Genomic DNA, 288,358 nt, shown 5'->3' with positions numbered 1-288,358 from the left:
TAGCAAACCACTGACCCAGTCAATGTGCCTGTCCTACAGTGACCTGCATACCACAGCATTACACCTGAGCCCTAAATCCAAGTTGAAAGGCTGCCTGTAAGTCATCACTGAAATAGAGAACTGTCTGGTGTCTGAGAGAAACACTCATGTCTGGTTAGAAATTATAAGTGTTTCCCCTGATTCAGCAGACCTCTGTTGTGAAACCTTTGGTGTGTACTCTAGTGTAATTGTACAGTCACAAAATAATCTCAACTCATCTCCTCCACAGTAACAGTCAATTTCAAAATCCATTTCACTGTTGGGCAGTAATCCCTGCCTCTTTCTCTAAACTCTTTCCTTCAGCTTTTCTCTCCTGGGGCCAAGCATACACATAAGGGCAGTGCTAGAAATGCACCCTATAAAAGTATATTTATTATTATTATTATTATTATTATTTATTATTAAGAAGAAGAAGAAGTATAAAGATTATAAAATTCTATAAAATTCTATTTCTATATTATACCGGTAAGATACCTATAAAACATATAAGTGTTATGGTCTGCTCAGAGGTTAGCCTGGCCACGCCTATCTAGATCTCCTTTCAGGGAGATACTAGTCTGGAACACCATAGTTCACTAACATTCCCCTCAGTTGGCAGATTACCTGGCCAATCAACGACGAGAGGGGAGATGATGCTATAGTTTCGAAATCGAGAGTGGCTGTGGTAAACGGTAGTAGCAAGCAATGCCTGCAAACATCAAAAATTGCAGTCAGAAGAATGTGTACATTTTTTTACAGCGAAGGTAGGCCCACATACATTGTTTCCTGACAGCCACTGCTGTTTAGTGCATAGACAGTAAAAGATAGGTTTAGTGTCGGTTTAGGCAAAGTAGGAAATAATATTATGAATCCCTGAATAATGTGATTGGTTAGGCTGGACCAATGATTTCAAAGTTAGCGCCTGTGTCATGCAAGTGTTGGAAAGGAATTCCAATTGTGAGTGACCTCTATTCACTTTGTGACTGAGTTTTGTTTACCAGGATACTCAGAGGTAGGAACTCATCCGAATGTCTGCCGTCAAATGTAAGGAGAATACAATGATGATAAACATAATCATAATTTATCAAATATTTCATAATGTTTTAATGGCCTATTTAATTCACCCTGTTCCCTGTGAAGAGAGGCAGGCTACTTCACCAAGCTGTTTATACAGGGGTTGTTGAGTTTTACATTTGTGCTGACTTTTGACTTTTCCACCTATCAATAGTGGAACTGTGCTGCCACAGCATGCTAACCACAGGGAATGAAACTTCCCTATGATCAATGGCCCAGAATGGGGCCCCTATGCACCCAATGGCCCAGTATGGGGCCCCTATGCACCCAATGAGAACATTACCTGGCCTAATGAAGCCATTAGTGGGGACACAGCACTAACAGGTAAAGGGCAACACAATGGATTGGAAATGTTGTTCTCTACAATAACAAGCTACAGGACAAAGGCACAGACCTGACCAATTTCTTTAAAAAAAGAAAAAAAAAAACCTCAATTACATTTCAATTCAACTCAATTACAATTAAAGTTCTGCTGACTATAATGGGTCATTCTGATCATTTTAAAAATGCCCTTGAGTTTTGGAATATTAATGTAGCAGGATGAAGTGGTGTAGTGCCCATTTCTCATTCGAGCTCTGATTGCTGCATTGTAAATGGCTCTCTGTAACGAGATGTGAGCCAACCACTATGAGTGCGCCTCTATTTAAATCCAGAATTGCTCTCGTTACGAGGGGCCAGACGTCAAAGGCCCGCCCCGGTTTTTTTGCCTCCCTGACATTCGCCCTTGCGCAGAATTCCTTGTGTTGGACTTCCACCTGCCAAGCATGCGTCATAGATTAAGGTGGAATTTACGCCAGTCACGCTGGGCTCTGTGAAGTAAGACCTCGCTTGAATGGGATGGCCAGTTAGCACAAGGGAGCGGCAACCATTACACTGGTCCTACTAACACTTGAACGTACTGCTGCTTTGCCGACTGCTGTTTCACCAACATTCGCACAACAACGTTTGCGGCTGGCGTGATTCGCTTGCCATCTGCATTGGACTGTGTTCTGTGTTGTGCCCTTCGTCTTTGTGTGTGGCGTCCGAATTAATGAATGAATGACTGAATGTATGTCGCGATTGTTTGTATGCATTGAGTGTCTGAGTATCCTGATTGACGCAATTGAGAGTTTTTGTTCATTTTGTTTATGAATTTGTCCGTTTCCTTTTTATGTTTGCTACTGGAAGGAGGCCATTTGTGTAGCACTGCTGATACCCAGTCTGACAGCGTTTGGCTCCTTTTAATTACAGTGCATGAAAATGCACTGTTCTGTTATCCGAAGTCTTCTTCTTCTTCTTCTTCTTTTTATTCTTCCCACCAAATTTCTGCGCCTAATTCCGCTTCAACCATTTAACGTAGAAACTTCGTTCAAACTTTGTAACGTAGGTCTTGAAAAGGACACTTGAGGAATGTATTTTTCACTTTTGTAAACTTACTATACTATACTATAGATATTAACAAAAAACATAGTTTTTTTGTTTGTTTTGCATTTTATGTTAATATACAGTATGTTTATATTTTCATGCACTGGTAATTTCCTTGAAATTACATTTTCTAGTTGATTGTGTTACTGTGTTATTCCTTTTCTTTACATCTCATTTCGTTGTACCATTGATGGAGGCCCTCCATAGTGCTGCTGATCCTCAGTGTCTGCAGCCTCGTTTTGAGAGTTGGTGTATTTATATTTTGTGTTTGTCCTGTGTTCATATGACCCATCACTAGCCGGAGGCTTTTTATAGCTGTGAATCTCTAGTGCCAGGGCCATCAAGGTCCCTGGCCAGCAGGCGCGCCTGCAGGTGTACGTCCGTACGCACTGTGCGTACCATCAGGCTACTCAACAACAAGAGAAAATTTCCCGTGTGTGTGTATTCACACCAAATTGGCCCACCATACCTTCCCAACTATGGACAGCATCTCCCATTAGCTGCATGCCATCAGGCTACAATTTACAATTTTCTATTGAAGTTAGTGAACACGTTATCAAAATTAACGCGCACACATTTTGTTTGAGCAGGAGAGAGAGAATACGCACGCAGGCACGCAACTAGGCTACTTGTTGTTTTCTTTTACTCGGCTATCTATATTATCAGCACACACTGTTGAGTTAATTCACTAACTCAATACTCATCATGGATATCACAAGTTTAAACAACGAAAACAGAAAGTGTGGTCAAAATTAATCCAAGACAACTGGTGTGAGACTGCAGCTTTATTCACAACGCCGGGAGCATGTTACACACATGAAATGTCAAAGTAACAAGCCCACACATCTGTGGGTGAAGCCAACTCTTATACCTTACCTCTCACCCTCCATTAATCACTTAACCATCTGGTATTTTAACAGAGATAAGAAATGTTTACGACCCCCCATCCTGAGGGTTACCCACAGTGAAATGTTTACAACCCCCCATCCTAGTTCGGTGACACGGGTTAATTTAACTAAACATTCCCACATAGGAGTTTCAGAAAACACAAGGGTCAGAGTAAGGAGATGGCATCGAGCATCGAAAGAGCTGCTGCTCTTTCATTCGCTACAATTTGCAGGTGATAAGCTAGCCCGTTAATTTTTTGTAAAGCTGCTACTACACCACCCCAGAGAGAAAAAGTCCAACCCACAGTAGCTCCCTGTCCTGTCCATGGCTCTGCTATAACATATCCTTTCCATTTACTCATACCTCCTGATGTATAAGTCATCTCTCTTTTCTCTCTATGGGTAAGTCTAGTAGATTGTTTTTGATTAGAATATTTTTCATGTAAAATCCACATTGTGGGAGCAATGGCATCTATGTAACAGGTTCCTACAGCATTAGGAGGCCAGTATGAGTATGCCATTTTACTACACACCCAATACATGCCCATGAGAAGCGCAAAATTGAAGTTTGGACTTGGAACACTGCTATACCTTATGAGCAGGGCTTGAAAACAAAATTATTTTTCAAACGTTCCGTTCCGAACAGTTCAGGTAGGCCTACGTTTTCATTCTTGCATGCGTTCCGCCACCAACATATCGGTCCTGAACCGGTTCGGAACGCAAAATATCGTTCGTTCTTAAAGTTCCGGCAGTGTTTGGCGGGCCTATCAAGTCTATTTTTGTGGACTTTACCTTAGAATAGACGTACTCATTATTTCCCCTTGATTTAGCCTATACCGTAGCTATGCCCAAAAATAATAAATCACAGGCGGCATCCAAAAACATTCAGATGGGCTATCCATCCCATAGCCTACAGACTTACTGTAGGCCTAACCTATGCTTATAAATAATTTCTTATCAAAAATATTTCTGGATACGTGCTAAACTCCTTACCTGGTTGTAGCCTAAGTTTTATCCATATGGAGATCTTCAAAGGCTTGCGCTATAATTCCAACCCTGTTTATAAACGAACCTGTCTGTTGCTGACAAGGCCTATCTCAAATTTCCCGTTTAACTCTTTTACATAGAATAGGCTATAATTGCTAAACATTTCAAATCCGACTTTAAAACGACAAGGCGTGGACAGGCAACATAGGCTATTACGCATAGGCTACAAACAATTTCCAAATCAGTTTCAGTAGCCTACACTACGAGCTGGCCTAAGATCCGAAGTGGCAGACGGAAAGGTTACATTACAACAGCAAGACAAAATATACACATTTGGACCAAAGGTCCATTTATTCGTTGTTGTTTTTTTCAAACTGCAGAAATCAAATTATTAGGCTGTTCGCCTACAATCAAACGAGTAGAACACTTAGGATATGCTTTTGTGAAATTTTATAAAATATATAGAGAACGAAAAAAAAAAACGTTATTAACCGGTTTTGTGGATTTCAAATAATGTTTCTGTTCCGGAACAGTTGAAGACCATTTTGTTTTCATTTCCGTTTCCGCTCCTCGTAAAATTCCGTAAAATTCTGTTCGTTTTCGGTTTTCGTTTTCGTTCCTTGAACCGGTTCGGAGCCCTGCTTATGAGAGGAAACTAGTTCCCTCCCAGCCAAATCCCAGGTTCACTTTGGTTATCAGCAGAATCAAGTTGATCATAATTTGCTTTGAGATAAATTTACTATGTCCTAATTGTTTCTTTATCACATTATCTTTGCCAGAGGACTTAACAGATAAACACACAAAACCTGTAGTAGCAGGCACCTTCATAGTTTCTAAGTTCCATCCAGATACTCTCAAAGGAAATCCACTATTATTGCAAACAGTATAAGGTTTTGCTACTTGAGGCATCCCTTGTCCCTTTGTGATTGAAACAGGCCAATAGTCTTTATACTTTGCATTTGCCTCAGAGTTAATCCACCCTAATTTTCTTTTTGACCACTCTCCTGTTTCATTTATCCACACTGAATCCATTAAGGTCAACATAATATTCAAGGATGAACCATGCAAGAATTTCTCTATGTTTTCTATATCATAATTGTCAGTCCAAGTCACATTGTCAGTCAAGTTTTTTTTACATGTATTTGCACATGCTTGGAGAGGCTGTGCCCTCTCTGTTTAATTTAGAATCCAAGCACGGCAGTAGCCAATCATTCCTAGGAAGCAAAACTTTTGCTGCTTTGTCTTGGGTCTGGGACAAGCAGTTATTGCTGAGATGCGAGATGCATCTAGGGCCCGACAGCCAGGAGTGAGTATATGACCCAAGTACTTCACTCTCTCTTGACAGAGTTGCAACTTTTGTTTGGAGACTTTCAGTCTCACACTGGCCAGGAATGTTAATTTTGCCACAGTGTCAATTTGGCACACCTCACTCGACGGACTTGTTAGTAAAACATTATCGACATAGGAGAGGCTTGCGGGAGGAATTTTTAGAGGCAAGATACCAGAGCTTTGTTTGAAACGGACGCTGACTCTGTGTATCGTGGCAAATGTGTCAAAGTATACATCGTCCTTTGAAAATAAACGCAAATCAAAACTAAAATATGGATCCGCTCTAATTGTAACTTATGCATTTTTATATAAATTAGAGAAACACGTTGCATTCAGAGTCAAACTTGAGTCACAACCTCCTCCTGCAGAAAAAGAAAGCTGTTCAAAGATCTGTCTCTGCACAGGGGTGACTTTTACAAAAACACCATTTTTGGAAAAATGATGTCTTTTGTGATGATAATACATAACCCAAGGTGTGTTGGACATGCGTCCAATCTTTGGCATTTACCACACCCCAACTGAATTAAAAATCAACCTGGGGATAAGAATATTGAGTTTGCAAACAATGACAGACCAGATGACACGTCTACTACATCTGCAGAGTAGCTTTACTTGTAATTACACCGGCTATTTCAACAGTCTTAACTGTATGTCCTAATTGGTACCATTTTTCTAAGTATTCTGGATCCGGGGTCTCATGAAAAGATTTCATCACAAAATGCAAGCACTCTGGAGTTTCCTTATCTTCCTGGACTGAGACTGGAGATGTTAATACTATACTAAGCTGTTTGCTAATGGTCCCATTTAAACCAACCCCATTATGTTTGAGTGAAATTATAAGATATAATTTACACAATAAGTCCAGTAAATTTTCGGAGCAAACACTGCTGAGGAGGAATGCTGTTTTACTACATGTTCTTTACATTTAACTACCCATGGGTAAGGAACTCTCTCTGATATGAACTGATCTGATACTCCTGTTACATGCACTTTTCCTTGTCATATACTTACACTATCCTTCTTTTCTTTCACACTAATATCTGCTCCTGTCTCGTGCAAAAATAAAAAATATCCCCATTAGCAGAAAGAGAGTTGGCTGAGTAGGCTGTGCTGATGCATTCAGAGTGAGTTGAGGAAAACAGTTCAAGTTGTAAATCAGAAGTGTCACCACAGGGTCTCCTGTTCAGACCTCTCTGTCCTCTTCAGCTTTGTCATGCTGAGACCAGACAGGAGTTTGAGAGAGCTGCTGTGGAGGGTGATCTCCGTACTGTTTCTAATGTTCCTTGTCACAGTGGCTTGCTGAGTAGCCTTCTCCTCTGGTTAGCCCTGCAGCCACATCCATGTTCTTCCTTCAAGCCTTTCATAGTTTTCAATTGTTCAGTTCCTTTAGAGCTGCTGTACTCCAAGTAACAAGCTGGCTCATAACATAGTCCATGATGTCCTCCGTATAGCCTTTGCCTCTCTCTCTTCTGCACAGGTCTATCTTTCCTACTGTTCTTTACCCTACTTTCTTTTACCTTCTCTACCATAGCCCTACATTCATTTTGCTTTTCTATGCTCATCACTCTAGATGAATGAAGTTGCCCTTCAATTCACCTATTCCATACTTGCTGATTTCCCGTCTATATATTCAGATTCATACTTTCTCTACATGTCCCTCAACCACCCTGAATTCTCTACTCCTCTAGGAAAGTTAATAGCTTTACTCTTACTGCTCCTCATATCAGTATCTCCTTGATGTTTTCCAATTACTGTACCTTACGCCTAAAATCAGAACAAAACAAACAAAATGTGATGGCAATCTTATCAGATACCCAATGTTCTCGGGCCTATTTTACCAATGTGCATAACCAAAATTACTACCTACGCATAGGCAATAAGGCCACTACCACTAGTACTGGCAGGAAATAGTGCACTCTTCCGCCTCAGCCTTAGGCAGGAAAACCCTCTACCTCCATTCCAGGTAGGAAAACCCTCTACCTCCATTCCAGGTAGGAAAACCGTGTACACAACCACTACCCCTCTCATGGGTAGGACAGGCTTTCCCTATTTTACCAGCTTAAAAAGTGTAAAATCAGGGACTCACCACCAAGTTGTCTGTGACCACCAAATCCAGTCATTACCGTATCCGAGACACAGGAGAATTCCCTCTGGCCAGGCTGGTGGGTGCCGCAGAGCAGTGTTTGTTGCCGATGACGGCCTTCTCCCAAGATCACAAAGAGATCTCCCTTCAGTCGACATGGTTGGGTTCCTGCGCCTTTGGTCCTCCTCACTGTGCCTCATAGATAGGTAATCCCATCCTTGTCGCCATTATGGTCAAAATTAATCCAAGACAACTGGTGTGAGACTGCAGCTTTATTCACGACACCGGGAGCATGTTACACACATGAAATGTCAAAGTAACAAGCCCACACATCTGTGGGTGAAGCCAACTCTTATACCTTACCCCTCACCCTCCATTAATCACTTAACCATCTGGTATTTTAACAGAGATAAGAAATGTTTTCGACCCCCCATCCTGAGGGTTACCCACAGTGAAATGTTTACAACCCCCCATCCTAGTTCGGTGACACGGGTTAATTTAACTAAACATTCCCACATAGGAGTTTCAGAAAACACAAGGGTCAGAGTAAGGAGATGGCAATAAGATTTCACTACATGTATATAAGGTATACTAAACATTCAATGAGAAAAATAAAAAATTATCCCACAAAAGGATGGATGCAGCAAAGCTAGAGGAGTTATTCCAGATGGGCAAGAACAAGGTAGGCAATTGCTTGTCAGAACGTTAGACTGTATTAGACAGCTGTTTAAAGCCAGACGTCACGGTAAGCTAGAACAAAACTAAAGGTAACTTTAGCCTGTATAGGGCTGTATCAAGTTGTCCAAATGAATAGGTCATTGAAGACGTTGTTGTTGTGTTATTGCATGTGAATGTTGCTATGCTACTTTTTTGCTGACCAATGCACGGACCTAAAACCGGGAAACGGAGACAAATATTGTCCACGCGTGAAATGTTTTTTTTCGGGGGGGGGTCAGTGATAGATGTGCGTACCATAGCATTAATTCCTGCAGGCGCCCCTGCTGGCCAGTACTGTATTTTGTGTTAACCTGTTTAGTTGTGCGTGTGTGTGTGCGTGTGTGTGTGTGGTCCCCTTAACCCTGTGTTGTTTTCCTCTGTTTCCCAGGAGCTGAGGCCCAAGGTGGAGGTGCAGCGCCCCTTTTGGTGGCGGGATACCCCGTGTCTTTGTGTGCCATGTCTTCTTTTTCACTTGTTGTGACCATATTTTTCCCGTGTGTGTGAGTGATTGCGCACGTGTGAGTGGGTGACCCCCTGGAGGCTCGCTGGCCTCCTACTAGTAAACCTCAGCCCTGCCTGTCCTCCTCCCCTTCCATGTGTGTTGGTGTGACGTATGTTTGTTCATTGTTAATAAAAGCTTGATTTCCTTTATGGAACCACGTCTCCAATTCACTTCACGAACCTGAGTGCCTTATTGGGTTAAGGTTACTGATGTGTGAATTATATCTTTGGGTGCAAGTCCCATTGTGGCGTAGTCAGCAAATATATCCGGGCCCAAAGCCCCTAACAACCATACCACTTGCCAAATTGCTGTGTGGTGTTCGTTCCATACACTTCCAGATGTATTATGAATGCTAACACTGTGAGTAATATTTGGGTCATGTGGAGACATTTCAATAGTAAGCAGAATGTTCAGGTTTTTTGTTGTGCTTGCTCTAAAATGAGTCAAACTCCCTCTATGAAATAGAGCAGATTCACTCTAACACTCTACCGAAAGGGTATAAGATTAGACTAGGTATAAGATTAGACTGGATAGTGAGTCTCTCTTCAAAGAGGCCATGGAATATTTATTTTTTTCATCACATTGTCTGGCTCCTACCAATGCTATCTGATGGGATAATTAGGGTGATGTTGAATTACTTTTTCTTTTCTTTGTTTTGCTTGTAAAAAATCCTAAATTAACAATAATGCATGGTTCGTGTCAGAGTTAATGTTTTGCCCTTTGCATGTTCATTATGGCCAACCCATCAGCCATTTCTTTTGAGCGCTTGATCTTGTGCTAAGCTATCTATTGAAAGGTTACTATGGCAACATTTTGCTTTTGGAAATCGTGCATGATGGCGCACAGAAATAAAATTGCATGTAAATAGCACATCCGAAAATAAACATTAGCACAATAAAAGGAACCTCTCACATAGCAATACAATGATGAAAGCTCATAATTGTGTACAAAAAGCAGTACAGAGAAAGGCAAAGAAATGCATCAAGAACGGAAAGGCAGTAATCTAGAGCTTGTTTACATACATTTGTGCTCATAACTACATACAACGGTTTTATTTTGTTTGTTTTTTTACTGTGCAGATGAGATCAGGCTGATTTTCTCTTCTCTTTTTTTTTGAGGCTTTAGTCAGGCCATTGAGTGTGACATAGTTTGAGGCCAGGTCGCCGAGCCAAGGACAAATGGCACCGCTGCTGAGGCGGACAAAATTCAAGATGGAACAGCGCTCGGGGACTCATGGCCCTCGAGGCCGCTTATCCAGATGGAGTGACACCAACCTCTGTGACTTCGCACATTCCCATCGCCATGGAAACCGCTCGCATTGTCTCCTCTCGTCACTCAGCGGTGTGGACAGACAGCCCGGGCCATCCATAACTCCCCGCACCCTCCCTGACAATAAGCGGGCTGAAAAAAAGAGTCTGGATAGGGTAAAAAGAGCAGAGAAAGACTGACTCAGACACACTTGTCAAAACTAATGGCTTTTCTGTGTGATTTTAAGAGAGCGCAGATTCATTTTGACACTTTAATCTACACCCGTACAATTGCTTGCCAAATTATATTGCATATTAATGATATTACACTTTTAGGATGTAATGCACCTGACAATAGAGGGCTCATTTTGTTGGTTTATTGCACTAAGCAGAGGCAGATTGACAAAGGCTTCTCGTTAAATCAGAGAAACGGTAAAAGATTAAAGCCTAAAAAGAGGAGGAGAGGCTTTTTAAAAATGGCAACGTCTGGGAACATCAGCGTCATCCCCGATGAGTCCTCGAAATGAAGTACAACCCCTCTCAGAGGCCAATTGGGAGACTGAAAGAGTTGAAAGAGTGAGAAGCAAAAAACTGGCGGGGATCATGCATTTCTTCCTCACATCCACTACAGTACTTCCAGCCCAACTCTGACGGGTACAAACTAAGCTCTCTTTTTCTTTCTCACCCTTTTTCTCTTTCACTCGCTCTGTAGGGTTTGAGCTTACATCCACCACTGTACTTGATGTTGATACTGTACTAAGTCATCCAATGTGTCTGTATTTGTAGCTTTAACTAATGCCCATGGCTATTTCTGCTGGCTGAGACACAATTGCCATCAATAGAGTTATGAGAATAAACCGGGATTACAAACTATTCAGTCCTTATTTGTGATTCTGACATGGATTAGGTACATGAAGCACTTTGAAGGAATTAAGCATTATATATGTTTATGTTTGTTTGTGTGTGTGTGTGTGTGTGTGTGTGTGTGTGTGTGTGTGTATGTGTGTGTTTGTAAGAAGAGAGAGAGAGAGAGAGAGAGAGAGAGAGAGAGAGTGTGTGTGTGCAGAGGTGTAGTGGTAAAATCAGAGGTGGGTAAACTATGAATTCTGTAATCACGGTAAGGTGGACTGCGCCATGCGGTGTTTTTTTTAAAAAGGCATTCCGAACTTGTTAATTTTTAAAAAGGCATTCCGAACTTGTTTGATGATGGTAAAGGTTATTTAATGATTCCTATAGTGCTGATGAGTGTACATATTGTGTATGTGGATAATACAGTGTGATTTTTTTATTTTAAAAGTTGCAATTAATGAATAAACTCAATTGAGAGGTGGATAAACTCTATTTCTGAAATTTCAGAGGTGGATAAACTGTGTTTACTTGCATTTAATCTCCACTACATCCCTGTGTGTGTGTGTTTGTGTGTTTAATTGTGCATAATTGTTTCTGTGTATGTGTAGTGCGTGTGGCAGAATTTGCATTCTGTATTCACTTTGTATGCATATCAGATCATCAGCTTCTCTCTTGGACTCACTGTCTCCCTTTTCATGTCTTGTTTGTTCATTATGCCTTCCTAGAATTTGACTGCAGATTAATCGTCAGCTCTGGGTCATTGGGTTGGATTTGATTTCCTGTTGTTTTCTCATGCTCACTAATGTTTTTAAAAGCTTCCTGTTCCCATTGTGTATCTCTTGGGACCCGATTGACTCCCAGGATGATATTGTTAGAGGCAAACATGCACTAGAAAGAGCTTTTAACTGTGGATTCACTCACTGCTGGTTTCTTAACCAGGGATGATGCCATTCACTTCCAACATAGCATACAGTAGTTGGGAAAAGGGGGTAAAAAAAGAAACAGGGAAAAAAGGACAGTTCCCCCAGGAATGATTCCTTACACTCCAGCATAGCCTTTTTTTACCTCTCTGTAGTCAAGTGTGTGTTGTGCTTGTGACACAGACGTGTTGAACATCCAACAGTATTTCTCAGGACACTTTGGAATGTTTTCCCTTTGCCTTCAAAAATGTAAGCCGTCCTTTCACCTGGGGCCTTGGTTACCATGACCCAATGATATACCATCGCCGGGGACCCCAATAGAGGCACCATGCATGTTTGTGATGATGAAAAATAAATTCAAGGGCACTTGGAGGTCAGTGCAAATGCATGGGAATAAAGATGAAGTGCATCGTGGCCAAGCAGGCGGCAGCGAGTGACAGCCGCACGACACAGGCATTTTGACACGAGTATGGGAAGAGTTGGCAGGTCTATTCACAGAGGGCTGGTGCTCTGTGTGTGTTGGGATGGAGGGGGCTGATGGTTATGAGCAGAGACGCATGCCTGAAAATGTCAATTGATCATTCCAAGACCAAAGTTTGTTTCATGAAAGTGACAGAATCCGGTATTGCTACTGATGAAATGAGATGAAAACAAGGAGCCTACTGTACCTCTCCTGCACTGTTCACCTACCCTACTGAGAGCCTATCCTAAATAGAGAGTTCTGCATCTCTGGCCAAATTCAAATGCGGACGCTGAGTCATAGTTTAATGAAAACAAACATCAAACTATTTCGAAAATACAGGTAGACCTTTTTTGTTGTTGTGACTGGTCCCTTGTGTCTGTGAGGTGTCCTATCATGTTAAAACTATCTTGTGGCCCTGCAACAATGACGCACCTCTGAAATTTCCCAGAGGGTGTCGTATAGAAGGGGACACTATCGCCCATCAGATGCAGGCTTCTTCACAATATAAACATTGTAGCAATACAGCACAAACAGCTGAACATATGAGCTCAGGAACAACACAAAGATAGGGCAGGCCCAGTCATATCATCTCAGTCATTCTTTGGGGAAATATACAGATATGGATTTCACAGCTGAATGAACACATGATATTCCCCCGTCGTCTCAGGGAGGGTGCATTGTAACAGCCTCGTTTAAGTATTGCAACTGCCGCAGGGTATGTGTGTCTGCGTTTGTGAGTGTGTGTTTGTGTGTGTGTGTGTGTGTGTGTTTGTGTGTGTGTGTCTGTGTGTGTGTGTGTGTGTGTGTGTGCCTGTGTGTGTGTGTGTCTGTGTGTATGTGTGTCTGTGTGTCTGTGTTTGCATATGTGGGTGCGCAATGTTGTGTCTGCGTGTGTGTGTGTATGTGTGTGTGTGTGTGTGTGTGTGTGTGTGTGTGTGTGTGTGTGTGTGTGTGTGTGTGTGTGAATGTGTGCATGTGTGCATTGGAGACAGGGTTAGTCAAATAAACTGGAAGCTTATTTAGCCTTTCAATACGAGGATGCGATAGCCAGCCGACTTGTTCTGAGTCAACACAGCTGGACTAGGCTTCCAACAGTGAGCCAGGAGCCAGACAACGTGTGGGCTGCTCACCACATAATTGCTTCCCTTTTAATCGCCAATATGCACTGACTGTGCGGGAGCCGTCTATGTTGTGACAGGTGTAATCAGCACTCAGCGCAAATCCTTTGTTCAATACTACAGTCCACACGTGAATATTTGCCTATTTCTGCAGGTTACTGTCATGGGGTCCCCTCAGATAGTTTCCAGGGGTGAGTTTGTCAGTGCCTGTTGTCCTGGTAGGCATCGCATGTTCACTCTTCAAGCTCATACCACTGATTCGATTTTTAGATACACATGATCTAGACGTTGCTGAGTTCCGGCTTAACGTGACTGGATTTGATTGAGCTCAGTCATTCAGGTTTTTTTTTTTAATCGTATGCTATTAATATCAAGAGTACTCGAAAATCCGCTCAAGACTACATGATTATGTGTCAACATGTCATGAAGTGGAATTGGAGTATGGGGAGAAGCTATTGTGTCCAACCCCCGCCTGTAATACACCACCTTCCATGTCCTTTAATCTGACCAAATCCACTCTAGGCCAACACGACGTGAGTGTTAAACCCATCAGCTCCAACGCCCGCTTCTCTCTAGGCAATGCAGAACACCGTCTTGGCAGAGGATGGCATGGCCATGAACATGTTGTTGACATACACTGCGGCTTGCAAACAACAGAGTGCCTGCCGTTCTGAATTCAAATTAACAACCGACAGGCTTTAAAGATCCGGTCCCCTTTGACATCCTTCTCCTCTCTTTCGTCTAGTTTTTTTTTTTTTTTTTTTTTTTGTCAGTGGTTGTTTTTAATGAGCATATTTTTCCCCCAGGGCAGGATTTTGAAAGACATGGCTGAAATATATAAATAAAGTAGTGTGTGTCACCTGTGTCTCTCTCATGTGATGTAAAACGGCACGTGGTATTGTGTCCCTTTCACAGCATTCATGCATTCATATCATAACAACCTTGGTGCACTCATCATTCACACTTCAGCAACAGATCACAATGCCACACAGGTACGGTGAATTTCAGCTGAATGTCTTCCATTTGCATTTTTTTGCTGTAGAGGTCGGGGATTTGGAAGATCAGAGGCTGTTGTCAGGAAATCGACATTTGGTGCAATCCTATCCCTTCAGGTCACAGAGATCGAAGATGAGGTAACTCATTGCAATCCCACACACACACACATCACAGTGCTGCCCAGCATCAATACTCAATGTCCGCAGTGGAAGCAGCCCAAAGATGTTCGCCCTCCCAGAGAAGTCTCTGGACAGACTGAGCCTGGAACTCACTCGCTAGCCAGCCGTAGAGCCCTCTCATCTCAGCAGGATGCAAACAACTTCTGAGGATGCTGGATCCCTCTCCAAGGCTGTTTGGATATGCGTGCCAAGATCTCCCCTGGCATCAGACAAGACGACTATAGCCAGAGGGGCGGCATACGCTGCCAAATGCCGTCTCTCTATTGGGCTAAGTCATAACAGTGGGGCTTTGTTTTGATCATGTTGTGTGGCTAAACAGGCGTCGGAGGAGGCGTGAACTCATGTGCATAGTCCCCCACAATAGCCCTCCGGCTATGCAAGTTGACCCTGCTCATTTAAGCCCTCGAGCATTATGTTACTAGTCACTACCAGGATCCATCTTTCTGTAATTCCAGGAAAGCATGTTGCACCTATGGAAGCATTTTACATAAACAAAGCATTTGATCACCCTCTGATGTGCATAGAGCACGGCCCCAGGTCCACTTTATTACCCATCCGTTTTGTAATGCCAGGCCTCATCAGGCAGGCACACTGTGTAATTTTCCACTGCTTGATGACTCTGTGCTCGTATAAGTGGCTCCATTATCTGGCCTTGATTAGATACATCTGGGACTCACGTGACTTCCCCCTCCCTATCTCTCTTTTCCCTCCCTCTGGCCGCGTTAACAGAGGAAGATGAAGGATTCTGTCGCCAAGTGACCTGTCCTGACGGAGAGGCTGCCGGCCTCATTAGTCAAGGCGGAGAAGCGGTCGGCGCCGAGCCGACAGCACCGCGGTCTGCACTACACTCTCCCCACAGACACAGAGGACACCATATGGGGTGGAGAGAAGAGAGACCCCTCATTATCTCTGGAGACGAGTCCTTGGCTGTCGAGCTGGACCTGCGAGAGGGCACCCAGTAACTGTCACAACCATAATTCACATTCATTAGGAGCCATTATCAGACTTACTGTAATTAACACAACACGACTACCTACCTGCCACGGGCTTATACCAAATGTATACCTTAAGCAGGACTTTGACCACAATGCTAAATGTCCTTCCTTACTGGGAATGTACACCACAAACAAGACATGAAACATAAAATAATCTATTTACACTACCTCTGTCTCCAAGTCCGACACAACAATGTGTTAATCCATTTGTTTTTCTATGTGTACTCTTTGCATACGCTTTAACATAACGTTCCCCTCTACCTTAAACAGGTAGGTGTAAATTGTGCACTGTACAAAAACTGAAAGAAATTCAAAAAAATTTGCTTCAAAAATGTGCTCTGGTGCAAATTCCAGTTAAACCCAGAATTTCTCAATGGCAGCGTTGAAAAGGAAAACTACAGCAGAGACAGACCCTGATAGCAGCCATCAGATAACGGGTTCAATTTAAAGAGACAGACTGAACGGACTGAACGGGTTTCGGCTGGTGGGCAAACACATTAAAACTTCAATTAGCCCCCGTCATGAAAATACGATGATAAAGTACTGTGATATGATTAGTAAGAGCAAATGTGTGTGAGGCTGGTGTTCTATAGCCTATTTTTCAACATGGCCCCTCCTCTCTTCTAGTTATCTATTACTCCTCCTATCGTCCCTTTCTCTTCTCCTCTCTTCTAGTTATCTATTACTCCTCCTATCGCCCCTTTCTCTTCTCCTCTCTTCTAGTTATCTATTACTCCTCCTATCGCCCCTTTCTCTTCTCCTCTCTTCTAGTTATCTATTACTCCTCCTATCGCCCCTTTCTCTTTTCTTTTCCCTCTCTCTCTCCACTGTTCCTTTTTTACTTTTATTCTCCCTCTCTCTCTCTCTCTTGTTCACCCGCAGCTGTAGTTTCTCCATTACCCATATCCCACTCCCTCAGGTTGAGCAGGGGCAGATTCATTAGAGATGAATCTCACGCATGTGATGGATGGACCGTGGCTCTCTCGCCCTACTTCCACCCCAGGGAGGGAGCCATACTCTCAGTGTTCTCTGTGTGTGCATATATCAAAAGGCTATTTAAGGAGCAGGAATATTGTGTATAGTGCAAAGGGTTTAAGTTTGTTTTTCAAAGCTATTTTTTTTTTTTAAAGGATGCTTTCATCATAACCCCTCTTGAAAGTTTGGTTTTGTGTGCACACACGCACGTACATACACTTGCCATGTCATGCTCAGTGACAGATTTTGAAGTTTGAACTTTTAAATGATACGGTGGAGAAATCCTACATAAATGAATCTATTGGCCCTTTGCAGGGTTCAAAAAAGCCTTTTGTTATGAGATTACAAAGTGGTGTGAAGGTGAGAAACGGAACGCGTGTCAAAAACGGCTGTCAGACTCCGCAGAGAGGAATGGAAACAATGACAGCAGGTACGATAGAACCCCCGTCACAAAGCGCAGGTGATTGATGAGCCATTGTGACACTGAAGTTACCTGCCAAATTGTCCGCAATATCAACCTTTAATTCCTCTTTCCCAGCTCCCTTTGTGACAGGGATTTTTCACCTCAGGTGAGACGGCCCGCTGAAAGATATTTCACAGTCGCCTCAGCCACAGAGCCCTGTATTGTAATCTTAGGCTGTCATCGGTGGTGGGTGGGTTGGGGTGTGTGTGTGTGGGGGGGGGTATGTTGGTGTAGGTATGGGGCACGCTTTGGTTTGCCCGTCTGTTGTTACTGTTTGATCTTTCTGACCAAGCTGCCTGCAATGAAAGAAGTGCCTTTCTAAGAACTGTTAAGACATCTGCTACTCAGTCTGGGGGGAAAAGGCAGAGCAGCAAACAGGCAAAGAGGGAGAAAAAAGAAAGAAAGAAAAAAAAGACATGTTCGCCTTAATAACCTAGCCTGTCATCTGTCAACAGCGATTTCCAAAAAGTATTTTTGAAGACGTCTCCGGAGCAGAGTGCAGATGGAGGAGGTTATGTAAGTGGACTCTGGGCTCTGGGGCTCTAGAGACTTCACTACCACTGGACTGTGCTCCGCATGCCTGTATGAAGGAGCACTTTGAGGTGTATGTGTGACTAGGTGTTTGCAAGAGAGAGATAGTGTGTGTGTGTGTGTGTGTGTGTGTGTGTGTGTGTGTGTGTGTGTGTGTGTGTGTGTGTGTGTGTGTGTGATAGATTAGGGTATAGCTGGGAGTGTCAGCGTGTTGTGTGGTCAGCTTAGAGTGCTTTTACACACTGCTGTTCTTTAGTCCACAGAGGCAGAACAGCACGCATTGTGTTGACATGTTACAGTAACACAGTAAGTGTCATGTCCACCCTCCCCTTCGCTGTGTAAGTAAGTTACTCCAGACGACAGAGCCAGAGATTCACAGGCAGACTGGGTCAGTGGCACTACAGAGCTGCAGCCCCCCTGAATTCTCTTCTGTGCAGCTAACAAGCTAACCCATACAATAATATCAGCTTTCTAATGAAGACACATAGCGCTCAAACAATCTTCCATAGAAATGCATGGGGTTAGTTTGTAACACCAATATGGCAGTTGTCTACAAATATCCTGCCCCTTCACCGGCAAAAAACTTGACATGTGAATACATTGTGCCAATCATGTGGTGTGTTGTGAATACATTGTGCCAATCATGTGTTGTGATCTCGCCACTGGAGCAAGGTTGGTGTCGTGAAGCCTTGCGCATGCGCATTTCTGCCCAAATAGATGCACAATAAGTGCCCCTAAAGCGTTACAATATGGCCGCTGAATGGAGGGACTTGCCTAAAAGGACTTTGATAATATTTACCTCCATATGTCCATGGCATGGACCAGAGCGGTGATTTAATTTGAATGTTTTATTACACTAGTGACCATGTTAGCCTGCACCGTGACTAGTTTAGCTTCCTTTGGTTTTTTGTTCTTGGCTGTCAAATCACCTATACGAATTATCACCTAAAGTGTCTTGAATGATCTGATCTTAATGATCTTGAATGGATGTAGTGTACATGTTTCTTCTTGAGTTTTTGTTGATTACTCTTGTGATATGCACTATGGATTGTGTGCCTGAGGAACTGTATGTGCATGGGGGTTCATAGATCATGTAAAAGGGAGCGAGACAACAGTCAGCTACAGAAAAAAACATGCCTCAATGGTTCCATACATTAACACCTTATGCCATGTTTTTGACAGACTGTCCATCACAATTTTCATCAGGAGACATACGCCCATAGGCTTCATCCACTGAACATCCTATTCAGCTGGAAAGGTCCACATACAACAGTTCTATGTGTAAAAAAAATGTATTCAACAGCATTTGACAGTGTTGACTATGACTATTTTGATTACATTTTCAATAGGTCTTTACTAATTCCGTGATTTGGGGTAGGCACATTACCCATTTCATAAGGGCTTTACAAAACCAAAAAAACCATGTATCTTGGGTCAGAGCTTTCATGAGCAACTGAGAATGACAAAAGAAGAATGGAAATAAGTATAAGTATATATATACTCTTTTGATCCCGGTTTCTGCATTTATCCCAATCAGTGAATTAGTGAAACACACTCAGCACACAGTGAGGTGAAGCACACACTAATCCCGGCGCAGTGAGCTGCCTGCATCAACAGCGGCGCTCGGGGAGCAGTGAGGGGTTAGGTGCCTTGCTCAAGGGCACTTCAGTCGTTCCTACTGGTTGGGGTTCAAACCGGCAACCCTCCGGTTAGTCCGAAGTGCTAACCAGTAGGCCACGGCTGCCCCTAAATAAGACAGTGCCTCCTCAGAGGGGGCAAAGGAATGGATTTCTTTCCACACGCACCATGTATCATGAAGAGGACAATGTGTTGGGGAGTGCTTTGGGTTACCCTGTTGCCATCCTCCTCCATCACAGCCTGTCCCACTGTCCCAACATTTATCAGCTGAGGAGCTCCAGTCCTCTCCAATGGTCTCTGCTGGGATCCTATAGATGACCTTGTCAGGAGGGAGTGTGTGTGTGTGTGTGTGTGTGTGTGTGTGTGTGTGTGTGTGTGTGTGTGTGTGTGTAGTGTGTAGGGGGTGGGGGTATACAAATAGACCACCTCTGGATTCTAGACCAACCACAGCAGTAGGTGGAGGAATTGTTTGTGTACCAAAGAGGCAGCATATCAGCGTGGTGGAGAACAATGAAACAGTGATGCTATTAAAAAGCTGTGACAAGCAGTATGTTATTAAAAGGTTGTGACAAACAATTGAAAGGTCATAAGACCATGACCTCTACTGGCCCATATGGAGACCTCAGCAGGGGCCAATCAACCACAAACCAGGCACTTTCAATAAATGTGTAAGGAGCTAATGCAACAGTGCAGTATAAAAACAGCTTTGTGGGTGGATGGAAATTTCAAGCATCATGCAAGGACATATCTGGGTATCATAGCACTCCAATAGTTGCCTGTATAAATTTAAAAAAGGCCTATAGCCTACAGACAATGTTAACCTAATAACACAGGTAATTAAATAATTGAAAAAAAAAAAACAGGCACTTTGAATAGGTTTGTACGAGAACGATTAAAGTAAGCCTATATAGGCCCGCTCCACGCAGATTCATCGGCCGACCCACCGGGAAAACTCCCGATCATCCCGATTGCCACTCCGCCCCTGGACCTCAGGGCTCAGCGGTCAGCACCTGCAGGTGAAAGAGCAAGATCGAAGTGCTTGGTTTCGATAATAAGGTTTTGGATTGAATTCCAACCGTTTACACAAACGGAGAAACACAAACACACACACAATGATCATCACAGCATAAAATCATCAGATTGTGTATTTGTGTAGGAGAGATTGAATGAAATAAGCTCTGGTGTGACTTTGTGATGTGTCGGGATTGTTGTGCATTATCATCCACTCCAGCGGCAAGCGGATGAACTCGTGCTGGTGTTGGGGACTGCGGCTGTCCAGCCGTGTCACTTTCCATTTACCCCAGCACCCCCGCTGTCCCGAAATCAGAGTGGACGGATCTGCAAACAGGGCTGGGCTGGCCTGCCCTCTGCACGCATGCACGCACACACATGCAAAACACACACACACACACACACACACACACACACACACACACACACACAGACTACAGAACACAAACACACACACACACACACACACACACACACACTCCAGAACAGAAACACACACACACACACACACACACACACACACAGACTACAGAACACAAACACACACACACACACACACACACACTACATAGCACAAACACACACACAATCATGAATCAAAGGAAATTAATTACCAAAGGAGAGGGAGGGAAATTCGAGGGAGGGAGGTAAAATAGAGTAGCAATGCCCATTAAAGTAACCCAACCAAATCCCCAATTAATTAACTACTCACCTACTAAGTCCACTCTCACTCTGACTGCGGCGTCATGCAGAGCTCTGCCACTGTGTTAGTGACTAAGCAGAGGCCAGAAACCCATTAACGTTTGAGGAGCTTTTGACAAGTCACTGGAGGGAGTGTTCCTTAGAATAATACAAATTCCACTGTTTGTGCTGCGTTCACTGAATAGCGGTTATGTGCTCTGGGCCCTGTCGATGTACAGTTCCGCCTCGTAAGAGCTCTGATAGGACAGATCCACTGGAGATCGGGGGAGCCCCTGCGACTTATGCCATGCCTGGAAGAGAAGGGAAGTACAGTTGAGCAAACTGCCAAAAAGAGATTAAAGGAAGAAAGAAATGAAGAGAAAGAAAGAAAGAAAGAAGGCAGCTGGGTTAGTAAAATCAGAAGTGTGCAGAGTATACCCAACAAAATGATCTGCCTCTGCGTATATGTTTGGATAAGACTGGGAATAGGCATGGTGAAGTCAAAGAGTCATTAATAATGAATTATACTCCTACATGATGATTATAATTTCAATGACTACATGATCAATCAGGACGATGCAAGATCAGGATCCAGGCTTTATTCTTTTCAATGAGGGGCCAGTGGCCCTCAAGGGAGAGAAGTACATGTTTTTTTCACCCCATCATGGATTTCACCAGATTCTCAGTATTCTCTGACTTCTCTGTATTCTCTGTATTCTCTGACTTCTCTGACTATACAGAAACAGTCTACCAAATTTAAGTTACACACAAAGAGAAGGAGTGACCTCTAGGTCCAACCCAGTTTGAATATGCAATAGAAAGGGAGGATGAGGATTAGGCCTTCATCAGGTCTGGTCAGCTTCTATTGTCTTTTAATTAAAACTACCCCCTTTCCTGGGAAGTCCTTCAGAGGCCTGGACACAAGCTGTTCTACAAACATTAACATTTCACACCTATCTGAAGAACATGAGGAGAGATATCTTATATATCAGAAATATCACTTATAGAATGTTCCAAACATTCTCACAATCAAATCATTACAATCCTTGTACTGAGACTATTACAATACCAAACATGAATACATTTACAGTTAATAACACAAACATATAATTCAGCTAAAGTTAACTATAAGGTCTTTGTTCAACCCAAAGACAGAACAGAGGAGATTGTGGACAGATGGTAGGAGCCAGTGGGGAGCATTTTACACCTACATCTGCATTGAGAAAGAGAATACCCTCTAAATGTAAATGTGGCTAAGCCTCCATATAGTCTGGGGCAAGAAACTGTCATATACAATTATTTCCTTCAGGACATACAATCAGACACTGACAAATGGAATCTTTATTTACAGCGAAGATGTAGAAAAATGTCCTTCAGGAAGGAAGGGGAAAGGTAATTGGGAACATGTCCTTCATTTTGGACTACCGTGAAAAATCAACTGGACCACTGATAACATAGAACGTGGGACAGAGAACGAGATTCCAAACATCAGAGGAGACTCCCACTTTCACTGCAGTGTGTGTGCCTCCTTTGTGTAGGGTGGCCAGAGATGACCACAGGATGAATATTCATGTGGAAAGCACTATCTGATTGGAAGATTATTGCTTTAATATGTTTCACAATGTTGTTTGTGGTCAAAGACATCCTGAGGCATGGGCCACAGAAGGCGTTAGTTGGGCCATCGGCCAAACACACACTCACACACACACACTCACACACACACTCACACACACACACACACACACACACACACACACACACACACACACACACACACACACACACACACACACACACACACACACACACACACACACACACGCACACTCACACACACACACACACGCACACACACACACGCACACACACACACACACACACTCACACACACACACACGCACGCACACACGCATGCACACACACACACACACACACTCACACACGCACACACACACTCACACACACACACACAATGCTGTCACCCCCTCACCAACTTTGCGACTTTGAACTGACTTTGGGATCCTTTTATGATTGTCTCCATTGCTGCAATCTGTGCCGGCCAGGCAAACAATTTGACCATTTATAGATTTTTCTAGACAGAAAGGACAGAAGTAATGTATGGTTTCAGTCTTTAACTACATGTAGGTCATTTTGATGCAGCTTCTTGTCCTGTTTTTTTTTTTTTTTACTTAATGTAACAGTCTACAACAACCACCAAGACTATTGTAAAGAGCTGTTTCACTGAGACAGGATGAATCGTATTGGTCAACAGAAAATGTGTTTTGAACAAGCAGAACTACCTGAGTGAAGTCAACTTGCTAGCTCCCATTTGTGATGCCTCCTCCTCGATGCGAGAGTTGCAAGAGATTCCAGTGAACTCTCACTCCACAGCCTGCTGTACACACTGATTCAGTGAAGGCGAGCACAGAACACAGTGTGTAGTGAATTAAATAACTAATAATAATAATACCTAGATGTACCGCATAGCGGTACAAAATATGACCGCCGCTCAGTCCTGTACATCCGTTCCGCGAAAATAAATCACACTTCAATTTGTCTCCATATTTTACTCCATCCCCCACTCTTGAAACTTTTGTGTATGCTTGTTTGGCATGCCTGAGTGTGTAAAAGGGCTGCACAGAGAGTAGCCTACTGGTGCTGAAAAGGTGAATAGATTGTAGAATAGCCAAAGAAGATGTAGCATTGTTATAAAACCTTTAAAATCTCTAAACAATCACAAGTAGGGCAGTTCATCACAGTTCATCCATTGCAACTGGATTGATGAAAGGTCACTTACACCTGTAGGCTACATTGTATTTGGGAAAAGCAAAAGGTATCAGCATAATGTTATTTATTTATTTATTTATTTATTTATTTATTTATTTATTTATTTATTTATTTATAAACAAAAACATCTCTGTCAGTTCCGTGCCGTTTTCAACAGCTATCAAAAACAAAGGTCATTTTTGGATGGATGGATTTTTTGTGTGGATTTTTTATGTTTCTTCTTCTACATAAGATTTTAGTCATCTTTAGTTCATGTAATACTTTATTGTCAATGCACAAATTAAGTAACAGTAGTCTGAAACGTTATTGTTAATGCACAAATTAAGTAACAGTAGTCTGAAACTAAATGCTGTTTTACATCTAGTGGTGCAAATAACTGACATGTCCAAATGGGCCTTGATGAAATGCGCCGCTAGACTGTTCATACACATTTTAACGGGCCAAAGTTGAAGAGCTGTTGTCCGTTATTGTTCGTGCAAATATAGGCTGATTCATGTTCCCTTGCATTGTGTAACTGAGGTCCATGGCTAGTCTGGCTTTCACCAGACCAAGCTCAATCTTTTAAGAAATCAAAAATAAATAGCGGGCAGATCAGGCTGGGTTCACCCAGCCTAGTCCATAGGCACCGATATTGTTTAATTTTCCGATTGAGATATACACGCCTGGCTATTCTAAATGCAAAATGCATCAGGGGAGTTATGACAAAACTGTAACTAACACACTAGATCCTAATAGAAAGCTGTTAGCTTCCCTAAGCTACAGGTAGGCTTATAAGGTAGGCCTATTTACAACATAAATTGTCAATAGGCTATGCTGGCTTAACACAAATAAAATCTCCTTTGAAACCAATGGCTTACGCCTTTACAGTATCAAAGCGGACTTAAACTGCCATATCGCGGGCTTAAAAGTTGTAATAAAATTCACGCAGCTCCATGAGTCAAGGAAAGTGCGAATGAAGTAGCCACTTCTAAATGGGACCCACTACACAGTAGCTTAAGGTGTGTTGCTAAAGCAGCCATAATGAAATGAAGGAGTCATTGTTTGATACTTCACACACACGCGCTTTTTAATTTCACAGACTACAACTACCAAGCTGGAATCAAAGCACATCGATTCCCCTCTCACACCCTGCACGCACTTAAAACAAAATAAACAGGCGCCTCAGTCTCACGCATGTATAGGCAAAACTGTATCAGACCGTGTAACGTTGGTAAATCTTCCATTGCACAGAATGATTTTTGTAGCACATGCAACAAATGACAGTCGAAAAGATACAATTACAGTGCTGCTATCAATTTGCTTTATATAACTGCATTTATAGTTTTCTACAAATGCAATCAATCAAATTGGCCTCCATCACTCAACCAACGCTAACGGTAACATTACCTAGGTCCTTATTGATATTATAAGATTAACGTACCTGCAGTAAAAACCAAGCATGTCCGATAAACATCCTCAGATTTATTTTAAATTACGTCTCACTGCAACGATGCGCCATCTAGTGGACAAACGACTACTTATCGCCAATACTGGAAATGCAGCCATGATGATGATGATGAATATTTATTTTAGCTTTCTCTTGATCCTACTGAATTTGTAATTATGTATCGGCCGTTCTAATACCGATAGTATGTGGGTGCCTGTGTGTGTGTGCATGTGTATATGTGTGCACCGCCATCTACAGGCCAATGAGTGTACAGTCACTAAATGTACACATAATCTATTTTTTTAAGACCCCCCCATGGGTGAAATTCTACGAAACTTGGCATACCCCCAGAGAATGCAAGGTCAATCATACAAATAAAATTTGGTGCAGTTCTGAACATCTTAACTGAAGATAGGGGCGATTAAAGCAGAATAATATTGCATTTTCATTTTTTACCGGGGGGGGGGTGCAAATCACAAATGAGTGATTATGGGCCAGATTGATGTGGGCCCTTGAGACCAACATACCATAAAAGATTCTTCATCCTCGGTGCCACGGTTCAGGTAGTTATTTAGGAAAAACTGCTTTTTTTGGCGGTTCGGGGGCCCTGCACGGGGAGGGACCCCGGGATCTAAACAAAATTTTTTCCCGTAAAAGTCTAGTGGGGCTACATACCCACCAAATTTCATGTGTCCCGTGGTTCGTGTCCCGGTATCGTTGACCAAAAATTCAGGAAGTAGATGACGGGGAATTTGACAATCCTTATATGACCGCTTCGCTAGCTTTGCTAGTGACGGTCATAATAATATGTTTATTTTATATAGCGCCTTTCTCAAACCCAAGGTCGCTTTACATAGTAGGAAGGCAAGGAAACACAATAACAAACAAACAAAACAATACAACAAAAACAAGTTATCTGTATGGAGCTATGTGTTGGGTGTGGAGGACAGGGGCGCCTGCAGGAATTAAGGCTAATGGTACACACCCCCCGGGCAAAAAAAAATTCACGCGTGGACAATATTTCCCGGTTTACATAGCATAGCAACATTCACATGCAATAATACAACAACAACGTCTTCAATGACCTATTCATTTGGACAACTTGATACAGCCCTATACAGGCTAAAGTTACCTTTAGTTTTGTTCTAGCTTACCGTGACGTCTGGCTTTAAACAGCTGTCTAATGCAGTCTAACGTTCTGACAAGCAATTGCCTACCTTGTTCTTGCCCATCTGAAATAACTCCAAGCTTTGCTGCATCCATTCTTTCTGTTTTCGTTGTTTAAACTTGTGATATCCATGATGAGTATTGAGTTAGTGAATTATCTCAACATTGTGTGCTGATAATATAGATAGCCGAGTAAAAGAAAACAAGTAGCCTAGTTAGTGCCTGCGCGCGTGATATCTCTCCTGCTCAAACAAAATGTGTGTGCGTTAATTTTGATAACATGTTCACTAACTTCAATAGAAAATTGTAAATTGTAGCCTGATGGCATGCAGCTAATGGGATACTGTCCATAGTTGGGAAGGTATGGTGGGCCAAAACACACACACACAGGAAATTGTCTCTTGTTGAGTAGCCTGATGGTACGCACAGTGCGCACGGACGTACACCTACAGGCGCGCCTGGTGGAGGAGAAGTGATTATTAAACAGAAAGGTCTTGAGATGTGCTTTGAAGAAAGGAAGAGAAGGACAGGCACGAAGAGGTTGGGGGAGGGAGTTTCAGAGTTTGAGGGGGGGGGGGGCATGGACAACTAGTCAACAAAGTCAAAGGCATATGTTACAAATAGAATGGACATTTTTTATCTCCTAAGCATCCACAATACATTGGACAAGACATTATAGCCGTTTGCTAAAGTCAAGGAAGCAAACTTAACAGCTGCCTTTTTAAGGACGCGCCACGTCATCGCCGAGCACTGTTCCAATGTCAAGAATATTCCGAAATTCACGCCCTTCATTCTGAGAATTTTCAAGGACGCATCTGATTCTCAGGTGAACAAAAATACCCATAATTCTCTGCATTGACATACATCGGAGCAGCGCCCCTACTGAAACAGAAGCGTGGAACCGCGGCGATGTTCATGTCCACACTAGCTAGTCTGTTCCAAAGTAGAGTCTGAGAACGCTAGGGAGCCCTCTACGCTCATCTTCGTAGAACCCGACTTGCAAGGAAGCATTCTATCAAGGAACCATGCTCGACTTTGAGAAACAGCCATTGGCTGATGCATAAACATTACAGTCATAGGGCTGATTTTTTTTCCAGAAAAATAACGAGCATCTTTGGGTAAAATAAATATCTGTGTCCATCCCATTATTTAACATATTAGTATAAGTAAGTATATATACTTTTTTGATCCCGTGAGGGAAATTTGGTCTCTGCATTTAACCCAATCGGTGAATTAGTGAAACACAAACAGCACACAGTGTACACACAGTGAGGTGAAGCACACACTAATCCGGGCGCAGTGAGCTGCCTGCTACAACGGGCTTTCGGGGGGAGCAGTGAGGGGTTAGGTGCCTTGCTCAAGGGCACTTCAGCCGCAGCCCACTGGTCAGGGCTCGAACCGGCAACCCTCCAGTTACAAGTCCAGAGTGCTAACCAGGGGGCCACGGCTGCCCATATTGGGTGGGAATTGGGTACATCCCTAGGGCTATAGCCTGCACTTTTTCACCCAACTCAAACTCTCTCTCTCTCTCGGTCTCTCTCTCTCTCACACACACCCACTCTCTCTCTTTCTCTCTCTCTCTTTCTCTGTCTCTCCCTCTCTTAATGGGAATCAATGACTGGGCTGGTTATTTGTAGGATCACATCCTGTGCTGTGATGTTTCCACTGAAGAGGTTTCAAGGTCACTCCAGTTTGCACTTTAGGTCACAATTCTCTCTGTCTGTGTGTGTGTCTGTGTGTTTATGTGTATGTGTGCTTGCGAAAATTAAATATTCAAATCAAATTCAGCTTTTTATTTCAGGTCATATTATTATTGTAAATCATGCCTCTGAGACATGTAGGTCTACATTCACTCTCAAAGAAATCTTTACATCCCCTAACTGTTGAAATGATGACAACACTTTGCTCCCCTCCTCTCTCACAGAGGATTTGAGCTATGGTGCGGACAGCTAAGATCAGTTTAAAAAGTAAAGACCCGTCGGGATTAAGTGCAACTTTTTACAGAACCTCGACAAAGTCCATATAGTATAAAGAGAGCTGTAAAGCCCGGAGCCATTCTGAGTGCACACACACGCACACACACGCACACACACACACACACACACACACACACACACACACATTTGTGTGGGATGAACAGATGGGGGCTATTTACTCTATGAATCATCAGTTTGGTCTCATCTGTATCGCTTCAGCTTAGAACCCTCATACTCACATACAAAAACACACCACAGGCATATACACTGACACACACACACACACACACACATAAGCTCCTAAACATTAACAAACATATGCACTGACACACACACACACACACAGTTACAAAGTGATTTCTAAATCCCTGCTTGGATTAATTTCAAAAAGTTTGCCTGAGAGCTTCATGAAATTAATGGTGAAAATGGATTTTTGTAAGGTGAGAGAGAGAGAGAGAGAGAGAGAGTCTACTAATACTTTTGCATTTTATAACCACAACATACAGTAATCTGACAATAGCTCCCTCGGCCCCCTGCCTGTGAAGAGTCTGTTGATTTTTGTTCTGTTTTGTTTGGCTTGTCATAAAGAGTGCATTACAGTAATAATCCCAGATCCTGACCCGAGTAGGCATAATGAGCACATATCCAAACTAGCCCTGTGTGAAATCTGATCTTATTTCGACTCTCTGAAGCTATTGCACTTTCCAATTAAACAGCAACACCTGCAGGACAAATAGAGATAATTAATGTGGACAACAGAATGGCCAATTAGACATCAAAACACCTATTTTAATTTTACATGTTTTTAATTGCACATTTATCAATTAACTCATAAATAGCCTTATGAATATGTATGTCTCGAAAAAAAACAACACATGGACATGATGGTCCACCTTGACCATTGTTCAGACTATTAAGAGCCCGTTTGCCATGTTTGCTTGCTTGCTTGATTGTGTGTTTGTTTGATATTTACTGATGTGTGCCGTGTGATGTGGCCCCCCGCGACACAGGCATCTCACTGGAACCATGTCAGATGCCCCCACACACACACACAAACACACACACACTCTCCAGGACTCGGAGAAGGGAGAGAAGGAAATGAAGGAAGAAAGAGAGCAGTGGAGAAAGAAGAGAAAGGAGAAGAGAGGGAGATACGGGGTTGGGGTGGGTGGGGTGGTCTGGGAGCGAGGTCCCTGGACAAGCTAGAGGTCAGCCGTCACAGCCGAGGCCCTGTAGCTAGGCGAGTGCGCAGCCTCACTGACGACTAAATATAGGCTGCCCTCTCAGGTCACTGTAGCCTAACGTCACTGGGTCTGTTTGGGATTGCTCAGTGCATCTCTCTCTCTCTCTCTCTCTCTCTCTCTCTCTATGTCTATATAACTGTTCCTCTCTTAGCATTTTCTTTTTTCTCTTAGCCTCACAGTTTCTGACTTCTCATTGATTTCTACCTTACGTCTTCACTCGCTTCATTTATCAGGTTAGCATCCCCAGATTGTTTTTTTTTATGCTTGTAAATGAAATTTGAAAAGCGAAAGGGATTTGACATGCAACGATACGTCGCCACCAGCAACATTGCTTCCGCAAACTGTTTACTTGTGAATGACAAAACCTGTCCATGAGATTCATCCCTAACGCTGCTTGACAAGCCGTGTTGTGCAGCGTGCCACCGTGAGAGCAAAGGCACTGCACTAACCGGTCGAAGATAGCCTCTGCACAGCTGCTGTTGCCACTGCTGCTGCTACTGCTATGGCTGCTGCTAGTGGGAGCGTAATTAGATTTATTGCTGGTTTACATAATGCTGCTAGTTATGATTCACTCAGGTTTGTTTCCCCTTGCATGGACACCATCAAGTGGCTCAACCCCAGCGCTGTGATAAGAAGCTGCTGGACTGCATAGAGTTACTCTGGTGTCAGTGGCCTCACTTGAAAAATCCCATGGTGATAAATGTTGGGACTTCGGAGCTGTATGTAATCAAAAAAATTATTTTTGGTTTAGCGATTTAATATTTGCCACTCTGCTGGGTATGTTCAGCTCCTCTGTGTATTTGGACCCCATCAATAAGCCTGTGCACAGCAACAGATTGAGTCCAACACTGTTTCATTAAGAATTCATAATTAGATTTTACATGGCTCTGGGCTGAAGTTAGGTGTGCGTGATGGTCCTAGTCAAAGGTTCTTGCACACATGTACATATGGATGCGTGTTTGAGAGAAGTAAAAAATAAATCTCACTCTCACACTCTCTTCACACACACACACAAAGACACACACACGAACACACTCACACACACACAACTGCACAAGCACACAGACACGTCACAGCTTTGCTTTGTGCGCAAACGGCGCATAGCAGGCTACTTCAAGCTCTTGAGGCGTTGCGAGATATTAAAAAAAATACACTCACGACACCATGAAAATGGGAAAACCAGAGAGAGAGAGAAAAAAAACATCTAAAGGCACAGCGGCGAACGGCGCGGCACAGCGCATCGAGCGCGAGTCTCTCTTCTTCGGCGGCAGCGCTTACGTAACGCCAGGGCCTGTCAGAGCGAGTCAGCGTCAGCGACGAGGCACGCGGAACGCCGAGCGCCACGGCAACCAACGACAGGGCCCTTGTTAATGCTGACCCAGTTTAACAGGCAGCCACAGAAACACAAGTGGCCAGCCACACATCGGTCTGATACCCGTTTTTTTTTTTGTGGTCTGGCCAGTTTCTATGCAACTCCAGGAGTGAATTTCATGAAAGCCATGACACGCTTGTTGCAGGCTAATCAGTCTCTCACTCACACACACTTCTGACAATTGATATTTTTAAGTTCAGCTGTTCTGCTTTTTTATATCTATTTTTATTGCTTATGCATCATTGTACCTTCGTTTCCTCAGAATAGCGCCAGCTGAGCTGCAGGTGTTCCTTTCTTACCTTGCGCTCCTGTTTGTGTTTTCACCATATTCATTCTCCTTTCTAATTTGCCTCAGTGAAAAGGTTTAGCTTCTGACAGATTTGTTGTGTTACGTGAAAACACATTTCTACAAATGATGGCAAATCTCTTGAATGAACCATGCCAAAATGCAGAACTATGGAACTCCTTTGACGTGTACCTCCTAGGATGAATCCTGTACACACTTTCAAGATGTCTCCATGACCCTAAGCAAGCCCCAACCTCTCAACCAACTAACACATTCCTAAATGGTGAAAGCCACTAGGGTAAAACTTAGATCATCAACATGCATTAAAAGGTTCCCTCTGTGCTCACGGGTCAGGCTGAGGCCGACCGAGTATGTTGCCATGACGCCACCATCCGCACCTCGTCTAACACCCTGAATGATTCATGTGGGGAGGTTTCAAGAATCTGTTCCCAGGGGGACAGGAAACCAGAGAGAGGAAGCAACCCTCAGCCCCAACAACCCCACCTTCCTCCTGGGTGCACGGGACCAAAGGTGACATGGAAAGGTTTCAGAGGAGCAGTGTGTGTGCAGTTTGGGGAGGTGGGAGGTGGGGGTGTGTGGGAGTGACTGTGTTTGATTGTGAGTGTATATGAAGTTCCCATGCCCAGCTACTTTTACACTTTGTTTGCGTGTGTGTGCGCCAGTGTGTGTGTGTTTGTGTGTGTATGTGTATGTGTTTGTGTGTGTGTGTGTGTGTGTGTGTGTGTGTGTGTGTGTGTGTGTGTGTGTGTGTGTGTGTGTGTGAAGGAGAGGAGAGTAGGGGCATCATAACATTGTAAGGACAAAGGGCAACCATTTTGGCAATGGTTGTTCAAAAATCAAGTGATGAGATTAAGCACAGATGGTTTGTAATGTGCATTCTCAGTTTAACATCCATATCTGACTGCCCTCTGTTGCTTTTACACTCTACTTCAGTCTGCCCATCTATTTCTCCTCTCTCAGATGTCTTTGCATCGCTGTGCTCTTTGCTATGCTAATGGAAACACATGCTGGGCTTTAGCTAGGCTATAAACTTTAAATCGGGAAAAGGAATTAAAAAAATTGCTTATGAAATGAAAATGGCCATGCTTATAATGAGAGGCATACACTTGTTCAAAAACATATTTAAATAACATGCATAAACAACACACACACACACACACACACACACACACACACATTCATATGCACATATTCATAGCAATTTTATGCAGGTGTTTCTTCTTCTACTTCTTTTTTTTTTTCTCATATTGCAACATAGACTGTAAAAAATAGTATTGCAAACAAAACTGGTATTGCATATTAGACTTTGGACATGGAAAAAAGTCAGAGAAAGCTAAATGAGACAAAATAATACCACATGTAGGGGGGCAGATTACAGAATAGAATATATGCCCTAAATTGTATTAAATGATGTAAATCTCAAGATATGCACAGATTTCTTTTAAAAGAATTTCAACAGCACAAGGGAAATTACATGCCTTTTTGCAGAACACTCTGTCAAGAAACAATAACCTATTCTAGCCTAAAACATGCTGGCTGGACATAGGCCCTATGGCCTACAACAGAGCCATTTTACATTCCACTGTACATTCCCAGAGAGGGGTTCCATTTAGGCTATCAATATAAACAGAGAGGGGAAGAGAAAGGAGCCATCTGAGACATACCTAAGCTATGGTGTGGTTAAAAAAAATATTTGAATCGTCCTACATGGTATAATGATTTGTTATACAGCTCTTCACAATGCTAGTAGAATGCTCCATTGACTTGAGATTTCCCAACGTTCTACGGTAAAATAAATTCATGTAATTACCGCTGCAAAAATATAAAAACCGCTGTCAATGGCAACGGGTTTTGTGCTGCTGATCATATCACTCCGCAAGTATTCCGGTCACTTCTTGCATTGGCACTTCATTCGAAAGTGAAAGCAGACGGTTGATCGGTTCGCCCTGTCGGGGCTTATTTTCCCCATTATGACCGGCGTTCTATACCTACATTATCCGTTACTTAAAATGTAATCCCTTAAATGTATCAATGTAACTGTATTCTGAATACCACCCAATTAATGGACCGTCTGGTGAGAGTGAAAGAGAGACTCTTAATGTGTCTGTGTGATTCTCTCTCTCTCTCTTTCTCTCTCTCTCTCTCTCTGTTTGTAAATAAATGCATGTGTGAGTGTGCATTTGTGTGTGAATGTGTGTGAAGGGCTAAAAAAAAGCCCTGTCCAGCATTGATTATCTGTCAGCAGATGTTAGCCACCGGGCATTACTCTTCGCTGCCGTTTGGTTAAACTGCATTAGTGGCTCTGACGTGGCCGAGCATAGAGCATGTTTGTGACTCCCGGTGTGATCCTCTTTCCACAGACGCCCGAGCGCAGCTTCAGTGTCTGACAGCAGGCGAGGAAAAAGGGAGGAGAGAAAGGAAGCGGAGAGAGTCTGCTCTGGAGTGGAGAGGGCTGACTCGGGGCAAAAAGCGTCTAATTATGCTGCCGGCGGCTTTTTGAGAGCTTTCCACTGTAGGTGCTGCTCGGAATGCACAGTGCCATTTGTTCCGACTAATCGCTCGGAAAGAGAGAGAAAGAGAGAGAAAAGGAAGAGAAAGAGAGAGCGAATGCCACCATTTACACACCTACACCATAGCAACTTGGCAGCCACAAATAGACCCGCTTGTTAAAAAGGACTGCACTGCACTCAGAGTAGATGTCTTCCGGAGTGGCTGTTTGTGATATAGTATGCCACAGACATAATGTGTCCTCCAACAAGCACACAAACGAGATCTTCAAGAGGACTCTTGGCCTCATCATAGGACTTGTGCCATATCTGATTTGACACTGATCAGGAACGAAGTCTATATGCTGTAATTACCACAATTGTGTGGGCAGGTGGTTGGTTGGAGAGTTCAACGCAAACGAAGAAATGACAGAGGGGAAATGAAGACTTTACCCAAAGTATTCTCAAAATACAGCACTTAAACTGTCACCGATGGTGATGTGCATATTTTTTTATAGCAGACATGGCATAATGTTGTTATAAAGTTAAATAACAATGTTTAGACAAAACAGGTTTTAATACTTTTCTACCTAACATTTAATCCAGGCATCGCTATAAATGTATAATTCTTACAAAGGCTTGTGGATCATTGTACTGAGCAAAAATGCAAATCATTTTTACCCAGATCAGAGGCTGACATCTGGTATACTAGAGGGTTTTCCCCTGTGCTGCCCCACTCTGACAGAAACAGTGCCAAAATGGGCAAAAGTCATGCAGTCCAATGGAGCACATGCAGTGATTAATTGAGAGGGGCACTTTCATGTGCCAGTCTAAGGGACAAGATGTCAGTTGAATATCAATACAGAGGACAGTGACTGTTTTAGGTGGCAGGCTTCTGCTGTGATGTGGCATTGGCATGATGCCCTCCTGTCTGATCTCCTCTATGGGTGCCATTGAAAAACCCAGATTCCCCACAAAAGTCTACAGTAGCCATCAAATGAAATAACAAAAAGTAAAACAAATGAAATGAGAAAAAGTAAAATCCACCCCCCATAGGATGAAACAGAAAAAGAAAAAACCTGTTAGTGGTCTTGTGGGATTTGCGACCTCTCCATTCCAGTAAATGGCTGGTAGCGTTATAGAGGAGAATGTTATGAGATGAGATGAGAAAATCGAAAATCGTTCGTTTCAACAATCGTTTCAACATAATTATTTGAGTTGTAGCATTTATCATTTATTATCACAGTTGGATAAATATAGAATCAGATGAGCTGAACTGCTGGTAAATGAAACTATTAGAAAGCAAGGGACTGACCCAAAAGCTAACACAGTAAATACTGACTTACTGCCACAAAACACTCCTCTCTGCCCTTCTCTCAGGCTTTCCTGCTGTCACTGTGGAAATTACTGTAATCAGAGTTTTCTCGTTCTGTGTGAAAGTTTGTTGGGTGTAGAAAAGGGCAGTTCTCACAATGATCTCATGCGCTGAGTTATTTTTATTTTAAAGTGTGTGAACATACCAATCATAAGATTGCATACTTCCTTCTAGAGTCTTTTCATTTACAAGAGTGTTATCCCTTTTACTGCTGAGAATTAAATATTCTAAAATGTCAATGTTCACTTAATACGATAGAGAGGTCAGTATATTTTCATCTTATTCAAGATGATATTTATAAGATGATTTAACATGACTTGATAATGCTGTTTGAACAATTATAGTTAAATGAATATTTAATCAAAATCAGTCCATTAAATGGAGGCTGGAATTCATTTATTTGCCTTTGTGAGTCATCCTGTACATTACTGGAGATGTAATGAATTTATCATATTGCATGTCTATGGGCTTTGACCCATTAGGATTAAGTATTGAGATGATTATGAATGGCTGTTTGGGAGACAGTGATTCAGCACTGGTCACGACAGTCTGTCCCCGTGGTCCAAGGGAAGATAAGTAGCATGGGAATGAGCTTTTAATGAGACTCCAGCGGACTGGACCAATACCCCAAAGGGGCGGGGGTGCCCTGATCCATGACAACTTCCATTAGCTTTATTAGTTTGGAAGTGGAAGTGGCTTATTTTGCATTTATAAATACAATCTATCATGGACATGGTCTCCCATTTTAAAAAAAGTACTTTCATGCTTAGCGCTGTTTGCAAGTTTCCAGTCTTGGTCTCTCGTCTGTTTTTGCATTTCTATAACTGGTTTGTATTTTATTCCAAAAGTCCGTCTTTCTGTCACTTATCCCATCAATCAGTCTGGACTCACAAATTCAGATAACTTACAGTTAAAGTACACAACAAAACAAGATAACACTGTACCACCAGAATTATATTATTGCAAGCTGTTTTAATAGAGAAAGTCCATCCCTGCCTTGAATTGAGAAAGATACTTTTGAGATTAATTGCAAGCATTTGAATAATGTTAGCTATGAAAGCATCTTCTCGCAACACTGTGCAGACTGTGACAAGACAATGCTGTCTCGGTCATAAAAAATTGAAATTGTCTGGCGACTATGTAATCTTGTTTTAAATTGTGAACTGAAGTGGAATATGACTTTCCTTCTTTATTCATGCTACAGTATGCTATGAAACCCCTGTTCCAATACAGCTTACCTGCAGGGTGAAAGGGGAAACAGATCATCAGTTGCAAACATAATCAACATAATGATTATAGCATCCTATAGTAAGGGGACTAACAATATCACATGTTGATAGTTAGCTAAATGCAACATTAGCTAAATACAACACATAAAACTAGGGTAACACTTTATAATAACTACACACAATTCATCATTTATTAAGCCTTTGCTACTTATTAGTTAATGGTTTGTTCATCATTAGTAATTTCTAATTTATCATCAGTAAAGCATTTGTTCACACAGTTATAAATAGTTTGTTCGTAAATAAGCCTATATCTTAAATATGTTTATACATTATTGTTAGTACTTAATAAATGATGCAATAATATGTTTTTGATTAAGTAATATTTCCATTATTTAACAGTTGTTACATACACATGCACTAATGATTAGTTAGGGTGAGGATACATATTTTATAAACCACTTCCTAATACTATAATTAATAATTAACTCAGGAGTTACAAGTGGTTAGTTAATGATATTTTGTGAGCTTATCTAAAGTGAGGACGTTTTATGCCTTGCAACACATTTAGAAATGAGTTATAAAGTTTACACTTGCATTTATTCATTTGGCCAACACTCTCACCCAAAGCGACCTAACACATGTCAATGAAATTAAAGGGCAAGGGCACGTTGGTGGATGCCAGGGTTTGAACCCCCAACTTTATGGGTTACTGCATGTTAACCCAGCTCCCTCTCCACTACACTACCTCTGGCCAGTGGTATTACAACAGTCATGTTCATTTATTCATTTACTATGAACAAACCATTTTAACTGTGTGTAAACATGATTTACAGATGAGAATTAATGTAGGAATAATGCTTTACAAATGAAGAATACAGCATTTAATAATAGTTTACAGATGTTTAATAACAGTGTATAGTAGAAGAAAACAGAAACAGAAGCATAGTTGTAGGGGTTTCTATCTGGGCCAAGGTAGTGTAGTGGACAAGGAAATGGACTAGCATGCAGTAGCCTGAAAAGTTGGGGGTTCGATTCCTGGCTTTCACCGTTATGTCAATGGTCTTTAATTTAATTGACATGTGTACGTCGCTTGTCTGCTAAATGAATGGATGTGAATGTAATCTTTACAACTCATTTGAAAATGTGTTGCAAGGCATAGAAAGTCCTCACTTTAGATAATCTCACAAAATATCATTAACTAACCACTTGTAACCCCTGAGTTAATAATGAATTATAGTATTAGGAAGTGGTTTATAAAAGATGTATCCTCACCCTAACTAATCATTAGTGCATGTGTATATTATTGCATAATTTATTAACAATAATTCATAAACATATTTTCGATATAGGCTTATTTACTATGAACAAACCATTTATAACTGTGTGTACAAATACTTTATTTATGAGAATTAACATAGGAACAATGCTTTACAAATGATGAACAAAGCATTTTGTAATAGTTTGCAACTGGTTCATAATAATAAAATGATTTAATGGTTGTTTAATTACTTAAGTTTCATTACTTTAAATATAAATCATGTACTTACAAACATATTTTTTGGACAGGCTTATTTACTATGAACAAACGATTTATAATTGTGTGAACAAATGCTTTACTGATGATAAATTATGTATGAACAAGAAATTACTAATGATGAACAAACCATTAACTAATAAGTAACAAAGGCTTAATAAATGATGAATTGTGTGTAGTTATTATAAAGTGTTACCAAAACTAGTAGTGCCAGATTTACTGTTGTTCTTCTTCAGTACTGTGTGTGCATAAAATACTGTGTGTGCATCATATATATTATGCCTCTATGGATTAGTGACTGTCTTGACTATCGTGCAATTAAAACTCTCCTAAACGCGCATCTCGTCGGTTATTGGTTGAACCACTTTATTTTGCTTTTGAGTGGGTTGCCAACCCTTGTTGATAGCAATTGTTTTTATGTACAGATCTTTTTGTCCCTGAAATCGCTGATACAACCTTTAAACTTAGTCAAGTTTAAGCAATGAATAACTCAGGCTGTTTTTCCTCTCTGCGGTTTGGCATGGCAGATGTTAAGCTTTCAGGGCACTGTGACTGGCTGATCAGTCATCCTGTTATCTTCTAATCTGTGCGCTGCCATCCTGACTCTTTCAGTCCCTTGGGTGAGAGGATTTCATGTTTTTTTCTTCCCTGTAATTGAGTAGCAATGCATATAGCAAAACTTGAAGAAATGGCTGAAATAAGAAAAAAAAATGGATCTTTCTGTGTTTTTTAAATAAATGCGCTGAAAAACTCTGTCAGAATGTTTGAGTGGAAGCATTCAGAGGCAGCCAAGCATAGCGGTAATGTGATTTCTATAAATAGACAGAGAGAGATCCCTTCCAGTGACATTGTGGGAATAGTTGAAGCATCCCAATATTCGGTGCTAGTGTGGTTTACCCTCTAGACGCATGATGACGGCTTGTTTCCACTACTCGCGCCAAATCAGGGTTGTATTACATTATAAAATCAGCTGTCCACCGTGGTCAATGGTCAGTGGGTGTCTGTCACTTGCCAAAGTGCCAGATATCATATTGACATTTCACAAATGAGATTCTGCACCATTTGATTAGATGGGAGGAGAGAGCTAAGTGCCTTCGGCTGCTTAGATACAGTTGCCATTGACTGACTGGACAGAGTATACTAAAATAGAAACATAGAACTTTTTGTGTGTGTGTGTGTGTGTGTGTGTTAGAGAGAGAGAGACAAAAATCAGGAATATTTAGTGTATGTGTTGGGGGTGGGGGTACAGTATGTGTGGATCTGACAGTTCATGTTTATATATGCTTAAGTTAATTATTCCTCTATGTGTTAGTGATGTGTCTCTGTGTGTTTGGTCCTGGTCCTGTTGTTGGTTAAATACTAAATGGAAGTTGTTTTCTGAGAGTATTGTCAAGCAGATGTGTTTATATACACTTATACAGTATATGTTTACTGCTTTTATTTCTCTAGAATTTTTCCCCACGTCTATGATATGTGTGTGCTCCTCTCTCCTTTTGTGTGTGTGTGTGTGTGTGTGTGTGTAAATGTTTGTGTTAGTTTGTGTGTGCCAGCATGTGACAAATGGCACGACGGCTCTATCTCATCACACACATCCCCAGTCACCTGTCCTGTTGCAGAGCCTCAGTAATAATCCCACATACTAGCTGCCAAGGTCCTGTGGGGTGCAGTCACCGGAGCCCTGCTTTTTCACCCACATGTTCACACGTTCCACACCAAAGATGGGGAAGACAACCACAAAGGAAACAGGCAGCAGGCATCCCTACTGAAACAGGCAGCAGGCATCCCTACCCTACTGGCTGGATGACTTCTGTATAAAATGACATTGCATGATATAACATTGCATGCCCTATGTGAAACGTGTTCAGTTTAGTAAGTGCCTAAGAGCTTTGCATCCTCAAATGAGTAAATTATAAACTATCTGGGCTTAAGCACGATAAGCAACAATGTGATACTGTCAAACAGTTGGCTGACAAGAAGCAGAACTGCAGGTTTGTCAGTTAATTATTTACTGTTAGATTAACACTATTTAATTCCATTATATAATCTCATATATACATCAAGGGGTTTTGAAAGTAATATAATAGGGCAAATATAACTTGTATTGGAACTAATTACTTTTGACACCAATAAACAAGTATGTAAGGATTAATAAGTCATCACTAATTTATTACTCTTCCTGATCTACTTGAAATGTATATCCCTCACAAAGTTGATCAAGTTATGCCTGTCCCTCTAAAGCACCATCTGTAATACTAGGCTTGGTACTTCCTATGCACTAGGAATGATCCCATTGCCCAAAATGCACTTTACATGCTCATCGATAATTAAACATTGATGATCAATAGCCTGTTTTCTGTGCTGAGGTTCTGAACTCCGAGAACTTCCGGCTCCCTCTGCCCTTTCATGTTAACATGATAATCGTCAGGTCATTGAAATCTGTGACCCAGACTTATCACCCCCCCCCACACACACACACACACACACACACCACCACCACACACACACACCACACACATTGTTGAACTGTGTTTGTTGGCATTTGTTGGAGAAGTGTCTTTAGCGGTTACTCTGCTCTGCTGCTGTGGCTCCTGAGCCGGTGACTTCAGAGGTAAGAACAGCAGGCTGAGTTTTAGTGCTGAGCTAGGTTTAGTGCTGAGCTAGGTTTAGTGTTGAGCTAGGTTTAGTGTTGAGCTAAGTAGTGTTGAGCTAGGTTTAGTGTTGAGCATAGCTGTCAACATTGAGCATTGAAAATAAGGGAGATTTCCCGGGTTTTTCACCCAAAATACTGGAAAATGTCAACATTCGTCCCACAACGTTGGAAGGGTTGCAGTATTAGTCCGTTTCGCAATTGCAAGTTCCGTTTCGTGCATTGGTCAGCAAATAATATAGCCAACAAAGTACTTTATTTACACCTAACAACAGCCGATATTAATTTGGTCAACTTTATACAGCCCTAACAAGGCTAAAGTTCTGTAATCGATGTCCCTGTGCGCTGTCATTCTCTCTCCTGCGCAAACAAAATGCGTGCATTCAAAGTAGCCTAGTGCGTAATTCTTCTTCATAAAGTTGAACAAATTCATTTGGTTAATTTAGAGAAAAATATAAATAGCCTGTCATGCAGTTTATGGGCTACAGTGGTTGGGAAGTTATGGTAGGCCAACTTGGAGTGAATATACAAACAGGGGGAATTCTTTCTTTACTCGTACTGTAGCTGAGTAGCCTGATAGTAAGGCCAATACACACAGTGTGTGCGGCCGTACACTATGCAGGCGCCACTGAATCGTGCTCATGACAACCAAGCAGTCATCTTAAATAGTCTCACTGTCGCCTTCAAGCAAGCAAAACGATGCTTTGAAAACATCTGTTTCGCTGGAAGAGCAAGGGGGTAGCAACAGGAAAATACAGAGACTGGCAGGTCCGATGGTAGAGCTAATGTTATGAGATTGTTAAAATACGGGACATTTTACGGGAAAATATTAAAACGGGAAGACAGCGGGAAAAAAGTTAAAATACGTGAGAAACCCAGAAAAAACGGGAGGGTTGACAGCTGGGTTTGAGCTAGGTTTAGTGTTGAGCTAGGTATAGTGCTGAGCTAAGTTTAGTTTTGAGCTAGGTTTAGTGCTGAGCTAGGTTTAGTGTTGAGCTAGGTTTAGTGCTGAGCCTCATCAACTTCAGTTTGGCTGATCAGTGGTGGCAGAGATGCTGAAGGTGGATGAATAAGTCAACAGGACAAATGTATAAAACAGAGATTAAAGAAAATGAATAGACAGAGTGGGAAAGGGAAGAGGATTAAGACGTGTGAAGACAAGTGATAGAGATTGATTCTGGGGATAACGTGTGGGGGTCAGGATAAGGATCAGTGGAGGAGGGAGTGTGTCTCTGTGGAGGGAGTTAATGTGTATGTGTTTGTGTCAAGTCAAGTCAAGTCAAGTTTATTTATATAGCACATTTCATACACAGAGGTCATTCAATGTGCTTTACATAAACAAAACCAAACGATAATAACAAATAAAAGCATAGAAGGGCAATATAGTCAAAGAATAGTTAAAAGGTAAAGATCATAATAAAAAGAAAACATAAAATCATTTAAAAATAAAGAATAATTAGTAAGCAAAAACAAAGGCAAAAGTAGTAAAAAAAGTAATAAAAGACAAAGTAGAATAATTATCGAGGCAGATTCAGAAATTGTAACTCGGCACAGTTAGCAGAAAGCGTCTGAGAACAGTTTGGTCTTAAGTCTAGATTTAAAACTGGCTACAGTTGGGGCCTTTTAATGTCATCGAAAAGTTGGTTCCACAGCTGAGCCGCATAGCAGCTAAAAGCTGCTTCACCATGTTTAGTTCTAACTGTAGGTTTTACTAGCAGGTTTTTCACCTGGGACCTGAGAGGACGAGAAGGTGTGTACTGCTGAAGCATGTCTGACAAGTATTTAGGTCCTGCTCCATTTACTGATTTATAAACAAGCAATAGTGCTTTAAAGTCAATTCTGTGACTTACTGGAAGCCAGTGCAAGGACTTAAGAATTGGAGTAATGTGGTCAGTTCTTTTAGTTTTTGTTAGAGTCCTAGCTGCTGCATTTTGTATCACCTGAAGCTGTTTAATAGTCTTTTTAGGAAGGCCTGTGAACAGTCCATTGCAGTAATCAACCCTGCTGGAGATAAATGCATGAATGAGTTTTTCTAAGTCATGTTTTGACATCAGCCCTCTGAGTTTGACAATATTTTTGAGGTGACAATATTTTTGTGGGTGTCCGTGTGTGTGTATGTGTGTGTGTATGTTGTGAGTGGTGTGTGTGCATGTGTGTGTCTGCACACACGCTTGTGAGTGTGTGTGCTCGTGTGTGTGTTTAAATCTGATGGGGTGAAGAGGGCAGGGCTGACTCAGGCACTAGACAGCAACTCATCCCATTCTGCTTACACAACCAACAACACACACTCTCCCTCTCAAACACACACACAAACACACACACATACACACACACACGCAGAGACACACACACAAACAGAGACAGGCAAAGTGTCAGCAGAATTCTACACGACATGTAGATGGCCAGTTGCCTTGGGGTAGCTCCTTCTGTCAGACGAACTTGTCCCCTAATGAGGTCCTTACCCTGAACTCCTGTCTTCATCACTCTTTATGTCGCCATTACAGGAAGAGACTTTTATGGTCTCCTCATAATATCATTATTACATTTTATACAATCCATAGTACATACAATCTACAGTGTTCTAACCATAGACTGCAGAAAATAGTTCTAACCAAGCAGAAGAAACTGCAAGGAACAGTTTCTGTGACAACTATCAGACTGTACTGCCAGCAAGCTGGGGATAGCAAAGGAAATTATTATCTCAAATGTTATGAAATAAACTTCCATGAGTCACACAGCTCCTCTGGCTCAGCTCCTCCACAGTAATGACTAGCAAAATCCATTGTTTGATTGGACTGCGTAACGGTAAATCAGCTTCAGCAGTCCAGCAGCTTTTGTCACTGCATATTCCAGCCAGAGCTCTCCTACTTATTCTTGGTAAGAGGCATGTCTGTCAAACTTTTGACATGTTGATGTACTGTATAACTGCAACATGGAAAGGCACCTTTTCACTAGGGCAGGTGTTGGAACTGTGTCAAGGATGTGCCCTAAAAATGTGCTCAGGCATTAAGTGGCATGTACACAAATGCACAAAATCACGGCAAAGCACAGACATCCGTAATATGCATACAAATTATGCGTAAAAACATGTATTTTTAAAATGGGCAAAATACAGTTGCTGCTGATGTTAATATGATGTTGTTTTGCATCATCATGTGTGTAAGTGAGTGTGTGTGTGCGTGCTGTATGTATGCATGCGTGAGCTTGTGTGTGTGTGTGTGCTTGCTCCTGTGTTTCTGTATGTGTAGCAGAAACAGTCAGCAGTATTGAGGTGACTCAGTGGTGGCAGAGCAGTTAGTGTGATGGGGCATTTGCTTGCAGGTCTGTGCCATGCATTCACACCCTGCACATACTTAATGCACACTGGCATCTGTGTGGGAGCACAGGGGGTGGGCGTGATTGTGTGCATGAAGTTGTATGTCACATACAGTGCATACGGAAAGTATTCACAGCGCTTCACTTTTTACACATTTTTTTATGTTTCAGACTGTGAATAGATCTTAAAATGGATTAAATTATTTATTTTTTCTCATCCAATCTACACACAATACTCCAGTGTGTTTTGTAAATGTATACAAAATAAAAGACTGAAATATCCAATTTACATAAATATTTACACCTTTTGTTATGACACTTGCCATTGAGCTCTGGGGCATCTTACTTTTATCAATGGTCCTTGAGATGCTTCTACACCTGTGCCTAAATTAATTCACTAGACATTATTAGGAGAGGCACACATCTCTTTATATAGGGTCACACAGTTGATGGTGTACTGTATGTCAGAGTGAAAACCAAGCCACGAGGTCGAGAGAATTGTCAGTAAACCTGCGAGGCAGGGTTGTGTGAAGACACAGATCTGGGGAAGGGTACAAGAAATGTTCTGCAGCATTGGAAGTGCCCAAGAGTATGGTAGCCTCAATCATTCTCAAATGGAAAAGTTTGGAACAACCAACAGTCTTCCTAGATCTGGACGCTCAGCCTAATTGAGTAATCCGGGACGAAGGGCCTTGGTCAGATAGGTAACCAAGTACCCAATGGTCACTACGAATGAGATCTAGAGTTTCTTTGAGAAGATGAAAGAAGCGTAAAGGACAACCATCAGTAGTAGTTTATAGTTTAGTTCATAGTTTCTTCCATTGGGAATTGTGCCCAAATAGTTCAGTCTTTGTTTTGTCCTTCTTTACGCTTATGTATGCACTGTGTGTATGTGTGTGCGTGTCTTCATGTGTGTCTGTTAGCATGTATGTTACTCTTTATCTATATGCCATTATATTCATGCATTTGTGTGTATGCATATGTGTGTGTGTGTGATATTGTAGCATTGTGGGAGAATGTTATGAGACAGTTCCACATACTCGACGCACCCGACCTGTAGCGCGACAATGTGACGTCACAGAAGCGCCGTAACCATTTATACTCGCGCTGGTGGCAAGGGGGCAGGTGAATTCCCGGAAGTAGAAGCATCGATGTAGCGGTGGTTATCAACTCTCTGCTAACCCCATAGAACTCCCATTCATTTTGGATTTTTTTGAACTCCCATAACTTCATATAACATATATCATGTGCCGATATTTTAGCTTCTGTGTTATCTACATAAACAATAAAAGGCAAAACAAGACTCGACTACCTCGTACGTAACGTTAGGTTCCCGTAAGAACAATGTTTAGCATGTCCGGTTGAAGGGAAGCTAACGCACTGAAGGGAGATAACCGTATTGTTTGGATAAGAAGCGTAGTCCAGCCAGCACGGAAACTTGTGAACAAAGCTATGTAGCCTACAATAGCATTGTATGTTAAGGTAAAGCATAGAGGCAAGTAAACCTAATGAAAAACAGTAGTTTTACCGTTAGGTGGTCTAACAAAATCATTTCAGAGGTTTTCGATGGATTGACCGTAGGTCAGAAAAGTGGAAAGAAGATTAGCTTCAAGGCTATAACTTTTTTGTTTTGTTTTACCATGACTGTTTTTGAAGATGTGTGGTAGTTTCAACATTAACACGACTTGATATCACTTGTGAGGATGATATAAATAATAATACATAAATAAATGTTTAACTTTGATGACTTTGAAGGCGAAGGAAGTGTGAGAAGAATTTCTGTGTATATATCATATGAGTTACAAGATTCAGTTCGATGGCTAACGTCACAAAGTTAAGTGCGAGTCTGCGCAGTACTGGGGGGACCAACTGAAAAATGACTTAGTGCCCTCCCATTGAGAACGACGGAGTCTGTTCGTCCATTTCTTTTACTGTCTATCTGTCGTGTCGCATAGATGTCGCGCTGCCTCCCTTCGTTCAGCCGTGTGTGGGCGTTTTGTTTAAAATGTCAGTTACCAGCTCATACTCAGTTTGTTTTAACGTATCTTAAGTGTTTTTCCACAAATGGACCACAATTTTAGGCATGTACTTAACAGTATACAACACATTAATAGCCTAAACAAACTATGCAAGCCATTTCGAAATCTTGTTTTATTTAAACTACTCAATGCAATTTCAAATCCTCACCAGAAACACCAACAGTCAATATATTTATCCAAATCCTAGTTTCGTTTGTTTTATGGACTACTAGGTGGTCGTGGAAGAGATTGTTAAAACATTATTTGTCTTGTAAGCGGAACCAAAGTTTCACAGGCACCGTTGTGGTAGAACAAAGGACCTACAACCTTGTCCTTTCATTGGAGAGTCGCCTCGCGTTCAACGGATTCATTTGCATAAAGATGGGCTTCGCCCAGATCGGTACCGTATGGCTGGTGGTCGCGACACTAGTTGCAATATTCTCCTGAACAGAGGTGTCGCTGTTGTGAAAATATTAACGCTAACTACGTTACACAGCAGAAGAAGCTGCGGTAAGAAACACTAGTAGCTAGCCTCTGTGATGGTACTTCAGACTTTACCTGCGCTACCTGGGTTAAATCCTGGCGCACCAGCAAGATCTACGTCATTTTGACGTCACGTTGTCGCGCTCCCGGTCGGGTGCGTCGAGTATGTAGAAGCCTGTGGCAGGGGTGGGTGTACAGGATTTGAGAGCTGATAGCAGAGTAGAGAGAAGTCTCTCTCTGTGTGTGTGTGTGTGTGTATGTGTGCATGATTGGAAGGACAGTAAACAAGGCATAAATAGTGGCAAAGCCACGGCTCCACAAGTTCAGTCGCTCTCCTCCCCTGCAGCTACTGTAGCTCTAGACGTAGAGCAGGAAGTGAGTTACGTAAGCCAGGGCACCAGTGCCCAATGCTGAACACATCCCATGGTGAGTCAGGATGCTTGGGGGGTAACAAAAACAAAATATTAATAAATATATACGAATGGGGGGAGAGTGAGACCTCCTACCACCACAGATGCCACATGTTGCTTGACCTTTTCACAATCTCATTTTCTTTTCAGTGTCGTTCATTTTTCCATCTTATTGTATTCTTTCTTCTTGATGTCACTCTTCATTTGAGACTGCTAAATCTATCGTAAGGACCTCCCTGAGAAGCAGAAGAATCTAAAGCAAAGACATTATCTTGCATCATGACTGACATTTACACATCTAAAGCAAAGACATTATCATCCATCATGACTGACACAGGTATTGTTTCATTGAAAGCCTGTTATAGGCCAAATGTCATAAGTCTATTCAATTGTAGAAGCTGTAACCCTCATGCTGAAATACAGCGGGGAAAATAAGTATTGAACTTTTTTCAGTAAGTATACTTCTAATGAGGCTATTTGCATGAACTTTTCACCAGACATTAGTATTAACTCAGATAATCCACCCATATAAAAAATCCAAACATTGAAGTCCATAGGTAGAGTTATGTGCAATAAAGTGGAATGACACAGGAAAAAAGTATTGAACACGCCTGCTAAAATTTCTTAAATACTGTGGAAAAGTCTTTATTCGTAATGACAGCTTCAAGGCATTTCCTGTATGACAAAACTGAGTCACAGTATTCTGGTGTGATTTTGGCCCATTCTTTTAAACAGATAGTCCTTTAATATTGAAGATTCCAGGGGTCCCTCTTGTGAATCCTGATATTTAATTAACTTCCAAAACTGTTCAATTGGATTAAGGTCAGGGCCTTGATTTCCTTTCTCTGAAACCAATTGAGTTTCCTTTGCTGAATGGTTTGGATCATTGTCCTGCTGGAAGGTCTAGCCAAGTCTCATCCTCATCATCCTGGTGGATGTAAAGATTCTCCCGGGACAAAATGACTCCATTCATCATTCCTTCAACTGTATGAAGTCTGCTAGTACCATGAGATGAAAAACCGCCCACACCAGGATGCCACCACCTCTAAACCTCACTGTTGGTAGGGGTTTTTTTAGGGTGATGAACAGTGCCATTTCTCCTCCAAATATGGTGTGTAGTATGACATCCGAAAAGTTCAGTTTTGCTCTCGCCTGACCAGAATACATTCTCTCAGTATTTCATAGGATTGTCCAAATGTTGTGTAGCAAACTTTCAACGAGCTTTGACATGTTTTTCTTCATAGCAGCAATAGAGTCATGCGGGATGACAAGTATAGAGGTCATGGTGGTGGAGTGCATGATTTTCTGTAACAATTGTACCTGCGGCCTCCAAGTCTTTCTGGAGCTTTCTCAGAGTGGTCCTTGGCTCTTGGGCTCCTCTTCTGACTATCCTTCTGACTTCCTGGTCAGAAATCTTGCAAGGAGATCCTTTGCATGGCCAGTTGATGACACAGTGATGTTCCTTCCACTTGCAGATAATGGCTCCAATACTGCTTTCTGGATGATTCTGAAGTTTTGAAGTGCATCTGTAACCAGTTGCATTGATATGTTTTGCAACAATAAGGTTGCAAAGGTCTTGGGAGAGCTCTTTGCTTTTACCCATCATGAAATGTTTCTTGTGTGACACCTTGGTAACAACTCTTAGGAAAAGTTGAAATGTGAAAAAAGAACACAGTCAGTACCTGGACTGAAGTGTCCTCATATACTTTAAGCACTTTGGTGGATGTACGCAGGGGAATGGCTTTCAAAGATTAACAGTCAATGACAGACCAGGTGGAAGCCATATTGCCCTCAACAATAAATCAGTGGTGTTGTAAAAAGGGCCATAAAACACAAAAAGGCACAATGAAACCACCACAAATAAACCTTTGATAACATCAGAGAGGCATGGAATACGTTCATAAGAGTCTGGCGTGACCTTGGACATACAGATGGGATTTGAGAAATAAAATGGCCGTTCTGGATATATGTAAAGAAGTGCTGTCAAACTTAAATATTACTCAAGAGAATGTGATAATCTTGACATCTAAGACAGGCCCCTAAATCCGAGTCATGGAGAACACTTAATATTTTAGCCAGGATGAGCCTTTGACATCCAAGCTATTTTAAGCTGCTTTACAGACAGCTGATGTTGAAATGCAGGTCCAGCTCCAGTTCTGTGAAAAAATACTCTATACACTTAGTTGATGAAAATATAGTAAAGGGCCGTTCACACCAGGAACTATAACTAAAAGCATCCACACTGTCCAATGATAAGGAAAGTATCTCCTCGTGTTGATAAATGTTGGTAATGGCTAAAAATTGATGGATTCTGATTGGCTGTCAGCTTTTTATCGTTCCCAAAATCGCTCAGAAAGTGATCCCCATCGATATCGTTCATGTCGTTATCGTTATAGTTTATGTGTGAACATTGTCATTCATATTAGCTAGGACGATACTTGCCGTTATAGTTATAGTTATCGTTCTTGGTGTGCCTTAAGACCTCAAAATAATGACAGGATTAGCACCAGATGTCTGTCTATTCCATCCAGTTGTCAAGACCAAGGTTATTCAAACAAGGCAAACATGCACTCAACAGTGACACTGGCAGCTGGCACTATTTCTTAGATACACTACCGTTGAAAAGTTTGGGGTCACTTAGAAGTTTCCATTCCACTCCATTATAGACAGAATACCAGCTGAGATCAGTTGCATTGTTTTTTTAATCAGGACAGCAGTTTTCAGATTACATTATGTGCTTACATAATTGCAAAAGGGTTCTCCAATGTTTTATCAGTTAGCCTTTTAAAATTATATCAGATTAGTAAACAGAATGTGCCTTTGGAACATTGGATGAATGGTTGCTGATAATGGGCATCTGTATACTTATGTAGATATTGAATACTACAACAGTCATTTACAACATTAATGATGAAAACAAAGACATTTGTAAGTGACTCTAAACTTTTGAATGGTAGTGTACATAGTAACTATAGTTGTGGATTGTGATACCAGTTCTGAGTGAAAGCTGTACTTACTCTGGTGTTGCACTCTGGCGTTGAATACTCACTCTGCTATGTACTCTGGCTTTGATACTCACTTTATAATGCCCTTCAGCTCCAAATGAAATACCCTGATATTACATTCAAGTCAGAATGGATTATACAAATACAGATCACAGAACATTCTGCACATTGGTTATTTGGGAAGTTACATTCCTCCTAGTTCTCCCATTGCATGCTTCTATTTTCTATTCTTTCTCTCTTTCTTTTGCTCCATCGTTGTGTCACTCTCCTGGAATTTGAGAGTCTGGATATATCTGTAGAATACATGTCTGTCTTGAAACAGTGGATTATGAAAATCATATGGAGAGAGAGGATATGAAGGCAATTAGTGGACAACAGCCAGAGGGTAATGCAAATTACAGTCTCAAAGAAAACAATGAAAGGCTGCATCTGTGATGTGGGGAAAACCCCTTGGGTTAGGATTATGACTCAAAGGCTCTGACTTTGTATGTCGATATCATTCTGTCTGAGTTCCTATGGTATCTTTCTTTCTTTCTTTTTTTCTCTATCTATAGTTTTTAGTCAGCAGGTCAGACAGTAAAGCCTTGCAAAATCAATTCTGTTCCTGTCCTCTTCATCCCATCAGATACACACACACACAGTCTGCCATTATTGCTCTGTCTCTTTTTCAGCATCTTTATGTCAACAAGTTTGTATCTTCACATGGATGATTAGCAAAATATCAGCATTTGGTACATTTTTATAATAACCTTTTTCAAGCACAATTTCCTCTGACTCACTCACCTCTGTTCGCCAGTCATTGGCTGTCGTGAGAATCAGGACATCAGCTCAGGCGTATCACTCGCTCTACTGATGATGCCTGAGATCTGTCAGATAGGATTGCACAAGCTCCCCTCACAAAGACACTGAAAATGCTCTGTGCATCACTGCTGACGACAACTGGTGTGCTATCACTGTGTCAGTAACAGTGTGCTTCCCTGTAATTTATTCATATGTAATTGAAAATAAGCAGGATTTACAAACTACATGTGCAATTGTGAAAGTGTATAAATTTCAACTGACTGGGGAATACAGCCTAAAGCTAAACAGGTTTTAAACAAAGAAATATGAGGAAAGGTTTGCCTTAACTATTTTCTGTCACACCCCCTGTAACACTCCTTTCTCTGATATATAATTAGCCTCTGAAAGCAGAGATTATTAGCCTCTCAGACAAATCTGGTTTCATTTTCTCATTTTGCTGGAGATAAATGTAAGAGTTAACGCTTGACTTTGCTGATTTGTCTTTCTTCATTGGAAGATGCATTTCCATTCTGTTATGTCTTGTCCCCTCTCCATGCCTCACCACACCAGTACATTGGTAGTCATCTATTGGAGAATAATCATGGGAATTTATCTGGCTCAAAGCATGGAAGGCTGCAGCTGTGTCTGAGGGGCTCTTTCCTCTTGGTGGATTAAACACTGCAGAACCAAGAACAGGCATTAAGCAAACTCACAGCCAATCCACCAGGCTCGGAGAAGATATAGAATTGCTAAGAAACCACATGTGGAGGGGGCACAGCGGCAGTCACTAGTCCCAATACGGTCTTGCAGTACTGTCAGCTAACATAGAAGATCCAAAATGAAATATCCTGAATGATGTGCCTACAGTCATCCCAGTTTATCTGGTTATTAGCCCTATCATGCTAGCAAATTAGTCAGCTAGAAGCAAGGGCGCAGCTACCCATTTTCTGAGGGGTATGCAACAACAAATTGGCCCAAAAAAAAAAAAAACAAAAACACAAACAACTAAAGTAAAACAAAAGGCCAATAATTTACATAATTTATTAGTGTAAATTATTATTATTTTTTAAGAAATTCTGCCAATTTGAACTTGAAGTATTGTCAAATGGTGCATTGTCACTTTAAGACTTTAAGAGAGTCTAAACGGTTCTCATAACGTCCTTTTGCCAGCTGTTGCTCACAAAGGATAAGGCTGATCCAACTCTAGCCTTTGTTTGCCACATTATCAGCACAATATTAAGCTATTAATATTAGGATTGTTAGGAAATGGAAACATGTAATGAGTTGTTGCTAGCGTGACATTTCTGTTTGCAGTTTGCCATGAAAAGTTCAGTATGAGCATGGTAGCCACCTAGCTATCTTAATGGAATAGGTTAATGTTTGAATCGGTATGCTTAGCAAACGCTAGTCTGTTAACATGAATATTTGCAAGCCTCCAAGCACAGACGTCATACTTTAAATCCTACCTGTTGCTTTTCACCATCCACTTATTTAACTACTGTGCATCCCTTGACATGCCATCTCATTTTTCCTCTTTCTTTTTCTATGTTTCTATGTTACCTCTTTCTTTTTTTGCTGTATCCATCTTTCATAGACGAAAACTCACTACTCGTACCTGCTCACTCAGCGCTCACGGCGGCCCCACTCCCTTTTCTATGTCAAAATTCTATGATGGAATCTTATGAGATAGGCTAGGGCGCCTACTCTAGCCTGTTAGTCCTCTAAAATGTTATTTAACATTGAGGAAATGCAGAAATTATTTAGAAACGTACAACAGTAACTACATATAGAATATACCAAATATATTATTATTATTATTATTACCATCGCTTTGGCGCCCCCACGGTGCTGCGCCCCTATGTGCCGCATATAGCACATACTAGGCCTGTCAAAGTCGATTCCTTTTAAGGATCCGGGTTATTCTGAGTCACTCACTAAACTGATCCGGGTTGAACGAGTCACTTGAGTCAGTATTGCTAAATCGCAAAGAAATTCAGTCCCACGCTCAAGCAGTGCAGTGGGGTGCTTCATTTAGTTAAGTGCCTTCTCATGTTGGATGTGGATCCTCCATGATTTGAAACCAGGTTTTTGCAGTACTTGCATTTAGCCTTTAGAGTTTTGCTCTCCTGGTCAAAGTGCATCCACACATTGTTTATCTTTTTGGTGCTCATGTTCAGAAACTTTGATCTTATTGACAGAGAGGGTAGCCTATATTATAATAATTAATTATTTGTTGTTGTTTTGTTAACAATAGAAAAGTTTGCCTAGGTCTAATGCTACTCTGCTACAATGTTTATTACCACTACTATATACTAATAGTAGGAATCTATTCTAATAAGTATTATAGGCTGCTAATACTAGGCAACTAATATTATTATTAATCATAGCTATACTGTTAGGTAGCCTAATATAATATAATATATAATATAATATAATATAATATAATATATAATAGCATCAAAACCTCCACCCACTCACGGGAAAGAAAGCCGTTTGAGCCAGACTGTTTATTTATTGTCTTAACCTAGCCTAAGCAATTGACTTTTAATGTAGACATAGAAACAGGAACGTAGAAATGCCCTGCAGTGAATAAATTATTATTATTGTTATTATTAGTATTATTATTATTACTACTACTACTACTACTACTATTCTCATTAGGCCTATTATTATTATCACCTTGACACCTAGTAGAAACTAGGCTACTGCTGCCTACAGATCCACTCATGACAATGTAGCCGGCTGATTCGACTGACTCGCACTCATAACAACATAACGTGACCCAGGTAGGCTAGCCTACTCAAGCAACTCCATACAAAGCTTGCAATGTTTCGGACTGTCTTCGCGACCTAATTGCATTTTAAAGTAGCTATGCGTGCAGAATATATGTTATTTCAGAAGTGAAAGCATGGCTTTTGTTGTGGATTTTCTTTTAACCTTGACGAGGAGTTACTCGCTCCTCTAAAGATCCACTCATGACAACGTAGCCGGCTGACTCGCACTCATAACAACAACGTAACCGGCCCGCCTGGCTGATCCGACTGACCCAGGTAGGCTAGCCTACTCTCCATACAGAGCTTGCAATGTTTCGGACCGTCTTCGCGACCTAATTGCATTTTAAAGTAGCTATGTGTGCAGAATATATGTTATTTCATAAGTGAAAGCATGAAAGTTTTGTTGTGACTCGCACTCATAACAACGTAACCGGCCCGCCCGGCTGATTCGACTGACCCGGGTAGATACTCAAGCAGCTCCATGAGCGTGCAGTTCGGACTGTCTGCACGACCTAATTGCATTTTAGTATGCTACATATACACCAAATCTAATTATGTCTAGGCTACATGCAGAACATTGAATGTTATTTCAGAAGTGAAAGAATGGCTTTTGTTGTGGAATTGCTTTTCACCTCGAGGGAGGAGCTACCGCTCGCGCAGATCCACTCATGACAACGTGAGCGGCTGATTCGGGACTGACTTCGTACTCAACGTAGCCTAACCAGCCAGCTGATCCGACTAACCCGGATTGCTACTCAGCCGCTCCAATCTGAGTCCCATGGTCTGCGAGTCTGCAATGTTTCCGGCTCTGCGGGAAGTTAACCAGTTATCTCGGACTGCCTGCTCACTCGCTTGACTCGCTTGAGTTGATTTGTGGAGTTGTGGTTGCCTACGAAATTGTTACATTTTTGGCAGCTACGATGGCTAGGGCTAGGAGGCTAGCTAATGTTGCAAGAGGTTTGTGTGTGGCGCTGTTTATCGTTTTAGATTGAATTGTAGTAGGACTCAACTGATCCGAGTTAATGATACTAGAGACTCGCGACTCATGGGTTAATTTAAAGACACGGGTGAAAGATCCGAGTGAGTCACGACTCAAACACCTTTAGCGCATACCCACTTTTTGCGCCACTGGCTAGAAGACCTGTTATAGCTCAATCAGTTCATGATCTTATCAACTTCTGTTTTCTGTTAGTGGATCAGTCAAGGAACCATCCTCTTTGTGCCCCCACCCCACCCCACCCCAGCATTCTGCTCTGATTCACCATGGGAGCTGTTCTGAAACACTGGAGACTGTGAGGTCCAAGACCATCCTTTGAACACATCCACCCACTCATCATGGGCAGGCAGCAATTATCAGTAATTGCTCTCCCTCTTCATTCGCCACATATTATTGTGCACACTTTGATATCTGTTTTAAATTATCGATATCATGAATATGACTAATTGGGTGCCCCCCACAATACCATGAATATTTGAATATGAAAAAGGGCAATGGGCATGCAGCAATGGCAGCAAGCTTTTTGAAGCCATTGCTTGTTGTTATAGTGAACAGTGCAGTCTATACATGATCAAAATCAAATGCAATGTTAATTTCATTTTACAGGGATATTTCCCTGCAGTATTACAGGCAATGTATACATGCACCTAAAAGAAGCCATTTTGAATATTACCCATCTTCTGATTCCAATATCAATGATGTGCTGTACAATGGGCATTTTATGAAGGCCCGTTGTAGACACCAGTGCCGATATGAGTGCGGCGCACTCCGCCTTTGACATTCAATTACTTGGACCCCATTTTTCTCAATACAACCAAACTCTGCCGCCACCTGCGCTGGTGTCGGGGTTGTATTGAGAACAATTTTGTCTCAATAATCGAATGTCGAAAGTGGAGTGTGCTACACTCATCTCGGCGTCGGTGTCCACAATGCTTTAGACTACTCAGTGGGAGTTGGTTTGTATTCACCATTAGCTGACCCATAGACATACAGATAGGTCCATAAGTATTTGACCAGTGAAACAACTTTTGTTATTCCATGTTACATACCTCTACACACCACCACAGTGGATCTGAAGCAAAGCCATCAAGATGTGCTTGAAGAGTGGATTTTCAGCTTAAAGCGGGGTTTAACAAAAACAAAAACCTTACATTAACCGTTAAGGAATTACAGCATTTTTATACATTGTCACCCCATTTTTGAGACTAAAGAGTAATTGAATAAGCAAACATAACTATTAATGCTAAGAAGAAAATGTTATGTTTCTGGTACCTACAGACATCATCAAACGAGTTTCTCTTCGTGAGATGACTGCAGCCTCCATTAGTTGTGATTTGTTTGTGGGTCTTTCATCTTTCAGTTTTGTCTTCATTAAAGGATAATTCCGGTATTTAGCACTTTGAGTCTCTTTTCTGGTTTGTTTTGGATGAACTAGAGTGGTGGACACCGAAATTTTGACGATTGGTCCTGTCTCGACTTTTCTGACTCGTTTTGAATGGCCTTTACTGCTTCAGAGTGGCTGCCTATGGGCATGCACAAACATGTCCTTAAAACAACCCTTAACCCTGAAGAATGTAGGTTTTATTTAAACCAACGTACTCCACTGGGTGAGTTTTTTGGGCTGCGTCACTAGCGTTCTACACTGACATTCTATAGTCATTATTAGGTGGCCTACAATCTATGCAGTGTTAGCATGGCCTGATTTGTTTTATTTCACGTGAACATTGCAAAGTACCACACACACACACATGCTTTCATCATGTGATCACGTGTTGCATGCAATTGATCATGTGATCACGTGTTACAATTGTCACGAGGATAACAGGACACGCAAATATCTCTGCTCTTACCTCAGACGGATGTTTAACTCCAAGGAAGTTTTTGTTGTCGTCCGTTTCCTTCCTTCACATGGATTTTACGTAAGTGCCCTTATAATTTATGTATCAAATCTAGAAATCAGTTCATAAGTTATAGCGTTATCATTTACAGCAATCGATGTTGTAGCCTACAGATGTCATTATCATATAATGTTAGCATACTGGTCTTGTTGTGTTTGAGGGGAAGAGGGCAAGATAGTTGGTCGATGGTAGTGAACTCTGTGAGTAACCAGTCAGGATATATACTTTTAGAAGTGTAAGACACACTAAAGAAAGTGAATGTCATAGGCTATCATATTCCATCCATTCAATAAACCTAATTCTGTTAGCACAAATCTTAAACCAGGCAGACGAGGCATGAAAGGAAATTAGCTGTTTTGAATGAACACAATGCACACAATATGAGAATTTTACTTTCTGAACCTAGGGGTTTCAATATCTGATAAAGGATGTTTCAGTTTAACATTTTGGAAACAAGGTAAATGACAAAAATGAATGTCTAAAACAGTCAGATTAATTCAAGAACTTTGAAGCCATTTATTGGAAGGCCCATGAGGCAAACACGTGTGCCTCATGTAGGCATGAACACACAGACACACACACACACACACTCACAGACAGACACAGGCACAGGAGCAAAAAGTTGTCATTTGTCTGTTTAGAACTATAGATTATTGAAATATTAACTACTGTTTGTATGTTTTTTGTCTTTTCCTGACATGACTGGACACTCAGAAATGCTTGAGGGTGTGGTATTCCTCAAAGCAGGGAGTCACACACAGTGGTACATCACAGGGGACACACATGTGCTTGGTGGCCTTCCGCAGCTGTTGACGCCTGGTTGTTGTCTGGCAGACCCTGCAACGCCTCCTTGTGCGAATACCCTGCTGAGATATCTGTGTCACCAGTGATGGGAAGTGGCGAGCAGTGAGACGGACTGGGTTGTCAAGTGTTGGACGGCCACCACTTGAAGGCCTCCTCGCAGTGTGGAATTCCTCCAGCAACTGACGTGCCAAGTTCTCTCTAAACCGAGCATATGTCATCTCCTGTCTGGTCAATTCATGGTGGAGCACATAGCTATTGAAAACAGCCACATCCAGCACATAAAAAAATAGCTTCTTGTACCACTTGAAGGACTTTCGAGCAGTCAACAAAGGTGTTTCGTTTATCTAAATTATCCACAGATCCCATTTTCTTGTTATATTCCACCACACAGACTGGCTTCACCACTCCTTGACCTGTGGCATAGTCCACTTTGCCCGTTGGTACCATGTCTCCGGAGTGCACAGTGGACAAAACATATCCTGTCGTATATCCTGTCGATTCGTCTTTACATCAAACAACACAAACAGTTTGATGCCAAATCGATGTCGTTTTAATGGAATGTACTGTTTGAAGGATAGTCGCCCTTTCCACTTCATCATCGATTCGTCAATACATAGGTCTTGGTGGGGATAAAAAATCTGGCTGAAAGATGTGATGATTGGGGTCAAAAGAGATCGAATTTTTTGGAGGGGGTCAGTTGAGGTCATGCCGGTGAAATGCAGAGCTCTAAGTAGCAAGAGGTAGCGGTCCTGAGAGAACACAGTGGCAAAGAATGGTGTGGATAGCAGGGGATTTGTGGTCCAGAAATCTCTTCTTTTTAACTAGACCCATGAGAACTAAGACGGCCAAAAAGAGATACAATTCAGCTATTGTGGTGTCCACCCATCTTGCCAGCTTTCCAACACAGTTGAACTTCTCCCTCAGTGTCTGGGCATAGCTGTTGGTCTCTGCCACAATAGTAGCCACAGTGGAGGGAGTGATAAACATTTTAAAACACTCCACCTCCGTCGGATTGTCAGGTTGCTTCCTAACCCCTGACAAAGACCTGGCAAAGTTGACACTTTTCGGATGAAAGTTTCCTCCGACGCCTCTTCCTCCAGAGCTGCCAAATTGTCCGGCAACTCCTCGTTAGAGGAGTCACTTTCCACAGGTTCGGGTTCAATGTCCACATCAGAGTCGTCATTAGATGTAAAAATAACCCTGATCTCTTCATCAGTAAGCTGACGCCTTTTCAAATGGGCCATGACTATTCTAATTTTATTGATGGTATTTTATAGCGTATGTAAATACTACGATTGTTTTCTGAATGAATGAACTTCGAGATGCCGGTCGCTGTAATGTTTTGCATTGACGGATTTGATGGATGCACTGCTATTGCGCAAATAAAGCTGTGATTATAATGGGACAAGATAAAGATGTATGCGCATTTCTTGTGCGAGTTTTAATGTCATGAATGTAGCAAACTATGTTTCCTGAGCCGTGCGTTACTCAAAGCTACATAGCTCGTGAATGAACGATGTTTGTTTCCAGCATTCCGTACATTTTGCGGCCATTTTGATTTTTTTTATCTTATCAGTGGCCATGCGATTTGACTAAACACTGAATAACATCATCATTTAATTTTAAAAAATCACTAATTTTGCTTGTTTTATTGTGCTTGGTGTAATGACTGACATTCAGAAATATGACAATAAATGGCATGAAGCTAGCAACATTTGTAGCCTCCTGTAAGTAAACGTCTTCCCAATACTTGCCACTTCCGTGGATTTTGTCATGTATAGCCCAACCACACAATCATAATATAAACTATATCTGCAAAATGTGGACATAAAAAAATGGTAGTGGCAAAGTGATTTGCGAGAGACCATCTTTGACTTTGAGAATGTACAATGTCAGCCCATGTTAGCCAACAAGTGGTAGCCTATTGTTAAGCAGCAATTAGAATACTTATTTAGCAACATTCCAAACACAAAAGTGTGACGGTACGCTTTTACGGATAGTTAACGGCCGTCACACCAGTGTGACGGTACGTTCTTAAGGGTTAACGTTCGTTTTCAAAACTGTGCAACTCACCAAGTGGTTAGTGGTTTTCGTTGATTATTAAAAAAAATATATATTGCCGCAATGTATGATTTCCAGCCGTGTTATTTGCTATTGAGGAACTATTTTTTCAGATATCTCACAACCGCATATAAACTTCCGCTCAATATTTGAGCCTGAAGCATAGACAGTAAAAAAGGTCTCGCGGAAAGACTGCAACCAAATGTAAACAGCCCCCATTTCCGTTTCCGGTGGCGCAGTAATATCAACGTGCAATGACTCTTCCAACAGAAATCAATGGGATTTGGGAAAATGGCAAATAAAACACGACAGAAACTGTCTTTCGCTACGCTACTTGTTTTGGAACATCAGCGGACACCACGGTAAAAAATAATGCAGGCCAAGGAAACGATATCTGGAAGAAGAAAGCATCAAATTCCTTCTAACGTCTCTCAAAACTAGTGACTCAATATAAAAGTGAGATCTTCTCAGATTACTTACCGCTACCTGTGTTCGAGTTATCAAGGAACTGCGATATCGGCTGTTGCTAGCCAACTAGCAAACAAGCGTTTAAAAACAGTTGACACCGGGCGAGCCCTCGCCACTGACCACGATACCTCCCCTCAGCTGTGCACCAGGCTGCGACTCATGCGTCCTTCTCAGCTAAAAAAGATAGTGGAACTCGAAGCCAGAATAGCGACCCTCCATCAGATTGAGAAGGATGAACGGTTCCTCGACACCTTTCCTCTCCGTAAGTAGCGTTACCTCTCTTACACATACAAATGCCAGATGCCCTGATTTCACTCTGTCCTCCAATACTTTAACCATGCCATGCACTAATGCAACTTCTGTCCCTGTTGCCTCTCCCCCGGCCTCTGCTGAGAACCAAGCCTGCTCTGCTGGCCAGCTCCTCCACACCAGCCTGAGCCATGGCGTAGGGGCAAGCATCACAAGCCGCGACCCAGGCGGTCCGGGCGGCACTCAGGCCCAGCCCAACCTATACGACTGGAAAATCGCTATGCCATTCTGACCGAGGATGAGGAGCCCCTCCAGCCCCGAGACAACCATCCTGGTCCCTCCTCAAAGTCGGCGCCCCCGACCCCCTCCCGGACCTCATCAGCCTCCACCCTGGTCGCCGGCAGTTCCATGGTTAGAGACCTCTGCATTCCCCATCATGTAGCGGTCCCTCCAAGGTCTACTGCTTCCCTGGTGCCAAGGTCCTTGACATCCAGCAGAAACTCCCAAGCATCCTGGCCCGCCACACCAAGGTCAACAACATCATCATTACCACATTGGGCATAAGCGACATCAGAGATAAGCAGTCAGTAGCACTGCAGGAAAACTACAAAACTCTCATCACCACTCTGATGGGCACAGAAAACGCTTTGTCATCTCTGGGCCTCTCCCACCCACAGAAAGGTGCTGAGAGATGGTCCAGACTGTTCGATCTCCACACCTGGCTCAAACGCTACTGCGCTTCCTAAGCATCCCCTATGTCAACAACTGGGGCTTGTTCTGGGAGAGGCCCAGTATGCTGAAGGCGTGATGGTCTCCACCCAAACCAACATGGAGCCAGGCTACTCTCTGACAACATAAGCGTCCACACTGAGACATTGACATTCTGTAGAAAAATATTACAGATTCCGCCCCAGGTATTGATTCGAATGGCATTATACATGTGGATGGGTCTGAGAATGTTTTCTGCAGGGTAACATACAATACTACTACCATAGATCAAGCTGTGTCATGCAATAGCATGACTTATGCTTATAGTTCTATTCCAACGTTGATTTCTACCCAGCATTATAGTAAAAGAAAAGACAAATTTAAAACTAGAAACCTAACAAATATTCTTTCCATACCTCAGCATATTCCTCAAAAAAGCCAGAGGCATTTTCAGCTAACATGGGTTTTACTAAATATAGGTGCACTTACTACCAAAACCTTTGCAATCAATGATTTTATTAGTGAAAAAATTGGATTTTCTGTTTCTTGTTGAAACCTGGCTGACTTCAGACAATGAAGCTGTTCTTGTTGAGACTTGTCCCCAAATTATAATTTCTTCCCTCAATTAGACAAGGCAAAACAAAGGTGGTGGAATTGCCTCCATTCTCTCAAACAAATATAGTTGCACACGAGTCAACTTTGGCGAATTCGCTTCCTTTGAGTATATTGCCCTCACTCTGAAGGCTGACCCAGTTGTACTTCTATTAACCTTATACCGCCCTCCTAAACTATGGACTGGCTTTTCGACCAGTTTTCTGAACTTATGTCGCTCATCATCACTAGCTATGATGGGATAATTGTAAATGGCGACTTCAATATTCATGTCAATAAGACAACTGATGCTAAAGCCAGTAAGTTCCTTAATGTGTTGGACAGTTTAGGAGCTAAAGCAGCATGTTACAGGACCCACCCACAACCTTGGCAACACCCTCGATCTAGTCATTTCCAGAGGGATAGAAGTCACAGACTTATCAGTAAATGATATAAATATGTCTGATCATCATTGTGTATCTTTTAATATTGTACTACATACTCCAAAAATTCATCCCGAAATTGCAATCAAATCGCGACTCTTGGACATTAGAGCAGAACAGCAGTTCATAGCTCTTATAGACTCCATAAATTTAGATATTTTACATCATCCCATTGATCAAATGGTAGAGGCTCTTAATCGTGAATTAGGCTCTGCTTGACAGAGCGGCACCCTTAAAGACTAAAAAAAGGCCCTGTAGCAAACTGACACCTTGGATGAACGAAAATATCCATGATCTAAAAAGATCATGTAGGAAAGCTGAGAGAACATGGAAAAACTAAGTTACAGGTTCACCGTGCCATTCTAAAAAAAAATTGCAAATTATAATAGAGCTATTGAATGAGAGGAGGAACCACTTCTCTAAGGTAATTGCTGAAAACAGTAGAAACTCTAGGGTGTTGTTCTCTACCATTGATAGGCTATTGCATCAAACACCCTTTGACACACTCAGTCAGGCATCCTCTCTAAGATGCGAAGAATTTGCAGACTTCTTCAAAAACAAAGTCATTTCTATAAGGGAGGCTATTGGTAACACAAGTAATATGTTTGATAGTACACCCAAAAACAGCCCCCAAAATTAAGGTCCTTTAGCACTATTACTCAATCTGAGCTTGGTAAAATTATAACTCAAACCGCTCTTCAACATGTGTTTTTAGATCCAATCCCTACTACATTCCTCAAAAGTATATGAAGGCTTAGCTCCTTTTTTTTTTTTCTCAAGGTAATAAATGCCTCATTAGAAACAGGTATATTTCCAACTGCTTTTAAAACCGCTGTTGTGAAACCTTTACTTAAAAAGTCAAAACTTGACCATACCAATCTGAGCAACTACAGGCCTATATCAAATCCTATCGTTTTTGAGCAAAGTACTTGAAAAAGTTGTTTGCAATCAGTTAAATACCTTCCTCAACGAAAACAGTATCCTTGAAAAATTCAATCAGGTTTTAGATCAAATCACAGCACACAGAAACGGCTCTAGTAAAGATAGTCAATGATCTCAGACTAGCTACCGACTCAAACAAAGTCTCAATCCTTATTCTTCTGGATTTGAGTCGGCATTTGACACCATTGATCATAGCATCCTAATTCACCGCCTTTGCAAAGTGGGTGGGTCTCTCTGATAATGCTCTAAACTGGTTTCAAACCTACATTACTGGCAGAGATTTTTTATATCAGTCTAGGAGATCATGTATCTGAAAACATGACTTGCCTTTTGGTGTGGCCAGGGGAGCTGCCTTGGTCCCCTGCTATTTCTCTATATATGCTCCCATTGGGAAACGTCATAAGTCAGCATAATGTAAACTTCCACAGCTGCGCAGATGATACCCAATTGTATCTTTCTGTGGAGCCAACTAACAGATGGCCTTTGCTCCCTCACTGCATGCCTAACCTCCATTAATCAGTGGATGAGCAAAACTTTTGAAACTAAATGATGACAAAACAGAGGTACTTCTGGTTGGACCAAAACTAAAGCGAGATATTATTCTTAGTAATCTGGGAACTTGGCACACCAGGTCAAACCAAAAGTAACAAGCCTCGGTGTCATCTTAGATGCAGAGTTAAGTTTTAAGCCCCATATCAGTAAAGTTACTCAGACAGCCTATTTCCACTTGAGAAACATTGCCAAAGTGCGCCCTTTTAACTCAACAAGATGCAGAAAAGCTAATTCACGCCTTTATCACTAGCAGGTTAGACTACTGCAATGCACTTTTCACTGGTCTTCCCAAAAACATCTAAAGAAATTGGCACTCATACAGAACTCTGCGGCTAGACTTTTAACTAAGACTAAGAAAGAGAACACATCACCCCTGTGTTGGCTGAACTGCACTGGCTCCTATTTCCTATAGAATTGATTTTAAGGTTATGTTAATTACTTACAAAGCTCTGAATGGCATAGCACCTTCATATATCTCTGAGCTTTTAATATCTTATCAACCACAAAGGAAACTTAGATCATCCAATTCTAATCTTTTAATCGTACCCAAAGTGCTCCACAAACAAAGTGGAGAAGCTGCGTTTATCCATTATGCCCCAAACTATGGAACACCCTGCCTCTGTACATCAAGCAGGCGAGTTCAGTAAATATTTTTAAAAGATCTGAAAACATACCTGTACAGGAAAGCTTTTAGTTAACTCATCTTATCCTGTAGACTACATTTTCAGATTATTCTACATCTGCTACTATTGAGGGCTTAGCCAGCCAGAAGCGGATGGGCTCCCCCTATTAAGTCGGGTTCTGCTCAAGGTTTCTTCCTGAATATGGGAGTTTTTCCTTGCCACAGTTGCCATATGGCGTGCTTGTGGGGGTAAGAGAGGGTTAAGGCTGCCAGTCTTATGACGCCATTTTCTATATTTTTGATATGTTGCTGAGTATAACATAAACAGCAAAGAAAAGTGATTGATAATGACTGACTGACTATTATTGTGTTACATGTTTCAAATGTAAAGCACTTTGAGCTGCATTCTGTGTATGAAAGGTGCTATACAAATAAAGCTTTATTATTATTATTATTATTACTTACCTCTCGGTGAGTTGCACAGTTTTGAAAACGAACGTTAAGGGTGGTTTTAAGGACATGTTTCTGCATGCATAGGCCGCCACTCTGAAGTAGTTAAAGACGATTCAAAACGAGTCGGAAAAGTCAAGACAGGACCCATCGTCAAAATTTCGGTGTCCACCATTCTAGTTCATCCAAAACAAACCAGAAAAGGGTCTCAAAGTGCTAAATACCGGAATTATCCTTTAATGAAGACAAAACTGAAGGATGAAAGACCCACAAACAAATCGCAACTAATGGAGGCTGCAGTCATCTCACCAAGAGAAACTCAGCATTTGATGATGTCTGTAGGTACCAGAAACATAACATTTTCTTCTTAGTATTAATAGTTTTGTTTGCTTAGTGAAAAAAGCATGCTCAATTGGGTTGAGGTCAGGTGACTGGCTTGGCCATTGAAGAATATTTAATTTCTTTGCCACAAGAAACTCTTGGCTTGCTTTTGCTGTATGCTTTGTGTCATTATCCATCCTATCAGTTTTACTGGAGTTGCCTGAAGCTGAGCAGAGAGTATAGCATTAGACAAACCAGAATAAATCAATAATGCAAATGAAGTTATTGTTATGAACTTTTACATAACAATACAAGGGAAGACACAATTTGCCATGAAGCTGCTAATCAGTCAACTGTCCAATTGCTTTGAGCCTAAGAAATGGGCTGACAATGTATAAAATTGGCTGTAATTCCTGAATGGTGATTATAATATTTTTGTCCAAACTCTTAAATTAAAGATGAAAATCTACACTTCACGCACATGTTCACTGCTTGATTCCATTGTGGTGATGTACAAAGGTAAGATTACAAACACAGTGTCACTTTCCAAATACTTATTGACCTTTATTTCAGTTATTATTATTATTAGTAGCAGTAGTAGTAGTTTAGTTTCCATGGTGCTAAGCCGACGAGAGCAAATACCCTTGGATGGAACACCAGTACACCGCCGGTAACTGCCAGCAGAAGCTTGTACCCATTTTACAGCCGGGTGGACCGAGACAATGCAGATGACGTGCCTTGCCCAAGACGTGCAACATCATGTCATCATAATTTCTGGGACTCGAACCAGCCATCTTACAATTGCCACTTGCCAGCCTAACCATTTAGACCACTGACCTACATGCTCTGTACTTAGCCGCTTAGCACCATGGAAACCGAACATAAGTGCCAGCCCAATTGGCCTTCATTGGCTAGGTATGGATTAGTAGTAGTAGCAGTAGTAATTATGAGTGGATTGTGTGCATATACCTCAAGGTGAAAGTCATCCTACACATATCACTAACATTCAGATCAATTGTATATCAATTAAATAAAATAAATAAATAAACCTCACCACTCTATGGTGCCAGTGAGCAATTTGTATTCATCATCTGAACTTGTGTTCATTTGAATCGAGAAATTACTGACTATACTCTATGTCCGGAAACACTTCTTCTCTGGTCTCTTGTGGATATTACCATGAGCTTCCATAAACCACTGAATATTCACATGTTTACTTAATCATTTTCAGGCATTGTATAGCTCCTTCACGGTCAAATGGGTTTTGGAACATTCAAGGGTTTCAGTCATCAGAAACTGACCGTTTCAAAAGCTAAAAACTCAATAACACCATCATTTGACTGCATTGTTCTATTATTTCAATAATCTCAATGCTATTCAACTGAAACAAGTACACATGCAGAGAAGTACACCTAAAGAGACATCTGGTGGTGTTCAGGCTCTAACAACACTGCCCATATTGTTGCGCTGCGCAACATGATAGGATATTCAAACAAGCGATGATAACAGACACTAATTAGCGCTATCTGTAGCTTTTTCTTAGCACAAAGGCGACTACCTCGACATCCTAGTAAATCAATTACAGTAGCACTGGTTGTTGCATAAGGGCATACACTAAATTCATTAGGCTTATGAATATTTAAGATGAATGGGGCAGCAAGCCCAGTCTTTGTACAGTGTAATGATCATGACCAGTGTATGTGTATAAGAGCAGTATTTGAAATAGAAAAAATTTTACATCCGGAGACAGTGAGTTTAGACTGTTGACATCAACACAAAGCGATAAACAAACCAATTAATTTAAATATATATATTGTATAAATCAAATAATCTTTTTAACAAATCAGTTAGAGAGAAATGCATACTTACATATCACAACTTTTACATAAAGCATCATTTAGCAGCATCTATTGTATAGGTGGTGGTTGATTTTGAGAAATAAAAGTACTTCCTGAAGAAATAACACATGACCAGGGGAGCCACATTTGAACAAAGGATTCAGTCTTCCATGTCCATGTGAATGTAATACTAAAAGCCTGAGCAAGTGGCAAGGGTTAGAACTTCATGTGACTGCTGATGAGTTCATGTTGATTGGAATAAATAAATGAGCGAGTATGCTTAAAGAGGGGAATTGAATATTGTTTCAGGAAGTGCAACACTAATGTGCAGTCATTTTTGCTGGACTAGCCATCTGTGCACAATGACCTTTAAGACTAGGCAACTATGCACACAACTCCACACCTCAACCTTGTCAGTCTAACTCCATTCCAGTAGTTTGATCTAGTTTAATATCCCTTAGGGCCAAAGGCTCATCAGAAGTCAGGTTTAGGGAGAGGCACACCCTGTGGTCATTGGAACAGCTCTTCACTAAAATGGCAGCACAATTAAAAGAGATTCTGTTTTCTTCCTCATCTGGACCCCAATTCATCACTTGGTAGGCCTAAAGGGCAATAGTGTGTGTGTGTGTGTGTGTGTGTGTGTGTGTGTGTGTGTGTGATTGTGTGTGGAGCCTACAACATCGGTTAGCATATCTCTAGGTGTACAGAGGGATAATAAAGAGGTTTTCTCACTTCATGGGAGTGGAGTATCACCTACTGTAGGTCTGACCACAGTAAGAGGTGCGGGGGAACACCATTAAACTACTCACTCTCCATAGAGAAGCAGTCTGACTACAATGTATTAGCACCTTCTAGCAGTTTCTACAGCAACCCAGATTTATATGTATTTATTTATTTATCTTACAGTTGAAGAATGGGCACAAACAAGACCACTTTGTCATGGTCTCATTATACAATAAATACCCAACCAAAAGCTGTCTTGGGGATTTGCCTGCTTAATTAATGGGCAAGCAAGCACACTGTTTGCCCAGTTATTTATTTTGTGTTCTTGTGACTCACAGCTGCTGATGTTTGATTGTGTGTATGTGTGTGTACGTACGTAAGTTCCTGTGTGTGTGTGTGTGGTCTTGGAGCTGATGATGCTTGCACTAGGGTGTCCCCTTTGTCACTTTTCTCTCTCTCTATCTCTCTATCAGTCTCACCCTCTTTTATCAGCCTATATTCCTTTCACCCTCCCTCATCCATCCTTACTTAGGCTTGGCGTAACCCACCCTGCTGTTCTGGGTTGTGTGCATAAGCAGTAATTGCACCATCCATCCCTCCTCTCTACCCATGATGACCTCCTTCTGTCTGGTAAAATAAACAGAGTTGGGAGTTCCCAGTGGCTCTTATTAATGATGTCTATGAATCTGGGGATTTTAAACAAGGACAACTGTGCATGTTCTTTTGCAGTGGCATTTAGTGGTCAATCTGAAAATAATCTTGAATCACCCAAAGACTTTTTTGTACCTTAAAATAATGTTTCCAAAATCGTTTCAGTGGTTCATCAACTTGTAACAGGGTGAACGGCACTTCTGCATTCGCTTTGTGGCCCTCTATCGGCTATAACCGCACTATGTAAGTTTGGCAGATCGGGTAGCGGATCTGTAGTTCGATGGAATGAGACATAAGAAACTACAAATTTGACTTGCATCTGATGTCGTTATACATCATACTTTCATAAATCGTGCAACATATTGTATTCTACCTTGTCTGTGGACATCGTTATTTGCAAAGCCGGTGCTGGATAAACAAATAGCGTGTGTGCGACAGAGGGAAAGTTCTTTGGTGTTGCTTTAAGAAGGAGGAGATAAGATAATCTTTCCCTGTATGCAGGGAAATCAAAGAATGAAATCCAGTCGAAAGCAATAAAGAAATCAAATAAGTTATTAAGTCATTTTGAAATATTTGATTGATCCCAAAAAACATAATTATTGAAAAAAAGGTATTTGACTTGTGTATGTATCGATTCAATCTAGCATACAACTTTCTGTCAGAGGCATCTGAATCCATTTGCACTTTTGCACTGTTTTTTTACTGACATATAAAAAGCCATGGATGCTGTCACATTGGATTTCATTCCAGAACATGAAAAACCCCAGCAACAGGAAAATGAAAGTCAAAGTAATTCACAGAGAGGATGGGGCCTGTGGGGACCACGAACTTATGGGGGCGAGTGAGTCGGAATGGGCGAGGGAGTGAGAGAGCATTGAACGGCCCCTTTTTAGTCAGCAGGAATTATTTACACGTATGATAAAAAGGCATTTCTCACTGGGCATTTTAACGGATTGCTTGCATTTGAAATGATTTCTCATGCCTACAGTAAGTTAAAGCTAAGAGTTGTTTTCTGCTGTATGTGTGTGTGCGTGTGTTGCTTCTCTGGCCTCCGTTAAGCTTGAAACACAATCAGCATAAATATAGTCTGCCACAGACTGCATCAACAGCTCATTAACCATCAACATGCATGTAATTAGTGTCCTATCATTGCTTTACCTTGCTCATGCCCCTGCTGTGCTGAGAAACAGCTGCATGTTTGTGTTGTGGAGGGGGCTCAGCAGAGCAGAATATGTATTTAGCATCAACTATAAAAATATCTGTGTGGGGGAGTATACATCCAGTTAACACTTAATTTTACGGTGTTCTAATTCTGTTCGCAGACCATGTGCATGACATCTTTGAATAAAGAGTAGCTATCCCACTGTGGCTATTTTTGGTTGCTGGCTGGAGTTTTAGCATTGACTTCAGAGGCTGAATGGGCAGAATGAATTAGTAGAATGGGTCTGTATCAGTGGTTCATCTCGATTAGCACACTTCTGTCCATTACAAATGTGGCCAGTTTTCACGTGTTACAATGTGTCAATTACGTTTATTACACTGTAGTTACACAACATGAGAGTCTGTTTTTGTAATTACATTTAGATTGTAAAGTTTGCCTAGGCCTAGGGCATAAACTGTAAGGTTGAAGCTACATTTGGACCTGTTGTGTCCTGAACTCATCTCCTGAGACCATAATGGAAATTGAGGTATTGCGGTATTGAGGTGCAGGGTATGGAGGTAAAGAAAACAGAGCTTCAAAAAAAGTGAGATCTTGCATCTGGGCTTGTCCGGTATATCAGCAAACAATAATGTTTTGTCTGCATATGTGTTTTGTGTATTTGGATTAGTTGACCATTTCAACTTTGACCTCTTGTCTCTTTCCACAACACAGACAAAAGTGACAAGTGAGCAGTTTGCAGAGCGCTTGATTTTAAAATGCATCTTGGGTAATGCAATCACATGGACAGTACTAAATGCAAGTGTGAACGTCCACCAAGACTGTGAGCAGATCCCTACTGCTGCGATTGTCTAGGACACATTTGGCCATATCCTTAGTAGCATGAACACTAATGTGTCCTGAAGTACCCCTGACAAGGACATGCCATAGTAAAGTAATGTGCAATAATATCTGAACAGATGTGGTGCATGGTAGACACAGGTGAAAACAACAACCTGTCTCATCTGTCCACTTGTGGTTTGACTGTTTAAGATGCATTTTTAAAACCAAGAGTAAACCGCGTGCGTGAGGCAGTTACACAGAAAGGATGTTGAGATGGAGGGTAAACGCAAGAGAATAAGGAGTGTCAAAGAAAATCACTGTTTCACAGAGATCACTGAGAAACTCTGAGACAACCATGAGATCTTACAGCCACGCTCTAGGACAAGCCCTTATAGACTGGGACTATGGTTTGAGATGGGGTTGGGCTTTGTGCATGTCACCATTTTTATGAAAACAGATCCAGCTGAATATTGTGTGTAGCACTAGATGCCACTGAACCCCCCTCTCTCTCTCTCTGTGTGTGTGTGAACAAATGGCACAGAAAGGAACATTGCAGCTGTGAATAACATTTTCCAGTTAGGCAAAAATTGTATTAAACACTGAAATGTTCATCATTTAGTCGTACCATCACTGAGAAGTCTGTGAGTGTGTGTGCCTGAACGAGAGAGAGAGGAAAAAAAAGAGGAAGAGAGGGATGAAGAGGGAATGGATGAAGAAACTGATTAGAAGTGAGTGTGGAGGCTGCGTTCATGGTCTTTGCTGTGACTTCAGCAGGCGAACTGCCAGTCTCAGTGTTGTTAATATCCGCTTAAGAGGGCATTTAGTTTTGCTAGGATGGGTTTAGATTTTACCCCCAGATGGTGCAAGTTCAAAGCTATTTTTAGATCATTTTTGCTGCTTTGAGATGGAAACAAGTCAAGATACATCTCAGGGCTACATCAGCCTTGGCTTGTCTAAACACCATTTCTGCCCCAAAACATGTATGTTTCAATGAACCATCTGCTCATTCTCCTTCAAGTCAGAGCAGTGCCCGGGGCCATGAATATTCACAAAAGACAAGTTGTCTTACACCCTCAGGTGACCTATTCAATTACAGCCAGTAATTCTGAGGTCTGACATGCATAAGACACTAATGTCAGCTAAATGGTGTACTCACTGGTTGCATCATAGATCACAATTAGTGTAAAAAGAGAATGCTTACTGTTTCCTGTGCACAAGACACTCGGTTTTCTCTGGGTAGCATCTCTTTTGTAAATGCATAAAGTTGCTGAAACACAGAGAAGGGCAAAGAAACACAGAATGGCTAGCTGATAGAAACACAGAATGGCAGGTGATATCCAGAGGACTACACAGTGAAAGACTTGAAAGTTACTGACTGTAAATCATAAGTCTTGTTTAAATGGCATTAATTTTGTTTACTGTTTGTTTATTTTTCTCACCTCTGAGACTAATTGAGTGAAAATGATTGCTGTTATCACCATACCAGCTCATCAATCTCCTTAAATCCCCTTTTGAAAATTGGTTAAAGCCTACAACAGGAGTTTGTTTGACTCAGCTGACTCTGCTCAGGCTCTCATTGTTTGAGAGCCTGAGCAGGAGACCTCAATTCGCATTCTCCTGGCAGGTGCCACAGCCGTCTGCACCCTGCACTTCCTGGACGTGTTGTGCACTAAAGAGAACTGGCAGCTCGTTGGTGCTTGGCGCCTTCTGAACCAGGGCTAGGCTATTCTGGGAGGTCTCACAGCACACCTTCCAAAGGCAGTGTGTGTGTATGTTTGTATGTGTGTATGCATGTTTGTGTGTGTGTGTTTCTTCATTTTAGATTCTCTGGGAAGGAATTATGTGGCTCTGTGCACTCGAGGCCTTGGTGTGCAGAGGGGAAAAAAATCACCACATGACAAACTCTGACATGACGAACTATGACATGGCAAATGACATGGCTGCATCATGCCAACATAAAGCCATCCGGGTATGGAAAAGGCTTTCCCCAAATGGCAAAACTTTTGCATTGCCCAGGCGGACCTGGATTTAACTATTCACCACAGCAGCCTCTTGTACAGTTATTCCGCCTGCCCTGGGAGCTACAGTGGCTCAGCTTCTGACAGCGACATTCTATCCTTGGCTGGCCCCACTCTCCCCACATCCTCTGGCACTCATTTCCAGTGAGTAGGGAGATTCAGCCTGCTCTCATGTGTCACTCGGCAGAGATCTAATGGTCCGCGGAGACCTCATGGTTTCCCATAGCACGTGTCCTATTCTGCTCTGCTGAAACTGGTGCCCATTTGCGCCCATCTGGTTTGTCTGTCTGCCTATAAAAATAACCCTTTGTTCTAGTGATAATGTGTGTGTGTGTGTGTGTGTGTGAGAGAGTGTTTGTGTGTGTGTGTGTGTGTGAGTGTGTGTGTGTGTGTGTGGAAATGAAGTGGATTACTCGACTGCTGAATAAGAAATGTAAATGCATTTCAGTGGATATTCTCCCATACAGATTAAAGGAGAAATCCGGCAATTCTTCACATAGATCTCCATTTCTCAAGGTCACCGAGTACTGTCGGTATGAAAAAAACGAGCAGCTAAAGCAGCCAGGCAGCTACAGCGTTACACTTTGGGGGCATGTCCCTGAGCCCCCATGTTCATGCCCCCAGAGTGTAGCGCTGTAGCTGCTTGGCTGCTTTAGAAATTCGAGCCGATTGTTTTCGTATTTTTTTGTACCGACAGTATTTGAGAAACGGAGATCTATGTGAAAAGATTTGTCTTTTTAAGACCAAGTACATATTTTTGAGAGAACATTTCTCTAGCAATTGTGGCAGATGGCCTGAAGCAGGAAGATTCATAGTAAGACTTTCTATTTTGTCTTTCTCTTGATTCTCTTGAAGATATTGAACTTAAGATTCCTGATGGATCAGGTTTCTTTAACCCCCTTGAAACTAAAACAAATGTATGCTTGTTACACACAGGTGGACTCGCTGTGGACAGCTCTACAGTGAGCGGTGATATCTTACGACATCGTGGAGCATGTTGCCTGTCATTGAGCGCCTGTCCTCGCTGAAACTCCGACCACCTCTATCATTTCCCTACAAATCCCACAAGGAGGTTAGCCTGACTGGCCCATCCACATTAATTTCCATCAAGCCCATCTGTGCACACTGCGGCTGCTTAATATAGCCTATGCCCGGCCTTAACGCCTCCGTTCAGTTGGGTGTCATCTGCATTGTTTATAACCTATAAGATAACCAAACAGAGGATCCATGGTAGTCAATTGCAGAGTGCATCTTTTGGAAAGGCAAGTGGGTGAAAATGTTTTCAGTTCTCTTTTAGTCAAGTTCACTCGAAGTTAACTAATGGGAAGGCATCCCCACATGACGTCATCAATCTGAACCAACCTCCCTTCGTGGGCCTTTCACTCTGTAAGGGCGCTCTGTGATAAACTAGTCCTCCCTTTTATTCTTCAGCTATCTCGAACATGCAAAGAAAGAAAGAAGCCTCCAACCCAGGGGTGTCACTTGACCCTTTTTACTGGGGCACATGCCCCAGTATTTATAAGCTGTGCCCCAGTAAAATCTCACGTTCAACCTTAAAAAAAAACAAAGGGGGCAGTGCATTCATGTAGATTGCTAATATCGGGAAAAGAGTATGTTTTTCCACTCTAAAATGTAGTAAAATTGTTTTAACCCCAATAGAATCAAAACATGCACATTCCATGTGTCTGTGTCTGCGTAGAATCGCTCTACTACAGACAATGGTAGATCACAGCCATAGACTGTATAAAAAAGCAGCAGCAGGCAATGACACCTCCGGGGCGTGCAAAATTGAAGGCAGTTTAAAATTGAGGAGGTAAGCACTTGCACTTGCCAGTGCACTTGCCTGGAGGCCCAGATGTTGAGAGAGGTGAGCTACCTCGGATCTGTTCAGCCTGGGCGATGAAGTGATATCTCTCCTCGCCACAGACAGCGAACACAAAGGGAACTCCACCATCCCAGGAGAGGAAGAGGTGGCCAGCCACAGTGCGGAGGATTCCCCCTGGGCAGACTCGCGTTTCCTTTGGGAGTTCTATGGTGTGCTGGACCTTGCCACTGCGATGCTCCGCATCCTGTGGCCCACCCCACTGCCAGTAAACAGAATACAGATGGATGGATGTTTCCTGGTTCCTGAATGGGCAAGACAGCTAAGGGAAGGGCTACCCTCTGTAGTTGAAACCATACGCATTGGGTGCTCTACACTCTGAAGTGGAGAGTATTTGCGCTAAAATCGATTGTGCTCCATCATGTCAGTGTTTACATTCCTACAACATCTAGTAGAGCTGGGACATTCTGGATCCACATTCAAAGTCTACCTGGATGCCATCTCCACCTGCCACTCAGGTTTTGCCAGTGTGACGCCTGGGGCCCACCCTCTAGCATCCAACTTTCTGAGAGGCGTTCACTGCCTCCAGCCCCCGATCTCCACATCAGTACCCCCATGGGAATTCACATGGTGCTAAAAGCTCTCTCTGGTGCACCCCTCGAGCCCCTGAAAGAGATTCAGATAAAACAGCTCTCCTCCTCGCTCAGACTTCAGTCAAACCCTGCATCCATTTCACTGTGGGTGACACCAAGGTCATCCTTCATCTGAATCCCTTCTACCAGCCTCCGTGCTGACCTAACGGTAGAAATTAGTTTCACGGGCGGCACGTGTATCAGACTAGACGCTATCAATGGTTACAACAATGGTATAATCAGATAGTACAGTGTTTATTTCTCGCCACAAATATATAAATCGAGGCAAAATAATGTCACACAAATCACATTTCAACAGATTCAGCAGCCATTACCGATCTCATCTGCCATCTTTGTTTACTTTTGACAGCTGTTTCAGATGTTGCCGCAAAGGATTATGGGTAGTAAGGAGCATGAAGTGTGCATCGATGCTACCTTCAAAAATGACCTTCAGAAATTATGTCTAAGCCACACTGACGATGGCTTAGGCCGAAACGCGTCTGTGGACATGGCATTAATAAATAAGTAAAGAGAATGTACTTGAGAGTGTGGTCTCTCTTTGTGAATAGTGGCCACTGTCGCAATGAGGGCTGTGGAATAGGTATTCCCATTGGTTAACACCATGTGAACTTGCCTGTAATAGAACGTATGTTTATGAATATATCTTTGGTTTTCTGAGGAAGAACACGAGGATTAGAGATTGGCTCAGATTGATGACATTTTGCGGGGATGACTGTCCATTGGTTAACGTCTCATCTTCTCCCCCTTAAACCTGAGGTTATGTTCATAAACAGACATTACAGAGTAACAGGGTTGGTTTCTATTGTGGCTGAGCTAAAATGGCGGTTTGAGTGGGTGGGGGAAACAAGTGGTTAAAAATTAACAGATTGTTTAATGGGGATTGTCTATGCACAGCTCTTCCATATTTAAAACATCTCATTATTCAGCTCGCGGAAATTTAATGTCTCATCAAATTCCCATTACATACTGACAGTGTATGCATGTGTGTGTGTGTCTGTGTGTGTGTGAAACCTTCAGCCATCATAAGGACATTCCGCAAAAGTGAAAACCTGTGACAGAATGTTTTCAGCTTGTGTTTGGAATGACACAGAAAGCACAATGTACGTGCCTTGACCATCTCGTTTTTTTCTGAGTAGCAAAACACATGCCCCTGGACCCTGGGAACCTGACATGAAATCCGCACATCTGACCGTTAGTCCGGTAAGATCTATCAGTGGTGACACCACTCTGACCCTGAACATGTGGTGTTTAGGTGTGGCAAGCCTGATCTTGTCCCAGAATGGGTCGAGCAGACATACTCCAGGGTGACATATGTGTCTGTGTGTGTCAGAGGTACGTCAGGACATATCTCTGTGCTCAAGAAGAGCCGATGTCTCTGGGTCTCAAAAATGGAGCATGTGAAAGCCCTGTTGGTTGTGGATCACTGGAGTGCTATAGCTGCTCTGAACAAGACAGCAAGCTGAGCCAGAGAATCCACAGGGTACCTCTCTCTCTCTCTCCCTCTCTTTCTCTCTCTCTCTCTTTCTCTCTGTCTCTCTCTCTCTTTCTCTGTGTGTATGTGTGTGTATTTGGGTGCAATGTCCCATGTAAGGAGTCCTAATGTTTCTATACTGATGCTGGTATGTTCATTCTCTGATTGCTTCATATGGTTTCCTAAATGTTCCTTTAACCTGTTTCCGTAATTTTCACATTATTCATTTAGATGTACCTTCTATAATGTATTGGATGAATAGCTTGTACCTGACAAATAAATTGTTATGCTTTGACCCGCATAGTTTTCTAGAGTTTCTTTAGATATCCCTCAAGTTTAAGATGGGCCAGGAGGAACGGCTAGGATTAGTCTCCAGGGCCGTGGGGGCTAAATCAGTGAAAGTGTAGGCATGCTACCAGGAGAACTGGCCATCGTATTGTACTGTGGTGGGTCACTGATTTTATTAGTAGTCTGGAATTAGACAGCTAACCTTAGCACACACTGAACCCTCTGTAGCTTCGGTAAGGTGTTCTGTCCAGATGAGCATAGTGGTCCAGGCCAGCACTATAGCCTCTGACCGACTTTCACACTAGGATCATTACTCAAGTGAAGGCGCCTCGAATTAATCGGCCGAGGAGGGCCTCAGACACTATTCTTGGGGAAGATCGTCTAATTAAATAGCTAGAAGGCATTCTTGTAACAGCATTGTGGGTAGGCCCACATCGGCCTACTATGGATAGTAATATTACTTTGACCGAAACTTCTCCATATCTAGCGGGGTCAGAATCATTAGGTTAACAGGGGTTCTATAATCAATTGTTATTTCCAACAGCGTGCGGACAGCTTCGCGATTTCCTTCGACTACTCCCAGTTCCCTCATTGGTCCTGACGAGTGACGTCTTACACCCATATAAATATACACGTGTCCTTATCAGACTTTTTGCACTTGTTTCTTGCAGGCACCACCTTCAGTTTCCTTGCATGTTCATCAGGCTTCAGTGCCATTAAGCATTTGGCTCAGTAAGCTGACACACAGCTGACATGGACCTGTAAATATACTATGTATATAACAAACTATGTATATAACAAATTATAATGTTTTTTGAGATTTCATTAACAACAACAATATAAGGGCTATTTTGTCATTTTCTTTTAAAGTGTTTGTATTGTTAGGGCATTGTGAGTGGGAAACATGTTTATTTTTACAGTGAATTGTGTGTGTATTGTGTATTGTGCTTTGCTCTGTACAACTTTGCTTTAATGTTAAAAATGTGATCGTGGCAGGCAATGACAGGATGTTGAACGCCGGGGAGCAGTTCATAATATGAGCCATCATTGATTCTGAAGAGTTATTGCCACGCAGTAACAGAATTGTTTGTGATGTTTTGGAACCACACACACACACACACACATACACACTCATGCACGCACACACACACACTCACTAACGCACGCACGCACGCATACACTTTCCTTCCCTCTCTTATCTCTCTCTCGCTGTTTCTCTCTATCTCGCTTCCTCTTCCTCGAACATACATACACACGTGTACGTGACTCCCTATTGCCTGTATGTCTCGTTAGCTGGACTGGGGACAGCAACCCACCCCCCCACCTCCGACCCCAATTAGGCCCTATCCCAACTTTGGTATTAATTAATCAGCCACAGCTTCTGACCCACACTCAAGGGGGAGGGCCGTCACCCATTCAAATGAGGCACTTGTGGCCTTTGCATTGAGCAGGGGGCACCAAGAGGACACACCATCGCTCCATTTAGATGAATGATCTGGATGAGAGCTTCCGTCTGTCATGTTTGCACACACTCACATTAGTTGTTGTTTAGTTTAGTTTAGTTTAGTTTATTTGACAAACCATTGAAATACATGTCGGTACAAATCATGCATTAAAACAGTGTCAAGGATAGCACAAAAAAGTCATAGACTTATTTCCATTGTGGTCCTTGATCTTAACGTACATATACAACACTTAAAACACATAGCACAACACAACACTTAAAACACATATCACAAACTCATAAAACTACATGACACATTACTCCAACTCAACAAACCCTCCCACCCCTACCTACCCACCCACCAGCCTACCTATTCTTGGATTTTTCCTGACATTCCCTTTAAAACTGTATGGGCTTGTGTTCTGTTTGAGAAATAAATGCAGATTGTTCCACTCCGGTGCTCCAATATAAGCAAATGAGCATTGCCCCATTCTGGTTCTGCACCTCGGAGGGTGCAGGTTGGCTACGCTAGCCCTAGTCCTATGATTATGAGATTCCCCAGATCTGGAAAAATGGCTATTGAGGTACACTGGGGCCCTGTTGTTAATGACCTTGTGTACCATTTTGAGCCTCAGCTGGGTCACTCTGGTCTGAACTGGTAACCAGTTGAGCTCCTGCTTCCAGTGTGTTCTCAAGGGCCCAGCCCCATCACAACCCTCACTAACTTATTCTGGGAGACCTGCAATTTTCTTTTTAGTGAGGTTGACAGACCTGCTGCCCATGCTACGCTGCTGTAATCAAAATTACACTGCACTAGGCAGTTGGCTAGAAGGCGTAGGCTTTCACTGTCCAGCAGATCGGCCTTTCTGGAAAGAAACTTTGTGCGGGCGTTGACTTTGCCCAGCACCTGGGGCCTGTTGCACAAAAGCAGAATTAAGACATCCGGGATAAGTTACTGAGCTGCGCTCAATGAATCCAAAACAACTGCGTACAGGCTTAATTGGTTGCACAACGAGCAAGCAGGATGAGTAGACACGGATTCATCAAGCCAGGTGAAACCTATCCTGGATAAGTGCGCGCTCACAGCTCCCTCAAATAGACTCCGCCACCGATCACAGATTCACTGATTCACCATGGCAACTAGACTGGCTTCATTGATTCTTCTACGGTGTGATGTACTGTAGGTAGCGATAGCCTTTTCACAACAGCAACAAACAGCAACACCTCTGTTTAGGAGAATATTGCAACTAGTTCCGCGACCACCACACACAAAATGGTTAGGCACTCCCATGACGTCACATTGTCGCATGACAGGTCGGGAATGGCGAGTATGCAAAAGTTATTTAATGATCACAGACGTTTAAATAATGACAGTGGGTCTAGGTATATGTGATAACAATGTGTAGTGGGCAGTGGAAAAATTATTGGTTTCCGTTTGTGGTGACTGCTGACTGAGATAAGGGATGAGATTAAATAGATCCTGGAACATAGCCTGGTCTGAAGCAGGCTAGCTCCACAGAATAAATCGCCATGGTAACTTATACCAACATATCCTGCTGCCCCCTATCCCGCTTTTGTGCAACTGGATCACGGATAAATTGAGCCAGGATAACCAAGATATCCCGGCTTAATCCCTTATCCTAGTTTTGTGCAATAGGCCCCTGTAACGCTGTTGTTGTTGTTGTTGATGTTATTTTTTTGACACCCACATTTCCGATACACAGACACAGATGAGTTGGCGCTGGCACGCAAGGCTGGAATTCTGAATACTGAGTGCCATTTGGACCTTTTTATTCCTGCTGAGAAAAAATAGTCTGGCCCTGGCTTGGGCAAGGAGGTTTATTTATAGGGTTAGACCTTTTGCAGGTACGACTTCCCTTTGGGACACAAAAGGCAGTAAAAGTGCACCGGCAAGCTACTGGAGTGGCAGAGGCGGCGATGTTCATGCTCAGTGTTTTTCCTCTCTGCGCCGCAGATGCCATTAAAATAAAATCTCTTCGAATCTCTTCAAGCCAGACAACAGACCACTGAAAAAAAGGTCACCACAATCAGGATATATCACACCTGATTGTGATGCCCTATAGGGTAATTTCACTCCTTATTGTGGTAGCCTACTTTTCAGTGGCCTGTTGTCTGGCATCTGAATATGTGTGATATATGTCATATCCTGTTTAGGCTGTGCACTTAAGCAGTGGTAAATGTAGCTGTACACAACACTTGAATGTTGCTTTCGTAATCAGATATGTTTCCGGTGAAATGACAGCTTTCATCTGGCAGCAAATAGTGTAATGTCTGAAATAATGTGTGCCAGCTCACTGAGCTAAAAACGTAATGGCACATGAAGCCTGATGCACAGAAACACATATTAGAAAAACAGGAGATTATGATGAGGAAAAGCAAACAAAATATGATAATGAAACTTTTGAAGCATTTATGAAGACTACCATAATGTATTTACCACAGCAATTCATTTCCATGACCTGTCCATCTGAACAAGAGACCAGAGACAAGTCATATGCCTGTTGTTACTGCACTGACTGTGAAGCCAGTGGATGCTGTGAGTAGCAGTTTGGCCTGAGGGACAGGAACAGTGATTAATTGCTCAGTTGCATATAACATAACACTGATGGTCCTCTTACATCTATATGCATGAGTCGTATTCTCAGCACCTGACATTAAAATAAATTGGTTTGATTTTTTTAAGTTTTAAATTACATTTCATACATGCTATATAACAAACATAACTTGTGTGATTTTTTTACAATATATGTCTGCACAGCCATCTTGTGACATATATGGCCACATCTATGGGATGTGAAGGTTGGAGAGAGAGAGAACATTACTGAAGCAGTAGTGGTACACACACCCGCAAGCATTTATGACAAGAACACACCGACTGACCAGACACATTGTCAGCCAGTCTGTGGTCTCCTAAAGTTCAGTTGCTGCCTCCCTGGAGCACTGACTCTCTCAGTGTTTGTGTGTGTGTGTGTGTGTGTGTGGTGTATGCTTAAGTGAGAGACCAACAGAGATAATGAGAGTGAAAGAGTGTACACATTCATTTGTGTAATTAGGTTGTGTGTGTATGTGTGTGTGTGTGTTATTTACGGCACCTCAGTGTTTGTCCAGACAGCAGTAACACCATCGCATGAAGCCTGCATGCAGACTAGCTCTCCCTGTCTTCTTCCCCGCAGTCATTTTAATGACCAGAGAGGTTGCCCAGGGTCCATCACACCCCACTGAGGATTGTGGAGCAGCGCTAACGTAGTGCTTCGGGATGTTGTAGAGCTGTTTGCCTTGTGTAATTACTTCTCTGCACAAGTTTGTTATGACCTTATTTTTTCATTCGACACTGTTGGTTAGGGCAGGCCATCATACACCCACACATCACAGAGTACACAGCTGTATGTGTACTGTATACAATGTCAAAGGTGACGGGTGGTGCTCTACTCCCTGTGTATCTTTATCTCTAACACACACACACACACACACAGTGTGTGTGTGTGTGTGTGTGTGTGTGTGTGAGAGAGAGATTACATTGAGTATGTGACAAACTGAGAAAATGATAAGATAAGAAAAAGAACTACAAGGTGCAAGCACAGCAATCCCAGTCAGGCACCATTTTACGTGCTGTATCAAGTGCTTAACAGTGTAAGATTAGGTTCCTCTTCCTTTTCTTCTCTCCCTTTGCATTCATACGCTATTGTTGCTGTGAATACAGCCCATTTGTACTTAATTTAGAGAAGCAGAGAGAGCAGATCATTGATGTGTTTTGCAAGTACTGTGCTTAACCTAGAAGCTGAAGCTACTGTATGAGGTGCAATCTCAGTGTTCATTGCAGGGTGTTAAGATTAAAAAGGACTTTCAAGGAAATTACACTTACACTGATTTTAAAAGTATCACATCTAATACTATTATAAAAATCCTTGTCTGTCCCAACAGCCAAGGGCTTTTGTGGTGCAAAGGGGGCATAATGCTCTTCGAACTAAAAAGTAATGTCACAAATCACACCATTTCACCAAAGGGCAAATATTAGACCAAACTACTCACTGTAAGGATATGTTTATAATAGAGGGCCTTATGTTTGCATTTGTATGGAGGCATATGTCCATGGGGATTTGGAAGCAACCCAAACACAGAAACATCCTGACAACGCTTTAAAAACACATTTGATATTAATATACTGAGATTCCAAAGCGAAATCCCATATTTTGTTATGGTACAGTATATTATAGACTCTGTGTTCATAACTGAATAATTTATAGTCAAACTAACACACTGTTTATGTCTATTGCAGATATAATCTCAGTAAAGAGTATACAGTATCTAGGGCAAATATGTTTGTATAGTGCTGGATGTTTGCTTAAACATACACATGCTTTGCATGATCTTTATCATTTAATACATTTTTTGTAGAGCTTTTATGTGACAGCTTGTATATTTCAAATCATCTCCTCAAAATGAGGTAAGATTTTTCACTGAACATAATTGGTTGATCTTTGCTTCGTCTTTAAAAAGGGGAGAGTACCAAAGACAGCTGAACAACTTACATTCACACACTTACAGTACACACACTGTGCATTCATCTCACTGCTGTGAAACACTTCCTATTGCTAATCATCAGCACATTCAGCCACAAGGGGGGCCTTGGTTTTGGCTGCAGCCTGTTTTTCTATTTTTTATTTTTTTTAATCCTGAAAACCCATCCAGCGCCTTCCTCCATGCACTCACCCTAATGACGATTATGCACTGTTTTGTTTTGTTTTTGCTCTTTTTTGTCTTGTTAGTTCCAGTGATTGGCGTGGGCTTTATTTGGCCTCTATCATAATTAGTCCTGCACTTGAAAGGGGGAGAAAAAAGGATAGAGAAGAGGATAGGGAGCCCCAGACCAACACCGCCACTGCTACAATCAAAACAACAACAACAAAACAACATCAACAATATTATTTGGCCTGGTGCAGGCTGGCGGAGAGCCTTGGTGGTGATGATATTTAACGAGGGAGGAGAGGGCGTCGGGCCTGGCCCTGTGTGTGATGATGTGGGAGTCAGGAGGCGAGCGGAGTTATATAAGCACATTTAACAATGCTTACAGCCACCGCCTCCTGCCCTGGCCAGCTCTTCACTGCCCCAGGTCCCTTATTAACCTTTTTCTCTCTCTCTCTCTCTCTCTCTCTCTCTCTCTCTCTCTATATATATATATATATATATATATATATATATGTTCACATATATATATATATATATATTATCTCTCTTATCTCTATGTCTTTCTCCCATTTCTCACTTTCCATTTCTCTTTCTGTCTGTCTCTCAGTTTCTTTATTTATCAATTCCTTTTTTTCTGTGTGTGTGAGATGTGCGTATATGTTCATATATGTGACACAGGGGTGTGTATTTACTGTATTTGTAGATATAAAAGTGTGTATACATATGCATGTGTATTTTTATGCAGAGGGTGTGCATGTGTACACATTTTTGTGTCTTTACTTGTTGTGCATGTTTTGTACATATGTTTAGAAACCAGGGAGAGGGATAAAGAGAGAATGAGGGAAGGCAGGGGATGTAGGTTTTCATCTGTGTGACAGGAATAAACAGTAGGTCAGTCGTTCACGCATAAGATATCTCCATTTAGAACCTTTCCACAGCTCAGCTGGTTGCCTCCGATGCACACGTTCATGTATTCCGCACACATGGTGTCCATCGGATAATAGCAGAGCACGTTCTGCAGTTGGTTTCCAGGTGGTGAGCCTGTCACAACAGCTGAAGATAGGGCCGTTGAAAAAAAAAAAAAACACTTCCGAAATGCTTTTATTCTCCTCCCTCTGCCGGAGTAAGTACGCCAGCAGGCTGAGAGCCTGGGTGTGTGTCGGTCTCGTCGGGGGCTTTCCCTCTTCATTTCCGCACTGCTCTAAATGGCCCTGTTCACTCGCATTACCTGGATGAGGGACATACTGTCCACGTATGGAGGAGGGAAAAGAGGGGTGCGGGGAGGGCAGTGGAAGCAGAGGATCAGTGGAATCAGGGAAGGCGGAGGAGAGAAGCAGCAACAGATATTTCAAGCTTTCAACAGATTCACAAATTGGGTTAAAATCACAGGCTTTGACATGTTGCACATCGTCGCTGTCAAGCTGAACTGGTGCAAATAAATATATCCATATATCATATTGCCTCATGGAGAGTCATTGGCTTTTACTTTATTTTTGGGAATAGCATTTGGCAAAAAATAATGTTGTTATCAACAATATACTCCTGACACCAAAAATGCTTCTATTTATGATTCTGCAAATGAGTGAGCATAGTTTTTATCTGGGACGTAAATAGACTGAGGGCCTTGCCAAACAGAAAATCCATGTGTAAAGTGGTGCTTGATGATGAGTTATGGGCCACAGTGCTAAAGTGAAGTCCGACCACATACTCCTGGCAAGGATTTATCAGGCTGCTTGAATTAACTTGGAGCTGTATTGTATTTTTCTATCTTGTATTTTTTTCTGGCTATTACTGGCACTACCAGGCTTAACATTGTGGTTATTTGAATCTCTCACTGAACACACAGACGCATTATGTAAATTGGCTTTTCAAAGCAGCGAGAAAAAAAGTGCATTGCTGTCCATGTAATCAATGGCAATCGATCCCCCACCAAGAGCTGATTATACTGAAACTACTGAATCCATATACTGCATAGACCTATATGGCCCGGTGTGAATTATGCCACTTTAGGGGCTGACGTCACATTATCTAACAAGCTAGCATGTGTTCAGTTGTGGGTTTTAGCTTTTTTACTTTTGTTATTCCACTTTTGTTATTTACTCAGTGTTGGAAGACACACAATCATTGCGTCTATGTAGCTAAAAGCAAGACTAAAGCTTACCATATTTCATCTACTGTTTTTTAAATCATCAACCAACATAACTTAGGCAGGAGAAGGTAAAAACTGCTAAAAGTATGCATGGGATGAGAATAGTTGGTACTTATAGGGTATAGTTTCCATTTTCATCTACTAAAAATAGTATATTTTATATTCATTTTATAAAAAAAGTACTCCATGGATGTGCTGTTCTGTAGCAGAATGTAGATGATAATATAAACAGAAGCTACTGTTTGTCATCTCAATTAACACCTTTCTTATGAATTATCTTGCAAGAAAGAAAGTAAATGCTTACCTTTGTGTAAACATAACACATTTCTGGGAAGCCGTTCTCCTTTTATAATGAATGTATGGTGAGGCAGAAAGACAGCATCTTCAGTGAGTGAGTCAGTGACAAATTAAAAAAAAAAAATACATACACTTTTATTTAGCAAATACAAAGGGCACATTTTATACAAACTGTAAACTAGATACTGTAATAAATTTGAGGGCTTACCCTTGAAACGTTCTGTACAACAGCAGCACAACATTTTTTAATCTTACTGGCGTCTCTTTGTGTTCCACAAGCCCACATTTGACAAACAGCACAGTTATCTACTCACAATTAAGGATTTTTTCCCCAGATAAAAAGCACTTGTGTTCACATCTACATTTTAACATAATACAATACATTTTCTTTTTTTGTATGTTTGTTTGTTTCACTCACTGTATGTTACACTTTGTTGTTCAATACCGAGGTAGGGGGTGATTTTTTCAAAACAAATTCATCAAAAAATGTTCTTTGTTTTTTTTTTTCTATAACTCATTACTATAACTTTTCTTTATAACTCATGTAACTCAAAACAGCAAAATCTGCAGTGGCTTAATTTGACATCCACCCATCTTATTCTTAAAGATGGCTGACAAATAATCTGTAACAGACAAATGAACCCTTTACCTTGACAACAGTTATTCATTGGCGGTCATTTTTGCTCAACAGTTAAAAGAAGCTTTCTTTCCATTTAACTTTAGTATGAAAGTGGATGGGTTTGGTTGGCAGCAACATTTACTCATCAGATCATACTAATGACTGAGATCTCTCTCTGTGAATGGTCAAAACATTGAACAGAAGGTCATTAAACTAGAGAACATTATTAATTATTTTCCTTTTAATTAAGATTAAAGAGATAATCCCTTAGCCAAGGCAGAGGTGGTTCAGCGATAAAGCCTGCACCTGGGTCTCCCTTAGATTTTACAGTATTTGCCTCATTTTAGAGAAAGATCTGGAAGCACTAGTAACCAACCCTTAGGGTCATTACAACCCTGACCAGCATTGTTCAGACAACCGTAAAAGGTAAATAAGCATGATATCTCCCAAAAGCCTATGGGATTTTCAAGAGATCATGCTCAATTGTGGAAAGAAAATGCACTTGTTTAGATCAATTTGGAGAACTGCAGAATCTCAATAAACATAAATAAATCTGGCATTGAGAGAGTGAGAGAAAGAGAGAGAGAGAGAGAGAGATAGTGAGATACAGGGTGAAATAAAACTGTAAAATAATTGAGAGATAAAGACACACAAAGGGTGTGTGTGATAGGGATAATTAATGCCAATGAGCCTCCTGGGTACGGCTCCCTAGACTCAGAGATGATCTTGGATCAGATGGCTGAGACAAAGCTAAATGGGTTTCCGATATGGATTAAGGGGAGGGCGGTCTGTATATTGAATCACTTTCTCTATTGATTCACTATCAGTTCAATTCTGCTCTGTTCAAGCCTTCATTATAACACCTGCTGTAGGGAGTGGAGACAGCATTTGGAGCTGTGGACTTTGGTCCTCAGCTCATAGCGAAGGGCTTGTCACATTGACTTATACAACAGTACAATGACTCTCCAGACCGTCGAAATACACACTAAACAACATGCTGAACGATTCAATGTTGATGTAGCTGGAGAGAGAGAGTGCCCTTGCCATCAACAAGGTGGCAAAAAAAATTGCCAGTTGCAAAAATCCACCCAGATCTTGGCTTTGAAAATACTGAATAAAACGCTTGAGTATGCATGTCTAAATGTGTTCAAGGGACTGCACTTATGGTACCGTAGAGCTAAACTATTTCAACCAGTGACCATTAAAAACACTGCAGTCATTCTGATTTAGAAAGCTTTTCTCCAACCATGCACAGGCCTGACATCTTAGGGCAGCTGCGGATGTGACTGTTTATATCTAAGAGACCAAGGCAGAGATGTCAACATTACTGTAAATACAGGCCAAAAAAGAACACTACAATACCATCTATAATATGACACTTTAACAGATGAAATCACCAACTGGGAATCCTGTTAGGCCAGTATAACATCAACAATTACAAACAATTCAATTTTAAAAACCACACAATCAAGTGATTTGCTTGTTTTTGAATGGGCCACTGACTCACATAATGAGATTATTACAGTGAGACATATATTTTTCCAGCCACACAACCAAACCCTTGATGACTCTCAATTTCAAAGTCTGAGTTATTCATGAGAGGTCACAACGTGCCATATGTCCTTCCTATCTTACAGTATCTTTTGTCATTGCTATCATTGCACAAGGTACTGTACTGTAATTGCATTTAAATTATGCATGGGCGACATTTTGCAATTTCACTGAGACCTTTTACGGCACAATACTGTTGCAGGGTACCAGTGGAAACAGGCCGTTGTCCTTCAGCGAGGGTGAGAGAGGTTACTGTCCCCTGAGGCCCCTGAGCGGATGGCTAGTTCAGCCCATACTGGAAATTGTCACTACACTCGGCTCCGACCAGAGGACGGGTGGGGGTGGAGGCCAGCTGCTGCACTAACGATAACTTTATAAAGGAATTTGGCTGCGAGATACTATCGAGTTCCAATGGAATGTGGAGGCAAAATGGCCTGTTTGAAATCCTGGCGTTGGCCTGGGAGTTCCATTTGATAATAGCAGACAGAGGCATCCGTCATCTAACCCCTTCAAAATTCTCAAAATAGCCTGTTAGAAAGGCCTTCCGTACATTGTTAACAATCCTATTGTTCTTTTTCCATGAGGGGCCATGACAAAATAAACATGACATTTGTTCATTCATATTCAGTCTGACAATGTGAGTATAACCTCCATGAACTGGCACTGTACTCCTTGTTCTCTCTTTCATCTCTGTCTCTGTCTCTCTCTGTTCTTAGGTCCTTTCCCAGAAGTAAACTAATTTTAAAAAAGACAAATAATTCTCTTGTTATCAATGAGTGCAAATCTGAAAAATGGAAATATCACAAAAGACCCGGTGGCTTGACACTCCCCCTAATCACCATCAACAAGAACACAGAGGAAGGAGTAGATGGCCACATACTCACATTAAAACTGTCAGATGACCACACTTGCATCTATTTGATTCCTCTTAGTTAGCACAAATAGCGGTGTATTGAGAGGTTAGTTTAACCAACTTTGATAAACAGTGGAAACTATGTACACAACATCGTTGACATCAAGTAGATTGAACCAAAGACTCCTAATTGCCTTTGACCTGTACAAGTGGAAGTAAAGCACTCACCTACAAGGTAATCGACTAATACTCTAAGTATCTCATTATGTTTCATTGGCTTCTGGAACATTATTAATCTCATTTTATAAAACCACGTACATGTATACACACATGCACGTGAAACAATTTTTTGTATCTTATTTTGCTTACTTCAAGTTGAGGCATTTATCAACAAACCTGTCAGTGTCATTAATAAATGCTGAGAGTGTTTTGCAGATAGTTATCCAGGTTAAAGTGCCATCAAATATTTGACATTCTTTTGATTCCCACATTTCAGAGTAACAGTATTTAAGGTCTTCAGTGAAGCTCAGCTTAGATTCCCCAAACTGTGATTCTGGTCCCTCTCCAACCCTCAGCTAGTTATTCTCAATTGCACAAACTTGAATTTTTTTTTTTCCGTAATTGTCTTCTGTTGCACGTAATAACGCCACATGAGTGAAATATGAGGCTCAACAGGCGAGGGATTTGTGCTGGCCATTCTGTGTGATGGGATTGATCTTCTCCAGCGAGACGTCCGTGTCGCTCTCCAAGTTCGCGGACTTAATCCCAGTCTCCTCCTCCTTGCACTGGGCCTCGTCCTCAGGGCACAGGGTGCTGTGGGGCATGACGTAACTACCACTGTTGCTGTTGGGCTCCTTCGGGATGAGCCCCTTGGGCTGATACTGGTTGCAAATGGCCGCCGGTGGTGGTGGCGGCACCGCCGCCCCGTTGTTGTTGATGCTGAGGATCTCGACGGCGTTGCTGCTGCTGGGGCAGAGGCGGTGGCAGCCCAGCAGGATGGAGAACGCCTTGCGAAAGTCAGCATTGAAGGCGTAGATGATGGGGTTGAGCGAGGAGTTGGCCCAGCCGAACCACACGAACACGTCGAAGGTGGTGGAGCTGATGCAGGGGAAGTCGCTGCCGCCCTCGTTGTCGGGTTCGCAGAATGGCACCATGCAGTTGAGGATGAAGAAGGGCAACCAGCAGCACACGAACACACCCATGATCACCGACAAGGTCTTGAGGACTTTGGTCTCGCGTTTGAAGGACATCTTGAAGGAGCTCTCAGACTCAGCAGCGACGCTATTGCCCGTGCCGCTGTGGCGGTTCTTGGCACTCTCTGCCGCCCGCTCCAGCGCCGAGATGCGGCGGATCTGCACCTGGGCGATGCGATAAATGCGGGTGTAGGTGACAATCATGATGGCCACGGGGATGTAGAAGCTGATGAGCGACGAAGAGATGGCGTACGTCCGGTTGAGGCTGGAGTCGCAGTTGTCAGGTGGGATGTCGACGTAGGTGCCATTGAGCTCGCTGTAGCTGGTGGTCTGCGCCTTGTGCCAGTTGAGCTGCACGGGTATGAAGGAGATGAGCACGGAGAGTGTCCATGCCACACTGATCATCACAAACGCCACCTTCGGAGTCATCTTCCTCTCATAGCGGAACGGGCTGGATATCGCCCAGTAACGATCCACACTGATGACACAAAGGTTAAGGATGGAGGCAGTGGAGCACATGATGTCAAATGCCACCCAGACATTACAGAAGGCACCAAAGGGCCAAAAGCCAACGATTTCTGTCGCTGCCTTCCATGGCATTACCAGGATAGCCACCAGCAGATCAGAGATAGCCAGCGAGATGACAAAAAAGTTGGTTACCTTGGTGCGCAGGTGGCGGAACTTGGTGACGGCCGCACACACCAGTGTATTCCCCAGCAGAGTGGTGAGAATGAGGAGAGAAAGGAAGCAGCCTGTGAGCACGCGCTTAGACGAGTCTCTCTCCGACACGTTGCTATCCAGAACAGTGGAGAAATTCACATCCATGATTTACAGCCTGCTGTCAAAAGCAAGAATCACCCCATAGTTTCCCCTTTCTGGCGAAAAAGCAGCTAGATGTAAAAATGTTCTGCAGCCATCCACCGTGCACTTCGCTGATTTGAATGCACTCTCACCATCCTCAATGTGGTGATCATCATGCAAAAATGTCCTCATCAACTTTAAAGCAGAAGCTCTTTATTCATAAAGCAGACGGTGGGAAAATCACCCATTTTAGGCCACATGTCTCCAAAGCTGGCAAACTTTCAAAGCTTTTAAGTTCCTAAGAAATCCCAAATGTTTGCCGTATTTTGTCGTCAGAATTTATGGCCGGTGCTCTAAACTCAAACGGCTGGTAAGTGAACTTTCCCAACACATTCTTCCATGCGCGTCAAACAAACATAGGAAAGAACGATCGCTAGCCTTATATATGAGTCAATCAATATAGTCTATTGATCATATGTGTGCTGTGTTGGTCTGATTTGTTCTCGTTCATGACCGACGAGGCGTGTCCGCGCGCTTCTGTCCTTATCTAGCTGATATAAAACCCAGGACAAGCGCTTTTACGAGCAGGCTCAAAACAAACACACTGAACACAGCACGACATACAGGCATTGCCAACTATACCATGTTGATACTTTTTTTTAGTTATGTAGCTTTCGCAATTACATAAAACAACAAGTCAAACGATTGGACCATGTCCAAGCAGAGCACCTTACTTCTGAGGAGAGACGCTGCCTTCGATTGAACTATGATCAGAATGATGGTACGTTCCATATTGAAAGAAGCACGTTATTACCAGCATCTTTATGGTTCGGAGACTTGCATATGCCGATAGTGTGTGTCCATGCCATAAGTCCTTTTTCGTCCCATGTTTTCTTCAAATATCTCCTTTTTTGACGAATCAACATTTAACAAAGACCACGTGCCGATACCAATATTTATCCCAGAAATTGTATACTTTTAGATAACTGTTTGAGTTGTTGTCTTGTGTTCGTCTCCTAGACAAGAAAAGGAACGTGCTTCGCAATCCTTCCCTGCTGGCACGCTCTAAGATGCACGCTGCAGCCTTTCCTGTCGGTTTTATGACTCACTTTCCAAATCCTCTCATCCATACATTCGCTCAAGTTTACAGTGTTCTTGAAGCGTCGCTATTAATGTCAACACATAACGGAAGCTGTCCAGTTCTCAAAACTACGGCGTGCTCCACGAGGACTGTGCTTTATGTCACCCGTTTTTAAGTTGACGCATAGTGGTGTTACGTCTGCTTACACTCGGTGCAGACGTGTGCACTTCTAACATTACAGAAATGGGACTGTCATCATAACAAGGCTGTCTAAAGAATTTGCCTTCTCTCCCTATCTCCCTCCCACTAGCTCTCTCTCAAACTCTTCCTTTTCATCTCTCTCTCCTTGCTTGTAGTCGGACGAAGTGTGTTGTGAACAAAACAAAACAAAACACAACCTCATCTGTGTCCATTTCATTTTGTTATTCACGCACTAACATGCTGGGTGGTTGCTTCACTCTACAAGCGTTGAATCATTTACTGGTTATTGGTTCAGGTTTGGAGACTTCCATATTACAGACATATTTCAAACCTACTCTCCAGTTTCCAATTTAAAACAAGATAACAGCTTTTACAACATTATCATTTATCAAATATGATGACAGAGAACAAGAGTATACTTGCATATAAACAGGCTCAGTGAGGCCATCTACTGGGTAAATCATCACAGGAGACTTGAATCCATAGGCAATCACGTGAACATGTGATATGTGTTCTTATTTCATTAATGTTGTTCATAGTTATATTTCAAGAGACTGGGATTTATTGGAGGCAGGGATTTATAACTGTTGTGTAATTAATGCATGTTCTCTCATAGCATTGCATTCAGGAACATGACCACTTGTTACATGTAACAGTCTTGACCTGGCTTAAGTGATTAAGTGTTAACTGAATGGATGAATATCCCCAAGATGTATATATTCATTAGCATGCTTCCTCATGTAGGTCCTCAACCAATCTTGCTCTCTCTCTGTGTGTGTGTGTGTGTGTGTGTGTGTGTGTGTGTGTGTGTTTGCGTGTGCATGTGTGTAAGTAATTCATGTAGACATCTTTGTGCGGGAGTCCTAGCAGGCAGCGTGATCGGGCATGTCTCCTCACAGCATACGCTGTCTGCTCATGACAGAGGGACCGGTCAGAGGTGAACCCTAAGCCGTGTGGCGGCAGATCTTCTTGCACTGACAGAGGTGCCCTCTGCTCAGCCGACCTGATTGAATAAGCAATTCAGTGGTTTGACAATCATCCTCCATCTAATCTCCATTTCCTAATGTTATTATAGCTTCTGAAACTTGCTTGTAACACTAGGAGCACCAGATGTTGCTTTGCAGACCGACATTTGAAGAAGTGACAAGGACTGACATGAGCAGATATTATTGAAGGTTCTTGTCTGGGAAAGGAAATTCTGGAATAGGAAACTCTGTGTCTTTCTTCCGTATTTCAAATTTGTGGATCTTCAAATCAGTATTTATGGGAGGACAATTTCCCTTTAAAACAGTACAGATACACAATACTGCAAATTATTCACTCTGTTGTAGACACTGAGCGTGTATTCGCTGCATGAGATGAATCAAACACAACCATTAGAAGTGACTTCAGTGGTTCTTATAGAATGTCTGGATTCTCTTTCTAATTCTCTCTCTCTCTCTCTCTCTCTCTCCCTCTCCCTCTGTATTGATATGTGTAAGGAACGGATAAGCTTCCAAGGAAGAAGAACAGTAGACATAATCTCTGGGGAAAGTCATGAGTCCCCCTTTTGACTTCAAGACACAATAAAATTACACTGAAGCAGTTCTGAGCTAAATTGATACGCTTCACGCAAATCAATGAAATAATTACTTTGCTGGTATCAACCCCTTTTGTGAGAGTCTTTGTCCATGAGAGATAAGAAGACATTGTGCTCAAAAGAGAAACCCACACATAGGCTCCACACACCCGTGTGAAGAGCTCTTGCACATTTTCTTTAGCTTCCTGTCAGAGATGTAGTCACTGTGGTAGACACCATGCCTTGGGCTGCTGCAGGAAGACAGGGGAGCAGAGGGGGTGGCCACCCGTGAGGGCTTGTTTTCAGAGCACAGGAGATTAAAGTGCATTGGTGTTTGGAGGAATGCCATTTTTTTGTGTCGTGACCCAGCAGGCTGTCTTACTACATACTGAGTAGAATGCTCAACGCCTCTTACTGTCAGGCAAAGACTTTCCAAATAAATTGAGCCAGTGACAAAGAAGGTGTGTATGTAAGTTTGCACATGTGTGCGAATGTGCAAGTGTGTGTGTATGTGTGTGTGACAGAGAGATAGACTTTGGAAAAGAGTACAGATGCAAAGATACCACAATGAACAATTGGATTTTTTTAGGGTTATGTGTGCCAAATGAAGCAACCAGCAGGCTTTGAATAAAGAACTATGGGCAAAGACAAGATTGTCAGCATATCTGGAGGTTCAGATTCAACCTCTACACACAACACTGAAATGTGCTGGAATGGAACAGCCAAGCTGTTGAGTTGTCGCTGTCCAGGGTGCTGGATGAACCAGTCTCCTAGCAATGTCCTTTTGAACAAATTTTTAGATGTACTGTATGTATGTTAGATTTTTAGGTAAAAAATCATCCAATTTCACCAGTTTGGATATAAAAAAATAGACTGTTCATTTCTACAGTCATTAGAATTAATTTTCTCAGACTGTATGATATGTCTTATAATGCAGTAATGTGCATCATCACCTAGATTCAGCATTTGTTTGAGCTAGAGCTAGACTGTATTGGCCAAATCTTTATAATGGTTGAGATTATTGGACACACAATACCCTTCTCTCTCTGAGATTAATGGGCACAAAAGGCTCCAGCATCTTGTTGACATTTTGCAATGAGCTTTTAACAGGTATCTATCAGTCCACTACCAGAGTCCTTTGTGTATTTCTTAACAAGCCTGCAGAAAAAAAATCTTTTGAATTCAAAACCCATTTCTACAGGCTGACACATTTGTTGTGATATAGACTTCTAATATCATCGATAGTATGACTAGGTTCTAATTTTGTGGTTTATGAATTTCTATACTATCAATTTCTATACTACTTTCTATACTAAGACAATCTAGCTCCCTGCATGTGCAAATTACTTCTAAAACAAACATTGTGAATAAACGTAATGCAATGCCTTTGCACATAGCATAACCACCAACAGAGAGTTAGTTCACTGAAAAAGCAGATTAGAATATCTGTTTTTAATTATTATTTTTAAAAATATTGGCTGTTATGATGGGTTTTTCTTTATGACATTGTCCTTGACTGGTTTCCCAAGGCTCAGATAAGTGCGTGTGAGGGTCTGAAGTGAAGTGCCACAAAGGTAATCAAGGTGATAGTGTGTTCTGAGGTAAGCTCTCTTGGGTGGCTCTCTCATTATACATGGTCAGAATGGTTCCCTTCCTATCCCCAGGGCTATTGCAGAAAGCATCAATGTGAACACTTTAATTTTCACACAATGTGGTTTTGACCGGTAATATATATATATATATATTTCTTCTTGAGGTGGGCCATAAGAGAGAGATTTCATAGTGTATAGTATGGTATTATATACTTTATTAGTGCCTTCTACAAAATTGGAACAGACTGAATGATAGTTCATATTAACTTCTTAGATGGGGCATTTTAATTCAAGTGTATTTTGCAATGTGTATGGTTTTAATGGTATACAAACATGTTATTTAGGTACATTTTTTTTTTTAGTAAATTCCTTCTACAAAATTGGAACAGACTGAATGATAGTTCATATTAGGCCACTTTGAAATGGTCAGGAGGAACTGGGCTAGATGGGGCATTCAACCTGCCTGTCCTACTAATTGGTTGTGGTTAGCCCTACCTGTTTTTTCAATGCCCCTTTTTTCAATTCCCAAATGGTTTGGCAGGATCAGGAAAAAGTGAATTTTGGGAAACCTGGTACACTATACACTAACAACAGGGCCTTAATTACCTGAGCCACTATTACCCATTGCAGTGGAAAAAAGGTTTATTGTGAACGTGCAATATTTTTTGTTGATGTTAAAAGTTCTTTAATAAATAGAAGCAATATTACAAGTACATTTGAGCATAGACAATATTAAATGAATGCATGTTGGTTTAATGCACATTACAGACATACTGTATACATATATTTAATTCTCCTGATTCCTGATGTCCTTCTTATCCCAGTGGTGGATGTGCACGGTCACATCTGGCCCTTTGACAGCTACAAGAACATATTTGTGGCCCTCTCTATCATCAAAGGTGCCCATCCCTGCTTTAGAGCATTGCTTACAGAACATCATACATTATAATAACAAAACATACATATTTTAAAAAATCATTATTTTTGTTTTTACAATTCCTGTCTGACCACTCTAGCCTCCCATGGCTCAGGCAGATAATTTTCGACCTGTCCTGTGCACTTCCAGAGTCACATCAGAAGGTCATAATCAGTTCATGTTTTCGAGACTTGACGTGGGCTAATTTTCAAACAGTTAGAATCTTAATGCAGTGCAAAGTATATTCACTGTGGTTCCATTACGCAGATTGAGACGATAACTGCAGTTGGCACATTCTCTGTATGCAATAACCTTCTAAAGCAATCATTATTTAATTAGGTGAAGGCAACCATCATAATAAATCCACAATATACGGTGACATTATGTCCATTCACTTTAGCCTCTCTCAGTCAGATACAATAAAAGTCTTCTTTTAGGAGCACCAGGATTTGCATTTCAACGATGTCCTTTTAACTGTATGAATTTAGATAATGCTAGACAATTAGACAATGTAACTATCATGAAATGGACACTTGGGACGTCTTTAACAGCTTAATCTCTCTCTCTCTCTCTCTCTCTCTCTCTCTCTCTCTCTCTCTCATCTGGGTCTTCTGAGACAGAGGGACAAAAATGTATCCATTTTGCCTCAGCACTGATTTACCACAGGCATATAGGCCCTTATCCATCTTTCCAGGCTTTGTTTAACTTTTACTACAAAATTCTTTGTTAATGCTTCCGTCCTCCTGCCCCTGATTGTTAGGAGGATCAGGGTGGGAAACACATAAAACCCAACCCAGTGCCACTAGTGGCATGGAAATGGAATTCATTTCATTTATCACTTGCAGTTCCTTCTTAATATTTATCTCCCATTTTGGAAGTCAAGACAACAAATCACCCATAGAAAGCATACTCCGTTTAAGGGCTTATGTGATTTAGATTATTTGATAATGGAGACTGATTAAAACAATACACGGTAATGCACATGGTAATATAGAGTGTCTATATACAGGCATACAGACATATAGACATTGTTATTCATACAATCCCTCTTAACTGATATTGGAGCAAAGAGGTGTAAATTGAATTTCTTATCTGTATAATTACAGAGGTTAAATGGCAAGTGAATGCAATAGGCAAACACAGCATCAATCTTTCCTCAATTTACTATTGCATGAGACCTTTTGAGTTACGTAATAGTTGAGATACTATTGATTTAAACATAAATCATGTATGTAGGCACTATCCAGAACTCCAGTAGGCATATTTAACTAAAGTTGCATATTTACTACCGTTTTAGTCCAGTGTGGCACACAGCATCCAGGCGACATTCTCCCATTTTAAAATCATGAACAGTGACTTAAACCAGTGGTTCTTAAACTGGGGGTCGCCAAACATATCGGAGGGGTCGCAAAATGATTTGCAGTCTGAATTAAAGGCATTTTTCTAAAGGTTTTTGAGATCAACCTGTTTTAAAAACTGGGATAATCAGTAGCCCTAGATGTAGGCTTCCAATTCACAGTGTTTCCATAATGTTCCTCAGAATGTGCCTCTTAGAATGATGAGCTCGAAGATGCTGTAAGTATGTAAGCTTACCAATGACGAAACACTATGCAGTCTTTTTTGCCACAGGAGCACCAGTTATATATGGGATGAGTGCTTTTTATACTTTGGATGTAATAAATCAGATTGTCAAAGGCTGGCATTGACATTAATGCCTTTGGTGTTGACATAACCTACCTATGAGAGAAAGCATTTTCTGCGTCTGCTTCCAATGCCCATCTCACAACATTTTGAGACCAAATTTCAATAATTGGAAAGAAGGGGGTCCAGAGACTTGACCCATGTTTTTTGGGGGGATGCCAGTCAAAAAGCTTAAGAACCACTGACTTAAACCTGTGGTTGCACTGTCAGTTTCAAGTCTTGCATCACAAATGACCTCTTGGTACAGTCTCTACACAGTAGACATCAAACATTCACATGGAAGTTGGAGTGGACCTTGACTATTGGACAACCACACTTTGAAATCTATCATTTGTCTGCTTGAAACATCCTTTTAAGATGTACAGTTAAGAACAAAATTATTCATACCCCTGGCAAATATCAATGTAATGTTGATTTTTTCTTGACCAATATGTTTGTTCTGACTGAAAATGACACTGCCACATGCCAAACGGTTGTAAGACAATGTGGTAGAAACATGGAATCAAATCAATAATCGTTTTTATCTTTTTTAGCATTTTGAATAATTTTGTTCTTAACTGTATCATACACCATAAATAATAAAACTGAACTTTTTGAATGCACATTATGAATACATGTAATGTTACTTTACATTAATTACCTAGTGCTCACTTGTGTCCTTTTTATCTTTGAGATGAAAAGACATTACTTAAAAGTAGCCCACAAACACCTGCACAGCCAACGTATAAATAAGGACAGGTTGAGATAAGAGTTTGCCCTGAAGCAAAATAACCTTTTTCACTTCATTTATCAGAATTTCTGGCGGTGAACACGAGATTGCTAACAAATCATGCTGTCAAGGAGGTGTTGCACTTGAAAAGTGTTTGCTCTTCAGCCACCCTTCAGAGCAATAGACCTGACATGTGGGCTATATGCTCAGTAAATAGCTCAATATCTGTCTAATATCACCCCTGTTGCATGTTTTTCAGCCTTTTCACTGTAGATGTGACAACACTCTACAGACCGTGCCAAGCAGTAGAATGTGTCGACAAAAGAGCAAATATGTGTTCTGGACACGTGGGTCAATATTATAATGCGTGGCTTCTTTTTTGCGCAAGACTAATTTTATGATCCAATGAAGGACTAAGAGTAATGAGGGTGATGCAGTTACTAAACGAAATTTGAGATTTGACACGTGACATTTTTGAAAATTAAACATCATCTGACCATAGCATCGATTCCAGCTTAGCATTGCTATATCCTCACCTCACCTCACCTTACCTTACGACCCATGTCCCCTCTCCTTTCCTCACAATCAGATCTGAATGGGGCTGGAGATGTTGAGTACGTACGGCCTTTGGACAGACCAGGATGGTGAGCATGACCTTATTTGACACTTCCAATCACACATTTTTTGCTTACTGATAACAAAAGTGGGGAAAAATGGTTTGAAAAACATGAGAGCATCCAAAAGGATTATCAGGGCAGAAATGGATAAGAGCCATGACCTCTTTGGCAGAAAGTCGATGTCCTTTTATCCAGGTCACTCTCAGGAGAATGCCCCATCCCATCCCTACATTGAGCTTCTCATTTCTCATCACGCCACTGAAAGAAGCCTTTAACTGGAGGTGGGAGTGCCCTAGTGCTGCTGTGACTCAGCTTGGAGAGGAGTCATGATCCATTCACAGTTCATACATTCAAACAAGGTCAAACAAATACATAAAATAAACTAAGTAGAAAGAGGAGCCAGGACTGGAAAACCATGGGGGAAATGAAGATTCAATTCAGGGGTTCGAATAAAATCAGTTCATTCCTTTGACATTGTCAAGATATAGCCAAATACACACCATTTGTATACTAATACAAACCATTTCTCTTGCTTCCTTTGTTTTCTAATTCACTTGCTTTTCCTTTCATCATTGCTTATTTTCTTGTGCACATCAGACTTGAATGATCACAAATGGATGCATTTACATGGAATGGATAGCATGCCATTGTCTGGCTGACATCCACTGACATTCAGCGGTAATGCTACACAGCACATATGAAATTATCATAGACTGTATAGAACTGGACAGTGTGTATATCAGTCTATGGAAATGATAGTATAAGCTAACACAACATCAGGGCAATTTGTGAGTGTTAAGGTTAGTTCCCAAGGAAAACTCAGTAAATCATATCTATGAGTGAGAAGCTTCTAGCAGTCCAACAATGCCTGATCCATCTATGCTTCACACAAAACCATATAATTATAATTGTTTGCTTTGGCTCAACTTTGATATTGGCTTTTTCAAACAATTTTTGTGAAGAGAGAGGCACTGACTGAGTGAATATACTAATAAATGACTGACCACATCACTAATGTTTATGGTGCTGTCTCCTCTAACAACGTTGTTTCACTTGTTGACTGAAGCTAGAAATTGTGATCTTTGGTAGCCGACAGACCATTCCCTTGAGGGAGAACAACAACCACGTCTGATCCCATTTCAATCAATTTGTCTGTCAAGTGATTTCACATCCATTTCAGATGTTAAAAAAATACAGCAACTACAGTAGCTGAAGCACAAGGTTTAACAAATGCCAGAATATCCCCTTACAAATCATGACAGTGGCAGGTGGCAGTATCATGGTGACAGTGATGATTTTTTGTTTGTTGTTTACTGGGATGTCATCTGCACACAGAAAATGTGAAAATAAATAACATAAGGTGTGCATGAGAGAATGTGATATTAGAGGGATCAAAAGTATAGACCCTTTCAACAAGGTAAACAAAAACAATGCTTGAACGTTCTATTTGGGCCCCAATCTACTTCCTCTGCATTAAGATAACATATGGAATGTTAAAAAGGAAGTCTTGTGGGGCCAACTATGATGCTGAGAATGGAACTCTCTTGAAAGGGTCCATACACAGAGATATGAATGACTGCAGTACAAGGAAGTTTATTGTCACATGCATATAGTTACTGGAAGTAAGAAATGCAGTGAAATTATGTCTGGTGTCAGCCTATTTGTGCATTAATGGGGGGGGGGTAAAAAGTGCAGTAGAAGAGGGGTTTAGTAGATTAAGTGGCAAGGGCTGAATAAAAAAGGTGGGGGAGGATTGGGATTGGGTGGGGGGCACCAACAAGGAGCACCCAAGAGCAACAGGGGCAAGGAAGAAAACCCTGGGCAGATCCCTTACCAAGGAAGGGTCCTTGGTGTGTGTGTGGGGGGGACAGGAGATGGATACTTAGGTGTGCAATATGTGTGTTGGAGAAGCAGACAATGTGCTGTGTGTATGTAATGTGGGGATGTGTGTGGGAGATGCCCCTGATGAAATAATGTGCTGTGTATGTAGGGGGGGGGGCAGGGACTCACTATCAAGCTAAGAGCAACTGTGCCATGTAATGCAGGGATGACTGTGTGTGTGTGTGTGTGTGTGTGACTGTGTGTGTGTGTGTGTGTGTGTGGGTAGGTGGGGGCAGATGTGCTGATAGGACAACGTGCTGTGTATGTGGGGGGCATGTAGAGGATGTGTGTGACGACAGTGACGGAGAAGATCCTGAAGACAATGTGCAAACATAACCGTGTGTATGTGAAGACGCGTGTGTACGGGGGAGTGGACTTGCGAATGTGTGTGTGCAGCAAGTATGTAGAGGAGTGCTGTATGTATGTGAAGTGATGACAAGTGATGATGTAAGTGTGTGTACGTTGGGGGACGGGGGTGGTGTGGGGTGGGGGGCAGAAAAGGCTAGGCAATCAAGGACATGGGTAGATGGAGGAGAAATCAAAATAATAAATAAAAAGTGTGCAAAAGTTGGAGAAAGTCAGATATGTGTGTGTGTGTGTGTGTGTGTGTGTGTGTGTGTGTGTGTTTTGACGGTGATGAAATAAGAAAATAAATAAAAGGTCTGTAGCATAGGGAGAGGGATGTAAAAGTGCTAAAAGTCTTGTAGGTGTGTGTGGGTGTGTGTGTGAGTGTGTGTGAGTGAGGGGAAATGTTTGAGTGCTGAGGAGTGAATGAGTGCAAAGTCAGTATAGTGTGAGTTCAGAGTTGGGAAATGTTTGAGAGTGCTGAGGAGTGAATGTGTGCAAAGTCAGTATAGTGTGAGTTCAGAGTTTGGATGGCCTGGGGATAAAAAAACTTCTCCTGAGTCTCTCAGTTCTGGCTTTTCTGACTACATACAGGCGTCTTCTTGATTTCAGCGGTAGGAATAATCCATTGTTAGGATGAGAAGAGTCCTTCAGAATCTTTTTGGGCTCTTAGGAGTACTCTTCTGGAATAGATATCTTGTAGAGCAGGGAGTTGAGTTCTTATAGTACGTTCAGCTGAGCGCACTACTCTCTGCAGAGTACTACAATCTCTAACTGTGGAGTTCCCATACCAGGTGATGATGCTACCAGTTAGAACACTCTCAACCGCTGAAGTGTAGAAGGCCTTCATGATGGATGTAGAAACTTTGAATTTCCTTAGCTGACGAAGGAAGTAGAGTCGTTGTCTGGACTTCTTCAGAACATATTGAGTGTTAACAGTCCATGTTAAGTCTTCAGTAATGTGGACACCAAGGTATTTAAAACTTGTGACTCTCTACAGGTTGCCCGCTGATCATTAGTGGGGTGTAACTGTAGTTCTGCTGCTGCCTTCTGTAATCCACTACCATTTCCTTGGTTTTATTGATATTCAGTGTCAAGCTGTTAGATTGACACCACTGTGCCACCTCATCAACCTGATCCAAGTAGAACTGTTCATTGTTGTTACTAATCAGGCCCAAGATCACTGTGTCATCTGCAAACTTGATGATGGAGGTATGACTACTGTTGGCTTTGCAGTCATGTGTGTAGATGTTGTACAGCAGTGGACTCAAAACACAGCCTTGGGGAGCACCAGTGCTGATGGTTAATGAGTCAGATGTCAGACCCCCCACTCTAACCACTTGTGAACGGTTGGTGAGGAAGTCAAATATCCAGTGACACAGGGTGGTGTTCAGTCCTAAGGCCTTCATCTTTGTGACCAAGGTGAGAGGTACTATCGTGTTGAATGCTGAACTAAAGTCAATGAACAGCATCCTCACATAATTCCCATTCCCCTCCTCCAGGTGAGTTAAGGTGGTGTGCATGAGGTTTGAGATGGCATCCTCTGTAGACCTGTTGGCTCTGTAAGCAAATTGGAGGGGGTCGAAGGAGGCAGGGAGGGATGAGCAGATAATGTTTTTCACAAGCTTCTCAAAACACTTCATCACTGTAGACGTCAGGGCTACTAGGCGGTAGTCATTCAGACATGATGGACTTTTGTTTTTCGGTACTGGAACAATAACAGACTGCTTGAAGCAAGTAGGAACTGTCTCTTGAGCCAATGATGTGTTAAAGATATAAGTGAACACAGGAGCTAACTGAGCAGCGCAGGATTTCAAAACCCTGTTAGAAATTCCATCCGGTCCAGTAGCTTTTCTACAATTTACCTTCCTAAAGGCATTGCTCACATCGACCTCAGAGACACAGAAAGGTGCATCCTCATTTGCTTCACATGCTGCAGCTAGTCCAATATAGTCTGTGTTTTTCATGTCAAAGCGAGCATAAAAAGCATTAAGTTCATCAGGGAGGACTTTACTCACATTCATCATAGGAGGGGACTTTCTTTCAAAGCCAGTGATGGTTCGGAGTCCTTTCCACACTCGTGCTGGATCACCCTCCAAGAAATCAGCTTCAACTCTGTCTCTATAGCGCCGCTTAGCATCTTTAATTGCACTACGTAAACTATAAGATGCTGCTTTGTAATCCGTCATATCCCCTGAAATAAGCCCAGCATTATAAGTCATGGTGCGTGTCTTTAATGCCGTTCTCACTTCTCTATCCACCCATGGTTTCTGGTTAGGGAAGCTTCGGATCTTTACAGTTGGGATGATGGAATCAGTTAGCATATTGATGTAACTCAATGATACTTCCGTAAACTCACTGATGTCAGCAGAGTTCGTCTTGAACATCTCCCAGTCAACGTTGCTAAGGGCGTCCTGTAGCCTGGCTTCCGATTGGTCAGTCCAGCGCTTGACCTCCTTCGTCACTGGGGGGTCCGTCCGACTTCTCTGTTTGTACATAGGCAGTAGGAAAACAGCGGCATGATCTGATTTTCCGAAAGCTGGTAGAGACTTCTCTTTGTAACTGTTCTTGAACTGTGTGTAGCAGTGATCCAGTGTGTTGTCACCACGTGTAGGGAAGTGAATGTGTTGAATAAATTCAGGCATGGACCGGTTCAGATGTACTTGATTGAAATCACCGGCCACAATAAGCGCAGCTTCAAGGTGCGTGTGTTGTTGTCTATTTAACACTTCTTGCAATTCTGAAACCGCAGCATCTGTGTTGGCTTGTGGAGGAATGTAGACAGCGTTGAATATTACCGAAGTAAACTCACGGGGCAGGTAGAAGGGTCGACAGACGATCGCTAGATGTTCTAGATGAGGCGAGCAGGACTTTGAGAGAACGGTGACATTTCTAGGATCACACCACTTGCTGTTCGTCATGATGCAAACACCGCCACCTTTCGATTTTCCAGATTCCTCAGTCCTGTCAGAGCGAGCAGCAGAGAAAAACTCCACCGGAGTGATGGCACTGTCCGGAACAAGTTCAGTTAGCCATGTCTCAGTAAAGCATAGAATGTTAGTCCCTGATGTCTCTTTGAAACTGTATCCTCGCTCTTAGTTCATCCATCATGTTCACAAGAGACTGGACATTGGCTAGGAGAATGCTAGGCAGTACCCTACCTACATAACGTTCTCAATCTTCTGCACACTCAAGCTGAATTTTGCAATCGGGAAATTGCTGCATCAAAACTGTTAGACAAACATTTTGTATTTTGTACAAACACTTTTTTCATAATGATGACTAAATATGTAGTAAGTATAAGTATTGCTTTGTGATTTACTTCCTTACCATTGAAAAATGGAAACTAAAAAATAAATAAATGTGGATTTATGTGTTTGCCTTTCTACCTGAATTAGATGAATGCTGCCCCCTGTTGGCCTTATAACCATATAATTCAGCATCTCAGGGAGTGAATTGTGACAAGTGCAACCCAATAATTTCACGTAAGCATCAAGTGGGTGATAGGCTTGTATGCCACATAGGTCCAGTCATAAAAGGGTTAGTGTACATGTCAAAGGCACCATTCTGAGAATTCAACTCTGCCATGACATTTGAGATTCAAGACCAACCTTTCACTTTGGTCAAATGAATCCCTTCGGTAAAAAAGAAAATGCATATGAAACTTTCATGTAACCATTTTTTACTGTAAATAAATACTGATCAGTTCTAAAACAAAACCAATATACAACAAAAAAGTAAAACACTTGGTGACAAATTACATAATTTATGATTTAGTTATCTGTTTGTCTAGTTTATACACTTGTCTGATTAAAAGAAAAGAGGCACATGCTAGACTCCATCATGGAGACCCATGAGGTGTCATAAGGCTTTAGATAAGGGTCACCAAAAACTGAACAAAAGTTCGAAAAATACATAAAGCTGTAAAATTGGCAGAAATGAAAAAGCAACTAAACACAATAAAAACTTTCATCACACTTAGTTATACACTCGTTCATTAGTTACATTCATTCTCTTGCTGTAAGATAAAAGTGTCAGCTTAATGAATAAATGTAAATGTAATACACCATACATCAGCCTTACATATTACTTGAGAAATAATTCAAGACATTGGGAAAATTAATTTGTTGGCAATACATTGATCCCTGATTTGCCATTGAAATGCATCCAATGTTCAAATACATTATTTTAGCTGAGTGGGTTAGGATAATGGATGCTCATGATATATTTGAAAGCCAGTCTTGGAAAAACCTTATATAACGATCTATAAATGCTGAGTTTGCCATGCTGTTGATCTTAACAAACATGATTTTGTCTTTGGCACAGTCCTCCTCTGCCTAGAAAAGAAAAAAACATGTATTAGAAGAAGCTGTATAACAATGGATCAGGACTATTAAGCAATAACAGGGATGTTGTTAAAGATACTTACTTTAATAGTGCTTTTAAATTGGTCTCCTGCAATCAATCCTTCAATATTGATTTGCAGTTTATTCACAGTTTCCTGAAGTCGATGAGTGTTATGAGAAGATATTATTTTAACATGGTCTAATGCTCGCAACAGTTCGTGAGCAATGACCTTTTTGCAATGGAACTGTCAGAGAAAAGGCAAAGTCATTGGTCAAAAATAATGTAGACTATGCATTTGTCAGCATTGACTAATTTTCTAAGCTGCACTTTGCACAATCTAGGCTCAACATAAATTTATTTAATTTTACCATTTACCATCAAGAAGCATATTAAATGTATTGTTTGAACACAGACTGTCTTGAAACTGCCATTACCACATTCCAGTGGATTCTTATGCCAGGGTAGTAGGGGCTCTCTAAAACCTTCAGACATGAGGGACAAAACAAAACATTGCTTCACCCACTTGCTTTGGTAAACATAGGTTATTTCATGTAGGCTAATCCTTATTAGCCATTTATGCAAACATCATGGAGCATGCTTAGTATGTCTATATGCATCAGATTGCATGCCACATTGCGTGTCTATTGGTTTAGGCCTATTTACACTCAATCCATATTATAACCATATAAAATTGCTTACTCACAAAGGTGAGGAGATGCTGCTGATCTCGAAGGTCTCTTAGATGTATAATTATTTCTTTAATTGTGTCGTCAGTTTTTGAAAAGTGGAAGAGTGCCAGAAGGACCACTAAGTGTTTCAACATGTTGAGCCTCTAATGTGCAAGACCTGTTTAGGATGGATGGTATGGGAACGGGGATTTCCTGGCATAGGTGAGAATAATGTTTTTCAAAGGCAGCCAATTTCCAACTATTACTAACTACAGAATAAAACATGACATGTATGAACAAAGTGTCAAAACGTGATGTGTCAAAGTTACCTTCAGATGGTTACCTTCAGAACTTTAATCTGCCGCGGACCTGTCTTCAAATTTTGCCTCGAAGGTTAACCTATCCTATCCCGCCCCCTCATTTTATACGCTTGCGCAATGTTTTCCGTCACTGGTTTCACTCAGTACGCGCCAAGTAGTCTTGTAACATCATGTAAGTTCCTGAAATTCTTTTCTTCGGTCCGGAGCGGGTAGGCTATTGACAAAAAGCAAGTTTCAGAGTCAGCATGTGGCTTATACGCATGAGTAACGTTAGAAATATTCCAAAGATTTAATTGCGTTTACCACATCAAAGATTTCGCAGCTACGCTGAAGCTAAATGCTACCCGGCTAGTGAGGTGCCACTAAAACCAGTGCTGACAATGTAACGTTAACGTAGAGCTGGCGTGCAAATCACAGTTAACCCATGATCAGTCGAGCAGTTCGTTAAGCTTCTCCAATAACGTTAGCAGCTACATGTTCCATATGTTGTAAATTCCACGTTAGCTTGGAAGTTATTGAAGTTAGAACTATCTGCTAAGAAGAAAGTAAGTTGTCAGTCAGCAATTGCTAGCAGTTTGCTAACCTTGCGTTGGGTTTCACTTCAGCGACCGTAGCATTAGAAGGAAGTTACCCAGAAAATAGTTAGGAAAAAGACTGACACCTAGCCACCCAACTTACTGTTCACCTTAGTCACTTAGTCAACATTGTACAGTGGTTAAATTAGCTCTTGGGTAACGCGGTCTTGAGCTTTGTCAACTTTATAGGTTAGTGATCACTGTACACACCGACGCCCTGACTAATATTTGCTTGTCCACGTTACGAATCGCAAGTACACTATCTACGTGAGGACAGTGTTGGGGTTATGCCTGGTACTCTGTCAATCCGTGTATCCCAGACATACATCGTAGGCTACGGCCAGACATTTTTTCTGTGGAAATAAACGATGACGATGGTTTTATTTTATTCCTCTATTCCTCCCGCACCAGTATTAGGACTTAAGTGATCCCTTTAATAAGGACCATACGTATTAGGCTACCTGGACTCGTAACCATGTCTATTAAAGGTCCTCAATCTCTAAATGCCTGGGCCATTAATCAAAATGGGGAGTTTTTTTTTTTTTAGAAGTTCTTCATAAGAGAACTGCAGAATGAGGTTATGGGCAGGGAGTTGCCCTCCAGGTGTCAGTCAAATTTCAGAATACAGTTAATGGGTGGGTGCAAAGGCTAAGTGACAGCTGTAGCCTAAAAAATAATATATAGACTGCAATTTGCATTTAAAACACATTATATTAACACTGTATGGTAAAATTCTTGAATATTATTGGAAGTATGACCCTGCTGTTTGTTTTGCTGGCGGAAATGTAAAAAGCTGTGATTTTGTCACCCTACACAGCAGCCTGAAGGGGGGTGAGCAAACATCCAAAGATGTCCAAGATTGAGAAGATGAGCATCCTGGGTGTCAGGAGTTTTGGAGTGCAGGACAAAGACAAGCAGGTGATCACGTTCTTCACACCCATGACCGTTCTGGTTGGACCCAATGGAGCAGGCAAAACGGTACGTTTTCTAGTGATGGAGAGATGAAGCTTCATGAAACCTTGAAGCTTTCAAGCCAGATGTGTTGAAAAGTGGTTCATTTCCGAGGCTTTGAATGCACCCTAGGACACATACTGGTCAATCAAAATACAACTCAAATACAAATACAAGAGAAATTCAGAACACAAAAGCAACACAAAATGCGCCATACGTACATTCATACGTAACACAGGCGTTAGGAAATACAAGCGATTCTCTTATGTTGAAATATTAAAGTAGTAGGCGATCTGTGAAAATTCATTAAACATAAGGATTGAACCCAGGTTCAACCCAAAGCACAATTCACTTGAGTTTAAATGTTTCCTGTCTTTGTAACAAATAAAGTAGTAGGTCATCCGTGAAAATTCATTAATATCGAGGTATGACTCGATCCCAGGTCGCAAGATTTCTAGTGCAACACCTTATCCAGTGTCCAAATTACAGTGACTAACCATTTGAGAAAATCTACATTGAATTGTAGGCCAGCGTTGGGTAAAAATGACTTAGAGAAGAGAGCAAAGTGTTTATGTAACTGAGTGTTTTTCATGAACACAGGGCAGTGAAAGTGCTTTGGTAACTGGGTAGTGTTTTTCATGAACAGAGGGCAGTGAAAGTACAATCAACCAACGACTGACAACAACCCACAGGTACTTATCAGAGTATGGGACATCTTTGTAGTCAGAGTGTCCCACCTAAAGTGAAACAGAAGTCAATGCAGTGGAGTCAAGCAAGGCTTCGAACGTCACGTCTGACGTCAGGGGGCAGCCATGGCCTACTGGTTAGCGCTTCGGACTTGTAACCGGAGGGTTGCCGGTTCAAACCCCGACCAGTAGGCACGGCTGAAGTGCCCTTGAGCAAGACACCTAACCCCTCACTGCTCCCCGAGCGCCACTGTTGTTGCAGGCAGCTCACTGCGCTGGGATTAGTGTGTGCTTCACCTCACTGTGTGCTGATTGTGTTTCACTAATTCACAGATTGGGATAAATGCAGAGACTACATTTCCCTCACAGGATCAAAAGAGTATATATACTTATACTTATATCACCAATACAACTCAAGCCTCCATACAGGGCTTTGCTGGGAATGGCTTGACATTCTCGACACACGCTTCAGAGCCTCAGTATCAACCGTAACATCACTAACGTTTTCCCCCAAGACTTTAGAGTGTGAACCTGTGTTGCATCTCTTAGATATGTGTAGTATATAAATACAGTATATCAGTGGTCCCCAAACTTTTTCTTCTGAGGGCCAGCTCACTATGCATGGCTCTAAGAGAGGGCCAGAGACTCGGAGTATATCAGTAACCATAAATAGCTTAGTGCTGTGAACAACAGCAGTCTATCTTAGTTGAATATTCCATTACATTTAATCTACTGCAATTTCATACCATTGTTAGCTGTGTTTATGTTGCCATCATGCCATATCAGTATAAAATGTAGCTCAAATGAAATAATGCTGATAAAAAGACTTTAGAATTCCCAAAAGTGTTAGCAGGGAGTCACAAAAGTAGGCCTATATTTTATTCAAAATGTGTGAACTCTGAACTCTGTGTCTTTGCATACACAGCTCATGTTGTGAACAAGTAATATCCTACAAATAATTCAAATAACTCAAACTATGAGAGTTTTATGAAGTGCTGGCAAAAATATCTGAAATGACCACCATTCTAACTTAAGGAGTGAATAAAAAATAGAAATAATTATCCCAGAAAGTCCCAGAAATATGACTAGAATAGAAGTTAGTTAGTTATTAACAATTAATTGATAAACTTTTAGAATACTTTGAGCACTGATGCAGTCAGCATAGGCCTCTTGCATGTTTGCAGGTAGGCTTACATTTCATTCTGTTTTCAACGGCAAACGCAAAACAGCGCCAAAACAACCACCAGTGGACAAAAAGAGTATTACATGTGTACTGTTAAGACTCGAAATAGAGAATGAATGGGGGAAATTGCGGAGGTTATAGTTTGACGATGGCATACTCCCGTGCGGGCCAGATGCTATATACCACGGATATGATTTGGGGGGCCACCCAAAATGAGGTGGCGGGCCGTAGTTTGGGGACCACTGCAGTATATGTTTGTAAATAGAGGTCCAGAATTTTTTTTTTTTTTTATGAAAGTTTCTCATGTAAATGCTGATGTATATTTTCATTTTGGAAATCTTTACAGAGGGCCATATATTGTTGAGGTGTTAATGATGAGTACCATAATGCTAATGTATATTTTCTTCTTACCTTCTATCCTTTGTATTTCCATGGTGGCCTTTGTATATCTGCTAGCTCACTTGCTTACTAGCCCTAGAGTTTAGGCCCACTAAATGGCCAATCAATAACTAATAACTCCCAAATTCTTTGAGTTATATGTAGTCAACAGGCCAAAAACCATATTTCATTTTCACCTTTTCCCTCAGACCATCATCGAATGTTTAAAGTACATCACTTCGGGTGACTTTCCCCCAGGAGCCAAGGGTGCAAATTTTGTTCATGATCCCAAGGTAAGATGACGAGAAGCTCTGTGAGCCATGTAGCATGTAGCATGTAGCATTTTTTCTTTAATCATATTTTATAATAGAGATGCGGAATGCTGTATTTCTGCCGGTGTTTTCATTTCATTTTATTTTCAACTCATTTTGGCCAATTGGTGATGCCGATACTAACATGCATAGCATTTTTTTTATTTCCTTTAATGGTCTCTCCTGTACTAGATTCATTCATATTCTGATGGCATAGTTGTTGCAGATACAGGCATACAACTTTCATTGCCATTAAGTCTACGCTAAATGTATGCTCAAAGAAATGGAGACATTCATTTACTCATGAAAAACAAGTAAATCATTGCAATATAAAATATGCAATTCAACATCGGTAAATGTCTGGTAAATGAGGAGATCAGATGCTGGCTAGCATACCTGTTCAAGATTCTTATCCTGTCCATCAGGTTTAGTTTGTTGTTATTTCTGTGTTGTAGGATGCCCAGGAGACTGATGTGCGTGCTCAGATCCGTCTGCAGTTCCGAGATGTGAATGGTGAGTTTGTGGCCGTGCAGCGGTCCATGCAGTGCTCGCAGAGACGGAAGAAGGTGGAGTTCAAGACCCTGGAGGGAGTGATCACCAGGATGAAGTGAGTTTAGAGCAGTCACAGCTTGTGTACTGTCTCTTGGTCCTGGGTTATAATCCTTTAAACCTTTGGTCACATTCTGTGAAATCTAGGGTCCTTTCATTTAATTTTAAATCTGGGGGCCTATGAAGTTCTAAATAATTTTGTTAAGCATTTTGATGAAGAAGCCCTTCGTCCAACTTTCAGTATTCTTGGTTCCTTGATATGGCACATACAGCTTTGAAACTTTGTGACCAGGAGTTTTCTGTTGAATTCAAAAATGTAATAGATATGTACTTTCTCTCTAACACTTAAAATGGCCATAATTTCCAAACGTTAAAAAAATGTGAATTATCTGAATGCTGCACAGATGCATATTTGAGAATATTTTGGAAAAACATCAGCAAAGACATGTTTTTGTACACTTTGTGAAAATTTGTAAACAAAGGATACACAAGGATACGTGGTAAAAAAAAAAATCATGTTTTTGTCCTCTTGGTCAAATGAGAAGATGAAGAAGGACAATTTTGAATATTCTCATATAGTCAATGCAGCTGTTAGACTATGTCATTTTGATCTGTAAAAAATGTCACATGCAGCCATGCCTAAATTCTGCTCACTGCACATTCATTATAGGCTAATGTATTATCATATAATATTCAGTATTCATTATTGAATATTAAATATATAGCTTTAACTCAACACAGCATTTAGCTGATATGCTTTTCCCCATCATCCTATTTTTAAAGCAGGTATACCTGTGGGCATGTGAATGGGCTATGGGTTTTCTACAGGAATAGCATGTTTGAACAGGTACTGCATTAGTTTTATAAAAACGCAGGCCTGCACTGCCCATGCACTTACTGCACAGAGCTTGAAGGGGGCACAGGGATCACAAATGATAATCAATAAACAAATATTTACCAATAATTCATGTGAAACAAGTTACTCAAGTTTGACAATGATACACACTGGATCTACAGTATGCAGTGTTTCCCACAGAATTCTATTTGTGTTGGTAGGTTTGCAGAATTAACTTGAATGCAAAAGTTGTTAACAAATTAGTGCAGCGGGGTTACAGCATGATGCTAACCAGATTTAAGCACAATTTAGCCTTCTAGTCGTCTTCTATGCCTTGCAGGATTGTTAATGTTGCCTTTAAACATGCATGTAGGTTAGTTGAGAGACAGAGAAACAAGGAGAGGCTTTACAAAGGTGCACATAGCTCTACAAAGAATTCCATCCAATTTAAATAGTACAACGTGGAAAATCATTGTGTGGTGGTCAATGTTGATATTGTGGTGGGCCGCCACAAATAAGTCAATGTATGGGAAAAACTGGTGTGCCCAGATCTATGACCTAACCAGAGCAGTTCAGAGTAGAAAACAGTGATTAAGGCATTTGACGAGAAGAAGCATGTGTTGGCTATTCCCCCTACAGGACTCATTCGTTTCTCTGATTGGTCTATCCAATTGCACACAGAGGCTTTTCCCCCCTGTATTGGTTGAAACACGCCCCATTATCCCAATGGTGCAGTACCAAACTCAAATTCTGAATAGTGTTAAGACTGGCTGTGTCAGGCTAGTTTCTAATAGTACTAGGTTAAGTAATGCCATCACCCCTTTCCGTTCTTGTTCTCACATTAACCTGTCTGTCTTTCTATTCATCCTCCTCAGGCATGGAGAAAAAGTAAGCATCAGCTCGAAGTGTGCTGAGATCGACCGTGAGATGGTCGCGGGTCTTGGCGTCTCCAAGGCCATCCTTACCAATGTCATTTTCTGCCATCAAGAGGACTCCAACTGGCCGCTCAGCGAAGGGAAGGCCCTGAAGCAGAAGTTTGATGACATTTTTGCAGCTACTAAGTATGCTGTCTACAGTGCAATTAGCTGACTCTGCAGGATATCCGAGTCATTTTGAAAACCCAGATAAGATGGGATGTGGGCAATAGGCTATGATTTGGATCACAGCATGTTGCTTGACACATCTTTATCAGTTTCATCATCATCATCATCATTTATCAGCTGACCAATTGTTAAAGTATTTAGTCAGCACAAATGCACTCTCTTGGAGGATGCCTTCATGAATTTGGATTATTTGTGTTTTATCAGTAACAGGCACAGATAGCAAGTCTCTCAAAAACATACACTGATCATTTTTATTTTATTTTGGTAGTTGTGTGTAAGTCATTTTTCACGTCATTGTGTTAACCTTGTTGATTAATGTGCCCTCAATCCTACAGGTACATAAAAGTGCTGGAGACACTGAGACAGCTGCGTCTGAAGCAGAGCTCGGTGGTCCGTGAGTGCCAGACGGAGCTCCAGTACCTGAAGCAGAACAAGGAGAAAGCCCAGGAGATCAGTGACCTGCTGGCCAACAAGGAGGAGCAGCTGGCCGCTTCCAAAGACAGTGTGGAGCGCATAGCCGGCCAGATCACTCCTCTAGAGGTGAGGCCTGCGCGCGTGCGTGGCGCGCGTGTGTGCATTGCCTACTGCAGCGGTGTTATTCACAGGGAAGTGCTCGTCAAGGCAGCTTAATTAGTCCCGACCTACATGAGATTTTGAACGTTGTTGTGAGAGTGGTGAATTTCATCAAAACCCGGCCCTTAAAAGCGCGTCGATTCTCTGCACTTTGCGAAGAGATGGTAGCTGACCAAAAGACTGTACTGTTTCACAGCGAGGCAAGGTGGCTTTCCGAGGTAAAGTGCTGTCGCTGTGTTTGAGCTCGAGTCGCCTCTTCTTGGAGGAAGAGCGCATGTTTGAATCTGCAAGCACGTTCACTAATGAACATTTCTTGACGAAGCTGGCCTCTCTTAGTGATATATTTGATATATCTTAGCGATACATTTGAGTTAAATGTCCAGTTACAAGGCAAAGACAAGCACCTACCTCACCTAGCAAATGAGATTACTGCATTCACCAAAAAAACTTGAGTATGGGACAGGCCTCGATCCTGAGAGAGTATTATGCCTTTGAGATTTCTGGAGAAATGGCTGAAACGTCTGATTGGGAGGCACTCTTGTGATCCCATGTATTAAACAGTAGGCCTACATCACATCCCTGCAAAGTTTATTTCAAAAATATTTCCCAACCAGCAGTGCTCAGTATGACTGGATTATGGATCCATTTCATGCAGCATGTTGGTATTTCATTGAATATATTGTACAATGCTGTAAAATGGCCTATGCTTCCTAATATGTTGCTGGAAAACAAAAAATATGTGTGTTATGTATTTATTTATTATTATATCTGCAGCACCATCTGACTTTAACTCTGTTGAAGAGGATATATTTAGAACTTGTCACTATTTCAATAAATTTGACAATTTTAAGCTTGACCTACCACTTTCTTAGAGCGATGAGGGACAGGTGGGGCTCAAGAATGCCCCCTTGATCAAAGTGGGGAATGAAAGAAAAAGTTTGAGAACCACTGGCCTACTGTATGTGGGTGAGGAATGGGGAACATGTTTTAGAAATATAAACTAAGGACTGTGTGATATGATCCTTCTCTGATGACTCCTCCTTTTTTCCCTGCAGTGTCTTGATTATATGGAATTTTGTTTTCTGAGTTCTTACCAGTAATGCTAGCTACCTCAGTATTCAGAATCTGCACCTACTAAAATGCAAATAAACTTATCTCTGACCTTAGGTCTAATATGCAAAATATGACATTTTGTTCTTTCAAATTTACCATCAGAACCAGCTGCTGGAGAATGATGAAAAGCTAGGCAAAGTGGTGACCCTGGATAACAACATCAAGGCCTTGGAGAGCAGAAAGAAACAGATGGAGGAGGACAACAAAGAGCTGGAGGAGAAGATGGAACAGGTAATGCTACTGTGAAGGCCTGACGAGCCAGACCCACATCAAGATGTAGGGTCTGGGAACTTACCATTGGCAGTGCTCAATCCGAGGGGCGGGATAAACGGTTGTCTTTCAAATTTCCTCTGCACGCAATAGGATAGCGCTACAACTCATGAGTCCTATGCATTTTCACACCAGCAGAGCTAATTTAAAAAAAGATTAAGTCTTGTCGCGATTCAAAGACCACTGTTCGCCAGCAGCAGCATCCATCTTCTTTGTTTTTAAGTAGCAGGCACCGTTGCCGACTCTATACACGATGTGATTCGCCTGATAGAAGTTTCATTTTTCCAGCTCGCAAGCCAACGGAGTCGCTAGACTACCCTGGCTGCAAATTACATTTGCTGCCGCTAGGGTGTGTCTAGATTTCTAGGCTATGTTTTAGGCTCTCTTTTTGAACAAAAAATAGTTCAAACATTGCTTTGTTTGCCTTAAAAGATACAAAATGTGGACAAAATGAACACATTAAATTGGGCTATGTAGCCTACTGTATAATATTATTCTAATATATATTATTGTTATTATTATTATTATTATATTATTTTTTTTTCTTATATTATATTTCTAACTACTGATATAAAAGGAAAAAATACTTTTTCTGATTTTTCTGATATTTATTTATGACAGCGCACAATATGCAGACATATTATAGCTTAGGTACATCAAGCTCCAACAGCTCTCTCTACCTCTTTTCTGTGTATTGCTGGAACTGCTGTCACCATCATGGATGAGTCCAATGAATGTAGAGTCATCTCCAAATGTCAGGAGGGTAACACAGTAGGCTCCATGGGTGGTACTATGGATCATTTGTGTTTAACAGCCATTCCCAAACTTGAGAATGCCGTGGTCCAATGAGGCCTGTCCAAATCCTTATTTACAGCTCTCAAGACAAAGAAAAAGGTATTATCTTATACATTGTTTGTGTGCGTGTGTGTGTGTGTGGGCGTGCGAAAATGTTGGCAGCTGTTCGAGGGGTCGGACAGAGAGCTGCAGGACATGTATGAGAATCACCAGCGGCTGGTGAATGAGAAGGAGCGGCGTCTGACTGAGCAGCAGAATGAGCTGCACCGGGCAGGGCGCGAGTGCCAGAGGCTCACCAACACCAAGTCGGAGCTGCTGGTCGAGCAGGGTACTCAGAAACACTTCTGCATGTTTCACAGATAGGAGAAGCCGTGAACAGCATTTTTGTTTCAGCTAGAGCACAGTTTTAGTCACATGATCTTTAGCCGAACAGCACGTGTTACCACAGGAGGGATCAGTCAGCCTTGTGATATTGTTATATTATTCACCTTTAATCACTTAATTAGCATTTTAGGTGAAACACAAATTAGGTATATTTTAGTTTACTCCTTATTTTAGAGTTGATATGTTACTTGACAGTAGGAAACTCTTCAAAAAGTTTATCAGTCTAACAGTTTTTGTTGTTTATGTGTATTTATTATATTTGTGTTTTTCCACTTTCACATTCATTTAGAAGTTTTCCGGGTTTTTTTTTTTCACCCATTCTCTGTGTTTCTCCTCTCCAAGGTCGCCTTCAGCTGGAGGCTGACCGCCATGGCCAGAGCCTGAAGAACCGTGACACCCAGGTGCGCTCGCTGGCCTCGTCACTGGAGCTGGAGGGTTACGAGCGAGCGCCCTTCAGCCGCCCGCAGATCCAGAGCTTCTACCAGCAGGTGGAGGAGAGGCTAGAGCAGGAAGCCCAGGCGCTCCGACTGGTCATGGTAAGGCTGGGAAACCACCGAACGTTAGCTCCACTCTCAGCACTCCCAGAGAGCCACAACCCATTACAGAGTTCGGTTAGGGAAATGACCTTGGCCAAGTCCGTCCGCAGGATTACACAAAAAGACTACTAGCAGTCCAATTCCAAAGAAAACTGGTGGAGGAGTGTAACAAGAGCCATGGAAGAACCTGTGGTCATTTATTTTGTATTTATTGTGAAATCTATATCATTATGTAGGAGGCAGCCGTGGCCTACTGGTTAGCGCTTCGGACTTGTAACCGCAGGGTTGCCGGTTCGAACCCCGACCAGCAGGCACGGCTGAAGTGCCCTTGAGCAAGGCACCTAACCCCTCACTGCTCCCCGAGCGCCGCTGTTGTTGCAGGCAGCTCACTGCACCAGGATTAGTGTGTGCTTCACCTCACTGCGTGTTCACTGTGTGCTGAGTGTGTTTCACTAATTCACGGATTGGGATAAATGCAGAGACCTCACGGGATCAAAAGAGTATATATACTTACTTACTTACTTATTGTGACATTTGCCTGCGTGCTGCTCTCTTCTCTCTCCTCTCTTTTAGAATGATCTGCAAGAGCGGGAGACCCAGAAGCAGCAGAGCCTAGACGAGATGCGAGACAAGCGCACGGGCCTGGAGCGCACCATCGAGCTGAAGCGTGACCTCCAGAGCAAGAAGCAGCAGGAGCTGCGTGCCGTTAACCAGGAGCTGCAGCGACTGGAGGGCTCGTCCGGGCGCCTGCACGAGCTGGAGGCCCAGTTGGCCAAAGTGGTGAGACGACCCTTCTCCCCAGCAAGGGAGCCAGGCCGCTTGACTCTCAGCAGAGTTCACAGTGGATGTAGTGATATGTAGGGATGTACGGATCCAACAGCAATTTGAGTGTATGTGTGAGCCTATGTACACACATTCATCCCTTTGTATGTGTGTGCATGAATGTTTATTTGTGTTTGCACCTTATCCATGCATGCGTGCGTGTGTGTGTGTGTGCTAGGAGCATGAGCTTGAAAGTGCGACGCGTAACTCCTCGGTGGACAGCATGCGAGCAGAGCTGGATGAGCTTAAGAGAGAGAAGGACGACCTTGACCGCAAGCAGAGGCAGCTGGACCTAGAGATGAGCAGCCTCAACACACACACCACCGCCCGCACTCAGATGGACATGCTCAAGAAAGATAAGGTGGGCCCACGTCCAGTCCTCCAATCAGTCAGGCCTCTATCACTTTAGATGTTTGCATTTTTAAAATGTATTATTTTATAGTTTGAATTATGTTATAGTTTAACTCCAATATGATCTGTATTTTCCCAACTGTTACTACAGTGTATCAGGCAAGTTACAGAATTAGATATGGATTATTTAAAACTACCAAAACTAGTAGGCTGTTGATAAAAACATTTCCTCTGAACCACTGCAGCAGCAATAATAATAGTAATAATAACAATAACAATAATAATTTATATAGCGCCTTTCTCAAACTCAGGGACGCTTTACAGAGTCAACAGCCGTATCATGTTTGGTGTACACTGCGTGTATTTCTCAGGTGGAAAAGGAAGAGCAGGTGCGGAAGATTAAAGCCAGGCACTGCGAGGACCTGGTGTCCCTAATGGGACACTTCCCCAACAAGAGAGAGCTGGAGGACTGGATCTTCTCCAACTCCAGGGAGATCAACTCTACCCGAGAGAAACTGGGCAAACTTAAGTGAGTCCAAGTGTGTGTGTGTGTGCGTGTGCTTGTGTGTGTGCGTGTTTGTGTGTGTGTGTGTGTTTGTGAAATGCTTCGTTATTTCAGCAACGTGTATGAGTAAGAGTAAGAAGTTTTAAAATGCTCTGAATAGCCACATTCCACTGTTCAGCAACTATGCCCAGCACTTGCCTGCTTGGAGAAAAAAAAAAGTTTATTCTTTTCTGTAACCTTCTTTTCTGCGACTTGAAACTACAGTCAACTAGTCTGCTTGCAACGTCTCTCCTCAGTTAGTCACATCACTTTCACTTTGACTTGTTGGGGCAGTTGGGCCTACTGGTTAGCCCTTCGGACTTGTTACCGGAGGGTTGCCGGTTCGAACCCCGACCAGTAGGCACGGCTGAAGTGCCCTTGAGCAAGGCAACCTAACCCCTCACTGCTCCCTGAGCGCCGCTGTTGTTGCAGGCACTGCGCCGGGATTAGTGTGTGCTTCACCTCACTTGTGTTCGCTGAGTGTGTTTCACTAATTCACGGATTGGGATAAATGCAGAGACCAAATTTCCCTCACGGGATCAAAAGAGTATACACTTACTTACTTACTTACTTACTTCTCTATAACATTTGCTCTACAACATTTAATCTTAAGTAGGCTATATTCTAAGCTATCCATAACCTTTTTTGCTATTTGCCTATTTAACATACAAAAAATAGATACCATAAATCCTCAAATAATGGCCGGGATTCTATTTATAGCCGGGGCTTGGATAATAGCTGGGCGCATGGTCGATTCGGACAAATAAAGGCCGGCCCCCAAATACAAGCCGGGGTAATAATTGGCTACCAGTAGGGCTATCAGTCCACGAGCACTAGAAGACTTTGTTTCAATTTAACTCTATGAAATAAGAGCCCTTATTAATATTTTCTATTGTTGGTTGGTTTAATAATGTTGCCAATGAAAAATTGTCCTACACCATGGGTCTCCAACATGTCGCTCTCTAGCTACCAGTTACTTGCTGCTCCCTTCCAGAGAATGTCTAATAAGGGGAGAACTGCCACTCTCGGAAAACTTCTGGTTTCTGAACTGGTTGCAGTTCCTTCTGTGGTTCCACATGAGGGCACTCGTCCACGAGTGCAGAATGAATGGAGGTCTATGGAGCTGTACCCCTCAAAATCCACTTTTCTCGGGATATTTGTTTTTTTTTTTTTTTCAAGTGATTTCAACATTGTATTCGAAAGGGGAGGCAAAGAAAATATACTTGGTTGATTATTATATTTTTTTAAGTCACTTAATTGTTCTAAAAAGCCTTTCAAACGTGTCGATGACGCCATTCATTAGCACAATGCGAGCGTGTTATGGGCAACAACGACCCAACCTGTAAGAAATCAAAAGGACATAAGTACTCGTTCATTCAACTTTTGACCAATAACCCATGTTGAAGTTATACAAACTACAATCAAATCTGAGATTTGTCAATGACAATCAGGTGAAAGAGACAAATTTAGCCGTCTAATACGGAGTGGCCAGGCTCTCCGTAGACGGGCTCTGTCCCTTCTGAGTTTGCCAGAGGCTGAAGCAGTACTACATTTAAACACAATTGTTGCCGTGAGTCATTCCAGCCTACAAATTTAATAAAAAGTAAATCATGCATAATTAAAAAATAATAATAATTAGGCTACTTGGCTATGCAATAAGATTTCCATTACAGCACAGCGCACGTTTAATGAATGAATGAAAGCGGTTGCCTTGTCTTGCAATAAACAGCGGGTGGAAATCCAGACACACTTTCAACTACATGAAACTTGTGCTCTAAGCGATGCTGGGTAATGTCACATCTGTTGACTTTCAAACAAAACAGAGAGCTAGGTTGTTACTTCCTCCCCCTTCCTCCTGTGCTGCTCCTGTGCAATTGGAACTCCCCTCAACGCGCATAACGCGCATCTCGTCTGTGATTTGCTGGAGCAGTTTATGTTTTTATGGGCTAGGTTTGCCCAGGTTGTTTTTGTTGCCGTTTCTGGAGCCTGGGCTGTCCACAGAGATCGCGTTTTTTTACAGTGTATTCAGGACACAGACAGCTATCGGTTGGTTAGGTGATGTTTGCAGTAAGAGACATAAAATGTTTTAGCCTAGATGTTGGCATCGCTTAGAGCACCTTTAATAGTGAACCATCAAATACCCTCCAGGTTTCAGTGCTTATCAGTCCTAACATTTAGCAATATAATCAAACAGGGTAGTGTTAACGTTTGCTTGTTGGAGCGCCCCCAGCACCCACCTTCCCACGCCCCTTGAATTGAATTGATGTTTCCTAGATGAGATGATATTAAATATCTTGACAACTTCTATAGAAAGGATTGTGAAACTGTGTTGGATTCACTTGCTTGAGTGTTCATGATGTGTGTGTGTGTGTGTGTGTGTGTGTGTGCAGTAAGGACTTGGCCTCGGGAGAGCAGAACAGGAACAACTGTGCGGCCGAGATTCGCCAGAAGGAGCAGCAGCTGGCTAGTTATGAGGAGAGGCTCTTCAGTGTATGTGGCAGCCAAGACCTGCAATCGGACCTGAGCAAACTCCAGGAGGACATTGAGAAGAACTCCAAGCAGAGAGGTACGCCAGCTCTGCTGGCCCAAAGCAACCGCACTGCTGAAGCTGTATAAGCACTATGCATGGTAATAGGTGACTGGTTTGTAATACTACTAGATGGCAATGGTAGAACAAGCACACAAAGGGACTATGTGTAGTATATGTGGCGTTTGGCCTGTTTGTGTTTGTCTGCCTGTGTGTGTGTGAGAGAGAGAGAGACTTTTTCTTGAGCACAAAAGAGAGTGGGTGTGTTTAAAAGTACAAAGTAAAAGGCTTCTCCTTATATTCCGTTTTGTCTATGTATCTGCACTGGCATTTTTTTTTTGTTAATATCTGTGTGTGTGTGTGAAAGATTCAAAACAAAATTCACATTTTTATTTCAGAAGTTATTCAATAAAATTGCAATACGATTCAATACTTAGACTACACAGCCTCGCTGCAAGCTGCCAGTGAGTCCTTGTCGCTCCATCCTGTGTGGACTGCAAGGCCCATTTTCCACAGTGTGCTTGTGCATACTACACATAAACAAATGAGCCTAATGATGTGTGTGTGTGTGTGTGTGTGTGTGGGAACAGCCATGCTGGCAGGCGCCACAGCCGTGTACACTCAGTTCATCAGTCAGCTGACGCAACCGGAGGAGGGCGAGCCCTGCTGCCCTGTGTGCCAGCGCATATTCTCCACCGACAGTGACCTGCAGGAGGTGATCAACGACATGCAGTCCAAGCTGCGCCTGGTGCCTGACAAGCTCCGGAACACTGAGCAGGACCTGAGGAGGAAGGAGCGGAGGCGCGACGATATGATGGCCCTGAAGCCCGTCAGGTAGGAGTGAGCCATCAGCCCCCGCTGCACGTTTCTTGTGTGTGAGGGCGTTGGATGTCCATGCAGTGGCCTACTAGAATAAGGCTTGGTTAACTTGCCGAGAACCTAGACCGTTTGATAACATTAGACTCACCCTCGGTTACAGTCTCGTTTAGTAGCCTGGCGCGCTCTCTTCGTGACTATGCTACTAAGCCAGCATTCACTTCTCTAACATTTAACTTTATAACTTTAAGATTACATGGCATGTAGGCTGTTAGTAGCCTATGAGATGTACTTCCTCATCAATAATGTATGAATTGAAATGCTATGAACAATCATGCACTAACAAGGCTTGGTTAATGAATCAAACTTGCCGAGAACAAGACATGATTAGGCTACAGAGCGGTTGCACGGTTACATTCGGTTATTCAGTCTCCTTGTGACAGCCTGCAGCCTACAGTCATTCACTTCTAAGCATTTATTTAGCGTAACTACCAAGATAACACTATGTGTATTTGTAGGTGTGATGTACTTCAATATGAATTTCCATGAACATAATCATCTACTTTATGCACTAGAAAGGCTTATGTGATCGGTTGATTACTGGAACTTGCCGAGAACCTAGCGAGCTGTTTGACTCGTGTGGCAGCCACGGTTACGAGGCCCAGAGCCATACAGGCTCATCATAGTTTGACTGATTATACTACCACTCCAGTAGAGGTGCAGTAGAGGCGCTAAACGAAAGAGTAGCAGAAGACTAGCACACTCGAGCACAGCCAATTAAATCAAGCCAGTGTTGCGCTGTATGTGAAAACGAATGACGTTCGGAACACTGAGTCGGTTTATTGACGTTTGGCACTCGATTCTCCCGGCTCAGTGACACAAACCGGGTGAATTAACCGATACATCGGTCAGTTCGTCAACACTAGACCAAAGCCCACCTTGAGACCCTTGAGAGTAACGAGAGAGAGGAATAAAGAGTGACGAGTAAGGGAGTGTTCAGCAGTAGATAGCGCAGATTATAGATAAATATTGATAGCATAGATAGATATATAGACAGGTAGATAGATAGTAGGGCTGTCACTTTTGTAAAAAAAAATCTGTTCGATTTTTGAGACATAAGTGTTCATTGAATCAATTGTAAAATCGATTTTCCATGTCTAAAGATGTTTCCATTTTCAACGCCAAATACAGGCCAATCCATGGACAACTAACAGGCATTAGGAGGAACGTAGAGAGGGCACTTGAATACGCACCAGCCAGCAATATTTCTGATGATTTATTGGTGTGAAGTTTGGTGCACAATGACAAACAGGAGTGCAACATTCTCGAAAAAAAAATAAGCAGAGTGGACTGCCATAACATAAGTAAAAACATTACTGCAGGCTTCAACGTGGCTGTGTTTACGATTAGAAATGTCAAACAAATTTCGCCTAGCCTACATAGGAACTCACGACTGCACAGTTTGCATACCGCTTTCTCCATAGTTTGACCTACCCCAAAACCTGAAGTGCTTCCATATCGAACTCCTCAAGTTATTAGGGCTTATTACTCGTCTCTCTCATGTCGCACAGGTTTATCGCGTTGCCCTTCATTTTTTGGCAAAACACCAGCAGCACAGCAACCGATTGAAACAGCTGTTTCCGTTGCGTAAAATTGTTGGGAATTTTCTTTTTAGCTTTCGCAATGCCTACTGCACTTTCGACATGATCACTATCACTAGATATAAAGAAAATGTTGACTTTCACTCTGTGCTGTTCACTGACAGTTAACGTTAGGCTAAACAAAGACAAGTGTTGTATACTGTAAGGCAGTGGTTTTCAAAGGGGCCTGGGGGGGCCGTTGGGGGTGCCAGGGGGGCCTTAGCAAGTTCGAAGGAAAAATAAAAGCAACAAATAAATACATTTGAAAAATGTAAAATATACTTATTACTATGAGGGTTGTTATACAATGCCATTATAATAATAATTTGTTCATATCTGAACATTATATTCTCCATGATAATGACTGGGAATAATAGTAGAGTGATAGCTCTCATATAGCAAAAAGCCCCAAATGCAATTTTTACACACTGTATGCTCCATCGCGAAGTGTGCTAAAATAATTATTAGGATTAGCTTAATGTATTTTTACATTTGCCGTAGTATTGTCGATGGGTTTAATAACACATCAAGGGGGTCCTTGGCCAGAACCTAGTGGTATTTGGGGGGCCTTGTCATGGAGAAGTTTGGGAACCCCTGGTATAAGGAATGCATTAAACTGAATAGGCACATAATGTAGCCTTGTAACAAGACTTCTCAAATTCAGAAAATTGCATAAACTAAAATCGGAAAACGTTGTTATCTTTGTTAGACCATAGGGTAGTTGTGATATAAATGTTGTAACGAAATTCGAAGTGTACATTTTATAATTTTATATGTAAAACTTTATGTTTGCGACCGTTTCCCGTAGGAATGAATGTAGAACATACCCTTCAAAACGAGACCTCCTGAAAATCAGAAAAAAAATACTAAATTGAGATCAGACGTTATTACCTTTGGCAGATCATAGGGTAGCTGTGATATAAAATTCCAAGTCTAAATATACAAACTTTATGTTGAAAGTGTAACTGCGATGTCCATTGGAATGCATTGAAATGAATGAAGTGCTGGTCATGTAGCCCCCTAACGTTACGTCAATACCGAATTGCATTGAAAACCCCCGCTAATACCAAAACGACAGAAACTGGCATTTAACACCATTTGGAGACATTTTTAAATGGTATACATGTCTTGAGTGGTTTATGTACCGATTAATCGACAGTGGTGATTAACCTGCAACACGGGCTTTAAGACACAGGCACAGTAAAACACGCACTACAACAACACATAAATAGATATGCACTGACAAAGGCACTGAAAGGACACAATAATCACAGCAATCTCTGCAACATAAATCATAACAGCAATGATAGTCAGCAGCTCTTATTAAAAAGTCTGTAGGAACAAAGGACCTCCTGAATCTCTGTGGAGCACCTAGGTAGGAAGAGGTCCTACCACCAGTGGCTCCTACTGTACCACTTTTAGTGAACATGCTGTACAAGGGGTGGTCATCCTTTGACGGCACACTCCTCATCTTCATCACTCTCTGCTCCAGGATTTCCTCCACAGAACTTGGGCATGCGCCAATGATGCAACCTGCTTTTCTTTTCAGCTTATTGAACCTGTTCCTGTCCTCCACTTTAGGGTTATTTTTACCTTTAGAGGTCTTAAAAGTCAACAATGTGTAGATACCCTGGACCTATTACAGTGTCGCCACTAGATGGCAAAACTGTCCTTAGGCATTTCACTATGTGCGCTGTGTGTAATGTTAAAACAGAATGGGCTCTAGTAAATTAGACTACATTATAGCAAGCTGTAAAAAATACTGGTGAGTTGTGTAGTCAGCCTATTTATGTCTACATAGATGTATCTTTTTTTGTCTGATAAATATGCACATGTTTCATGTCAAAGATATATGTCAAAGACATAGGGCCCTAGTTTGGTGGCAAAATCTGCTTGCAGAAACGGCCTATTCTGCTGGGGAAGGTTATTAATGGCTGGCTCCTCATGGATCCTTAAAAGTTGTACAACTTGTATTTATTATTTATATTATTTATTTATTACCATGTATTCTCAGGGAGACCATTACTGACCTGCAGGAGAAGGACCTTCCCACGCTGCGGAACAAACTCCAGAGCATCAACCGGGACATTGAGCGCCTGAAGGGGGACATCGAGGAGCAGGAGACGCAGTTGTCTCTGCTCATGTCCAAAGAGGACACAGCCAAGGCATGTCAGTCCGACATCTCGCTGATGGACCGCTACCTGGTAAGTGACAGGTTAAACATGGAACCTAAACTAAACCAAGGAAATGGAAGCAGATGAGCACACAACAAGGCTGACGCAGTAGGAGTAACTTTAGCACATTTTTTTTAAAGGAAATAAGTCAAGTCAAGTCAAGTTTAGAGGTCATGCAATGTGACAGAAAGGAAGCAGGAATAGCAGGTAAAAACATAGAAGGGCAACAGTCAAAGAAAAGTTTTAAAAAATAAAGATCATAAGAAAAAAATGAAAAGAAAACGTAAAACACACGGTAAAATCATTTAAAAAATAATTAACAAGAAAACATAAAAGACACAAGGTGGAATAGTTGTAAGACAGATACAGAACTCAGTGCAGTTAGCAGAAGGCATCTGAGAAGAAAAATGTGGACCACAAATGTGTTGAACCACATAGCAGCAAAAAGCTGCTTCACCGTGTTTATAACAGCAGGTTTTACGAACAGGTTTTTCTCCCGAGACCTGAGAGGTCTAGATGTGTACTGCCGAAGCATGTCTGATAGGTATTTAGGTCCTACTCCATTTGCTGATTTATAAACAAGCAGTAGTGCTTTAAAGTAAATTCTGTGACTTACTGGAAGCCAGTGCAGGGACTTGAGAACCCTAACTGCTGCATTTCGTATCACCTGAAGCTGTTTGATAGTCTTTTTAGGAAGGCCTTTTTCAAAAGCCCATTGCAGTTATCAACCCTACAGGAGATAAATGCATGCATGAGCTTTTCTAAATCATGTTTTGACATCAGCCCTCTAAGTTTGGCAATATTTTTGAGGTAGTGAAAAGCTGATTTATTGCTTTCATGTGGCTGTTGAAATTTAGATTACTGTCAATTAATACACCAATATTTTTAACAGTATCCATTGCTTTGAACCCTTTTGTGTCAAGGAGAGTGCCCACACTTTCCTGATGGCTTCTACTCTCTGCTGCTACCGCTGCGTGGACGTCACTTCCGTAACTTGGGAAAAGCCCTTTTTTGATATATCCAAAGTTTTTAACTATTTTTAACAGTTGTATTTTTACAACTTAGTGTTAACTAATAATTTTTACAAACTGGTACTACCAACAAAATATTAGCGCATTCCTGGAACTGGGTGTTCCAAATGGCTTCGACGTAGCGGTAGCAGCAGAGAGTAGAAGTGTTATTTAAATACTTACAAACTTTTCAATGCCTTGTTTTATGAGTACAGAACATATTTGTACTACTGTAGAAGTTTGGTACCATTCCGGGCATTATTAGTGGGGTAATTTACAAGATGGTTGTAAATGGGGTAATCAACAAGCACAGTTGGTTCCATTAGCACCTGCACTAAGCCATCGGCTGCTAGTGCTAACTACAGTAATAATGGGCGATATAAACAATATGTGGCCTACGATAGAGATTTTAATTATTTTGCACTATCGCGATAATGCGTAATAATAATACCAAAATACGCAAAATTTAGAGCCATGAGCTGCAACCGGCTGCAACATATCTTGAGTAAACATGGCTGAAAGCGAAATGGAGGAGCTGGTGAAAAAGACCAGTGCAACATCCAATATTTGGACTTGCTTTGGATTTAAGTGGGCAAACTACGGCCCGCTACGCACTTTAATCCGGCCCGCCGAGCATTTCATTTGGTTATCATAGGCTGCTCGCAATTTTTCCTGCGACGAAATTTGCATTTTGGTTATCTTTACTGCAAACTGCCTTTCATTCATCATTAGGGTTGGGCACCGAAACACGGTTCTAATATGGCACCGGTGCCAACGCAAACGGTAGTAACTGCATCGACGTGGATTTCGGTGCCTCATGTCGGTGCTTAAATAGCGTTTTTTTTTTTTATATACGAGGCATCACTGCATGTCATGCGCCATCTCTAACGTCTTGCTCTGATAGCAACACATCCAGATACAGTTAGCTAACATATGATAAACCAGAGGGGTGCACCACATAGGCGAGTGGACAGTGTTTGACAGCTTGCATGAGCCCAAAGTAGCTTACTTTAAAGTGATATCGCGAGCTCCTGTCAAAATCTAGCAGTGGGCCTAACTACACACAAGCAAAAGGCTATGAAACAACATCAACAGTAGGCTAGCCCATACGTTACACAATATTCTTGCTAATGCGCTAACAGACATTTATTTGAAATGTTATCAGCAAAGTTGTAAGGTGAAAACTTTGTTTCACAGTGTGTTATAGCATGATATTCATTTTTCATGTGCACAAGGCCCATATAGCATCACAATGAATATGAAGATCATGTTAAAAGTTTGCTGGCAAAAACATAAATATGTAGGTTACAAACCTGATGTCACTGAGCTGTCAAAGAGGCTACGAAACCATCTCCGTACGTTATCGCTAATTAAACTCAGCTGACTGGTGTTGGCACATAACCATAGTTGCTGTTAAAAGGCCTACTAGGCTAGCGCTGGGAATCTAAACACTTCAACACCGACATGTAGCCTAACATGTTCAAAACTACTGCGTGTTATGGGTTAAGACATGACATTTCTTGAAGCATTTGGGAACACACTGAATTAACTGGAAAGTAGAGTCCCTGTTAGATTAGCTTGCTTGCAAATGCCGTTGTCCATGACCTGGCAGTTTTATGGCAAGCGGTTTTAACATACCTTATGGCAACTCGCCTACACTGGGTAAACTTGAAAGCAGAGCTTACCATTGTGTGTGCATGCATGGCAAGCTGTTTTAACATTTAAATGTATTATTCGTAGGAGCAATGAGATATTGATAGTAAATTGAATATAACAGTTCAATTTCATGTTCAAATTTGTCTTATCAATAATAAAAAAAAGCAATTCATGCTTTAGACCATTTTAATTTAAAACATTTTAAATACAAAGTACCGGTTCAGGCACCGTTTCGGCACTGGCACCGTTTTAAAAGTATCGATTTAGCACCGGTATCGGATAAAACCCAAACGATACCCAACCCTACTCATCATAGAGAACGTGGTAACACTTTACTCCACATTCCACATTATGAGTTCCACATTCATAATTTAAAAAATGAGGAAAAATCCAACTTAAGGACACCAATTTACTTTGTGAACGAATAACATATCGTAAATCAATACATGTTTTTCATTAAAATACAGGATGCATAAGTATTCATACCCCTATGTTAAATCCCCATAGAAGCAGGCAGATTTTTATTTTTAAATGCCAGTTATTTCATGGATCCAGGGTAGGTGCTATCACCTCATGCTCATTACACCCATTTGTTTGCTAAGATTCCAGGGAGTTTGATGCCAGTTATTGACTTTGAGTCATTTCAGCTGCAGCCGTGGCCTACTGGTTAGCGATTCGGACTTGTAACCGAAGGGTTGCCGGTTCAAACCCCGACCAGTAGGCACGGCTGAAGTGCCCTTGAGCAAGGCACCTAACCCCTCACGCCGCTGTTGTTGCAGGCAGCTCACTGCGCCGGGATTAGTGTATGCTTCACCTCACTGTGTGTTCACTGTGTGCTGAGTGTGTTTCACTAATTCACGGATTGGGATAAATGCAGAGACCAAATTTCCCCCACAAAAGAGGATATATACTTATACTTATACAACCCCAAAACAGAAAAAATTAGGACGTTGTGTAAAATGCAAATAAAAACAGAATGTCATAATATACAAGTCTCGTAAACCCATATTTAGCAGCATAAAGGACATAGACAACATATCAAATGTTGAAAATGAAAATTTGGACTATTTCATGGAAAGTATATGTTAATTTTGAATTTGATGCCAGCAACATGTTTCAAAAACAGTTGGGACGGGAGCATTTGTGCTGTGCCAAATGTGCAAGATGCCCATGCTGTTGGCACTAATGCTCCTCCACACCGTCATAGATGTTGGGTTTCGAAGTGAACACTAAAACAAGTTGGATAGGTTGGATACTTGGATAGGCCCTCTCCTCTTTAGCCCAGATGAGTCCTTGATTTCCAAAAAGAATGGCAAACTTTGATTGGTCTAACCACAGGACCCTTTTCCATGTTAGTCCATTTTAACAACCTCAGGCCCAAATAAGAGGGTGGTATTTTCTGTATCATGTCTCAATACAATTTTACCTGTTACAATGTTGGTTGCAGTTTTTGAATTGATATTAAACTGTGCACATAGACAAAGGTTATCAGAGATTTTCCTGAGCCCATACAATGACAGGTCTGTTAACAGGTCTGGTATTGATGCAGTGCCATCTGAGGTCCAAAAGACCACGGCCATCCAATGTGCTTTTCAGCTCTTTTCCCTTATTGCAAAGATTTCTCTGGATTCTCTGAATGTTTTAATAATATTATGTCCTGTAGATGATTAACTCCCCAAATACTTCACAATTTTATGTTAAGAAGCATTAAAATGACATTGTTTCATCATTTGTGCACGCAGGTTTACACATAGTGATGAATACCCCTACATCTTTACTTCTAAGAGTACCTGCCTCTCTAGGATGCTCTTTTTCATACCCAATTGTGTTGCCGCTTACCCTAATTAGTTGTGAAACATTCTTCCTTCTTTTTTTTTCTTTATCATTACACAACTTTTCCAGCATTTTATTACCCCGTCCCAACTTTTTTTGAAACGTGTTGCTGGTATCAAATTCAAAATTAGCATATATTTTCCACAAAATAGTCAAATTTGTCATTTTCAACATTTGATATGATATCTGTGTTCTTTTTGCAACTAAATATGAGTTTAAGAGATTTGCAGATTATTAGATTCTCTTTTTATTCATATTTTACACAACGTCCCAACTTTTTCTGTTTTGGGGTTGTACTTATTAACTTCTGACATTTTGGAAAGGGCACAGTAAGAGCTGATAAGATGAGTCAAGAGTTTAAAGGTTATTTTCTATTGTAGCTATTTTTGAGATTAGGTGTCTTTTAGGCTGACTAATATGTTTAGGAGGATCATCTGATATGACTTCAGCAGATAGATGCTTGCCCTGTGCATGAAATAGCCTGATTGTTACTGTTATGATTGCAACTAACTGAACATCATGTGGCAGAGCATGTATAATCCAGGGACAGATTTCCGGTGTATTAGCCGCATTGTATATAAACCGCAGGACAGTGTTTTATGCAAGTTGAAAACCATATTAATACCATATTAACTGCCCCTGTGTCTCATAGCTGAAGAAATTTTGCAAAGTCAATGTATAAACCTCGGCTAATAGTTGGGACATTTTCCGGATAGAGATGTGCATGTCTGCACGTCTGCATTTTTTTCTTTGTCTTAGGGAATATACCAGGATTAGTCATTATATGAGCAATCGTTGAGGGTTTTCAAGTCGCCTCCTGTCTTTGGTATTTTGTTAGGCCCTCTGTGTTTCATTGTGTATAATCTTTGATCATAAAATCATAAAATACAACACTGAGATTAATGATGAAGTTATTCAGTGCACCGAGTCTGTTTAGTATTTAATTTAAATGTGTCAGCAAAAGATAAACGGCACAGCTTAGTGAAGCATTTTGACACATCATACAGTTTTTTGGTTTTGCCTTTTTCGTTTTTACCGGATATCAGTACTAGCAGTTGATTTTGTTTTGTTTCGTGATGTTTTAAACATCGAAAATAAAAAGTTTTTCTTCTCTTGGGGTGAGAAACATATATAAACAGTAGGTGATAGACTTGTAATGTTGTATTTTAGCTTGAGGAGTTGACAGACTTGTTGTAATGTTGTATTTTAGCTTGAGGAGTTGACATTACGCCGTGTTGCATACAGCATTTGGGTTATTTACGTGTTTGTTTAAAAAGCAATGCATAACCCCTGAAAGTGGCATTGCTTTTCAGATTAATCTTAAAGTGAAATTTATAATTAAACATTTTTAAAAACAACCAAACGCAGGAGGTTAAAAGTAAGAATTTTTCCCATAGTGACATGGAATATACTGTACAGTGCATATAAAAAGTCTTCAGCCCCATGCTAAAGTTGACTAAAAAGAGGGATAAAAAAAATCATCTTTTGGAAATGGATCTTAATGCCTTAATTAAAAAAATTAGGAAAAATCCAACCTTTAAGGACACCAGTTTTCTTTGTGAATGAATAATGTATCGTAAATAAATATATGTTCTTCATTAAAATACAGGGTACATAAGTATTCATACCCCTATGTTAAATTACCATAGAAGCAGGCAGAAGGCCAGTGATTCATGGATCCAGGATACTAGGGGTACAGGGTTCCCTTGGCCTTTGGAATTAAAATAACCCCACTTCATCACATACCCTTTACCATACCTAGAGATTGGGATGGTTTTATTTCAGTTAGCCTAATAGCTAGTTTGATTTGCATTGAGATGATCTTATGGGAAGTACCCCATGCCAGTCGTGAGATATGGTAAAGGGTATGTGATGATTAGGGTATCCGCTCTTTAGAAAGGCACTAAAAGTAAAGGGTATGTGATGTTATTTTAATTCCAAAAGCCAAGGGAACTATATCAGGATGTACAGTATAGTACCCTGGATCCATTTAATAACTGGCCTTTAAAAATAAAAATCTGCCTGCCTCTGTGGGAATTCAACATAGGTTTAACAGGTGTAGGAATACTTATGCACCCTGTATTTTAACGAAGAACATTCATTTATTTACAATAATACATTATAAATTCACAAAGAAATTTGGTGTCCTTAAAGGTTTGATTTTTCCTAATTTTTTTAATTAAGGCATTAAGATCCATTTCCAAAAGATGATTTTTTTTATTCCTCTTTTTAATCAACTTTAGCCTGGTGCTGAAGACTTTTCATAGGCACTGCATCTCTCTGCTGTCATAATGAAATGTCCAATTCCATGCGATTCTGCATTTAATGCCACTTTAATGACATGTTGGCTATTCGGAAAACCTGACTTTTGGCCATGGTAAAATGACTTGAACGCAAAGTCTGATCGGATTTTATGCACAGAGACTCGTTGGGAAATCTTGTGCCCTGATGTACCCGACTTGACGTCACAATCATGCTCTCCAACCACGGCGGCCTCCATTGTAACAACACAACAAGAGATGAACCTTACAAATAGGCAAGGTTTCACTAAATTAAAACTATAAATGTAGTGGTAACACTTTACTTGACAGGTGAGTTCATAACACATTCATAGCAGCTGTCATAAACTGCATATAAAGCATTCATGACTGTTTCATGAGACATGACTCAACATTCATACCAAACCTTTCATGAATTCTATCTATCTATCTATCTATCTATGAATGTGGAAGACAGAACAACGTCAACTTGTCAAAATAAAAGTCCAACAATCTCAAAGCTGGAAATTCTAGCTCTAATATTTTTGTGAGGCTACAGCACTGAAGTGCCAAATGCGTCCTTCTCCACCGAGTTAAAATAAACAATTTATTTTGTTATCGTTATAGGATCAGAAGATATACGTCTTTCACTGTAAGGCTTGTATTTGCATTTAGCAAAAGCCCCAGACAACAGAAGAGTGGTAATCGGGATTTGTTATTTGTAAAAGTTGCTTACTTCGTCCTCCTAGCCTGGACTGTGCAATTACAGCCTCTTAACTCTCACTTTCCACTGCCTTCATAGTCGGTATGCCAGTAGCCTAATAACATGAGATTCGTAGCATGTGAGGTTACAGACTGGGCTACTTAAGATTTTAGATAAGTGACCGTGATATAGTCTTAAGTAGCTTTTCTGCTAGGCCCACTGAAGGCTGGCAATGTGGAATATTCCACTGGTTGGTGCACAAGTGTCTATCCATCTTTTACGAGGATTTTCTTAGAGCAAATCTTCCACACAACTTCGGTAGCCTAGTCAGTATGTCTCTTAGCTGTCCACGTTCATCAGGCCATATAGGCTACATAATATTTAATATTTTTTATGTAGAAAATTAAACATTTATATTTTTTGTACGGACACATGGTAATTAATTAGTGTTTACTATCCCCCACCCACTGACAGTATCATCGTCCATCACAATGTACTGTACACATCGTCAAATGCCGATTAAGGGGACATTGCCCAATCCTAACTGTTTACGTACTGTTTACGAATTATGTGATTCCGACAGCATTTTTTGCAACATGGAAATCATAGGGCCCTTTGAGCCTTTGTCTTAAAAGATCCCTTTTATCTGTCAGGATCAAGGAATTGGGTTATTTCGGCATATTTTGTAAGCAAAGTACTTTTATTGTTTTTTTTTTTTTTTAATTGATTGATTTTGATATACTGATGTTTGTTTGCTTGTGGAGTATGTGCATGTTATTAGATTATAGTATTAAGTATTTCCAAATATTTTACTGGCTTACAGATGGACCTGAAGGACGTGGAAAGGAAGATAGCTCAGCACGCTGCCAAGCTGCATGGAGTGGACTTGAGCCGCACCATGCAGCAGGTCAGCCAGGAGAAACAGGAGACACAACACCGGCTGGACACCAGTAAGGCCAGCAGTTTACACGTGTCTCTGGCGTTGTGGCTGACCATCTACATTTACGCAGCATTTTTTTAGTTTTGCTTTTGACTGATTTCTCTGCATATTTGTAGCTTTCTTTTAGTAGGCTATGTGACTGGTGAAATGCTCTTATCTAAACCTGGCTAAGTCAGTGGGCCCTTATTTACGGCATGCCAGCGTGCCGCTGACGCACCCTTCGGAAATGACTAACTTTAATAGACTTACCATCGTTGTCCAGAGGTGCCAGTGATGTCTATCGGGGATTACAATAAGATAATTGAGTAGAACCAACGTTATCATTTATCATTTTAAAAACATGTCATTTTTTACCGCGACCGGAATGTGTCAAAGACGTTGTGAAAATATAATAGCGGGGGAAAAAACTCACAAAACATCGTTTTATTGTTATTTTTGACCATCAAACCAACCAGGAAGCAAACTGAAATGACCATGGGACGTTTGTATGGAAGTCATTTCCTAACCAGGGATGGGTAGATTAACTAGATCAGCAGCAGCGCCATCAATCCATAGACCGTAATCCACCCATTGACTTGCATTATAGAAAGTAGTGTCAACATGACTTTGAGGAGGGATATCTCGCTGACTATAATAGTTGTAGTAAAAATGTCAATGGTATTTATTTCAGAATAAGTGTGTGTATGATTTTAATTAGTAAAAAAAGTTGAATCTACGTATTTGTGTTCTTTGCTAATCATTTCTTTAAAAATAAATAAATACATATTTTGATGTTTTTTGCTCATGTTTTTGTATATAGTTTGTTAAAATAAAATTAAACTACTTTAATCATATTGCTTAGATTGTGCTTAAAACCTCTATAAAGTCATTAAATCATAGTAATGCAAAAACCTGCAAAAAATGGCTGGAGTTCTAAGGGTTAAATTAAGAGGTGGAGCGATTGTTTTCCAAAAAACCTTTCTCCTTCAGTTCATATGTTATCTTTGACTCAATTAGATATAGGGTTAACATGATTTGTATATCATAGCATTCTGTTTTTATTATGACCGCCGCGCAGCGAAGTGGTCTAAAAAGGTTTAGTCAGATTTTTTTTTTTTTTTTTTTTTTTTTCCCGCATGCCCAAATTTCCGTCCAAGGATTCCGGGACACTGAAAGACCGGGGTACACGAAACTTGGTGGGCATGTAACCCCACATGGATAGCATGGAACCATTGTTTTTCGTTTTGATCTGTAGCCCCCCCGCTGGACTGGACCCCCCGAAAGGAGGGTAGGGCAGACACGGTTTTCTGTGAATATCTTGAGAACCGTAGGGTTTAGGAGGACTATTTTCTTTTTTTGTATGTTGATCTCAAGGGGCCATGTCAACCCATTCCATAACCACTCATTTCATGTATAGCGCCACCTAGTTAAACACAAAAAAGCAAAAAATTAGGTGTTTTCATCACAATATCTCTGGCTGACAAGGTCAAAACTGCACAAAATTAAAAGTGTAGGATCATTATGACACCCTCCGAATGCATGCCAAGTTTTGTGTACTTTCGTTCATGGGGGGCCTTACAATAAAATAATGTATGTGTACATTTAGTGACGTACACCAACAAGGATTCCCGGGACACTGAAAGACAGGCGTACACAAAACTTGGTGGGCATATAACCCCACATGGATAGCATGGAACCGTCGTTTTTCGTTTTGGTCTGTAGCCCCCCCGCTGGACTGGACCCCCCGTAAGGAGGGTAGGGCAGACACAGTTCTCTGTGAATATCTTGAGAACTGTAGGGACTAGGATGACCATTTTTTTCCGGATGTTTGCCTCCAGGGGTCATGTTATCCCATTTCATGTGCACACATGTGCACAAACAGATACACACACACACATACATTCACAGTAATCATACGTACATGTATGACACATACTCACACAGTAGACATATGTACGCTTGCATGCACAGGCACATACGCAGGCACACACACACACACACACACACACACACACACACACACACACATAACATATGTCCATATGCACACAATTCAAGAATTTCTCAGAATTATGAACAGGCAAGATGGAGGTGGGGTTGTATAAAATTAATTTTACATGTGAAATCTATGAACTAATCATGTTTTGGTACTTGTTGTCTAGCAGACCAGTGAGAATTGAGTGTGGATAATGCAATTTAGTGAGACAGTTAGAATCATGTAGGCCTTTCAGCGTGATTTATTTTTGTGGAAAAAATGTGCTGGACTGGGCGGTGGTCATATTTTGTACCGCTCTGCGGTACAACTAGTTTACAATTTACACAGGATTCCAACTTTTTCGGAATTGGGGCTGTACACTTTGTCCATGATGAGTGCGTCATGGAGCTTCTGAAGTTTCTCTCTTTTTCTTTCCATTTTGCCAAAGCGTCAAGTAAGATGGAGCTGAAGCGCAAGCTGATCCAGGAGCAGCAGGAGCAGATCCACACACTGAAGAGCAACATGAACGAGGTCAGGGCCGAGAAGCTCCAGATCAGCAGCAACATGCAGAAACAGAAGCAGTTAGAGGATCAGTGTGTGGAGTTTACCACTGAGGTCCAAGCCCTCACCAGAGAAATAAAGGTATGAAACTAGCAAAAAATGAATTATTATTGCATCACTTTTTAGGGATGCACCAATTGTGAAATTCTGGGCCAATATAGATACCAATGTATAAAATAACAAATTTACCGATAACCAACATTTTTTTCTTAATTTGTCTACTTTGTTGTTAATCGTTATGGAAACAAAAATATTTATTGAAACAAATAACCATTTTAAAGTCTGTCAGGCCTTTATAGCCTTTGCCTAGTTTTGACATTAAAAATTAAAATAAGAATTGAAAATTCATTTATATAGATTGGGATTTATGACTGCCGCTAGCGTAGCGGTCATGTAGCGATTGTCAAAGTTTGTTTTTTTCCCTGTCATCTACTTCCTGAATTTTTGGTAAACGATTCCCGTGACAACGAAACACTGGGGCACATGAAACTTGGTGGCCATGTAGCCCCACTAGACTTTTACGGAACAATTTCGTTTGGTCCCCGGGGGCCACTCCCACCCCCGACCCCCCTGCGCTTGGCCCCCCGAAACCCAAAAAATGCAGTTTTTCCTAAATAACTACCGTGGCACCGAGGATGACAACATTTTTATGGTATTTTGGTCTCAAAGGCCCACATCAACTTAGCCCACAACCAGTAATTTGTGATTTGCACCCCCCCCCCCCCCATCATCAGATGAGAGGTTCTGAAATTTCATGTGTATGATTAATCTGACATCCTCTGGGGTTATGCCAAGTTTTGTGGAATTTCATCCATGGGGGGCTATAAAATAAATGAATTTATGTGTACATTAAGTGACTGTACACCCATCGACCTGTAGATGGTGGTGTTGAGCGAAGGGTTGCTGGTAGAGGATGATACGGTCTCACACACTCTTGCAAACACACTGACACACACACACATAAACACTAGGGCTGTCACTTTTGAGAAAAATCTAATTTGAACGGATATCAAATATTAATAATTTCAATATCTACAACCCCTTAAAAAAAAAAAAAAAAACACCGTAACAGAGATTCAAATGTGTAGTGCCATTATGCATGGGGAAAAAAAACAGAATCGGAACAGCACGGCACAAACAATAACCTGACAACTTGCAGGAGCATGGCCGGTAGCATTTCTTAATATTGTTCGCTAGAAACACCAATCTATCAACTTGATCAGGACCAAGTGCGGCTCTTTTTTTTCTTTTTTTATTGATTATGTTCCCCGCGGTGGAGAACACATGTTCGGAGCGCGTCAATGTTGAGAGAAGTGAGTATTTGTTGTATCCCTTGTCTCATTATAAACCAGGGGTCTCCAAAACGTCACTCTCAAGCTACCCGTCGCTAGCGCCGCCGTTTGAGCTTACCAAAGGCTGAAGCAGTGCCACATTTAATTGTTGCAGCAAGGCATTCCAGGCTACGAATTTAATAAAAAGTAAACCATGCATAATTAAAAAATAACTTTAATTTAGGTTACTTGGCTATGCAATGAGGTTCCCATTAGAGCACAGCGCACGTTCAAATGAATGAGTGAAAGCGGCTGCCTTGTCTCGCAATAAACAGCTGGAAATTCTGACACTTTTTCAACTACATGAAACTTCACAGTGAACCATCAAAGACCCCTTAGATTTAAGTGCCTATCAGTCTCAACATTTAGCTAAATAATAAAACAGTCCAAAAGTAAATTAAATCCCAAACCAAACCTAAAACTCTTTTTTGCAGAGTCGGCAAACTACATTATCTTTAACGGTTACTTTACCATCTACGATGTAGAAACCCCAAGTATTTCCAGTCACCACTTTTTAGATGAGTTGGGGTAATTGGGGTAAAAATGAGTTTTAGACGTAATTGTCCGCTCAGGCTGGCCGTTCTGTGCGGCTATTGAGGGCTCTGGCTCCAGTCATTGTTGTGGCTACTGGCTATTGGCTATTATTAGCCTGATAGCCTGATTTGGTCATGGGCCAACGCTACAATACGTTTAGAGCACCTGCTACTGGATGAGATGGTAAACAATAAAATAAAAAACAAGCTAATCATAGACTGTAAAAATGTGCTACACATGGCACTAAAAATCAAAAAGTTTATTTATAGTTTGACTACGGATATTTCACGCCATGTTCGAATGCATATTCGAATATCAAATAAAAAGTGACAGCCCTAATAAACACACTCGCGCACACACACACGCATGTATGCACACACACTTACATCCACACGCACAGACACACACACACACATCCACATGCACAGACACACGCACACACATCCACACACACACAGACTTATAGCTGTAAGCCGTAATCATCAAGATTAAAACAAAAAATGGCTTGAAATATTTCACTTTATATCTAATGAATGTAGAATAATGAAAGATTAAGTTTTTAAAAATTATATATATTATATATATATATATTAGGGGTGTAACGGTACATGTATTCGTATTGAACCGAAACGGTACGGGCGTCACGGTTCGGTGCATGAATTTACACAGAGAATATGTCATGGTGGAAGGTCATCAAATCGGCCAGTAGATAAGTAGAAAATTGATCTCACGACTTCAAGAAAAAATCAACAATAACACTTATGCTAAAGCAAAAAGGAGCTTTCAAGCAGGCAGAATTAGATGCAAAAATTGATTTATTGATGCTAGCAGCAATACCAACAGCAATAAACCATGAGTGTATCTCGAGAAGGCACTCCCGAACAAAGGTAGAACTCTCTTACTTATACCCCTCCAAAATGCTGACACAGCACTACCCCGAACCCACAGATGGCGTTATGAAAGGATCGTTGTTCGCTCTTATCTTCGCAAGTCAGCAATATTGCTGCAAGGGTACGAACTTTTCACCTTAAGTTTACGGAAAGTTCAGGGGTGTACAGCAGGGCTCCGAACCGGTTCAAGGAACGAAAACAAAAACAAAATGGTCTTCAACTGTTCCGTAACAGAAACGTTATTCTGAAATCCACAAAACCGGTTAATAACGTTTTTTTTTTCGTTCTCTATATATTTTATAAAATTTCACAAAAGCATATCCTAAGTGTTCTAGTCGTTTGATTGTAGGCGAACAGCCTAATGATTTGATTTCTGCAGTTTGAAAAAACAAATAAATGGACCTTTGGTCCAAATGGGTATATTTTGTCTTGCTGTTGTAATGTAACCTATCCGTCTGCCACTTCGGATCTTAGGCCAGCTCATAGCGTAGGCTACTGAAACTGATTTGGAAATTGTTTGTAGCCTATGCGTAATAGCCTATTTTGCCTGTCCACGCTTTGTCGTTTTTAAAGTGGGATTGAAAATGTTTAGCAATTATAGCCTATTCTATGTAGAAGAGTTAAACGGGAAATTTGAGATAGGCCTTGTCAGCAACAGACAGGTTCGTTTATAAACAGGGTTGGAATTATAGCGCAAGCCTTTGAAGATCTCCATATAGATAAAACCAGGTAAGGAGTTTAGCACGTATCTAGAAATATTTTTGATAAGAAATTATTTATAGGCATAGGTTAGGCCTACAGTAAGTCTGTAGGCTATGGGATGGATAGCCCATCTGAATGTTTTTGGATGCCGCCTGTGATTTATTATTTTTGGGCATAGCTAGGTATAGGCTAAATCAAGGGGAAATAATGAGTACGTCTATTCTAAGGTAAAGTCCACAAAAATAGACTTGATAGGTCCGCCAAACACTGGCGGAACTTTAAGAACGAACAATATTTTGCGTTCCGAACCGGTTCAGGACTGATATGTTGGTGGCGGAACGCATGCAAGAACGAAAACGTTAAACATAGGCCTACCTGGAACGTTTGAAAAATAATTTCGTTTTCAAGCCCTGGTGTACAGTATAGAGTGATTGTGCATGGGTTAAATATCGTTCACCCCCCTGCACACTCCTACTGGTTGTTATGAGTTATGAGTGTGTACGCGTTATCTTGCAGCTTCAAGGCCGACTTTGGTTTCTTCAAAAGGCCCAGGCTAAGGCAGCATGAGACACAGCGCAACAAAATAAGACACAGTGCAGCAAAAAGAGACATCGGGATACAGAGTGCACATTCTGGTAGGATGGCTTCGATATGTTATTAGTAATAGTTAAACTTGTTATTTAAAAAGTTATGAAAGGTTATTATATAAGAAGGATGTCTGGGTATTACTTGATTGTCGTTGAGGTTATATAACGTGCGTGCAGATTAATTAATGTAAAGCAGAATTACTGTTAAATACGAGAGTTCTTTAGCGACACCTAATGCTAATCTGTAGCCCTTACCTTAGCTCTGAAGCTCTGAGTGGCGCCTATGTTATTTTTTTGTCAGGTCGTCGGTCGAGTCAGTCAGTCAGAGATAGCAGCACTAAGCGAGTGGTGGCAACCCACAAGAGTTAAAGAGGACCCGCTGGCTGGTCTCTTTAAGATCACAAGTTTGAGAATTTCAGTTACAGTAGTACAGGCGAGAGAGTGGTGGTTCAGCAGTTGTTGGGTGACGTTATGTGAGTGGAAATATATTGAACATGCTACACATATTCGACGCCATCACCCAGATGATGTAGGCTACCAATCACTGAAATGAGAAAAAAAAAAACTTCCTCTGCGCTTCACCAGCCTTTGGATACACATACAAATAGGGCCAAAACCTATGGCTTAAAATGATTTTGTAATGACAGAAAGCTTTGTAAATCGCGTGGTAATTACCTTTCTGTTAGGGTAACTTGTAACTTCTCACATGAAGAGCTGGCAGTGTTAAGTGCATAGATAGTAAAAGAAACTGTCAACGCTAACCAGGCTAATCGAAGGGTAAAGTCACGTGACTTCTAGTTGTAGTCTGTTTATGAAATGAAAGGAGCAATTTCATTGGCAAAATAGTGTGATATTTTCAGTTAGTAGATTATTACTGTACACGCACTGAAAAAATATTGAGGCAAATTGTAGACCCTTCCATATACAACTAAACACGGATGTTGAAGGTCTTGCTTAAATGGATTTTTAAAAATTATTATTCTATGTAATTTGCACTTTCAGAAATAAGTGATGCTGTAGGCCTATTTTCAGTTTTATAGCTGATTGTCTTATTGTGTTTACAAGTTACAGATGGAGTATGGTTACTTATTGTACTGTTTACATCTTACACACTTCAGGCTGTTGCAGATAGCTCAGGGGAGAGACTGTATGACACTAGGTGGTGCAGCCTGAGACATGCACAATAAAAAAAATTGCTTTCTGCATTTTTGTTTTGCTTTTCCCTCCATTGTACTGAACTCGTACCGAACCGTGATGTCCGAAGCAAGGTATGAACCGAACCGTAACTTCTGTGTACCGTTACACCCCAAATATATATATATATAGAGAGAGAGATAGAGACTAACTAACTAAAGAGACACAATATACCAGCAGGCACTGTGTTAATTGGGTTGTGTGTGTTTGTGTGGTCACAGGAAGCTAGGGAGCAGGTGTCACCACTAGCTGCCACTCTGGAGAAGCTGCAGCAGGAGAAGCAGGAGCTAATGGTTCGTCGCTCACAGAAACAGAACGAGGGCCAAGAAAAGGTGTTCTTCTAAATCTACCTCACACACATGCACACTCTTAATGATACTTAACATCACCTTCTCTCTCTCTTTTGCTCACACCCACACACATACACACGGACAAACACACACACACACAAACATGGACAAACACACACAAGTCAAAACGTATCTCTCTTTACTTCCCTTGATCCTTCCCTTGTAGATCAATGCAATAAAGGACAAAGTGAAAAATATTATGACACTTGAGCGGGAAATCAAGAAGTACGTTGATGAAGGAAAAGATGAGTATAAAGAGGTAATTAGTCACTTTATCAAACTTTAACCTTATTTAAATCAAGGCTTTAACTTTGTAAAGCTTGTAACATTTGTTTACATTTCTTAAGCAAAAAGAAGCAGAACTTCAGGAGACAAACAGAAAACTTTATGAAGCAGAAACACTACGAGAGAAGATCAACAAAGAAATGGCCAGCATCAGGCAAGACATAGACACACAAAAGGTAAATGAAAAAAAAACAGATTGTACCAAGGAAGACCAATAACAACATCCCATGCATTCCCTTTCTCCCTTTACTGTACCTCATCCAGAATCTCTCCTTGTTTGCTAAAACTGAGCTACTGAGGATAGTATTGGTTTGGGGAAAAGGTGCAACTTAAAAAAAAGTACACCCCACTCACGATCAAAGGTGCTAGAAACAAGCAAAAACTGAATTATGTGTGTGTGTAAATAATGTGAAATGTTTGTTATGCCCTGATAATGGTCAGATTACAGAAAACTCAGCTCTTTATTAAATAATCTAGCATGGATTAGTGTGCAGACAAGTTTTTTTTTTTTTTTTTTTTTTTTACTATTGTGGGAAAAAGAGTTAAAAAAGTGTGATTGTTTGTTAAACTTCTACTATTGTCAAGTACACATACAAAAATTGTAAGCCTGTGAATATGACAGTGCTTATATGAAATATGAAAATGCTTCATAAGAACATTTGTTTTTGCCTTTTTAAACTTTTATCTTGTTTAGGTCCAGGAACGCTTGCTGCAAGATAATCTCACCTTCAGGAAGCGCAGTGAGCAACTCAAAGATGTTTCAAAACAGCGAGAAGCTCTTCTGAAGGAAATGGGCAACATGAGAGTCCTGGAGCTCCGCCAGTAAGATTTCACCTTGAGTGTTGCAAGAAACTATTTTGGCCCATATATAATGATCCTACTGATGATAATGATAATAATATGTTACATAATTATTCAAATATTTAGCCTATTTAGCTCTAAATAGGCTATACAGCAGTATGTATTGTGCATGACTAACCAAAGGTATGGACGAAGGTGGGAGATTCATGATTCAATGTATGCTGAATTACATCTAGAGAGTATATACTCTGCAAACTGGGCAAACTCTGGGCTGCGGACAAATTAAGAGACTGCTGGTCTGCGAAGCTTGGTTTACAAATATACGACACAGCACTATGTATTGTGCATGACTAACCAAAGTATGGAGGAAGGTGGAACATCTCTCAAAACATGTTAAATGACATCTAAAGAATAAAAATATACGTGGTTCACCAATATACAGTACAGTATGCACACAACACCACACTACACACACTAAACAGAGATGGGTCAGCGCATAGTATATTATCTCATGGACTCAGCTTCCACTGCTATGCTGATGACACTCAGCTTTACATCAGCACCAAACCTTCTACCCAGCTCCCACCCACCACTGCATGCAAGAAATAAAAACCTGGATGTCCACTAACTTTCTCAAACTAAACAGCAAGCCTAAAGAAGGTCAGTGACCTCCTTCTGGATGTGGAAAAACACAAAACCCTGGCAGCATATCACGACTGACTGACAATGGGTAGCATAACCCATTGACTGACAATGGGTTACCATCGAAAACCATCTGAAAAAAGCAACACTTACCCAAATAATGTTCGAATGACTGAATAAAAAGCCTAAGGACATTTATCCTGCAGGGGAGTTGCTGCTTATCTTGTGATAGTGCGTCTTCAGCTGTGCTCCATATGCGACTCGCTATAGACCAGGTTTTTCTTGGTCAGTGGCGCAATGCTTTTTAGATAGTGTACGATAGCTATTTTTAGATCAAGCGCCACACCATACCTTAGGTTGTTAATTGCTACACCCCTGAGCGCATTGTTCAATAAAAGAGACGCTATACATTATTAACTAAATACAGTTTATATGAATATCAAAATATATGAAATAGAAACATATGACACAAGCCATCATTTTCCATGTGTATTTGTGTGTGTTTGGAGAGAGTCAAGCAGAATCTAGGATGGCCACTGGCCACCCCTACATGAAGAACCTAAGGGGGGAACTCCCCCCATTTTGAAAAATTTATTTTAAGCCCTGCTCTCTCTTCTAATTTTCTTGTTGAATTTTTTTTAAATGTATTTTGAATACTTTTTTTGCCAGCAAAGGTGTATCAAAAACATTTGCCCAAAGTTTTCAGAAACAATAGTTTTCAGTGATACAAACTTCATGGAAATAACCAGACAAACTACCAGCAAACTACCAGACATAGCTGAGACTCGTCTAGGCATCGTAGATGCACATGGTAGCTTGTGTGACACGTAGTGAAGAGTGTCTCCACACTGTGCCGCTTTGCCATCGCCACAGTTGTCCCGCAAATGAAACAAACGCAAGTTTCTTTCACAGTCATAAAAAAGAACTCCTCCTCCCATTCGTTGTGAAAGTAATACGTTTTCTTTCTTTTTTATGTTTTTGGGGTAAGAAACTGCATTCAGTGCCCATCTCCGCTGCCCCCGCTAGCTTACTCTCCACAGACTGCTCTCTCCCTTTGCTACACCCCCCCTGTCTTTTAATCCTAGTGACGTCCCTGATTATCATTGCGCCAGTGTAATCTAGCACCAAGAGTTGCGTCGCGCCCTCAGTGTTAATGTCTAATAGTAGGTTGCATGAGCATTTACAAGCACCTCTGAAACATTAAAGCATGCTAATATCAATAAACCCAGCTGTATTCTAATATTATTTTAGCTATCCTAGGGCTCTTTATGCTTGCCATATAATTCAAAGAGTTTGGTCTAGGGCAGTGGTTCCCAAACTTTTAACAGGCATGTACCCCCTGAGACATTATGATCTTCCGGAGTACCCCCAGCACCACCAATTGTTAACAAGTTTTTTTTTTTTAATTGTTTTATTAATATTTATTTTTTAGCAATTTTGTCGAGAATAGTGAATAGGATCATAAACATATGATACAAATCTAATCAATAGTCAACATATGATAGGCCTACAAATGTGCTGAATATAATGATTTTAAATAGATCTGCACCTAATCTCACACACGTCTTGATGAATGCCGTGATCTTATCTGCTAGGTGCTTGTCTTTGCCTTGTAACTGGAGATTTAACTCATTGAGCTTTCCAAATATATCGCTAAGATAGGCTAACCTGACCCTAGCCAGATGAATTTCGTTCCGCTATAGCTCCGCCTAGCTTCACTCACATCCATCTGGGACCTCTTCCATTGAGAGTGATTTCTGCAACCTAATTTTATGGTTCAGCCAATCAGGGACGCAGGGCGGGAGTTTCATAGATGTGACATAGCGTAGTAAGTTTACTGTGACACTGTTATTAGCGCCACGGGTTGGCTTCAATGTGAGTGGTTGAAGTAGCACGTCAATAGATGACGGACAAGTGGCTTATTCAATCATATGCAAGCATTTTTTGATTAGGCCCAGCCTTCTGAAGCAACACTTCAATGGATCGGTTCCAGATGGATGAGTGGAGCTAGGCGGAGCGAAATTCATCTGGCTAGGGTCAGGTTAAAGATAGGCCAGCTTCGTCAAGAAATGTTCATTAGTTAACCTGCTTGCAGATTCAAACATGCGCTCTTCCTCCAAGAAGAGGCGACTCGGAGCAAACACACGACAGCATTTTACCTTGGGAAAGCCACCTTGCCTCGCTGTGAAACAGTACAGCATTTTGGTCAGCTCCCATCTCCTCAAAGTGCGGAGAATAGACACGCTTTTAAGGGCCGGGTCTTGATGAAATTCACCACTCTCACAACCTCGTTCAAAATCTCATTCAGGTCGGGATTAACTAAGCTGCCTTGACACAAGCGCTTCCCTATGAATAACACAGTCGCCCATTGCGCATCGGTGCTACCCGGCCTAGGCTACAGATAAAAAAATAAATAAAAAAACTCCTGTTTTTCACGCCAGTTCGCCCCACCTGGCATGTCTCACGACCCACAGTTTGAGAAACACTGTTTTACCCTCTCTGTCTCCACTCTCGAATATTTTGTTAATGCGGAGAAAATAAGTTTTTAATGTGCAGTGCAAATGCGGAAGTTAAGTTACCAACGTGGGATAGAGAAAACATTTGAAAAGGCATATGACTTAGATCTTTTTTTCGCGTACCCCCTGAAATAAGTCCACGTACCCCAGTTTGACAACCGTGGGTCTAGGGATGTGTCAATCCAACTTTTTCAGTCCGGATAATGAGACCTGGACAGGGTTCCCACGGGTCATGGAATATCATGGAAATTTGATAGAGTCTATTCCAGGCATGGAAAGTCATGGAATTTTATCATTTGTGGGGCAAGGTCATGGAATATCAGGGAATTTTGTAGTAGCAGGTTAAAATGTACTTGCCAAAATACATTAATGCAAATATATGTCCACGCAGAATTGATATATATCTGGTAATTAGCTTTACTGCTTGCTTGAGTAGTTGTGGTTAGCTTTAATTATTCAATGCAGATTATTGAATGCTACGTGGCTATTGTAGGCCTATGATTCATTCCAAGTAGGTCATGGAATTTCAGGACTGCTGCAGCTAGCTTGCAATATCTCTAAATTGCTGACCCTATGTTTTTAGCTCCCTCCATGATGTGTTCGCTCTCCTTGAAGCAAAATCAGTATATACTGTATGTGCACATATGCATTAACATGGAATAACATAAACAGATTTGAACAGTTTGAACAGATTGGCCCCATTATCACCAATACCAGACCCAGTTAATTGTCAATATTGAACTGTCATCCAAAATCTCTCTCCCTGGCTTAAAAACTCCATCTTTTCCCCTCTCAATCTACTCTGTGATAGACAACGGAAAGATCTTGAGGACAAACTGGAAGAGTTGAAGAGGAAACGTAGTGTGGCGCTGGGAAGACAGAACGGCTTCAAGGAGGAGATCCTCCGCTGCCAAAAGGAGCTGCGAGAAGACCAGTACCGCCACGCCGTGGACCGCTTCAGGGACAAGATGATTGTAATGAGAACCACTGAGCTCATCAACAAAGATCTGGATATCTACTACAAGGCCCTAGATCAGTGAGTACAGATTTAACGCCTTTGTATCCACTGATGTGAATGTCTTCCTGGTACCTGTACAGGTGTGGAAAGGACTTAATATTTTACTGTAGTGGGGATTAGATATGGTTCAGAATGTTAAAAATGTAAATGTAAATTAGGTTTCTGAGCCAAGTATACTTGCGTAAACAAGGAATTTGGTCTCTGCATATTATCCCATCCATGAATTAGTGAGCACACAGTGAACACACAGTGAGGTGAAGCACACACTAACCCGGAGCAGTGAACTGCCTTGCTACAGCGGTGCTCGGGGAGCAGTGATGGGTTAGGTACCTTGCCCAAAGGCACTTCAGCCGTTCCTACTGGTCGGGGATCAAACCGGCAACCCTCAGAATAAAAACAAAACCTGGAAATGAAGAAAATTTTAGGATGCACTAGGGCTGTAACAATATGCTATTCAAAACTGAAATCGCGACATTCATATCCACGATACTGTGTCGCAGTGTAAAAAGGCAGAACCGTGACACACCCTTTCTAGTGTTTCACGCAGTGCTTTGCAGCTTACGCTGCCGCATAAGCAACACACATCTCCCGTTTTACTTAGCCTACTGGTAGCCTACGTTGTCCAAAAATAAATAAATAATTTCATACCTCTCGTTGCTTTCATTGTAGGTGTATGTGTAGAGTATGTGTTTACCAAACAGTATAAAAGTAAACCCCCTCTCCTTGCCCCGCTCTCTCTCGCGCTCCCTCCCTCTCCTGCTCAATGAACACACGCGACTCGGCCAACACAATCCAAATAAAACATTCACAATCATGAAAGCAAGGACTCATAGAAGACGACTAGCTAAATTAGCCTACTATTAAATCCGCTTAGCATCATTAACATGCTGCACATATTTGTTTAAAACTTTTGCATTCAAGTTGAATGAAATGGGGCCTGTCCCAAGGAGAACAAGTATTACCTTGAAACTTAAACACACATGGGGAAACTGAACAGTCCAATCAGTAGACTATGATAAGCTAGCCAACTATGCTACTTTGTTTACAATATTTCCAGGCTTCAACCAGACAGCTGATTTAAAGAGGTAAAGTTGTAATAAAAATAGTAGGCCTAGGCTATAGGCTAATCTGCATAAAGTGTGCTGTCATAAATATCAGACATTCAGTAAAATCCTTTTATATCAGGATATAAAATAATACAGATATATTATATATATTATATCTGAACCGTGGGTCAAAAATCGTGATACAAACCGAATTGTGAGGTTGGTGTATCGGAACAAAACTAACTTCACTTTCTCCGGGGTGAAAATGTTTTTTTTTTTTTTTTCAATTTTGGATAAGCAGTTAATAACCGGTGTATTGTTACAATTAACTTCTCTTGAAATAATATTCAAAAGTTAGTCATTAAATTGATCTGCCCATGTAGTGTTCTCCTTGACCCACAGCTTAAATTAAGTCCGATTGTGTGAGTTTGCACATAGCCCTGCATAATAGGCTACTACGAGTTGGTAAGATGGATTTCCTGTCTAACACTATGAGGCTCCAGAGTGTGACCAATTTGGTCACATGCATAAGGGTGCAACTAAATTTTTTTCCTTGGTCACACTGGTGCACCTAATGTAATAAGGGTGAGTGCCTAGACTTTCCTCGCATCTGCGGTCTCTCCACGAACTAAGCGTTTGTTCTCCTTTGACTAATGTTTAGGGTTGGGTATCGTTTGGGTTTTATCCGATACCGGTGCTAAATCGATACTTTTAAAACGGTGCCGGTGCCTGAACTGGTACTTTGTTTTTAAAATGTTTTAAATTAAAATGGTCTAAAGCATGAATTGCTTTTTTTTTTTTATTGTTAAGACAAATTTGAACATGAAATTGAACTGTTATATTCGATTTACTATCAATATCTCATTGCTCCTACGAATAATACATTTAAATGTTAAAACAGCTTGCCAGAATGCACACACAATGGTAAGCTCTGCTATTTCAAGTTTACCCAGTGTAGGCGGTTTGCAATAAGGTATGTTAAAGCCGCTTGCCATAAAACTGCCAGGTCATGGACAACGGCATTTGCAAGCAAGCTAATCTAACAGGGACTCTACTTTCCAGTTAATTTATTCAGTGTGTTCCCAAATTCTTCAAGAAATTTCATGTCTTAACCCATTACACGCAGTAGTTTTGAACATGTTAGGCTACATGTCGGTGTTGAAGTGTTTAGATTCCCAGCGCTAGACTAGTAGGCATTTTAACAGCAAATGGCTATGCGCTAACACCAGTCAGCTGAGTTTAATTAGCGATAACGTACAGAGATGGTTTTGTAGCCTCTTTGACAGCTCAGTGACATCAGGTATGTAACCTACATATTTATGTTTTTGCCAGCTAACTTTTAACATGATCTTCATATTCATTGTGATGCTATATGGGCATCATGCACATGAAAGATTAATATCATGCCATTATGTTGTTTAACACACCGTGAAATAAAGTTTTCACCTTACAACTTTGCTGATAACATTTCAAATAAATGTCAGTTGGCGCATTAGCAAGGATATTGTGTAACGTATAGGCTAGCCTACTGTTGATGTTGTTTCATAGCCTTTTGCTTGTGTGTAGTTATGCCCACTGCTAGATTTTGACAGGAGCTCGCGATATCGCTTTAAAGTAAGCTACTTGGGCTCACGCAAGCTGTCAAACACTGTCCACTCACCTACGTGGTGCACCCCTCTGGTTTATACATCCAGTGTTTATCATATGTTAGCTAACTGTATCTGGATGTGTTGCTATCAGAGCAAGACGTTAGAGATGGCGCATGACATGCAGTGATGCCTCGTATAAAAAAATAAATAAATAAAAACGCTATTTAAGCACCGAAATGAGGCACCGAAATCCATCTTGTTATTCGATGCAGTTACTACCGTTTGCATCGGCACTGGTGCCATATTAGAACCGTGTTTCGGTGCCCAACCCTACTAATGTTGCACTGCAAAAGTATCGCAATACCCTGAAATAAGAAATGTAACAATATCTTATTGTGTTAGCATTGATGCTTTTAAGAAGTTTTGTTTTGCAATAACAAACATATTTCATGTCAGTGTGCGCAAAGCATGCTTAGTGCTTCCCGTCGCCTATGTGTCTTTTCTCCTCATACATACACACGCAGCTTTCAACCTGCAGCTGTCATGGCTGCTAGTTTAAGTGATGCAGCAATGAATAACTTAACATTAAGTTGATTTGCTGACTTATCAAGTTTGTGTTGCTAACCTACCTAGGCTAGGTAATTTAGTTAATTTAGGCCTACTGTTGGGTTTAATGACATTTCCGAAATAAGCTAAGCAACCAATTGGCAAAGTTTTACATCTGGGGAGCATTTCTTCTAGGTAACTATCCCGTTATCTAACATGTCGTGAATAATTTGTGTAATTCAGAAAACATAATGAATTGCATCCATATATCCTTGGACTATCGTGGTCTAAACCAGAGACAGAGATGTGGTGGGTCTTTGCCTCTGATTGGCGATCTGAGCACCAGAGAATCAGCAATGGATAAAGCAAATAAACGCGACAAAACAGCCAACCCAAAACATCCGCCCAATACATTCCCGGTCCATACTCTGTCAACAGCTCAGACACGGAATGTATATGGAGGGCGATTAAAAGGTGACCTTAAAATTGTGGCGTTAAAGGCGATGAATTTGGGCGCAACAATGAATTTGGGCGCACCTACATTTTGTGCTGGTGCACCTAAATAAAAACAGTTAGGCGCACCAGTGCAACCACTGAAAAAGTAACTGTGTATGAAATAACCTACTAAAAAAACAGAAAACACTAAGAAAATATCAGTGTCTAGCAATTGGCAGCAACAGTTCGATTAGGTTTTTTTTAAAGGGCAATGACCATTTCTGTTATCAAACATTTATGAAGATGTCATATATAGAGGCTAATTGGCTATTGTCCTATCTTAAACGGCCTTGCTCACACCTGAATTCAGGGACAGTACCTGAACAGTTACAGTCTTGATATCTGCTGTGCTTTTATTTAAGCCTTACGGCTGTTGTGCAGAAACAAAAATAGACTATTGTGCCGCCTGTCAATCAATTTGTAAAGGCGATGTAATTTTAAAAGAATGATATCAACCATTCTTCTATATGGTTTAACCAGTAACCGTTTAGAGGAGAGGCCTATAAATCACTGGAACGGGAACGGTTCTGCCTAGCTCGAGTTGCTGCAGCCAACAGCTAGAGCTGCCAGGCAGCTGCAGTGCTTCACTCTGGGGTCATGAACATGGGGGCTCATGAAGGCAAGACAAGGCAATTTTATTTATATAGCGCATTTCTTACCAAGGCAGTTCAATGTGCTTTACATCACCAGTAGAACACAGTAAGCAAATCACAACATTTAAAATATAGTAAAAGTAGTAAAATGATTAAAAAAGATATAAATTAAATTAAAGTAAACATTTAAAACAACTAGACTGCATTTCCGGCGGGAACTGCGAAAGTGTGCTTGCCCTGGTCCGGTCACCAACGTGAGCAGACAGTGACATACGCTATGCTGAACCTGGCTTGATCCAAGCATTCTAACAGTGCCTTTCAGTGTTGGAGCAGTGGCAATACCTCAAAAGCTCTATTCAACTATTGCCTTGCGGGTTGAATGCGATTCGTTGGATTTTACCTTTGGCCTGCCTTCGAATTTAGCTTCTATGACTGAGATCAAATCAATAAAATAAAATGACAGCAGTGATTGGCTGCAAAAATAAATAATGTCCGCTGCGTCTTGCGCCTCTCAAACTGGGCTATCAGGTAACCTACAGAGGAATTGAAATGATGAAATATGACCAAGGCATTAAAAAGCTGCTTGTTTGTCAGGATACTTTTTTCACTGATTTATTTTAAAAAAATATGAGCTATGAGTGTGAATGTTATATATTCCATCCCACAAATTATGTTTTACTGGTTTATTTGACAAATAATCTATATGGATTTGCTCTATAAAGACCTTATGTCTGTTTGGGATTGTTTGTGAGCCTGGGGTTGTTTTGAGAGCCTATTGATGTAGCCTATCTCAGAATAAAGGAATACTTCATATTACTCTAAACCACCGTCTGTAAATCAACTGTATACTACTGTCTACATTGCACTATATTTCTTGACCTGTCTCTGTATGTTTCATCACCTTTCTATACTTTGCCTCACATTGCAACACAGCTCAGATCTTTGGTTGCTATGAAGGCCAGTCGTTCTAAATGGATGGTTGCTATGGCCAAAGGCCAGTTCTATCTCTGCCGTTGTCAAGCGGGCATATCGTAGAATTCTGATTAACCTTATCTTATTTAAAACATCTCTATTTTACTTAGCCCACTTCCATACAGTGGGTCCCATTAAGAAGTGGCCACTTCCTGCACGCTTACCTTGATTCACACAGCAGCATTATTAAATTAATCTGTCACCATACGCCTATGCCTACGTTTGCAAAGAAAACATTTTAATTTGATTCACATGAAACGTTACATTTCATGTACATGTTGACAATGAGTAGGCTAGTTTTGGTTGTTGGTGGTGTTATTGCATCCCTTAGTTATGCCTACAATGCAAGTTCCTTAAGCTGTCACAGACGTAGGTGCTACTGTACTTTTAGGGCTAAAGTGCTTCGTGAATTACTGTTAGTAAAAAAAAATAGCAGTCCTAAAGTTACACGTGACGAAGTTACGAGTGCAAGCATCTCATATCAAATGACCATGGCATTCACGGCTAAACAACATAAATCCCAATTAGCAACATACATCTCCTCCCTATAGCTAGCCACACAAGAAATGAATGATACTAAATCTCTGCTTAGCATGCTTCTCCGCTTAGCATTCTAATAACAGAAGGGGCACATTTATGTTGACCACTACAACATGACTCATTATGTCTGTAACGTTAACTGTATAAAACACTTACTTTCATAAGGGCGCACACCATCCAGCACATGGAAACCGATAATTTAGGTTCTTGGCCACAAACTCAAAACATGTCTCTCTGAAGCTCTGTTCTAGAATCTTTGCTCTGAAGGCTGTGTTGCTAGGCGACATCAAATAAACGAAATGATAGTCTTTCAGTATTAAATGTGTGCGTGTGATTCGAATGGATGTGTGTGGTTTGCAAGAATAAACAAGAAATAACATTTCCAATAATTTCCCATGATAAATTACATAATATTTGCACCTTCATTACTTGTGAATCTCACACCGTATTTCAAGTAGGCTACACTAGTGAAATGTAATACAACGTTGCCACCTAAGCGTTCAGATAGTTCTAGGCTATTTAAACATTAACGATGACATTGCTCGCGTTTATTCTTTCGTCAACTCCATGCTTTTAGGAAAACAATCTTTTATCATAGTTCCCTCTTCAATGAGCCGATTACCAGCTCGTTTTTGTAACAGAGATAGCTGTTTATTGTCCCTAGGTTTACAGAAACACCTATTCATATTAATATCGTAGCCTATGGAGTGCTGCTGACCACTGTTCATTACATGGCCCAGAATGCCTTGCATGTCTTTACAACAAAACAACACAGTAAAAAACCTAAATGCCCGTAAACATATGCATTTGCATACTTGTAACATTTTTAATAATACTCTCCCATCATGATATGTAACAATAATGAAAAAAATTTAATTTGAATACCGTCAATGTGAAAACAATTCTATTATGTAAGCAATATATAGCTACTGTTCTCCTTGCCATTTCAGTTCGTAAGTCCATACTATCCCATGGCAGAGCAAGGATTTCATGATTGGGCAAGGTTGCCTGGAAACATTGTGTCTGCTCTGAGACATTGTGCATACATGGAAGGCATTGTGATAGAAGGTGAATGGTGAAAAGGTGAATGGTGTGAGTTACCAAATACCGTGGGTGGTTTGCCAAATGATGGAAACTTTTGGAATATTTCTTTTTTTTTTTTTGCCTATGCACCCTCACACTGGAGTCCCCAGTTCATATACAAAATTTGGTATCGATATGTGACAGTGTTCCTGAGATATGGGCGACTTCCTGTTTGAGCTTTGCCGCCCGATTTCGTTTAGCTGTGACGACAAGCGGCGCTGAAAATCAAAAATCCTTCCGCTAACATTTGTGAGGCTTGGTCCAAGGATAATGTACGTCAAGTTTCGTGGCGTTCGACCAAATTTGTGACCTGTGAAAATTTAGTTTCGCTTTCTGTTCAATCCAATATGGCGGACGAACGGCACGCCCACCTGACGTCATCTTAAAGACCAACTTACACCGGTACTGACCGGACGTTTTAAAGTTGGAACGGTGTCTCTGTCTCAAAGGGCCTAGGCGCTAGGGCTGACAAAAAATTAGGGAGACGGGAAAAATAATAATAATAAAACTTAAGAAGAACAATAAGTGTGCTGCTTTGCAAGCACACTTAATAAATAAACTAAATGTAGTAAAATAAGTAAAAAGAACCATTAAAATATAGTAAAAGCAGTAAAATGAACTAGAAAAGCATTTCCTGAAGGAAATACAGTGCATGAAAAGGCAAAAAATATGATGTAAAATATCATACAGAGTAAAAACAAACTATATTGGTTGCTAGGTAGATGAGGTTTAATATAGTTAGAATGACTGAACAGTTAAATAGGTGGATAGTTTAAATGGTTAAATTATTTGCGAGGTAAATGAGGTTTAATATAGTTGGAATGACTGAACAGTTAAATAGGTGGATAGTTTAAATGGTTAAATTATTTTCTAGGTAGATGAGGTTTAATATAGGTGGATAGTTTAAATGGTTTAATTATTTGCTAGGTAGATGAGGTTTAATATAGTTGGAATGACTGAACAGTTGAAACAGTTGGACAGTATGTGTAATCTTAAGAGAATGAGACTGTATGCTTAAAGCCTGAGAAACTGACAGTTGATGCAGGTGGCCTGGCCAATATAGTTTTTAATTAATAGTTTAATCAATCAATCAATCAGTTTAACTGGCTCTTTGATGGGGCTTAGTTGAGCAGCTGGAAGTTGATACAGGTGCAAATCAAGTTAATTAGCCCATTGTGATGTCATCAGCCCGATGTTAAATCTATTGGGAAATTTTGAGTAGTTTTTAATAAATAGTTTAAAAAGTATAAAAGTTACAAAGATGAAAAATACAAAGCCCAGATGTCCTAAGTAAGACCTACGTAACATAGTTTGAATGAAGTTTCTACGTTAAACGGTTGAAGCTGCATTAACTGTGTTAGAAGAAGAAGAAGAAGCAGCCTAGGAAGAACAGTACAGTGCATTTTCATGCACTGTAATAAAAATTCATTTTACAGCTTTTACTACTGTATATTTTGCCTTCACTTTCTATGAACCCTAAAGAAAGCTCACCGATGTCCTAGGATTCTAACAGACTTCTACCATTGTATTATTGAGAGCATACTCACTTAACTGCATCTCTGTATAGTACGGCAACTGCAACGCTGCTGATCGCAAGGCACTACAAAGAGTAGTGAAATCTGCCCAAAGGACTATTGGCTCCCAACTTCCCTCCATCCACAACACATATCATAAACGCTAAACAAAGCCAAATCCATTGTCAAGGATGCCTCCCACCCAAACCATGGTCTTTTTGGTCTACTCCCATCTGGCAGCAGGCTCAGGTACAGCTTCTTTCCAGAGGCTGTAACACTGCTGAACAAAACTACACCTCCTGTCTAGCATTTGCACTTTAGCTGTTACTAGTTTACCGGTTTACTTTTTACTACTGCCCTGTTTACCTGTTTACATTGACTGCATTGCACTGTTTACCTGTTTACATTTACTCCTACACTGTTTCACCTATGCCCTTGCATTGCTAACACCCCATACTATACATTATACATATACCGTATTTTCCGGACTATAAGTCACACTTTTTTTCATAGTTTGGCTGGTCCTGCGACTTATAGTCAGGTGCGACTTATATATGAAAAAATATATATAATTGAACATGTTTTTAAATGTTAATTTATATTAACTGACATGAACCCTACATGAAACATTATCGTCTACAGCCTTGAGAGAGCGCTCTCAAATGCACAAGTCGTGAAACACACGTGCATACTTAAATCCTCAAATTATGGCCGGGATTCTATTTAGCTGGGCCTCAGATTCGGACAAATAAAAGCCAGTATAATTTTGTTTCAATTTAACTCATAAAAGAGCTCTTCTTAATAATTTATATTGTTGGTTGGTTTAATATTGTTGCCAACGAAGTCATCGTCCTACACCATGAGTCTCCAACACGTTGCTCTCAAGCTACCAGTCACACGCAGCCCCAGGTTAACCTACATTTAAACACAATTGTTGATGCCAGGTATCAGCCTACGAATTTTATAAAAATGTAAATCATGCCTAATTTAAAAAATAACTAAATCTTAGGCCTCTTTGGCTATCCCTTGCAGCACAGCACACGTTCCATGAATGAATGAATGAATGAATGAAAGCGGATGCCTTATCTCGCAATAAGCGGATGGACATCCCGACACTCTTTCATACATGAAACTTAATAGTGAACCATTGCCATTGATAGCCTACCGGTATGCTGCTCCAAACGAAAACTATAGGCCTATGTCTCACAGTAAAACGCAAGAAATAAAAGCCTAGCTGACTCGATTAGGCTACAAGCCATGGTCCAAATAAAGGTGCTGTGCCCAGCCATAAATTCAGAATTCACGATAGTCTGTCCCCTAAACATTCCTCACCCGTTATCTAGACATGCATGAAAACATTTGAAAACAAAACTCACTGCCATGTAATATTTGATCGCTGTTTTGCTACTAATTATCTTTCACGTGAATACGCACAGAAAGTGAAAGTAGGCCTACTATGCGCTCCGTGTCTGTAGCTGTCTATTCACGTCCGCAATCGATTATAACGTTCCTCAAATGGAGAACACATCCATGTTCTCTTGCGTTATATTATAGGCTGTCATGCTTCTGTGTTTGCGGTTCCTGATCGCTAAACATTTGTTTTCCTTTCCTGTCGATAGCGGTTGATGTAGAAGCACGTAATATAGGCTATAATAATTTGACTTTAGCGGTGACAAATCCTGCTGAGAGAGAGAGAGCAAAGAGAGAGAGAGGCACCCCCAAAGTGGTCCTGCATGCGCGCGCGCGCGTGTGTGTGTCTGCATGGGGTTCAATTGAAGTCAGAGTTGGTCCGCATTCAGGCCACTCCATTATTAGATTAACGTCAGACAGCGCTGCAAAATGTGTGGGAATTTCTCGCATTATGATGGCTAGCGTTGCGGGACTTAGTATTAGTATGCTCAATACTTAGTAATAATTTATGCGCAATCCCGAGCTGAAATTTAGGCTCTGGTTTTAAATCTTTTTTTTTCTCGCTCTCTCGGCGAGCATTTGTTCTGCTGACAGCTTGTGCCAATAGCCTATATCGTCCAAAATGCTTGATTGCATTGCATTCTCCACATTTTTAGCTAAAATTTCATGTACCACATCAGCATTTTTGTTCAGTGAATCTTTTGTAAATTGCTTTACAATAGCGTCGGGCACTTGTCCCTATTCACTCCTTCGTCTTCAACATTCCCTGTTGTATTCTCAATATTTTTGGCCTCAATGTGTCCAGTTACATAGCCTGTCTGTTCTTAGTATTGGATTTTGTGAAATAAATGTCTAAATAGGCTATCACCTGCTTGCTGCAGCTTCGGTCTGCACGTCCTTTTAAAACCGCATATTTTTCTCTCTCAAGCATTTAATCTGCTGCTGGCTTGTCTCTCCACATCGTCCAAAATGCTTGATTGCATTGCATTCTCCACATTTTTAGCTAACTTTTCATGTACCATATAAGCATTTTTGTTCAGTGAATCTTTTGTAAATTGCTTTACAATTACCGTCGGGCCTATAGGCCTATAAATTGCCTGGCTTGCCTCAGCTTCGGTCACGTCCTTTTAAATCTGTCTTTTTCTCTATCGTGAGCATTTAATCTGCTGCCAGCTTGTGACTCCACATCGCCCAAAATGCTTGATTGCATTGCATTCTCCACATTTGTAGCAACATTTTCATGTATCATATCAGCATTTTTGTTCAGTGAATCTTTTGTAAATTGCTTTACAATTACCGTCGGGCCTATCGCCTGGCTTGCTTCAGTCACGTCTAAAACTGCATCTTTTTCTCTCTTGTGAGCATTTAATCTGCTGCCAGCTTGTAACTCCACATCGCCCAAAATGCTTGATTACATTGTATTCTCCACATTTTAGATACATTTTGGTGTACCACATGGTATTTTCTTTCAGTGAGTCTTTTGCTTTGCAATTACCTTCCTGCCCTCCTCTTGGCTGCCTTCACTCCTTCGTCTTCATTAACATTAATCTTTTTGGCCTCAATAATCCAGTTACATAGTCTCTGTTTTTGGTTTTGGATTTTGTGAAATACATTTCTAAATAAATGCAACTTATAGTCCGGTGCGACTTATATATGTTTTTTTCCTGTTCAGGATGCATTTTTTGACTAATGCGACTTATACTCAGGAGCGACTTATAGTCCGGAAAATACGGTATATATATATATATATATATATATATATATATATTTATATTTATATTCCAAAAACTGCCCATAAACCTGTACAATATACTGTACATATATATTACATGTATTTTATATATATATATATATATATATATATATATATATATATATATATATATATATATATCAGGGTTTCCGTTGTCCGGTAATTACCGGACATTGGCCGGAAAAAAAATGAAATGTCCGACAAAATTAAATCTCTCCGGTCAAATTGTCCGTTGAAATTGGCTAATAATCCCGTCCTCTAACGCAATCTGAATTTGAGAATAAGCCTTAAGATGTAAGCCTATATTATACGTCCTCTGGCTATGTTTTTAAATGAACAGGCTCGTTTGAAAAGTAAGCTAGTAAACAACATGCTGCATTTCAAATAGGAAACGCACGCTTAAAACGTCCATGTTAAACAACGAACAAATGAGTGAGGCGGTTCAAACATGGCCAGGCCCAGGCAGACTAGCCTTAAAAGTTTTTTCAGAGGCCAGACGCGATGGATGATGATAAATTGGTAACGTCTGAAGCCTCAGATGTCTGGTCAACTCCACCACCACCAGATAAAAAGCAGAAGTGTCGGGCGTATCTGTCGGAATCAGTGACATTGGAAGTGGAGTTGCAGGGGGTGCGGCCGCTCCAAGACACTGTCATTCTCTGTGTACACTGGACATGCAAAGTTATGTAGTGTATAGTCAAGCTCATATAGGGGGTCATGTTTGAACTTGACCACATATCTGTAGTGGCAGAGTAAAATTGGATGTCTTTGATCTCCTTAAGTATGTCGTCTTTCACGCTGTTGTACAGTTGTGGAGTTGCCGTTTGTGACACATATGTTCTCCCAGGCAATTCATACTGTCTGTCAAATGTTTGCAGCATTCGTTGAAATGCTGGCTTTTCGACGATGCTAAAGGGCAGCATCTCTTTAGCAATGAAGCAAACTACACTGTCTGTGAGTGTAATCCATTTCGCACTGTCCTGTTTGTACTTCGTTTGTCGACTAAACGCCCCAGTGACTGTGCTCTGTCGGGAAGAGGAAGACGGCCCACTTGTTGTGTTTTTTTCCCCAACTGGGAAAACTGCAGCGGATGATTGTGTTTTAGATGCATATGCATGTTTGTTGTGTTGCTGCTTTTAATTGCGACTGTTTTCCAACAAATGCGACACACCGACTCACATTCAGTTGTTCACCACGGGCATTCGGTTTAAATCCGAAATGCTCCCACACTGCAGCTGTCGCGTTTGGCTTTGAAACCAATTCCATCTTTTTTGTCTTTATTAGGCGTAGCCTACTCAAACTCGCAACTAGCTTTCTCTGCCTAGTGCCTACCGGTATACTTCTCACGCGGCTCTTTAGCTGCACTCTGTGGTAGGCTACGCCAGTAGTCCCGCCTCCCCACACACCATGCGACTGACACGTGACTGACATGAGGGTTCACTCATCGTTACTCTAAGGGTCCGAGAGAGAGAGGAAGAGAGAAAGACGAGGAAAACAAACATGCATGCAAATGGCATTTATCACGGCCAGAAAAATGATCGAGCCAATTTTAATTATCATGCGATTAATTGATTTATTGAATATCGCGACAGGCCTAGGCTGGATGAATCTTGACCGGTGGGAACAGGTTTAAGCTCAGAGCGATGCATGGTCTTAAGGGGGCCCTCTTCCCATACGGCCTGATCTTATAGTATGTGCCAGTTCCATCCAGACACTCAACAATTTCATACTTGGTGGACGCCCATGTATCCTGGATTTTGTGGCGACCGTGAAAATGGTTCTTGCAAAAGAGTGTATGTATTACATTTAGCAGACACTTCTTGACCAAAGTGACTTACATATGTCAGCTATATTACAAGAGATCATATAGTCCCAGGAGCAACTTGGGGTTAAAGGAGAAGTTCGGTGTGATATTGACCTAAAGTGTGTTTAAACATGATACCGAGTGTGAACTTTTGTCTCATAGCTCATCTCGGCTTGTCCCCTGCACTCCGAAATCTGGCGCTAGTTAACCGATGCTATCAACAAGTTTTCGATGGGGGTGCCTCGGGCATCGGCCTAGCCATGCAAATAAATCACTGTTTTACCCCATTTACTTGGCTCAAAATAGCTCCACACTTCATTGGTAGACTTTCAGGGCCCTGACATTTCAAATGAGACATTGAGAACTTTGAAAAAGCACTGGTAGTTTATTTACAAGAATAATTCCGTGGAAATGCATGGATTCCAGTTGGAAGCAACTAGAATCCATGCATTTCTACTGAATTATTTTTGGAATCTGATCCCTTATCATACCTGTCCATTCGTACTCGTTGCTCGACTTATCATGACTAAATTCAAGGCGGCGAACGGTAAACTTCCTGAAGGTACTGTCTGTATAAATCGTCTTGTAAATAAACTACCAGTGCTTTTTCAAAGTTCTCAATGTCTCGTTTTAAATGTCAGGGCCCTCGGAAGTCTACCAATGAAGTGTGGATTTTTACTGTTTTTTGCATCTGAACCCTTTATATGATTAATCCTTCTTGTGAATCATGATTACGATTAATCAAAGTTTTGCAAACTCATCAGAAAACAGACTATAATTTTTATCTAGTCAACTTCAGGTAGCCCTAACAACTGAACAACTTCAAATGACAAAACTGCAGTTCTCTGCATATCAAAACTGGAGGAATTAATTGCAGTTAGCCTAATATGCAGGAAATGCAATATTGTGGGCATGAAAATATTACCTTTATTACAAATACGCATTTATGTGCACAGTATGTATGTACACACTTTTGCACAAACTTCCTGAGGTGTGTCACAGGACACTGAAAGATATAACCCCCTCTCCAGATACTGTTCTCCTCCCCTTAGGATTGACTAAGGAGTCTCATGTCTCAAGGGTCAATTACTGTAATGTTATTTTTTATAGGCCATTTAAGACAATAAAACAGCTACAATTGATTCAAAATGCAGCAAGAGCTCTCAGTTCAGCCTCATCCAAGGATTCCAAATATACCTCAATGTGTAAGGTTGAAATGTTAAACGCATAGATGTAATGCAAAATTTGACACATTGGTGGCCCCAACTTTTTACTCTATGGTTCAATGGCAAATTAGCGTTTCGTTATAATAATAATAAGAATACGTTAACTTTGCTGCTTGGCCCCCAAATATAGCTGCCAAGAAGGTCACAAATAAATCTCTTGAATCTTGAACCTTCCTCTGCCTTAATCATTCAGTGCTACAGCATACTATTCTCCTTCCAAAGTCACCCTCTGTTGAGTTTCAGCTCATTGACACAACCTGATATTCCCCTGCAGATGTTCCTGACATAGTGAAGAATTCATAGTTCTATCGGTGATGACGAGCTGTCTTTCTCCCAAAAAACATGTATGTCATTAAGTATTCTAATAAGGTTTAGCCAGGCATTTCATCTGCTCTGCTCACCGTCTCTGCATTTTATAGTCATATAGTCATGTAAGTGTGTAAGCTAATTCATCAGGATGTCCATGCGCTTGACCAAATATGGACCGTAGAGACCAAAGAGTGGAAAACCTGTTTGTCTTGTCAGTGTGTTTCGTCAGCTCTGACATAGACACTTCCTCTCAGGGTCTCTGTGGCTTTACACTGAGTGATGTAATCCAGTGAGTGAATGAGTAAATATATGACTAAGTGAAGGGTTCTTCCATCAGACTTTAGACATTACACATTTTTTTCAAGAATATTGTCAACAAACAATGTTGATTGCATGTATTACTTTTAGACATTTATAACATTTAAATGCCCCCCAGCAATGCATATTGAACACATACATGTAATTACAGTGCATGAAAATGCACTGTTCTGTTATCCGAAGTATTCTTCTTATTATTATTCTTCCCACCAAATTTCTGCATCTAATTCAGCTTCAACCGTTTAACGTAGAAACTTCGTTCAAACTTTGTAATGTAGGTCTTGAAAAGGACACTTGAGGAATGTATTTTTTTCACTTTTTTGTAAACTTTATACTTTTTTGAGATATTAACAAAAACAAGCTTATTTTCCCCATAGACTTTACATTAGCACTATGACATCACAATGGACTAATTAACTTGATTTGCACCTGTATCAACTTCCAGCTGCTCAACTAGGACCCATCAAAGGGCCAGTTAAACTGATTGCACCTGTATCAACTGTTTTCTGCTTAACTAGGCCAACTCTCTGTGTCTTTCCATTCTACAAGGATATAAGGCACATTCCATCCAACTTTCTATCCATTCATTCTCTTCAAACCATTCACTCATCCACCCATTAAACTATCCATCAACATCCATTAAACAATCTGCCTATCAACATCCATTCAACTTTCTGTCTATCAACATTCATTACACTATCTACATTCAACTTTTTTAAACTATATACTCTGTCTCGGGCTTTTAAGCATACAATCTGGCTCTCTTAAGACTACTATTTCCTCTGCCCACAACTGTTTCAAAATAAATGTCCTCACTACAATAATTCACTATTAAATAATTTAACTATTTAAACTACTCAACTATTTAACTGTTCAGCCATTTCAACTGTCAGTTGTTATCAACTATGACTCCTGTCAACTGTTTCCAAATAAAAGTTTGTTTGGCATTTTATGTTAATATACAGTATGTTTATATTTTCATGCACTGGTAATTTCCTCGAAATTACATTTTCTAGTTAAACTTCCAATTTCTTCTCTAGGTCTGAACTTTTACAGAGTACCCTTTAAATCATAGATTTAAAGATAAAATATGTGAACAGCCAACCCCCAGAGCAGGTAAAAGGAAGTGATTCAAAGGACCCAGTTTTGGATTTAAACAAGAGAGGCGTTTAATTCCTAGTGCTATAGATAGGGGATTACCCACTGCGGGCCAATCAACAACCAAGCCTATTTGCCATCAAAAGCAAACTCACCAACAAAGCAACCCTTGAGAGCAAAGCAAACATCACCAACAGAGTAACATTCAAGAGCATTTCACTGGGGTTATGATCCACGCACCTTCCTTCATCTATGTTTTGGTGAATTAGTTCCACAACACCTCTAGAAGGCTCAACAGTGGTGTCTGCCATTTCAGACCCACCCCCTTTAATGTATGATGAGTTCTCTAGCAACAAATATCAACAAACTTTCCAGTCATTCCTCTTCATTATTCTGGCCGTTTATGATCCGCAGCAACATAACTATACAAACCACAAGCCCTTGATGCGGGCGTCCACAAATTTGTGTGTGCGTGCATGTGTGCGTGGGGGGTTGGGGGGGGTGCATGAATGTGTGTAGCTGATATGCCCCCCCATGAACAGAATTCCCCGAAACCTGGCATGCACTCAGAGGGTGTTATAATGATCCTACACTTCAAATTCTGTGCAGTTGTCAGCCAAAGATACCTTTGATTACAACGCCTCATTTTGCTTTATCATTTTTAACTAGGTGGTGTGCCTCAAATGAGTGGATATGGGATGGGTTGACATAGCCCCTTGAGGCCAACATACGAAAAAAGTTGGTCAGCCTTGGCCCTACGGGTCTCGGGATATTCACAGAAAACTGTGTCTTGCCCACCCTCTTTTCGGGGGGCCGGGTGTGGCGAGTGGGCGACAGATCAAAACAATGGTTCCTTGTCATCCTTGTTGGGCTACATGCCCACCCAGTTTAGTGCAGCCCGGTCTTTCAGTGTCCCGGGAATCGTTGACACAAAATTACTGAAGAAAAAAAAATCTGGAAGAAAAAAAAAAGATTAAACCTTTTTAACGCTTTGCTAGCACTGCGGTCATAATCAATGCAATGGTGGATGGATTACCTTTTGAACATGCCCTAGGCTAAATATCAACTAACAGCAGTTACTTTTTGTCATTAAAATATCAATTGATGTCAATATTTATGAAAATAATCTAATTGTCATTTTGCCTATAATCATGTAGCCTTATGTAAATCCAATGTACTTTTGTGATATGAAGTGAATAGCTCCTTTGGATTTTCTAGCTTTTTTATTTCTGTGTATGTAGTAAAAAAACTAGTGTTTATATAGAATCCTGGCTCTGTTAATAGGGAATAAAGTGACTTGGACTCAGCCGCACACTATTCAAGGCAATTAAAACATTACTTCAGGAGTACGGAGGTGAGGGGAGAAATTTGATTGGCTTTTGAGCTCAGAGTTCAACAAGCTTTCATTAGAATCATGGACTGTACTTTTAGTTATGTGTCATCAAAATGATATGACTCTTTAGCAAGAAGCATTTCTCAAAGGAAGCAACTGCTTACAGCACCATAATGGAACTGGGGTAGATTGTCATCATCCTGTCGCCTCCACTGAGGTGGTTTCTGACCGCATCTGTAGCACTGCAGTCGTTTGAGATTATGACAACTATACACCCAAGAATCAAGGAAATTAGCAGTGTGAGAATCATTGGTTGTAGATCTCTGCAGTTTTCAACAGGTTAGGTCAAGGCAGATGTCACTTAGCATAGCTTCCGCCCAATGCAAACTTCCTTTTTCTAGACCTGTGCAGTTTTTCTAGACCTGTGCAGTTTTTTGAATTTCAACTTCAGTTATGACTGCATGTAAGCATAATTAACTGCATGTAACAGTTATAATTTTGACATGTTGTGTTTTGCAAGTATGCTCTTGTTTTGTGAGCTATTTTTAGCTTGAGCTAACTCCAGTGCAACCCTTTACAGTGGTGACCTTTTTCTTTATATATAAAATTAAAATAGCTGAGTCCTTTTTTCAGATCATAGATCAGATTTCAGATGTGGAAGTGTATTTTCAAAATTAAATTATTATGGGCGTGCTGATTGTTTACAAAAGTGCTGGGGATATAGATGGGGTGTGTACAAAAGTGCTGTCGACATTAGTTTTACATAATCTTACCTGTCACTGGGCTGGTACTGGGCTGACCACACCATATAGGTGTGGTCACCAAGGTGGCAAGACAGCGGCTCTTCTTTCCTCGTCGGCTATGGAGGTTGGGTATGGACGGTGAGACACTGACCAACTTTTGTACCATTGAGTATCCTGACTGACAGGATCACAGCATGGTATGGTAACATCATATCACGACATCGCTACAAATACAGTATGCGATTAAAATCAGCGAACATCAATGTATAGGCTACGTAGATAAATAGATAGATTGATAGATAGTTTATTGATCCTTTATTGATTGTTTCAGTGACGCTTGGTGAAACAGCATGGAGTGGATGTTTTCGGTTCAGATGCTTGTTCCCTTCCTTTTTGAGTATGTAATGATACCAAAACTTTAGACATTCTCTGCCATTTATGGACATCTTGACTCCGCCATCGCGCCAACTAAATTCAGAATGTATCACACGCTAGTGGTGTGCTTCCTGAACAATGGTCCGTGTGGAAAAATCAGATCCCTGCACGTATAGTGCGCGGAATTTAACGAAGCTTCGAAGCAGAGTTTTTGCCTCGAGTAATTTTTGTAATCGAGTTATTCGAGTAACTTGATGAATCGTTTCAGGCCCTACATACAATTAAGTGGTAGTATGAGCGTTCATTCAATGCATGCACGTCTGCGCGACAGAAACTCGATAACGTTGGTAGCAAAGCGCTGCTTCAACCTGTTGGAAGGCTATTTAATTATGTAACAACATTTAATAGAATGATGTGGAATCTTGCAACTTCCATAAAAACAGAGCAGAGACATAATACACTGTCTAGTATTGAGTATAGTCAAATTTAAATATAACGTGGCCAAATCATAATTAGTCTTCCTGTTAAAGATCTCCAGATCAGTGATTTCACCTATCTACTCCACAAAGCTGGTTTCTCCTTACATTCAGGCATTCGAATGAAATTTCATTAAAAAGCATGTCAATATGTTTTCCATTTGCCTACCAGTGTATGATGCTTGCATTAGGGAAACATCCCAAAACAATGGCACCAATATAATTGCTGTTGTTTTGAGAAGTATTTCTCATGCAAGCATTACTCAACCATGGAAAAGCATACAATGCAACTATTGTAATTATATTTTACATTAGTAAAGCAGTCCTCTGATGTGCATGTTTTCACAATTTTTTGTGAACAATGTTAGCACTTTAAACAGCTCATATCCTTGCTGATGTTAACTCCAAGGAATCTGAAGCAGCTGACTTTCTCCACTGCAGCCTCCTGTAGTCCACTATCAGCTCCAAACAACTCCAAAGTTGTTCTCATGTCCGGTAGATAAACACCAAGAAAGTGACATGTTAAAGCACACACCAGTGTTTCCTCTACGTTGATTTTAGCATGGCGGCCCGCCATGGCAAAATTACTACCGCCACGGTATCAGAATCAGGGCAGACGCACAATGTAGTTGTGGTTGCTTTTTAAAAAATCCTGCCAACGTATCCTCCCCCGCTGGCTGCCGCTCACATTGCAATTTAGCAATGAGTAGGCCTAAAACTAGTTAGAGGTTGTTGGCTCGTCCAGTTTCACTTCATATATTATAAATTGATGTGGCCTATTTAAAACATTAACTTTCTTCACAGTGTTTCCTCTTCATTTTAGAGTGGTGGACACCGAAATTTTGACGATTGGTCCTGTCTCGACTTTTCTGACTCGTTTTGAATCGCCTTTGACTACTCAGAGTGGCTGCCAACAGGCATACTCAAACATGTCCTAAAACAACCCTTAATGTTTGTTTTCAAAACTGTGCAACTCACAGTTTTGAATGGTTAGTGGTGTTTGTTGATGTTCCAAAACAAGTAGCGTAGCGAAATACAGTTTCTGTCGTGTTTTATTTGGCATTTTATAAAATCCCATTGATTTCTGTTGGAAGACTCATTGCATGTTGATATTACTGCGCCACCGTCTATGCTTCAGGTTCAAATATTGAGCGGAAGTTTATACGCGGTTGTGAGGTGTCTGAAAAAATTGTTCCACAATAGCAAATAAGACGGCTGGAAATCATACATTGCGCCGATATATTTGATTTTAATAATCAACGAACACCACTAACCACTCGTGAGTTGCACAGTTTTGAAAATGAACGTTAAGGGTTGTTTTAGGACATGTTTGAGTATGCCTGTTGGCAGCCACTCTGAGTAGTAAAAGGCGATTCAAAACGAGTCAGAAAATTTCGGTGTCCACCACTCTAGTTCATCCAAAACAAACCAGAAAAGGGACTCAAAGTGCTAAATACCGAAATTTTCCTTTAAGTCTCATTAGGTCTCAACAGTGACCACGAAAGTCCACCAGATTGCTGGTCCAGGGAGGGGAGGTTTTTCTGTGATGGGTTATTCATAGCAGACTTTCCAGAATTCCAGAAAATTCCAGAATTGAATTGAAACTGGCTCTTAAATTCCAATTAAATTCTTGAATTTCACTTTCATTTCAATTGAGGTAGCAAACAGGAAGCAGAATTGCAATTTGAATTGTGCACAACCCACAACCCAGTAAGTAAAATATGAAGCCTCAGCTCAGCCTAATGAGCATGTGCAAGTTCCCTTGAGTGTTGAAAAAAAGAGAATTTATATCATGAATAGTTTTGTTGCTGTGAACCAGCAGGGAGCAGCTTTGATTGCACAAATTGTAGACATGACAAAATAAAAAGTGTCAGGTTCATGATGTGGTTTGGTTAAGTTTCTTTTCACAACTGGCATTGCAGCTAGAGGGATTCAAACTTCTTTCTGATGTGACTTTAGCTGCCAGGCCTGTTGCCAGTGTAAGTGTTTTACATACTTGCATTTTTGGGTCCACAGGACAATTATGAAGTTCCATAGCAAGAAGATGGAGGAAATAAACAAGATCATTCGGGACCTGTGGAGAAACACCTACCGAGGACAAGGTTTTGCTGCACACAAACATGCACGTCATGATGATGGACATCGTGCTCTAGATAGATAGATAGATAGATACTTTATTGATCCCCAAGGGGAAATTCACAAACTCTCATTTGTATGGCACATAATGTGCAATGTGTTTCTACCGATATGCCCAAATTAATGGCATGATTAATTCATTCCAGGAAACTTCTATAAAGACATCAAACTTTCTTTTCAAGTCTTTCTTGGCACTCATCACTCATCTGATTTCTGCTACAATGTGCCATGCAACTCCCCAACAGCTTAACCCCACATTAAAAAAAATAAAATAATGATGAACATATGTAACTGTCACAGAACAGGCCGTGGGTTTAACTCCTCCACTAGAAAAACTAACTCCGCCACACATAGCACTGTCGTGCACGGTTGTTCATTGTACGGCACCCAGCAGTCACAGGCAAAAGTTGCACGGAAAAGTTTGGAAAAGAAAATGTTTTCAAAAACAAAACAAAGCGATTCTCAAAGGGGAAAAAAAATACTTCAAAGGGAAAAAAAACTACTGTCAAAACTCACAGTTTACCCTAAACTTTACCCGAAAAAGATCACAGGTAAATTGTCTCCTAGTTCCCCTTTCTCCTTCTCTCCTTAGAATGAACAGTGTTCCCCTTTTAGGCCCTAAGCCCCTCCCCCCGGGCCATTCTAACTTACAACAATAATTAATCAATGTTACCCAGGTTACAATCTCATAAATGCACAGGATAAATCACACATTCTTTATCACACTGCACATAAATATCAGAATCATTGCACCTCTGCCCACCATTTACACAATATAACTATAATTCACATCACACCCCCTTCCACGGTAGCACTACCCAATCCCATGCAACATTACCCAGGCCAGACGCTACTGAAGTAGCCCAAGCTACCATTGCCTCGGTTTCGTTCCCCCTCTGCTACGGCAGCCCGCGAACTATTCAAACAAACAAAAGAGAGTATGAGAGAAACACAGACACGGGGATCAGCAAACATTACATAGACACCCAAATGCTCCAATAATGGTGAGTATGCTAAATGAAAAATGTTGTGTTTGTTATGCTAGGAAGCTATGGTGTTAAACTGTTTCATGACTAGTTAGCGTGTGTGCCGGTCAAAATGCGTGTGTGAGCTACAGGTGCCGTTGTGGTATGAATGAGTGCTACAGGTGCCGTTTGTGAACTGGGACAGAGCTTAGTTAGCGTGTGTGCCGGCCAAAATGTGTGTGTGAGCTACAGGTGCCGTTGTAAACAGGGACAGAGCCCTCTGTCACATTACCTCCCTCCTCTCCTAGATTGCTGAGAATCGGCAATCTGGATAGATAATCCGCCATCAGGTTATGTCTTCCGGCCTTGTGTCGGATAGTGAATCTGTAGGGCTGTAGCGCCAGATACCACCTTGTCACTCGTGCATTATGATCCTTCATGGTCTGGATCCAAGTCAGGGCACGATGGTCGGTATCCAGGTCAAACTCCCTTCCAAGCAGGTAGTACCTCAGGCTGTCCAGGGCCCATTTGATTGGCAAACACTCTTTCTCGATTGTGGAATATCTTTGCTCCCTGGGGAGCAACTTTCTGCTGAGATACTGGACTGGCTGTTCTTCCCCTGGCTTCCCTTGTGCCAGGACTGCCCCAACACCAACTGACGAAGCATACACCTGCACGAGGAAGCGTTGTTGGAAATCGGGACTTCGGAGTACTGGAGAAGAGCACAAACAGCTTTTGAGGATGGAAAATGCTCTTTCGCACTCCTCTGTCCAGATAACAGGATTTCTGGCTGCTTTGCTTGTGAGGTCAGTCAGGGGGGCAGCAATGGTGGAAAAATTGGGAATAAAACGTCGGTACCACCCAACGAGGCCCAGGAAGGACCGAACCTGCTTCCTGGGGCGTGGCCCGCCCACGCTGTTGCTAAATGCCTCCACCTTGTCAACTTGTGGTCGAACTTCTCCGTTGCCTACCAGGTATCCCAGGTACTTTGTTTCAGGCTTGGCCCAGTCACATTTCTGGACGTTCAGGGTTAGGCCTGCCTCTTGGATTCGGTGAAGGACCCTCCGGAGATGCTGTAGATGTGCAGACCATGTCCGGCTGTAGATGACATCATCCAGGTATGCCGCACAGCAGTCGTCGCAGCCTTCCATTGCTTCCGTTGCTGGAGCTCCGTGAAGGCCAAATGGCATGGCGGTGAACTGGAAGAGACCCATCGGTGTTCTGAAGGCCGTGTACTCCCTGGACTTTTCTTCCAGTGGTACCTGCCAGTAACCTTTACAAAGGTCCAGCGTGGTGATGTAACGGGCCCGACCAATTCTCTCCAATAAGTCATCTATTTGTGACATGGGATATGCGTCGAACCTTGAGACCGCATTGAGTTTCCTAAAGTCCATACATATCCTGAGGGACCCGTCCATCTTCGGGACTACCACGATTGGACTACTCCACTCACTGGTGGACGGCTCAATGACTCCCAGTTCCCTCATGGTCTTGATCTCGGCTTTCAGTCCCGACACCAGTCGCTCCGGCACCCGGTACGGACGCTGACGAACTGGGGTACAGTCTTTGAGGTGGATTTGATGCTCCAACACCCCTCTGCGGCCAGGTCTGGGCTGGAACACGGCTGGCACATCATTAAAGACGCCCACAATCTCACGCTCCTGGTCATTTTTCAGATTCCAGATTTACTATCTTTTGCTGCTCCCAGGCTTCTCCATTCTCCTCATCGGTTTCCACCCTTTGCACCATTATCACTTTGGCCTCCCTCGTCTCCCTCTCTTTCCACTCCTTCATCAGGTTTACATGGTACACCTGAGTAGCCTTACCCCTGTCTGGATGGTGTACTTCGTACGTCACTGGGCCCGTTCTCCTGGTTATGGTATACGGCCCCTGCCACTTGGCCAGGAGCTTGCTGGTACTTGAAGGCAGCAGCAACAAGATCTTCTGCCCTGGTTGGTACTCACGGTGTCTGGCATTCTGGTCATACCAACACTTCTGGGCCTTCTGCGCCTACTGCAAGTTCTCTGCAGCCTCTTCTCTATACTTATCCAAGCGATCTCGCATTTGCAGGACGTACTGTATGATTCCCACCTCTGGAGACGTTGATGGTGGCCCTTCCCAGGTCTTCTTTAGGAGGTCCAAAGGCCCCTGAACTTGCCACCCATAGACCAGCTCAAATGGGGAAAACCCAGTAGAGGCCTGGGGTACCTCCCTGTAAGCGAACAAGAGAAAGGGCAGCCATTTGTCTCAGTCCTTCCCGGTGTCAGAGGCAAACTTCCTCAGCATGTTTTTGAGGGTTTGGTTAAACCCCTCCACAAGTCCATCCGTCTGTGGATGGTAAGGACTGGTACGAATGGCCTTAATGCCCAGCTGTTGGTTCAATTTGCACATTAGCCTTGACGTGAAGTTTGTCCCTTGGTCTGTTAGCACCTCTTCCGGGAACCCAAATCTCGAATAGTTGGACCAGTGCACTAATGACCTTTGGGGTCCATTGCGATACGTCGGAAGGGTGTGGTGATCACCGGCAATGGATTCAGAGGCACTCTGTTAGTTCTACGCACGGCACCTGTTTTCTGACACACAGGACATGAAGCACAATATGCATGCACATCTTTGTACATAGAGGGCCAATAAAATCTGGTACTCAACCTGAGGTAAGTCTTTTGCCGGGCCAGGTGCCCAGCCCAGGGAATGGTGTGTGCAAGGTGTAGAACTAGGGGTCGGTACATATTAGGTTCCATTTACCGTTTAACTTGATCTCCCTCAATATATAAACGGGCATTTTCCACAAAGACTCTTTCCCCATCTGGTCCCTCAGATTCATCTCCCTTTTCCTCCACCCTTCCAAACAATGGTTTCAGCGACTCATCAGCACTTTGTAAGGTGCCAATGTTTTCCAGCACCTCCCATTCCCCCACATCAAGCCCCAACCCCTCAGTTTTAACTTCAGGACTACCTAAATACCTCTCTAAGTGCCACTGTCGGCGTGTCTTTCTGGGGCCTTTTGTCCTACCCTGGCACAGACTATCACACAAGTCTGGCAGCGGCTGAATACCTGCCCTTGTTTGTGCCCTTGTTGAGAACTGGACATGAAATCTGTACCTCTACTGCATCCTCATTGTTAGTAGACACCAAAAGATCTGAGAGCACTGGCAAGTCCCTCCCCAAAACCATATCTGTCGGTAGTTCCTCTACCACCCCGGCATTCATCAAGTACATCTGATAGTTCACTGTTACAGTTATTTCAATTGTGGGGTACTCTTTCTTGTCACCATTAACACATTGCACAACAGTTTTCCTACTATAATTGATATTGTCAGATGGAATCAAACATTTCTTTATGAGAGTCATCAAACTTCCTGTGTCCACTAATGCTCTAACAGCTTGACCATTCACAAAAATGTCACATTTCATATCCGTACCTTTTCCCCCAGGATTAAGGCAATCCCCCTCCCTTGGCACATAACAGAACCCATCCAACTTAGACTTCTTCATGGGACAAACAACAGATTTATGCCCTGGTTGGTGGCAATGGTAACAGACTAACCATTGAGGGCATTGACCCCCATTACGAGAACTGTCCCCTCTTACCGTCCCACTACCAACCACAGTACCTTTACTGTCCTGGTAGTCTCTGGGGTCCCTGGGTGGTACTTGGGTGCGTGGTTGAGCCCTCCGACGAGCATTCTGGTACTGAATGGCGAGTTTTGCAACTGCCTGCCCATTCTCTGGCTCATGTTCCTTTACCCAGGTTCTGGGTAACAGTAACATAAATAATGATTTTGTATTTTAAAGGTATATTATGCAAGATTTTCACCTTTACGAAGCCAATTTTATGGTGAACGAACTTTTATAGATGAATCGTTCACCTAGCACAGCTATACAGCATAGACGTAGCAAGTCCCTACCGAGAAAACCAGCCATGCAACTTCCAAGAATGGCAGACCACCAAATCTCCCGAGAACCATGAAACATTACCGTGAAACAGAATGCAGTTCAAAGAGTTTTACATTTGGAACATGTAACACAATTATAGAATTGCCCATAGGCCTACAGGCTACAGAATCATCCTTTGGCTTGCATCAGATATAACTACTTCTATTTTTGAAGTTGTAGGCTACAGGTGACGAAAGCACAGGTTGACGGAACCATCTTTTTGGACTCGTTTTCCGACTGATTGAACACAGCTTAATTTAGCTTGAAAGTTAACCTGCCACGGAGCAGGTTAGTTCTGTGGCATAAATTCCCATAGTTACCAAGCTGGGATTCACGTAAACCTTATTAATGGAACGGAATTATCACTAAAATTAGTGAGACTAGGGCTGCACAATTAATCAAATTTTCAAATAATCAAATCACGATCACGATTTTGGCTTCCCACGATCAAATTTGCGTGATCGAGCGATATTAAAAATGTGTGCTCTACCCATAGAACAAACCTGGCAACCCATAGAATGCTCCGCTACAAAACAAATCAAGCGCTCCTTAAACCTGTCTGACCATACATGCAGCCTACCAATGACAGCTGTTCCCTGCACTGCTCAGCCTGATGTACTGCTCAGTTTGGATGCACTGTGGACTAGAAGCATTATGTTAACTATTAGTAGGCTAGTTAGACTATACAAAAAAACAACGATCAAAAATCAAATGTGTGGCACAGCACATATGTGCAACCTACAATGTATGCGTTTCAAGACACAGCCTACTCAAAACGAGTGAATAATAATGAAAATGTAGCCTACACGTCAGTGTTTTACATATCAACGAATGACTAAACCAGGGGTGTCCAAACTGCGGCCCGCCACGCACTTTCATCCGACCTGCCGAGCATTTATTAGTTTATCATAGATCCGGCCCGCCACACTTTAATCCGGCCTGCCAAGCATTTAATTAGGTTAACTTTAGGCTACTGCAAACTGCTTTACACTCTTCCTAAAGAACATTTACAATGTCAATGTCAAAACAGCTTGTTACATCGAGATACATAGTATCTCCATTGCAGCAGATCCAACTACGTTATGCTACTCCATTTAATTGGGAACGCATTTGAGCGTGCACGAGAGGGAGAGAGTGCAATGGCAACAGTTTCCACTACTGACAATTTATAAACTGCAAGAGGGCACAGCACTAGCCATAGGCTATTTGAGTGAAGCTGGCAAAGGGTCTTAACCCTTAGAACCGGATTGACGCAAAGTGTGTCAAAAAACACATCCTTTCTTCTATATTACATTGCTCCATAACTGTTCATCGCAGTGAGATGCAACCTTTATTGCGTGACAGAGCAGAAGTGGGGCTTTCCAACGAGACTACACACTTGTCTGCACGATCAAGTATGAAAATGTAAAAAAATCATGAAATTAAATCAAATTGCATCATATTTATAGTCTATACTGCTCTGCGTTCACCTGCGCACCCATTACTCTCGTTTGAATTACTCGCGAACCAGTGATCGTATAGATATGGCAAGCATATCAGATGAAAGAGGAGCCACAGGGCTGTCCATTGGTACCATGTACATCGATCCTTATGGCTTATAAAAACAGACGAAGTGACTGCAAAATAATAACGTCATGTACACAAACCAACGCACACCCATAACTCTCGTTTGAATTACTAGTGGACCCGTGATCGGATAAATATGCCACGCTTGTCAGATGAAAGAGGAGACACAGAGCTATCATTTGATACCAAGTACATCCTTCTGGATTATAAAACAGACGAAGTGACAGCAAAATAATAATTTCATATAGCTGGACTTACCCCCCACGTTTTTGTCTGCTTTTGTGGCAAAGCATGTTTATAATCCAACGCTATCGTGTGTTTCTCTATGGCAAAGCATGTTTATAATCCGGTTTTTAAGATCCTAGCAAATTCCTGCATGGCATCCAATTCAAGGCTCACATTGCATCTCAATTTGTTCAACAAAGAAACACCTTTTTTGCCTTTACTTTGTTCATGGCAATGCAGTAAAAAGTTGAGAATCATTATGAGTGCATACACCATAGGCACACATGCTAACACGCAAACTCGGGTCAAGTCAGGTCAGATCAGTTCGTCATTATCATTTTGGCCATAATCGTGCAGCCCTAAGCGAAACTTATCGAAATAAGCCAGGTTTGGCCTTTAGCAAGGTTGATGGAATACCCCCCACGTGTGTAAAAGTAGATCAATATAGAATGAAAATATGAGTACTTTAGACCATTGTTTGCAAAGGTATGCTCATGCGTTTTGTAAAATGCCTAATGGAAACTCCCCATAGGACTTTTGGTTGCCCAAAATGCATACTGACAATCAAAGGCTTACTGAATATGAACCCCTTTGTGTAGAAGCATCATTTTGGTCTCAAATGATTGAAGTCTCATGATTGCATTTGGATTCTATGTCATGGTCTCTGATATGGAATGATTACACTAAATATGGAATAATTACACAAACATAACTCTTTGCTATTTAAATTCAATTGTGTATAAGAAGAACTATACGTCTACACAACTTAGATTGGATGAAATTACATGGATATTCCATTTCTATGGGTTCTTGTGGACATTTCAAGACTCATTATGCAACATCTACATACTCCTAAGGATATACACAAGGGCAAGAGGGTAGGGAAGCACCAAGGGGGTAGGGCCATCAGACATTTTGAATTGAGACATAGTAGTAAGATAAATTTGTGAATCATGTGAAGCACTACACATATTTTACATGAAAAAAAGTTGTCATGTATTGATGGTGTATAATATGGCTATGCTACATAACAATATGATGTATAAAAATTATTTAGAATGTTGGGTGGGGGAGGGGGTAACATAGATGCTTTAATTAATGTGTAATTACTGCCTAGTAGCTTTATTATACAGCATATTCTTTTTAATTTAATTTAATTTCACTTATAGAGTGCCAAAACATTACACATATCTCATGGCGCTTTACAGAGTTTTACAGGATCCACTCTGTAAAGCACTCTATTCTTATGAAGTAATTCAGTTGAAGTACTAATGTGTAGTGTATACACTACACACCCTTTTCTGTTGTTAGCTCGTCACTCTATGGGGAAACCTAAAACTGCATAGTATACCTTTAAGATTTATTTTGTAATTATGTGAAATGTAGTAGATTCTGGATCCCACTCACAGCACAGCAAAATGTCATAGACTAGCAGACCATTATAAAAAAAAAATAGGCTAAATTGTTTTGGATTGGTCTTGCCAATCTCAGCAACTTCTGAAACGTAGCATCTACTCTTGCAGATATTGAGTATGTGGAGATCCGCTCAGACATGGATGAGAGTGAGTCTGCCAAGAACAAGAGGAGGATCTACAAATACCGTGTGGTGATGGTTAAGGGGGATGCTGCGCTCGACATGAGAGGTCGCTGCAGTGCTGGACAGAAGGTACTTGAAGAAACTGTATGCAAGCAACAACTGACCTTAACACCAGGTTTGATATCTGGGCAACACAGTGCATAGGTGTTACTTCCTCACATTACTGTATTTTGCTAATGGGCTAGCATGTAGTTGTGCCCTTGAGCAAAGCACTTAACCCCAAGTTGCTCAAAGGACACTGACCCTTGTAATATATAATAATGTAACAAATACAATGCATAAACACCTGATAGCAATAATTTTACGGTTAAAATGAATAATAATTGAATTTCTAGACTAGTTTCAGTTGGCCATGTGGCCCTTCTTGGTTTAAAACAAAGACACCCTCCCCTCCCCCAAAGAAATGCTAATGTACTGGTTCTAAGGGCTATCAGGTCCACAAGACAAAGGATGTTACCTTTATGTGTCATGAAATGTAAATATATTCATGTTTGGTATCATTGTAATAGTCTCAGTACAAGGATTGTAATGATTTGATTGTGAGAATGTTTGGAACATTCTATAAGTGATATTTCTGATATATAAGATATCTCTCCTCATGCTATTCAGATAGGTGTGAAATGGGTGTGAGTAGGTGTGTCTGATGCCAAGTGGGCTTGTTTTGGCGCCAAAATTCTTCCTTTGTTTAATCCATACAAAAGTAACTAAACTGCAATGTTTGTCAGATGAAGACTAAGATTAGAAAGATGGATAACTGAAGAGAGGGAGAGGTCTCATAGACCATAGACCATTTTTTTTGTACCCTCTCTGCTTGTAACAGAATAAACCTAATTCCTGAGTTGTTCCTGAAGTTTGCCAGTCTAAGATTAATATTAAGTAATTATTCACCACAATTACTTTCACACCCAGGTCTTGGCTTCACTCATTATCCGGCTGGCTCTGGCAGAAACCTTCTGCCTCAACTGTGGCATCCTGGCCCTGGATGAGCCTACCACAAACCTGGACCGTGAGAACATTGAGTCTCTTGCTCATGCACTTATAGAGTGAGTATAGAACACCCTGACATCAACACTAATCCCCTTCATTCAGGTCTTGGAATATAAATGTGTACCTTTTGAGTTCAGGGATGTAAGGAATAGTTGCACAGTGCTTTTTTTTTTTTAAGCGAGCTAGACAGAACTTGTTCATGTTTTAGAGGAAGGATCCAGGAGGGAGAGCAATGTGTAAAATCAAAACTATGGATAGATAACAATAGTTATTTACTATCTCAACTTCGTAATTAGGTTGTGAGGTTCACTCATGTTATTCACAAGCCCGTTACTGGTCTGGGGTTCAGTTCCTTTCATAATTCTGTTTTTGCTTTACAACAGAATCACAAAGATTCGACAGAAGCAACGCAACTTCCAGCTGCTCATCATCACTCATGATGAAGACTTTGTGGAGCTGCTGGGTCGCTCAAATTACATGCAGTATTTCTACAGAATAAAGAAAAATATTGAGCAGTGCTCAGAGATCACCAAGTGTGATATCAACTCTGTCAATACTTACCTGCACTAAAAAGACTCTGAGGTTGTGCAGTTAGCCGTTTAGCTGCAGTTCATGTTCCTTTTTGCACTTAAAGGAGAATTCCGGTGTGATATTGACCTAAAGTGTATCGAAACATGATACCGAGTGTGAACGTATGTCTCATAGCCCATCTCGGCTTGTCCCCTGCACTCCAAAAATCTGGATGCTAGTTAGCCGATGCTACCAACATCTTTTCAATAGTGGTGCTTCGGCATCGGCTAGCCATGCAAATAAATCACTGTTTTACACCCATTTACGAGGGCTCAATGTATCTCCACACTTCATTGGTAGACTTCCGAGGGCCCTGACATTTAAAGCGAGACATTGAGAACTTTGAAAAAGCACTGGTAGTTTACTTACAAAGGCGATTTATACAGACAGTATCTTCAACAAAGTTTAGCGTTTGCAGCCATCTTGAATTTAGTCCACGATAAATTCGAGCATCCAGTAAGAATGAACAGGTATGATAAAGGGATCAGATTCCAAAAATAATTCAGTGGAAATGCATGGATTCCAGTTGCTGCTACTGGAAGAAACTGGAATCCATGCATTTCCACCGAATTATTTTTGGAATCTGATCCCTTATCATACCTGTTCATTCTTACTGCTGTTCTAATTTATCGTGACTAAATTCAAGATGGCTGCAAACGTTAAACTTCGTGGAAGATACTGTCTGTATAAATCGCCTTGTAAGTAAACTACCAGTGCTTTTTCAAAGTTCTCAATGTCTCGCTTTTAAATGTCAGGGCCCTAGGAAGTCTACCAATGAAGTGTGGAGATACATTGAGCCCTCGTAAATGGGTGTAAAACAGTGATTTATTTGCATGGTATACTCGATGCAAGCACCACTACTGAAAAAGTTGTTGGTAGCATCGGCTAACTAGCCAGATTTTGGAGTGCAGGGGACAAGTTGAGATGGGCTATGAGACATACGTTCACACTCGGTATCATGTTTCAATACACTTTAGGTCAATATCACACCGGAATTCTCCTTTAATGTGAAACTAATGATTCACTTGTCGATGTTATTGAATGAAGTATTTGTGGAAGTGTCTTATACCATAATAAGAAGTGGCCTTGCCATGGAAAATATGAACAGAATTAAAACAAAAACTTTGATTGTGATTGTGTGATTTTGTTAATTTCCTTGAAGATCTACTTAAAACAGACTTTGCATCTATTTTGGACTACAAGAAGTAAGCGTGGATATATTTAGCCATGATTTCAGTAGGTCACCAGTCACATATTGCACATAAGTGTCTGTACAGTTTAATGTGAAAACCAATACTTAAACTTAAAAGGAAAAGTGTGGTCATTCTCATAACTCTAATCCGGTATTCAGAGAAAAAGACTTCTTGGTGTTGTCTCTTTGATGTACAATTATCAAACCACATCTCCATCAAGATCCTTAGTGCTCTCACAGCTAAGAGGATGCTCTACGTAAGGGCTGAACCTGCAAAATTCTCCTCCTCATCAGTATATAAAAAGAGGGCAGATGGAGGCCAGAAAGTAGACAGCTGTGCACTTAGCTAAAGCAAAACCCGGATACAAAACACTTAGCACAACTGTAGCTTGACAGCCAGAACTTAAGATGCTAACCGCCGTGCTCCTCAGCCTGCTTGCTGCCTTTGTCAGTGGAGCTCCTGCCTCTACGACAGAGTGTATACTGTTGAAACAGATCTATGACGAGGTGGCAGAGAGCAAGAATGACACAGCGGTGAGTTTTGTCTTTATTTCCTGTAGGCACCTGTGGCACAGAAGTGGTTGTGTAGTAATATTGCTTTAGTAAAGATCTCATGTTTGTCTTGTGTTTCTCTTTCTTCCTTTTCTGTTGGCTTTACAGTTAAACCTGAATACAGTGTTTGTCATGGAGCTAAAAGAGCAGAATGAGCATGAGGGGCACTGCAAGGTGAGACACTTTAGATAATTAGATACTTAATTCATCCCCAAAGGGAAATTATGGTGTTACAGCTGCAACTATTAACATATCCATTGCATTGTCTCAGAAGATAACTTATCTCCCAGCATATGGGGAGTCATTGTATATATATATCGTAATATATTGTTATAGCAGTGGGCAGCCAGGAATGGCTGACTCTAGCCATCCTTATTACAACAGTTTTTTTTTTAGTATAGTATAGTCTTTAATATCCCCTTGGAGCAATTTGGTTCATAGCCAGTAGTCAGCACTATCCTTGAAGGAGCCTTCTGCTGAAAACACCACTCTCTGGTCAATATGTGCAATGGAAGTATTCATATTGCTGAGCAATTTGTGCCATATTGTTCTCTCAACAAGCAACTCTAGCGGCTCCAGAGTACTTCCAAACACAGAACCAGTCTTTTCAATCAGCTTGTTCACTTTTTTGCGCTTCAAGCTAAAAAGTTGTGTTTATTTTTTGCTTGTCAATGAACATGAATTCTTTTCTTTCACAGATTGCAACTTTATGCAAAGCCAAGGTGATCCTGAGTCACACACAGGGGGTTTTGACACGGGCTTTGAATGCCTACAGTGTACATCACAAAGTAAGAGTTGATTTCCTCATGTCTCTTTTTTTTTTTTGTGTGTTGTACCAGGTCTTACCGTATATACCGATACCGGATATCCCCATGACCTACCTTTTCTGACTAATAGTTACTATTAGACACTAATACTTAGAGAAATCACAGGATCCCCAAAAATGTTACTGCCCAGCTATTAACTTCCATTAAGTTCAGTGATGGAGAGCTCATACAGGGCAGATATTGTTCTAATTGACAGTTAAGTGCATGAGTAGTGTATCAATTCAGTAGCTTTGCATTTATCTTATCCATTAGATGCTAATGGTGTGTGGCTTAATGTTTTATTCCACAGGCAACTTGTCATGGTACAAAGCTTAAGGATCAGGCTGACGAGAAAACGCTGAACGGGTTTCTGGAGGATTTAGGCCAGTGTGTCCAGAATTTGTATCACGGCTGTCACAAAATCTCCAAAAGTTTTGCCCAGCTACATTAACAACTGTCATCTTAGGCTTTCTTGATATTTAATGCCATTTGTTAAACAAAATGTGCAATTTCGTTTTGGTCTTTTAATTTATTAGAAATATTTTTATTTTAACAATATATTGAGATATGTGTATTTATGTATTCCTGTTAACATTTTTTACACCAATAGAATATTATTCCAAATGTTCTTTGTAAATAAATGTTTTTTTTCTTGATTTAATGACACAGATAAATGTTACAAGGGTAATTTCACAATCAGGGTGCACGCTTGACATTTTTCAAACACAGGCCTGTGTACCCCTAAAAATGTCATAATATTCCAAACATTATATGTTATTATTAATGGCTACACTTAGGAGCACCTTGATAACTGGAAAAAAGAACGGTAAAACTATACTATGGACAGACAATTTGACCGCATCAGGCCATTTTGTAACATCTTACAAATGACATGTGAAAGCGATCGTTTAAGACGTCTGTTATTAAGCCATCCCTCAAAAAACCTAGCCTTGTATCAATACTGGTCCTCCTGGACCTCAGCGCTGCCTTTGACACCATAGACCATGACATACTACTTAGGCATCAAAGACTCAGCATTCGATTGGTTTAGATCATACCTTCCTAACCGTCAACAATTTGTACTGTCCATAATAAACCATCTACCCAGACTATGGTAAAATATGGAGTGCCTCAAGGCTCAGTACTGAGGCCCCTGTTGTTTTTATTATTCTTATGCAGATGATACACAACTATACCTCTCCATAAAACCTGATGAATTAACCCTGTTAGCCAAACTTGACACATGTATAAGAGATATAAAGACATTGATGACGAATCATTTCCTGCTTTTGAACTCCGATAAAACAGTCAAGTCATGGTTTTAGGTTCTAAAAAGATGAGGGATATCCTATCCACACCACAGGCTACATATAGTGATCTTCCACTGACCTCATCCACAAGTGTTAAAAACCTAGGAGTTATAATTGACCAGGACCTAGCACTAAATAATCACATTAAACAAATCACCAAAACATTTTACCATTTAAGGAACATTTCAGAGATAAGGAAGTCCTTATCCTTACCAGATGCCGAGAAATTAATCCATGCTTTTGTTACCTCAAGGATAGACTATTGCAATGCTCTATACGCTGGCTGTAATAATACCTGTCTAAAGAGCTTACAGCTTATACAAAATGCAGCTGCTCACACACACACAAAATATGAACATATTTCCCCCATCCTAGCATCTTTACACTGGCTACCTGTTAAAAGTCATTGACTTCAAAATATTACTTATATCTCTTGGTTGGTTGCCTGCATTGAAAGAGGACACCTTATGAAGACGCTCTTTTGTCTGCTTCTGACAGAAGAAGCACTTATCTATGCTGGCAGCAGCTGCTGCTGAACAAGTGTACAAAGTCCCTCTAGATGGACTTGATGCAGTTGCAGGTGTTGCTGCAGGTTTAGAAGATGGTCTACCACGTCTTTTCTGAAGACATTGAGTCCTGCCTGCTTCACATGATTTCTAGTAGTGAATCTTAGCATGCTCCAGATACTCACTGTTACAGGTAGATTTGTAGCAGTTCCTGTGCCAAACTGCTTTGTTCTGTTATAAATAACTGCACTGTAATGTTGTAATCATTGGCTGATCTGTGATCACCATCTCCATACTCTCTCATGGACAAAAACAAGAAATTTGGCATATGTCTCTAGTGATGGGTCATTCACCATGGTGCAGTCCTCTCTGGATATATAGCCCAAAATCGGTTTCTTTTGATGTAAAGAATATGTGTGCCATCACCTAACAGAAAGACACACCTCAGAATATAACCTAACTAGACTGTGCCACCATGAACTATGAAAATGTGCTTGCTCAAATGTAGAAGGCTAGAAGGTCACTCACTAATATCACCATGAAGAACAGACCACTATGTGCTTCAGATTATTCAATATTCTAAATTATATAACTGCCAGCTATCAACAGCCAACTGTCACTCTTACACACACACGCACACACTCACCTGTCTGTTTGTCTATCTGATCCTTTTACCCTTTCTTTTCTTCACACTTACATAGGCTACGGAAGACCTTACAGACTTTAGCAGGTACTAGCTATGTAAAAGTCTATTAAACTTGAATTAACAGACATCTCTGCACTTTGTGCACTGAATGGGTGTAGACAAGAACTGGCAGAGCAGGCTAGGCCTACACTCAAGCACACTAATAGGCATGCATTAATATTGAAGTATTATTTTTTTAAGCGGATAATTTTGAGCATTTTAGGCACAATTTCTTGTTAAAGAGATCATCAGCCTAAAAATGTTTTATACTGTTGTATTGTTTATGTGGTCCACTTTTGCACACTACCTTGTAGAATATCTTTGCTTTTTGGCACCAAACCCTATGCCATAATACCAGCAATGTGAGGTTTATGGACAAAACACCAAATTTGACCTTTTCTGAATTTGACCTTTGATTTGGGTCCTTCAAAACCTTCAAAAAAATGGAGACATGTTTTCTTTTACTCTTAAGAACCCCTAGAACAAAGATGTAATACTCTCCAAAAATGAACAAGCGAATCCCACAAGCCCCCAAATTAGACACATACTGTAGACCCCCCTACTATACACTGTGTGCAGAATTATTAGGCAAATGAGTAGGGGAGAACCGGGACGAATGAAACACTTCTTAATTAAACGTAATTTACAAAGACATCGTAAAACACTGAAAGTTAATATTTTGTCACTAGCAACCTACATCTATCCTCTGTGAAATACAGTTTCATTTACAGCTCTGAACAAAACCGTTCAAGAGTTATTTAAGGAGAAGTCGAACGCGCGTTTTGTTTCATTCGTCCCAGCATGGGGGACGAATGAAACATACAGCTTAAATTATGTAAACATCCCACAATTTCAATATTTGACAAAATATCATAAATGGTACTTCAAGTATGTGTTATTTTAGATAGATTGCTGCTGGGCTATATGTCTTGGTTCATGTTTGTTAACAACTCATTGCCGTCATGGTGAAGCGCATATCTCGCGGTTATGGAAATAGCATGCACTATGCCATTAATATAGCTAGAATAATGCATGTTTCGAATTAAATAATGTTTCTATAGTACAAAATGTTATTTCACTCTGTGTTTACGTGGTTAAAACCACTACACATCCAAATAAGTGCCCTTCATGACCCACAGGCCGTCAGTCTCCATAGGTTAACATGGCAAAACTCGACCCCCTACCTGATAGCCCCAAATATATTTGCATCTTTCTAAAACTGCTTTTCCATGTCTCATCTGCATAAAATATAGTATAAACACAGATATGTGTGCATTGACTTAGAATAAATAGGGTTTACTGCCTGGTCGGGACAAATGAAACAGGTGTTTCAGTCATCCCGCCATATACATTTAGCATTATAAGCTGTTTTGCATCCATTAAAAACAAACATGCAATGTGAACGTCTGGGATTGGGGAAAGCACTAAATGCTCTACTGAATAAGCATGAAGTCAAAACTTTAAATGAAAAAAACTCTTTAATAATCAAAAAAAATAAACGGCTAATGAAGTAAACTTGTGACCATCAAAAATCGTTTATCGCCTGTAACTCCGTGATACCAGGACGTAACAGGAAGGCATTTGGCTGAGCAACGGAGGTTAATATTCTCTATGTTTTGTCCAAATGATGACTGTCTATCATCGTTGCACTCGGAGAAAACCGGAATGTTTCATTCGTCCCCCGTTTCTATCGTCCCGGTTGTACCCTATTTCGACCACATCCTTTTCATACATGTTGTCCTACTCCAAGCTGTATAGGCTTGAAAGCCAACTACCAATTAAGTAAATCAGGTGGTGTGCATCTCTGTAATGAGAAGGGGTGTGGCCTAATGACATCAACACCCTATATAAGGTGTGCTTAATTATTAGGCAACTTTCTTTCCTTTGGCAAAATGGGTCAGAAAAGAGATGACAGACTCTGAAAAGTCAAAAATTGTCAGATGTCTTTCAGAGGGGTGCAGCAGTTTGGAAATTGCCAAGCTTTTGAAGCGGGATCATCGCACAATCAAGCGATTCATGGCAAATAGCCAACAGGGGCGCAAGAAGCGTGTTGAAAAAAGAAGACACAAAATAACTCCCCATGAATTGAGAAGGATAAAGCGTGAAGCTGCCAGGAAGCCATTAGCCACCAGTTGTGCCATATTTCAGAGCTGCAACATGTCTGGAGTGCCGAGAAGCACAAGGTGCTCAATACTCAGGGACCTGGCCAAGGTAAGGAAAGCCGAAAAAAGGCCACCTTTGAACAAGACACAAGACAAAACATCAAGATTGGGCCAAGAAATATCTGAAGACTGATTTCTCCAAGGTGTTTTGGTCTGATGAAATGAGAGTGAGTCTTGATGGGCCAGATGGATGGGCACGAGGCTGGATCAGTAAAGGGCAGCAAGTTCCTTATCGACTCAGACGCCAGCAAGGTGGAGGTGGGGTACTGGTATGGGCTGGTATCATCAAAGATGAGCTTGTGGGACCTTTTCGGGTTGATGATGGAGTCAAGATCAACTCCCAGACCTACTGCCAGTTTCTGGAAGACACGTTCTTCAAGCAGTGGTACAAGAAGTCACCATCATTCAAGAAAAAACATGATATTCATGCAGGACAATGCTCCGTCACACGCATCAAAATACACCACAGCGTGGCTGGCCAGAAAAGGTCTAAAAGGAGAAAAAATAATGACATGGCCCCCTTGTTCACCTGATCTGAACCCCATTGAGAACCTGTGGTCCTTCATGAAATGTGAGATCTACAGGGAGGGAAAACAGTACACCTCTCTGAACAGTGGACCACCATCGCAAACAGATCAAGACACTGACAGAATCTATGGATGGAAGGCTTTTGAGCGTCATGGTGAAGAAAGGTGGCTATATTGGTCACTGATTTGTTTTGTTTTTTTGTTTTTGAATTTTGAGTTTACCTGGTGAAAATAAACAAGTAAGATGGGTATATATTTGTTTTTTATTACGTTGCCTAATAATTCTGCACAGTAATATTTACCTGCACACACAGACATCCTCATAAAATGGCCAAATCTAAAAAAAACACATCAACTTCCAAAAATATGAAACTTTGATATTAAGGAGTCTTTTGGGTTAATTGAGAACACAATTGTGGCCCAATAATAAAAATAATCCTCAAAAATACAACTTGCCTAATAATTCTGCACACAGTGTATGTCAGAAATGAAGCTGTTTATAGACCTCTTAGAAATCGTTGATGCATCTTGCATGTTACATTTAGATGCACACTCAATCGCGCAACCATGCAGGAAAAACTTAAGACTCAAATGCTCCCGACAATTTGGGAAACATTTTTTACAATGCACTGCTGTTGATAGCCTACAGTTAATGTGAATCGCGGACAATAACCATAGACAGTAAAAGAAATGGACGAACAGACTCCGTCGTTTTCAGTGGGAGGGCACTGAGTCAAATAGAACGATTTTTCAGTTGGTCCCCCGAGGACTGCGCAGACTCACACTTAACTTTGTGACGTTAGCCATCGAACTGAATCTTGTAACTCATATGATAGATACACAGAAATTCTTCTCACACTTCCTTCGCCTTCAAAGTCATCAAAGTTAAACATTTATTTATGTATGTATTATTAATATCATCCTCACCAAGTCGTGTTAATGTTGAAGCTACCATACATGATCATCTTCAAAAAAACAGTCATGCTATAACAAAACAAAAAGTTATAGCCTTGAAGCTAATCTTCTTTCCACTTTTCCGACCTACGATCAATCCATCGAAAACCTCTGAAATGATTAGTGCCTTTTTAAAAAAAAATAGGTTTACTTTTTTATTATTATTAGGTTGCCTCTGTGTAATGCTTTACCTTAACATACGTGTATGCTAGGTTTTGCTTATGAGTTACCGTCATAGACAGTAAGGTGGACTGAGCTTCTTATTCAAACACGGTTATCTCCCTCACGGTAGAAAAGAGATTACGTCAAAGCTAGCTTCCCTCCAACCGAACAAGCTAACCATTCTTCTTACGGGTAACCAACGTTACGGACGAGGTAGTGGAGTCTGTTTTGCCTTTGTAGTGTTTATGTGGATTACACAGAAGCTACAATATCGGCACAGGATATATGTTATATGAAGTTATGGTATTTAAAAAAAATCCTAGAATGAATGGACTTCTATGGGAGTTAGCAGAGAGGTGGTCCCTCCAGCCTACGTCGATTCTTCTACTTCCGGGAATTCGCCTGCCCCCTTGACAATAACCAAAGAAAGGAATTTGCACCTCCATTCACCAAATAAAGGCTGTAGTAGTGTTTCTACATGTTGCCACAAAATGTAATTTCTGTCAGAAACCAAGCTATAATGCATGGGGTAACGTTAGGTGAGCCCATAGACTGTATATCTATGGGTGAGTCGGACAGAAGAGGTGCCTGTCTTAGTAGCCTATTCTGTCCCTTTCAAAACTGATTAGCAGCCAACATAATAAAATCAAAATATAAAATCTTTTTAGGCTATAGGTCCAAACCTGAGTCTAAGCCTTAGTTAATAATAATAAAAACAACTCACGTGTAAGTAATTAGTCAAAGAGCTATTGCATTCTGTGTAATATAGAGGTTAACAAAGATACTCTAGTTTGTAGTTTATTTTAAAATATACATTTTGGAGACAAATGGAGTCATACCACAGGGTATGTGTCTATAGACTAGGCAGGAGTTTGGAAAAGGCAAATCATTTACTTGAAACAAGTTTAGAAGCAAGGTTGATTACCATATTTTAACTATTTATTTAGTATTTGAAGAAAATGCTTGAAATTCTTAAGCTAAATGCCGATCTGTTACTACTAGATTTGCCTACTAATGAAATATTGTACCTGAGCCTATTGTTTTGATGTCCAGTGTGCTATGATGACATGTTTGCCCATCCCACCCCTACCCTTACCACTACACACACAAATACCCATATGTAACCCAGAATGAGGCCACACCCTCTACCTCTACACTGAGGAGGCGCTTGTGAATTATGTCATTCCCCTCACATGATGTTCAGCAGTAACAGGTAAACTATAACATAATATCATAATTTGTTTAGGACCATGTAATACATCTGTAATAGCATGTGAAGATTGTTATGTGAGGATTACGTATAGGCTAACTGAATAATTAATATATTATAAGAAACTAAAAACACGTTAGCCAGTTAGCCTTTGTGAATAGGAAGAAGCTAACTAGAGCCTCCACTCTCCGGGATGTGGGCCCCCTCTTGACAAGATGTCGCCCGCAGCATTCAAGGCCCCCGGCACATGAACTGCTCTGAAAGAGCTGAACAGTGGATGAGCCCAGAGCCACAGGTCTGTCGCCAGGCTGCAAAGACCTGGAGACCCCAAGCCCCCCTGTCTGTTGATGTAGGCCGCAATCACCGTGCTGTCAGTCTTCACCATCACATGTTGGCCTCTTAGCCACGGTAGAAAGTGCGGGAGGGCAAGGAGAGCGGCCCAGGACAGCTCAGCTCCAGGACATTGATGTGCTGGGATAGCCAAGGTTCTGTCCAGAGACCATTGATGCCTTTACCATCGAGAACGGCGCCCCAGCCTACTGGGGATGCGTCTGTAAATACGACCCGGCGACGAATCACCGGTCCGCATTCACTGGGCGCATCTGAAGGAGGGCAAGAGGGACTACCTGCACCATAAGGCCTAAGAGGCGAAAGCAGAGTTTCCACTCCACCTGGGTGTGCAACGTGAAGCGACTGAGACATGTGGCGAAAGACTGCTGTCTCACTGCTGTCTCGCCGGTGAGAGAGTCACGGATGCCCTCCTGGAGTCCAAGACCATGCCCAGGAAGGTGGTGACCTGGGAAGGCTGGAGCCTGCTTTTCTTGGGATTGAGGCGCAAGCCCAAGTCCTAAATGTGCTTTAACAGCAAGGCCACGTGTATTTGGCATTGCACTTCTGAGGTTGCACAGATGAGCCAGTCATCTAGATAGTTTAATATCCTGAGCCCCCACTGCCTCATGGGTGCAAGAACTGCATCCATGCACCTGGTGAAGGTTCGGGGGGCCAGAGAGATTCCAAATGGGAGGACTTGGAACTTGAAGACCCGACCCTCAAACACAAACCTCAGGAACCGCCAATGCCCTGGCCAGATGGGTATCTGAAATTAAGCATCCTGCTGGTTGATGGTAGCAAACCAGTCCCCTGCATTGATGGCCTGCCGCACTCTCGGAACTGTGATGAATCTGCACCTCAGGGACCGGAGGTGCATGTTGAGACCCCTGAGGTCTAAAACAGGACGAAGGTCCCCTGTGCGCTTGGGTACAAGAAAATAACTGGAGAAGAACCCCGCTTGGGGGTCTGAACACCTGACTTCCCTTATCGCCCTCTTGTCCAGGAGGGTGGACAGCTCTGCACATAAGGTCTGAGCGTGCATGGCACTGCTCACCAAGGTAACCACGGGGTCTGGTCCTGAACTGCAGGTGGTACCCATGGGTCATGGTGGAGAGCACCCATGGATCCGCTCCTAAGGCCAGCCAAGCCTTCCTGCATCGAGCTCAGAGGCGAGGCTGGCTGGCCCGGAGATTGTCAGGAACGACAAGGGCACCTGGAGGGGCCACGGCCACTAGCACGCGGCTACCCCACCCCTGGGATGCCTGAAGCCGCTGCCTGACATCAGTCGGCCCCCAAGACGGATGCCCCAAGGTAGGTGCTGGCTGAGGCGTGAATGCCCTAGGGCGCCTAGACCCCTGGCATGCCTACCAAGAGACCCTGACACCTCTTCTGCACAGCGGCGGCTGTAACGCGCCTGCTGCAACAGGGTGGTTGCCTGTGGGCCGAACATGGACCCAGGCTCCACCGACACTCTCAAAAGACAAGTGCCACAGCTACTATCTCTTCCACCAATTCCAAAAGCTTGTAAGGAGATCACCTGCTGTGGTTGTTTCAAGGGATGTCTAAGCCTGCGCTGCAGTTGCAGGAAAAGTGGCATGTTATGCATGGAGTCATGCAGCTGCAGCAGCACCTGTCAGAACACTGCTCGAGAGGAGGAGGATGAGGATGATTAGGATAGCCTAAGGCAGGGATTACATTAGCCATCGGCAAGCGGCAGGTTTCCTATTGTTCTCTAGGGTTCGGCAGCGGAACGGTGGCAACGCTGGCGTAACGCAAGCTTTGAACAAGCTGGGCGTTGAACTTGGTTCAACTTTCAAAGCACAACGCGAGCGTATTCAATTGACAAACCGTTTGTGTTGCTTAGGAACGAGATAAAATGTATTATGGTCTGAGTGTCGCGTTACGTTTGCCGCTTGCCGCTGGCTAATGTGATCCTCGCCTACCTCTAAGTGTGTAGCCTACCTCTTCATACCAAGAAGTTTAAAGAATTGAATAGAATAGAATGGACTAATTGCGAAATAAATAGGTAAATATGCATTATTAAATAAATGGTTAAAATATAGATAAATACAGATAAATAATATAAATAGATAGTTAAAATAGGCATTTAGCTTAAGAGTTTCAAGCATTTTCTTCAAATACTAAATAAATAGTTAAAATACAGATAAATAATATAAATAGATAGTTAAAATATGGTAATCAACCTTACTTCTATACATGTTTCAAGTAAATTCTTCAGAAAGCCATCAACCTGTTTCATGGTCCTTTTTTCATGAAAAATACAACAATTTTAACCATGTACATTAATTTCAAGCATTTTCTCTAGTCTTTATCTTAAATCTGAGCATGGCATTGAATTCCTTATGTGTGAAAACCTATAAAAACACATTACATTCAGGTTTTTACCTTGTACAGTCTAAAAGATAAGTGATTAATTCGATTTTGACCTGGTGGCGGCGGCCATATTGGATTTCTCCATTTTGAGGCATTATGGGACATTTTTGAGCCTGGCATACAGAAGATTTGAATTTAGCACCCTTCAAAACCCCTGAAAATGTTGTATGCCAAAAATTAACATGATTTGCCTTCAGGGTTAATTTCTTTTAAAAATTGACCTAGACTACTATGTCCAGGGATGGATTACTGAATGGGCCTACTGGGCCCAAGAGCTCAGGGGGCCCTGATGCCCAAGCCTCTGCGTGAAGTCGCTTCTTCTCCACCCTTCTCTTTTATTTCCTCAAAACTCACCAGAAGTCATCATTTAAAAGGTCTTTTTTTTTTTTTTTAAATCTTCCGGGGGAGCATGCCCCCGGACCCCTTTTAGCATCTGTGCCCAGGGGTTCATAATCCATCCATGCCTATGTCCGTCAAAAGTTTGGCATACCCTAATTGACAGACTTAACTAATGACTTGTTTGTGATTTTTAATAATATTTTTGCATGGCAGGAATTGTATTGAAATTCTAAAAAAGATAAAGTTCCTATGCACAGCCTTCCAGGTGCTGGTGAGGTGCAGTCGTCAATATTCAAAAAAGGGAAAGGATAACCGCACACTGGTGGATTTACTTTGCTGTTTCTTTTTTTTTTTCAGTGAACTTCTGTGTTGAAATTCTGTTTGGGGATCCCCCAGGCCCCACTACAGATTTGGTCCCCCCCCATGTTGACATCATGACATACGACCTTGAGTTTAGTGAACACATAATGTTAACAGATATACCCACACATAGTGGGTGTTGTAAGTAAAGGTAACAATTCCGTCCAGCAAAAATTTGACATTAGTCTTAGAAAGAGCTCAACAGACTGACCCCATTTGGCAGAGGGTATACCTTTGCTATACTTCATACCAAGCAACAACCTCCCAACAACATGCCCAGAACCAATTTGAACATCAGAAGCATGTATGCTTCTGGGAAATCACCCTAAACTTCACCACCAAGTGTAGTGTTTAGGATTATGGTAAACCATACATTTTCAGAATGAAGTTATCTTGTGTAATGCTATCATGCAGTTAACAAACATATTTTACTAGGTGGTGCTATAGACTAGCCTGGCCACGCCCACCTTTCTCCTTTCAGGGAGATACTAGTCTGGAACAGTCTAGTCTAGTCAGTTTCCGTCAAACAAAAAAATGTCATGCCAATCAACAACGAGAGGGGATGACAAAATCAAAACTGACTTTGGTAAATGGTAGAAGCAATGCCTGCAAAACTGCAAACATAAAAAAATTGTAGTTGGAAAAATGCAGGAATGTATTTACACCAAAAGTAAGCTCACATACATCGTTTCCTGATTGCCTATTCTGTTTATAGTTTGTAAAGTTTAGGTGACTCTGATCAATGTGATTGACCAATTATTTCAAAGTTTATGATATTTCGTTTTCATATCATTTTCGTTTATGATATTTTGTTTTCATATCATAAGACCCTTACGTTGGTGACCCTTATCTCTGTCCCTTTTAGCCATTTGTTCATATTTGGAGGGATTTCTCTTCTTTAGATTACGCACTTACACTGCCCTGTCTGCTTTGATCATGGGGTACAGTTGTCTAACAACATCAGATGCTTTCAAATGAGAGACAAGTAATCATTTAAAAGTGGTATGGCTATTCAGTGCAAAACAAATTACACAAGAATATTTAAAAAAAATGGGTGTATTTGCCACAAAAACCTTAATTATGCATAAGGTACGCCATATTCACATATAAAATACCCATGAGTAGGGTTTATTTCCTTATGTAGACAGACAATCTAATACTTTTTTCCCCGATACACTGTAAAAAATAACACTACATCTTACTGCAGTAACACAAGTATACTTTACTTACTATAGGCTGACCTAGTGTTCTTACTAGAGTAACATTAGTAATGTGCCGAACTTGCAACAATGGGGTCTAAAACTTGAGATACACGAGTAAGCTTCACAACTCAGACCTGAGTAAACTGGACTCACGCAGTGCACACGCGCACAGTTGCAGAGGGAGCATTCTGGATTCCACAGCCAACGGTCGGCAGTGTTACGGTGTGGCTGACTTTTGGGATGGGAGTGTAACAGCTTCACCAGTGACTTGCTCTGTCCGGTAAGTTTACAGTATGTATTAATGTGTCAAATGTTTACAGTATAGGTTGAACTAACAGCATTTGTGCAAAACTGTACATTGGTTTCATTAACAACTGGGGTAATGTTAAGTTCAACTTGCTAAGTGGCGATATATCGCTAGCTGCTAACAGTTTGCAGCTAACTGATAGCAGCTATGCGAAGTTAACACCAAAGATCTTTGTTAACACTGCCTCAGACCATGCTGAGCAGAAAACAAATATTCTAGGTATTCAAGCCCTTTGATATTTTTGTTATCGACGTTATGAGGAAGTGGTGGGCCTGGGGTCTAAAACTAGGCTGTATAAATTTGCCAATAGCAGTTGTCTTCATGAGCTCTCTTAATGAAGTTTAGTTCTAACGTTAGCCATTTCTCATGAGAAACGCTTGCTAGCATGCCTAAGTTGATTCAAAACGTGTAAAGATTAAACTGTGTATGGTTTACGTCGATATTCCTACTGTATTGATAAAACAATTAGGATAATTGGACTCATAACCTTACTGACTGATAAAGCCATGGTCTTTTATCTAAAATCTTTCGTTGTGATTTAGCAAGAGGACTTAGGTTGCAGTGTGTGGAATTTGAGCTAATGTGCCGTTATTGAGGTGCAAAATGGCACCATATAATTCCAACGTATGATTGACATTTTAAATTCTATTGTGATAAATGTACTAGGCCTGAAGCAATAGAGAAAATTAAGTTGCCAAATCATAATATTTTTAGCTTAACAGTATTAATTAGGTCTCTGGAGAAATAATTTAAATTAACATTTAATGTGATAAACTTAATCAGCTGTTTTAGTTAAACATGGCCAATAGATGCATATTGATAATAATTTTGCCCTCTTTTTCTTTTTGCAGTTGGAAAACTGAAAATGCAGAGCAATGAACTGGACATGTAAGTTGTGCTTGTTTGGATGTGAAGTCAGAGGTCAGTTGCTCAAACACTACTGATTGAAACATGGAGGTTACACCAGAATACGACCGAAAAAAACTGTAGAGGGTGGTGAAAACTGGCCAACGCATCACCGGTTCCTCACTCCCCACCATCAAGGCCATCCAGGGCAAGTGATGCTTGCGTAAGGCGCGCATCATCATCAAAGACTGTTCTCACCTCAACCACAGACTGTTCACCCCACTCCCCTCTGGGAGGCGTTACAGGTCTCTCTGCACCCAAACCAGCAGGTTCAGAGGAAGCTCCTTCCCTGCGGCTGTCACCCTACTGAACTCTAGCTGTGCATCCCGGTGACAACCAACCAACTAAGCCCCCGCCCGATGCCTCCTTGCCTGTGCCTGTTGAGGTGTCCACCATGACCACGGAAACCTTGACGGGGGACACCCACCCCCCGTGGACAATTGCACTACCCTATCCCACCCATAGTGTTCTATTTATTTACAAATGTACATACTGTAATTACTAGTGATGCACGATATATCGGCCGCCGATATAATATCGGCCGATATGGTCATTTTTTTACACATCGGTATCGGTCCGATGTCAAAATAGGGCCGATGTGAACATGCCGATAATCATTCCTGTGTATTTGACGTGTGTGTAGTGCAAGTCCAAGCGTGTTATCTGTCTACACTGAATCCGTTAAATATGCCCTTCTATTGCATCATATTTCTTATTTAAAATAGCAGGGCAACAAGACTGACAGAAAGAAGACACTGGGCATCTGACAAAAGTTCTTTCAAAACGTTGCGTTGTATCGCGCTGCTCGCATTGCTTGCAGTCAAGTTGATGGCTGGCTTGCATGTCATGTCACGCCTAGCACTACATCTCTCGCGGTAGGCTAAATATAACTGTGTATCAGGCAGAATGTAGTTATATGGTCGTAATAGGAATTTAATAGGGCTGTAACCATATGCGATTCAAAACTGAAATCGCAACACTCATATCCACAAACCTGTGTCGCGGTGTGAAAAGGCAGAACCGACACACCCTTTCTAGTGTCTAGCAGTGCTTTGCAGCTTACGCGGCCGCATAAACAACACACATCTCCCGCTTTACTTGGCGGTAGCCTACGTTGCTTTCATTGTAGACTTTACCAAACAGTATAAACCCCCTGTTAACCTTTCCTGCTTTGTTTCAGACCGTAGTCAGAAACGCAGGGGAGATTCGTTATTCGAGGGCCGATGTTAAGATAAAATAACGTCGGGGTCACGGTCCCATTTCCGATGAGCAAAATACACGAGCTGAACTTTATGGAGTTTTATTTCGGACAGTAACACCGCTCACACTGTGTACAGACTCCAACTTGAACTTCCACACTCTCTGCTCCAGTCGCATGCATACACTTCCTCACTCTATCTCCCTCCTTCCCAGCTTCCCCCACACACACACACACACGGAGCTCTCTTAAAGGAGCCGCAACACCATTTTACAACACCCCTCTCTTTGCCCCGCTCTCTCTCGCTCTCTCAATGGACACGCGCGACTCGGCCAACGCAATCCAAATAAAACATTACAATCGTGAAAGCAAGGACTCGTAGAAGACGACTAGCTAAATTACTATTAAATCTGCTTAGCAACATTAGCATGCTGCACATATTTGTTTAAAACTCTTGGTTTCAAGTTGACTGATCATCTCAATACCAATGTTTCCCAAAAGTGCCTGTACCAAGGAGAACAAGTATTACCTTTAAACTTAAACACACATGGGGAAACTGAACAGTCCAATCAGTAGACTATGATAAGCTAGCCAACTATGCTACTATGCTACTTTGTTTACAATATTTCCAGGCTTCAACCACACAGCTGAATTAAAGAGGGAGAGTTGTAAAATCAATAGTAGGCCTATAGTGTGCCATACCTACCTAGGCTAATCTGCATAAAGTGCTGTCATAAATATCAGACATTCAGTATTCTCTCTTTTTATATCAGGATATAAAATAATACAGATATATTCTATTATATTGTAATCCTCTGGTGTTCTAAGGTAGGCTATTGAAACGTTATTTTAAAAAATGCATTTTGGAAAATAGCTCTTTATTTGATTATCATAAGAATGTGTTTTCTATACAGATATATCGGTATCGGCCATAACAGCAAAATTAATATCGGTTATCGGTATCGGCCACAATTTTCACATCGGTGCATCACTAGTAATTACACATATAGCCATTCCATTTTCTACTGCTCTTCATACTATTCATCCTGCACATACACGTATTCTTACTACTGTTATAATGTTACTGTTTCTGCACTACAGTACTGTTACCACACTGCACATAGCTGTATACTGTACATATATGTCTATATGGTTCATACCAAATATATCCATATTTATTCTGCTAATACACTGCACATATTTATACCTAATTTATATTACTCTAAACCACCTTCTGTAAACCAACTGTATACTACTGTTTACACCGCATATTTCCTATCCTGTCTATGCACCACCTGTCTTTGTATATCACATTGCATTTTTTCTGCTTTTTTGCACTTCTAGTTAGATGCAAACTGCATTTTGTTGTCTTTGTACTTGTACTCTGCAAAATGACAATAAAGTTATCTAATCTAATAGTGCCAACTATTTGTGTATATTCTGCAAGTAAACTTTACTATCCAACATAAAGTACCCTTTACAACTCAAAGTAAGGGTAACTCATTTAACAGTAGTAAATACAACTTTGATTCAAGTAAGCTTTACTTGAGGGCATGAAGTAAACTTTACTAGGTGGAAGTAAGTAACCAGAACTTTAAAGTCTTAAGTAAGGATAACTTCTAAGTAAGCATTACTTGTAGACATCAAGTAAACATAACTTGAAAGAGAAAAGTTTTGTTTACTTAACTTATTTAAGGCAACGAGTTTCCACCCTTTTTTCAAGTAACCATTACTTATTATTTTTTACAGTGTATCATCCCTTCTTGAGTGTTTGAGTGTTTATCCATGCGCCTATGCCTTGAAACAACTTTTTTTTTTATCTTTCTACAGACATATATTGAATGTGTAAAACAAAAAAAAATACATTTGTACATTGTAGATTTAATTTTTGACCGTTTTGAAACAAAGCGCTCACCCTGATTGTGAAATTACCCATAAATGTGCACTGAGATTTATTTGGTATGAATACAGTTGAAACTAGAAGTTCACATACACTTAGCATACACATGCTAAAGTTGACTAAAAAGAGAGATCTTTTGGAAATTATTAATGCCTTAAAAAATGAGAAATGTGAATGAATAATGTACCGTAAATAAATAAATGTTTTTCCTTAAAATACAGAGGCTCATAAGTATACATACCCCTATGTTAAATTCCCATAGAGGCAGGCAGATTTTTATTTGGAAGGGGTCAAGTGAGGGTAGTAAACAGGTCTTGAGGTGGGCGAGGACCAGCCTCTCAAAGCACTTAATGATGATTGGGGTGAGTGCGACTGGACGAAAGTCATTAAGGCTTGTTGCAGTAGAGTGTTATGGCGTATGCCAGTAACAAAACACTACACAGCTGCAACAAGCCTCAATGACTTCCGTCCATTCGCACTCACCCCCATCATGGTCAGTTATTTAATGGATCCAAGATACTATGCATCCTGAAAGTTCCCTTGGCCTTTGGAATTAAAATAGCCCCACATCATCACATACCCTTCACCATACCTAGAGATTGACATGGTTTTATTTCAGTTAGCCTAATAACAGATTTGATTTTGCATTGAGTGATGATCTTATGGAAATACCCCATGCCAATCGTGAGTAGTGTAGTGTCAGTTGAAGAGGCTGCTACCAGCCAAGACCAGCGGTTCTTTAACCTTTTGTCTGGCGACCCTCCCTAAAAAACTTCATTGAAGTAACCCTGCTTTCCTAACCCACTGATTTGAAAACTCATCGTCTCCCTCAAGCGTTGATACCTGAGCTCATTGCACAAGCCTCAGCAGCAGACTTTTTGCTCAACACCGCTCCCTAGTGTTAGTCTAATTTCTCACACCCAAAACTTAGATAAAGTTTCAGATATAGGGCCCTATCTTGGTGATCAGAAATTTAACTGTGTGATTTAATGACGTGATAATGTGATGTGGGCACGGGCGCAAAAGGGTTCTTATGTTTCTTAATCAGTCATGGGTGTGTTTTGGGTGTAACATCCTTTAAACCAATGAGAATGACATCTGTCATTCCCTTTTAACAGCTCAACTTCAAATAGAGCATCAGTATAGTCAGCACCGCATTTGAAGGATTCTGCTTGCACGCGAAACTGTATGGAACAGGGATTCCACTAAACCAATTGCTTTACTAAAACCTGTTTGTGACTAGCAAAATATAGCCTACATACATCTGCACTCGCCTATTATTTGAACTCATACGCAATCTAACTTCACTGTGGTCTCAATGAAAAAACATTTCTACACAGTTAATTTGTTTCACTGTTGACTGACAAGGGGTTACCATCGAAACCATAAGCCTGAAAAAAGCTGCTTACATCTTGTGACAGTGCATCTTTATCTTTATATGCGCCTTTCACAGGTTTTTCTTGGTCAGTGGTGTAATGATTTTTAGATAAATAGTGATTTTTTTTTTAATCATTTGCCAGACCACACCTTATGTCGTTAATTGCCACACCCCTGGACGCAAGGTTTAATAAAAGTGGCGAAAAATTCCTTACTTTATTGTGTAAGATAAGAATAGACACTTTCAACAATAAAAACAAAAACAATGCTTGAACGTTCTATTTGGTTCCAAATCTACTTCCTCTGCATTAAGATAACATATGGAATGTTAAAACGGAAGCCTTGTGGGGCCAACTATGATGCTGATAATGGAACTCTCTTGAAAGGGTCTATTAATGTTTTTCATGTGACGGATGGATGCAAGTTTGTCCAACATCCTCCTTTCACCCAGCCAATAACAGAGCCAGCATTCTTAACCAGCTTATTTAGCCTTTTTCTGTCCCTCTCAGAGCTCCCATTTCGCCAACAGACCACTGTGTAAAAAAATGCAGATGCTACAACAACTAAGCCTCTTATATTTCCCATCCATAAACCATTAACTTTTTGCAGAGTCACATCTCACAGTGGGCCTATGACTTCCTGAGGATGTCGCTCTCTTCCTCTGAGAAATACTTATGGCACGTGTTTTATAATCTCTCTGCAGCTTTTTGGAGTGTTGTGATGGTAGTCCTATGAGAGGCCTTAAATGGTCTTTGGTTGTGCCTAACATGAGCGCAGCTTGATCTGCAGCCTCAGAACTGTCAGAAAAATGACAGCCATCCTCCTTTCTTCAGTACCGCCTAATGCTGATTTCACTGTCCTTGGCCTTCTGCAGCCCACCTTCACAGGCCTGCATCTCACTCTCCATCCTGCAGGCCTCCTTAACACAGTCCTCCATGGACTTTATTGTTGGGTGTTAATAGTGGTATCTAAGGCTGCACAATTATCGCAATCGTAATCGCAATTACCTAAAACCGACGCAATTACCTAATTGCAAAAGCTACAAATAATCGTGCACGGTTAATTTTGTCACATTTATTTCGTCCTCCTTGACTTTGCCACTACTTGTTGGTGGGTGTACATAGTGTGTGAAGGGCATAGAAATTCTGATTGATGAGCTTCAGTCGGTCAGGGGTGCTGTGCTTCTTATATAGCGGGCGTGCTCACCAATCAGGGGTGGCACAAATTAAAGATATATTTGGAATAGTGAACTGAATCAATTCATTGACATTCAAAAATCATATCATATATCATATCATATATCATATCATATCTATACAGTATATGTCAGAAAAAACACAATAAAATCACAATTAAATATTTTCCCCAAATTGCACAGCCCTAGTAACCATAGAAAGTATGGAAATGATTAATGTACACTGGAAATATAGTCTTAAAATCAGTGATGTTTAATGATGTAGCACTGTAGTATTCACTCAAACGACTATTATAAATTTGATTCCTCTGACAGAATATTCATATTTTTATACTCAATAATTGTTTCAGTAAGTACTTGACGAGCAAATGTATCCATGTGTATTCTGTTGACAGAGATGTAAAAGCACAATGGTACATGCAGAAAACCAACTTTTTAGTGAATTGATTTTTTATTGAAGCTGTTAGTGGTCAAATCTCAGCTGTGGTTCATCTGAATTACAGGGAATGCTGAATAAAATGTGTTTAAAGCATTAATATATTGTAAACATAAGTGTGTTGAGGGCAGGCCCCCATGAACTGTTTATCTGTCATTTTACTTCATTGCCACACTGACTAACTCTATTAGAATTATTCTCTATGTATGAATAATTTAGCATTGTTTAATAATTAATTACATTCATTAATAATTTCATGACAGATAAGGGCACTATTTGATTTTATGGATGGATGTTTTTATCAGACCCTCACTCATTTTGTCAATACATTTCTGTCAAGTCATATTTACATCATAAACATGTATGACTGTTTCTCTAAACTTACAGTAAGTGAACATGATTTATTAACAAATGCTGAACATGTACAGTACATTCAGTGTATGTTTAAATGTAGGTTAAAAATTGCGAATTGCGTAGCTGTGGTGAAGTCAGAAGGCATGTGGCAGACTGGGCTGGTGCTGTTGGGTATATGTGAAATATCACTTCACCTCTCTCCAGAGACCACTGAAGTGAATGCAAATTATCTGTTGGCCTCAGGCACTGCGAGGTAGCCCCACTTTGAACTTATCCGCTTTCCTGGTTCCCTAATATCTCAAGATTTCTCTCTCTCACACACACACAGTACACAGACATACATACACACAAGCTCGTACACACTTTGAGTGCGGGCACTTTGTTTTGGCAACCCCCACCTCTGTGGCCTCCTTGTCTGGCAGAGCCCTCTGTTCTCGCTGTTATTTGCAACTCAAGGCTTCTTGCCCCCGGGGTGTTCCGGAGGGCATGGGGGTGCTGTGCTGGAGGTGCTTTCTGTGCGCCGTACGCTCCTGCCGGATGCCTCAGCAGATCTCCACGGGTGCATCTGCCTCCCCCGTCTTCTCCCCTGCATCTCCGTTCAACACTCCGCGTGGTCGGGGAGCGTCCTGCCGCATCCTGCCGCCCTGCTCCCAGTCTGGACGTACTCCAGGGCCCTCTGCACTGTCAGGAGGGCTCAGCATCACCCTCACCCCCCGCTGACGGAAACACGCACCTGATGTGATGAACTCCGAGAGGTGAAAGCAGAGCAGAGACATGCAGTGAAACCAGCAAGATGCAGAGGCAGTTCAGCCAGAGCGTCCTTTTGAGCATCTCCCAAACTTTTCTGGGGGTCGATTTAGTAAAGGACTGTATGTGGAGAGACAAAGGTGTTCTTTTTTTTTTAAATAGCCCCACAAGTGCGCACACACACACACACACACAGAGTGCAGGTCTACTGTTGAAATGCTGTGCTGTTCCCAATGAGAATATCTTGACTGGTTGCATCTCATTTGTCATGGGCACATGCTGAGAACACAGGCAGCTGCTGAATTATGCATGGGGAGAACAATGGCATTCTTTAGAGGGCACTGGCTTACTGCAGGCAGGTGGCATCTTCACTCGTGCTACAAGAACTGGTTCCCATGATTATTGGGTGGCATGGCTTAAGCAGACACTTTAACACAATAGACCTGACACAGCCGCCATATGGTGATTGGTAAGCAAAACATGATAACAGGTATCCTTGTATGTCAAACTGTCAGCATTTAACTACTTAACTGTATTCAGAAAATGTTGTAATTGTTATGCGGCTTCCAGTCTAAATTAAAATACTAAGGGTTGGAAAAAATGTACTTTGTATTAGATTTGATACCATCGAATTGCACATGGTAGTATCTGCAATCGTAGAACAGGTCAGATTCACCATGCACTGTGTCTCTCAAATCACTTCACAATCATGTTCATTTAATATACAACATAATGAAATGATTTGGTTGGTTTTAATTCACTTACTTTCCTTATTCTTTTATAACCGTCACACCCAAGCACATATAGGACATTAGTAGCCTGCATTTCATCTCCCTTGCTGCGTCTAACATTGTTATTGTTATAGCATACCCACACCAAAGTTTATAGAGCATTTTATTTCACCAATATGCTTCCTTTGCCTGCAATGACATAAGCACAATCAGAAGATTGGAATGGGAAAAAAAACACTTGAAGGATTTGGTTCCAACACGCTATATCTATAAGTCATGTTATTTAATTGTGTATTTCAGGTAATATCAATAAAATTGCAATTGTGTTTTGATTGAGTAAAGATAAATCAAATAACAATACCCAATTACAGTTCTACTGAAATTACTTGGAAAACAAAATGTAAAAATATTATTTATGAAAATTCAATAAAATAGAGGATATAGCGATTTTAACTCTAAAATATTTCTGGATTTTCTGGATCATACAAGAAATCACAATCATACTTTGCATGGGTATGAGTAATTATGGGCTTTTTTCGTACATTAGGGTCATTCAGAGATGGTTAGAGTGATTCATGCCGAGTTGTCCCCAGTTCTCCCATTTCAGCCTTTCAGCGATTAAGTCAGTATCTGTTTGCAAATGCAGAGGGACCAGGCTCAAAGACTACAGCCTCTTATCTCTGTACTCCCCACATATGCTACACACACAGGCAGAAGAGTGAAGAGAACTGGCATGATACTCTAATGGGTGATTTAGCTTTCTATAAAGGCAGACACTAGATCTTTTTTTTGCCATTATGGAGTACAGTTGCTTCTTCAATAGCAACACTAATGCCATTCTGTAGATTAGTAAAATTATTTGCCATTTTTTGTCGTTGGGAAAGGCAAAACCTTGCTTTCATGTGTCCAACTCCAAGATAATTGTACATGTAAATACTTGAGGGTTAGAAAGGCTTAAATATATAACACCTGCGTAAGAAATGACAGAGATACAGACGGAGCGATGCCCCAGTTTCACCTCAGAAGGACAGCCTCATGTTTCGCTGTAACTGAATCTCACTGGATGAGCGTGCAACGCAGTAGAGCGGTGCAGATGGTTTGAATCCTGAAATGGCTTGGCCTGTGATGATGATCGGAGCAGACTAATAAACTGCTCAAACCCCACTGTCTGTGTGCACATCGCTCACATTCTCATTTTTATGCTGCTGGCATTGTATGAATAATTGAGGGTGCGGTTCTTGGTTCTGCCATCCCCATTCCCATTCTCGCTTCAAGCGGAGTGCCAGAGAATAGCAGTCACCTGGGTGTGGGCTGGGGGAGCGAGGAGCGAAACAGGCAGTCTGCTACTGCGACTGTATATCCCCATTCTGTCAAAGTTACACCTTCCCCTTCATCGACCACGGGAAGTTCACATGCAACTAATGCGTACCTCCTTGTAACAGTGACTTCACGAATGAACCCCATCAGTCCTTTGTCAAAGTCTTTTGGTTAGACTTTTGTTGATTATTTTTTTGTCAGGTAAAACATTTTGACCTTTAAACCCAGAGACTTTGTGTCTGGACTATTAGGCTACTGAAGGAAACAGCTAGTCCAACAGGCCGCACAGAAGAAGCAGTTTGCGGCTTGGTAAAGGCTGCTACCTTTCAATCGGCCATGAATAATTAAGTCCCCATCATTCGCCAAATGCTCCATGTTTGCGTTTAACATCATCTCGGTTTACCTGCTGACATGGGCGTTATGATATCAAGCGGGCTATTAATGTGATCAATAATGCATAATGCGCCTGAAATGCCTAACATTGTTTATTTTACGCGCATAAATTGTGCACAACAGAGCAGATATCTTGACAGAAATGTCATTAATGTTGTTATTATACTGATTTGCTGGTTGATGCTATCAAAAACAGGTTTAAAATACGGACTGGGATATAGGCTGATTCGGAGAGATTAGCAAGCATAAGCAGAAAAGGAACTTTACATTATGCTGAAATGCAACATCAAAGCGCAGGAAAGGAGGTTGAGTCCCGCGGCGTGCGCCAAACAGAAACCCGATGAGACCGTCTGCATAGCCATGGGCAGGAGGCAACCATGGGAGCGCGTCTCAGGCGATGCAACATGAGGCGCCTTGCTGCAACTGAGAGAGGTAAAGGAAAAGGGTGGAAGAGAGACATAACACGGAGGAATACAGCCTACTTTTACCTACAAGCACACATTTTTTGTGTAGCCTTTGTTGTGGACTTTTCTTTGTTTTTCGGAATAAATTAGCCAAATGTCAAGAGGTTATTCTCAACAAAAAATGTAAAGGATATGCTACGTAGCCTATGAAATTGTCAGCACATGATTCGTTTAGAAAATTTTCCCCATGTCTTAATTTGCTTAATAAAATGTAAGATAATATTAAGGCTATAGACAAATTGCATCACGCCCATTCAACAGGAAAGGGGGAGCAAATTGATATAAAGACAGACTACATTTTGGCTGAGATTTCAAATAAAGAAATTTCATTTGACAATGGAACTTTAGCCTATGATCTCCTAAATGGTCTTGAACTGAACGAATTTCTGACATCAAAACTGCAACTAAAACTTCGTAATAATTTTAGTTCGTAAAAAACTTCGTAGGCTAATAATATAAAATAACTTCGCAATAATTTTGCCTTTTTTGGAAGCAGCTATATCGTCAGTGACAGCAATAATAACATGGCCTACATGCGATCAACCTGCAAGACGCAAATAAAAGGAAATAATCAAAAACGGAAAATAAGTAGCTTTTTATCGATGCTGTAGAATATCCAGTACAAATTCAGTCTTTTTGCAAAGAAAAAAATCGTCAGTAAATCCTCACCTGAAGTTGTTGATTCCCCCACATCCCAAGAGCCTCCGAGTGCCTTTACAGTCTCCAATAGTCCTGCAAGCTCTTCTCCACTTGGTTTTATACCAATATACAATTAATATTGCATCATCATTATTTAATAATCCCAAACCCCACGACATAAAGCCGTGACATAAGGACATTCATTATTTAATGAGGACTGATTAAGAAACGCTGCAGTTTACTTAAAAAACGGACTTGTTCGTTTTCATAATGAAAGTTACATTAGACCTTTTTCCCCCGTCCTTTTCTTTATTTTTCTATTTTCATTTGACCTCTGAAAATGACACCATATGATAATAACCATGAAACTTCCGTGTTTCTGAGCACATTACTTATGTTAATGCAAGGTTCTCGTCGATTTAGAAAATAGTCCTACGAATTAATAATATTGCTTAAACCAGTGGCAAGTAGGCCTATATTGTATGAAGGTTGTTATGCCCTATCCATCTGGCTTATTTAACATGTTTCCCAATGGAATTCTCAAAACTATTAGCCTAGGCCTAGCCTAATTTAGGCTACTCGATTCTTTTACATTGAAATATCAAATAATATAGCAAGTAGGCTAAAGCAGACGAATTTTGTTAGAAAATAGACAATAATTTATTAATTTTCAAATTCACACATTTTATCAAGTGAAATCTAAACGTGATAAGAACTTCATCTCAGTGGTTCGAAGTGGTTCACATTTAACACCAAAAATAAGCCGAGCAGCGTCTCTGTGAATAATCCATTAATTCGATGGATTTACCACAAGAGAATATATTGGCTCATCCAATGCCATAACTTAGCAGTAGGACAGAAAGATGGATTTAAGTAAAATACAGGAAACAGCGCGGAGTGAACTGTTATTAACGATGTAGGCATCTAACTTAACAGGTTCAGTGGGGAAGTGTCAACACTTAATACATATTAATCAGTTCCTGATTATATGGTAGGCTATAAGTAAACACTCATACACACTTCAAATATATGAATGACAATTATAATGAAGTTAAAAATAACATAATTAGCCTGTTCCATATATCTGAGACGAATCTGTTATTGCAAGTCCAGAATCTGATCAATGAACTTTCCTCTCTTGATTTCATGTTTAAACATTTATATCAACATCAAGCAGTGAGTGGTAGTCTAGGTCAGGACAACAAGTGATATAAAGGAGAAGAAAAGTTTAAGTCCAAGAGTTTTCACAAATTGAGTGGATTCCCTGTTTTAAAATATTCCTTGCATGATTTGAGTTAATGTGAGGCAGAATATTTCATCCTTTTCTGTTTTTGACGTTGATTGCAAAACCAAACACGAACCACGTTCTTTTTTAAGTCCAACTTCTCTGCTATGGCAGCTATTTTTTCTGAAGAGGGACGCGGTTGTATTGCAAAATATGCTTCCAACGACCGCTTTTCTGGTGCAGCAATGGACGTGCGTTTTCTTTTTCTTTCGTTGCCACTGAAAAGGTCCGGCTTGCTGTTTTTCTCTCGGTAAGCCGCTTCAGCCTCCTCCAGCCATGCTTGGAGAACCGGTTTCAGCGCTATCATGTTATTGTGAGAGAGGGTTAGGGACTCGAATCTGCAGATCGTGCTCTGACTCAGAGAGCCCACGCCGGGAATCTTAAGGTTAGCCAGGGCGGACCCAACGTCTGCCTGGGTCACCCCAAGTTTTATCCGCCTCTGTTTGAACCGTTCCGCGAACGCCTCCAGCTCCCTGGGATCCGATTCCACGTCGTTTACGCAGGTCATTCCATTGTGCACCGACAGTGAATGCGGATGACCCATGGCCATTGCTTGATGGAGATGGCCCATGGTCTGCAGGTGATGCTGATGAGCTTGTGTAGTCATCACAGACGGGTCCGGAGCCCCCATCCCGCTGACGGACAGACTCGACGAGATATGATCCAGCAGATCGCCCTCCAACGTCTGATTAAGGTGGTGGTGCGATGTCAGATTGGAAGGGTGGGATATGGGCACAGTGGAGGAGGTGGAAGTACAGGGGACACTGCTCATGGTATGGTAGGTCACGTCCGGCTTGAAAGGGTGACTTTTGCCGTGAGAGACAATGTCAGCAGCCGCCAGAGCTTCCGCGCGGGCCAGCAGGCTCTCATCAAAGCCACCGAATATATTGCCCTGGAGCTGCAAGCAAGAATGCGCATGTAGATGTCAGTTGGGAATACTGTCAACTCAGGATTAAAAAACATTTCCAAGCACAGAGAGAACCCTCCTCAAAGCACAGGTCATAAAAATTAATATGAAAGCAGCGCTTTGCTTGAATAGACATGTGGATGAGAGAGGGAGAGAGAGGGGTAGAGGGAGCGCGCGCAGGGGAGGGAAAGAGGAATAGATGGGGGAGGGGGGATGATAAAGAAGAGAAGAGACGAAAGAAGGATGAGACTTTTGGAAAAAAAGAAAGAAAGAAAAAGAAAGAAAGCAATAGCATAGAGCTGTCACAAATTTCAATGTGCGGTCTTACGAACAATCGGTTTGAAACGTACCTGCGGGGCAGGTAAGCAGGCTCGCCGCATGCCTTCGGGGCTTGCGTGCAGGCTTGGATATTTGGGCTCAGATAGCGCCGGGTGCATGCCGAGGTGCTGTTTTCCGTTCATCGCCATCATCTTCTTTACGCACCTTGCAGGTAAGTGGCCCTGACATAGAGGCAGGTGCGGCTGTGTGCCTCGCGGCTTTCACTGTGGGCTCTTTCCATTGGCAGTGTCTCCCGTCCACCCCTTCCCCCGCCCTCGACACCACCACCGTCTTTACTCAACTTACAAGTTGGGATCAGCGGGAAGACTTACACTCGAGTCTGCATAATTATGGTTAAGTGTAGGTCACTTTTAATGGCCCCGCTTTCTCGACATTGTAGCAGATTTCAGATTATCTAAGTATCCATATCCACTAATAAGTAGCCTACAGTCTAAAATTTGAATTTGTTGTAGTTTATACATTTTCGTTGGCAACTAGCCTATGTTGTCACTTCTAAAATTGTCCTCGGAAAAGACAACCTATCATATCAAGGTTTTCATAAAATGTTAATATAGCCAAGGCTCAGGTACTTTTTTCCTCGAACCAAATTTACAACTTCCATTTTGACTTCTATATTTAATGGGCTTATTTTAAGGCCACAGAAACCGTTCATTACATAAGGCTTGATTTTTTTTTTTATGCTTATGAGTTTCAAGGCCCATATTTTATTTGTGAAAACGGTCAGCCTGTGACACTAGTGATCCAGTGTGAGGAGGGCTCTATTTATTTGTGCACTTCACCCAGCATCTAAAAGTAAAGAGGACGTTTTTAGCAGCCACAACTTGTTGGTAATAATTCATTCATCATTATCATCATTATCATTATCAAAATTATTATTATTATTATTGTTATTATTATTATTATTATTATTATTATTATTAGTAGTAGTAGTAGTAGTAGTAGTAGTACTAGTAGTAGTAGTAGTAGTATTGTGGTTGTTGATACTAATATTAGTAATCCATGGCAAATATACCATGGATATAGTAATTGAACCATTGAACAATTTGTATAACTAATCTTAACAATAATTCAATAGATCAATAGACTTTCATCTGTCTAATCTTCATCAGTACTTCATCAGTGCTTATAGCAGGTTTGCAGCTCAGGATTAAGTTCATTAGTCACAGTCTTTTGCTCTATCTATCTATCTATCTATCTATCTATCTATCTATCTATCTATCTATCTATCTATCTATTAAGAGAGAGAGAGAGTGTGTGTGCGTGTGTGTGTGTGTGTGATAGAGTTTGTGTGTGTGTGTGTGGGAGAGAGAGAGTTTGTGTGTGTGTGTGTGTGTGTGAGAGAGAAAATGTGTGTGTGTGTACACACACACGCACAGAGAGAGAGAGAGAGAGAGAGAGAGAGAGAGAGAGAGAGAGAGAGATGCGGAAAGAGGAGTAGGGGCAGGGGCAGGCTGTGACACAGCACCACCAGATGATCCTGGTCAGCTCTCACATTCCCCAGACACTGAATAATGCAGCAGGTATGTGGCAGCGAGGCCTGCCTTTCAGTGCACATTCTCCTATTCATTATACAGATTAAAGCACCATCCCCTCTTTGACATCAACTACTTCCATAGAGCCAGCATCTGCCAATAGGTGTGTGCTATCTATGTCCAGATCTTGTCATAATCTGTCCTGTGACATGCTGGGAGGCTCGGACTGTAGAAATGCATTTACCTCCCTCCAGTGAAAGTTCAAACAATTCACATTCAATTCTAGAAAAAAACAGTGACTTTGGCATTAACCGCTTTGCATTGAAGCATATTGGAGGCATATTTCATTAATATGACCAAAGTAAGAATGTCTATGCTCTAATTAAATAAAGGTTAAAGTTCCTTTCTGGATGCAGAACCAGTCAGCATAGTCTAACCACACCACTGTAAATGCGCCACCAATATGGTCTAATGTCACGGCAGTTATTGTTTTCTGAATGAAAATGTAATTTGTGTAAAGCTGTTCGTAAACAGGATAGGATGGATGCCCGCCACTGTCTGACATGACTGTTCAGTTTCTGCATGGAAACAACCAGTGTGGGGTAATATCAAGCTACACAACAGAAAAGCTCTGACAAAATGGGAAGTTCTCCAAGCTTTCTATACTGAACACAAAAATATAAACAATACATTTGTTTTCACTTTCGTTTTTGATGAATTGTAGGCTAGTAATAATATATAAGATTTGTTCTTTGCACACAAAAGGCACACACATTTGTTCAAATACACTTCACCTTTGTCAAGATAATTTTTCTGACAGATGTGACATATCAAAAGATGCTGATTAAAAGCATGATTGCATTGATGTTCTTTGGAATGGTCACAATAAAAGGTGACTCTAAATTGTGCAGTTTTATCACACAACAGAACGCCACTGATTGATGTTTGGGAGAGTGTGCCATTGTAATGTTGACTTCAGGAATGTCCACAAGAGCTGTTGCCTATGAACTGAATGTGAAGGTGAGGTGCTCACTGATACAGATTTTTACCAAATTGCTGATTCGAAAGTTGAATGAATTAAATATTTTGTGTCCATATTTTGAGCGTGTTACCTATGAATATTTCTGTTCAATGTACATATTTAGATCTTCCAAATGGATTATCCTTAAACTATAGAAGAGCACCTCTTGCCATGTCAATATTATCTCTATTTTATAATGTTTGTCAGCTGCATCAGCTTTATTGGCCAGGTTTGCGTAAACAAACAAGGAATTTGACTCTGGTTAATCTTTGCTCTCAAAGTACAACACTCACTTAATACTCACTTAACATATATGAATAAATAATATAATAAAAAATCTACAAAGCAGAACAGTAAGAATGGATTGAAGAGCAGTAGAATGGCTATGTATAAGTATAATTACAGTATGTCTATTTGCTATAAATAGAACATTATGGGTGGGATAGGGCAGTGCAAATGGTCCCTGTCAAGGTTGCCATGGTCGTGGACACCTCAACAGGTACAGGCAAGATACAATATACAGTTGAAAGAGAGTATAGGAATAGTGCAATATAAGAACAGACTGAGATTTAAGATTTAAATATAAATATAGTGCAAGGCAGTATAGTGCAATGATAATGTATTAACAACAATGTGAGGTAGATGGGCAGAACAGTGTTGAAAGACTTTGTTCAGTGTAAGGGTCGGGGCTATTTCTGGGCGTTCAACAGAGTGACTGCTTGGGGGAAGAAGCTGTCTTTTTGTTGGCTTGTTTTGGCGAAATGTGCCCTGTATCTCCTACCAGAGGGAAGGAGGTTGAAAAGTTTGTGTCCAGGATGTGAGGGGTCTGCAGAGATTTTTGCTGCCCTTCTGCTGATCCTGGACCGGTACAGGTCCTGGATGGAGGGAAGGTCAGCTCCAATAATCCTCTCTGCAGCCCTAATTGTCCGTTGCAGTCTGGCCCTGTCCTGTTTGGTGGCTGACCCAAACCAGACTGCGATAGAGGTGCAGATGACAGACTGACAGATTGTGTATTTTGAACCAATAAAACTTGGGAAATATTTTTTGACAATAAATAGGCAGACAAAGTTCTAAGGTTGAATAAAATTAGCCAATAGTGCCCTTTACAACATTTTCTTATTGGTATTTCTAAATTGACATCCTCACACACAAGGTCAAGAAATAAAAAATGCAACCCATAATTGGAAACAGTTCCCTTGTTGTCAGCCAGTAGCCCATCTAATATGCATGTCCCAGAGTTGAGAGACGCATAAGGAAACACAGGAGGTAGAATGCAGCCAGGGACACCCCCTTAGCCCTTATGAAGACATGGACGCATGTTGTTCTGTGTACACGGCAGGGTTGATCTGGTTGATATTAATGCATCCACTAGCTTGTCATGGAGGAGCAGCAACACATTGAAGATCTCACTTGACATGTTTTATTGATATGGTCTTGGAGGGATGTGACAGGCGAGGAGCATTACAACGCGGCTCTGCTTCTGATGATGACCCTGCCATTGTTGCTTGCTTTTTGCCCTCTCCATTTCTACCCATGAGCACAAAGACAACACACAACTGTGCACACTTACACATACACACACAGCGCACACACACACTCTTGAGTGCTCATCACCCCAGCGACAGGGGATGAGAGAATGATGAGGGGGTGCTGGTGTTTGGTTGACATCGGCTCCCAGGAGGGAGGGCAAATGTGGGGGAAGGGGTTGGGCTACAGTAGGGGTGTGCACAACGGTGCTTACATTAAATCACATCCACTCCGAGTGGCTTTCACTTCACTTCCCAAAGTAAGGAGTGGCCTTGCATTATTCAGTAGCATTTGAATATGTCAGAGTCGCTGAAGCTAAATGAAGTTACCCGCACTCAGGCAGGAAGTTTACTTGGGTGGTCTAGATGGGCGTCTGCACACAGGCCTCATCAGATCTATCCAGTCAATGGACTAAAACCAGTCAGCTTACCTGTTTGTCAGTGACATAGCCAAGATATTAGTTAGGTAGCTAACTTCCCTGACACAGTATGATCACCTTGTAGTCAAGCATGACAGGGGAAGATCCAGCTGTAAGTGATTGGACAGACCCTATAAGTATGCCACTGTCCTTTCCAGTGTCCATTTCATGTTACCTGTTCTTAGTTATTTTCCTCTAGCTTTCTCTTAAATTAACTAGTCTACCTGTGGGGAAAACATGGTTTCCTTTTTAACAAAAGGCTGTCTAGCGTTATATAGTGTCTAACACAAAGAAAATGAAATGTGAAGTTACCAGATTATAAAGCAATTATATAATGATACTTTCCAATCTTGAACAGCCTGACCAATGCCAGAGTTCCTGCAGTGCCGGAGAACTTCCCTTCAGGTCCTGTTTCTGACGTCAAATGGAAGATAATTATAAAGACATGGCAGCCTTAAAGCAAATGTGTGTTTTGACTCAATATGAAATTAAAAGACAGACAACAGTCGATTCAGGTATTATTTCTGGAATGGTGAGTTTTTCATTTTGACCTTTTTTTTTGTCAAGATCTTTCTTTCTTTTTCCATTTAATTTCTTTTGGCCAAATTGTTTTTCTTTTCTGTTTGTTCTGATCTTCATAATGAAACCATTCCTCCTTCTTTATTGGTAACCAAACATGCAAATTAAAAAATCATTTTACAAACAAAACTTAAAATACATCCACATATTCTGCAATATATAAACAGTAATATTTCAAACCTTCTCACTAAATGTTCGATGCACCATACCACCAAATCATGGTAGCACAATGTTTTAAAAATAAAGAATATCAGGAGATCAATATTTTAGTTTTTTTTTTTTTCACTGAAATAGTCCTGCTATTAATATCATAGCAACATATATTTTTTCTGAGTTCACAAATTTCCCAGAAAAAGACATTTTTTCATCCTGAAGTCATGTACAATGACATAAAAGGGTACAAAAAGCAGGCCATCCTAATGGTTGAGAAGTCTCGCCCTTACCAAATTGAAGCAGAGATACAGGAAAGGGCTGGTGGATGATATGACCTAATCATACCTCATCATTATCTCGTTATATTGTTAAATACCGTGTGTAAGTACTAATAACAAAAATATAGATATTTCATCAGCATTGCACATTCACACAGGGCATTATGGATAGCGCTCTTTACCAAGGGCATTTCAAAGGAAAGGAATGGGGAAAAATATCTACAGCTCTATGAAAAACATATGCCCCTTTCCTGACAGGCATTAATAGGGGGTAATTCTTATTTAGAAATGCTGGGAAAATAACCGTTACTGATGGGATGGTGAAGTTTTAAATACATTGCTATAAATAAGGATTTTAGAAAGGGACAGAATACTTTCTCAAACTCAAAAATAAAATCACAATTTTAAAAAAAAAAAAGGGAAACCATTTTGTCCCCAACTTCAACATTGAAATGGCTACCATGTAATAAAAGGTATGAATAGTCATTCCAAACTGCAACATGTACAAAATTTACACAGAAGCTCAACAGAGGGAGGCATGTATCTTGTACAAATCCAGCACACAGCTGATTATGTAAGGCAAAATAATGTAAAACCAAAAACCATACATTCAGAACAGCACTATACACAAGTCAAGTGAAAACAATGTTTTCTACCCATCCTGTTCCAAAGATCTCTTTGGTATGGGATGAAATAATGCAAGTTAGGGATTCCTTTAAGCACTTTACAGAATAACTAACTGTGCCTCCGTTTCCATGGATACTGTATTTACACGTAGTGGCACAACAAGCATCAGGGGTAACTGCAATGATAATAGTGGCTATTCAAGCAAATAGTTTGAGTAGCAATATAATCTCAACTGACTTAATTTTCAATGCCACATTTAAGTTTTGCCTTCAATGCTAATCAGGATGTTGTCACCTGCTAGCTCACTATAATATTAAAATAGTTTGGAGCAGGTGCACACTAAAGAAACATAAGGAGGAAGAGGAAAAAAACAATGTTTTGAGTCACAAATCTTGTGTTACAGCACTGCAATGTAATCAAAGTGAAACCAGAGCAGTTTGTGATCCTGATGTTTCAAACCGGTTCATCGGCAAAGAGATTAATTATGCAGTTATCAAAACTGTGTGGATGCACTTGCACTTGGCGCAATATACATCTACACTCAACAAAATATGTTTTCCTTCAGTCAGTGAATACTGGTTTAGACGGTTTGACCTGACAGCTTTGCCTCCGACCCCCACCCACGACATAAAAATAAAATTAAAGATAAAAAGCCAGATGAATTTATTTATTCCATCGTCTCCACGAGCGGCTTTCTCCATCTTCGTCCTCATCGTCGTCGTCCTCCTCCTCCTCTTCATCTTCAGCGAGGAGGGAGGAGCTAACATGTTCCTACGGAAACAACAAGGACACCAATTTAATTACACAACCACAAACACACACACACACACACACACACACACACACACACAGTATTATACGATGTGTGCATTTACTCCCAGGTATTGGGTGTGTAGTTTTAAAGACGCACCGTTTTGGCCTCCTCCTTTGTATCCTCCTCTGAGGGCTCAGAGGACACGGAGGGTCGTTTGGCCGTGTACCAGGAGATCTCCAGAAAGCGGCCCTTGAACTTGGACCCTTGATTGGCAGCCTAAAAACCAGAATCAAAGTGAATAGAACTGGACAAACAGGTACCTTCAAAACTTTGAAATGACAACAAGACAAATATGAGTTTTGGGGAATGGGAATAAAATGACTTAATAGACTGATTAATAGTAAATAATTAAGAAAAGGAGAGAGTTCAGGAGTTGAAGGAAACATACGCTCTCTGCCTCGCTCCGCGACTTAAAGGTCATGACAACACTGGTGGCGTCCTGATCACGGAAATCCTCGACTTCACCAAATTTCTGATACACAAAGAAAACCAAAAACATGTTAACAACCCGTAAATAGCTTACATTAAAATAACGTTTCCAAAATGATCTTGATGGCACTATTAAACTCTTAATAGAGCGAATGGCTCTTCTGCTGCACTCTGAGCAGGGTCGTATCGCTTGTAATAGGACTAAACAAGTTGCTAGCAGCAGGTAGGAACACCAAATTTCTCCAGCCACTAGTAGGCGCCAGGTGAAGTTAGCCAGCGAGCAATCAAATGATGACAATAAATGTCTGATCATGAAAAGTTGCTTTGTTGATTCCTCAGTTTATGTTCGTATGCAAAGTAATTCAAGTAGCCAGCATGGAAGTTAGGCTACTATTCTTCTTCTGATTCCAGTTCTTGCAAAAACGATGACTGCCAAACCACGACAAATGTCTTATCGTGAATGTGTAATTTACTTTTATTGCATCAAGTTCTGAAGATAATGTTCACTATGCACACGTCGCAGCATAAGTCACTTTTTAAGTTAAGTCAAGTTATCACTGAGTGCAAAAAAGACGAATTGAGTGGCAGCATTCCATTTGAATCTCCAACAAAAATCTAAATGGGAAAGAGCTGCTATGCTAGGCCTAACTGTACAAATAAATACTTGAAGGACTGCTGTCCACTGATTCAATATCGTGTCTACATTTATCACGCTGTAGTGATATCAATTGGACAATTGCGCTATTGAACTGTAGGGGGACCCCGAGCAATGACTTGTTAGTGCTGCTTTAAGATGGCAAAAATTAGATTTCTGCTACATGAGAGCTAACTAGAAGTTAACTACTCAAGTTACCTTTGTATAGCTCCCATGTAGCAAACTACTACTTAAAGAAAAAAAAAGTTTTATATATATATATATATATATATATATATATATATATATATATATATATATATATATATATATATATATATATATATATGCCGCCTTTTACCATGAAGTGTGGCCTCAGTTCGTCCTTCTCCTCCTGCGTGACACCTTGGATGACAAACGCCCGTGGCCGGTGGTCCACCACCATGTGGTTGCCGCCGCCGCCTCCTCCTCGACCCCCTCCGCGGCCTCGTCCCCGGCCCCTACCACCGCGTCCGCGAGTGGGGGGAGCCAACGTCGGCCGTACCGGCGCCACCGTTGCTGTGGTCGCAGACGCGGCCGGGATCAGCCCCATACGTGTTGCCTGGGGACAAACAGCATGTTGGTTAATGCTAAAACAGCTTCTGGGTTATAACTATAAGAAAACAAATGTGACATACACACATACACCCTGTCTGACTGTGTGAATCTACTTTATGTTGCCGTTTTAGTGTGAATATTAATTTATAAACAGTATCCACCTTACCATTGCAATCTCTAAGCTGCTTTCCCTGGTTTACCCTAAATTAACTGCTGTAATACACTCCTTAAACGACACCAACTGCATTACTTTTCACAGGCCTTCACTGTTATGAAGCATGCATGGCCTTTGAAGACTTTTCTTGAGAACGGCGACCAACTCCCACCACCAAACACATCACACACAACCTCTCCCCATTAATTGTCTTCTCTCTCCTTTCTTACAAGGAACATCAGCTCAAAGTTTAATGCCATGTAATGCAGGAGCGTTGGGCTGCTGCTGGAGCCGGCTCGTTGAGCGAGGGTCCTCTGGGCTTGGTAAGTGCCTGTAGTTTAATGTGCTGGAGAGGGGTAAGCCCATGCATATTTTACACACACACTAATTTAAGCACACCAGTGGTGGAAAAACCATGCTCCGTCTGTATATTTGTGTGTGTGTGTGTGTGTGTGTGTGTGTGTGTGTGTGTGTGTGTAGTACGTTTAAGTGTGTGTGTTTGAGTGTGACAAAGAGGTCTTCCTTGTTAGTGATGCATGTGCAGGGTGACTACATTGGCAGAGTGCTATGGCACATTTAGATTTGTTTTCCTCATATTTAGAACTCCGCATAAGCTATGCCGTAGGACATAAAAAGAAAAGGCCATGACTATTGTAGTATGGAGTGATACCGATATAGACATGTGGGCCCTGGTTTTAGGAGTGCAAAGATAATAGAAAGGGACAATAACGACACACACACACACACACTTTCAACACTGCAGTTAGTGCAGTTCTCCATGTTTCTCTGTGTTTAGCACTGGAGTTTTTCAGAAGTTCTGGTTCGTTCAAGTTCATCATCTGGCCCCAACCTCAGTTTGTAGTGACCCTGCACTTACCCATAGCCAGGGGTGGGTAGTAACGCGCTACAAGTAACGCACGTGAGTAAAAAAGTACTTTTTTCATGGCATGGCAAACTTTCCATATTCCTCTTTCAAAACAGTACTTCTACTTTTACTCAAGTACATTTTTGAGCCAGTAATCTACTCTTTACTTCGCTACATTTTCAACACTTGTCTTCGTTACAAGTACAAGTTTATTATCGGAGGAGAAAGTATCTGAGGGATAAAAGCGCACCTCTCCCTCGGTCTACAACGGCGTGGGAGAAAAGAAACAGGAACAACAGAAACAAGAATGCATTGCTACGTTTCCCCGCGATTATAAAAGTAATGACTGGCCTTCCGGTATGTAGAATCAATCAGATCACGTTGTAGCCTACTACATGAAAGTAGATGTTCTATATATCGAACAGCTCATTTAATGCAATTACGCCCTGCCAGCTGCTGCATCTTCTGGTAAGACAGCATAGCAATGAGATGAGAGGTATATGACAGGACACGGAAACTTTCGCCTATATTAATTTCTGGCATCGTTCAACAATCACGTCGGACAAGGCAAGTAGGCCTACAAATTCATATACAAGCAAAGTAAATGCCTCAGAAATCGAGCACACAAGTTAGAAAAAAACTAGCATTCGTTTATGTAGCCTCAATGTTGCAGAACATGACAAAGACTAAGAAAACAGATAGCCTACTCGGTTGCTCTGTCCGAGTGGATATGCCTAGGCTATATCCTAGCCTAAATGTAGCCATTGTTTTTAGGTTACATATGTATGTGGTGAAGTTATAACCAGACTTCCATCAATGCAAAGCAGAAGAATCAGCTGGCAATGGATTTGAAGTGACTACTTTTCAACCCATAGCCACTTAATTAGGGCTGCAGCTATCGATTCTTTTTGTAATCGATTAATCTAGCACTTTATCGATCGATTAATCGGATACATTTTTTTTTGCATTTTTAAACAACCAAAACACATAATGCATAACGAAAATGACATGGCTGTAAAATGATCAAGCAATTGGCACAGAGATATTTATTCTAACTCCAACATTAGGCTACAAAACTAAGCCCATTTATTGCAATTTACCCATTTAGTGTTTTTAAGTGCCATCAATTAAATAATGTTCAAAATGCTCTCTGTAAAATTGTAGCCTCTTGTGCATGACTTAGCTGGGCGAACAAAGCTGCCCATACTATGTTGTGAAGTGCTGGGAGGGAGAAGAGGGAAAGCAATTTAATGTATTATGTGTAGCCTACAACAAGTTTCATGCTGTAATCTAGACCTGACATCAACATAAATATCTGTTTTATGTAGATTTCTACACCTGCAGCATTTACCATTAGGCTACTAACAAATAATTTTACCATTAGGCTACTAACAAATAATTTTACCATTAGGCTACTAAAAAATCATTTCTGGGGTGAGCCAATTTGCTATGGTAACCTAGCAACCTGTGTGTGCACGCGTGCGGTGCGTGAGGAAAGATGAGGGTGCATGCATGTGTGAGAGGGGTTCTTTTTTAGGCATACTGTCTTGCAATTGAACGTGAATAAGTTTACTTACTTAAAAACATCAAAGCTAAACAAGCCATCACGACATCGCTACAAATACAGTATGATTAAAATCAGCCAACATCAATGTAGGCTATAGGCTACGAAGATAGATGATAGATAGGCTAGATTGATTGATAAATAGCCTAGCCTACTTTATTGACGCTTGGTGAAACAGCATGAAGTGGATATTTAGGTTCAGATGCTTGTTCTTTTCCTTTTTGAGTATGGAATGATCCCAAAACTTTACTTGACATTAGACAAACTTTAGACATTCTCTGCCATTTATGGACATCTTGACTCCACCATCGCGCCAGCTAAATTCAGAATGTACGATTCACGCGCTAGTGGTGTGCTTCCTGAACAACGGTCCATGTGGAACAATCAGATCCCCTCTTGGCATTATAGTGCTGGCGTCATAGAAATTTAACGAGGCTTCGAGGCAGGGTTTTTGCCTCGAGTAATTTTTGTAATCGAGTTATTCGAGGAACTTAATGCTTATTCTGGCTATGACAAAATAGCCTACACAAGTGTGTCAGATAATATTAAAGTACAGTGTTTCCTCTATGTTTATTTCAGCATGGCGGCCCCCCAGTTTAATTAATACCGCCAGGGTATCAGAATCAGGGCAGACGCACATTTGCTTTTTAAATAATCCTCCAAATTATCCTCCCCTGCTGGCTGCCGCTCACATTGCGATTTAACAATAAGTAGCCTAAACTAGTCAGAGGTTATTATTAGGGATCGACCGATATGGATTTTTTAGTGCCAATACCGATACCCATTTTTTTCCATCAGCCTTAGCCGATGACCGATACAGGCTGCAGATTTTCTTGAGCCGATACTGCTTTTATTTTGCTCCCTCAATTTACATCAAACAAATGACATAATTACACAAATTATGATAACAAATGTTATAAGTCAATTTAAAAAAGGAACATTTATTGAACTTATGGATGGGTGCACTGCATATGGTTAACTGTGCAAGGGTAAAATGCTTTCATCAACATCTTACAACACAGCCTTGATGATGCATTGCTTGCGGACATATTATAACACATAATTCAGGTCATCACAAAATGTCCTTTGTCAAAACATTTAAATAATTTAAGAAAACAATAAGCCTGAAAAGTAGCTATTGAAATAAAGTGCTTGATTTGTAATTTAAGACTGCATGGTTTCAATTTTTCTATGTCTATATTTTTCTAAAAAGCTGCCAGATGTGTCAACCACAGAACATAAATCAGCAGAGGAAAATAACGTGGTGTCAGATGTTTCTGTTCTAAACGGCATCAACGTTAAAAGGTATAAAAACATCTCTCTCAAAGTTTGAAAAGCACTCCTTCAGGTAGCGCAGCGCTCTCATATCGCTGTGATGCGTGTGTCCCACTGAGTGAGAAAGACCAGACGCACACACAAACTTCTGTTTGGTAGCTGACGAACCACCATTGAACTGAATGGATAATGATAACGTTAGCAAACGGCTCTAAACGCATGAGGCATACACGGTATGTCTGGTACATGATAAACGTTAACACGAATTAATATTCAACTACGGATAACACGTCTCATTATTAAAGCTCTGATATCACTGCGATGGCAACTCCGCCCAGCTCGAAGAGAGAGGGGGAGGGAAACACTCACACCACACGCGTCCAAAACTCAGCCAGGTGGTCGCTGAATAAAACTCCCACAAATATCACGGAACAACGTCGGCATTACTTCATCATATGATTAACCAGTGTTCGTAACAGCTACCGCATGCATACGGATAGCCTACAACTTAGCTATTTGCAGCTCCCTAAATACAATGGCAAGCAGTTTTATAGACAAGGCATTCAGGGAGGGAGACACACACACCACACGCGTCCAACACTCAGCCAGGTCGTCGCTGAAAAAACTCCCACAAATACCACGGAACAACGTTGCCATTACTTAATCATATGACCAGTGTTTACCGCTACCGCATACATATGGATAGCCTACAACTTTGCTATTTGCAGCTCCCATAAAGACAATGGTAAGCAGTTTTGTAAACGAGGCATTAAGCATTAAATAAAGTAGGCCTACCTATCTATCCATCATTCGCGTTTTCCATTTGGACCCACAAACTTGCTTCCATTTTCAAAGTGTATGCAATATTTCAGCTAAGTCAAACAGTTAAAAGATGCTTTGAAAGTTTAAAGTTTACTGTTGTCTAGAGCAGGCTTTCAGCACTCTGCTAGTGGGGGATGGGCAGTCTGTACGTGAATTGCAGCATCTCCAGCAACACAGAGCTGCCTGTGGACGCCTGTATATAAATAATGCGGAGAAAAAAAACTATCGGGAAACGCAGCCGCTTATCGGCCGATGCACGTAAAAAACGCAAATATTAGCCCGATATATAGGTCGATCCCTAGTTATTATGGCCCGTCCAGTTTCAGTTCACATATATTGTATTGATGTAGCCTATTTAAAGCATTAACTTCTCTTCTCAGTGTTTCCTCTTCATTTAGCAGTGCCACTGCTTCAGAATTAGGGGAGATGCAAAATATTGTCCGTAAGCATAGTAGGCTAAATGCCCTCCGCTGGCTGCTGAAAATTGCAGTTAATGAATAAACAGCAATGCTAATCCGAGGTACCTGTCTAGTTTTATTCCATAAATATATTGTTTTTATAGACGTTAGTGGCATGCGCTATCAAGAGCTTCCATGTGTTACGCATGTTTGTCAACATCGCAAAAAACTACAATTTTCGCACAACTTGGTGGAAAGGTGTAGCACAGGCCAAGGAAAACCCATCAATTTCTGAAGCTGATCGTATAAAGTATTTCCCACATCGTAGTCTATAGGCTTAAGCTCGCCCGCAACAACAGCAAAAAATATAGCTGCAAGCAGCAATGAGGGGGCCAAGCAGTTGGCCGGAGTAACCATGGCAACGAAATGCTGTTAGCTCAATGCTGCAATCAGACATATGGCCATAAGCTGTCAAAGCAAGTTTCACATCTAGCACGTCAAAAGTTACAAGGCAAAATGCATTTTTGCTAATTGCAGAGACCCTAGAGGTCAAAGGTCACAAAATTTATTCGGCATTCACCTGATGGGGTCATGAGTCCATGTACCAAGTTTGGTTTTGATACATGCAACGATTGCTGAGATATGAGCTTCGCCACAAATTTCGATTGGATGTGACGGGCGAACGCTTCTATCAATTGTTACAGAAATAAATGAAGTGACAAGGCATGGTCTGAAGATGGTCTGTGCCAATTTTGGTGAAGATCAGATGAAATTTGTGACCTGTGCAAAATTGTTGGTGTTTTTGATCAAATCAAATATGGCGGCCGAATAAATTATATTGATGTGACAAGTTGCCCTCAGTTGACCTAAGGACCTTTCACAGTATTACCAGACACCACTAGTACAATTTAATTCTAAGCACAGCAGCAGCTACAGGCCAAAAGGCATGTTTGTGAATTACAAGCCCCTAGAGGTCAAAGGTCACCACATTTCTTGAGGGTCCTCCTGATGGGGTCATGAGTCAATGTACCAAGTGTGGTTTTGATACATGCAAGGGTTGCTGAGATATGAGCCCACTTCCTGTTTGGCAAAGCCGCAAAATTTTGATTGGCTTTTACGGGTAACGGTAATACTTCGAAGACAAAAAGTGATAACTTTTGTGAGGCTTGGTCTGAAGATGATCTGTGTCAAATTTGGTGGGAATCAGAGAAAGTATGTGACCCTAATACATTTTTTGATGAAATCCAAAATGGCGGAAAATCCATCATGGCATGAAACGTCATAGGGTGCGTTGAACTTCGGCTTGGTCCAAGGATTCCAACAATACCTGACTTTTGAAAAATCGGACCAACGGGTCAAAAAGTTACGTGCATGAACGCCGCGTCCAACTTTGGCCTGTTGGTGGCGCTAGAGGGTTCGAGTTGCTGACATGAATCATGGGACCGTTCCCAATCAGTGTGCCAAATTTCCCAACTTTTTACCATACGCTATCTATGGGCTGCCATAGACTCCCATTGCATATAATAATAATAATAATAATAGGAAAACGTAGAAACACAATGAGGTCCTCGCAGCTTCGCTGCTTGGCCCCCAATTAAACTGGAGAGGATGTCTCTGCGAAGACCCGCTGTTACATTAGATGCGCACTCAATTGCGAATCGACGCAGTAAAAAAGCAACGACTGCTGGTAGTAAACAAAAACATTTTGTATGCACTCGCAGTGATGGTCTAATGTGAATCGCGGACTATAAAGTAAAGGAGATTTGCACCAAATAAAGGCAGTGTTGTGGGTTGTGTTTTTACAACGTGTTAAAACTTCATTTCTGTCATAAACGAAGTAAGCTAAGCGTTTCTCCATTGTCAACGTGAACTACCGGTATGTTCAAGCGTTCAAGTGACAATGTGGTTTAATGCATGGGTTAACATGACGCGAGTCAGACAGAAGATGGGCCTGTCTTAGTTCCTGAATCCTGTCCCTCTCAAGTCACGTTAGGCTAAATGGTGTGATTAGCAACTAGAATAAAAAAATATCCCGCGAGTGACACCCGACCAGTTTTTTATACTAACCTTAGGATAGGCGTAAAGGATAGGCCTAGGCCATCAAAATATAATAAAAAAAAAAAAATAAAAAAAATTACTTGTTACTTAAGTAATTTATTAACAAAGTACTTTTTTACTTTTACTTGAGTAGATTTCTTAGATGGTAATATAGTTGTACTTTTACTTGAGTATAGATTTTCAGTACTCTACCCACCCCTGCCCATAGCACAATGGGCACTCAAAAACTAGAGAACTAGAGAACGATAACCGATATTTATCGGTTTGTTGTGGCCGATACCAATGCAATAACAGATAATATTGGGACACTCTTGAATTTGTGAAAAGTGAAGGGAACAACATTTAATAAGCAGCATTTAATTGCAGCCAATTTACCTACCACCAATGACAGACAGAACTCATCATGATAGGCCTGTCCTCAAAGGTACAACAGCAAAAACTAGTCAACAAAATAGCAAGTGCTTCTGTAAGGTGAACGTGGCATTACTGAGTTCATGCCAGGGACCAGCGAGAGAGTACACGCAGACAGCAAGAAGTTGGCAACCAAATTAGAGTTTGAGAAGCACTTATGCATAGTTTTAACTGCTGGTCAGTGAATACAGATGCAACTCCTTGGATTAAAGCTGTATCTTGTGCCTGTCTGTGAAGGGGGTTAGCCCCGAAGTTCCTGATGATTCATAATGACCCGGCTACTATCTGGAGCTGAAGCAGGAATGGTTAACATTCCACATTACAACACCCATGAGAGAAATATATTACTAAAATACAAATTACATTTATCAACTAAATTTAGAGTCATCCCTCCAAGGAGTCCCCCCCAAACCAGCACTGTAAATTGCAGACACACCAGTACAAGACAGCACTGCGGCTCACCTCAGCATGCAGCTCGGCCAGCTTCCTCTTGAGTGTTGCCGTGTCCTCGCCAGAGCCAAGCTTCATGTGGATGTCCAGCTCAGTGTCCAGCAGCTCCTTCTGGGCCTACAGATGTGGCATCACACAGATCATACATCACGTTAGCGTAGCCCAGATTTACTTCATACTGTTCACTGCAACTCACTCATTTTTGTAGGGCTCATTTCATAGTCCTTGAGAAATGAAATCATATGCAGATATAACAAACAACAACAATAATAATAATAATAAATAATAATAATAATAATAATAATAATAATAAAGAGCCGTCTTGGCTGCCCCCTTTAAATATCAATTTACATGTTTCATTTGGCACTAAACAAGTACGGGAAACTCAGTTCAGAGGAGTCTGGGGGGCAGCCACAGCCCTGTCAGGGTTTGAGGGAGAGACAGACACAGCATCTCAACCCTGGGGGGTGGGGTGGGGGTCAGGGGCTCTTACATCTGTCTTGTCCTTAGGCTGGTCACTTTTGGGTGGAGCCTGCGGCGTGGTGCCAGCGGGCCGCTGGAGAGCCACGATCTCCGTCTGCAGCGCCGAGATCATCTCCGACAGGCCGTTCAGCGTCTTGATGATGCTGGCGCGCTCCTCCGGTTTCATCGTCCGGTTGGTCTCCAGACGCGCGATCAGCACCTGACCAGTGGAGGGAGGGGAAAAACGTGCCCCAGTGTGAGTGACCGAGCAGATGAGCGGAAAGCATTAGATCAGAGAGTCTGCCTCCCCCCCGCCTGCTTCCCTCTTTTTTCTACTCTTTCTTCAGAGCGGGTTACTAGCTGCCTATGGTGATCATTCATAAGGTAATATTATAATGATTACTACTGATTAAAAGATTTGCAACATTTCCATTACAACTATAATGGATACTCCACAAAATTGCAATAAAACCCACACACACACACACACACTACAAGTCCATTATAATAGGAACTCTTCCGAAAAATGTACACCTAATGTGCTGTTTATAGTTGCACTAAAGGACATAAACAGAGCAGCTTCTTTTACCTTCTGGCACTCAATCTGCATCTCAAGAATCTCCTGTTTCTTTTTCCGCATCCCTTGTTGCAACTTCATTGCTTCCTGAAATAAGAATAAGAAAAAGTAAACCAGTAAGTCAATGCAACAAACCTTTTATGAGCTTAAGAAGTATTACCAGTCTGGATCTCGTTATCTATGGAATAAGTGAAACTGAAACTCTACAGTTTTGGGCCATCCTTAAAAATATTTTCGTTTGCCGTAACCCGACCGACCCTGTCAATTTAGAACCGACCCAAATATTTTTTTTTTTTTTCCCCTTTTAGTCCGACCGACTTGCCGGTTGTAAACTTGCGTTAATACCGACCGATTGTTTTTTTTACTCTAAACAACCAATACAAACGCAATAAAATAATATTTCTTTTAGTAGGCCCAAGTATTGTGAATATAAATTGCCTACATGCAAACGTGGCTCACTTAAAAAAAACCTGTGGCGTCATCTCTACACCATTGGTTTTACCCATGTCACACTATGGTCTACGCTTCGTTTCATTCACACAAACTGATAACGCTTTTACTTGGCAGGACGTTCTGGAAGAACTGTGGCCAGATCTTTTCTCATCCCTTCTCCCCCTAGTCTAACGGTGACCGTGTCGGAGTATTGAAATTGGTTGTGGTCTATTCAGCATTTCTCAAAATATGGGTCCATAACATGGAGACTGCTGGTCCGCTGGAGTCGTGGAGTGAAATTAGGCCCGGTGCTTCATCTGATAATTTGCTGCGCAGTTGATCAAGAAACCGCGGATCGAAAAAAAAAAAAGAAAACAAACGTTTCTGCTATCGATGTCATTAAACATGGAGCCCTACAATTAAGTGGTGGTATGAGCATTCATTCAATGCGGCGTCTGCGGAGAGAAACTGAAACTAATCGATAACGTTGGTATCAAAGCTCCGCTTCAACCTGTTGGAAGGCTATTTATTTATTTAATGAAACTTAATAGAACGACATTGTTTTTGGAACTTCCTTAGAAACAGAGCAGAGACTGTATAATACACTGTATAGCATTGAGTATTGTATAGTCAAATTTCAATATAACGTGGCCAAGAGCTATTGTAGCCTTCTTTCTGGGTACATGTAGATGAGCCTTATGACCCAAAAGTCTGCCATGACCGGGCCTCAGGTCAAAGAAGTTTGAGAAAGGCTGGTCTATATAACCTGCATCAGAATGAGGTTTGCAATGGTGCGTCTGAAGGCACGGGTTGAAGACCCAGTCAGTTCGTCCACGATATGCACATTTGTGTAAATTCATTCCTACGTAATCACCATGACCAAAATTGTACTTTTTTTTTTTACTTTGAATCTTGAAAAAAAAAAATATTGACCTACCTACCGACCCATTTTTATTTTTTTTTGGCTGTTACTGCAAACAAAAATATTTTTAAGGATGGCCTTGGGGAAAAGCTTCATACAGTTTAATCAGCTATATAACAAAGGCTTATCGAGGGCTTAAATGAAAAATCCTGACGCACCCCCCCACCAGGTGACGCAGCCTCACCTGCTTCTTTTTTAGGACCTCCTGCACTTGAAGTGCTTTGGCAGTCTTCCCCAGGGACTTTGAGGACGGCTTGAGAACTGTTCGCGTGTATGGCCCTTTCAGATGACTTCCCCCTGCAGATGTTGCAGCCTGGGAAAAGGAGAAGGGGGTATGTTAACATCATCAAAACTCATAACCTATTAACACAGTTTTACCTGTACAATTGCTGAACACAATACCATGAATCCTATTCTATACAGACAGAAAATTCTCCAACTCTCCTCCAGGCCACTGTGTTGGTGTTGCGTACGCAGAGGCCCTACTCACCGTGGGCAGCTCCGGGCTTGTGCCCTTCGAGTCAGTCGCCCCCTGGGTGGCCGTGGGCAGCTCTAGCCGCGGTTTGGGCAAGGTGTTATTCAGCACATAGGCCCCTGGGTTGTGCTGCTGCATGGTTGAAAATGGACAATAGAACAAAGAGAACACTAAAGAGGGTGCCACAAGGACAAAAACAGACGTATTCTGTCTTTTAGACCACAGAACATGAACTAAAAGCTTTTTCTAGTGTATACTAAATGCTGTGTGTAACGCTAATGTTATCTTTGGATAAAAGCATGTGCTAAATACCATGTGCTAAATGCCACAAACACAAGTGCAACACTCTTTGCAGTTTCTATTCCATTTCCACTCACAGAATTTCCTCTAGCCAATGTCCACAGCCTGTGCTACATAAGCTTTTGTGTGTGTGCGCGTGCGCGTGTGTGGGGCAGACACACTCACCTTGTGTGTGGGGGCGTGCTGTGGGGCCAGACTGGTGCCCTGGCTGCTACCTAGGCCCTGCTCCTGCTGCCCCCCGGTGGCCTCGTGGTGCCAGTGCACCCGGATGAAGCGGTTGTTGAACACGGCCTCGGTGCTGGAGATGGCAGCCCGGGCCTCCTTGTTGGACGTGTACTGGATGAGGGCGGCATCCGGGTCACCCCCAAACATTACCTGGGACAGAAACAAGCCAGTCTCTCATGAATGAAAATATAAAAATAAGAAAATACAAATAATAATGAAATATTATGTGCAAAATGGTCAAAAGCTCAAAGGATCAGGCCAATGAGGTAAGCGCTACCAAATAATTAGAAAGGTCTTCACTATTTCACTCGTAACAAAGAAGGTGGAGACTAACCCTATGCAGGTCTTTAGCTAAGGCAACCTAATAACAAGCAGTGAAATCAAATAAATCAGTCACGGTTTACAAGTAAAAACACCTTTACTTACCTGAATATTTACAATAGTCCCAAACTTGCTGAAGTGCTCGTTTAACTTGGTAATGTTGTTGAGATCCCGTGGGATCCGGCGGACCTCCAGTTTAGTGTTCATGTAGTGATTCTTCTTAGGGAAGTTGGGCTTATGTTGGGAGTTGAAGTTTGGCCTGAGGAAGGAGGAACACAATCTTTAGAAAAATCTCATCAAAACAGCGCTCACAACTCCCAATGATTTCCCCCTCAGCTTCCCCTCGTTCCCTTTAGTGAGATTTGCTAGTGAAGGAAAGCAGCTGCACAGAAAACTTCTGATTCATTTGACCAAGAGGTTATCAGTGCATTACACGTAACCACAATGTTCAGCATGTTGTGTTTGCATGAGCCCGTGTTCCCGAACCCGACAACTTCCTATGCATTTAAACATGACAAATCTGCCCACATCATAAAATAAAAAGCACCTCCGCTGCTATAGCGTGTGCATATTTAATGAGGATCTGTTTGACCGTCCTTAGGCTTGCCTTTAGCATGTCACAACACACACAGGTGTCCACACTCACTTGTCCATCCAGGGCTTCTTGGGGGGATGGGGGCCGTCTGTGGAGCTCAGCGGCCTCTTCCTGCTCTCTGCGTCGGAGCCGAACCACGACTCGCTGGTGGACGCGCTGGTCACCGAGGGCTCCGTCTGGATCACGATATTTGCAGCTATAAAGAAACGTTGTAACGGCAATTTTATTGACATTATCCAATAACGCACAATTTGTACACAAATATTTTAAGACATTTTCTATTAACCAACTGTATATCACAACTTAGAATTAAGGTATCCGAATCATATACATTTCAATCCATTCATTGTTAAAAAGAATCTGAGATATTGCAGGAGAGTTGAATTTGGTTTGAATGAGCATGGCATATGTGGGGAAGTTGACTGACATTCGGTACCTCGCGATCCCTGGCCTTCTCCGGAGGTCAGGCCTATAAGATAGGGCCTCTGTGTCTGGATCCGTGGGATGAACTGTCGGTACTGTGGTCGGCTGGTGAGACCTGGAGACTCTGGATTATACGCCTCTGAGTCGTATGAATCTGACCAAAGGGGAGGAAAGGGAAAAGATGGGTTGGCTATTTGGGCGACCATTTGAAATAAGCAATGCCTGTAATTTAAACATTTTTAAGCAACAAAACCTTGACACTCCCAAACCAACTTAGGGTTACTTTCTGCAGATTTCATCAAGTTAATCTTAAGACTATAATGAATGATTTCATGGGGAAAAATATGAAGGAAAATCAGTCCCAGATTTATTACCAAAGTAAATAAACTTGTTCTCTGAACTTCTATACAGGCTAGAAAGATCAGTTTCACATATCCTGTTATAATTGTATTACATTGTGATATACTGTATCTGTACCATTGAGAGAAAGAACTGTCATACAACTTCAATCTTATGCAGTTAAAAATATTTTTACTATTGAAGTAACCTTAAATGAGGATTGACATAATTAAGACCCATCTAAACTTATTTATGACCTAGCGCATTAAATGTTTAACATATTTAAGATTTTTTTTAAGCCCTAAAATTCATAATATTCAATTTGAGACTTTTTAACACCCTGCAGAAACCCTGCCAACCCCCCACCCAAAAGAAGTTCTACTGACCATGTCAAAAAGCCCAATCCTGTCCAACCCAATGAGAATAGCATAGGTGCTTACATTCCGAGAGAGAGTACTGAAGGTGGACAGGCAGAGAGGAGGAGGAGCAGGAGGAAGAGGGGGGTGCAGGGGGAAGAGGAGGAGGAGGAGGGGGAGGTGGAGGGGGAGGAGGAGCAGCAGTGGGAGCAGGAGGTCCCACTCCAGGAGGGGCCAGAGCAGAGGAGGAGGAGGAAGAGGAGGAGGAGGAGGAGGAGGAGGAGTTCCCCGGTGGAGGAGTGTCTGTGACAGTGGCCGTGATCAGCGGGACTCCTACAGGTGGAGACACAACCCACACGGACTCAGAATGAGCCCAGAGTGAGTGAGGACTGACCCCAACCCACACACCCTCCACCTCAACCACGCTGTGCACCTCCGCTCACTACACCCAGTTCTATCTTACTCCAATTTGGAATTGATTAGGACCAGGTTTTGGTTTAGTGTAATGTCAGCACCTGAGGCTATTACTTCTGTGCTTAAAAACATGCAAAAGGCCTATACGAGCCAAAATGTGGGTATGGAAAACATACTTTGTCGACGTGTTTCTAATGCCAGCTTGGAAAATAGTGTCCATCTACAGTCGATGGTTCTAGTCAACCACTGACTATTAAAAGGCCTTAAGCATGTTTTTTAGCATGTAATAAAAATAAATTTCTATTTCATACACTTTTGAATCCTTTACAAATCATTCTAAAAATTCAGAATTGACTACTTCACCTAAATCATGTTCATCTACACAATTACTATACCTCAGCATCTCAAACAAACAGACAATGTGTAACAATATGTCAGCTGATGAACCCTTTTCTAAATGGAAAAAAAAAGCATCTATGCTGCATCCATGTTGAACACACCAGCAAATAGCATGACTACAATCTCTAATGGCCCAACACAATTCAACATGTCCACACTAAAGTTACTCACCAGGCATGGGGAAGATCCCTGGGATGGGCGGCTGCACGTGCAGTGGAGGGGGCATCCGGATGTTGGGCGGGGGCTCAGTCATGGGGGGCATGGGCATACGGGGAGGGGGCATCCCTGGCGGAGGGGGCGGGAACGGAATCATGGTGGGCAGAATGACGTCGTCCACGATCAGAGGGTCATTTCCATGGTCGAACGGACAGAGGTCACCAGAAACGCAGAAGCCTTTCTCTAAAGACATGAGAGGTCAAGGGTTAAGGCATGTGCTCTGGAATGAATTATTAAGAATGCAAAAGCTAGCCCTCATACTGATATATAGAAATACAATTAATTGAAACAACTTTATCTTTCAGCACTTTTAGAAGAATACAGAAGTTTCACTTTCACTAAGATGAGAAGCTAAACAGGCCTGTTCTCCGAAAGACGTTTTTAAAAAAAAAATGCTGCCTTCATGCCAACTCCAAAAAAACACATGATCTTTCCATAAACCTCTTTTGCTAACCCTAAAAGCTCTGTGAATTCCCCACACACAGGGCTGGTGTGAAAAATACCCTTGGGCCCCAGAGACAGAAGGGGTATATATAAACACTATCCCCTGATACCCCTTAGCCCATCACAAATACCTCAGGGCCCTAGAGTAGAGACAGTGACACCTAGGTCATTAGTGTTATTTCACATACAAGCAGGTACGTACAAACACACACACACTTAGGAAAACATCAGACTACTAAAAACATCTGAGCTACAATTACAGCACTTGTCACACTGGGCCTCACATTCAAGCACTAACAAACTGAATGAATCATTGTTCTAAAAGCAGAAAGACTTCCATTATTTCATTCGTGACGAGAGGCAGACTCACTCAGCCACATTCAGTCCTATTTCACTATTTGCTGCATTTGACATTATGCTAGAATACCATTGTGGGAGAGAACTGCATGGTTTAAATAGGCTACATGTTCAAATAAGTAATAGCCATGTCTCTGTACGAAATATACACTAAATATTACTAGAAAACGAAGAAAATTCAGATGACCAGATTTCCACTCCTGGTATAACTGGCCCAGATGACACAACAGGGTTTCCTGAACAGTTTTTAAAAGCTCAAAAATATCTCCCTAGTCCATTAGTGGAAACCCCCCAAATGCAAACAATACAGCAGCATTCTCACAAGTCAACCCAGTACATGGGTCAACAATAACATCAATAGGGTAACTTTCTCACCAAACATTGTGCAACATCAGACCCATGACAACCTATATGTGTGGAAGGAGATACCAAGAGGAACAAGTGTGTGTGTGTGGTGTGTGTGTGTGTGTGTGTGTGTGTGTCTTTGCTCACCGTCGTAGTCTCTGCAGCGTTGCTTCTTGGAAGGGCTGGCGTCCACCGACTTGCTCTTGTCTTGACTCAGGTAGAAACTGGACCAGCTCTCCGTCGTGTTGTCGGGCTGACGAGCTGGCGTTGCCATGGAGACGGAGACGGGGACCGCCGGGCCTCTTGAGGAAGACGATGAGGAGGAGGTGGAAGAGGAGGAGCAGGGGGGGAACTTGTGCGGAGGGGGATTCATGTTGAGCAGGTAGGGGGAGGAGGAGGAGCGTTGCCCATGGGGGCAGCGGTGGGGATGTAGGCACCCTGCTCCTTCCTCTCTTGCTCAAACTTGGACCAGTGTTCTGAGGGAAAAATAAATATACACACATTTAACAATGATGTCAATCCCCAAAGGGCAGCCAGAGGTTTAAGGAGAGTAGATTTCAAAAAACACTTTGGTAACGGTCCGTCCATAGCTTCTGTCAGACACATCATTTATAGATAGCCCACATGCAACTTTTTGGCATAAAATAGAACAAAACCAGAACTCTTACATCTAGCCTTCAACCTTACTCAAACTCCTCGGTACTACCTTTTTATGCTCCTCCACACATCTTCATCTTTCTCATGGCCTTTATCCATCAATCCATCACTTTGTTTTTTTCTGGCAACTTCCTTCTATATTCCTTTAAACTCTAACCTAACAGGGACCTACCATACATTTCCCTTCTTTCCTCCTTCTCCCACTTCTAATAGTTGTTATTGTAGTATTTATTGTTACGTAAGGTCTCCTCTGCATTGTAGTAATTATTGTTGTAGTATTAATTGTTACCCAAGGTCTCCTCTGCATTATAGTTTGAATGTTTTCCTCCATTAAGTGTCTGCTAAATGAATAAATGTAATGTAAATGTTCTTCCATCCATTTTTCTCTTTCACTCTCTCTCAGTCACTCACTCACCTGCTCTTCTCCGCCTGTCCTGCCTGTCCTCCTCCCTCTCCGGCTCACCTCTCCCGCGTCCTCTGCTCCCGCTGCGACTTCTGCTGGTGCTCCGGCTCCTGCTGCGGCTTCTGCTCCGGCTTCGCCCGCGGGAGCCCCCTCGCCGTCGCTCGTGCCGCTCGCGGTACGACTCGCCGCCCTTCCCGTGGCGCTCCAGGTCTCGCCGCTTCCAGTCTGTCCCGCGTCGCCGGTCATCTCGGCCCCTGAGGGGATGACAAAATCGGCACTCGTTCACATTGTGTCAATCAAGCGCCGCTGCAATCCTTAATGTTTACGGTTACTCTACAAGATTGATATGGCAGAACAATAACGCAAACACAACACACACATACAGACAGACATGCAAGCCCAACACTAGTACCTTCCAAATGACACCATTAGCTGTTCGTACTAGTGCTGCAGAATGCACTTTGCATTTACAAGTACATTTGACAAACCATGTAATGAGTTAGCCTAGCCAAATTCATCCTAGTCATGTGTGCTTCCAAGAACACAAATTGGTTATTCCCATGTCTCACCTTGACTCATTCAAATCTGGGCGGTTCCTCAGTGGACTCCTCCGCCTCCTGACTTCACGTGCATCTTCTGTGTGATTCACCTGGGAAAGACAATACCTTCAAGCTGTGCTCGGATGTGCGCTCACACACTATGCCCTCCTCCATATACCGAACAATTTATTGAGTTCACCAACAACGATTCTATGTTGGTAACACAGTAATGGCAACATGACAACATTAAACTGCTATGCTTCGGTAAAAAGAATAAATAATGATATTTCAAATTGTATTAATGTGACTTTGGTTTAATCACTTATTTAGACTTGATTTCCTTTAAAAAGAGTCATCAGTACCTCCTCTTCCTTGTTTTTTTCCTTCTCATCAGGCTTCTGCACCACTGGTTTAGGCTCCTCTTTGGGTGACTCCTTCATCGGGGGTTTCACAATGTAATTTTTTGTCACTAAACTTTCAAATAGTTTGTCTACAAAACCTGCAGTTTCTGGAAATGAAACAGGGGGAAAAAAACCTCATATCAACTGATTGTAAAATACAATCTAATGAAACGGTTGCAACATCAAAATAGTCCAGCTGCAAGCTACAAAAACATACAAATGAAATAAAATAAAAGTGTAGTGTATTGCATAGCCAAGTGTACAAATGATTTAATCTGCCTGGAGAGGTTACAGTTGTTTTGAAATGTCTGATGACCTAACTGAATTACTCACTTGGATTTACTCCGGCTCCTGTAGCTGTGTAAACAATAACTACTCTGGAGCTTTCAGAGTCGCATACTACAAAGCAAGGATCCTGGCGTTACCCAGGTAACTTCAGGAGTAACCGCTGATCTCCAAACAATACACTTAAACAATAGCTGCTCAATCCAGTGTTGTTTCAGCGATCAGCTGAGTAAGTAAGTATTTAGTCAAACCAATTCACGTTTGTTGACCAATCTACATGGATAGTGAATAATTCATTTTTTAGCTTCTTGGTGACGCATCACCAATACATCCGTAACTAATGTTATACTTTAATGGGAACTAGGATGCTGTGTGAACAGGCTGTTTACAACATTTTCTTATGTTCATTCAATGACAGTGGGTGACCCCAGTCAAATCCAACATGCTTTTAGATGGATGGGTAGACAAATACTTTATTGATCCTGAGAAAAAGGTAGACATCCAGACTTACTACAGAGAACAGTCACTACGATGGGGAGTTTGCCAGTGGAGTAAGGGCAGTGATAAGCTATGATGGAGTATGTCAATGGAGCTTGCACAAATGGATATCACCATATGCAATATGAAGTGAAAGTGCAGTGCAATGATTGAGTCCAAGAATAATAATCAGTCTATAATATCATTAGGGAACGCCCAACACTGTATCTGGCCTTGACAAAATCATAAAACCAAAACCGTATGCCCCATTTGAGAAGTTTATTGTATCTTAATTCACAAAAACACTTTCATTGTGTATTGTCAGAAAACACTGTTCTTCCTACCATTAAATGTTGAAAAGATAAGAATAATGAAAACACTTCACAAGGATGCAAACTAAGCAGCAAATTTAAGGCCTGATTGGCCACACCTGAAACAGTTAATCAAGCCTTTGGAAAGAATCTGATTTAGGCTGTGGTGGCAAATAGTCAAACAAGAATATTGCAGTATATATACAGTATGGTTGTCTTATGAAGAGGTTAAATGAAATCCAAAAAAAATCATAGCTTACAAAAACTCTCAAAGTATAACAAAAGTTGAAAGTTCATGCCTTGCCACCTATAGCTTCAGCAGTATACATATCCTCTCCTTTTCTTAAAGTAGTCAAATTGGATCATCTCTACATCTAAATCGTTATCTTTTTTGTTGATATATAACTATGACATAACTATGATATTTCAACTGCCCCTGTTGATAGCCTGCACCAGGTGAACTAACATAAGTCTTTATGACAGGTCGCATTTCATTGTGACCCATCAGGCTTTATGACAGCAGGTCGCTATTATTGTGGCCTACTCCAACTTATTTCTTTTTAGACGGAGCAGTTTATGACTTGGCAATTAGAATGTGTTGACCATTCTTACCTTGTTGAAGGAACACATCAAGTTGATCAGCACAGAGGGCTTTAAGCTCTTTCTCAGGTTTGTCTTTCTTCACTAAAGCCACTACGTAGTTGGCTAACGCAGAGGGGTCAGCATCACATCTGTAAAAGATAAAGTGTTTAATATGAGGGGTTGAACAATATTCAGCCGGAGATGACATCCCAGGCGAAACTATCCTGGAAATTTCCCGCTGTAGATATTATGATGACAGACGTCAGCTAGCGAGATAATCAGTGCAAAATAAAACTGCTACCGGTTTGCCACACGTGTATGCAGTCTGGATAAAGATGCTGTTCTATCTACAATAAATGTTGTTTACTATAAGCACGAGGCGGCCTAGCTAACAGCATATGTTAGCTAGAAAGGCTAACTGTCTATAAATGGATATGGCCTTGGCCTAATGAAAGATTTCACTTCTGCAGTGTTCGTGTATTGCAATCATGTGGGTGCTTTGCCTTACTAAATGAGTGTTACAAGAGATAAACTACGCCTTTACCCACCACATCGATCATGCACATTGTAATAAAATAGACACGCAATTTGAGTTACTCAAACTGTGTTCAAAGATTAACGTTACTGTAATGCGTTGACTAGACGGCAAGTCAGTTCGTCAAACTAACGCTTGCTAGCATAAAAACAACCAATCAGAATCCTTAGATAAACTGGCTAACCAGAATGCTACGGGGCTAGCCAGCTAAAAGAGAAACTGAAGCAAGCGAGCAGAGAGATTCCTGAATTTAGATTTCAGTCATGTCCATATATTAAGAGGGATGTAGTTGTGGATGATGTCAATGATCACATATCTTACTTCCATAACAATATCAATATTACAGACTCACCACTTTTCCACACACAACGCCAGCTAGATAGTTAGCAACCTTACCAGCTAACGTTAGCTATAACGATGTTAGCGAGAAAGCAAGCTAACGTTCGTGTCAGCTAGCGAGAATGTAAAAAGTCCATCACTCACATTGGTTCCAGGAGTTTCGCAAGCCATGACTTCAAGGCGTCAACATTTTCTATGATCATCGTTACAACGACTTTTATACGGACTACAAATAGACTGCCTTGTTGTATATTCCTACTTTCATCGTCAACAGCTAAAATTATTCAGTTCGGGCCTTTGCTAGTAGCTAACTAGATACCTAGTGGCAGTCACTTGCACGTCGGACAAACTGCTTTACGTTCGAATAGGCATGGCAACATTAACAGGCAACACCAAAGACCAATCAGGTTTTCTCATAAAGGGGCTGTGTGAAATCTACCAATCCTAGCTTCGGATTCTTCAACGAGGAGTAATGTAATCCGCTTGTGGGCTTTTACAGTTATGCAATACCGACACTGTAGGTAGGTAGGTAGGTAGATAGGCTACAAAGATTATCTTTTATCAGCTATAAAAATAACCTGCGGTGCTTTTTACTTTTTAAAAGCTTCGTTAGAGCAGTGAACAATGCTAGTGCTCTCTGTTTGTTTGACCCCCCCTCCCCAAACAACACTAAACAAATAAAATAAAAACGTTCTATCAAAGTCTCAGTAGGCCTAAGAGGCCAATATTGGTTACTTGACACCAGTGTTGGGCAAGTTACTTCAGAATCGTAATGTATTATGTATTGCTTATTACTGTCATTTCAAAGTAATTCGTTACTTTGTGGCAGCCGTGGCCCACTGGTTAGCACTCTGGACTTGTAACCGGAGGGTTGCCGGTTCTGAGCCCCGACCAGTGGGCCGCGGCTGAAGTGCCCTTGAGCAAGGCACCTAACCCCTCACTGCTCCCCGAGCGCCGCCGTTGTAGCAGGCAGTTCACTGCGCCGGGATTAGTGTGTGCTTCACCTCACTGTGTGCTGTTTGTGTTTCACTAGTTCACCGATTGGGTTAAATGCAGAGACCAAATTTCCCTCACGGGATCAAAAAAGTATATATACTTATACATTATAATATTACTGTCTCTGAATTGTAAGGCATACTTGCCACAATGTAGGCCTATTCTGCCAGTGCACTTGCAGAATAGTAAAAACTAGTAAAAACGTAATAATTGTATAAATAAATAGCCTGTAAATATCCCCAATTGTTTTCATAGTTCCCAAAGACATTGCACTGCACACAATTCAGTTTGCAGATAACTGATCCTTTTGAGTAGCTGTGGAGATGTGATAGCACAGTGTTTCTCAAAGTGTGGTCCGGGGACCACTGGTGGTCCGCGAGCAGACATGATAAAATATAATATCTTGCAAGGTTGAACCAACTTGTATGTAAATCCAAACAGTTCTGCAACATGCCTATGTAAGCTATGCCAGTTTAAATCATATGAATCCTCTGACACAAAAAGGAAGGTGAGGAGGCCTATTGTGTAATATATACGGTTGAAGTAGGTTAACTCTTTCTTTTAGCTAGTGGTCCGTGAGGTTTTTTTTATTGGTTAAGTGGTCCTTGGTCTGAAAAAGTTTGAGAAACACTGTGATAGCAGATCAATTGTGACCTCCTCTTCTTCTCTATTTCTCCCTCTAATTTGCTGTTCTTAATTATAGCAACTTATGGAAATCTGTAAATACCAACTGCAGGCTATTAAAACACCCACAGTCCTATATCTAGATAGATAGATACTTTATATTGTGGAAAATGCATCAAGTAGCTTACTTACTTACTTAACACACTCATAGGCACACCGAACAAGATAAACACTTACAACACTTTAAGTGGAATACAATTTAGATAGTCTATCCAACAGATTTTGGATTTCAGGCAGGGAGCTGACACTGTGATGCAGTATGCATACTGTAAGTGGAAGTGATGCAGTCAGATGTCATGGTAGAGGGTGTGGAGGTAGTGCAAAAAAAGCACTGCAGTGCAAAGATCACAACTGTTGTATTCTTGCTAGATTCTTGCCCCCCCCTCCCAGCCCAACCCCCCTCCCGTCCATCCGACACTGCAATAGCTCTGGATTTGTATGTCTAGCAAGAATACAACAGTTGTGAGATTTTTTTTCTGGAGGTTTGTCAGTGAGAAAACATGCAGTGTGAAGAAGTTCCATGCATGCCCTGCAGCAAGGCCACCCTCTGTAAATGTGGTAAGTGGTATGTTTAAATCCTGTGCAGTGGGGTGGTGGTAGTGTAGTGGATAAGGAGCTGGGCTAGCGTGCAGTAGCCTGAAAGTTGTCGGTTCAATTCCCGGCTTCCACTGTTGTGCCCTTGAGCAATGCACTTAACCCCAAGTTGCTCCGGGGACAATGTGATCCCTTGTAATATAGCTGACATATACTTTGGTCAAGAAGTGTCTGCTAAATGTAATGTAAAAGTGGTAATCTCCAATTTGCACTTGTTTTACACATCAAATTTAAGACACATGTGATAGATGTACCATTATGCAAGGCATGTGGGACAGAGAAAAAGAGGGAAGACATTTGTGGGGGGAAATGGGCTGAGTCATATGGCCTAACAAAAAATCTGGATACCTTTGCATACTAGATGTAAAAGAGAACAATTAACTACACAATCCAAACACCAGGTCCTCATGGGCTACAATGATCACGAAATGCTGAAAGTCACTGTGACTTTTTAAATTAATAATTTAACAAATTAGTAATTTGTGTATTGCAGGTTGTCAGGGCTCATCAAGTAAAACGGGCCTACTCCTGCTCAATAGGTGGCGGCAATGTACCTGAACTGGATTCTCAGACGAACAAATGAAGAACAAAAACAAGACGGGGAAACATGGCGGCTCCTGTAAAAAAGTGAGTTCGACTCGGTTCGACTATCATTCAATGCATAGAAAAGTAACTTTTTGATTTGTATTCCTTTGAATGGAAATTCATTATTAAGCAAATGTATAATCTCTGCATCTGGCCAACTAATAGGCCACTCTTGCCAGCTAACTAGCAATACAGTTTGTTTGCTAGCTAACTTAGCTAGCTACGTCAGATGGCTAATAAATAAATAGTTATTACCTCGTATAGATGCCAGCTATCCAGCCAATGTACTGTGTTTTTAATGTTTCCTGTACAATATTGTTGTAACTACAATACCTTATGTTCCACACGACTGCACTTAAAAGCATTATAGGTCATTAAGTAGAAAGTCATGAGTACGCACCATAGACAAAGTAACGTTATGCACACAATATTTTGGTTATGCACAGCCATAACAACCGAACATAAAAATGATCTGCTCATTGCTGTGCTCAGATATCGTTGTGAATACATCAACTAGATAGTTACCTAATCATAACTAACCTTGTACTCTCCTTCTGTTCTATTTCAGATACGGGTTAATCCTATCCCAGAAAAAAAGCCAGGCAGCCAAAACTCTCCCAGCATCATCTGTGTTTGGAGATGATTCTGACGAAGAGGTAATGAACTGTTGAAAGTAATGCGACGTTGACTTTATTACTCAGGTTAGCTAGTAAACATGGTTAATATATGTCTACCAATGTAATGTATCAAAGATTGTTAATGTTCTCGGGACATGAATAAAGAATGTAGGCCATGTTTACTTGCCTTGTTATATATGATTACTTTGAAACAAAGTAGCTGCTGGGTGACTGACCAGTCAACTGACAGTGTAAACATGTTTTCCTTAGACATCAGTTGGGAAGAGTTTGCAGAAGGAGGCCATTAAGAAGAAGATGATGAAACAGGTAGGATGACTGTTAATTAAATGAAAAACAGTATGAATGCCAAATGTGACTTCTGCCACTGTTTTGTTTATTACCTCAGTCTACTACTACCTGTTGTGACTGAGTGTACAAAATGGTTTTGTTATTTTGTTATTAGACCAAGCTGGAGATGCATAAAGCACTGGAGCAGGACAGTAGTGTTTACGAGTATGACAGTGTGTATGATGATATTCAGAAACAAAGGCTTGAGAGTCATCAGAAAATCCTTGGAGGCACAGACAAGAAGGTAAGTTTGAAATTCCTGTTAGTTTTACCTACATGCTATGCTATATGCTGTACCCCATGCTTTTACTTAATTTCAACAAACAATTGCACTTTGCAGTTAAATTACCAGGGAAGCTCAAGAAATATGAATTATTGTAACTGAAATGAAGTGTCAATAGATATTAGAATATCAAGGTGCCATAACCTGTTTTTGAATCTCTTCTATCCAGCGCCTCACATTTGTGTGTAATTTGTTTTTTACAAATTCCCCCTCAGCCCAAGTACATAAACCAGTTAATGAGAGCAGTAGAGGAGCGGAAAAAGGAACAGGAGCGTAGAGATGAGAGAAAGATCCAGAAAGAAAGGGAAGCTGAAGGGGAGAAGTTTGCAGACAAGGATGCCTACGTTACATCTGCTTACCGGCAAAAGCTCAAAGAAAGAGAGGAGGAACTGGAGAGAGAGAAGAGGGAGGAGGCGATGGAAGGTAAGAAGCACATGTGATTATTTGAAAGATGTAATCAAATACCTCCACATATCTTGACCCTATGAAGAGTCATGTTAAATGTGTACTCCTTTGTTTAAAATATCACAGATAAGTAGTAACAGGAAGATGGGAGGTGTATGTCCACATTAAAAAATGTTACCTTGACCTCAGTATCATGTTGTTTGATGATTGGACATGGCTGGAACATGCTAGTTGGGGCATCCTTGAGCGACTCAGTAATGCTTTGTGATCTTGTGTATTGGCATATAGATTTACCAGACCCCAATCTGTGCTATCTTGTTTGTGTTCGAATACTGTAGCTGCCTTGGATGTGAAAAAGCAAAAGGACCTTAGTGGGTTTTACCGACACCTGCTGAATCAGCAGGTTGGAGAAGAAGCAATACCTGATGGGACTACTCACAGGTAAGCCACAGAGTTACACTGAGAATGCAGACTTTAGAGCATGGTGTATTTGCTATATTTCATAACTTGGCAATCTTGTTCACCACAGACATTATCAAAATTCTCCTATCTTAGTTTTAAGGACCTTTTAGTATAGTAAACTGACAGTGCTTAAGAGCACTTCCTTAAGTCCTCTTGATATTAATCTGCTGTTTCTCTCAAAGGGATGTGAAACCAAAGGTGAAAGAAGAGTATACACCTCCTCCATCTCCTCCTCCTCCTCCTCCCCCTCCACGTGACATTGACTCTGCCGACGAGGACGAGCCCAGAGACGTGAAGACCGAGTTTAACAAGTCGTCCCACAACAGCGGCCATTCCAAGCGGCAGTACAGGAAACAGAGATCCCCCTCACCAGGCAGTAGAGAAGAGGACAGCAAAGACAGGGACCGAGAGAGGAAGAGGGACAGAGAGAGGGATAGAGACAGAGAGAGGGATGACAGGCACAGTCATAGAAGGGATGAGAAGGAGCACAGGAGGGAGAAAGAAAGGGATCGAGAGAGAGATGATGATCGGAGTAGAGGAAGAAAGGAAAAGGAGAGGGAGGACAGACACGGGAGGGGGGAGCCTAGAGACAGAGAAAGAGAGAGAGATAGAGATAAGGCTAGAAATGAAGAGAGAGAGCGTGAGAGCAGAGAACAAGGGAGCCACAAGAACAGAGAGAGAGAGAACCAACAAGAAGGAACCAACAACAACAACAATGACGACAACAGAGCCCAGAACGACAAAAAGGAGCGAGAGAAAACGTCAGAGAAAGAGAAAAGTGAGGAAAAGAAAAGAGAGACGCCAGATGAGGAGACGGCTGCAGCCAGCACCGCCCCTGAGCCCAGTAAGTTTGCTAAACGCAGCAACGAGCAGACGGTCAGCTCGGCCAGGGAGAGGTTCCTGGCCCGCCAGATGGCGCGGACAGCAGAGAAGTCCTACATTGAAAAGGAGGAGGACTGAAAGACGGAGGCAGAGACTCGGAATATGCATATTAAGGATGAAATGGAGGGGGTTGGAATGGGATACTTGGTCATTCCGCTTGGTGGAATCTAGAGGTGGAAATGACAAAGTGAGGGTGATTGTAAAAGTTTTTTTTGTTCATGTACAGAAATGTCTTTTGTGAATAAATCTTCCACTAGTTGTGAAAAGTGGTTAACACTGTACTTTGATTGATGTTTCCAAGTCTTTGCATTTGCACACGGTATTAATTATCCATATGCCTGCTGGCAAATTATCACCAAATGCAAATGTAATAAAAGGTACAGTAGGTGTCACTAGCTATAATGATCCATATCATTATATCCATACCTAGAACAAATATATCTGGAGGTAGTGCAGTATATGTTTTTTTACACCCATCTGCCCATTTTCATATTACACATCAACTACATGTCATTCATCCTAAGAATTATTGTGCATCAGTTAACAGATAGTCCTTTAAAATATATGTAGAATTATAATGTATCAGCGTATACTTTTAGTTCCAAAATCTATTAATCTTTTATTCAATCAAGTTTATATTATCAACTATCTGAAAGTACCAGCAGAAAACTTGATTTCCCATAATGCTACAGTATCTGGTGAGTTGTACACGTTGCATCTCGCGATAGCTACGCAGTCGCTTGCCAAGGAAGCGTGGGTTTTCATTCAGGTTCGCTAGGTTAGGTTCTTGAAAGTTTTCTTGAAATGTCGGTGAGTACAATACCTCTCTATTATGACAACGTTTCCATTCACTTTTTATTTGTATAAGGCACATGGGTCTAGATAAGTTATTTAGCCTGCAGAAGTTACGTTGACACAGATGTCTGCCGGCTAGCAAAATTACGCAAATGCTAGCTAACGTTAAGGCAATGGGACCATGCCTGTGTTGTTGCCATTCCCATGGGGTGTCTTAACGATGTTTTAAGATCAGCTGTTCTTTTGTAAGATCAGTGTTTTAGGCAGTATTGTTGTTTTTTAGTTGAGAGCTTTTTTGCAAGTTTGAATTAAATACCTCTGTTAGCACTTAATGAATATGACAAAGCTAGTTAACTCACTCAGCAGTACTGTCAGCATGATTGGAAAGTCCAACCAGCTGTCATTACAAGCATTATCGCGCAAATAGCAATAAGCACTGTCTCAAAATTAAGAAAATAACTGTGTTGCATACCGCTTTATTCTTGTTTAATGTTCCTGGAGTGATATTTTGTGAAAATCATGATTTATTATCATTGCCAATGCATTGCATCAGCTATTGTTACTTTTGAGTTGTTGCCCAGTTTCGTTTATAAGATGCCAGTGATATCAGCGGTGTTTGTTTCTTTTCTGCAGGAACGAAAAGGAACTGCTAAACTCGATTACCTGAAAAAGATCGAGGAAGAGATTCAGCAAAAATGGGATAAAGAGAAAGTATTTGAAAGCAATGCTCCGACCACACTTGGGGAGAGTAAAGAGTGAGTTTCTAACAGTTTGAATTAAGTCGTATTGGATGGAATAAAAAAAGGGGTAATTGAACCCTGTTTCTTGGTTTGTTATTTCCAGGAAGAAGAAATATTTTGTCACCTTTCCGTATCCGTACATGAATGGAAGATTGCATCTTGGACACACTTTCTGCCTCTCTAAGTGTGAGGTGAGGTCCAATCTCATCCATAGTCATGTAATATGCATTAATGCACTGTGAATACTGGCATAGTTGGTAGATTTTCTAATTACTCTTGGCTGTTATGACACAGTTTGGTGTTGGATACCAGCGCCTGAAAGGAAAACAATGCCTCTTTCCATTTGGACTTCACTGTACTGGGATGCCTATCAAGGTAAGCATGTCGCTTTAAAGAGGTCAAACCAGTTTCTAACCAGTCACCTGTTCCAATTTTAAATACCTTTTTAGTGTTGACACATGATAGTTAGAGTGTGTGTTTGTGCTAGTCTAGTGTCTAATGTTTTGTTGTATTACCTTATAGGCCTGTGCAGACAAGCTGAAGAGAGAGATGGAACTGTATGGAAACCCACCCCAATTTCCTGATGAGGAAGAAGAGGAAGAGGAGAAGCCCGACGTGTCAGATGAAATCATAATTAAGGACAAGTCCAAAGGCAAAAAGGTGAAGACTGCTCAATATTACACTATGGACAGTATCACCTTGAGGTGGGGGTTTGTGCTGTACATTTGCTCACAGGACTCAAGCCACTCTTAAATAAGGCAGAAAGTTTAGCTCAAATTAACACCCTACTCCTTGAACATGCATCCTAGTCCCAGTGCTGACATTCCCTTTCTGTATTGGTGTCAGAGCAAAGCAGTAGCCAAGGCAGGCAGCTCCAAGTTCCAGTGGGACATCATGAAATCCCTGGGCCTGTGCGATGAGGAGATTGTCAAGTTTGCTGATGCTGAGCACTGGCTGGAGTACTTCCCACCCCTCGCTGTGAAGGACCTGAAGGGAATGGGAGTTAAGGTACAGAGGAAAAAACTCAAATGGCCTCAATATTGTGCTGAATGCCATTGGCTGAATGACATTGACAAAATGTTGCTTTTAACATGTGCTCATGTGTTGGGTCTGTTTCAGGTGGACTGGCGTCGTTCATTCATCACAACTGACGTGAACCCTTTCTATGACTCCTTTGTGAGGTGGCACTTCATGACTTTGAAGGAGAGGAAGAAGATTAAGTTTGGAAAGAGGTAGTTAGTTTGTTCTCTGATCTAAAAAAACATAATGTTTATGTATTCTTGTTGCACATATTTGGCATTCTTTATGGTCTTATTCTACAGATACACCGTTTACTCCCCCAAAGATGGTCAGCCTTGTATGGACCATGACAGACAGTCAGGAGAGGTGAGTTATTAATTTGTTGAAGAAATTTCTATTTTCATTTACGATGTGCATCGACAAATCTTCTTAAAATCTTCACGCCACCATAGGGAGTGGGCCCGCAAGAGTACACGCTGATCAAGATGAAGCTGGTGGATCCTTTCCCAGCAAAACTTAGGTGTGATTTGATTGACTTGATTTTCTGCTTTTATTGTCAAAGTTAGCAAGTACTTGCAGTATTCTACAGTGTATATTTTGGCTGAATTGTTGGGAAATAACCATGAATTATTGTTAATTTGCAGTTTATTCAACATCACTACCTATGCACTGTGGATTAATTCACCCTGTTTGCATTTAGTGCCCTCAAAGGCAAGAATATCTTCCTGGTGGCAGCGACCCTACGGCCCGAGACCATGTTTGGTCAGACCAACTGCTGGGTGCGGCCAGACATGAGGTATGTAGCCTTTGAGACGGCCAGTGGAGAGGTGTTCATCTGCACGCGCAGGTCTGCCCGAAACATGGCGTATCAGGGCTTCACCAAACAGAATGGAGTGGTGCCTGTCGTCATGGAGCTCCTAGGTCAGGTTAGTAAAGGCAGTATGGTCTCTTTTGAGAGAACTTGGTAGTTGTTTGGCTGCTTGGTATTGTTTTTGAGATCAGAGATGATGTGCCCTGACCCCATGGTTGCTGTTGTTGTGCAGGATATTCTGGGATGTTCTCTCAGTGCTCCGCTCACGTCTTACAAGGTCATCTACGCTCTGCCCATGCTCACCATCAAAGAGGACAAAGGTACTGAGACACTTCATCCTCATCCTCTTTTCGCTCTTTTGTCCTCTCTCCCTCTTAAGTTCTACATATGAAGAGTTCAGATGCAAAACCCTCTAAATCCGTCTGACCACTTTTCTTTTAAATGAGCATTTAAAATCCGGTTCCTATAGGTTTTTGCATAGAAATCGATATTTCAGACCAGGAAGAGAGTGTTATTTGATGTGTTTTGAAGTTAAATTATTTGATTAACGTATACTATGTGAGGAGAGCATTCACTCACCATCTTTATCTCATTTTTGACGTAGGTGGCATTTAGAGGCTTTTGCATCTGAACCCTTCATATGTAAATACGGATAATGTACATACATAAATAAACACTCTCGCACTCCCTCTTGCACCACATCATAGAGGTGCCAAATGCAAGCAAGCACAAGCGAAGTGACAACGCTCTACATACAGCCTTTGGGTGTTTCCAGGACTTTTCTTTTTTTAAAGCACATTGCCGTTTACTGAGTGTACCTCTGGGTAGCAGTCTAATGCCCTATGCAGACTACATGATTTCAGCCCAATTTTGCCACGATTTTGTCGTAGCTGACAAATTTCCAGCTTTGTGCCGAATGTGAAAAGTGGAGAAAGAGGAACCGTCTTGTAACGTGACATAATCAACGACCCGCGATGTATTGTCTGCGAAGTTCCAGGACTCCGTGACCAAAAGTCTAGCATGTCAGAATATTTGGGGAATCTCCTACGACTCCCGTGTTGAGACACTATGACTACGATGAAGGCTATGATGGATAGGCTACATGATCTTGTAATGTGGCCAATCTACCGACCAAGACGCAGGCAAGAATTTGGGGTGCTCTGATCGCCTGACATGGTAAATCGTAAAAGACCATCGTGAAAGACAAAAAAATTGTCTATTCTGCATAGGCCATAACCCAGCATCTTTCATAGCCACTACATCGCCATTCTCATACACCACACACACACCACAGTGCTTGAGGCCCTCTCTGCCTGCTGGCACTGCTGAAAGGAAGCGGGCATTAGTCATCAGGGAGTACAGGACAGTATGCCAGTTTACAGTACAAAAATGGCCTAGGTAGGGTAGGGCCTCAGGTTAACTAACCAGTCTGATGCCATGTTCTCAACATTGAGTCATCGCTGATATATATATTTTTCTCATCTTGATGCGTTAGTGTTGTTTGTCTTTCAGTAAAATTGAATTGTCGGGTTTGTCTCTTGCTCAATTTCAGTGGCATTTGCGCATTTGTGTTAAGAAGCTTAGTGTAATCTCGAGGCACAGGGCCCAAGACTAGCTCATGTAAATAAGGATTTGTATGGTAACCTTCAACATTGTCTGTCTGCAAATGACAGTCTGCATGGCTTTGTGGTTGCTGTGATTTTGTGTGGCTGACCTTGACCTTGACTTTGTGTGATTGTTTACCTCAGGCACAGGCATTGTCACCAGTGTTCCATCCGATGCTCCTGATGATATTGCCGCTCTAAGGGACATAAAAAAGAAACAGGTGACCATCTTGCCTGACCATCATTCTCTACTTTCAGAAACTGTTGGCAAGTAAATCTGGTAAGTCAGTATACATCATACTGAAAGCAGTGCATTTTCAAATCCCTGTCTTTGTTTAGGCACTGAGGGAAAAGTATGGAATTGAAGACAAGATGGTCCTGCCCTTCGAACCGGTAAGCAGATAATATATACCCAGTAAGCTGAGTAACACTTACATTTACACACACTTACACACAACAGCTCATGTAGAGGAAGAAAAGCAAGCCTATGCTGACTGCCCTGTCTACAATTTAGGCCCTTTATATTCCACTATAGGCGTATCTCTGAAGGCATGTTTTTTTCCAGAATTCACAAACCCACAATCAAAAGTGCTAGTTTCTCTGTTTTGCTCTCTGTTACTGTATGGCCACTACTGCTGCTACTATTACTATAATTACTGCTGTATACTAATACTGGATTTATGAATGTGGTGGTAGTAGTAGTACTAAGAGTGCACTTGTGGACATTGAAAAGCTTGTAGAGTTGCTTTGCTATTCTCTGGCCCCACTATTTTTCCATACCAAAGCAGTTGTGTCTTGCAGCCTGTGTCAAAAAGAATAAGAGTTTTTTTGTTTGTGCAAGTATTTTAAACAACAGAAAGGACAGTTTGAGTTTGAGTCTTGTTTCCTGCTCCCTTAGGTGCCCATCATTGACATCCCCGGGTACGGGAACTTGTCCGCGCCAGTGGTCTGCGACGAGTTGAAGATCCAGAGTCAGAACGACAGGGAGAAGTTGGCCGAGGCCAAGGAGAAGGTCTACCTCAAGGGCTTCTACGAGGGGGTGAGACCTGGTCACAAGCACAGTCACAATCACGAGGACGTCTCCTGTTTTGCTGTTGTCATGGTTATTTGGAATAGTGGGGAAATGCTGTGTGCTTCCTCACATTTAGATTATGCTGGTGGAGGGATACAAGGGTCAGAGGGTTCAGGATGTGAAGAAACCAATCCAGAAGATGATGGTGGAGAAGGTATGAGAGTTTACCAATGAAAAACTGAAATTGGCTAATAATCCCGTCCCCCTAACACAATCTGAATTTGAGAATAAACCTAAAATGTAGGGTAAATTCATCTTTATTCACCTCCCATAGGGTGAGGCTTTGATCTACATGGAGCCAGAGAAGCAGGTGATGTCACGCTCAGGAGACGAATGTGTGGTGGCACTCTGTGACCAGTGGTAAGTGTGTGTGTGTGTGTGTGTGTGTGTGTGTGTGTGTGTGTGTGTGTGTGTGTGTGTGTGTGTGTGTGTGTGTGTGTGTTTGTGGGGATGTATTTTTACAGAGAACTGTGGATATATGCACATTTTACACAAACCTGACATTTTCATGAGGTTTGTAATTGAACATTGCTACGGAGTGTTTCTTGGGCTGGTAGTATGCGAGGACACCAGTGTTGTCCCACTTTGTGACCGTGTGTGTTTGTCTGTGCGTCTCAGGTATCTTGATTATGGTGATGCGGAGTGGAAGCAGCAGGCCATGGATTGTTTGAAGCCCTTGGAGACGTGAGTCAGCTCTTTTTGCTCTTTTTTTTTTCTTGCCGATTCATTGTCGGGACAAATAAAAAAGCTATTATTAGCTAGAATGCTGCCTCAGATCAGGGTTTATGCATTTCTGTTTGGACATGCACTGTTACAATATTAAATCTTCTGCACTGGGATGATCCCAAGACTGTTGGAGTGTGTGCTTACCCTTTGACCTCTTGTGTTTCCATGCCATTGATTTAAGGTTCTGTGAGGAGACCCGAAAGAACTTTGAGGCCACACTAGCCTGGCTCCAGGAACACGCCTGCTCCCGCACCTACGGGCTCGGTATGTTTGGGTTCAGATCGGGCCATCTCGTCTTGCCCATGACCTCATTTAGCAACTCGTCCATCCACCGTCTGGTCTTCATAGTGAATAGGATTTGGCACAATGCTGTAAAAAGCCAATGCTAGCCTTTTCTGAATGATAATATTATTTTTACCTTTTTTTTTTTTTACTTTTTTGTTGTTTGAACCATTAGAATGAGCAAAAGCACTAAATGAAGGAGGTGTTATTGAGAAGAATAGTTATTTTTCTCTCTGCTCATCGATGCTCAGAGTGCTTGTTTGTTTTTGTGTTTATGCTTTTTTCAAAAGTCCTCAAATGGCTTGATTTAGCAATCACCAGGAGAGCCCTGGGAAGTGCCCCCACCCCCGTCCCTCTTTTTGTGATCCTTTGTCTCTGTTGCCATAGGAACCCGGTTGCCATGGGACGAGCAGTGGCTGATTGAGTCTCTGTCGGACTCCACCATCTACATGGCCTACTACACGGTGGCGCACTTCCTCCAGGGAGGGGTTCTCAACGGCCAAGGGCCCTCTCCTCTGGGCATCAGGCATGTTCCCGGCCACCCCCAACTCACAGCAGGCCCCCTTGCACTTCACTCTGGAGAATACAAAGAAAAAACACTTGTGCCAGAGACAATATCGCACACCTGCTACACACACTCACACACACTCACACACACTCACACACACACACACACACACACACACACACACACACACACACACAGAAGGATGAGCTCAGCTGAACACATCTTATGTATCATGCAAAGCACAAAACAAAAACACAGCTTTAGGACAGTTTCTTTCTTACATTTTAATTTTTCAATCCTTATTGATTCATCTCCTTCATATTGTTTTGTTTTATTTCCCATCTTAGGCCTGAGCAGATGACAAGGGAGGTGTGGGACTTCATCTTCTTCAAAAGCTCCCCCTTCCCCAAAACAGACATCCCCAAGGAACACCTGCAGAAGCTGCGCAGGGAGTTTGAGTACTGGTACCCCGTGGACGTCCGTGTGTCTGGGAAGGACCTGGTGCCCAACCACCTGTCATACTACCTGTACAACCACGTAGCCATGTGGCCTAACGACAGGTAGGTTTCAAAATATACATATGTGCGCTAAAACACACACACACACACACATACTGTACACACGCATGAAGGGCAAGTATGGTACCAAATGTATTCATGTACATACACACACACACACACACACTCATATCCTGGTGTCCAATTAGTTGTCAGTCTGTTTGATCAACCATACAGCCATATCATATAATAGCAAGCAAAACACACAAACAACAGCAGCTGAGCCTATTCTCAGAGGGTTGTTAGTCTCATCATTGGTTCTCTAGTGCCAGACACGTACTAGGATACACAGCCACACGTGTGTAGTGTGCTTCACATCCACACACTGGGATACACGGCCACACGCGTGTAGTGTGCTTCACATCCACACACTGGGATACACAGCCACACGTGTGTAGTGTGCTTCACTTACTCAGTACTACACATGCTACATCATTTGGACAAACTGTGTGGAAGAAAAATTATATTTCACGCTAGTCTGAGAGTCATGCAGCTTGGTGTAACCCCCTAATCACGACACATTGTTTGTATCCCAGCTGTCTTTTGTATTCTCAGCACACCTGTGTTGTGAGAATATCTGCTGGCAGAAGTTTGACATTGGAAGCAGAAGTAGTTAGACACAGCAGCCTCCTGAGAGCCTCTCACTCCGGCAGACAATTTAAGGTCATCCTGAAGACCAGACCATCTTCACTCTTAGTGAAATAAATCTACCCAGACACCCACATCTCCCCATAATGCCTTAATATAGGTCTTAAAGTGCTCTAATTTGGGAAATGGCTGACCTCTTCCTACTCTGAGAAATCAGACTCTGTGTGTGTGTGTGTCTGTGTGTGTGTGTAATGGTATAACCATTCAGCCTGTCTTTTTAAAGTGTCTCTGTCTGTGGTTTTCTATTTTGTTTCTTTGTGCTAATGAAATGGAAAGGCCTGCTTTTCAGTTGTCAGTTGACCTTTTCCAAAGTAATGGCTTTGACTAACAAATATGTCAGCGCTTGTCTGATTAGCCAGTGAAGTTTTCTAAAATTTTTCATTTTCTAAGGAGAATCTCTCTATTATTATTATTTTTTAACAGTCAGAAGTGGCCCCAAGCTGTACGTGCTAATGGACACCTGTTGCTTAACTCCGAGAAGGTAATGGATTTGTCTTTTTGTGCTGGCTTTGTGAGGTGTGCATGTATATTGGTAATGTAGTCTTTTGGTATATGTGTGCGTCCATCTGTCTGTTTTTTTTCTTCTGCATCCTTTATTGGACGCGTTTATCAAACTGCTTTGTGTTCGACAGATGTCTAAGTCCACGGGGAACTTCCTCACCCTGAGCCAGGCGATCGGCAAGTTCTCAGCAGACGGTGAGTGAACCAGCAGCAGCAGCAGCGGTAACAGCAAATGGACCGAGTCTGCCCTGTCCCAGTGCTGGACCTCTCGTTTCGGTCCTTGAGCAGTGTGGATGACGGTTCCAATCAGTGATAATTGTTCTGCCGCTAAAGCGTTAAAGGTACACTCTGTGATTCTGGCGATTGTTCATTTTGAGCTCAACAGACAATCAAAGTTAAACGCCTTTTGTGCCTCTGAAGGAACGTGTTAAATGGTTGGAATTATGTATGGCTTAGTCGAGCCATGATGCTTCTTTTTACATTTACAAAACCAGCACATAATGAACGGACAGCTAGAAGGATGTGAAGAGCTGAATTTGACAAAATGTGCACTAGACTTGAGTCACAGACTGTACCTTTAAGATCGGAGCTCCACCTTCTGGTGATGCTACCGTCTTCGGATGGTTATTTGAGGACATCAGGAGGTTCTGTTCTTGGAAAAATGGACTTCTCTAAAATAAAGTTGTGAATATGTGAATAAGAACTGTGAAAACTGTTCTGAGCATCTCATGCCCAGTATAAGCCTTTCAACTCATTAGGCAAAACCCACACATTATCTCAAGGCACCCCGAGCAAGCCATTAAACATAGTAATTATCACAGAATATGAGTCCCCAAGTGCCGTATCCATTTTCGCCACAGGCAGTCAGGGTTGTATCATCGGTGTGTTTGGTTGGGAATAGATTAGGCCCCTGCTGAGTGGTGTGCCTCTAGGAACGTTGCTTGAACCGCGTGTGTGTGTGTGTGTGTGGGCATGTAAGTGTTCTGTGTAAGAGATCTGAGAGGTGAGGACAGCGTTTCTCAGCGTTTGGTTTAGTGGTGGTGAAGTCTTCAAATGGAGCCTGAGGTGTTTTGTGTTTAGAATAGAATTCCTTTCTCGGAGACAGTCCTTCTGGTGTGAAATAAGTGTGTGTACAGATGGCGTGTGTTGCCTGTGGGCTTTAACTACACATATAAATGTGTGTGTGGCTGCTGACAAAAGATGAGTCATTGTGGGTGGCTTGTATGCTTGAGGCTACAGTATGTTTCTTCTGGGTATGCAGGGTCTACCTTCAAATGAACCCACTATCTTGAGTGCCTTCCTTTTTTATTTAGCATTTGGGGCATTTGGTGCAATAGGCCCATTGAAGTGTGTCTGTCTGTCTGTCTATCTTAGCTGCTTTGTTAAGCCATTCATGTACAACTGTAGTTGGGTGAATATTATTCATTGTCACATTTACATTCACATTGCGCTGTTCTCCAGTTTGGATGTGTGCATCCAGTTACCACCACATCTTTTTTTCCCCTATCGGTGTGTAAACTTGTGTTTCCTGGACAGGTATGAGGATGGCGCTAGCAGATGCAGGCGACACAGTGGAAGATGCCAACTTTGTGGAGGCCATGGCCGATGCAGGCATCCTGCGTCTCTACACCTGGGTGGAGTGGGTGAAGGAGATGATCGCCAACCAGAACAACCTGCGCGTCGGGCCAGCCGACTCTTTCAACGACCGCGTGTTTGTCAGGTACTGACCCCATACGGCTCTAGCAGAACCAGCAGGCCATGCAGGTGCATGAAGCGAGTGTTGCCTAATGCATTAGACTCATGCCTGATGTGGCATAAGAAGGACCGTGCCAGTTCGCTGAACTCCAGCCAGGAGGAATATAGTTAGAGACGCACTGTGGGTCCTATCCACCAGTTTTTGAGTGTGGTTACTCTCGTCTTGTTTTACTATGCAGATATATAGAAGTGTTTTATACCCTTTCACATATCCGTATGATGGTTCATAATGCAAACCATAGTGTGGTGGTGGTGTTTGATCCCATGTGAAAGATCTGGATCTGTATTGTCTCTGGGGCAGATGCTAATGGAAATGTCTGCTGAGGCTTAGAGAGGAGGTCTGTGATGCATCCTGTCAAGTTGTTTTCTATTCTCTCCGTTGTCCCCAAGTGACATGAACGCAGGGATCCTGCGCACAGAGCAGCACTATGACCGAATGATGTACAAGGAGGCCCTGAAGTCTGGCTTCTTTGAGTTCCAGGTAAAGCCTGTCTGTCTAGAAGTCTTGATTTAGAGTCTGCCCAATGACACTCTAAATCAATGCACATGATTTTTACATTCATTATGAATTTATGCAGTTATAGTGACTACATACCTGATATGTTTATACCAGATTATATCTCTTGAGTTTTTCTTTTAAGCGTTGACGTCAATTGCTATTAATTCAACCTGACCGAAGCAGACCCTGCAGTAATGTCAGCAAAAGCTTCTCTATTCTCACATTGACCCAGAACAGCCGCATCATGCCACCATGACTGGTTGACTCATGACTCAAATTATCCATATGATCTGACTGTTACTATCCGTTACGGCTATGCCGTCTTTAGGCTGCTAAGGATAAATACCGTGAGCTGGCGATCGAGGGCATGCACCGTGACCTTGTGTTCCAATTCATCGAGCGACAGACCCTGCTGCTGGCGCCCATCTGTCCTCACCTGTGTGAATACACCTGGTCACTGCTTGGCAAGGTGAGCCCCACACCTTTGGAGTGGTGTTTGCTTGCTCATGTGAATGTTTTCACGTGGGAAGGACAGGAAGAGAAAGGGACAAATGAGTGTGTGTGTGTGTGTGTGTGTGTGTGTGTGTGTGTGTGTGTGGGGAAGATGTAGTGGCAGCGAGATGACTTTCCTAGTAGGTTTGCAGGTTACTCACAATCTTGTGTGTCTTTTTTTTTTTAATCAAAATTGCCCCCCTGTCGGGCAGAAATCACCTGTTCTCCTTTCCTGATCAACTGATCAATGCACTTCCTTTTAATCAAATGCATTTCTGTGTGTCATGTATGTCTTTTGATTATTCTGTTTTATGTACTTTATTTTGTAAAACCTTTTGAAAAAATGTACAGCTATTGCCCTTTTATGCTTTTATTTACTGTTATTGACTACTCTTTGCTTCTGTTTGTGTAAAAGTAAATAAATAAACACTCTATAAATAAATAAATAAAGAAGGAAGTGTTATGAATAAACTTACTTTACCTTCCATTGCAGACCACGTCCCTGATGAAGGCCTCGTGGCCAGTAGCTGGGCCGGTTGATGAGATTCTGATGCGATCGTCCCAGTATCTGATGGAGACGGCCCATGATCTGCGCCTCCGCCTCAAAGCTTATCTGCAGCCGCCCAAAAGCAAGGTACTCTCAGCACACCTACCAACACTTCCGAACACTTCCAATCGAACCTCTACTTTTCAGTGCACTCCATCTGCATTCGTGGCTCAGAAGACTGGACCTGTCAGGAATAGTATTGGTTGCCAGCTCCTTTGAAAAAGACCCTGATAAAGTTCTGGAGTCTGGACCATAGTCTGCTGATTTCTGGGTCATGTTGTCCCTGTGGATAAAGTTCAGGCGAGCTAGTGTAGCAGGCTGGTACTTTTGTTCTTTTTTCCCTTATTTCTTTCTTTTACTGCATTTGAACGACTGCGTTTGAACAATTGCGATTGCAGATGCTCACCCGTATAACAGGTCTGTGGAAGAAGGGGAAAAAAGCCCCCACTGCATCTGCCTTTGGATCCGTATCATTACGCAGCAGCACCAAGATATGGTGACCCTCTACCTAGCGTGAGAATTTGAAGTAAATCCCACCTGTGCTTTTGCAGTTATCTGAGTGGACACACTTAGACAGACAGACCCGATTACAATACACTTTGCGCCCCTTCCATAAAGGCTACAAGATAAAGGTTGTACAGTCATGCAAGCTAATAAATTAGCTAGGTTAACAGATTTTGTTAAGTGGTGCAAAATACATGTTGGAGTTTAACAATTGCACATTATCTGCAATTATACATTTAGAAACGGCTAGCAAGTTAAAGGATTCCAGCTTAGCAACAACCCAAACTTCTTCAAAGGCTTCTTTTTAAACAACCCATTGTTTTCTATGTGGGCCATACATGCATGCATAAATACATGTGTGGCAACAGGGCATAATTATAAGTGGAATAACAGCCTCCAAGGTGTTGGAGATGTATTCCAGATATGGCACGAAGACGAGATTTTGGAGTCTCTGTGCCTCCAGATTTTCATACAATGGGCCATCTGGGTGGCTTTTATCCCTTACATGTATGACCGTGGTTTATTTTCAGAATATTGAATTGGTCAGTCAGCGCTGTAGCGACTGGATCCAGACCCCACCCCCCCACCCCCAACCCTATGTTGACACAACTTTTGTAGTTTCAGGGGAAATTTTTTAATGGAGTGCATAAATTGTCCGAGTGCTTAGTGCGGTTTAATGGTTGAGACTCGGTGTCTCTGAGCAGCTGTGCTGCGACTGTGTCTCTGCTTCACTTCTCCTTGCTCCAGCTCATTTCCCCCTTCTGCAGTAGATGGATGTGCACCCCTCAGTAATACATCTGGATATGCGTCTCTCTCTCCACACTCTTTCAGAGGGCTGTGTTGAGCAGCACTCCCATCCCACCCCAACAGCTATCATTTCTCATTTTTTCTCTTTCTTTTTCTTTTTTTTTTCTTTCTTTCTTTTTCTTTCTTTCTTTTTCTTTCTTTCTTTCTTTCTTTCTTTTTCTTTCTGAGTGTGCTGCAAGTGAGCCATCCTGAACGAGTCACTCTCCACAACTCTCCTCGACAGCTGTCACGTAGAATGACCTTCGTGGGTCCAGATTCCCTCAGACAGACGGGCACATTTGCAGGGGGCTTTTAAAAGAGCCCTCTCAGAGCCCCCTCTTTCTAAACTGGCCTTATGTAATGGACCAAAGTGCCAGTCTGAGTGGGGCTTTTCTCAGCTTTGTGTCCATGGCCGCAGAGTAATGGATGTCATGCTGAATTAGAACCCTTCCACTCTGATGTGACCGAGTGAAGGGGCGGGGTCATATGTGGATGGATTGATGTCAAAGCCAATGGGCCATGGCTTGCTTTGTGATTGGTTGTTCAGTTGACTTCTTTTCAGTACTTGTGTTCCTCTGGTTGGTTACTTTGAAGTGAGCAAATGGTAAATGGGGCTGTCAAACTCTCCAACGGACTGTTTGAGCTGTGGCTGTGTTTTTTTTTTTTTTGATGCCCTGGGTTAAAGAAGAGAAGCTGTTTTGGTGGATTTTTAGAGTGTCAGTTTTGCACTGACCTTTGTAATTTCTCATGCCCTCCCTTCTCTCTCCTGTCCTTCACTTTTCACTAACCAGAGGGGAGACTCTGAGCATCAAATAGGCTGTCCAGTGTCTGTCGTGGGCCAAAGAACACTATTTTCAATTTTGATGCCCGGTTGAAATCTGTCTTCTTTCTCTGTCTCACCTCACCCTTTTTTTCCGAGCAGAAGGGAGACGCCAAGCCTCCAGGGAAACCCTCACACTGCACAGTGTATGTGGCCAAGACCTATCCACCATGGCAGCATAGCGCCCTCTCTCTGCTGGGCAAGTATTACAAGGTATGTACCTACTGAAATTAGCTAAAGGAAATAGCCTGCACGCAGACATGTCCCATGCATCTGATGCCATGTAACACAGCTCAAGATGTAGCACAGTTTTTGAACATTCAGACATTTTTTTTTAAAATATAATAAATAAATCTTCTCTGTGCTTTGAGACAGGCACACTGTTTACGTCTTGTAAGAAGACTGCAATCACATGGGTTATTAGGAAAAGGAGAGTATAGACCTATGGGTGACTGACTGATCAGGCAGTGTTGCCCAGCAACTATAGCAATCATTTTCACGCTCATTAAATAGACCAAGATGCATTCATTGTGCTTTGGTACCCATGTTCAGTAGTCCAACAATGTATGATTCAACCATTTCTTTATTGTATGTTGTGATCATGTCTTTTCCTCCCAGATGAGTTTGCCTGTAGACTAGTTTGTGTATGAGAGCTATACATGGTGTAGTGATTTGTGCCGCTCCTCTCCCCCTGTGCGTCTCCAGAGCAGTAATGGGAGTCTGCCCGATAATAAGGTGATTGCGGGAGAGCTGGGGGCCATGCCAGAGCTCAAGAAGTACATGAAGAGGGTGATGCCTTTCGTCGCCATGATCAAGGTGAAACTGACAATTTGTCAGCCCCCCCCTCTCTCTGCCGCAACTGACACTCTCCTGCACACACACGCACGCACTCGCACGCACACATAGTCTTGCTCTCTCTCTACCCTGCCACACTGCCACTTGCCTGCCATATCATCTTTCTTTCTGTTTTCGATTCACTCTCTTTTCTGTCTCTTTTTTTATCCCAATCTCTTTCCCACCCTGTTATCCTTGCTTTTCTCTGTCCTTTTTTGCCCTCTCATTCCTCTTCTGCTTTTGTGCCATCTACTCTTCATTTTTTTTTCTTTCTCTCTCTCCTCTCCTCTCTCCTTTCCTCTCCTTTCCTCCCACCTCTTCGACTGTTCCCCCCCCTTACCCTCCTCCCTCCAGGATCAAGGGCAATCTGACAGCCCTGAGTGTTTCTCTCCCCTGTGTGTGTGTGTGTGTGTGTGTGTGTGTGTGTGTGTGGGTGGATGAAGTGAGCACAGAGGTGTACAAGACAATATTTCTCAGTATCTACCTACCTCAAACAGTATCACTGACAAAGTTCTGCAGGGGATTGTCCCCAGAACCACAAATAGTAGTCTGTTTTATTGAACAGTAAATTATTCTAGTTTGTTTTAAACCTTTATTACACATTTATGAGTGAAAATCGATGTAGGAAAAGAGCAAATGTCAAAGATTATAAAGAATATGCTGTGGTAACACCGACTGGACTGTGTGGTTTTTCAGGAGAACCTGGAGAAGAGTGGCCCTCGTGTGTTGGACCTGGAGCTGGAGTTTGATGAGCGTGCCGTTCTCCTGGAGAACATTGTTTACCTGACAAACTCACTGGAGGTATTTCAGCAACTTGGGCTATGAAGCACCACTCAATACACAAACTTACCCCTGCAGTCTGTTGGTGAAGTGCTCACACAACCAGATTGTATTTGTTGTGTGCCTGTGTGTATACGGAATTAACTGCTGGACTGATCTGGACATAAAATATTAAGTCCAGGATGGAGAAAGGTGATGTTTCAGGATGCTGTGAGTGTTTGTTGTGTCCAGGGGCTAGTGTCCTTCGGTGCTGCTGCTTTAGTTCCGCAGCTGACAACACTCAAACGATCAAAACATCTCAGATCTTCTGTGCATTGTAGATTGCAGGCCATTTAATATTTAATTGTGCAGCATTCACTCCCCCACTCCATTTCACTCTCCTTCTCTCTGTCCCCTTCTCCTCTTCCTCCTCTTCCTCCTCTCTCCAACCCATTTTCAGTTGGATCAGATAGACGTTGTGTTTGCCTCAGAAGCAGATGACAAAATAAAAGAGGATTGTTGCCCGGGGAAGCCTTTCAGCGTCTTCAGATCTGAGGTAAAGGAGACAATGTCAGGATAAAAATGCACGTACACACACACCCACACGCACACGCACACACACAGATTATTGTCTTACTTTTATGCAGATGGACACACATGAACAGACACACAAAACCGAGAAGCTGGCGGTTAATCAGCCTGGTGTCGAGAGACTAGCTGTGCTAATTTTAGCTGCGGTTTTCATTGTTATCTGCCTGCTGACTGCTGGGGTTATATATTTCTCTTTGCATCACAAACAGCCTTTATATAGACTGATGGAGTCGCTGTTGCAGTGTGTGTGAGGAATGTCACATGTTACTGAATTATACATGCCTAGCACCACACCCCTTACCCAGCACACTTCCTCTTGCCTTTAGCAGAGAGTATGCTTCCTTTATGTAGAGCCTTCCAGAATTATAGGCACACTGGCTAAAGACAATTGAAAAAGCTAATCAGACATTAATGTACCTTTATTTGAGGTATGTTTAGGCTTAGATTAAACCAACCATTAGCACTAAAGCACATATGGTTATAGTAATGGTTACTTCAGGATTTACTTTGTGATTTACAACATCATAATAACGACAACACATAGTACACAATACACTAACACTGTAAGAGCATCAGCTATATTAAAACAATCTACTATAGTTGAGTATTGTTTAATAATTTAATCATTATTACATTACATTATTTACAATTACAATAATTTAATCATTATTACATTACATTACGTTAGATTTGGCTGACGCCTTTTATCCAAAGCGACTTCCAACAAGGTAAACAATCAAGGTAGAGTGTGATAAGGACAAATTGGTGCATCAGTGAGTGCTATTTCCATACAGTCAAGTGTCATTTCTTGTCAGGTGATAAGTGCTGGAATTAGTAAGGATAGTTGTAGGTAGTGCTACGAGAGGAGATACTCTCTGAAGTGTTGGGTCTTCAGGAGTTTTTTGAAGATAGAGAGGGACTCCCCTGCTCTGGTATGAACTGGTAGCGCGTTCCACCAACGGGGAACAACAGATGAGAAATGTTGCATTGCTGTGGCAGAGCCAGACGTTGTTCGTCTGAAGGGCGTAACGGTCTGGAGCTAGCATATGCCTGTATGGGGGCGTTCAAGTAAGAGGGAGCAGAACCAGAGACTACTTTGTAGGCAAGCGTTAGTGACTTGAATTTGATGCGGGTGGCCATAGGTAGGCCGGTCTAGCTGGGTGAGCAGCTGGGTTACGTGCCTTTTTGGGTTGGGTAAAGACCAGGCGTGCTTCTGCGTTCTGGATTATCTGAAGGGGTTTCACCATGCAGGCTGGGAAACCTGTCAGGAGGGCGGTACAGTAGTCAAGTCGTGAGATGACTATGGCTTGTACCAGGAGTTGGGTAGCACATCGAGTCAGGTAAGTTCTGTTTTTCCGTATGTTGTAGAGTGAGAAACGGCATGACCGGACGACAGAGACAGCATGATCTGAGACGGTTAGTTGGTTATCGAGTGTGAAATTTCTTGCAGCCTTGGTAGATGCAACAAACTGGGAGTCAATTTGGCTGCTGATGTGATGATGTATTGTAGGCTTAGCTCGGAGGACCAGCAGTTCGGTTTTTGAGAGGATAAGCTGGAGGTGGTGTGCCTTCATCCATGTATATATGTCTCAGAGGCAATCAGAGATCTGTGCAGAGACCAAAGGGTCATCAGGTGGAAATGATTGATAGAGCTGTGTGTCGTCTGCATAGCATGAGTATGAGAATGAGAATATCCATTCACACGGTATGAGCCGTGCGAATGGATAATTGGCCACAGAGAGGTGGTGTAGATAGTAAAGAGAAGGGGCCCCAGCACCGAGCCCTGGGGGACCCCTGTGGTGAGATGTAGTAGGACGGCTTCTTGTCAGGAGTCTAGATACCTCATTCTCAGAGAGAGGTGCAAATGCAGAAAATGAAGTGCTAGCAACCGCCAGACGCTGTGAAAGTGCAATATCTGATTCGGTCATGCCCTGTGGGGAAAAGCAGGGACATGTAGAGAATTGGCTGCTGATTGCCGCCACTTTGTTCATAAAAAAAATAGGACAGAGGTATCATCAGTAAGGCTGGACGGAGGAGGAGGCCGAGGGTTGAGTAGTGATTTGAAGGTTGAGAAGAGTTTCATTGTAGAAAGCCGTCTTTTCAGCAGTGATGCTGTCTGAAAAGGTATTGGAGTGATAGGAGTGTCTGGTAGTTTTTGAAGTCATCGGTTAGTTTAGATTTCTGCCATTTTCTCTCTGCGGCTCTGAGTTTGGTGAGCAGCGATCGGAGGGTATCATTTAGCTATGGGTGGTGAGATTCTTTGGATCGAGCTGGCCTTGTAGTAAGAGGGCACAGTTCGTCCAGACATGAGCCCAGTGTGGAGCAGAGCAAGTCTATGGCATCATTAACCTCCAGAGAGGAGAATGTGCTGAGTGAAGGTAGACTGGAGGCGACAACAGGGGAGAAGTGGGTTGGAGACAGGTTGCAGATGTTGCGGCGCAACGTTACCATTGGCGGAGGAGCTGGTGATTGCTCTGTCAGGCCGACGTTAAACCGGATGAAGTGATCTGAAAGAGGGAGTGGTGTCACCATGAGGGTGTGTGTGGTGCAGTTCCGAGTGTGGATCAAATCAAGCTCTCTGCTAGCTTTGTGTAACATTCGGTTAAGTAAGGCAAGAGTGAGTTGACCTGCACAAATCAGAGAATGGATACATGAAAAAAGCTGCTTGATGAGGCTATTTGTCAGCAACCAAAGTACAAAGTAAAAAAAAAAAAAAATATATATATATATATATATATATATATATATATATATATATATATATATATATATATATATCCAAAGACCACACTTTCAGAAATTAAATTGGTAGCAGCTTAGGGTCACCATGTCTTCAAATCCACCATAAGATGTAACCTCCACACAACAGATTGTTTGAATGTTATGTCAGAAAACCTTACCTATCTTTTCCTAGGGTTAGGACTTACTTAGAGTAGCCCTAAGTAAAGGCAGGCACCATTGGAAATCTAACAGGGACTGTTTATTCAAAGCAATTGAGTTCTTTGACTCCAAGCACTCACAAGTGGATTTGGCATAGAAATAAAGATGGCTATTGAGAAAAGCACCTAATACCAAACATTAAATATGGTGTATGACTTGCGATACTATGGGGCTGTTTCCCTGCAGAGGCCTTGGCTGTACTGTTCGTGTAAATGGCATTATAGATTCTAGAAAGTACCAAGTGTTAAAAATCAAAATATGGCTGCCTCTGCCAAAAAGCTAAAATGTGCTCATGGTTTTAACTTCCAGCAGGACCATGATCCAAAGCTCACATCAAAATCCACTCAAAAGTGGTTAAATCGGAACAAAATGAAGCTTTTTCCGTGACCATCCCAATCCCCTGACCTACATCCAATTGATGCGCTCAAGAATAGAGCACATAAGAGAGCCCCAGACCAAATCTGGAGAGATTCTGCCTTGAAGAATAGTCGAAAACCCCTTCCTCATCACAAGAACAGACTCATTTACTATTTTACGAACTCCCTTTTGCCAACAGAACAACAATGAGTTGGTGCCAATAATTATACCACTTTTTAAAATATGAATCTAGTGATGCCCCTTCATAAGGTTATGGGCTCATATAGTTTATGTATGTTTTATTGGTTGATTGTAGACAAGATTTGATAAACAGAAAGGGGAATTTTCTTCAACCTTTTCCCCCTCCTATTGAAAAAGGGTGCCGATAACTCTGGAGGGCACTGCAAGTATGCATCCTGTGTGGGAATGCATGCATCTGTTAGTTACGATGGACAGTGGTTTTGGTGAAACCCCTATGAGTTTCTCTATTTGACGAAATCATGTGTTTGATCCCTCCTCCCCAACCCCGACTAGCCCGGCGTGTCTGTGTCCTTGGTGAACCCGCAGCCCGCCAACGGCCTCTTCACCACTCGCATCGATATCCGCCAGGGAGACAGCCGGGACAGCATTGTCCGTCGGCTAGCCAAGGTCAACCGCTTCATCAAAGGTGAGTGTGTGTAGAGGCTCCTGCTCGGCCCCCGCTGGGCCTCTAGCCCACCCCGTTCCCACAGAGCGCTCTAGCCGCCACTCACTGTCTCTCCCATCTGTCTCACAGTGCGGTCTCCTGTCTGCCTCAGTGGGAGGCAGTGATTTATGAGACATGGCTTTGACTGCTGTGTGTGTGTGTCTGTGTCTTTGTGTTTGTGTGTGTGTGTGTGTCTGTGTGTGTGTGTGTGTGTGTGTGTGTGTGTGTGTGTGTGTGTGTGTGTGTGTGTGTGTGTGTGTGTGTGCAATTTGTTTGTATATATTTATGTTTGTTTATTTATTTGCTTGTTTATTTATTTATTTGCTAAAGTCTCCAGACACTGTTGTTCAGAGAAGAGAAAAAGCTGCTATTCTGGCCCAGAATCCAAGAATCCAAACCAGGGCAGGCGTCACAGTGCACCCCCAGTGCCCCCCATTAGCGCATCATTTGGGCTACGCTTGCTCTACTTCGATGTTTTGAAGTAGATTTATTTTTTTTAATAAAAGAAAGATCATCACATTGCTTGGTTGTGCAGCATATTGTTAACCCAAACACCATGCAGTGATTGAACTCTATGATAATCATGTAAAATGTTCATTCGTGTCCTTTTTAGACTCAGTCCAAGCATTCATTAAAACTCATCTCTGTTCATATTTAGGAGTTTTGTTTCATGTAAACAATCCTCCCATGGCATAAAATGGCTTGGAGATAGTTTTATCCGATGTCTCCAAACCTAGTCCAGACTCCTGACATTAAAGATGCTTCATCTGTGTTTGTCTCCCAATGGCAGATCTGTCCAAGGTGAAGCTGATGCGCTATGAGGACCCGTTGCTGGGCCCACGGCGGGTACCCATCCTGGGCCGCGAGGAGCAGGGAAAGCTGCCCATCTCCGACAAGTCCACCTTCCACATCAACCTGCAGGACAAGAAGGTGCACATGACGGACAACGGCCTTAAAGTGGACATCGGGGACACACTGGTGTACCTGGTGCAGTGAAGAGCAGGGGTGTACGGTTTGAAGGGTCTGCTCTCATCTTGGACAAGATGGAAGCTTCCTGGACAAGATGCAGTGACATGGGACTCTTTGGATACATTTTGTAACAATGTTTATTATGATGCAGTGATTAAAAAAAAACATCCTTGTCCTCTCTGTCCATTCTGTTTGGTTAACTAACTGTGGGCAGGAATAGGAATCAGTTGTCCACTTCATCTTGCTATTCAGGGAGTCTAGCGGGCTTCTGTGCAGACTGTCTGTATTCAGTGGGATTACCCCAGTGTTTGCCAGCTAGCTGTACATTTGTGAGCTCTAGTTTGGAGCAGTAGTCCACTGCTTACTGCTAGACACTATAATCTCCCTTTTTACTGTTTTTTTTTTTTCCTTTTCTTTTTGTTTGTTATTTTTCAAGCTTAGTTGTCATTGTACAATTTGTATGTCAACCCCAACCCAAAATAAATGAATAAGCGTAAATGGACAGATAAATATATGATGACAATAAAAAAAAGGATACCATTCTAAACTCCTTGGATGTTTTTCTCTGCCTGTGATCAATTATGAACCTTTTCCCTTTTGACAGTCTTCATGAAAGGAGAATTTTTTTTTTTTTTTTTTTTAAATATTCAACCAGTTTATGCTGCTGGCTTTCAGGCTCAGGAACTCACTAGGCTCTGCCCCATGCAAGGTCTGACTATCACTCTGAGAGGAAGTACTTAAAAGAAGGTGACCACAATACTACGTGCTGAGGTTCCCTCTCACATCCCCTCTGACTAAGAGAAGAAGCAGTCGTTCACATGGTCTCGGTGCCGTGCTGAAGATACACAGGAGTCACAATGTCTGGTGAGTTTGTTTCCCACACATGAAAACCTTTCTTCAAACTCCTCTTGGTTGCTGCTGTCTTATGTGACATGAGGCTTCATTTATGAGTCTCAGACAAAAAAATCTTTGCTTAGATGTGTCACGAGACATTGCATTGATTTGATTTTTTTTGTTTGTCTTGGTATGTAAGGTCCTTTTTGACCTGAACCGTAAAGTCGTAAGCCTTATTAGCCTCCGTGGCTAGGGAAAGATTAACATTAACTTTTTTTGACTGTTAGTCTCATCCTGCTGAAAGTGTGGTTCGCTGGGCCTTGTGTAAACATTTGTGTTATATTTTGATACAGCTGCTAAGTGATCGAAGTGTGATTCTTAAAGGGTTTACATCATGAAAACAAGAAAACACTAAAAACCCTGAGGATAACGTTTTGAGTGATAGCACAGTACACACAGTGTATTGATCTTGATCGATTACTGTTCAGTATTCAGAATACATGGCCTTGCTTCCTGCACGAGTGTAGAGATGAGCATTTGGAGCTTCTTGTACTCCCCAATTATTTGAAACCTGTTTGGATTTTGACAGATGCAGCCATTGATCGATTAAACATAGATATCAGTATCTTCTATCATTTGATATCTATGAGCAATAAACCCTCATAATGATTATAATGCTGTAATTATGATTCGATAGTCTTGGTTATAGATCACTCAAGTAAAAAGCCAAATCAGTTAATTTTACTGTGTCTCAGACCATCTCTTCTGAGAAATTGTTAAAAACGTTATTGATACTGTAGGGTGTTCCAATACAGTCTACACTTAGTATTGTGTGAGTGTGTGGTGTGGATTTAAACTGTGTATTTGGAGTGAGCTCTGAGAGTTTGTGTTTTTGTGTGTGTGTGTGTGTGTGTGTGTGTATACACTTGAAGCCCTTTTGTATTGGTAAGCTGCTGTTACCTCCTCCTTGGAGGCGAGTGAGGGGCTCTTATCTCTGCGCGGCAGCCACAGGCGGGCTTCCCTGGCACTGCCCCTATCTGTGGCAGCCAGCGCCCGTCTCGGCCTGCCTGCCCCTGTGCCGGAGCCTAACCCAGCTCCCGCTCCTCCACCCCACCAACCAGACGCTCCCCTGGGGCACTTGCACATCGGAGGAGACACCAGAGCACTTTTTAAAACTTACACATACTCTACTTCCCACTCACTGTTTCGCACAAAATCACCCATTTGCACGTAACTGTCTCAACCTCCCTCATCTACCCACACATTTGTAATTGTGTGGCCCAAATCGAGTCCAGGTCATCTCTTAAAGCCACATTCCTTCCCCTGAGACTGTCTCTCTGTGTCTGCTCCCTTGTGATAACTCAGAGCCTTTCTATTGTTATTGTTTGCCCCCCCACCCCTCCACCCCTCCATACACTCTGTTAACAACTATCCAGAGCAGGACTCCGACTCAGAGGAGGTTGTACTCCAAGAGATAGTACTTCAGGACGCCGACACTGACCACTCGCCCCCTCAGACGGAGGAGGAGGTGACGACGACGACTCCAAAAGTGGCGGTGGCTGCAGCGGCCATGGCGGATGACTGTCCCGTCGTCATCACCCAACCGGGACTGGGGGTTACCACAACAACGGTCACCACCATCACACAGACGGGAGGAGACTGGAGCACGGGACTGCTCAACGTGTGCGGAGATAGCACCACGTGTAAGAGGAAACACAACTTTTTACAAATGCAATGACACAATGGAAAAATATGCAATGACGCAATGAAAATGCGCAATGAAAGTGACCACATAGGCATGTGACAACAAGCTGATAAGCAGAACTAAAAGTAACCTAATGCTGTGAACAATACAATTATAAGAATATTCTTGCACGTTTTATTGCACTTTACTGTACAATAGTTCAGATTTTTGGCTAGGTTGTGAATTCAATTCAACATCAATATTATATCACCCAGGTTTTTATAAAATATTAACTTTTAAACTCCTTTAAGTCAGTTTAAAATTGAGGTCAGTAAGGTCAAATATGAAAGGCCCAAGTTTCACCAAACTGCATTAACAAGCATAAAAAGGCTGACAGAATGTTGTGCCATTTCCCAGCAAAGTTTATTCAGGACTTGTTTTTAACTTTCCATTTCTGAGAGAAAGACTACTTACCATTTCAAAGAGGATTTTTCTTTATTGAATAATCTGTCTTCCTCCCTCCTCATCCCCATAAATCTCTCTTTCTCTCTCTCTCACTCTCTCTTTCTCTCTAGGTTTGATGGGGGCGTTTGTGCCGTGTTGTCTGGACTTTAGCTTGGCCCATCAGTATGGCGAGTGCCTGTGTCTGCCCATGCTGCCCGGCTCCACTCTGGCCATGCGAGTGGGCATGAGGGAGCGCTTTAAAATCCGGGTGAGTGAGTGAATAAGTGAGTGAGTGGGAGGACCCTTCAACATGGTACAGTACAGCCACTCATTCAGCATCCACTCCAAACCAAAGCAATTGGCAGTACAGTGAAAATATCTGGCAGATTTACAGTATGCACGTGTATGTCTGTTATAGTTCATGATGGACTGTAGACTGCAAAACAGCTAGTGTTGAGATGACCCCCCAAAGGGGCTAGTGCATATTCCAACTATTATTGTTTCCCAGTTCTAGTTAGATGACATGTGATCCGCTGTAGCATATTAGTGGTCCTTGAGGTAGTTTTATGCAGGTACGTACACTATAAATGGTTTAGTAGGGTAGTGACTGACCTAAATGACATGCGGGTCAGAGGCTCAAACTGGGAGTCAAACACAGTCACTTCCTGATTGACCTTAGTACTGTGAGTGTTCTGCACTGAGCCAGAGGCCAGCTGGTTGTACAGTGATTGGTACATATGCTGCTATACTATCTCCGTGCAGTCAATAGTGTCAGCATATTAAGCGTTAACCTCCCTTAGCCTATCAGCCTGACCTCTGACTGTTATTGACTCGCTTTCTCTCTCTCTCTCTCTCTCTCTCTCTCCTTCATCCCTCTCTCCCCCTCTCTCTCTTTCTCTCTCCCTCTGTAGGGGAGTGTGTGTGAGGACTGGGTGGCGGTGTGTATGTGTTACCCGCTGGCTGTGTGTCAGATGATCCGTGAGATGAAGAGAAGGATGAAGACTCAGATTTACCAGGTGTCCACGGCACTCGAGTCCTCCTGAGTCCACCGACACACGTGCAACAAACTCAAAGTACTCCGTCACCAAACAATCATGAATGACTACCCCAAGACCTGTTGTTAACGGATGTGCATGTGAGTGTTATGGTAGAAAGTCGAACTTCCATGGAAGATGTACAATATTTTGCCATGAACCTGCTTTTCTTTTATTTTTTTTAGATAAAAGATCACATTTGTATAGATCCTGCTGGAAATTAAACATTACTAATAGGTTACTATGCTATAATATGACATTTTTGGTTACATAGGCATAGTTGGGGAGAAGATCTCCTTCTGGTGCTAAAATATCTGTCCTCTCTGTAGCTTGGACATGACTTTATGCGTATTTTAACTGTTGGTGCACACTCCAGCTTTTTCATCAGGTGTAACATTTTTTATCATACATATGAATAAACTATCAATTTATTGTCCTCTCTCTCTCTCGCTGTATGTGTGTGTGTCTGTATGAGAGAGAGAGGAAGAGGGATACTGTCCTTGCAATTTTCCAAAGTAACAGCAGAGGGCAATATGTCCTTACACACATTCAGCCTCTCAGGTACACACACACACACACACACACACACACACACACACACACACACATACACACACACACCAGGAATCTTACTCCTACACACCCATATACAAATACACTGGAATGCACTAAGATATACATACATGCACAGCAATGGCACCTGTAATTAAGTCCACATGCATGCACAACACAAGTATTTTCATTTTCATGTTGTTGCAATAACATGCTGTGTTCTCAAGGATGCACAAGGAGCCAAGGTGGTATAGAATGTTTGTTTCTCTCTCACTCTCTCTCTCTCTCTCTCTGTGTGTGTGTGTGTGTGTGTGTGTGTGTGTTTCTCTGGCCTACCCCCTGGGGCTTGTGACATCCAAAGCCAAACCACTGCAGAGTGGAGAGAGGAGGCGAGTGGGCAGGGCAGGAGAGCTATGACAAGCAAACACCGCGTTACATCAGAGTGGATATTCCCGATGGAGACCTCCTCATTTGGAGGGAGACCCACTAGTCTACAGAAATATGATAACAGACCCCACAGCCGTTTGCTGTGTATAGAGGACAACACACAGGACTTGGGGTGGGGTGGGCTGTGGTGCATGGTGTAGTGTGGGGTGGGGCGTGGTGCATGGTGTAGTGTGGGGTGGGGTTACTGCCGAGAGCCATGGGGCTGTGATGTCAGAGTGGTTGTTGTGGGCATAGATTATCACAGGAGGGGGGTGGAGTGGTGGTGGTGGTGGTGGGGGGGGTGTTGTTATTTCCACCTTCAGTGTGTAGCGACTCCCTCAGCTCAGCTGTGTGACGTTAACGAGGCATGGATGGAAGGGCCGATGTAGAAGCGGTAGGGTGGTGGGGAAGCGTATTGTGATGGGTAGGTAAGGGAGGGCTGGATGGGTTTGGAGGCATGGCACTGTTGTAGTCCCCTTGGTGGTAACTCTATCCAGAGCAACCAAAGCCTCCTGAGGCCCTTTGCATAACAGCACGAGAAACAGAGAGAAGGAGAGAGTGTGTTTAAGAGACTGAGAGAGAGAGAGAGAGAGAGAGAGAAAAAAAAAAAGACTGACATAGAAAAGGAGGGGAGACTCATAGTGGGAGCTAAGCCTGGGGTCCACATCCGAATGCGTGGCCAGGCATGTGCTTCATGAAAGAGCCATCACCCAGCGGAGCCTTGAGCCTGTAGTGCATGGTGGCAACGTTCACACAGGCAGCCAAAACAGAGGAAGAGAACCAGTGAGGACTAAGACAGACCCTTTTCATACATACACAGATACACACACATAACACACACAAAACTCTCTCTCACACACACACACACACACACATACTCTCTCTCTCGTATGAACACATACACACACACTCGGCAAGGCCCCAGTGGCGCTCTGTGTCGTTTATTGCTGGCAGCGGAGTCTCTGCCTGCCTCGCTGTGCTGTCTGCTGGGCCACGGTCAGCCCGGCTCCAGCTTCAGTTCTGGCTTGGCCGCCACACTCGATCCATTTCACCGCGTAGCGCTTTGTGAGGAGCCAGACATGAGGGGGTTCTTGGAACAGATGCTTCAGGTCATTGAACAGGCACTACAGTACTTTTCTCTCTTGTTTTCTCTCTCTCGTTTTCCCTCTCTCTCTATCCCTCTCCTTTTCTCCCTCTCTGTTGTTCTCTCTCTCTGTCTTCCTCTTCCTCCTCTCTGTGTAGTCTCTTGGATCCAGTGCAGTGATGAGAGTGCCGATTTTCTCATTTTCTGAATGTTGTGTTGGCATAGCAAAGGTCAGCTGTGATTTCATTTCACTGGAACAGCCAGGAAAGGACGTAATTTTATCATAACATTTCATAAGCCCACTGAGCGTTTGATGTCTGCATACACAGTGTGTCAGTGTGTGAGATGCATTTCTTTACAAAGGCATACTGTGGAAAATATGTTTTGTGTGTGTGTGTGTGTGTGTGTGTGTGTGTGTGTGTGTGTGTGTGTGTGTGTGTTCAGCTGGGCATCCTTTGTATTTTGGGCTTCTCTGTGTAACTGTGGATATGTTAGTTACAGAAGGATGTCTCTCCCCTCCCTCTCTCCCTCCTTCTCTTTTCTCTACCCTTCTTTCTCCCTCTCTCCCTCTCTTTACCCCCTTCTCTCAATTCTCTCTCTCTCCACTTGTCAATCTCACTCTCCCTCACCCCCCACGAACACACGAACACACGCGCACACACAGACAGGCAGGCACACACACACACACACACACACACACACACACACACACAGGCACACACACACACACACACAAGCATAGGCACACACACTTGCACACAGCCACACATATCGTCCCCACACACACACACACACACACGCACACACACAAGCATAGGCACACACACTTGCACACAGCCACACATATCGTCCCCACACACACACACACACACACACCAGCACCTTTTCTCCCTCTTCCTTCCTATCCCTCCCACATGAGAGTGGTGTCCATGCACTAGCCTGTAGCCGGCCCCCGCGGTCGGTTTCATCCTGCTTTCCCCGGCAGGTCCTGCCCTGACTGATGCAGCAGCTCTCTTTCATCCCTCTCCACTGAAGAGGGTGGCTGTGCATTATCCCTTATCAGAGTGCATGGTGTGTGGGGACGATATGTGTGGCTGTGTGCAAGTGTGTGTGCCTATGCTTGTGTGCCTGTGTGTGCCTGTGTGTGCCTGTGTGTGTGTGTGTGCGTGTGTGTGCGTGCGTGCCTGCGTGCCTGTGTGCATGCCTGTGTGTGCGTGTGTCTGCTTGTGCATGTAACTGTGTGTTTTCCCTGTTTCCCTGCTTTGGTGCTGGTTTAGATCATGTGAACTCTCTTGTCTCCTGAGAATTAATGTTCCTTTCCCTCCCCTGGTGCTCCAAGAGTCGTGTTGTGTTGCACTGAATCTGTGATTTGGCTGAATATTCTGAACCATGAGGTGGATATCTAGGCCTTATATCTACAGGGGACTTCATCTGGGCATAAAAAGAGCATACTATTAGGTGACTCCAGGGTAATAAAGTAAAATTAAATTAAATGAAATATATACACACACACACTATTAATAATCTTTTCATCAATGTATGCTGTACCTATGTGGATAATTAGATGGCCTATGGTATCCCAGCTTACATTCATACAGTATATATCACTGTGTCTGATGAATGAATGAATGAATGAATGAACATTAAATGAATGTACTCTCTCTTCGCACACACACAGCACACAGACACACTCCATACCGTTCCTTAACCCGAATCACAGGCCCCTAATAGAACTCTGGAAAACAGCAGTAGTGGGTGACTAACACAGCCACACACAAACAAGGATGGAGACTATATTAATTCAGGTGAGAGTGGAAAGCTGGTCGCACGCCCACGAGGAAACGACAGTGCGGCATATTTTCTCTTTTAGCCTCATAAACAAAGGAGCGAGAGGATTCAGTACAGTGCCGACTAAAAAAACTATATTGGGATGCTTTCATCAAGACACACAGACGCGCGCACACACACACACACACACACACACTCACACCGAGCGAGAGGCAAAGAGAGGGGATAAGCATGATGAGAGAAGCCTTGTGGCACAGTGAGAGCGATAAGCCGGGTCCCGGCGGTTTCAGAGTTGAAGTAACTGCCCTTGAAATATGTTTGCTCATGCCTCTGTGCGTTGGAAGCTCGCTGAAGACAGAGGGCCAAGCGGCACTATCAAACAAATGGCAGCAGATGGACCCTCCGCCTCGGCTTCACAAAGGCCCCTTAAAATAAAGGGAATAAAAGCGACTGCGCCATTCCAGCGCAGACATGCACGCCAAGAATCAGTGGGGGTTGGCAGACCGACTCCGCTCCAAAAAGGCTGGGTTTTTTTTTTTTCTTCTATTTTTTTTTAATCTGTTTATTTGGTCATCTGCGTCAGCAGACACACAGTTGTGTAACAGATACCTATTTTGGTGTTTAACGATATTCAGAATCAAACCTTTCCACAGGCTGTTTTCCAGTCTCTGTGCATTTCATGCCGAGATCCAGAGACTCCTGGATCTCTCCTGAAACACCACTCCACCATTAAAGCTTCCTAATAACTAGATGTACCGCAGAGCGGTACAAAATATGACCGCCGCCCAGTCCAGCACATTTTTTCCACAAAAATAAATCACGCTGAAAGGCCTATATGATTCTAACTGTCTCACTAAATTGCATTATCCACTCTCAATTCCCACTGGTATCTGCTAGACAACAAGTACCAAAACATGATTAGTTCATAGATTTCACATGTAAAATTCATTTTATACAACCCCACCCCCATCTTGCCTGTTCATAATTCTGAGAAATTCTTGTGTGCATGTGTGCGTGTACATGTTTATGTTTATGTGTGTGGTTGTGTGTGTGTGTGTGTGCCTGCGTATGTGCCTGTGTTTGTGCATGTGCATGCATGCGTACATATGTACTGTGTGAGTATGTGTCATACGTAGGATTACTGTGAATGTATGTGTGTGCGTGTGTATTTGTTTATGCACATGTGTGCACATAGAATGGGTTAAGATGACCCCTGGAGGCAAACATACGGAAAAAATTGGTCATCCTAGGCCCTACAGTTCTCAAGATATTCACAGAAAACTGTGTCTGCCCTACCCTCCTTTCGGGGGGTCCAGTCCAGCGGGGGGGGCTACAGATCAAAACGAAAAACGATGGTTCCATGCTATCCATGTGGGGTTACATGCCCACCAAGTTTTGTGTACCCCGGTCTTTCAGTGTCCCGGGAATCCTTGTTGGTGTACGGTCACTAAATGTACACATAAATTATTTTATTGTAAGGCCCCCCATGAACGAAAGTTCACTAAACTTGGCATGCATTTGGAGGGTGTCATAATGATCCTACACTTTCAATTTCGTGCAGTTTTGACCATGTCAGCCAGAGATATTGTGATGAAAACACCTAATTTTTTGCTTTTTAATTTTTAACTAGGTGGCGCTATACATGAAATAAGTGGTAATGGGATAGGTTGACATGTCCCCTTAAGACCAACATACAAAAAAAGGTGGACGTCCTAGGCCCTACGGTTCTCGAGATATTCACAGAAAACTGTCTCCGGCCACCTACAGGCCAGTTGGTGTATAGTAACATAAATTTATTTATTGTGTGGCCCCCCCATGAACGGAATTCCACGAAACTTGGCGTACATTCAGAGGGTGTCATAATAATCCTAAACTTCCAATTTCGTGCAGTTTTGACTATGTTAGGTCATAGATACCTGCGATTACAACACCTCATTTTTACTTTTTTGTGTTTAACTAGGTGGCGCTATACATGACATGAGTGGTTATGGAATAGGTTGACATGGCCCCTTGAGATCAACATACAAAAAATGGTCCTCCTAAACCCTACGGTTCTCGAGATATTCACAGAAAACTGTGTCTGCGCTACCCTCCTTTCGAGGGGTCCAGTCCAGTGGGGGGGCTACAGATCAAAACGAAAAACGATGGTTCCATGCTATCCATGTGGGGTTACATGCCCACCAAGTTTCGTGTACCCCGGTCTTACAGTGTAAAAAGAAAAAAAAAAACTAAACCTATATGACCGCCGCTTCGCTGCGCGGCGGTCATAATTAGGACCGTTCATTCGTTCATTCATTCATGCATGCATTCATTCATTTGTTCGTTCATCCATTCATTCATTCATCCATCTATCCATTCATTCATTTAGTCAGTCAGTCACTCATTGTTTGCTCATGCGTTCATCCATCCCACCCATCCATACCGTCATTCATTAATGGACACAGACACATTTCATATTTAAGTAACTTCAATTTGAAAACAATAGTCCTGATTCCCATAAGCACAGCCATTGCACATGCATAATCCTGGGTAAGGGACTAGCTGTGGGGCTGTGAGAGCTGTATAAACAAGGCTGGTGGCAGACAGGGATGGAGAGCATCTCAGGAGCCTGGAGGAGACGCTGGGCCTGTGGTGCCTGTTTGTATGGCTGTGTGATATGGTAAAGCGGTTAGCTTATCCGCCGAAAAGGCACATCGAGCTGTGCGACCAAAAGACTCCACGCAGATTCTCCACATGAGCCGGGAGGGGGTGGCGGGGGCTGTTCTTTTGAAGCCTCCTCGGCTAAAGTAAGAGTTGAAGAACGAGTAAGATGGAGGTAAGAAAGAACAGGAAACGGTAGATCCAGTGGGCGAGAGGTGCAGTGAATCTCAGTTGGTGTCTAAGGTGTCGGTTGGTACCGTGATAAAGCAGTCTTCCTCCTCGTTTGAGGACCCTCAGGATATATTTAATGGGATTGTAGAAATAAATGGTCGCCTCCTTACTTCTTAGGGTGTTTTTTTGACCGGCCGATTTCTCCTGGACAGGCCACTGCTACAGTCATTACCGGTTCTGCTTTCTGCACTCTGCCAGGCTTAGCACACCACCGCTGCTACGTTTCTTAGTGTGAGTGCCAAATTATTTGGGCTTCTGGGACCGAGAGAAAGGTTGGCTCAGGAGACTTTCCGGGGTATTGAAATGAACCTGTTTGTGCTAGCTAGGTTTCATAACGATCCCAGAACTGATGTCATGGGAGTTGTCAAGGCACAGCAGAAATCTCTCCTTTTATTTATAAAAAAATAAGTTTCTCTGCTGCTGCAGTATGAGTGTCTATAAATAGCCGAGATGCTGTTTGTCTGTTATGAGAGTGTCGAATCATACAAGCACGTCCAATCTCTTCTCCCTTAACAGCGTAAACATCTTGTGTGGACGAGGTGTCAGTCAAGTCAGATGAACACCACACAATGGAGGCTGATGACGGGTGTCAAAGTGATAGATCCCAGGAACACACACACAAATCTCTTCACCACTGTGAGTGACTGAAAGAGAGAGCGAGAGACAGAGAAAGAAAGAAGGAGAGAGTTACTGAAAGAGAGAGAGTTGAAGGTGAGGTGGTAGAGGGTAGCAGGAGTTAGATAGATAGGAGGAGAGGAGAAAGCGAGGCGGTAGATAAGGCCTCACCATGATTGAATGAAGGGGAGAGCGAGGAAGACGAGGGGTGTCGGCAGGAGTGATGAAGAAACAAAGGAGAAGGCGAGCGAGCGGGCCGAGAGGAGGCAACGAGACTTCAGAGAGCGGGAGCGCAGGGCGAGGAGTGAACAGCGAGGAGGAGAAAGAGGTGGTGGAGGGTGCGGGCATTGGGGGGGGGGACACGAGGGAATCAATTAGGGTGGGTTTGTGCCATGGCCCCCTCTGAACCCAAATGATCGTCAAAAAGCATCAGCCAGTCTGTGTGAAGTGTGCTCACCCAGTTCAGACATGACACTTCGCTGGCCTGAAAACACACACACACACACACACACACACACACACACACACACACACACACACACAGAGATGCACAATACACACAAGTACACATAGGCCTGGCATACACACACATTCACAAGCATACCCAGAGTCCCACATGCACACACACACACACAAACATAAATGGTCTTACACAGGTCTGTGTGCACTAATACACACACACACACACACGTAAACAGGATATTTGTGCACCATTGCCTTAGACCTGAGATGAAGACCTGAGAGACAGCTACACACTCGCCTGTCTCATCCATTCTTCAGGCGCAGTCGCTCTAGGCAGTCCTGCAGGAGAACTGCTGACAGGAGAACACTCCACTTGCCCACACACACACACGCACACACACAACCTCTGCCCCCCACACAACACACAACACAACACATTTCAGAAACTCACAACACACACACACACACACACACCAGACACACAGATACACCACACATGCATTCTTGCACACACCCCATCTCTCACACAAACACATAGAGAGAAGTGGGCCTCACCCACACAAGTGAAGGCAAGAGACAAAGTAGGGCAGAACTGGGAACTGGGGGTGATGGGGGTCTCACAGATTTTCTCAATTACCACTTTCTGACATCCCAGCAACTGAACCAGAACAAACAGAAAATAGTCCATTTTTCATTTCTCATTTAACATTTTCATAGTGTGTCCGTTCTGCTTTGCCCGCCTCAGTTGAGTGCCGCTGCTGTCGCAGCACGGCTCACAGAGAAATTATAGATCCCACTAGGCGCAAGATTTAGCCACCAGCTTCATTTAGCCGAGGCGAAAACAAAGCGACTTGACAAAACTTGACTAAATGAAAATCAACCTGCCATATTATCTCTTTTTTGTGATAAACAGCCTTAGATGAAAATGAAATAAAAGTTTTAGGATATTGGTATTATGCTCAGGGGATCGACAGAAGCTAGATGTAGCGAGGGTGTATTATGTGAGTGTGTGTGTTTACCAGTAAGAGATAATGAGCACATACATGCATGTGTTCATCTATGAAGGCCAAACATTAAAGTGCAAGAGTTCATATAGGAAATGTAAATCCGATGTGAATGTCTCGAGGTCTGATTGCCAGGGTATGGCCTAGCTGACTCATTTCTTTCAATTAACAGGCCTCTCTGCATGTTCAGTCCTGGAAGATTGGATTCTGATCTTAGTGTAAGATTTCCCTTCAGCATGGCCAGAAATATCCAAGAGATAGTCATGTAAAACTTTTTGGATTAATCAAATAAAATAGCAGAGAAGCAATTACTGTATACTGTATATCAGGTGGACCATAACTACCCCAAACTTACTTTAGATGTGGGTTTGCAGTACCTTTGGCCTGTGTGCTGTGCACCCTTCACAGGCTTTGATTAAGTAGTAAGCCAAAGACTTACAGCACAGCAAGGTGCAGCTGCGATGCTATTTCACCACATCAATAGCTTAACTCCTACTTTAATTAGTGCACATAAACTCTGAAAAATAAAAGGCCCACAGCACTTGCATTATTCGCTGCTGACACCTCATCCACTAAACTCCACAGCGTTCGGTCTCGGCCCTGGCCAAGACATAGGCTGGAATCTGTTCTAATTAGACAAATTGAGTTGCCAGCAATCTAATGTCTGGGCCGGGATCCAAACGGCAGGGGCAGGAGCAGAGGGGCCAGGGCCAGGGAGACGGCGGGGGTGGGGGGGGGGGATGGGGGTCTGTGGAGAATCGCAGAATAAGCGTTTAAGGGCAGCTAGAGGGGCGGCTTACGAGGGAGGGGACGCAAGTGGAAAGAGCAGGCCAGGGTGCTTGGCAGGTCTTCAGTACTCGTCCTCTAGCCTGTCAAAAGAAATCAGAATGACAGCCATATTTAAGATGAGCTGCTCTAAGACTGAGAGAGAGAGAAAGAGAGAGAGAGAGACTACTGGCAAGTGCCTACAGAGAATGTTGTGGTTTACTTCTGATAAGAGTGTGACCATGAGACAGCGGCGTAATGGTGTTCTGTAAGTCATGATGGCCATGGATAATGAGATCCACTGCAGTGTGAGAGAGTCATTACTGCATCTCATCTGCTATCAAGAATGACAAGAAACAGTTTGAACCTGGTTCACACAAAGACGTTGAAGTTGAAAACTCTTTGTGGACTAGCGTTGTCTTTAGTCAAATGAAGACATGAATTGTGAGAATTTTTTACGATTTTAAGGCTAGGTATTGGCATGGAAACAGGCAAACTCGTAGTACAAATCCGGTTTGAACATAAACATGCTACCATCAGATGTTACCTTGCATAGTATAACATATTTTGTAGTTGCCTTTTCATGTTTTGTTTGCATATGTATTGTTTCAAGACTTCAGTGTAATTACATGTCTCACTGGACTTGTCCAAGATGCTTTAATATTCTCAACAACAAAGCTTCTTTAAGTTGAGTGACCTCTCAGTGCCCCTCTTCTCTCCTGTTCCACCAAACACACTTCAGGAGCACGTCTAAGAGACTCTCTCTCGTGTACTTACAGGAGTACATGTGTGTGACTGTGCGTCTGTGAGGATGTTAGTCTGTGTATTTGCCATGCTAATGCATTCATTCCTCTTCACTTAAGTGCTGTGTGGGAAGTGTGTGTGTGTGTGTGTCTGTGTGTGTGTCTGTGTGCATTTCATTTCCCTTACTTTATGGCATGATTTGTGTGCATGACCGTGAGCTGTTATGAGGTGGTCCACAAATGCACCCCTCCCTCTTTAGCGTGTTGTCCCTCTGCATGCCACAGCCTCTCAACCAATCAGGGTGAAGCCAAACCGGGTCTCTCTCATGAATATTTCAGAGCCAGGAAGCGTGCCCCCCCCCTCCCCCGCTGCAGGAGGTCACATGGGCGTCTCCACATCTACCGTTCTTACCCTCACACTCAATGCTCCCTCACAGACCGGCCACCAAATTCTGACAAAATCCTCCTACAGTGACGTTTGATATTTGTGCTCCTTTCACGTTCTGAAGCTTATAGCTGATAAACGACCACTGAACCATCCCTCTATGGATAGGCATATGCTAATTCAGGCGAACTCTGATCAGAATCTTTTCAATCCGGCGACCATGAAAAAAGAATTCAACTAGTAAAAGCCCCCTCCTTTGTCATTTCAGCTGTCACTCATGTCCAGCGGCCTTGGTCCACGTCGGCGACAGTTTAATATTCTCTGAGTGTGTGCCGAGGTGTCACGTGCCGCTAATTACACACGGGCAGTCAAAGCCACCCCTTTACCCCCACCATTAAACCTTAAAGGCTCTGCCACAACTGATGACACCCCTGCACAGGACATGGCAAAGGCAAAGAGACAGAGAGGGGCAATTAGGCGTAAGGAGAGAGCGGGAAGGCAAACATTGCTGGGGCCTTGATCTTTACTTGATCTTTGCGCGCGGAACCGAACATCAGAATGCATGGCCAGGCCAGCACTCCTCCTTATGTCATGCGGACACACAAACTGGGCTTGTTTTTTGTGTGAAGATTAACGGGGCTAACCAGGAACCTGCTGCAGCACAAAAACTGATAGTTTAGAAATCTGCAGACTAAACAAATGTTTTGAAAACAGTTGGGGAAATAATGGTAGTAAGCAATACTACCATTATTTCCCCAATACAGGGCTATTGAATGGAACGTTGTTTAGGTCTTATGAATCACATACGCCAGCTTTACATGATGCAGAGGAAACACTATGCATCGGCTTATCATGCAACCTCCAGGTAGCAGGAATGGCAGGGCACAGGCACTCTGTGCCAACACACGCGTGGGCAGGGCACAGGCACTCTGTGCCAACACACGCGTGGGCGTCTGTGCCAGTGCATGAGTGAGCACCAGGGGAAAGAGTGAGAGACCTGCCAAGAGAGGCAGACACTGTGTTTCTCTCAGCGCCCCACTGGGTCAGAACCCTGCCGTCACTCACTACCGCAGTCAGTTATTACTGTAAATCACACAAACACACTCATGGAAATAACCACAACATTTCATTTACTTGATTTAAGAGGATTTGGGATCTGCTTTTCTTATATAAACATTAGCTATAATTGAAAAACTACTTTAAAGCTTCTCCAAAATTGGCCTGTGTATATATTTACAAATTGCTTAATTAAAAACAGAATCAAATCCTCTTTTGTAGTGAAGTGATGATGTAGTCTAAATTAGTTTTCTTTTCCATGAAAGGCCCTTCATTGACACTTAGGCATCTTTTGTTTAATTCTGATATACCTGCAGCACTAAATACTGATTATGATCAGTCAGCTCTACGTTTTCGATTAACCTCTGCCCCGTGTCCACAGTATGGAAGGGATTGACTGAAGAGAAGCTGTTTGCTCTCACCCATGATTGTGAAAATCATTAGAATAAAAGTAGTTCATGTACAAGTCTGTAAGCAGTATATCTCATAATTGAGAATGACATTGAGCTAGGATAATTTTGGGTTGGGGTGGTATGTGTATGGTAGGTGTGTGTAAGAATGTATATGTGTGTGTGTGTGTGTGTGTGTGTGTGTGTGTCTGGCTTTATGAGCTAGAGCTCGGCCCCTGCCAGGTCACTCGAGCCACGGGGGGCCCTCGCCAGCTGTGCTACTGTGTCCTTGGATCAAGCCCAGTCATGTTAGAACAAGCTGTACATCTGAAAATGTGCTATGGCTTGGGAATTCTCCACCATATCCACTGTCTATTCATTTCAGCTGTTAGGCTGCTGCTGGTGGTGGTGCAGATGTGTGTGTGTGTGTGTGTGTGTGTGTGTGTGTGTGTGTGTGTGTGTGTGTGTGTGTGTGAGAGAGAGATGAGAGAGAGAGAGAGAGAGTGAGTGAGTGAGTGAGTGAGTGAGTGAGTGAGTGAGTGAGTGAGTGTGTGTGCGCGCGCATGTGCTTGTGTGCGTGTGTGTGAAAGAGAGAGAGAGTGAGTGTGTGTGTTTGTGTATGTGAGTGCGTTCAGGTGCATGTGCATGGTGCAAAATGTGTTTGTGTGTGTGTGCAACGTGCATATGTTTGTGTGTGTGTGTGTGAGAGAGAGAAAGAGAGAGAAGGAGCAAAGCAGGATAAGGAAGGTTCAATATATCACTTTGGCCTCTTTGGGAGCTTAAGCCAAAGCCTGATTGAATTGCCCCTGCTGTCTTGCGGCTGCAATCGGTCTTCAGACCCCCAAGAGCTCCCTTTAACGCCATATTAATTCCCCTCTGATACGCGGAGGCTTTGACATCATATAATTTTACATGGCCCCCAACGTCAATGGAAGCTCGTACCAGGCCCTACATGATACTACCAAAGCGAAGGCGCTGACGGGTCCTTGGAGGCTTTCCCAAAGGGTCAGTGGATAATGCCCATCATCGACACATGGGAGCCTGCGCTAAGACAACAGCGTCAATGATAACTAGCCGGGTAGTGGGCCTACACACACACACACACGCGCACACACACACACACACACACACACACACACACACACACACACACACACACAGCAGTAGGTTAAGTAAATTATTAACATTTCAGTCAAATACACATGCAAACACCTTTTTAACAGGAAATAAGACAGAGGCTCTTTGACCGCACTGGGCCTGAGCCAAAAGACAGACGGATCGCGCCTCGCGTGCGTCTCCCCAGCCACTCCAAGCGGCCCATTTAAAAAGCCAATGTTAAGATGAAATGGGGTATTGAATCACCTGCCATATCTTTGAGTGATGATCATTATTTGATCCATAGGGATCAGTGCAATGGGACGTGATGCCTCTAAAGTGTTTCAAGCAGCCCCCATGCCGTCAGCTTAATATCTTCATCTTCACACCTGGGAGCTGTGCACTGCATGCAGATGCATCTGTGGGTTGCCAAGTTGGGGCATAAATCAGAAAGCTTATTAAATCGTATACCAGGTTAACACGATTTAAGATATTAACCTTAATGTTAATATCATTTGTATACCGTATGTTACATTTCAATTAAATCTGAACATTGCCCAAAACTCTAAAAACAGTCGGTATGACCTTTTTTTTTTACTGGAAGGAGAGTTCGTCGGCAGATTACATGCAGTGTGAAAGACGCTAATTATAAGAAAAATTTGAGAGGAGCTTGCAGTAGTCAGGAGCTTGATCTAACATAGTGCTGTGATGAAATATTCATAGAAATCCATTACCATATTTTTGTCTTTTTTACCAGATTATATAATTACAATAATTAAGTTTGACAGACATCAAGTCTATTTTAAGTAATTGATGAGCAAGTAAGTTTCCATGTCATAATAACCGGCTTAATAAATGACACGTCTCATAAAATATTGATGCTTCAGCTTTGTCTCTGCTCAGCAGGTTCTTCCCCCAAAATATATAGTCCCAGCCACCTGACTCAGGGAAAGTGAGTCCCTCTTCCTGTCCTCTGCAGAGCAAACCTGTTTTGTCACGCTGTGATAAGCCTCTCAACAAAGTAAACTTTGCGCACCAATAATTTACTGGTGAAAAAAAAAACCATGAACATTTTAACTCTCGCCCCCTTTGATTTGATTCCTGGCCAGAGATGGCGGACGCCATAAAGACACAGAGAACCCGGCAGGCGAGCTGCCTGTGTGAGTTGGTAACAGAGCCATAAAAACCTGCTTGAAACAAATCACCTGTGGTGCATAATTCATGAAGCACCAAAAAGGGAAAAGAGGCTCAAGTCAGTCAGTGAGACCTACTCCTCTGGGCCTGTCTAGTAGAACACTAGTGACTTCATTGGCTTCCATATCCTCAGGGTCACGCAAGGGAATGAATAAGCTATGTTGACGACCTTTTGTTTCCTCTTTGCTAGTGTGATTAGCATATCTCTCATACATACTGGCACATAAGGTAAAGTAAAAGTAAAGTGACTGGTATTTTGCAGACACATTTATCCAAAGTGACAGACTCACCTACATGTACAGTCAGGTGGTGACACTGCTACTGCTACACCATGCCACATTACATCTTAATGAATAGTTAGACACATGTTTTTTTTGTTGTTGTTGTAATTTTTTTGCAAAAAAAGCTCAATTTGTTTCAGGATTTTTTGTCTTTGTCAACTTAAAGCATGACACATTAAAACTAAATATTCTTTCAGAATTAACCCAATACTACCTAGATGATAAACACAAAAGCATTCGAGGTAAGCGCAAACTAAAAACCAGTCTGCTGAGTATGGGGCTTGTGTAAATTAATATAGTTCCAGTCTTAACTAGTTACAGCTCTGAAACAGCAAATGAATCCTTCCCTGAGAGGCATGGAAAGCAATTTTTCACTTGACTGAGCCCATAGTTGTACACCAGATATGAACCCAGTAGGAAGTGACAAAATGGCTGTGCGTTCAGATGGAATATAATAATCAGCAGCTAAAGAGATAATTGGTAGATTGATCTGGATATGCATTGGGGTTAATGGCTGCCATTTTGTCTTGTAAAATGGTTCTCAGCTGCCCCAGAAATCTATTTCATGTGATCTGCTGATGTCACTGGATAATTGTATAATAGAGTTAAAACGACAGACAAGATGATACTATAAATTTTTTATTGCAGCTTGAAAAATGATGTGATATATACATTTGGTGTTTGGTGTAATCGATAAAGTGTATGCTCCAAGGCTCTCTAATAACACATAGAGACTCTACTGCGCGCATTGTGTGCTGTGGCAGATGGATGTTATCTAACTGAGAAAACCATCAACCCGTTCCCCTTAGATTCTTCTCCCCGACTGCTCCAGTGCCAAAAACAACATGGCATATAAATCCACACAACGACAAGTGAATCATTTGTATCGAAGTGGAGGCATCTTTTGTTTTCGGGGCGGGGGAAGAACGGAAGACGCACCTGCCGTCGTTCCCTGAGACATTATTATTTCATGGTGCCGCACGGTGTTGGTTTTCCCAGCAGCCCGTTTGTGTACGCGGCCTAGCGCTGAATAATTTAGCGGCGCACTACTCAGTGAAGGATGGAGGGCCAGCTTGCCGGTGGGCTGGATCTCAAGCAGCAAATAGTGAGCAGGGAGCTCGCCTCTCACACGGCTCCCGTGTCACACAGGTGTGCAGGGCGTTCCGCAGCGTACGCCACAGGTATACTCTCCCTCCGGAGCAACGAAACAGAGTGAGGCGAAAAAAACAACGGACATGGAGGAGTCACAGAGGACGTTTGGGCCGCGGTACGCGGAGGCGAAGCCGCGTAAGGTGCGCTTCAAGCTGAACTCGTCGTACAGCGGCCGGGTGCTCAAGCACGTCTACGAGGACGGCCAGGAGCTGGAGAGCCCCGAGGAGAAGTACCCGCACAGCTTCATGCACACCAAGATCCCACGCCACCTGGACGCCGGACAGCTCTGCAGCTTCACTGACATGCCCGAGCAGCCCACAGGGCTCTACGCGCAGAGGATCAACGTCTACCGGGGGGTCACGGGCTTCAGGTCTCCCACCTTCGGTGACCTTCCAGAGGGAGACCCTAATGTGAGTGTTGAGGATATCAATAGATAATGGAAATGTAGATCTATGTGACAGGTCAACCTAGAGATCAACAACTTCTACCTTGTTAGGAAAGCTAAAGGTTAGCAATTAATCATACTCAAAAGTCTGTAGGAGTAGCAACACAAAGTGGCGATGAACATTAAAATGGGATAAAACATTAAAGGTTAATTCCTAAAAGCCCATCTTACATCGACACACATCACAACACACCTTTAAGAAAGCTATTAGGCCACAGTGATACTTAACATTTGCACTATCTCTCTTGCAGGCTACTTTATGGTGCCCAGGGTGGCATTTTTGGAATGCTCATAAATTCTAATATGGTCTATCAGGATTAATAGTATTATCTCTTTAGCCGGTACAGGACATTGACATTTCTATGTTATATCCTGGAGATATGAAAAGAGGTTATCAGTGTATTTTTTTTTATACCAACATTTGAATAAATGGAACTCTTTCTCTTTCTGCCTTTCTCTCCACATCATAAGTGAAGACCTCTGTAATTGGGTTATATAACATTATCTCATTCCTGTCGCACTTCACAGTTTTGCCCTTTAGTATTAGAAGGGCTCCCAAGAGAAAATGGCTGTCGTTCGCCCTTTTTTTTTTTTTACTGCCAAAATTATTCCAGAGGGTTTCTGGTCAAACACCAAACCGCAAAGGCCTCTGAAAATCTTTGTGACTTACGGTTTAATACTCATGATGACAGAAACATTGCCAGATCAAGATCCTATAAGAAAAATTCAAAGGCTCAAACTTCTCCGACAAACTTCTGAGAACTCATCATACTGTAATAAGATATAGACAGTACATATACAATCTTAAAAAGATTTAGCTTTTTCGGTAACACTTTACTTGACAGTATCGACATAAGAGTGAGATGACACTGTCTTGACATATGAAACCTAACCCTAATCCTAACCTCTAAACCTAACCCTAACCCTAAATCTAATCCTAAATCTAATCCTAATCCTATCCCTAACTTGTTATGACAAAAACCGAATGTCACTTAAAAACAGAAGCATTATGTCATAAACGGTTTTAACTTGTTTATGACACGTTCATGACAGTGTCATGACATTCTTATGTCGACACTGTCAAGTAAAGTGTAACCGCTTTTTCTTTTCAGCTTCATAATGGAAAGAGATGTAAAATTCTGAGATGTCATGGAAAAAGTGTATGTGAGAGAGGGGGGAAGAGGCAGAACAACAGCATACTCTATGTCTCTTTCAAAAGGTTCTTTTTAACTCTCTCAAAGGATCAGGATGATAAAGCATGTCGTCCTCTCATCCTCTCTTGCGGTCCTTTGCCCCTTCGGGTCTGCTCACATCTGTGGGATCAGGGCTGGTGAATGAAAGCGAGAGGAAATGCTTTGATCACCGCTGTTGCCTTTATTGTTTGCGATGCTGTGCCGAGAGAGCGCATCTCCGAGTGACCTCGATACCCCCCCACCCCCTCACCCCCTCTCGTGTGTCTGCTCTGGTCCAGGCCCCAGTGCTGGACTTCGGGAAGATCATTATCTACACTAGTAACCTGAGGATCATTCCTGCACCCCAGAGGAGGAGGGAGAGGGAGAGTGAAGCAAGAGGAGCTGGGCAGGATCAAGGAGGAGGAAGAGGAGGAGAAGGAGGAGGAGAGGAGGAGGTTTCCAAGGGTCACAGCCACCGCAGCAGAGGCAAGCACAGAACTAAGTGTGGCCATGGAAACAAAGAGATGACCTCTCCAAAACTCAAGGTAGCTATTGCAGCCATTATAGTCATTTCATACAGGCCTGTAACTATATAACAGCTCCATTTTCTCTTTATACTTTTGGAGTGTTGCTCAATTGTGTTTAATGGATCTGGATTCAAGTAGATGCTGTTAGCCGTACTTAGGAATCTTAGGTCTTAAAATGGCTTTTATGTGTTCAGCAATCAGCATGCAACACTATTGCTGTTGCCTCAAAAGTCCTCTTGTCTATCTCCTGATTGCCTCGCTGTTGATATCACTCATTACTCACTTATTTCTCTCTTCACTTTATCTCAGTTAGTCCCCAAGTCTCCTCATGTCATGTCTTCTCACCACATTCCCCTTCTTTAGTTCCCTTTCCCCATGGAGTTGAGCTTTGTCTCCTCCATCTTGATAGAACTAAAATAAAACCAATGAGGTTTATGCTGAACATCACAAGGCTACACCAGAAAACAGGTCTAATCACATCTGCTTGTCAAGTGATGACATTGATTCTGATGCGCTTGTCAAGTGATGACATTCACATCCGCTTGTCAAGTGATGACATTGAACGATTCAGCGATCGGCAAATTGGTAACACTGTTGACCTGCTTTTAAAAATTGCTTTTATTGTCTGTACGTTATTGTTTTTTTTACAAAGGCATATGTAGAGCATATTTTACAACCACCAACACTGATTTGAGTATCCAATTTAATCAGTGGTCCAAACAGATACTACTGTTTTAAGTATAGCCTATCCACCTATATACGCTTATTTATCATTAAACAGATGTGATTAGACACGTTTTCCGGTTTAGCCTCTGTTCGTTTACCCTCTGTTTAGCCTGACATTCAACATAAACCTTACTCTGCTCTCAAAACATTTCTGAAACATTGTGACCCCGCCATTTTGTTTGCCCAGCAACAATTGTGGTCAAGACATTCTTACGAGACTCTACCATTCCATGGCTGAAATGTGTACTAGCACTTATTTGTATTTGCTTGTCTGTCTTGTTTGTTTGTCTCTGTGTTGGTATGTGTGTTTATTTGGCATGCCAGCAGGATGCCGGTGGCTGTCTGCAGTGTGGCGGTTCGGGCTGTGCCCCCTGCTCCCTGTGCCATGGCAGCAAGCTGTCCATGCTGGCAAACCGATTCAATGAGTCGATCCGAGACCTGCGCTGCCAGGCCTGCTACCCAGAAGGCCTGGAACCCTGCCAGTCCTGTGCCCAGTAGAAGAGCATTAACCCCTGGGTCGGATCACACTCTAATGTAGCTGTGACATGAGCGGAGGGAGCTGCAGCAGGGAGTGGGGACGAGTTTGTGTTTGTGTTGGGGGGTGGCTTTCGGAGTGAGTTCTGGGGGGGGGTTGGACAGTGTGAGAGACGGCTCGTCTTAATAAATTCTCTGAAGAGACCTGAGAGAACACTGCAATTTGGCAACGACGTGATTGTGCTCTTGCGAGAGGAGAGTGTGGACAAAATGACAGACTGGCAGGGAAAATGGCCGTAAATGGGCCGCTGATTACCAAGCGAGTCATGACACCCAATACAGCGGGGGACCTGAGGGGTGAAAAGTGGGCGTGCATAGGCACAACGGGAGTTGATTACAAGACCTACATTGTCAAGAGGGAAGAGCATGAGACGAGAGAGAGAGAGAGAGAGAGAGGGAGAGAGAGAGGGCGACCAAGCTAGAGGTATAGGAAAAAGAGTCTATCAAGTCATTATAGTGATGTTATTATTATTCAAGGGAGAAACAGAGATGTGCAGAGAGAAAGAGAGTGGGAGGGAGGTGGGTAGTGATGGAGAGAGATGCAGAGAGAAAGATAGAGGGAGGGAGGAGGGTAGGGATGGAGAGAGATGCAGAGAGAAAGATAGAGGGAGGGAGGTGGGCAGGGATGGACGAAGAGAAAAAGTGGATATGGAAAGGATAACTTGAACACACTTTGAAGTGGATGTTTTTGGGTAGACCAAAAAGGGAGGAAGGAAGCTCATTAGTTTTGCACAGACAATCCCTGATTAATTGCCTCCTCTAAGATCAGTTTAAATGGAGGTCACATCCCAAGCAAATGTTTGTGCCTTCAGTGCGGTTGGAGCAATGTTTCCACTACACTCTAGGTGTGTTGCTGTCCTCTGAACTCTATAGGTGTAGTTCAGCAAAGGTATATTTTACTCTACACACAGTCAACATACCACACTGGCTCTTCATGAAAAATGTAAAAATTCTCTTGACTGTAAGCAAGCTAAAACAGCTAACATAAGATTTAACATTACAAATGGTGTCTAACTATAGTTCCTTTACAGAATGATCAGTACCAATTTATTATAAGGATACCCTTATAAATGGTTTATGAATGATTTGTTAATAGGTTATTAATGAAGTTGTCAAGACTTTACAAACTATTAATAAGCAGTTATAACCCATTAGATAACAGTGACCTTTTTAACAATCACTTAAAATGTAAATTAGCCTAAGGCTAATGATGTTACAATGCATCAAATGGAAACATTTATATTGAAATTGTACATGGTCCCTAACAAATAAAATGAATAACTAAATAAATAATTTCTGAAACAACATTGCTAAACATTGCTCAAGCCTATGTGCATTGCTGAGTCTTAACCTCCACCAGCACTGTCAACAGAATGGAATTCACCTTGACATACAGTACATACATATGTTCATTGCTCATGAGAATAGTTCATACAAAATGCAGAACTGGTGCAGAAATTGAAATTGGTCATACATATTCTATACACTATGTCCTTTGGTACAAATTGTGTTTAAAAAGGGGACTCGGTAGAGATCCTTGTCTTGTGAAATTCCATTACCTGAGGGACTTGGTTCAGTCTTGTGCAATCTCCTCCTTTTTCAATAAGCCTTGTCAGTTCATATTCGCCTCGTCTACTCCTCTTATTTGCACAGTCCATCATATCATTGCCATCATTTTAGTTTTCAAAATGGCTTGTTGGAAGGTTTTTGTCCAAATTCATGAAAGCATGCAAGACAACCAAATAAATAACACAGTAACTTGAGACATGGAGTTGATTCTTATTTTGACTTTATGTAGAGGCATTAAAATGTAATTAAAAACGTGGTCTGATTGAGTATTATTTCACTTCATCCATTAAGCAACAATTTATGGAGAAGGTTGTAACTTTTATGGCACCATTTAGTGTTCATACATGTCTCTGTCTGCTGGTGCTGTGGTCTTTAAGTGGGTGTCAGTTTGTTCTATCTGTGAATTAAGATAAGAGA

At 41.8% G+C, this 288,358-nt stretch overlaps 8 protein-coding genes across 12 annotated transcripts; 5 read left to right on the top strand and 3 right to left on the bottom strand.

Annotated features, from left to right (window-relative positions):
• Nucleotides 1-84,664: 84,664 nt before the first annotated feature.
• On the bottom strand, nt 84,665-90,895 carry drd1b (dopamine receptor D1b). Its single transcript, XM_048238064.1, has one exon. The coding sequence runs from the start codon at nt 89,589-89,591 to the stop codon at nt 88,242-88,244; it is 1,350 nt and encodes a 449-aa protein (XP_048094021.1). The 5' UTR covers nt 89,592-90,895; the 3' UTR covers nt 84,665-88,241.
• A 14,711-nt stretch (nt 90,896-105,606) lies between these two features.
• rad50 (RAD50 homolog, double strand break repair protein) lies at nt 105,607-178,723 on the top strand. Of its 4 annotated transcripts, XR_007192533.1 has the most exons (27): nt 105,607-105,675; nt 106,896-107,056; nt 109,486-109,569; nt 110,043-110,194; nt 111,847-112,032; nt 112,410-112,614; nt 113,863-113,991; nt 114,988-115,153; nt 115,552-115,745; nt 116,319-116,525; nt 116,746-116,928; nt 117,290-117,447; nt 119,853-120,028; nt 120,580-120,823; nt 124,460-124,649; nt 132,903-133,029; nt 135,422-135,615; nt 140,994-141,104; nt 141,289-141,381; nt 141,470-141,583; nt 142,102-142,229; nt 146,178-146,402; nt 167,624-167,709; nt 175,959-176,101; nt 176,942-177,075; nt 177,403-177,647; nt 178,592-178,723. XR_007192533.1 is itself a non-coding variant. In XM_048235448.1 (26 exons), exons 2-26 carry the CDS (start codon nt 106,928-106,930, stop codon nt 177,587-177,589), a joined length of 3,945 nt encoding a protein of 1,314 aa, XP_048091405.1. In that variant the 5' UTR covers nt 105,607-105,675; nt 106,896-106,927; the 3' UTR covers nt 177,590-177,673. The 4 variants fall into 4 exon arrangements, 3 of the variants coding, with proteins under 3 accessions (XP_048091405.1, XP_048091418.1, XP_048091427.1); XM_048235448.1 differs by lacking the exon at nt 178,592-178,723 and having other exon boundaries at nt 177,403-177,673; XM_048235461.1 differs by lacking the exon at nt 178,592-178,723 and having other exon boundaries at nt 105,671-105,712; nt 177,403-177,673.
• A 26,255-nt stretch (nt 178,724-204,978) lies between these two features.
• Nucleotides 204,979-206,903, bottom strand: pou4f3 (POU class 4 homeobox 3). The gene is made up of 2 exons (XM_048229288.1): nt 206,787-206,903; nt 204,979-206,442 (listed from the first exon to the last, which is right to left on the bottom strand). Exons 1-2 carry the CDS (start codon nt 206,901-206,903, stop codon nt 205,540-205,542), a joined length of 1,020 nt encoding a protein of 339 aa, XP_048085245.1. The 3' UTR covers nt 204,979-205,539.
• A 5,424-nt stretch (nt 206,904-212,327) lies between these two features.
• Nucleotides 212,328-235,820, bottom strand: rbm27 (RNA binding motif protein 27). The gene is given in 21 exon segments (XM_048235714.1): nt 212,328-213,621; nt 213,761-213,880; nt 214,053-214,136; nt 215,089-215,328; nt 223,334-223,438; nt 223,815-224,003; nt 224,373-224,447; nt 225,899-226,027; nt 226,205-226,321; nt 226,655-226,864; nt 227,141-227,294; nt 227,682-227,826; nt 228,067-228,207; nt 229,733-229,960; nt 231,071-231,226; nt 231,229-231,399; nt 231,996-232,237; nt 232,553-232,632; nt 232,885-233,030; nt 234,609-234,727; nt 235,597-235,820. Coding segments are annotated over 21 exon segments (3,018 nt in total). The 5' UTR covers nt 235,656-235,820; the 3' UTR covers nt 212,328-213,513.
• A 2,427-nt stretch (nt 235,821-238,247) lies between these two features.
• nsrp1 (nuclear speckle splicing regulatory protein 1) lies at nt 238,248-241,589 on the top strand. The gene is made up of 7 exons (XM_048235713.1): nt 238,248-238,353; nt 238,880-238,967; nt 239,199-239,255; nt 239,392-239,520; nt 239,775-239,982; nt 240,303-240,405; nt 240,609-241,589. Exons 1-7 carry the CDS (start codon nt 238,334-238,336, stop codon nt 241,384-241,386), a joined length of 1,383 nt encoding a protein of 460 aa, XP_048091670.1. The 5' UTR covers nt 238,248-238,333; the 3' UTR covers nt 241,387-241,589.
• Nucleotides 241,590-242,029: 440 nt separating this feature from the next.
• Nucleotides 242,030-263,657, top strand: lars1b (leucyl-tRNA synthetase 1b). Its single transcript, XM_048232186.1, has 32 exons — nt 242,030-242,118; nt 242,737-242,858; nt 242,947-243,034; nt 243,138-243,218; nt 243,366-243,503; nt 243,690-243,851; nt 243,963-244,075; nt 244,166-244,229; nt 244,316-244,383; nt 244,564-244,789; nt 244,907-244,994; nt 246,423-246,499; nt 246,618-246,671; nt 247,177-247,317; nt 247,427-247,504; nt 247,625-247,710; nt 247,969-248,034; nt 248,258-248,340; nt 248,746-248,884; nt 249,214-249,426; nt 250,495-250,552; nt 250,704-250,767; nt 252,109-252,292; nt 252,718-252,808; nt 253,155-253,295; nt 253,812-253,952; nt 256,078-256,188; nt 256,681-256,791; nt 257,506-257,610; nt 258,029-258,124; nt 261,991-262,123; nt 262,932-263,657. The coding sequence occupies exons 1-32, from the start codon at nt 242,113-242,115 to the stop codon at nt 263,135-263,137; spliced, it is 3,534 nt and encodes a 1,177-aa protein (XP_048088143.1). The 5' UTR covers nt 242,030-242,112; the 3' UTR covers nt 263,138-263,657.
• Nucleotides 263,658-263,823: 166 nt separating this feature from the next.
• plac8l1 (PLAC8 like 1) lies at nt 263,824-268,209 on the top strand. 2 transcript variants are annotated; one of them, XR_007192250.1, is made up of 5 exons: nt 263,824-263,974; nt 265,381-265,647; nt 266,204-266,340; nt 266,984-267,207; nt 268,020-268,209. XR_007192250.1 is itself a non-coding variant. In XM_048232175.1 (4 exons), exons 1-4 carry the CDS (start codon nt 263,968-263,970, stop codon nt 267,113-267,115), a joined length of 543 nt encoding a protein of 180 aa, XP_048088132.1. In that variant the 5' UTR covers nt 263,824-263,967; the 3' UTR covers nt 267,116-267,542. The 2 variants fall into 2 exon arrangements, 1 of the variants encoding a protein (XP_048088132.1); XM_048232175.1 differs by lacking the exon at nt 268,020-268,209 and having other exon boundaries at nt 266,984-267,542.
• Nucleotides 268,210-282,501: 14,292 nt separating this feature from the next.
• LOC125286850 (glutaredoxin domain-containing cysteine-rich protein 2) lies at nt 282,502-286,898 on the top strand. The gene is made up of 3 exons (XM_048232164.1): nt 282,502-283,378; nt 284,885-285,130; nt 286,163-286,898. Exons 1-3 carry the CDS (start codon nt 283,052-283,054, stop codon nt 286,334-286,336), a joined length of 747 nt encoding a protein of 248 aa, XP_048088121.1. The 5' UTR covers nt 282,502-283,051; the 3' UTR covers nt 286,337-286,898.
• The last annotated feature ends 1,460 nt before the right edge of the window (nt 286,899-288,358 follow it).

This window comes from Alosa alosa, chromosome 2 (assembly GCF_017589495.1).
Source record: "Alosa alosa isolate M-15738 ecotype Scorff River chromosome 2, AALO_Geno_1.1, whole genome shotgun sequence".
NCBI classification, from domain to species: Eukaryota; Metazoa; Chordata; class Actinopteri; order Clupeiformes; family Clupeidae; genus Alosa; species Alosa alosa.
The sequence above is the reverse complement of the archived record's forward strand: the minus strand, read 5'-3'. Positions and strand labels throughout refer to the sequence as shown.

What these genes read in the sequence shown, in the direction of transcription:
- drd1b (XM_048238064.1), bottom strand. Translation starts at nt 89,591, where the DNA reads ATGGATGTGAATTTCTCCACTGTTCTGGATAGCAACGTGTCGGAGAGA.
- rad50 (XM_048235448.1), top strand. Translation starts at nt 106,928, where the DNA reads ATGTCCAAGATTGAGAAGATGAGCATCCTGGGTGTCAGGAGTTTTGGA. An exon ending in GAGAAACTGGGCAAACTTAA is followed by an intron (nt 117,448 to 119,852) that starts GTGAGTCCAAGT and finishes GTGTGTGTGCAG; the next exon opens with TAAGGACTTGGCCTCGGGAG. An exon ending in AGAACGAGGGCCAAGAAAAG is followed by an intron (nt 141,105 to 141,288) that starts GTGTTCTTCTAA and finishes CTTCCCTTGTAG; the next exon opens with ATCAATGCAATAAAGGACAA.
- pou4f3 (XM_048229288.1), bottom strand. Translation starts at nt 206,903, where the DNA reads ATGGCGATGAACGGAAAACAGCACCTCGGCATGCACCCGGCGCTATCT. An exon ending in CCTGCTTACCTGCCCCGCAG is followed by an intron (nt 206,443 to 206,786) that starts GTACGTTTCAAA and finishes CATCTACATGCG; the next exon opens with CATTCTTGCTTGCAGCTCCA.
- nsrp1 (XM_048235713.1), top strand. Translation starts at nt 238,334, where the DNA reads ATGGCGGCTCCTGTAAAAAA. An exon ending in GAGATGATTCTGACGAAGAG is followed by an intron (nt 238,968 to 239,198) that starts GTAATGAACTGT and finishes TGTTTTCCTTAG; the next exon opens with ACATCAGTTGGGAAGAGTTT. An exon ending in TTGGAGGCACAGACAAGAAG is followed by an intron (nt 239,521 to 239,774) that starts GTAAGTTTGAAA and finishes ATTCCCCCTCAG; the next exon opens with CCCAAGTACATAAACCAGTT.
- lars1b (XM_048232186.1), top strand. An exon ending in AGAAGATGATGGTGGAGAAG is followed by an intron (nt 247,505 to 247,624) that starts GTATGAGAGTTT and finishes CACCTCCCATAG; the next exon opens with GGTGAGGCTTTGATCTACAT. An exon ending in GCCATGTGGCCTAACGACAG is followed by an intron (nt 249,427 to 250,494) that starts GTAGGTTTCAAA and finishes ATTTTTTAACAG; the next exon opens with TCAGAAGTGGCCCCAAGCTG.
- plac8l1 (XM_048232175.1), top strand. An exon ending in GTGCGGAGATAGCACCACGT is followed by an intron (nt 265,648 to 266,203) that starts GTAAGAGGAAAC and finishes CTTTCTCTCTAG; the next exon opens with GTTTGATGGGGGCGTTTGTG. An exon ending in GGGAGCGCTTTAAAATCCGG is followed by an intron (nt 266,341 to 266,983) that starts GTGAGTGAGTGA and finishes CTCCCTCTGTAG; the next exon opens with GGGAGTGTGTGTGAGGACTG.
- LOC125286850 (XM_048232164.1), top strand. Translation starts at nt 283,052, where the DNA reads ATGGAGGAGTCACAGAGGACGTTTGGGCCGCGGTACGCGGAGGCGAAG. An exon ending in TTCCAGAGGGAGACCCTAAT is followed by an intron (nt 283,379 to 284,884) that starts GTGAGTGTTGAG and finishes GCTCTGGTCCAG; the next exon opens with GCCCCAGTGCTGGACTTCGG. An exon ending in TGACCTCTCCAAAACTCAAG is followed by an intron (nt 285,131 to 286,162) that starts GTAGCTATTGCA and finishes TTGGCATGCCAG; the next exon opens with CAGGATGCCGGTGGCTGTCT.